General features: G+C 39.6%; 2 protein-coding genes and 2 long non-coding RNA genes across 5 annotated transcripts; 3 read left to right on the forward strand and 1 right to left on the reverse strand.

Moving 5' to 3' along the window:
- Window positions 1–855: 855 nt before the first annotated feature.
- Window positions 856–91,112, reverse strand: LOC148047975 (uncharacterized). 2 transcript variants are annotated; one of them, XR_015695882.1, is made up of 3 exons: window positions 90,969–91,112; window positions 89,675–89,745; window positions 856–1,649 (listed from the first exon to the last, which is right to left on the reverse strand). It is a non-coding gene; the product is annotated as an uncharacterized LOC148047975 (long non-coding RNA). The 2 variants fall into 2 exon arrangements; XR_015695883.1 differs by lacking the exon at window positions 856–1,649 and adding an exon at window positions 34,643–35,941.
- A 4-nt stretch (window positions 91,113–91,116) lies between these two features.
- Window positions 91,117–121,372, forward strand: ARL8B (ARF like GTPase 8B). The gene is made up of 7 exons (XM_087708908.1): window positions 91,117–91,370; window positions 111,055–111,135; window positions 112,602–112,675; window positions 114,718–114,811; window positions 116,294–116,361; window positions 117,021–117,091; window positions 119,081–121,372. The coding sequence occupies exons 1-7, from the start codon at window positions 91,248–91,250 to the stop codon at window positions 119,128–119,130; spliced, it is 561 nt and encodes a 186-aa protein (XP_087565034.1). The 5' UTR covers window positions 91,117–91,247; the 3' UTR covers window positions 119,131–121,372.
- On the forward strand, window positions 91,752–94,976 carry LOC148047976 (uncharacterized). Its single transcript, XR_015695772.1, has 2 exons — window positions 91,752–94,246; window positions 94,459–94,976. It is a non-coding gene; the product is annotated as an uncharacterized LOC148047976 (long non-coding RNA).
- Window positions 121,373–130,545: 9,173 nt separating the features above from the next.
- EDEM1 (ER degradation enhancing alpha-mannosidase like protein 1) lies at window positions 130,546–155,935 on the forward strand. Its single transcript, XM_014057951.2, has 12 exons — window positions 130,546–131,042; window positions 134,936–135,008; window positions 139,093–139,196; window positions 140,469–140,640; window positions 141,062–141,245; window positions 144,047–144,221; window positions 146,465–146,585; window positions 147,352–147,522; window positions 148,484–148,557; window positions 149,316–149,412; window positions 150,869–151,054; window positions 152,623–155,935. The coding sequence occupies exons 1-12, from the start codon at window positions 130,546–130,548 to the stop codon at window positions 152,710–152,712; spliced, it is 1,944 nt and encodes a 647-aa protein (XP_013913426.2). The 3' UTR covers window positions 152,713–155,935.
- The last annotated feature ends 132,423 nt before the right edge of the window (window positions 155,936–288,358 follow it).

Here is a 288,358-nt window from a genome sequence, read left to right on the forward strand (position 1 = left end):
TGGCTATTGATGCTCCCTCCCAAAGATGGTCCAGCTATTCCATCTCTCAGCCTGGGGGGTGAAATTATACACCCCTCAGAGAGGGCTCACAATTTGGGAGTCCTCCTGGATCTGCAGCTGACTTTAGAACATCATCTGTCGGCTGTGACCAGGGGGAACTTTGCCCAGGTTCGCCTGGTGCACCAATTGCGGCCCTACCTGGACCAGGAGGCCCTTCGGATAGTCACTCATGCCCTCGTCACCTTAAGACTGGACTACTGTAATGCGCTCTACATGGGGCTGCCATTGAAGAGTGTTTGAAGACTTCAGCTTGTCCAGAACGCAGCCACGCGAGCGATTGTGGGTGCACCTCGGTACACCCACGTTACACCTATCCTCCGCGAACTGCACTGGCTGCCTATTGGTCTCCGGACACGCTTCAAGGTGCTAGTCATTACTTTTAAAGCCCTACATAGTATCGGACCTGGGTACTTGAGAGACCGCCTCCTGCCAGTTACCTCCCAAAGACCTATTAGATCCCACAGACTAGGCCTCCTCCGAATTCCATCTGCCGGCCAATGTCGGCTGGCGACTCTTCGGGGGAGGGCTCTTCTGTGGCTGCTGCTGCCCTCTGGAACGATCTCCCCATGGAGATCTGGACCCTTACTACCCTTCCAGCCTTCCCCAAAGCAGTTAAGACCTGGCTGTTCCGGCAGGCCTGGGGCTGTTGAACTATCCAGCCCCATTCGAGGTTACGGCTGTTATAGAATTTTAAATTGTTTTTTGTTTTTTTATTTTATTTTTTTGTATCCCCTCCCTTTTTTATTGTGAGCCGCCCTGAGTCTCTCGGGAATAGGGAGGCATACAAACTCAATAAAATGAATAAATGAAATGAGTTATATCTAGTTTACTCACACACACACCAGGTGCATTGAAAGAAATCTGAAAAGATCACACTAATTATGTTTCACACGGACAGTAATGCATAAACAGAAAAGGTTAGACTAAGCAGATGATTGTGTGCATCTGGTAGAATGTTTAGTAAAGACTGAAAAAAATGAATGGAGACATTTTAAGATGTTCTAAAATAAGTAGAAAAGTGGTGAATAACTCATGATCTCCTGCAACGTCCAAGGAACGTTTGTTTTGTTTAAAGAAGCAAAAATGGCTGTATATGAAAGGGTATTTCTGATATATAAAAGTGGGAGGCGAGTATTTCAAGAGAATTGTGAAAGTAAGTTGAATATACCAAGAATGGGGTATTTAACTATGTATGGTAAAACAAGAGGAGACAACGTCAAGCATTGTGAGAGTGATCAATGAATGTGGATTGAATACGAAAGTGAGTGGCCTGCATGAAATTTGCTGAGGTTGTCTGCTCATGTACAAAGAATAAATGATCCCTGAAATGCAGAACCATTTCATGAAGAATGAATGATAGGGTTGAAAAGGAAGTTGAGAATAGTGGTTGGATGGAATTGATGAGATCACCAAAAAGGAAGAGTTTATAGAGCTAAATGCAATATTTGAAATAGTGGAAGGAAGGATGGTTTGCTGGGATAGAGAAGTTGACTGTCCATAGTCAATAAAACTAGATTCAGCCGTGTTTCCTTTTCATTTTTTGCATCGTCTCTTTGGGTTCGTATTTCTTATCCCTTTTTGGAAGTTATCTGAAAAAGAATACAGATAGTCTTTGATTTGCAATGACAAATGAGACCATTTTTTTTTGTTACTAAGTAAGACAGTTGTTCCCCAATTTCATGACCTTTCTTGCTACAGTTGTTAAATTAGTAACATGGTTGTTAAATGAATCTGGCTTCCTCACTGACTTTGCTTGTCAGAAGTTCGCAAAAGGTGATCACATGACCCTGGGACACTGCAACCGTCATAAATAGGAGTCAGTTGTCAAGCATCTGAATTTTGATCACATGACCATGGGGATGCTGCAATGGTCATAAGTGTAAAAAACAGCCATAAGTCACTATTTTCAGTACTGCTGTAACTTTGGTCACTAAACAAACTGTTGTAAGTCGAGGACTACCTGTGGTAGAGATACAGTACATGAAGTGATTTCAAGATAATTCATCTTAACAGATATGGAAAGGAACAGAGAGGAGCAAAAGGAAACCAAGCCAATGCAGACTAATAAGCACATAATAAGGATCCCTTAAAATAGCCAAAAATATTTTAGCAGGCCTGGTAGCCCATCAATAAAAGGAAGCTTATTTATATTAGAGAGACTCACACCCAGTGATTTTGAAGATCCCTGAGAGGTAAACATGGGAAAGTTTTAATTCAGAAGCCAATACCCCCATGGTGTCTGTGTGTGTGTGTGTGTGTGTGTGTGTGTGTGTGTGTGTGTGTGTGTGTGTGAATTTGCCCCACAAATAAGGTCTTCTTTACTTATCCCCAGAAGGAAGTTGTGTTTAAGTACAAGGCTGTTTGCACGGTGCTCTGATTTCCTCCCTTGGAAAATCCTACAGAAGTGCCCTCTTTGTTATATAACCAGCTCGGCAGATACAAATGTCTATGCTAACTTTCTGTCCCGTTCCTGCCTGTCCTCTTCCTTTTGCCATGAAGCAGTTTTCAACCAAAATGATCCTCAGCATGCGAGTATACTCAGTCCTGGCTGAAAAACAAGGATCAGATTAGAGGGAGGGAGGGAGGGAGGGAGGGAGGGAAGGAGGGAAGGAGGGAAGGAGGGAAGGAGGGAGGGAGGGAGCATCAAAGTGCCTCTGTGCAGCTGGAGTTATCAGCTTGTGAGGGGGTTGCTTTGCACACCGCCTTCGCACTTGGACTGTTCAGACAGGGTGTGTTGAGTTCCCCTCTCTTGGCTTGTTTTCATGGTCTCACCCAGCTCTGACCTGCCTCAAATGTTGACACAATGTCACGTTTCCGACTCCAGTCTTTCATGTGCAGCCGGAGGCTAAATACGGCTGCTGGTTCCTGGAAACAGACGTGCCTGGCACCCTGTCAGTAGAAACCCAATCTCTATGCGGGCTTGGCACAGCGCGCTGAATAACAGGGCCATAGCTTTTTCAGCAGGCTTTCAGCCATAAATAGGGCTCCCCGAGCAAGCTTCTGGGAATGTAGCAACATGATGAATGCTTTCTTTCCACAGAACATGAGGCTGTACAGAAAGCAAACGTGGGAATGCACCAGAGATGACAACAGGAAGGAGCATAATCCGTGGTGGGAATATTTAATGCAGCTTTCCTGAACATGGTGCCCTCTCTATAAGTGGAAATACTGGTCATGGTTGTCCTAACTGTTCCTACATACTAATGGTCAATTAGAGTCACTGGAAAGACATTCTATTCTCCACTGGGGAGAAATTATAATGCCTCTGTGAATCTGTTAAAACTGCGGGGGATCACAAAACAATGGAAACCTCCACCCAAGGACTCTGTGCCAGCTGAAGCTGGTTCCAGAATCTCTCACTCCCACAGCATCAGCAGCGGTCACGAGCTGAGCTAATTTATTTTCAGCCAGGCTGCAAATGCGTTTCAAACTGCAATTAAAGTGACTTCCTTTTTGTTCCTGTAAAGCTTTCAGAGCTCCTGGATCACCCCGCCTCCTGGGGTCAACCCAGACTCTTCCCATTTCCCCCTCCGATGATCAGTTCCCCATGGATGATCACTACCCCCTGGAGAAAGGATCGGAGCAATGTACACGTTTTGAAATAAAGCTTGAAAAGGGAGGGAGGGAGGGAAGGGCAAGGCACCGAGTGCATGAAGGTTGCACTCCCCGATGAATCATCTGGAAGAGCACAGAGCAGCTTGTGGTGTTTTCAGTGTTTTGAGGGGTGGTGGCAACAATGAAGATATCCGCAGGAGTGGAAGTCGTCGTGGTCTGAGACCAACCCAGTTGAACTTCCTGTGCTAAACCTGCATCTTGCAGTGTTTTGGCTGAGGATTGGATTACCCTGTTTGTAACTTTAAGACCTGTCTCGGCTGGCAAGAAAATAGGAACCCCAAGATGTCTTTCAGGGGATCAGAAATTTCCCTGGAGATTCTCCCACATCCATTGTAGCTTTCTTCCCTTCAGGGAGCAATATTGGTTGGGTCTCAGCTTTGAGGTTGCTTCTCCTTTTTGCACGCAACATAGAGACCCACAAACCCACACCTTTCCAGACCTTCAGTGATTTTTCTGGCTCATGGTTTCAAATGAACCCCATCCTAATTGCTATCAGTGCCACACCCTTCTATCAGGCTTCTCCATTCCCAGCATGTGGGCAGAGAAGGAAACTGCAAGGAACATGCTCTTCTGCCCACACAAACTTGGGTTTCCCTATTTGCTTTCCTGAACAGCTCGGGAACTCTATTGGAACTAGCACAGGTAGTTTCCCTGCAAGCTCACAAAGTCAATGTTTGTCCACAGAATCGGAAAACGTTGGCATTAGATTACTACGTGTGTAGGGTTCTTTTGCTGCCAGTGTAGGATTAAAGGCAGGCAGTGTGGAGGCTGGACATTTTGTGCTTACCCCTGTGACCTTAAGCATTTTCTCAGAAACGGGATGTATTTCTGTCCCGAAAAATTCAGCAGTAACTGAGAGGCTCTCATAATTTTAGCCTTTGATCATCTGCTTGGGAAGCCCCCATGGGCAGATGCTGTTTTCCTGGAGGAGAAATCTAGTCATGTGCTCCAGAAGCTCCTTATCTTAATCTCTGACCAAGGTCCTAAATTAATCCCCTGCAGGGGTAGACAATCTGTTGGTTAGCCAAGCATTGACTTTAACAAGGAGCATGGTGGGAGGGGACATGTCACAAAATAACTTGGGTCTGTGGCCTAGATGTGGATTTTCTTTTGTCTTCTTTGAGAAGACAGGTATTAGGGAATTGGGGTTTTTCACCTAAGCTAAATTTATTCTAGACGTTTTCAGTGTTTGTTGTGGCCTAAATTCTGATTATAAGACCCCCAGAAGTTGCCCCCGGATAGCTTGGACACTGTCTTTGTGGTTCTGCTAATGGGAATCTGTGTGTGTGTGTTTGTGTGTGTGTGTGTGTGTTGATTTATGCATTAGGTATTAGGAACATGCTTACCCTATACCATAAAGTGTATTTGCAGAGGCTCTCAAAGTATACACACGGAGACACACATCTGTTTTTCCACCCGTCCTCACACACATTGTGGCAGAAGAGCTGCCTCTTTATCTGCAAAGCGTGCAGTGACAAGTGCCGAGTGTTTTTGCAGGGCTTTGAAAGATTCCTTGAACTGTGTCCTAGTACAAAAGAGGCTTTGAAAGGAGAACGATGTTGTCACGGAGTATTGCAGGCCAGCAGCCCTAATATGAACCAGAAAATTGTGACTTTAGCTGCTCTGTATTGGGGAAAAAAGAAAAGAAAGAATAGAAATCTCATGGCAGGTCAGCTTCTCCTCTTACAGACAACTGAAGTGGCATGAGAGGCCTTTATGTATTCTCGGGAGAAGTGCACTTGAGGAGATGGAAAATGAAGGCTGCACCAACACTATTTCTTTAAATGAGACCAATGTCTTCTATCTGGCTCTGCCTACTACACGCAGAAGGTTGTTTCAGTGGTGGTATTCAGTCAGTTCTCTCCGGTTCGGGTGAACCAGTAGCGGCGGCTGTGGGAGGCTCCGCCCACCACCCCAATGAAATGTGTGACTTTCTATGCATGCGCCCGTGCTCACATTTGCAAACCAGCTGGGAAGGTAGGTGAATCCCACCACTAGGTTATTCCCAGCAAAGGCTGTTCTGCCAGTTAAATGAATTTCTACCTTTCAGGCTACGTAACTGACATCATCAGTATCAAGAAAGGGTGACCCTGTGAAGTAAGATATTGGCTTTGGCTTTAACCTTTAGCTATATGACGAAAGGTTCGTGCCAAGTTCACCAACAGACCAAGAATAATACACACCTGTGTGCGAGGCACAGAAAGAAGAGCAACAGTCCTGAAACATTTCTGCATGTTCCTAATGAAAATGGCTTCAGTCAGGAGCTTATTTTCTTGTCGGGTAGAAATCTTCATCACACATATGTCAAGGAATATCACTGATCTGAATATCACTAAGAAAGGCTGAGGACCAAAGAATTTAGGCCTTTGAACTATGGTGCTGGAGAAGACTACTGAGAGTCCTTTGGACTGCAAGGCGATCAACTGGTCAGTCCTAGAGGAAATCAACCCTGACTACTCTTGAGAAGGCCAGATCCTGAAGATGAAACTCAAATACTTTGGCCACCTAATGAGAAGGAAGGACTCACTGGAGAAGAGCCTAATGCTGGGAAAGATTGAGGGCAAAAGAAGAAGGGGACGACAGAGAATGAGGTCGCTGGATGGAGTCACTGAAGCAGTAGGCGTAAGCTTAAATGGATCCAGAGGATGGTAGAGGACAGGAGGGCCTGGAGGAACATTATCCATGGGGTCGTGATGGGTCAGACACAGCTTCGCAACTAACAACAACAATCACTGATCACTCAATAAAGCAAACACAGATGTGAAATGGGGAGATTCTGAACGTATTTACCAGATCAATGCAGGTTCACTGTTGTTGTTGTTGTTGTTGTTGCTATTTTATGTGAAAAGCTCTGTATCACCTGCTGAGCAACTGGCACGGATGTGTGGATTTTCTCCATGATTCAGATGAGCCACACGGCTGCTCCATGATATGATTCTGAGGCCTGGATAACTCCATATGGGAAGGATTGTTATTTTTATGGTGGCTTCACAGAGGCGACCATGGGTTTGATACCAGTCAATGTCCTGCAGGAATCAAAAATAGAGATTGGCAATCTATACTGTGTAATAAGACAGGAAATCCTTCCATGATTTCAGTATAAAATATGATGATCTGATCTAAGAACTAGGAACCGTGTTGGAGCCTGGAGAATAGTAGAAAGGTTGGATCTTGTGATGTAGAAAGGAGCCATCTCAGTGTTTTATGAGAAGAATCTTGGTAACAATGTCTTAATGGCATAAGAGAAACTCCAGATCAAGCCTCAAATATCTAAAAGTTGCATGAGGAAGTAGAGGCATGTGCTTGATTTAGCCTCAGAAGGTGAAACAGTCGATTCCCGGGAAGGGTCACATTCAAGTCAGAAGATTTCCAAGTAATTAAAGCAAATTGGGGTGAATGAGTCATTTCATTGCAGGAATTAGAAGCTAGGCAGGAGACGCCCTTTGCAACTAAGCTCAGAATAAATCCTTGGGGCATCTGCATAGTAACTTGATTAAATGCCTTTTCCCTTTAAGATCAGGATGTAAGAGCAGAGTGGGGACTTACTAAACAATCACATTCCTCATAAAAGTCAGGAGAACCTGGAATTTCCTCCGGGAACTTTGCATTACACAGTTACAGGGATTGCTGCAGAGGGCAGGGGCTATATTACAACACTCACTTAATTTCTTTTCTTTCTTAGGAAGGCTGAGAATTGCAGTGGAATCAGTGATGATGATGCAAATATGTAATCACATGGGTGGGGCTGGGATTTCCCTTTGTTTTTGGTTTTCTCCCCAAATTTGCTGTTAAGTCTATTTTAGGTTTACACTAACACTTTCCATCCACCCCTACCCCCACCCACAAACAGTTACAAAGCAATACAGTCAGAAAGAATTCTGGGAACTATAAAATGGAAGTTTGGGGGCCATCAGCTGTCCATCTCTGCATCTCCCTTAGGATATTTATGATAACACAGATCTGCACTTTTGTCTGGCCCACTGCTTCCCAAGTGCAAGAGCAGGTGACATGATATTCCTCCCAATTGCAAATGCAGTTGATTGCCAATGCAATCCATGTTTGATGGTCAATATTTATTGTCGCCCCTTTATGGATTATTGCCTTGTCATGGTGAAGGGGCTTGCGTAGCTCAATGAAGCTATGAGCTGTGCCATGCAGAGTCACCCAAGATGGACAGGTCATAGCAGAGAGACAAAATATGAGTTTGAGTTTGAGTTTATTGGTCTTGTATGCCGCCCACTCCCGAAGGACTCCGGGCGGCTTACAATAAACAAGGGAAGGGGATAAATAAACAAAACAACACTTTAAAATACACAACATTCACAGTTACCGTGGGGCTGGATATTTCACAAGCCCCCCGGCCTGCTGGAGCAGCCAGGACTTGGTGGCTTTGCGGAAGGCTGGGAGGGTAGTAAGGGTCCGGATCTCCACGGGGAGGTCATTCCAAAGGGCCGGAGCTGCAACAGAGAAGACTCTCCCCTGGGGAGTCGCCAGCCGACATTGGCTGGCAGATGGAATCCGGAGGAGACCTAACCTGTGAGATCTAATCGGTCTATGGGAGGTAATCGGCAGGAGGCGGTCTCTCAGGTACCCAGGTCCGATGCCATGTAGGGCTTTATAGGTGACGACCAGCACCTTGAAGCGGGTCCGGAGACTAATGGGTAGTCAGTGCAGCTCGCGGAGGATAGGTGTGATGTGGGTGTACCTGGGTGCACCCACAATCACTTGCGCGGCTGCGTTCTGATCAACTGGAGAAGGAAATGGCAACACACTCCAGTATCTTTGCCATGAAAACCTCATGGACAGTACCAAAAGGATGGGAAGGCCTGGAGAAACGTTGTCCATGGGGTCACAATGGGTTGGACACAACTTTGCAACTAACAACAACATTGATTGTCTATGGATATTCTCAGTCATCCAGGTCATGGTTGTCCCAAAGGTGTTTTTTTCAAAAGACAACTGGATTTTCTTGATTTTTCTATGAAGACATTTTGCTTCTCATCTTCTTCAGTTCTGAATGAACTGAATTCATTATTTATTACATTTTATGCTGCCTGACTCTCAACAAGTTTCATTCAAAACTATTATTTTCCAACCAGAGCCCTACAGAATAGATGGTCTCCAGTACTTTGTACTATTCTAACAGCAGCCCTTGTTCTGATTGGCTGAAGTACCAGGTATGCCACATACCCCACCAATGGGTGTGGCCAAGCTACTACTTCTCCACTGGTAAGCAGATATCATTTTAAAAAACTTTGAATTAATTCAATAATGGCTTTCTTCATCTATGTTTTCCATTTGACATATTTATCTCCCATCTGGGGGTTTCTGCCAAGGCTGTACCCTTTACTTTTCCATATCATGCCTTCAGCACCTCAAAGACACCTTTCTTCTTAAAAAAAGGTGTGATATAAGCACATCACTGCTATGCTTCTATGAATGGAATTATCATTTTTTTTCTTTTTCTACCATGGGCTTACAAGAGGAAAATGGGGAGAAAGGACAATCTGTTCCACTGTTGCTTTGATTATTGAAGCATCAGAGCAACAAGGGGAAAAACAAACTCAAAGGGTGTCCCTTAGTGCCAATACAGGCAGACCAAGTAAAAGTACAGATTGTTCAACAACTCTTCGAAGCTATAATGGCACTAGACAAATGGTACTTATGACTGGTTCTCAGAGTTCCAGCTGTACCAGCATCCCTGCCAGGACTGGCTAGGTTGGCCCATACAGGATTGGAAGGGCTAGTAACAAGGAAATTACAAATCAGATCTTGAAATGGTTATGCTTTTGACTGACCCTGGCCCCATTCTTAAGCTCCTGCAATGCAGACTGGTGTTTCTGAAGGTGCCTCAAACAGAACAGTCACATGGGACAAGCATTAGTATGCAGAATGGAGATTAGTGGATTTTAAGTGCAAGCTAAAAATTAAAGTAGAGTATCCTTAAGGATTTTATTTTCCTGGGCTCCAAGATCACCACAGATGAGGACCCTTGCTACTGGGGAGACATATCTAGGCAGCATACTAAAAAGCAGAGACATCACCCTGCCAACAAAAGTGCTTATAGTCAAGGCTATGGTTTTCCCAGTTGCAATGTATGCCTGTGAAGGTTGGACCATAAGAAAGGCTGAGCGCCAAAGAATTGAGCCTTTGAACTATGGTGCTGGAGAAGACTCCTGCGAATCCCGTGGACTGCATGGTGATCAAACTGGTCAGCCCTAGAGGAGATCAATCCTGACTGCTCTTTAGAAGGCCAGAGCCTGAAGATGAAACTCAAAACTTTGGCCACTTAATGAGAAGGAAGGAGTAACTGGAGAAGAGCCTGATGCTGGGAAAGATTGAAGGCAAAAGAAGGGGATGGCAGAGAATGAGGTGGCTGGATGGAGTCACCAAAGCAGTAGGCGTGAGCTTAAATGGACTCCAGGGGATGGTAGAGGACAGGAAGGCCTGGAGGAAGTTCATGGGGGCACGATGGGTCGGACATGACTTTGCAACTAACAACAACAATAATAATCCTTAAGTGACAAGTTTTTGAATGTACCACATTCTTACTCAGGCATCCATATAACAAAAAAGGGAGAAATGAGAATTGAATGACTGCATATTTCTCAGTAGCCTCCAGGCATAACTTTTTGGTTAGTAAGCAACTAATAAGTAATTTCTCAATTATCAAGACATATAAGAAATTGCTGCAAGGTCTAGTAGATATACCCCTTTTTCTATCTCAGATTAGGATTGTATTCAAATCAGTAAGATTTTCAAAAAGTGCAAGAGGAAGCTGGAATGGTCTTGGGAGAAGAAGAGGTTTACCTTTGAGTTCTGGAAAGTACTAGGGAGATCTGATGAGAGGCAATACAATTTGGTCTTGGTTAGATGAGATCTGTATTTTAGAAGATCTTTAGTCAAATATTTTAGATGCTTTACTAAACAAACATTATTAAACAAACTATAGCTTAGTGTCGTATGTGAAGCCATGATCACTTTCTCCAAAGGAAATGAAACCTGAATAAGTCTTCTTCTTGTTACTTTGATATTGATCAGATAATTGGGGTGGGTGGTGAAGACAGTCTGATCTTTCTTCCTTAGGTCATGAAATGCTTCAGACAGGATGTCACTAGCTGTCATTGCATTTCTCTGAAGGCAGATAGTGTAGAAACTAGGCCCAATATAAATACTAAAGAGTCTTCCTGCGGAAAACCCCACAGTTTTATTGCATTTTTATTCCTGTTTTTTTTCTATTGCCCTAATTATATTTGAAGGATAATTCTATGTCTAGTTTTCTACTGCTGTGTCCAGTCTTCCCTCTGGTCCATGCCTGACACAGAAGATTCTGATTGGCTGAGGAGAAACTGGTGCCACTATATAAGGAACTGTCAAAAGGCTGGCAGCTGCTGCTCCTGTTAGAAGCGCAGCCGCACTAGCTGTCAAATTAGTGCTTATGGTTAGCCTCCAATGTTAGCAATAAACATTAACTTTTACCAATTGTCTTGCCTCAGCATGCAAGTCCCCTCACACTGGGACATAAAATCTACTGTGTTTCCCCAAACATAAGACCTGGTTTTATTTTATTTTGACCCCTGAAATAAGCACTTGGCCTTATTTTCAGGGAGATCTTATTATTTTTGAGGTGCAGGAAGCGCCGAGCATGGTTACCTCATGGATGTTGCTGTGTTGCAATATTTTTGAGGAAGGGCTTATTTTAGCACATGCGCTCAAAAGCCCAATTGGCCTTATTATCAGGGGAGGTCTTATTTTGAGGGAAAAAGGGTATTACCATGTTGTATCAGTTCTGCTGTGGTGATTTGTGGACCATTATTTCTTAGCATGTTATGTGAATTTCCTGTAGTATGTAGAACAATTCTTGGCTGAATAAATCATGATTCACTACAATTTGTATACCCAACCTTCATCTGAAGTATTCCTCAAGGTTTCCTAAAAGGGCCTTAATAGTTCAATGACTTTGCAAACAAGGCTGTTTTATCTACTTCTTATAAGCTCTATAAATTTCCAAGAATGTAATTTTAGAATTTATATTTGGCGCTGTAGCCTTGTTAACCACAGAGCATTCTTTAATATGTACAGTACAATTAGAGTTTACTGTAATTTATATTGCATTTGAGCTGAGGCACCACATCAGTTCAAAGCACAATGTCATATAATTTAGGGTCTTTTCTCACTGCTATCATTTCTGCTTCCTAATCCAGCCAAGATAGATAATCTTCACATTTACTAACCACTTAGAATAAATAGAGATTACCATGATCCAGTAAAGGCTCTCACCAGTTGAACAATAGTGAATGCAAAGAATGTCATTCAATCAAGGCCTTTTCAGTCATGGATTCAAGAATAATAAAAATTCCTTTATTTAGAGGAAGTGGAAAATAGAATAACAGAGTTAGATGGGACCATGGAGGTCTTCTAGTCCAACCCCTTGATTAGGCAGGAAATCCTACACCACTTTAGTCAAATGATTATCTAATCTCTTCTTAAAAACTTCCAGTGTTGGAGCATTCACAACTTCTGGAGGCAAGTTGTTCCACTGATTAATTGTTCTAACTGTCAGGAAATTTCTCCTTAGTTCTAGGTTGCTTCTCTCCTCGATTAGTTTCCACCCATTGCTTCTTGTTCTACACTCAGATGCTTTGGAAAATAGCTTGACTCCCTCTTCTTTGTGGCAACCTCTGAGATATCAGAACACTATGAAGAAGAACAAATAGTTGACACATCCTTGTATCCATTTTATTGTAAGAGAAGCCTTTTTCCTCAAAAGCAGGTAAACCAAAATTCGTCTGAGAATAATTCTCTCATATGATTATGAGAATCCATAACAGACTGAAAACAAAACTGTTATGTTGCTATTCTGCATTCTTTCTATTTTTTTAAAAAAAAGACAGCATGACTACAAAAGTAGAGTTTAACTAACTTGTTTAGAATTATCTTTCTCAGAATTGATCAGACAAAATATAGCTTGCATGCATGCATGCATTTATTCAATTTATAGAGCTCTAATAGGTCCTGTCTTCCTGCAAGTGGATAGTGGCACCAGACAATGCTATGGCTATTTGGGGCATAATATGACCATGTTCTAGATCACATTGCCACCACTCTGACAAGAGAACCACATCAAGTTCTTGTCGATCATTTCAACTTTTCCCCCTTTAATACGGATAGAAATACATGAACTTTTTGGAAGTAATGCCTTTTCCAGTCAGATAACTAAATGATCAGAATTCAGCTAATGCATATAATACACTGCTCCTTCTTTGCTTTCCTCCAGTGTGCTTTCAAAAGAGTATGGAATGTAGCCAATTTGTTTATGGCCTAATTGCTCCACCATTTCAAATTTATTATCTCTCTATTGGCAGTTGGAACGCTTTCTGCTACGGTGACAATTAACCTATCTTAAAATGTAACTGCTACTATATTCCCCAAAGACTTAATCAAGAGCTCCAGTTAAAACCTAGCTGGCCGCCTCTTATTTCAGCTACATCTTGAAACTTACAGGCTGATCCCAGCAAATAATTGGAAATCCTTAACCTGGACAGGAAAGGTTTTTTTAGGTTTTTTTTCTTCTTCTTCTAGTTAAAATGAGTCATGGCTGAATCATCCCATTATTTAGCTGCCTTTCAACGATGGTAGCTAACATGTAACTTGAAGGAGGTGAGCAAAGAACCAGTGGGTGATTCCAGACCCAGCAGAATCACCCCAAACATTCCATTAGGGAAGCTTCGGCTAGGAATTCTTATAAGTCTGAAGAAGTGAAAAAGGCAAACAGAGCCATCTCTCTTATTGTTAGCACAGTTCACAGAGACCCTTAACTCAGTAAGCTAACATAGAAGTGCTATGGTATTTGCTGCTTTACATAATCTTTTAAAAAGTAACTATGATTGTATTAAAGGTGAAAAATGGCAGAAAATCCAGACATAGTTCTCTGAGAAACTTTTAAAACAAAGATAGATTTATTTCCCATGGCTAACATTTATATTCCATTTTATTACTTCGTAAACAATGCTTTGAGGTGTTTTTTTTTTTTGCCAGCTTACAACTTCATGTGACAAATCAAGTGTCTGTTGTTTAAAATATGATACGTCTTACATGGTCAACTAAGAACGCTCCCTACAATCTTACCTGTCCTTTTTATGAACGTAGTTTTAAAACAGAATTTCCTTGATATTTAACTATACAGTTTTTTCCTTCACCACTAACCATTCAGAAAAATGAAATATCCTAGGAAATATTGAAAAGGCAGAATACTTTTCTGGATGTGAAAAGAAAGAAACATTTTAAAAGACAGAATAGCTGCCTGTAGCTTCCTGCCCATCCCCACTTTGTCAATGGGCCATTAAGAAGGACAAGCTAGTCCACTTTACATAATAAAGGCTTCTCCACTTTAGCTGCAGGGGGATGGGATTAAAGCATGATAATATTGGCCCCAACTGACCACATGGCATCTGAGAACTCAACCAAACCTGGATTCAAAACACAGCCTAGAGAGTTGCCCCTGCATGGCCCCATGGGAGTCTGACAACCAATCAGAATACATTTCTTACACAGAAACAGGAAACAGAGAGGTGGGACTGAACAGGTTATAAAAAGCCTAGCAAGCCCCTCCCTCAGCCCTTCTCTTCTTCTCCACCAACATTGAAGCATGTGATCACCTTTTCTGTTCAGGACTCAAGCCATGTGGGTCTGTCCACCAATAAACCATCTTTCCAAGCATCCTCCATGTCTCCAGTGTCTTTTTCCCCACTTGGAGCCGAACCCAGAAGGACATTTCTTTCATCACCATGGAGGGGGGAAAGGGTGTATTGGATTGAAAACCCTGCTTAATCAGCACATGATGAAAACTGTTGCTGTTAACATAAGACTGTTACTTGTGTTATCATTTAAATTGCAGATGAGTTCATGTTGGTTATGGTAGTTACTATATGTACTTACTTTGACTAGAAAGCTGTAATGGTCATGTGTTTTTGAGAAGCTTTTGAAAATTTAATCTTATTTCTGAAAGTAAAGTTTCATATGAGTTAATTATTGGTGATACACGAACATCTCCATGGGTTTTTTTTCTTCACAGAATAAAAGAGTTGGAAGGGACCTTGGAGGTCTTCTAGTCCAACCTCCTCTTTAAGCAGGAAACCATGGTGTAAGAGATTTATAAAATTAATTTCAGAGTCCATTGTTCACAAATCTTCAATACATCTGATTGAATGTATTTTGCTCCATTCTATATTAGTAAGTAAAAATTAAGTGTTCTTCTCTTTTAATTGTAATTTTAGTTCCTTCTGGTTCCCTTTTGTCTCCAATCTTCAAAGTCTCATCATATCATTTAAAAATAATGATAATTCAAAACCACAATATTTTACCACAGGAAGGATTAATACATTTAATCTCAAAATCTTATTTCAAATTCATTTGGACCCTTAATCCATTTGTAAATTTCCCAAATCAATATTTTAATTATCTTTTTGCTATTTATTCCAAAAGAGCTTTAAAAAATCCTTAGAGCTATATTTAAACTTATTTAAATTTATTAAATAAGTTTAAACAATTAAATCATTATTAAACTTATTTTGCTATCCCCACAGATGAGAATGTGATCAGGAAAATATTAGAATGTGCAGAAATGAACAGACTAACACTAGCTATTAAGGTAAAAGAACAAATTGAATATTACATGACATGGGACTTAATTTATCAATGGTTAGGTAATAAAAACGGAAGGTAGAAACAGATACGTTAACAGAGAGAAGCAAATATTATGATTATTATGTTTAATATTATTGTTTTAATATTATAGAGTTAATATTAAAGTAATGAATATTGTTGTAAATCTTGATTATTATTTTACAAAGATATTTGTACTCGGACAACACACTGTTTAATTGAAGATGGAATTACTGTATTGAAGAATAAAAAAATACAGAAAAACAAACAAACTTATGAGTTGACTGCAAAAACTTTAATTCCTACAGTCTGCTCATAAGAAGCATCTGTCTGGAGTACATGTGGACAATTTCATGATCTCTTCTTTTTCCAGAGAGACTTTGCCAGTCAGAATCCATTGAATGGCTGATGATCTCCATTGCAATATCAAGCAATATAATGCCCCGTCCTTCAAGAATATTTAGTTTGCCATAAAAAATCTCACCAGAAGTCCACAGACATTACTATATAATTCTGTACAGATATATAAGAATATCCTAAAGTACCTTTTTTATATAGCAAGAAGTACAGAAATCAATAATAAAAATATATGAACCCTACATTTTCACTCAGATAAGCACTCTAGTCCTCTTGATGGATGGAAAAAATTGGAAAGTAGAAAGTATGGTTTAAGGAGGAAGCAATGTGATTTTGTGACAGCATTGGTTACTTGAAAAAAGAGAGAAGGGAATGAAGGAAATCCTAGACAAACAAAGAAAAAAACTCAGAGATGATGTGTAGTTTAGAGGATATCCTTGTAGTTCTTACTTCCTGGCTGCAGCTCAGCGTAAGGAGTTTTTATTGCATAAGAGTTTTCAGGAAAAGCCAACCCTTTGCTTGAACTGATGAGATTATTCCTTCCCTTAAGAAAACTGCTTGCTGGAGCAGGATCCACATGCAATGGTATTGTATGTATCAACATGCCCACTCACTCAGTTTGCCTGTAGGGCCTCTTTAATGCAGTATCTGGCTGGGACCAGGATGACTCAGAAACTTCTTGAAACAAGTGGGTAGAGAGGGAGGGAGGGAAAGAGAGAGAGAGATTGAGAGAGAGAGAGAGAGAGAGAGAGAGGGAGAGAGAGAGAGAGGGAGGGAGAGAGAGAGAGAGGGAGAGAGAGAGAGAGAGATATGACCTGGAAACTGAAGCAGTCGCTGATTTGGTCATGGAAAATTGTTTGTGTGTGGCTGTTCAAACGGAAACTTACTGGAATGACCAATTCAGAGATTTCCCTGGAATTCTTACAGTTTTGAAAAGTCACTTTTAAGTTACTGAGTTCAAGAGACTTTTTTTTAACCCTTTTGCTGTCTGCGATTACTCTTTTCATCCCAAATAGAGTTAATTATTTAATCTGCCTTGCATTCCAGAGTCCTCTTATCTTGGTGCTCCAAATATGATACTTCAAAAAATAGAACAATTCTTTTTTATAAGTTATTATCTCCATCAAATCTTATGTTAAGATCATCTTTGAATTAAAAGAGAAAAAGGAAAGGGATTAACAACCAAATTTCAATTCATCTAAGAAATAACAGAATGTATCATAGATGCCCAATAGAAGTACCGTACATATGATAACAAACCCACATTCCAAAAATATACATGTTTTACAAGGTTTTATGTTGCAAGCATGAATGCTAAAGACTGAAATATTTTAGTTTATTAACAATGTAAATTTATATTGTGTTCTAATCTTATTTAATCTATAGTTTCCTGACTTTTAAAAAAATATTAAAATAGCTTTAATTTGTTTAATCCTATTGTTTATTCAGTAGATACTGTTTTATAATCTTGCAATAGTTCTAATTGTAAATGTGGTTTAAGTTCCTTTATAGATCAAATCATAACTAAAAGGTTTTACTCATTTAATCAATATTGTCTGTAACACTTCGATTGTTTCTTTTTTCCTGAGATCTTGGTTCAGTTACAGAAATGAATTTTAGAACTTTATATTACGTTCTTCGTTTATAGTATCCGGGGGCAAACTACAGGACATGTTAAATATTTATCAACTCAGAATGGTGTGCCACCTGACTCCAAATGACTCTTGGCAGCTCACAACAATCAAAACAAGGAAATCGCAATAAAAAAGGATGAAAGGTGGCAAAATAATATATGTATCATGTAGCTTCCATTCATTTTTTTAAAGCACTTGACCAAGAATAGCAGGGTTTTATTCTAACTGAATGTTGATTTTCTTTTTTTCTCGTTAATATGCATGGCCTGTTGACATTGACTGTTTTTAATTTGCATACTGGGTAGTAACATTTTTTTAAAATAAATCAAACTATGCAGGAAGGAGCTTAATATTTCATACACTACCAGTACATATTGTGTATGTGTGTGTATGGTATTGTATCAGGAAGGGCAACAAGAGTCTGTGGAGCTGTTATCTACCAATAAAAGAAAATACTTGTAGCTCAGGGTTGACGTGAGGGGGTCCTTGGTGCTTTCTGAGCTCAGTTGTTTTCTTGCAGGCATTTCATTACTCAAACTAGGTAACATCATCAGTGCTAGAGTGATGAGTGACTAGCACTGATGATGTTACTTAATTTGGTAATGAATTGTCTGCAAGAAAACAACTGAACTCAGAGAGCATCAAGGACCCTTCAGTTGGTAACTAGTTTTGCTCCAGAACTATTTTCAATTTTGCTCTCTCCCCTTTTGGCTATAGCACCTCTGGATTTTAGGGAAGGAAAGTATCCTTGCTTTCATGCGCTTATTTCAGGAAAGCTGAAGAGCTCGGGGGAAGCAAGAATGCTCTTGAAGGAGATTTCTATTTTAGGCCAAGTTGTATTTCTCAAAAGATGAAGCTGCATGGATGCCTTGTAGACTCTGCACTGACAAATGAAGTCAATACAGCAGCTGCAATAGCCAGAACGGTTGTATAATAGCTTATCCTGGTTTTACAGCTATATCCCTGTCTGGTAGAGATTGGATGTCTGTAATATGCAATCTACATGCTGCTGCCTATTGAAACAGTCTGGCAGCTTTAGCTGCAAGCTGTGGTTATCCTACTGTTGGTGAAGCCACTGGATCACGTGAGAATTCTATTACGTTGGTTCTTGGTGCTTTCCCAAGCCCAATTAACACCATGGGTGTTAATCTTTATAGCATTAATAGGGAAGACAATCCAGCCTAAGGAGCAGATTGCCTCACCGAAATCCCAGCTGGTCAGAAGTAATGAATTGTCTGCAAGAAAACAACTGAACTCAGAGAGCATCAAGGACCCTTCAGTTGGTAACTAGTTTTGCTCCAGAACTATTTTCAATTTTGCTCTCTCCCCTTTTGGCTATAGCACCTCTGGATTTTAGGGAAGGAAAGTATCCTTGCTTTCATGCGCTTATTTCAGGAAAGCTGAAGAGCTCGGGGGAAGCAAGAATGCTCTTGAAGGAGATTTCTATTTTAGGCCAAGTTGTATTTCTCAAAAGATGAAGCTGCATGGATGCCTTGTAGACTCTGCACTGACAAATGAAGTCAATACAGCAGCTGCAATAGCCAGAACGGTTGTATAATAGCTTATCCTGGTTTTACAGCTATATCCCTGTCTGGTAGAGATTGGATGTCTGTAATATGCAATCTACATGCTGCTGCCTATTGAAACAGTCTGGCAGCTTTAGCTGCAAGCTGTGGTTATCCTACTGTTGGTGAAGCCACTGGATCACGTGAGAATTCTATTACGTTGGTTCTTGGTGCTTTCCCAAGCCCAATTAACACCATGGGTGTTAATCTTTATAGCATTAATAGGGAAGACAATCCAGCCTAAGGAGCAGATTGCCTCACCGAAATCCCAGCTGGTCAGAAAAAAACAAAAGGATGAGATGTCAGGGAGGGGGAAAGCTTCTTGCATCGTCAGTTTATTCATGCAAGAGGAAGTGGAAAAATGATGACTTGCTGTTGTGCCATGCTTAGAGCATTTTTCTCTGGAATCTGATAGAGCGATGACCCTTCACTAACATGTGGAGTGGGCATGGCCAGCGCATGACGCATCTGGCCTGTGGGCCTCGAGTTTGTCACCCCTGTGATAGAGAGAGAGGGAGCCATCATTCTTCTTTTCTTTGCTTCCCCGTGTCCCATTTTGGGTGAGACTAGGGTAAACCTGTGATTTCCACCTTCGAATATATCACACCCAATCAGGAAAACATATGGCCAAAGCTACCTTTGCAAAATGCTTCTTCTAAATGCATCATACGGAAGCATGGAGATAGGCTGCCTGCCCTTATACTGACTAGAGATCTTTCAGGCTGATCGTTCTCTCAACCACTTGCTTCAATTGTCTTGAGTGTGTTGCTTTAACCATTACTTTCCTTTTCCAATAGAGGGAAACGAGGGGGAGGGAGAGGTACGGTATATATAGCATTAGTGGGCAGAGAGACTCTGAAGGAAGAATGGCCCAGGTAATGCCACTGCTCTGCGAGCTGCATTGGCTGCTGGTCTGCTTCCAGGTACAATTCAAGGTGTTTGAAGCCCTTCGTGCCATGGGTCCAGGCTACTTGAGAGACTGTCTCATCCCACTGGAATTGGCCTGCCCCACCCTTGCTGGCAGAGGAGGCATGCTGCGGTCCATGATGGCCTGATTATTCCAGCTAGCACAGCAGGGACAAGGAGATGACCTTCTCTGCTGTTGGATCTGCCCTCTGGAACATCATGGAGTGAGGTTGGCTCCAAACCTTTAGGTCTTCTGTAAGAGCTTCAAGATGTGGCTCTGCTTTGGGTTTCAATAGGGGGATATCACAGTGGAGGTGGTTGATCGATTAGCATCAGATCCCACCTCCCCCCACCCTGTCCTGCTTCTGCCTTCCAGGTCTTTTAATTGTGCTGCAGTGTTTAATTTTTTTGTACTAATTCATTTATGTTTTTAGTTTATATAGTTTTATGATTGTAAGCCGCCCAGATTTACCTTGAGGTAAGAAGGGAGGCCAATAAATTTTACAAACAAAGAAATAAAGCTTTACTTACAGCTTTGCAAGCTAGGCAGATCCAGGGGTTCTATTGTTGGTATTGCTGATAGCTTTAACTGGTTGAGTCCACATTACTTGAAGGAACATCTTCACTTATATCTGATTGTACTTTCAGATCAATAATGGAGGGCCTTCTCTTTTGCCTATTTTTGAGGACTGTTATATAAAATACAAGGGAGGGGCTTTTTGTGATATGACCTGTCTCTAGAATGGGTTGCTACTTGGCCTATCATTACAAGCTTTTAAACAGATGTATTCTCTTTTGCTTTAATCCTTTGATTTCCCATAAATGATAACAATTTTAATTTGGGGCATTTATAATTTTAATTATAATAATAAACATTCATGAATACAGGTAGTCCTTGACTTACAACTCTTTGTTTAATGACCATCCAAATTTACAACGGCACTGAAAAAGTGACTTAATGATCATTTTTCACACTTGTGGTTGCAACATCCTCATGGTCACATGATCAAAATTCAGATGATTGGCAACTGACTTATTTAAAACAGTTGCAATGACCTCTGGTCATGTGATCAATGTTTGCGACCTTCTGACAAGCAAATCCAGGGGAAGGTGGATTCACTTAACAACGATGTTATTAATATTAGAACTGCAGTGATTCATTTAACAACTGTGGCAAGAAAGGTCGTAAGATGGGGCAAAACTCACTTAACAACTGTCTGGCTGAACAAAAGAAATTGTTTTTACTAGTCTTAAGTTTTCTTGTGAACTATCTAGAGTTGTTTAGAGTCAGATTCAGTGCAAGCTGAATAAAATTAAAAAGCAACAACCAATAAGACCACCATATCCTATTACAAAAGAGACGTGGTGGCTCAGTGGCTAAGATGCTGTTTGTGGATCAGAAAGGTCGCCAGTTCGGTGGTTCGAATCTCTACTGCCGCATAACAGAGTGAGCACCCGTTACTTGTCCCAGCTGCTGCCAACCTAGCAGTTCAAAAGCATGTAAAATGCAAGTAGAAAAATAGGAACCACCTTTGATGAGAGCCGAGGTGGCACAGTGGTTAGGGTGCAGTACTGCAGACCACTTCAGCTGACTGTTATCTGCAGTTCAGCGGTTCTAATCTCACCGGCTCAAGGTTGACTCAGCCTTCCATCCTTCCGAGGTGGGTGAAATGAGGACCCAGACTGTGGGGGCGATATGCTGACTCTGTAAACCACTTAGAGAGGGATTTCAGCCCTATGAAGCGGTATATAAGTCTAACTGCTATTGCTATTGCTATTGATGGGAAGGTGTTCCATGCCCCTTCGGTGTTTAGTCATGCCGGCCACATGACCACGGAGATGTCTTCGGACAACACTAGCTCTTCGGCTTTGAAACGGAGACGAGCACTGCCCTCTAGGGTCAGGAACAACTAGCACATATGTGCAAGGGGAACCTTTACCTTTACCTTATCCTATTACAAATGCTTGCTCTTACATTATTCAATAGTTTGATTCATATAACTGCTTTGGGAGGTTTCTACTATTAAAGATTAACTATTTTACAAACAAAGGTGGTGGCTCCACTACCATGGATTAGGTAGTGATCGAGTCCACACATTATACATTTCCATGTGATGTGTACATCCTGTCTGGGAATGGGGAAGGATTTGAAGAATGATGGCAGAAAGGATTGGAGAAAGAGTGATGCAAGAGTAAAGATCGGGGAGGAAGGAATTATAGATATACATGATGGGGGAAGTGAGTCTAGAAAACCAGCACTAAGGAGATAGAAAGATCAGTGTTTGGAAAGCTGATTGAGATAAATCCCAAAAATGGATGAAATGACAGATGGTGAGGTATAGGTTACTTTGTAAACAGAAGATTTGAGCATAAGGGAGGAAATAGTAGAGATATAGGAAATATGAGTCAAAGAGAAGAGAAAGCAAAGTTCAAAGACATTCTGGGATGTATGAGGAGACCAGTACTAAAACTGCCCTGGATTAACCCCATACATGGATGAGGTATTAGAAATGCTGAGTGCTGCTGGCAGGAAGAGCTAGGTGGGCCAAAGATCAATAGGAAAGGACAATATAACAGTTTTATTAGAATTATCCAGCCAATCCTTTGGCTGCAGCTTGCAGGAAATGTCACAGATTCTGGCTAAGTTCCTAGTTAGCACTTTTTCTTTCTGCTATCCGATAGCCTACAGTGCAGCTGCACTATGTTGACACTGGCTAGGGAAAAGAACTGTCTTCTCCATCCTATAGCTCACACTGCAGTGCTTTCCCCCCTCCTGGGCTTTAATAGATATGAGATGGGCTGAAATTCAATAAGTGAACCCTCTCTGGTCTCCTGGGGGAAGAGTTTTGGCTAGTGCATTTACATTGTTCATGAAGCTATTAAAAGGCACAGGAGTTTTGCAAGGGGAAGAAACGTGAATATCTCTCCGGCACAGCATGTCTAGCTCTGCATATGCAGCTTCTGCGTATGTTAAATGTCACAGTAATTGCAGCTTTTCATGATGGAAGTTACTGCTGATAATCGTGCCAGCTGTGGCTTATCCATTCTGCACTTACGTAAATCATTACACAACCACTTTGCACGCATGGTTTCTCACTGGTGTAAATGGAAATGGCTCAAGTATAAGGTTTAATTTTTAGAGCAGCCCTTCAGGTACAGATAGAAAACACAGTTGTTGATAACTGTCTAAGGTGCAGGTAGCAGATGATAAATTATTCTTCTACGAAAGACCACAGCTATTAATGGCTATAAATGAAGCTATTCTTACAGGCAGAGAGCAAAGGATATGTTTTTCCTAATTGATGGGCAAGCACAATGCAGAAAGAGAAGACATAAAATACTCTGGTTGGGTTTGGGCAAGATGCCAGGCAAGACTAAAATGGGATTGGATGTTGTGTTGTATTACACTGTGCTGCACAAACTTACAGTTGTCCTTACTGTGTTGTTATGAATGACTTAAAGGTGTTACAATATTTGCAGCTGTTTTGGGTCCCCCAAATGTAGGGGGCATCTAAGCAGAACAGTAGGTAGAGGGGGGCTTTGGGCAAGTGGTTTTCACTGTATGAAAGCAAATTAGCTATGCCTCCTTTAGTGCCTCCACACAACGAAAACAAGTCCTGTGAGCCTCAGGTCATTGCATGTCTTGGGTAGACAGGTCTACCAAGAGCCTAACACTGGTCCATATATAGATAAGTATTCATTGTGCAGTAAATGTTGCTGCTCTGTTTCCATAATGCCAATGCACAAGGGCTATTTCCATTAAAGTACAGTACAGGAGCTTTCCAGTGGTGGGATTCAGCCAGTTCACACCACTTCAGGAGAACCGGTTGTTAACTTTCTATGCATTTTTGTAAAATGGTTGTTGGAAGAAATCATTAGGGCAGAGAACCAGTTATTAAATTATTTGAATCCCACCACTGGATCTTTCCCACTTCTTCCATCATCTCATTTTGTAGGACTTCATATGCAATGTTTATATAGGGCTCCTCTGAATCTGATGTTGCATCAGGTCCCCAAGTGAATATTGCATGAACATGTCACATATAAAGCAATAGTGTTGTTTTTTTGGGCATAAATGTGATGTGCTTGGTTAACATTATAAGGATTTAGAATGGTGTGCAACTGTGACAAAAAGAAAGCAAAGATAGCACCAGTAGTAATAGGAATTTGGGGTGCAATTCCATAACATTTGCAGCATCACCTGAACACCATAGGCACTGAACTAAATCACCATCAGTCAGTTGCAACAGGCTTACAAAACCTTAATGTTTTCAAGTAACATCTTCCAGGTCCTTGGACTCGACTGGTCAATAAAAATGCAAAATTTAGCCTAAACATCTGGCTGACTGTTCAATCAACAAAACAATAATAACCAGGATTAGCTACATACCATGTTATTTTAGCTAGTGATTAGATTTGGAGTGTCAGAATTAAAAAGATCTCCCCAAAGGTTTAGTAAAATGTAACATTCTCATGATCTTTTATTTTCTGGAAGCTGACCATGTTCTTGAAATATATTCCTGTGATTCAGTACCTGTCCCTAATTTCCTCCACCTCCTGAGAGGCCAAGAGAGAATTTCTTGGTAACAATTACTCATAATACCTATGATTCTTTCTGTGAACTTCTAGACAATGTTTACATAAAAGACGTAAACCGATTTAGGAAGAAAGCAAAATCGGATTAATGAAGGTAAGAAAGAATGCTGAAAGCTTTTGAATAGTATTATGTTACAATGATATAAGTTATTACTATTCTCCAAAAGAGGAAGGGATAAGAAAGTCAAGAATAAAATGTGTGGATGTAGAAATTGATCACACAGGACTTTTGTTTAAGTCGAATGTTTTGATTTGTTACTTTATTTGAATTACATTTGGTGAATCATAGCACAAACAAGCTATGGCTATCTTGATAGGTTTCACTTAGAGTGTATTCCTATGAATGTTTAAGTGGGAGTACTTTCATAGTACTGGATAAGGTTTCTGATAAGAGACGTCTGAGCAACTTTGTTGGGTAACTAGGAGTTATGGCTTAGCATTATTTGAGGGACAAAGATTTTCCACCATGGATATAAAACAATGGTAGATAGAACTATTCAGATTACAAAATACAGATTACTTTAATTACACAGTAAGGCTACCTGATATTTCGGTATCTCTTTTCTGCTCACTTACAGTGATATGGATTTTTTCAGCCAGTCTGGTGGCTGTGTCCTATAAGCAAGGAAGCAATCAAACTATCTCAGTCTTCCTCAACATGCTATCCTCTAGATATGATGCAACCTCAATTCCCAGAAGGTCTACCATGATGGTTGGGAATACCAAAAATGGAAATCCCAGCACATTACAAAATACTAAGAGAGAACAGCTTTATTCTTTTAATAGATATCACTGATCCCACCTAGTCCTTGACTTATGACCATAATTGAGACCAACGTTTCCACTGTTAAGCAAGGCAATTGCTAAGTGAGTTTTGCTCCATTTTTTGGCCTTGTGTGTCGCAGTTGTTAAGTGAATCATGTGGTTGTTAATTGAATCTGTCTTTCCACATTGACTTTGCTTGTCAGAATCTGACTGGAAAGATTACCAATGGTGATTGTGGGACAGTGCAACTATCATAAATACATGCCAGTTGCCAAGCACACACATTTTGATTAAATGACCATGGGGATACTGCAACAACTGTAAGTATGAAAACTAGTCATAAGTCACTATTTTCAGTATTGTTGTATCTTTGAATAGTCACTAAGCAAATGATTGTAAGTCAGGGATTACCTGTATAGATTTCCATAGACAGGTTTTTTTTAATAGACTACAGTTTTCTATAAATTGATTTTCAGAGCTGCTGTGTTCTATGACGTTTAAATTGGCTTTCTGTATTGTGATTCCAGGCAGATTAGCATATCAAACAATTAGCAGCCCTAGAACAAGGCAAACCTTGCTTTCTAAAGAAACATAGGTTTTGAAAATATATATTCAGATGTAAAGTTTATACAGTATGTTTATATAGATCAACTATCTGCTATACTTTTGAAAGATACTGTACAGGTCTGAGGCTGTAGCTGATGTCTTATTAGTCTCATCTATTATGAATATTATAAAGAGGGAGGGAGGGAGAGAAAGGAACGAAGGAAGGAAGGAAGGAAGGAAGAAAGAAAGAAAGAAAGAAAGAAAGAAAGAAAGAAAGAAAGAAAGAAAGAAAGAAAACCATTGCACTCAAAGTCTAAAAGACTCTGCTCTGTGCCTATACTGTAGCCCTTCTCATTTCAGATGGTGATGTCATGATGTCTGTTGCCTTTCTTTTTATTGAATAACTGTTAATGCCAATAAAGGGAAAAATGCCGAGGACCAGCCTATCCATGGCAACACCAGGCTCTGCAACATGTGCTAAAGCCGGACCTCCCACTCTAAGCACCTTGTGCATCATCCAGCTGCTATGTAACACAGATAAGTCAAAGAAAACTCATCATATAGTACTTCATGTCCCTTTCCATCCATTTCAGTCAGGATAAGGTCACACCACCTGCATGAAGCCGGGGAAAAAAACCGCACCCCCATTATGTAATCCCAGATTATCCCTCCCAATGATGTAAGAGCTAATTCAAGCTCTCTCTATACCTGAAGGAGTTCATTCAGGCCCACTTTAAAAGTTCCTGCTGTTGTTGAAAGGCACACCTAGCAGTAATTATGCCTTAACAGAAGTTTGTTAATTTTCTCAGCATATTATATAAGGGGAAAAAAAAACTGGGTTACCTTCTGAAGAGAAAAAAAAATTCACAGCATGTCGAGAGGTGGAAAGAGAGGATGTGAGTGTTGTTTAAAAATTGTTATGTTAGAGTTGATTTGACATGAAAATGCATCATATCCCTTCTCTATAAGAAAAGGTTTTGGGGTGGTCTGAAAGAGGTAGAGGGAGAACCTGTGAATAAAAGTGATGAAAGATATTAGAAATTGCAGTTCAGGTCAGCAACAACAGGATTACAAACCTCTTGCAGTCCAAAAAACAGTCAAGTTTGGTTACTGAAAAGCTGCTTCAAAATCTGGATTCTGGCCTTCAGGATTTATGAGTCCTTTCCAGAGCCAGCTTAAGACCTTCTTATTTCTAAGGCACAAGAAGTGTGGTACAACTCCTTGAGACTGGCCAAATTATTTGAATGCCTCCAAGTTCCAACCACCTTACCCAATCAAAATGCAACTACCGTGTGTCAGTGAAATTACCTGCTTCCAGAAATTATGGGTGCTCCGACATTGGAGGTTTTAAGAAGGGATTAGACAAGGTCCCTTCCAACTCTGTTATTCTCTTAGCCAAGAATTTGCTGCCTTTCTTCCCACCGCAATCCCTATTATCTGAAACTCTGCAGAGATTCTCAATCATCCAGGTCATGGTTGCCCCAAAGGTGCATGACCTGGATGACTGAGAATCTCTATAGACTTTTAACTATACAATTTGGGATGAACACCCTTGGAATGGTGTGGGAGTAGGAATGGATTTCCATCGAAAAAATTGCAGACTTCTGGAACCAGAAGCACCACTCAGGTGATCCTGAGGACACAGATAAACCTCCAAGTGTTTCAACAACCCTCTAAAACAGGGGTGTCAAACTCATGTTGTCACATCGTCATCATGTGACTTTTTCTTTGCTAAACGGGGGATGGGGGCGTGGCCAGCACATGACGTATCCGGCCATGGGCCATGAGTTTGACACCCCTGCTCTAAAAGGATGCAAATGACCAGCTGTCTGCAAGGAATATAAATCCTTCCATTCCCTACTGTCCTGTCAGATCTGAAGAGGCTTCTTGGATGAGAAGAGAAACGTCCTCAAAGAAAAAGCAAGAAAGTCCAGTTGCCTTCTGAAAAAAAAATCACCTTTGGGATCCCTATTAGCTGCTTGCCAGGAGTCTGACTCGAACAACTCTTCATGGCATGTGGGAAGGGGAGAGATTTGACATTAGCACTACATAGTTTGCCAGAGCTGTTTTCTGGAATTATTGCTTGGACTTCCCAGTCCAGCCTTGGGAGTCCCCTATACTGTATGTGTGCTAATTAGGCCCATCCCTGCTTAGCTTCTGAGACCTGGCCTTGACAGCCAAATTCTGTGTGTGCGCATGAGAGAATAAGAGGCGATCTTATTATTTTTTTCTCCTCCAGGGCCCCGTGAGAAGACTGTGCTCTTTCAATAAGGCTTGGCAGATGAAGCATAATCTTCTGGAGCTGGCCAGGGGATACTCAGCTGACTTCACTACCTCCTCCTCCTCTTTACCCCCACTACTGTTTTTGTACGGCTAAATTTACCAGTGAAGAACTGCGCAACAAAAGCTTAGGAAACAAAAATGCAAAAAGGAAGGGACTGTGGTTTCAGAACAGGGAAGGGGTGAGATACTTCTACATAGTAGATGAATTCATTTCAGCATTTTCCCCAGGCTTCCTTTAGCACAAGGGAGGATTGAGCCAAGTTCATTTAAGCAGAAAATGGCCTGGGGGTTATGATGCCTAGGCTGGCCTCTCCCTTGCAGTTGGTTCTCCTTGTTCACACAGGCAATTGTTTTACTATGGGTGTTGCTGAGACGGATGGCACCTGTGTGGCATGAAAGGCTAGTCTCAGGCCTTGTTCCTGCCATTTATAAGACCTGAGACAGGATCTTAAAAACACAGTCCTAGTGCTGATCTGATGTAAGAGGTTCAAAGCAGGCAAGAAGCCTGACAGGTTTTACAGCAGGTAATGAGACTGGTCTCCCATGATGACAAGGAGGAAAAGAAAATGATATTGTGGCGCAATTCTTAGCAGGGATCCCTTCATGTGCCACCTGTGGCCTGGATTGAGTGGGTGGCTCCCCAGAAGGTTGGGGATGGAGACTGGTGGTGAGTGACTGTTCTCTGCCTTTGGCACAGGGAAAAAGTTTCCATAAAAGAAACTAGGGAAACTAGGGAAAACAAACTAGGGAATAGACCAAGCTAACCCTACAAGACACTTCCGGTCAGATGATGTAACCTAGGGAATAGCTTTGAAGGATTAGATATCTGAAATATTGTTTTCCTGCTACTCAAATCTACCATGTTTTCCCAAAAATAAGACAGGGACTTATTTTCTTTGGACCACTGAAAATAAGCACTTGGCCTTATGTTCAGGGAAACAGGGTAGCAACATCTTATAAATGTTAACAGCAACCTGTTGCATAATTTTTTTGGGGGGGGGAGGATCCCTCCAGCCCCATTCCATGTATGTTGAATTCTTAGTGCATCAATGGAACTTAATTGACACAAGGTTGTATTCCTCCATCCCACTCCTAGATACATTTGCTCAGTATCACTCTTTTTAAAAGCTTCATTTTTCCTCCAGTAAGTATGTAGACTGTGCTTCCATGGTTCTTTATTTCATTAATAACATTTTTGTTGAGTTATAAAATGAGGAGCCGAGGTGGCGCAGTGGTTAGAGTGCAGCACTGCAGGCTACTTCAGCTGACTGCTAGCTGTGGTTCAGCAGTTCAAATCTCACCGGCTCAAGGTTGACTCAGCCTTCCATCCTTCCGAGGTGGGTAAAATGAGGACTCAGATGGTTGGGGGCAATATGCTGACTCTGTAAACCGCTTAGAGAGGGCTGAAAGCCCTATGAAGCAGTATATAAGTCTAACTGCTATTGCTAAAATGAAATAAGACATAAAATACAAAAGTAAATAGGAAAATGATTGAGAGGAAGAGGGAGAAGTGAGGAAGGATAAGAAAACGAGAATGAAATGTTGACTTCTGACTCTCTCTATGTTAAGGCATTAACATCAAATCACAACTGTTTTTTTTTCATATTTAATTTGTTATTATTGGTTGTGAAGTCATGTCTGACCCATCGTGACCCCATGGACAATGAACCTCCAGGCCTTTCTGATCATGATCTACCAGAGAAGGAAATGGCAACCCCCTCCAGTAACTTTGCCATCAAAACCTTTCATAATATTATTATTTAAAAAAACAGTTCTTTATTTCAGTATAAGATGCCATACACTCATAAAAGCTATGGCATTTCTAAAATATTTTCCACATTAGTATTTCAAAGTTCCACAAAGAGTTTAGCAACGTCTCCCCTTTCTGTGCAGTTGGACACAGAAGTCACTCGCGCTAAACCTAAGTATGACTGCCTATGCTGGGTCATTGTATATAGGTCTGTGGCTTCAATGGGTTACAAACACCGTTCTTGATTTTTTGATGCTATTTTCTCAATCCTTGGAGAACTTTTGCCCACCTGAATGAGCTCACCTGAAGCTGCCTTATACAGTCCTGTGACTGTAGCTGCTCTCCAGGGTTTGACATCAGAGTGAGGGTAGGAGACTGAAACTAGGATAATTTTCATGTACATTGTGGGCTATTTTACCAGGTGGTGGTCTTTCTTTCTCCTCCCTTTCCACCCTTTTTTGTGTGTGCAAATGGTGCATTGATAATATCTCCTTTTTCAAATCAGCAAAAGGCAAGCGTCACCAAACTATTCCATTGCAGATGATAACTCTTTCACTCTGAGTAAACAAACAGGCCTTAGCAACATGGTGCCCTCTGAGTATTGGCCTATGACTCTTGTCCCCTATGTAGTCCCTCTCATCCCTTGACCCCATGACTATGACCTTGCGCAATAAGGAGGCTTGGAGGAGGAACTAAGCTCTTCTTCCTTGGCTGGGAGGAGAATGTTTGCTAAGAGTGGGGAGAATTAATCACAGGGAGGTGAAAAGCTGGGTTGCCTTGGGGTGAAAAACGTTTGGCAACACATTGCAAAGATCTGTCGCTGCCCAAGAGTGAGCCTGTGAGCAGGGAAGGAATGCCAGCAACTGCTTTGCATGTGACAGCCGCACAAGGAGAATATTGAAGTGCTTCCTGCTGAGGGGGATACCCGAGGGAACGTCCGCAGTTGGAGTGATGCTTTGTTAATTAAACGATGGGCTTTCTGAATCAAGAGCCTGTGAGAAGGCCTGGAAATACCTTTCTTTTCTGAAAGGGGGGAGATGTCTCAGATGACCTGCCAAAAGGTAGACAATACCTTCAAAAGGAAAATGTGGGCCATTTGCATTTCCTATCTTTGGAGGGAGGTGGCTGCCAGGCTTTTTTTTACAATGCATTTTAAAAGTAGGTGCATGGCCACCGCCATTGTGATTTTCACTGAAGAAAATCAGCTTGACCACACCACAAAATGGTGGCCTAAACATTCCTCCTTTGGAAAGAGATAAGAGGTTCCTTTTCAAGAGCTTTCATTTCTCTCCTTCGTTTTCTCCCAGAAAAACAACCCTAAGGTTTTCCAAGGCCAACAAGTGTTTCATCACAATGCACACATTACCAGAACACATTTTTCCCCCACATGGAGACGAGGCTCTGAGTCAGAGATTAATAGCCATGAAATGGTGATGCAAGATACATACGAATTGTACCGACACGCAGAAAGAATCTGTCTACCTTCGAGCCTGTGACAGAGTTCACATATTGTACTAAGGTACGTTGATTTCATTCCTAGGAGCTGGAAATTGGCCTTTTGGAGTTCTTGAAGCTAGGCAAGATGCAAGTGAGAGAGTAAACAAAAACGTAAGCCACGGTTTTCTGAGTTCAAACAATACATTAAGGCAGTGGTTCTCAGCCTGTGGTTCATGGATTCCTGGGGGGCTGAGATGTAATCGCAGGAGTCTGCAAAACCTTGAAGAAATGTTATGATTTAAACCTTAAGTTAAATCTTGAGGGTCTATGGCCATGGTTCGTGGCCACAAAATGTATTTAAAGGAGGCTCATAGTGAAAAAAAGGTTGAGAACCATTGCATTAAGGCATTCATAGAGCTGTATTTTCATAGTACCATATACAATATAATTTATGGTTTAATACAAGAGTCCTCAAACTACAGCCCACGGGCCACATGTGGGCTGCCAAGGCCAGAAATCTAGCCTGCACAGGACCATGAGGCTGCCCTGCCCACCCTTCAGCTGAGTGCAGGACTTCTTTGCGAGCCCGTTGGGCTGGAATTGAAAGGTAAGGCCAACAATTTTGGCTTGTAGAGATGTTCCAGAGGCGGCGGAAGTGAAAAACGGCACCCAGAAGGCCAAAAAATGAGCTGCTTTTGCCTGTTTTTGACTTTTAGAATACTTCTGGAGGTAGGGGGGGGGGATGAAAAACAGTGTACACAGACACCCTAGGAGGCCACAAAACTGGCAAAAATGGCCTGTTTTTCACCTTCCCCACCTCCAGAAAATAAAGGAGATAGATAGACACACACATACAAAGAGAGAGACAGAGACAGAGAGACAGAGACAAAGAGATAGAGATTTCTCAAGCTCCTTGCAGCTGAGAAGAATTGCTGCAAAACTGAGTTTCCTGAGGTGGACCAATAGACTCCTAAACAACTAAACAAATAATCTAGTAAACAGAAAAGGCAACCAAAAGAGCAACGTGCAAACAAAAGCAAACAAACCACCCCCAGGAGGAAAACAAATTAAAGTTAATTTGGACTGTTAAATTGGCCATACCCACCCAGTCACATGACCACCTAGCCACCCCCACGCAGCTGGTCCAGTTCCCCCAACAGCCCGAAGGATCATGAATTGGCCCCATTAAAAAGTTTAAGGACCCCTGTTTAATATCATGTCATATCATATAGGAACCAGCCAATGATAATCAAACTCATCAGTTCCAACTGCTTTTGCCTCAGGAATCTTATGGTTTTTTTTTCATATTTACTTGCTTGCTTGCTTGCTTGCTTGCTTGCTTACTTACTTACTTACTTATTTTTATTTATTTATTTATTTACTTACTTACTTATTTTCTATGACACCCATCTCCCCTGCAAGGCAACTCTGGATGTCATTAGGGGTTTTGCATCAATGTATTTCAATTAATTTTTTTCCTAAACTAGGCACTTCAGTCAACAGTGTTCATGTAGCACCTAGGGATCTCTTGTGCTGATTGAGAAAGAAGCATTTATCATCGTTTCTTTTCTCCGACTGTGAGAAGAAACTTTTTTTTAAAGTTAAAACTTTTTTTAAAAGTTTCTGCTGGAAGTGTAAAATAGCTAACTTGCAGCACATGCTATGCATCTAAACTACTCTTGCCATCACCAGTTTAGAAAATCAGCAGTACAGGTAATCCTCACTGAACAATCAATCATTTTATGACTGTTCAAAGTTATAATAGCCACAAAATGTCCTTTACAGCCAGTAAAACATCCCCAGCTATTGTAAATGGTCATGCCTACTTCCTGTGATCGCATGGCCACATTTTGGGTGGGTCAGATTTATGAGCCATTGTGGCATTCTGTAGTGACATGACCATGATTCATGCTGCTTTTTGCCAGTTTGTGGTATGTTTTGCCAGCTTCTGGCAAAAATGGGCATTCAAATGAATGAGTTCACTTAATGGCCACATGGAAAAGGGCTGGAAAATTACTTCTGGTCCCAAGGATGCCTTGGCTTACGACCATAATGACATGACCAGCTTTGTTTATCAGTTGATGTCTATCTGTAGTATGGGTATGCTAATAATCTCGGGTCCCTGACAATTTTGCATGGCCAACTTGCCATGGCTAACTCGCCGCAGTCAACTTGCCACAGCCAACTCACTGCAGGACAAAAGTTACACTAATATTAAAGAAATAGTGGAATAGGAACATTAAAGAAAGGATGTAAAAGGAGGGACAGAATGAAATCTGAATGGCAAAAATTAACACATGCTTTTATTTATTTGAAATCATTAAATAGAACTATTAAATTGCCCTGCAATGAGTTTCCAACAGTGAGATGGTCATGGTTAGTTGTCTTGCAGCAGGTTGGCCATGGTGAGTCGGTCTTGATGAGTTGGCCATGGTGAGTTGAGCATGGCTAGTTGACTGCAGTGAGTTGGCTGTGGCAAGTTGTCCCATTCCAAATAATCTCTAGTAATGATCTTAGACAGTAGCAGCCAGTTAGAATGAACACTAATAATTTGGATGAGAAAGATTCTGCCTGGACAATAAAGGGATTGCAGTTCGCATTGTCCTCTGCTCAGTGTCGTTGCTAAGGTAATATCTGAAGAAACCAGCTTAGAAAAGTCTACTTAGGAACCAGTTCAGGATCAAGACAGAAGTTCCAATGCTGTTTTCAGTTCTTTAGTAGAAGACTAACACCTAGGCATGACCTATCTTCCTTCCTTCCTTCCTTCCTTCCTTCCTTCCTTCCTTCCTTCCTTCCTTCCTTCCTTCCTTCTTCCTCTTATTACAATTATTTACTGCTAAATTACATCCAGGCTCAGGACAGTGAAATCAAAAGTAGGTCAGGGTTTCTCAGTTTTATATTTGATCTATTCCAGGAGTCTGCTGATTATCCCACTTCCTATGATTTTCTCACACCTTATTGAACTTCTTGACTTTCCAACTAACCTTTTACTTGGATTACAATCATTTTCTTCACTGCCAAATTATAGGTAAGTTTAGCTGAAAGGGGCAAAGCAAGGGGATGGAATTCCATAGGAGTAGACATGCAGACTATATCCAGAGATAGACAACCAAGCAGTTTTGGGGGGATTCTGAAATAAGGGTTCTCCATTTACATATTAAATGTAGGTTATCTATTTCATTATTGATGCAAAAGTTGAAACCAATTATGAAAACAGTTCTTATAACATGGTTAAATACAATTTGAAAATCTTAGCATGCTATGTTTCAGTAGAATGCAGAGATAACAGATAGAGGTTAATTTATTGTTTTAATATTCAAACGTTTTATATCATCATTTTTCTCTTCTTGTAAGCCACACAGTGTTGCTTGAAAGCAAAATGGGTGGCATTTAAATTTAATAAACAAACCAACAAACCATAGAGCAGAAGTGAAAAATTCATGGCCATAATAACTGGGGTTGCGGGAAGCTATGCTCCATAACAGCTGGCAGGTACATATTTCTCTCCCTTATAATAGGGGGGGGGGGGTCTAATGCTTTCCAACGTGAAATTTGTAAAGCGGGAAATGAACCTGCAGAAAGGACTTGCAACTGCTCTTAGCAACAGAAGAGCAGTTCACAGACAGAACAACTCTTACGTTGTGTGGTGTTTTGCAAACAGCTAAGCAGCAGGGAGTTTCTGAAGAGTCTGTTTGCTTCTTCAGGCAGAACTGTTTAGTCATTTATATGAGTGAGTGCCTTTGTGCTTGCATGTGACCAGAGATGGGGGAGCTGGAAGAAATGAGTGGAAATGATTGAAACTTTGGGGGAGGAGGATGTTAAACACTCACAATGACCCTTGCATGAGCTTCTAGGCAACTAATCGTGCCCTGATCCTATCTTACACCAAGGGTGGGTCCATTTCACTTTCTTTAACTGTGCTTTCCTGATTCAGTCTCCACTCCCTCGTCCAGACATGCTTTACGAAGGATGTCAAAGGCCCACAAGCCTCTCCTTTGCATTGATTTCTGCATGCCAGAGATTTGGACTGGGTGCAGCTCACCAAAAGAAAACCCCAGTGTGGATAACAGACGGGTGAGCAGAGTTCTTGGAAACCACTCCTAGTGCACACATACCCACAGGGACATGCTGAAATGGTTATTCAAATCACAGCGAGGGTGAGGTTTCAGAATGTTTGGCAGTTACACCCAATGTGTGAGAAAAGATTTACAGTCAAGGGAAGGTGTTCTTGGTAAAATATCAAGGAAAGAGCTAAAACTGAATTTAGGGCATTGGTTTGACATGGTCTCTGACTGCAGTCCCCTTCCAGTTCATCTCATCTCCTTGCTTAACAGAGATAATACACAGAGAACATTTGTTTCACTAATCCATTCTCAGTCAAAGGTTGCCTGTCCTGTATTGCTCAGAAAGTCCCTAGTGAACTGTGACCTTTGAGTTGTACTTTGGGGTTCTACCCTTGGATCATTTTATTGCAGAAAAAGCTTCAGATAATCATCTTTCCTCAGCATCATGTTAATGTAGCTATTTTTAATGATCAAATTCTTTATTAAACTCATTTGCTGCCCATCTCACCCACAAGGCGACTCCAGAATGCTCCTAATTGAACAAGCAGCACCTCTTATTTACCATTAGCTATTTTTCAAGTGACGTAGAAGTAGAATATGATAGCCATAGATACAGTCTTGCTTCTACTCCTTCACGTTATCACTACACAATGCCTGCAGGCAACGTCTGTGCTTACTCTCCCGGCAGCGATCACCACACTGTGGAGATGGAGAAACAATGTTTTCAGCATCCAGCAAAAATACACGGAGGAGTAGTCAAAATTTTGTTTGAGTGCTGTCATTATACTTTCCCTACTATCATATGTGGTGAGGGCCTTCAGTTGAAATAATTTTAAAAGGGAGCTGGACAAAATTGTAAGAGTCAGTATTCAATGACAACTAATCTCAAAGGATGTTTGCTACCATGTTTATTTTTATTTTATTTGTTTATTACATTTATATGCTGCCTATCTCAGGGGTGGGTTCTTACCGGTGTTAGTACCGGTTTGCTGTGCGTGCATGCACAGTTCATTGTAAATTTTTCTGCACATGCGCGAAGACTATTAAAAACTAATAAAAAACATGCCGGCAATGGCAGCAGAGACTGGGGAACTGGTTCAGGGACATGGCCGGCCTGGGTCGCTGCCGGTTCTGCAACCCAGGTAAAATTACCACTACCAGTTCACCTGAACCAGTGCGAACTGGTAGAAACCCACTTCTGGCCCATCTGCTTTTCCAGAGTGACTCTAGGTGGCTTTATTAAAAAAATCCATTGCCATGAAGCAACAGTGGTGGAAGGCTATCTCCCTCCTATCCATGCTTATAATTTGCCTCAATGCCCCTTTTTGGCCAATGCAAGACAGTCAAATGCTGGACTCAAGAATCTTTGGCCTGGTTTAGCAGGCCTTTTCTTAAGTTTTAATGAAAAGATATTCCTACTGTACTATTATTTAATATTGCAGCTCAGGGTTAAAATGAAAGGATCCTTGGTGCTTTCTGAACTTGGTTGCTTTCTTGTAGATTTTTCATTACCCAGCAACTGATGAGGTTACCTAGTTTGGGTAATAAAACATCTGCAAGAAAGCAACGAAGCTCAGAAAGCACCAAGGATCCCTCTGTACAATTATTACTCTTATTGAGTAAATTTCTGCTCTTCTTCTCTGTCTCTCTGATTTCCCTGCCCACCTCTTATCTGGAAAAAAATACATAGTTACAGGTTGAAGACAGTGGCTTCTGCTTTTCTGTACAGAGAGAAGATTGGGAGTGCCTGTTCACATTTCACAGGGTTGACTCTTAGCAAAATACTTGAAAGATGAGATGACACAGGAGTTAAGTCCTCTTGTTTGCGGAATCCCTGCGTTATCTGATAGGGCAAGGGCCAGGAATAGCACCACCACTGCTTGTTCTAATGGGGAAAGTTCTGAGCGCAAAGCTTAAATTGCAGGCTGTGGTGGCTAATTCAGAAAGAGATCTTGGGATCGTGGTTTAGTGTGAACAAAACTGAGGCACGGATGGCTAATGGGGTCATTTTTAAATGTAGTAATATTGTTGGTTAAAAATAATTAACCAGCACGATAATGCCATCATACAAACATACATTTGAAATAATATGATCCTTCCAATTTCTCAAACTTAAAAAAAAAAAAGTAATGATAGGATTACAGATTTTTTTTCAGCAGGTTGTAGCAAGCCTTTTAAAAAGGGACACGGTGGCTCAGTGGCTAAGATGTTGAGCTTGTCGATCAGAAAGGTTAGCAGTTTGGGGGTTTGAATTCCTAGCACCCTGTCATGGAGTGAGCTCCCTTACTTGTCCCAACTTCTGCCAACCTAGCAGTTCGAAAGCATGTAAAAATGCAAGTAGAAAAATAGGAACCACCGTTGGGGGGAAGGTAACAGTGTTCGGTGTGCCTTCAGCATTTAGTCATGCCAGCCATATGACCATGGAAACGTCTTTAGACAGTGCTGGCTCTTTAGCTTTGAAATGGAGATGAGCACCACCCCCTAGAGTCAAGAATGACTAGCACATATGTGCGAGGGGAACCATTACCTTTACCTTTTTAGCAAGTCTTTTAAGTACATTTCAATGTTTCAACTTAGAAAACAAAAACAACTATAAGAAGTTATTACTGAATCCCCCCAAAGATAATACTGTAAGGGTAAATTGAGTGTAAAATTTCTCCCTCTCTCATGATGTGAAAGCCTGGAATCTTTCATGGAAACTATTTTTAAAAAAATTAGGCAAACAAAACATGCAGTTCTTTACATGGTATAAATATAAACTCTAGGAGTCACTGGCACAAGCTATGGAGTAGCCATCAGCACAATGACTCTCCAATATACCAATTAGCTTACATTTTACTTCCTTTAAAAGAAAATCCCATTTGGAACTATTTCCCTGGGTTTTCTTATTACTTAAAGAAGATACTAACAATTTTAGTTTCAAATGTATTTGAACCATTTGTCTGTATAAATACTGATAATTTTGATTCATTCTAGACTTCTAAAACATTTGTATAGTTAAACCCTTTTTGCCACAAAAGGAGAGTTCTGTTTTTTTAAAAAAGTGAAAGTTTGTCAGTAAGATGATATTGGGAAACAATTAAAATGGTAAGAGTTGAAAGGCACCGCCTCTCGGTGTAGGATTCACTAGAACAGTGTTTCTCAGCCTTGGCAACTTGAAGATGTCTGGACTTCAACTCCCAGCAAATGCTGGCTGGGGAATTCTGGGAGTTGAAGTCGTGACATCTTCAAGTTGCCAAGGTTGAGAAACACTGCACTAGAACAACCCTGAAAGATGACCAACCAGCCCGTTTGAAGACATCTACCAAAGGAGAACTCATCATGTCATGTGGCAACCTTGCGGTTGACAGCTCATATTATCAGGAAGGTCTGGCTGAGGTTTAGCTTGATACACCTCTCCTACAGTTTTAATATGGTTTTAACCCACTGGCTCTAGTCCTGTCCTCTGGGACTACATAAAATAAGTCCACTCCCTTTTCTTTGTGATAACTTTCAGATATTCGAAGACTACTGTCTTATCTGCCTTTAATCATCTTTTCTGTAGACTAAATTATACCCAAATCCTTCAATAATATTTCGTAAATCTTGTTTTCAGATCATTCATCTTGGTAGTTCTCAACTTGCAGGTCTGTGATGGCCAGAAATCCTGGACACAGTATTTCAAGTAAGGTTTGACTCAGACAGAGGAAAGTGGAGAAATCATATCTCAGGGATCTAGATTCTCTGCTTCCATAAATGCAATGCAAGATAATATTTGCTTTTTTAGAAGCTGCATTACAGAGCTGATTTTTATTTAACTTGAGATCATCAAGGCCACCTAGTTTTTGTTCATATGAACTTTTGCCGAGCCTGTTCCTTTCCATCTTACACTCAGGTCTTCTATTTTCCCCGATATGGAGAAAAAATATTTATCTCTGTTAAGTTTCATTTTATTCATAGTCCAATGCTCAGGCCTTTCTGGATTTCTTTGAATCTTCACTCCTACTTTTAAAGTGGTAGCAATGCCTATTAGGTTTCTGTCCTCTGCAAACTTTATAAAGTGCCCCTTGATTTCCTTATTGTAAATATTGATGACAATGTAGAATAGTTCAAGGTCAGGAGAAAATCCTGTGGCACTCCTTTCAATACTTCACAAGCTGAAGTGTAGCCCTTTTGTGGCACACTTGGAATAGGGTCATCTAGCACAAAGCATCTAGCCCAGTGGTGGGTTCCTACCAGTTCAGACTGGTTCATCCGAACTGGTAGTGGTTTGGCAGACTGGGTCGCTGGAACCCGCAGTGACCCAGGCCTGCCACGCCCCCGAACCAGTTCTCCGGGCAGTGCCATAAGCACCGCCATCTTGTTCTTTGTTTCTACAAATGTGCAGAACAATTTTTATTACACTGTGCATGCGTGCACAACACGCATCAAGCACATGTGCATGCAGCATGTCCATGAACGAACTGCCAGAACTCACCCCTGTAGCCCATAGTTTACCATTTTATTATTGATATTTCCTATAAACCTCAACTAATTTAAAGTTTTAGCTTTTCTGACACTTTCTGGATGCTATTTTATAATGTTTTTTGGCTACGTTTTGCTTGGCATTCGACTACCATCTTTCCATTTCCTCCATATATCTCTTTTTGTCTTTTCTATTTTAGAAAGCTTTGCTTATATCCATGTTGGTCTCTTTAGATTTCTCCAATCTTTCTTTCATGGGTGGATTCTTTCTGATTTCAATTTCTCATTTCAGAGAGCTTCCTATCCGTCTCAGGCACTTTCTTCTTTTAGGATTTCAAACCTTTGGATCTGACCTACTTTCCCTCAGAGTTCTTTCAAATCTGCTATTTGAAAAGTCCAGTATGCAGGTCTGACTCTTCTCAGTTCCTCCTCCTTTGGATTTCACAAATTTAAGGATAACTCAATCACTTTCCCCAGGGTGTGAGTCACTAAACTTGCTAATCTTGTTATAAAAAAACATTGGCTCTTTCAAGTGACATTCTGAGCCCAAAAGCCCACCATGCCTACGTCTCAGAATGAGGTCAGAGTTTTTAATCGAGCAAGAATAGGTCAATACTAAAGGTTTTCCAAACTGACAGGCAGTGGTTTTCTTTTTTCCATCACATGCCACCTTTGTTTTTTGGTAGCCGAATGCCAAGAAATAAAATGATGTTTTAACCTTTCTTTCCCATGGAGGTTCCCATAATTGCTTTCATTTTCTCATCGCCTCCTTTCTTGTCTCAGCTGCATATGGCAGATTGTGTGCAGTAAAAACTGATAATTTTGTTCCTATTAAAATCAGTAGTGCTGGCCATGATTGCTTGCTAATTTTTACCTATTTCTCTCTACCAGAATCATAGCTAAAGGTCAGCATTTGGGGGAACTCAATTAGTTGTATGCCTCAACTGAGGCAGCACTGTTTTTGCCCTGACAGGACTTTTTTTCAAGTAGGAAAGGAAAGTTGGAGACTTCTCTTTATTATTTTTTAATCATCACAGAATCAATCCTCAGTGGCTAAGACACTGAGCTTGTTGATCAGAAAGGTCGGCCTCTCAGCTGTTCAAATCCCTAATATAGGTCTCCTGCTTGAGCAGGGAGTTGGACTAGAGGACCTCTAAGGATACCTTCCAACCCTGTTACTGTTACTGTAATCCTGTGTGTATGTTTGTGAGGTAGGGACAGTGACCCAGATTCTTTTCCGACCAGATGGGCTTGAACCTGGCCTCCTACTGCAATGATTTAATAACTTCAGTGCATGGTGTTCTTCCCGGCTACTATTGTCTATGCATCTTCTATCTGCAACTGTGTGTACAACCACAGAATCTAGGAGAATGAAAAATAGCCTTCAGTCATTTTGCTCTTACTTTCTGGAGAGCCAGTGTAGACCAGGCATAAAAAAGGGTATACCGTGTTAAGAACAGGTCTCATTCAAAGCAAAATATGTTGAGAGTCCTGTACAATGTCTCACTGTGCTCAAGAATAAATAAATAGCAACAGGTGTTAGCTGCAATACAATAATATCAGAACTAGTTATCAATAATTGCTTTGATATGAAAAATGACAAAGATTTACATTTTGATAGAGGCAGGACAAAGGGGTGTAACCATTCTGGTTCTTCTTGATCTCTCAATGGCTCTTCATACCATTGATCATAATATCCTTCTGGGCTGGCTACAGGAGCAGGGAGTTTTACTGGTTGTTCCTTCTCATTTAGTTACATTTAGAGGTAACAACACAAAAAAAAATACAGACTGAAGCCTCGATTGCTTAATGTCTATATGAAACTGCTGAGTGAGGTCACCTGTTGACATGGGCTAAGGTATCATAAGCATGCTGATTATATCCCATCATATATCTTGACCCCTGCTTGACCAAGTTGTGCTGTTGAGGTCACATATCAGTGTCAGGAGGATGGAGAAGAATAGACTCAACCTTTACTCTTACAACATAAAGGCTGGAGGGTATGAGAGAGAGGATTGGCTCAATGTCACCCGTCCTGAAAGTCTGGTCATCACCCATAGAGCTGTTAGTAGCATGGAGCTTGAGGAAGTGCCTCCTTCTCATCATTCCTGTCTGTTCTGTAAAATTTGACCTAGGAACTATTATATCTTGAGAATGAAAACAGAGGCTCTTTATTCAGTAACACTGTAACCAATTTTAATGTGGCAGTAACTTGAGTAAAAGTAACAGTAACTTGCAACAAAGTAACTCTAGTAGACTGGGCTGTGTGCGCGGCTAAATGAATGTAACAAGAAGTAGACCGGGTAGTCTGTGGAGAAGAGGCAGCGAAGCAGTTCCGAGTAAACCGGGTTGTTCGGCTGCTCTGGTAGATCGGGGTGGCGGTTGGAGAGAGTCTGCCCTTTTATATTCCAGCAGACTCGCGCTTGACAGCTCGGCAACTGACAGGCACGTCTGATTGGCTAAGACGCGCCTGGCTGCTGCCGAGCTGTCATTCGTAACAGCGAGGACTACCTTTTACTATACAACAGGAACTGTGCCTTTTCTGTTGCAGGGTCTGCCCTCTGAAACAGTAGCTTTCTCCCAGACATTTGCAGCATCTTGCAGACCTTAGAAGTATCCTACAGCTTTCCCCCAGAGTTCCAGGATAGTTCATTTGTGGGCCCATTATGTGTGCATTGCTTATATTGGTTGTCATATGTCTTTCCCCCAGTTTAGTAATATTTCTTTGCTGTTCATTTTGTCTCCTTTCTTAAAATAGTATATTGCTTTGTAACTGCTCACCACACAGAATCAGATTGGGTTCAGGAGACCCAATTTCAGAATTGAAATTATAAATATAATGTATATTAATGTAATTGATGGTGGCCTAAGTCACAGTAAGGAACATGGACAGCTCATCAGTCTTCATCTAAAGGGCCTGATGGGCCTGGTTAGCAAGTTTGTCAAACACAATTTGATCCTGAAATGCGTATGAACTAGTGATCTATTTCAAGAGGCTATTTATTGTTTGAGTGCAACTCCCTGTTCCGTGCTTCCTGCAGGAATTTAAACTATCCCCAACAAATAGCCATCCGACGTGGCGCAGTGGTTAAATGCAGCACTGCAGGCTACTTCAGCTGACTGCAGTTCTGCAGTTCGGCTGTTCAAATCTCACCGGCTCAAGGTTGACTCAGCCTTCCATCCTTCCGAGGTGGGTAAAATGAGGACCCAGACTGTGGGGGCGATATGCTGACTCTGTAAACCGCTTAGAGAGGGCTGAAAGCCCTATGAAGCGGTATATAAGTCGAACTGCTATTGCTATTGCTATCCATCCTTTCCCTGAACACATCCAGTTGAAGAGGAGCCAATAACGTCTTCCGGTAATTCGTTCCATTGGTAAACTCCTCTTATTTTTTTAAGAATTTTTGTTCGTCATATTCAATTGGAATCTACATTTTTAAAGTTAAATTCATTCTTTTGTGTTCTGCCCTCTGGAATGAGAAGGATTTTCATCTTTTTTTGTGATCTCTTGTCATGCATATGAGAAGTGGTACCATATCCTTTCTCACTTTTCTCATCTTAAAGTTAAATATTCCCCATTTTTTCACTCTGGTCATCATTTTTAGCCCCGTGGTCATCCTTTTTTGCTTTTCAGTGAACCTGCTTCAGTTTGTTCAGTGGAGGATTAAGGCTCACTGGTGTCCTAAGCACTGACAAATCTTGATGCCCCCCCTCTTTTGTACATACTGTACAAATCTTCATTGGTTTTTCTTCCTTTCTCAACTTTGCAGTGCCCCCTTTGGGCCAGGTGCCCTAAGCACTTTCTTAGTCTGCTTAATGTGTAATACACCACTGAGTTTGTTCATTACTTAAAATGTGTTATCTACAACTAGACTCCATACCTGAGGTGGAGTCTGAAACATAGAGCATAAAACAGATTATTTCCCATGATTTAGAAATAATGTTTCTGTTGATTAAGCCTAAAACTGCATCTACAGTGTTTATAGTCACAGCGGCCTTTTTCATGTTCATTGCTTACTCATATTTAGTTTCTTATCAAATGCTATTCTTTGCGGCACCCATTTGATTCTTCCCTCTATTTTAATGAGAAACTGTTAATGAGCACTTTAAGTACACTTTTCAAGCCAGAGATGTGTTTATTTAATTGTCATTCCATCCATCCCTGCCTAACTATTTTGTTAATTAATGGAGTTCTCTGCCATATGCTTTGTTAAAATCAAGATATATTATATTTACAGCATTCCCACATTTTATTACCTGATTAAAAATTAGATAAGGCTGGTCAAGTAAGACTTGTTCTTCATAAATCCATGCTGACTTCCAGAAATTACTGCATTATTTTAAAAGTGCTGTCAGGTCAATCACTTTATGCTCTAGAATTGTCCCAATTACCAGTGTCAGTTTGATTAGATCTATAGATCCTTTGATCCTTCATTCCCATCTTTTTAAGAATAAGGAATAATGTTATCCTTCCCTAGTCATCTGATCCATCCGAAATTTTTCAAAGAAAATACATAATTAATATGTGGACTTTACCCAAGAAATTTACATTTGATGAATGTAAACATGTATCTTCTGACAGTATTTAAGTCAATCACATGATTTAATCTTACCCTTTCACCTTAGTGTTCAAAGTTACCAGTTGGAATATGTACTCTGTTGTTGGAGAAAACTGGGCCAAAATAGATTTGAGAAGATGTTTTGTTTTCTTTGTTATGTATTACTGCTAACAGAATAACAGAGTTGGAAGGGGCCTTGGAGGTCTTCTAATTCAACATAAAAGACCCTATTCCATTTCAGAGAAATGGTTGTCCAATCTCTTATTAAAAACCTTCAGTGATGCAGGACTCACAACTTTTGAAGGCAAACCATTCCATTAATTGTTCTAACTGTCATTAAATTTCTTCTTATTTTTAGGTTGGCTCTCTCTTTGGTTAGTTTCCATCCATTGCTTCTTGTTCTTCCTTTAGGTGTTTTGGAGAATAGGTTGACCAGCTCTTCTTTGTGCACCCTCTTAGATATTGGAACACTGCTATCATGTCTCCCCTAGTCCTTCTTTTCATTAAACTAGACATACCCAGTTCCTGCCATGACCCGTCAAAACCGCGCTTGACTAAGCCGCGCCCGGTTAAACCGCGTCACTGACGTCATGAACAGGGCGACAACAGCCAGCGCGGAGAAAGAAGGACGCTTTAAATAGCGCTTTGAAAGCAAGCCGATTCAACTTAAGGTAAGGGTTAGGTTTAGGTTTAGGGTTAGGTTTAGGGTTAGGTTTAGGGTTAGGTTAAGGGTTAGGGTTAGGGTTAGGGTTAGGTTAAGAGTTAGGGTTAGGGTTAGGGTTAGGTTTAGGGTTAGGTTAAGGGTTAGGATTAGGTTTAGGGTTAGGTTAAGGGTTAGGTTTAGGGTTAGGTTTAGGGTTAGGTTAAGGGTTAGGTTTAGGGTTAGGTTTAGGATTAGGTTTAGGGGGGTTAGATTTAGGTTTAGGGGTTAATTTTAGGTTTAGCGTTTACAGCGTGCTTCTGTCTCTGCGCTGTTGTCGTCCTGTTGATGACGTCAGCTACGCGGTATAGTCGAGCGCGGTTTAGTCGAATGCGGTTTTGTGGTGGAACCGTTCCTGCAACCGTTCTTCATATGTTTTAGCCTTCAGTCCCATAATCATCTTTGTTGTTCTTCTATGCACGCTTTCGAGAGTCTCCACATCTTTTTCATATTGTGTTGACCAAAACTGAATGCAACATTCCAAGTGTGATCTTATCAAGGCATTATAAAGTAGTATTAACACTTCGTATGATCTTGATTCTGTTCCTCTGCTAATGCAAGCTAGGACTGTGTTGGCTTTTTTGGCAGCTGCAGCACTCTGCTGGCTCATATTTAAGTGATTGCCCACTTCTATAAGTTGCACAAATTCCAAGATTACAAGATTTTGTGAGCATGTTTTTCTTTTTCTTAGCACCTTTCATCAACCTCTCTTTTTTGTCAACTTTAGCAACAGAGTCTGGAGAAAGATGGGCAAATAGGCAAGAAGGATAATTTCTTTTGCACAAGCATACTTCATTAAGTGTCCCTGCATTATGGATTTTGTGGTCTGCATACTTTTAATAAACAGTCAATAAAGCAGCCTATGGTCTGAATTCAGCTACCCAAGTTCTTAATTTATGTGATTTAATCTGCTCCATTTGTTAACAAGTCCTATAAAATCTGGATGCTCAGGTGCTTCTGGAAAATGTTTTCCTACACCTTCCCTGGCTTACTTCTTTATTACACAATTTACCCAACTTCTTCCATAGAGTTCAAGCTCACAGTGGCATTAAGTATGGTCCTTTATTATTATTATGTTTTAACTTTACCTTCACGAAAACCAGAGATGGATTTCAAATCCCGGGGCTATTGGTTTGCTTGTGCTCGTGCTTTTGCACGCACTTCATGCTTCTGCCCGTGCGCAGAAGCGTCCGGGTGGGTGGGCGGAACTTCCCACCAGTGGCACTTCTACCGGTTTGGCTGAGCGACCCACCTCTGATCAAAATGTAGCATGTGAATGAATTTTGTACTGTTAGAAAAGAACCTCTAACAGTAAGAGCAATTGTCAGTAGAGCCAACAGAGGAATAGTAAGATAGTGAATATGTATTAACCAAGGCTAGACAGATCTCTGTGTGAATTGCTTTGATTTGGATACCTGGTCTAGTTAGGGGATTGGTGATTTAAATGGCCCCTTCTAGGATTCTGTGACACTATTTTGTAAAATAAGTTAAGTTAAGAAGAAAAAAATGTGTACAGCAATAGCACTTAGACTTATATACCACTTCACGGTGCTTTACAGCCCCATCTAAGCAGTTTACAGAGTCAGCATATTTCTCCCAACAATCTGGGTCCTCAGTTTACCAACTTTGAGAAGATGGAACACTGTGTCAACCTTGAGCCAGTGAGAATCACACAGCTGAACAGCTGGGAGCCAACAGAAGTAGCCTGCAATACTGCCTTCTAACCACTGCGCCACCACGGCTCTTATATGTATAGCATTATACATGGGGCACAAAACTTGAGTATGAAGATTTGTTTTTCTCCTTTCCCTTCTTGAAATATTAACACTCAAGATCATACAATGAAGTGGAAAAGAGAGAGAGTCTGGTTTTTTTAAAAAAGAAAGTTCTTTATGCCACGTTTAATTAAATTGTACAGTGGGCTCAGGCTAGATATAATGATGGTTGCCAGTTTAGATGGCTTTAAAAGAAAATGGGATAGAGAAACATGCAGTTAAGGGCTACTAGTTATATTGGCCATAATTCTCCTGTATCTATTTTCCATGAAGAAGGGAGGGAGGGGGGGAGGAGGGGGGGAGGGAGGGAGGGAGGGAGGAAGGGAGGAAGGGAGGGAGGGAGGGAGGGAGGGAGGAAGGAAGGAAGGAAGGAAGGAAGGAAGGAAGGAAGGAAGGAAGGAAGGAAGGAAGGAAATCAATCTATTCGTATCTTCAGGGATCTGGTTAATTGCAGAACTGAAGACTAGCCCAGGCAAGTTTTTGACCACATCAGAACAGCTCTTGGAGTTATTTTTGGTTTGATCCTCAAACCAGCTGCTGAACTGTCTGCCTCTCTCTGTCCTGGGACTTCTTTTTTCTTCACACCATCTTGCCAAAGGGATTATCTTTCACCTAGCAAGCCTCTATATGAATACATAATCTCTGCCATAGGAACACGATATCTTGTTTTCAGATAGGCGTTTAATCCATCATTTCCTCCATATTTAAGAATCCCTATCAGCCCTCTTCTTTACGATTCAGTGCAAATGTAGGGAAAAAAACGTTTGGTTGAATGCAAACATGGAATATTTGTCAGCAAGCAGTGCTAAACACACGCTGGGAGCATAAGAGAGAATAAATTCTTTGACATATGCCAATTAGTTTGGATTTCCAGTTAGCACATGCTCCGAAATGAAGATTCTTTGATGTTATGCAAATGAAACCCTCTAGTAGTTAATACAGCGGGTCTAGTTTCCTTTCCCTTTTGGGCTGTCCCTGTTAGTCAAAGGGTGAAGGCGAGGTCACATGGGGGATTTTAAGAATTGTTCTGATGGTTTTGATCTCTGTCTAATCCTCTGCGTTGTAGCTAATTAGGCACAGCAGCTCCAAGGTGGACTTAGAAAGCCAGGAGTTTTGATCAAGTCATGCCGCTCAAGTGAAACTTTCCATGCAGTGAAACGAAGGGCTACTAATTAGTCTGTTACTAAATACACTCGTTGACTTCAGACTCTCAGCAGCAGGGCACTTTTCTCAATTTGGGTCACTCCATCTTGGGCATCCAGATTTGAAAATAAGTTATTTTGATGGTGGACCTGACCTAGGTCGTAAAAACGGGTTGCAACCCGCATTCCTCGATAGGGAGTGATTTGAAGCACAACCTGAATGGTGGGAAACTTATTGCACGGTGCTCTCTGCCCTTTTCCTTCACAAGTTGGCAACAGGTTTAAAACACCACCAAAAGGGTTTTTTTAAAACATTTCTTGTCAGCTAAACTGTAGTGCATTGTAACCATTTTATTCTCTTTTAAATTCTTGCCTTCAACCTTCAATAACTTGGTTTGGCCATAGAAACATGTTTTCTTCTGATTTTTTTTTTTTACAAACAGCTATTAGACTTTGAATCTTAAAATACTCTGCATGAGGAAAAAGAAGAACTGCAATTCTGGAGGAAAATATAGACGGCCAAAAGATTTAATAACTTGATCGTCCATCTCCCACCCACCCATCCACCTGATAAGAACTCTACATACCCAAGTAGTTTTCTTGGTAATCATAGCAAAGTGATAATATTCCATTTTTTTGCTACTATGTTCATGGAAACATGGACAGGAGAGATTTGATTGACAGACATAGAAGGGAGGTTACTGGGCTGATCAGTGCAGACTTTCATGGGACATTCTTCAAAGCTGTTGATTAACTTGCCTGCCATATTCCATTCATTTGCCTCAGATCAGGGATTTATGGAATCCAGAAAAATGTTATTTTGCTACTGGGGAAAAAAAGCAATGGTTTTAGTCTGTGGAGCAAAAATGCCCGTATTTAATCATCTTCATCAGGGTGGGTTGCTACCAGCAAGTTTTATGCATGCACATTCACTTCACACTCCTCACGTAGGCACATTCACACCTAAAAAGGACTGTGCATATGCAGAACGTTAGAATAGGAGGGAAAAATTACATTTCTGCAATGCAGATTGTTCTGCACATGTGCAGAAGCAAAAATCAAGATGGTGCCGCCAACAATAGAACTGGTTCGGGTACGTGAGCGGCCGAGTTACTACCTACTCTGCTGAACCAGTCCAAATCTGTAGGAACCCACCTCTGATCTTCATGCATATTACACAAAGCAATACTTTGGAAAGTGGAGGGCAGAGGAAGCTGAAATCAATGTACCTATTCAAATTACTGCATCTGAAGTTTTGTACAGGTGCTGGATGGGTATGATGATAATGCAATTCTGAGGCTTCAAGATAGAACTACTGCTAAAGGAATGGCATAGGCTGATGCATGTAAACTGCTGTAGGTTATTTTTGCATTGTAAACTGTTCAGCAACAAAAGAGGATGCTGAAAAAACTGGCATTGATTGACTCTTCTGCTTTGCAGTCAATCTATTTCAATTAGCTTTTTGCCAGTCTGGGACCATTCGGATGAGCTGAGACACAACTCTGATCATCTGTTGGCACATCCTCCAAAGGTCACCCAATGGCATTATACTTTTTTTTTCTCTTCCTCTTTAATGTACAAGTGCTTGGGAAAACAAAACGACTTTAAAAAAATAGCAAGATGCTGGGTACAATGCCATGAAGCATTTTAAAATGCCCTAATATGCTGGAAACCAAAGAAGAAAAAGTGTACTTTAATATGTCCATAACCAATCCTGGCATCATCATCCTGCTGTGAATGTGTAGGATTTAGTGTCTACTTACAGCATAATGGCAAAGTGAAGAATCGGTAGCTGAAATTTTGGCTTCCACACCTTCTATTGTAATGGGGAATGGGATGAATTATGGATGATTCAACACAAACTCCATGGGGAAGATCACCGATTTCTAGCTTGAGAGATTATGTATCGGGTGATCTGGAAGACTTCTGTCTGTGAGTCAGGGTGAATAGGTAACTGTTGTGCAAGGCATCTCCTTGTGTGAAAGCTTTGAGTTTGGGTGCCAAATCAGGCTTATCCACCTCTTTCAGTTCATCTGTCCTCAGTTGCTGTTAGACTGCATTATCTTCTAACTCATGTGGGCTATTGATGGGTTGCTGTGAATCAAAATGTACACAATGTGTGGTTGTGCAACACATTTCCCCAGAAATTGAAATATTTGTAAATGATTGTTCTTTCCCTGAAAAGTAAAGAGGCCGGGCAGGATTACTGTTGTAATGCAAAGGCATTTTGGGATAAAACCACAGTGCACTGAGGTGTTCTGGTGGTACAATGAGTTGCCAAAGTTGATTGAATTCCTGGTTTATTTGGATAGAAGATGAAAACCATAGAATTACATAGGCAATTTAGTTCTTCACAAGTATGCTTTGCCACAAAATCCCATGGGGAAAAAGATGAAGAATTTACGATGCGTGCGAATTGTGCTAAGCTGCTAACATCCCTGGTACACAAATTGTGTTGTACAAAGAGAATAGTTTCCACTGGGGAGTGGACATTCCTCTCTGCCTGATTTACAACACAGATGACTTTCATTGTAGGAATTTGAAAAAAAAGATGGATAGATATATGTTCTAAGCAAGATAAAATACTGACCTAAGTTAACCCAGCAGTAACAAAGAAGATTTCAATCCTCCAAAGAGTCTTGTAGATATAAAGAAACAGTCCTATTTCTACAGACCTTTTGGTTCTTGGGCCAACTTGTTAATGAACAAATGTTTGAATATAAACACAATAATAATTCTGCATTTTAAACTTGCAATTGTAAAATTGATGTTGGAATTGAAAGTACACCCTAAGAGATGGGTTTAATAGGATCAGAAGTTCAAATAGGAGAGTTTTACAAGGATGAGTGATTTTGCCCATTTTTAGTTCAAAGTGTATATATGGTATTTTACACTTTAATAAACCCAATTTGCAGCATGTCTGCTGAAATATTCCTACATAGTTATTGTTAGGAATATAATCTAATGGTTGGGTTGGCAATATATAAATCATGTAACAATGTTGTACCTGTTTCTTTAAGTCATACTGTAAAATGTGATTGGTTGCTGTTTTCCTCAATCGGCCATAAGAGGGAGCCAGACTGTTAGCTCTCTGTTAGATGCTGGGCTGGGCTGATCTGATCTGAGTGTTTTGGAAACTGGCTGTTAGAAAGTGCCGTGAGCTATTGTAAATTTTGCAACTGCTAGCAAACTTTGTGTACCGGACTGATTGTATGATTATGGACTATGTTATTTGGATTATCCCTTAACTGAAAGATGTTGATGACTGACTGTCCTATCCCTGTATGTCTTCGACTGTTTGATGGACTCTGATACCTCTATTTCCACGAAAGTAAAAGCCTATTTAAACTGCAGAGTCTCTGTATTCTGTGTTCTCCAACACAACTCTCACAACGCTTCTCTGTACGCACTCACTCTCCCAATGGGGAGCTTACTTAACAGTTATTCATTTTGATTCTTCTTCTCCTCCTTCATGAAATTTCACATGAATTGTGAATAATTCCTCATCCATTTTATTGCTCTATTATACTCTATGTATAAGGAGATAAATAGCTAGTGGGGCAAAGTGAACTTCAAGCTAAACAGGAAATTTCATTATGCAAATCAAACACCAAAACCTAAGTATTTACAAGTACATATCAACCTAAATCGTACATACATTTTTGCCACAATCTAAATTCATGGCATGTTTTTGAAATCCTGACCTGCATAAATGAGTATTAATGGGGATGGCCTTGTGTCAAGAAAAGAAATGGCAAAACACATGGTATTGTTATGCAAACTTGACCCCTTCTATGTTTGCATGTGACACCAAGATACTGATACAAAAAGCCAGAGCTTAGGTCATGATGTCATGATTGACATTTTGGCATCATTGTGGTAGCTCTGGACCTCTACATACATACTGTTTGATTTCCAAATAATGTCAATCCTACAGTAGCTTTTAGAGGGAGCTACAATATTGAGTTACAAAGCAGGGTTGTTTCTGCTACAGAATCTTTACATTTCTGTCTTACTTTTCATACACAGCACAAAATTGGTAGGAAGACTACCCTTTCATACCCCTGCCATCCCATCTGGCTTCTGTACATCTACTTTTGAATTTGGTTTAGATGTTGGCACTAGCCAACAACAGTATTGCTGCATTTTCTAGCCTAACATTGACGGTTAAGTCTCCTGTCAGTAATTAATTATAAACATGGCTTAGCTGCCTGTACAAGCATAGCTTGTATCACTACAAGCTATTGTAGTAATAGCTGTCTATTCTTAAATGAATAGATAGCTCATTTCTGAATTATTGGAAGCAGCATATATGCTTATGAAATGTGTAAAGAAAATGAGTTGTGCAGACAACTTTTTGCATGCCACCTTCACATGCTTTGACTTAGGTAAAGGCAAAAGTTTCCCTCGCACATATGTGCTAGTCATTCCTGACTCTAGGGGGTGGTGCTCATCTTCATTTCAAATCCTAAGTGCTAATCATTCCTGACTCTAGGGGATGGTGCTCATCTTCATTTCAAATCCGAAGAACCAGCGCAGTCCGAAGATTTCTCCGTGGTCATGTGATTGGCATGACTAAGCGCCAAAAGTGCACGGAACGCTGTTTATCTTCCCATCAAAGGTGGTCACTATTTTTCTACTTGCATTTTTGCATGCTAACCTAGCTTTTGAACTGCTAGGTTGGCAGAAGCTGGGACAAATAAAGAGAGCTCACTCCATTATGTAATGCTAGGGATTCAAACCTCTGAACTGCCGACCTTTCTGATCGACAAGCTCAGCATCTTAGCCACTGAGCCACTTGGGTTACCAGGTTATAACTGGTTAAAGGTCTCTGCATGTCTCTTTCATCAATGATATAGTCAGCTCCTGAACTTGTTTGCTTCATTTTTAATTCAAATGCTAAAATTACATTCATATTAAGGTTGCCTCAATTTATTATACTATGCATAGAGCATTTGGAAATAACACATTCCAATTTGAAAGGCATTTGTTGGGCAACTGATCTGTGATAGCAGCATATATTTGGGGCTGAATTTAATTTTTTATTCCTATAAAGTGGGATGGGTCAGAGAGTTTATAAAACTTTCCATTTTCCATTCTTGCTCCTGCAAAACTGCTTCTCTTCTGCTGCTTTTTGTGTCCCAGAAAATGAAATAATCCTTGCTGAGTGATATAGTTTTTGAGAGAACAATAGAGAGAACAAGCAAAATAATGATTTTATTTACTTATATGTTTCCACTTGAGAGACCGCCTGCTGCCAATTACCTCCCAAAGACCCATTACATCACACAGGGTTGGCGTCCTCCGGGTTCCGTCTACTAGCCAATGCCATCTGGCTACCACCCAGGGGAGGGCCTTCTCTGTGGCAACTCCGGCCCTTTGGAACGAACTCCCCGCAGAGATTCGGACCCTCACCTCTCTCCTGGCCTTCCGAAAAGCCGTTAAAACCTGGCTGTGTCGGCAGGCCTGGGGTTGATGAGTTCCCTTCCCCTCTCGATCTGTGTGGCTGTTGGCTATTTTTAAATGCTTGTATTGTACTTTTGTGTTTCCCTTTCCCCCTTGGGTTGTTCGCCGCCCTGAGTCCCGCAGGGAATAGGGCGGCATATAAATAAAACAAACCTCAACCTCAACCATCTACGCATGATGAAAATTATTCTCATCCATTAATTCTCATGGCAAAATTAGAACAATCCACGGTATGGTATATCAGTCCTACAAGTATAATATTTGTAAGGGCTCTTTAAAGATCTTATTTCAAAACCATGAGTAATAAAGCCATAAAAATATTAAAAGTTTGGAAGTGAATTCTTGTTCATGCATATAGATTTTTAGATTTCTCTTAAAAGCAGATGTGAGTGGGAAGTCCATCTCCCAGGAGGAGGAAGTTCTACTGTATTGATGTCACTCTACAATGGCATTCTACATAATAAATCCATGAAGATGAATTACCATATTGCTCATAGATGCCATTGAGAGAGGAGTGAAAATATATCAGAACTGTGTTTTCAGAACCTAATCTTCCTTGTAGAATTCAACAGGATACCATAATGGATGGTATCAAAGCCACCAAGAAAACCGAATAACAGAGTTGGAAGGGACCTTGGAAGTCTTCTAGTCCAACCCTCTGCTTGGGCAAGAAACCCTATACCATTTCAGAAAAATCATTGTCCAGTCTCTTAAAAACTTCCAGTGTTAAAGCACCCACAACTTCTGGAGGCAAGTTGTTCCACAGATTAATTGTTCTAACTGTTCACTGATTGAACTAATTTTTGCACTTTCACACTGGTCAACCAGAGGGAGAATTTTTTGGCTTCAGGGGTGAAGACAATCTTTGTCAGTCACTGTAAGAATTGGGAGGAGAAATTGTGATGTGGTGCAAATGTCCACTGAACAATGTTCCTGTTACTTCTCCATTTAATATACTGAATTTCTGAAGCTCTGGAAGCTTTTTAAACAGTTTTAGCTAGGCCAAGCAGAACACCGACCACTGCCATTAGCGCATTTTCACAACTGACAGAAACAAAAACCATCACAAGATCCTGCACGTATTTGCCTCTTTTTCCTCCTTCAAAGCAATAGGAGGTGGCAATCCAACTCTTGCCAGAGCTTTTCCCACAAATCTCGCTCTCTTTGCAAAAGTGAAATGATCCTTCCTTTTATTGGAACTGTGTCTGATCAAGACCCACGCGTGTTTTATCCTGTGAGACAAATAGCAACTTCAGGAAGTAGATTTCAATTTCAGTTAGGAAATAGCATGGGGTAAAATACCATCTGATAAGGGAAGGGCCAGGGCAGAGTTTCCCATAGTCGCTTGCAATGTCGATAAAACAAATCAAAGCCACATTAAGCTCTGTGTTAGATCCCATCATAGATTATTTGTGATTGGTGTGAATAAGACTTGACTTAGTTCCCAGGCTGTTTAATCAAGGAGAAAATATTCATGGGTTCTCGGGAGTTCATTTTAATGACTGTGGGAGTTTTTTTTTTTTTTAAAGGTTATTGCCGAGAAACCTGACCAATTTACAAAATAAGAACAATGATGAAGTTACTCAAAACCTGTTACTTGACCTTCAACCTCAAAAAAAATGGATTTCATAAATAAGGAGTTCATTGGAAAATACATAAAGCAAAATAACCATAAGCATAAATGGGATGCTAAAACGTTTGTCTTCCATGTTTTTTCTTGAATCTTGCTGTAGGAAAAATTGTGAACGTGGCACCGTATTGTTTGAGGAGAGTGAATGGTGAATCAGCGCTGCTCTGGAGCTGTAGGTGCCCTCTCTGAGCTGAAAGCTGGGAGAGAGGGTAGTGGGAGAAGCAGCGGCCTGTCACTTACCTTTGAATGGGTATGTAAATCCCATGGGGAATTGTAGGAAAGTGGATTGTGTATGCAGATATCTGTATGTCTGGGGGTAGGTGGGTGTTTCCTTGGAGCAGTGCTGGCTTGGGAAGCTGGAGTTGCTGAGTGCCAAGGGCATCCCAGTGACTGACATTGGCTTTCATGGGTTAGTGATTGGTGGATGTTGCCTCTTGGTCCAGTGATACCCAATCCAAGTTGGGCAGGGGAAGGTTTTGGGCTATGGAAGCAGATGGAAATATTTCAGAGGACAAGAGATAGACTTTCCTGGGGATTAAAGATTCTATTACCAATTATACATCCTTGCCCCCTTTTTCTGCCCCAAACCATGAAAATTGAACCTTTGGGGCCAAGTTTCAGGAATGCCAGGTCAGCCTGTAATAATACCTTCCTCACCCATCATCTAATCAAGGATGAGGTGACTGATCTAGTGAATATTATCAAGATAGATGTAGAGGGAGGGACTGCGCTCTTAGAAATATGCCCATCTAGATTTTGAGCATGTCATCAACTAAGACACAAGGACTTAGATGGTGGGTAGTTATTGTTATATGAGATATTCCAGTAATCTTCAGAGATGCTGCCCCACAGATAACAAATGGGATACCTCACTTAACAAAGTGAGGCTCTAGGGATCAATTAGGATTGTTACTATTGTATCAGTCTCCTTGCTGTGCAGCAGCTTTCTTGCCTGAGGATCTTGTTTGACACACAATTGCAGAAGAGGGTGATAGTTTTCATATCTCTTCATCACTTTCAAGTGGTCACCCATTCTTTTATGGATTAGATATGATAACCCTAATTAGAATTTCCTCAACATTTTGCAAGCGTGGAACTAATAAGAGTTGTACAGAGTAAGTGAGATTTGGTTTCTTCGTTGCTAATCTAAGTTAGGCAGCTATTCAGGTTTATTTCCCCCACCCCACCTGCTTGCCTTTGCAGAAGCAGAAACTTTCTACTTCTGATAATTAGGGGACTAGAGACTAAAACATCCAATGAACAGTTGCAGGAACTGGGCATGGCTAGTCCTGTGAAGAGAAGGATCAGAGGAGACATGATAGCAGTGTTCCAATATTTGAGGAGGGAGTCAAGCTATTTTTCAAAGGACTTGAAGGCCAGACAAGGAATAATGGATGGAAACTGAACAAGGAGAGATTCAACCTGGAAATAAGGAGAATTTTCTGACAGTGAGAGAGCAACCAATCAATGGAACAGCTTTCCTTCAGAGGTTGTGGGAGCTTCATCACTGGAAGCTTTCAAGAATAGACTGGACTGCCATCTGTCAGCAATGGTGTAGGGTCTTCTGCTTGGGTGGGGGGTTGGGCTAGATGCCTTCAAGGTTCCTCTGTTAATCTGTATCTGAAACATTTTATTTATTTTGTCAAGCATGCATAAGATAACAGGTATAAACATGATTATGAATACAGGAAATGGATACAAATAAGTGGGGACAGTAGGACAGGGATGGTAGCCATGTTGTGTGCTTATGCATGCCCCTTACAGACCTCTTAGGAATGGGGTGAGAATCTCAGAGGAGTCTTAAAAATTTCAAAGTAACACAGATAACACGCCTTTTAGACCTGGCAATCCTATGGAGGGCTTTTTACCAAACTTGTTTATGTGAGCATCACATCAGCATGCAATAAAAATCTACCAATAAGATTGAGATCTTTTCATAACCAGCCTTGTTTAAAAATGAAAAACTCCCACTTTGATAAATACAATGTGCCCTCCAGACCTTGGTTTCCTAAGAACCAAAAGAGACGTGGATGACATCATGTATTAGGGTTGGGCAACCAATTTTTGTATGGGTCACGAAGACTTTAAGCATTGTGATTGATGATCTGCGTTGGCAGAGAGCGGGGGGGGGGGGAAGAAAGAGACTAATTAGGGAACAGATGTGTCAAGACATTTATTGCATATGGCAGACTGAATCAGACAAAGGAAAGCAAAATCACCAAACTAAACCACAAAACACAATTCCAATGAACGTCTGGCAAACCTGATGAAGTGTAGTGAGTCTACTTGGCAGAATGCTCTGACAAGCAGGCAAGATCATGTAGCTGTTATGCTCACAATTCTTGCACACAAGCACACACAACGATTCTCTAACTCTGTGTTTATATGGTACCAGCTTCCCAATTGCTCTTCTTGGTATGCTGCAGGGCAGAGAACTGAGGCAACTGTTGGATAATCAGAAAGTTATCTTTGATGATTCAAAGGACTCTGTTATTACATATTTCAATCAAGAGTAGGCCACAATTATTTGGTTGTAGTACCCGATCCTGATTTCGGCAATATATCAATATAATAAAGAAATAAATAGGGATGGAAAGCAGTAGTAGTTAGGGTGCTGGCCTAGAAACCAGGAGACTGTGAGTTCTAGTCCTACTTTAGGCATGAAAAACTGGCTGGATGACTTTGGCCCAGTCACTCTTTCTCAGTCCAAATCACCTGGATTCAGGATTTTTATTGTGAGGAAAATAGGAAGAGGTATTAAGTACCTTTACTGCCTTGAGTAACTGGGAAAAGTAATAAATAAAGATGGGATTAAAAAAATATAATAAATGAATAATATGACAAAGAAGTATAGCCTAATACCATAAATATCTCCTGGATTTTAATAGAAAGCATTGACTAAAGTGCCTAATTAAATCCTCAGAAAAGCTATTTCTTAAATTATTCTAAAGATTACAGGCAAAATATGCATATGACAGGTATGGACATGCTACTTTTTGGCTTGATTTCAAAAACTCCCTCCAAGTGACCAGTTCAGACTTTTAGCCAGAGTCAGTGAATCTGCTATTCCCTAGCAGAAGATGCGATAACAGGGACTGAGATAAATGAAAACAGAAAGAAGTGGCAAAGAGAAAGAGACAAAAACACAAAGAAGTGACCCTCAGCTACGTACTTTTATCTTAAGCCCTACCTACAGCTGCTACCATCTATTGCCAATGCAAGTTTTGGAGGGAATACAGAGATAATAGAGAAAGGAATTTCCCCACTTCTGCCATTAGGAGTTTCATTTGAGCAAACCCTATACCTTTCAATTAAAATAATAATAAATAAAACACTATGCACATCCAAATAACTCATAGCAGTTAGACTTATATACCGCTTCATAGGGCTTTCAGCCCTCTCTAAGCGGTTTACAGAGTCAGCATATTGCCCCCAACAACGATAGGAATCTTCAAAGCAAGTATTAAATTATAGATATCCTCCAAGCCAGGATTGACTTGGCTAGTATCTACTGGATGTAACTTCAATACTTTTGTAATTGACGGAGTTGTGCCATAAATATTGAAAATTAACTTCTTGCATGGTGGAATATGGGAATGAGGTTCAGTAAAAGAGGAAAAGTAGATGCGGATTTGGGAGACCTGTCAACTCAAAATGTGCTTTTTAAAAATGTATTAAACATATTATTATTATTATTGTTGTTGTTGTTGTACAATTGTATCACAGCGGCCAGTTGTTTCGCCGGATTTGGCATTGGTTACTAGTCGGGCCCCACCCAGGGGCCTAGGACGTCGTAACGTATTTTCGTAATATGCGTGCAGATCCAAGCAGTGCAGCTTTTTGCATTTGACTGATGGTGATTTTGTCAATTTTTAACTGTTTTAAATGTAATTCCAGTGCTTTTGGAATAGCACCCAGTGTGCCAATTACCACTGGAATTACCACTGCTGGTTTGTGCCATAGTCGTTGAATTTCGATTTTTAAGTCCTGGTATCTTGCGATTTTTTCATGTTCCTTCTCGGCGACCCTGCTATCACCTGGTATTGCGATGTCTATGATTGTGACCTTATTTTTCTCAACCAGTGTGATGTCTGGTGTATTATGCGCCAGTATTTTGTCGGTTTGTATACGGAAATCCCACAAGATCTTGACCATCTGATTTTCGGTGACTTTTTCAGGCTGATGTTCCCACCAGTTTGTTGCTGTTTTAATATTATAATTTTTGCACAAATTCCAATGGATCATTTGTGCTACTGAATTGTGCCGCAATTTATAATCAGTCTGCGCGATTTTTTTACAGCAGCTGAGTATGTGATCAACAGTTTCATCAGCTTCTTTGCAAAGTCTGCATTTGGCATCATCAGAGGATTTTTCGATTTTGGCCTTAATGGCATTTGTGCGGATAGCTTGTTCTTGCGCAGCCAGGATTAGTGACTCTGTTTCTTTCTTTAATGTACCTGTTTTTAACCATAACCAAGTTTGTTCACTGTCCACTTTATCTTTTATTTTTTCCAGAAATTGACCATGCAGTGCTTTGTTCTGCCAACTCTCCATTCTTGATTTTATCACATCTTTTCTGTATTCTTGTTTTGTCTGTTGGGCCTTCAGTAGATTTTTGTTCTTTACTTCGATTAATAGATGTTCTTGAGTGTCTTTTAAATAATCAGCCAGTGCATGTTTTTCTTCTTCAACTGTTTGCTTCACTTGTAATAATCCCCTGCCACCTGATTTTCGGGGCAGATATAGTCTATCAGTATCACCACGTGGATGTAAACTGTAGTGCATTGTCATTAGTTTCCTGGTTTTTCGGTCCAAAAGGTCCAAATCAGCTTGTGTCCAGTTAACTATGCCAGCTGTGTATCTTATAACTGGTATTGCCCAGGTATTTATGGCCTTGATTGCATTTCCACCATTCAATTTAGATTTCAAAATTTTCCTAACTCTGTTGGTGTACTCTCGCCTGACAATAGTTTTTACTTCTCCATGCTTGATGTTATCCAACTGCAGAATGCCTAAGTATTTGTAGGCTTCATTTTCTTTGCATGTAATTAGTTGGCCATTGGGCATTTCAATTCCCTCAGATGCAGTGATTTTGCCCCTTTTTATGGATACAGTGGCGCATTTTTCCATGCCAAACTGCATTGAAATATCGGTGCTGAATACTCGGACTGTATTTGTCAATGATTGGATTTCTATTTCTGACTTTCCATAGAGTTTCAAATCATCCATATATAGTAAATGCGAAATTTTTTCAGCTTTTTTGGCTGTTTGGTAGCCTAATTTCATTTTTTTTAAGATTACTGATAGTGGGATCATTGCGATGATGAAGAGAAGAGGTGAAAGTGAATCACCCTGGAAAATTCCTCGCTTGATATTAACCATTCCGTAGCTCTCATTCCCTACTGCCAACTCAGTTCTCCATTGTTTCATTGCCTTTTCAGTAAAGGATGTAATATTTTTGCTAATGCCAGTTGTTTCTAAGCATTTTATGATCCAACTATGTGGCAGTGAGTCAAATGCCTTTTTGTAATCAATCCAGACCATATTCAAGTTCGTTTTTCTGTTCTTACAATTTTCTAATATCATTTTATCAATTAGAAGCTGATCTTTTGTGCCCCTGCTCCTTCTTTTGTTGCCTTTTTGCTCTACTGGCAAGATGTTGTTTGTTTCCAAATAATCCATCATGTTATCTGCAATAATGCCTGTGAGTAATTTGAAGGTTGTTGGTAAGCATGTTATTGGTCTATAGTTTTCAGGTGTTGTTCCTTTAGTTGGATCTTTCTGAATCAAGTATGTTTTTCCAGTTGTCAACCATTCATCAATTTGGCCCTTTTGTAAAATTTCATTCAGTTGCCTGGCCAATATTGCATGTAAACTGGTCAGATATTTGAGCCAGAAACCATGTAATTGGTCCTTTCCAGGTGATGTCCAATTCTTTACCTTTTTAACTCGATTTTTGATCATCTCAGTTGTTATTTCTAATACTTGCATTTGTTTGTTGCCAATGCTTTTCTCAAAGTCATGTATCCACTTTGCTTCCTTGTTGTAGTCCTTTGCATTTTCCCACAATTCTTTCCAGAATTCAACTGTGGCCTGCTTTTCTGGTTTTTCACTTTTGGTGTCACCATTCACATTAAGACTTTGATAAAAACGCCGTTGGTCTGATCGAAATTGCTGATTTTGTTTATATTGGATGATTCGTGTCTCATATCTTTCAATTTTTCTAGCTGTTGCTGTTATCTGCTGTTTCACAATCTCTACAGCTTCATTGATGTTTCTTGTATCCAATCTATATCTTCTGATTAGCCGATCTATGATTTTGTTGTTTTTAAGCCGTTGCTCATGCATGTTCTTTAAGTTACTAGCATCTGCCCTTAATTTTTTGATTTTTTGTTCTAGACGGATTTTCCACTTTGGCTTTGATGCTTTTTCTGTTGTGTGACTAGGTACTTTAATTTTAATGCCTAGTTCATTAGTGACTATTACAGCTGCGCTGTACATTAACTGGTTTGTTTCCAAGATGGATCCCGGTTCAATTGTTGAAAACACTGCATTAACCATTTTCATGATAGGGGCCAAAATTTTCTTAGGCACAGTTTTTAGTGATGGTAAACGTTGCCTTTCCTCATTAAGCAGAAAATGCTCCATGATCTTATCCTTCAATTCTTTTTGTTTTTGAGTTAGTTCATCAGTTGGTTCAGTGATAACTGGTTCTAGTGGTGGTGATGTTATTTCCTCCCTGAGAGCTTCTTCTGGGAGTTCTACTATAGTGTCTTTAGTTGTGTCTTGAATATCAGTTATTTCCGCTTGTGATATTGTTTTTTGGGTTTTGCAATTTGCCTGAATTTCCTCATGTTCAACTTCACTAAATACTTTATTCCGTATAATAAATCGCCTTTGATCTGCTAGTCGTTGTTCGCTAACATTTGAATCTGGATATTGTTGTTTCCATAATTCATACATTCGCTTTAAATATCCTCTTTTTTCTGGCTCTGAGTTGTAGTAACAGGCCATTATGGCACGGTTTTCATCTGCACTATATTTTTGTCGTTTTGTTGGCTGGTCCACTTGTAGCCCACTTGTCGACGGATGTCCAGGGACCCCAACATCCGCCGCGGCCCTTGTTAACCCGCGCGACGACCGATGCGGTATGGAATTCTTATTCGTTTTTTTCACCATATTGTATGGGTTGGCGGGGGTTTTTTTACGGGACCAGATGCCAACCTGATCCCAACCTTCCTCCTTTCTCATCCGGGCTTGGGACCGGCAACGGCGGAGTTATTATTATTATTATTATTATTATTATTATTATTATTATTATTATATGAATTATTTCACAAATACAAGTATTCTCTGGTGGATAACATTGCATACTGGTAGCAGGGATTTACTGAATTTGATTACAACAATGGATTATAATCTTCAAACAGATGTATTTGTCATCTAGACAAGTTCAGAGTTTTTGTTTGATTGACCAGACTTTGCAATGGATTATGCATCTATGTCTGTGCTGAGACTCTCTTGCACTATCTTGATTTCTCAATTTTTACCTGTGAGAAACTTGAAGAGAGAAAGTCAGCGGGGAAGTCAGCAGGAAGTTGCAAGTTCAAGACCAGCAGGCAGGTCACTGAGTGCTACCAGGTGGGAGAGGAAGCAAGGGATTGCTCTCTTTCTCCCCCTCTCCCTCCCTCCCTCTCCCCATCTCTCTCTTTCTCCCCCTATCTCCCTTTGTCCCCCTTCCCCCTCTGCTGAGGAACGATCGCCAGCCATGGCAGAGGCTTCCTTCAGGAGACCCTTCTTCCCCTCGCGTAACCCCATGACTGGCTGTGGTGGGGCCAGGCGCGCATGCACATGCAGGGAGACCTCCCTCAAGTAAGTGCCAAAGCGCAGCAAAGGTGCGTGCGGGGCAAGTGGCCACTCGCTTAAGGAGGGTCTTAACAGGATGCATTAAGGCTCCAGCCATAACCTTGCCATATCATCCCTCCCCCTTGCATGAGAGGAGAAGGAAGGGGAGGGGGAGGAGGGTCGCCGGAGCTCTAGTGCAGGAGCGAAGTGGCCCTGTACCTCCCTTTGTGCCACATTCCAAAGGCAGCTTTGTGCTGGAGGTTGCACCCTCCATGCTCAGCTGAAGAACTGAAGGGGGGGGGAGAACAATGCAATGCAATGGCTGGAGCATTAGAGCAGGAGAGAAGCTGCTTCCTTTTGCATCCTGTTAAGACCCTCCTTAAGCGAACAGCTGGCTGGGTGCTGCTCACCCATTCTCCTTTCTAATGTCCCCTCCTCCTGGATTCCATTCCAACCCCACCAGCCTTTGTGTTAGTGAGGCTGGCCTTGATCCTGGCTGGGCCAGGCCAGTGTCTGGGTGGAGAGCAGTCTGCCCATCTCCCCAAGCGATCGAGGCATGCCCCGCACAAACAAGGACCAGAAGAAGTTCCACAAAGTGAGGCACCATAGAATCAGCCCTGGCTGCTTCTCCATCCCTGCCGTCACTCTTATCTTCTCAGGCCAGGTGAGAGGGAGGTCAATCAGTGATGGGACAGGGAGCTGCAGCAGAGGGCCCAAAGAGCCTCCAGAGCTATGGGTTGCTGACCGCCGGTATAAGTATTCAGTCCCTTTGCAACAACATTTGAAATTTAGCTCCCATGTCTCTTGATCATTGCTGACATGTTTCTACACCTTGATTGGACTGTGGTAAATTAAATTGATTGGACATGATTTGGAAAGGCATACATCTTTCTATAGAAGGTCTCTTAGCTGACGATGCATACTGTAACAGAGCAAACGCCATGAGGTCATAGGAATTGTCTGCAGAGCTCAGGGGCAGGATTATTGCATGGCACAGATCTGGAGAAGGCTACCATAAAATTTCTGATGCACTGAAGGTTTCTAAAAACACAGTGGCCTCCATAATTCTCAATGGAAGGAGCTTGGCACAACGAAAACACTTTCAAGAGATGGCTGCTCAGTTAAATTGAGCAATCAGAAGGGCCTTAGTAAGATAGGTGATCAAGAACCTGATGTTCACTCTGACTGAGCTCCAGCGATGCTGTGTAGAGATGGGACAGATCTCCAGAAGGACAACCATCACTGCAGCCCTCCACCGATCTGCCGTTATAGCAGAGTGGCTACATGGAAGCTTCCCCTCAGTGCAAAACACATAAAAGTCTGCTTGGAGTTTGCAAAAGGGCACCTGAAGGACTCTCAGACTTTGAGGAACAAGATTCTCTGGTCTGATGAAACCAAGATTGAACTGTGTGGCCTCAATTCTAAACGCTATGTCTGGAGGAAACCAGGCACCACTCATCACCTGCCCAATATCATCCCAACAGTGAAGCATGGTGGTGACAGCCTTGTGTTGTGGGTGTGTTTTTTCAGCATCAGGCACTGGGAGACTGATCAGGGTTGAGAGAAAGCTAAATGGAGCAAAGGACAGGGATATCCTCAATGAAAACCTGTTCCACAGTGCTTAGGACCTCAGCCTGGGCTGAAATTTCATTTTCCAACATGACAACGAGCCTAATAACACAGCCAAGACAACACAGGAGTGGCTTAGAGACAACTCTGTGAATGTCCTAGAGTGACCCAGACAGAGAGCTCTGACTTGAACCCTATTGAACATCTCTGGAGGGACATGAAAATGGCTGTCCACTGACAGTTGCCATCCAAACTGACTGAGCTTGTGAGGATTTGCAAGGAAGAATGGCAGAATTGCCAGGTGTGCAAAGCTTATTGGGTCATACCCAAAAAGACTGGAAGCTGTAATTGCTGCCAAAAGTGCTTCAACGAAGTACGGAGTGAAAGGTCTGAATGCTTATGCCAATGTGATAGTTCACTTTTTAAAATAAATAAATAAATTTACAGACATTTCTAAAATTGTTTTCATTTTGTCATACTAAGCATGGTGGGATTCACTTACTGATTCACAAATGTGAGCCTCACTTCGCTCGCATGCTCCGCCTTTTGTGTATGTACAGAAGGTCGTGCATTATGTCGGGGAGGATGGTTGGAGTCTCCCACAGCCACTGCTGCCAGTTCGCTCGAACCGGAGAGAACCGGCTGAATACCACCATTGATACTAAGTGTAATTAATGAGAAAAATGAATTTCAACAACTATAGAATTAGTCAGTCTGCAGCATAACAAAATTGACAAAAGTGAAGAGGGTCTGAATGCTTTCTGAATGCACTGTATTGTTATCTCTGGTAACCTTTAAAGACTTTGCTGATCAGGATTAAATGACTTGGTTATAGATAAGAAATGAGATATAGGAAAATGAGATAATTTGTTGTATTTTAAAGAAAGGTGACAAGTTAATAAAATAGTTTACACTTGTAATAAAGTGGGAAGTCATTTTCAGTATATATTTCTTCGCCTTTATTCTTTACTTTCTTTTCTACTTTTCTTTCTGCGCTATTTTACCTTTTTAATGGCAATTTTAATAAAATTACCATTAAAAAAAGGAAGTATACAGTTGGCCTGCAATAATAGATAGACAAGTAGAAAAGGAGATTGTTTGTAAGTGACCCAAACAAATAAAACATAGCCCACCTGAAATTGTAGAGATCAGCTATGCTTTAATAAGTACCCTTCCTGTTTAAACTATTTTTTCCCCATTCAAAACATGTTTGCAGTGATTAAATCATCTTTGTATGAGGAAAGCTAACAGGTAGCTCATTGTAGTAAGGGGATAATTGTCTATGTGTGTGTATAAAAGAATCTTATCCCCTTGTTTGTCATCTGGATTGCCACCATCACTCTCCCAGAGGCATTCGCTTTAAAAATAATATCCTGGGTCTGGAAGTTGGGGCTGCTCAAAGCCTCTGTTCATTCATCATTTGTTACCAGCTATTGACCAGAGTGGTTGGCTTTGGATTATTATGTGAGCTGGGAGATAAGATTTGTTCAGGCACATGCTGGCTGCATTAGGCAGCCCAGGAGGCCCCAGATCACGAGGAAACCACGTTTCCTGCAGCGGTGGCCTGATTAGTTTTTGAGCCACTCTGAGGGAAGAGGCTGTTTTCATGACATCACAGCTCCCTCTGGCGGATGATGGGGGAGACAGAGAAGGAAAGCCCGGAAACCATAACGCAGCATCAGGAACTCACTGGGAAGGGCAGGAAGCAGACAAATGTAAATGTTCTTCAAGATGTCTCATTTAATGGACAAACCATAAACTTTTCATGTTGCTAACATTCACCTCACATTTAATGCGTGTCTGACCCGTCTTTTAAGACTGCGTCTTTCCCATTTAATAGGTGAGATACAATCCTATCAAGTATTGCAAAGTTCACTGTGGCACAGGTTAAACACATATTAAACATATCTCAGAATGAATCAGTAGATATATGTTGGTGTGTACCCAGGACCTGTGGGTAGCCAGAAGAACTGAGGCAGAGACAGGAATAAAAGGCTAACCAGTTTATTCCCTTAAAGTACAAGCTAACACTTCAGAACCGGCTTAGATAGGAACGCGCGCTGCTCGTTTGGACAGCTCCCTATTTATACAGGAGCTGTCAAACGATCAGCCAATCAGCTGTCGAGCGCTTTCCCGCTCAAACCTTTAGTCAGCGCAAGCTCAGAACACAACACTCCTTCCCCCTTAAGTTCGCGCAGGCGTAGTCCTGTAAGTAAGCTGGACGCCGCCTGATGCGGCCTGATGCCCTAGGCCCTTCTGCTTCGCTTGAAGGCTCTGGCTGTTCGACCGAGGACTCTGCATCGGAGGACGGCGATCGCCTGGGCCGCCGGAGAACGCAGGATGGTGCTGGTCCACCAGGTAAGTCGCCGCTTCGGTTTGGGACTGAGGCTGTCGGATCTCGGTTGACCTCCTCGTTTCCTTGCTCTGCGTCGGTCGTTGTGCCCGTCGGGGTTGGCAGGTCGGTTGACTGCTGCTGGCTTGTTGGTGGTCGGTGCCTGCTCCGCAACTGGTCGCAATGGCGTTTCCAGACTCTGCCGTCGAGGAGCCTGACCCTGTAGGAGCAGGGCCCGGTCTGGTCTGTTATTATGCCCGGTAGCCACAAGGGATGTCCTACATAATTCCGGGCATACACTGCCTCCCCCTGGATGAAGGAACGGGGCCCTCCCCGGGAATCTAATGGGGTGGCAACGGAATAAGTGGGGTGCAAACGGTCTAAGGTTGTCCGCAACCGTCGTCCCATGAGGGGCTCGGCTGGGCTCGTGTTTGTCTCTGGCGAGGGAGTAGTATGTTGGGCGAGCACGAAGGCGTCAATCCTTTCCTGCCAGGGAAGGTGGTCTAGCTTGGACAGAGCCTCTTTGACGGAGCGAACAGCGCGCTCCGCCAAGCCATTGCTAGCGGGATGGAACGGGGATGTGAGGGCATGTCGGATGCCTTGGGAAGCAAGGAAAGCTTCAAACTTGGTGGCTGTCAGTTGCGGTCCATTGTCGGACACCAACACATCGGGCAGGCCGTGGGTGGCAAATAAGTGGCGCAGGGTCGCTATTAGCGCGTCTGCAGTAGTAGAGGACATGTGGACGACCTCGACCCATTTCGAGAAGGCGTCCACAGCGACAAAGAGCATGTGGCCGTGAATAGGGCCTGCAAAATCAACGTGAATGCGGGACCATGGGGCTGAAGGGGGCTCCCACGTTGGCGGCTCAGCTTTTGGTGGCAGCGCCTGGGCACCTTGGCATTGCGGGCAGTCGGCGACATGGTCGGCGATGCCTTGGTCTAGCTTAGGCCACCATACATAGCTCCTACCTAAGGCTTTCATCCGGACAATTCCCGGGTGAGCGTGATGTAGCTGCCGCAGGACAGTAGTCCTCAGTGAGGCAGGTACGACAACCCTATGGCCCCACAGCAAACAGCCGCGCTGAACGGAGAGCTCCGCCAGGCGTGATTTAAAGCAATAGCAATAGCAGTAGACTTATATACCGCTTCATAGGCCTTTCAGGCCTCTCTAAGCGGTTTACAGAGAGTCAGCATATTGCCCCCAACAATCTGGGTCCTCATTTTACCCACCTCGGAAGGATGGAAGGCTGAGTCAACCCTGAGCCGGTGAGATTTGAACCGCTGACCTGCTGATCTAGCAGTAGCCTGCAGTGCTGCTTTTAACCACTGCACCACCTTGGCTCTTGAGGGCCAAAGGGAAGGTAAACGGTGTCTACGGGGTCTTTAGGCCACCCACGCTTAACCCAGTCCAGCACCCGGGAAATTACCTGATCCCTTGCGGACTCCCGGGCGATGTCGGCGGCAGAGAGTGGAAGGTTGAGGTCGTCTATTAGGAAAACAGGTGCGGCAGCAGCAGGGTCTTCCAAGGCTTCTGGCAGGGGGCAACGGCTGAGGGCATCGGCGTGGGCGATCTGCTTCCCCGGTCTGTGTTTCAGCTGATATTCGTAGGATGCCAGGAAAACAAACCAGCGGGTCATGCGTGGGGAGAGAACCTGCGGGGCAGGGCGATCTCCGGCTAGCAACCCGAGCAGGGGCTTGTGATCAGTGACAATTTGGAATGGGCGGCCGTACAAGTAATGGTGGAACCGGCGCACCCCAGCCACAATGGCAAGAGCCTCTTTATCAATTTGGGCATAGTTACGTTCAGCGGCAGAGAGCGTGCGTGAAAAATAGGCAACTGGCACCTCTGCTCCTCTGGGTAACTGATGGCAAAGGACGGCGCCCACCCCATAGGGTGAAGCGTCACAAGCGAGCACAAGGGGCAAGTGTTCGCTGTACTGTACTAACACATCGTTGGAAACAAGCAGGTGCTTGACCGCTAAGAACGCGGAGGCCTCCCGGCGGCCCCACACCCAAGGGGCACCCGAGTCAAGGAGGCGATGCAGTGGCTCAGCGACTGTCGCCTTGTGGGGAAGGAAGACAGCGTAAAAATTAAGTAGGCCTAAAAAGGCCTGTAATTCAGCTCTATTTTTTGGAGCAGGGGCCTCAACGATGGCTTTGGTTTTGGCAGCCGTGGGGTGGATGCCACTGCCATCGATAAGGAACCCTAAGAATTCTATCTGGGATACCGCAACTTGGCATTTGTCTCTCTTAACCTTCAGGCCCACTTTTTGGAATCTTTGGAGAACCATGCGCAAACGGGCCATGAGTTCATCCAGGGAAGTGGCTGACACAAGGACGTCGTCAAATTAGGGGACGACGCCTTGGAGTCCTTGGAGCAGCCGCTCCATTAAGCTCTGGAACAGTCCCGGGGCAATGCTGACTCCAAACTGCAGTCTGCGGCAACGGAACGCACCCCGGTGCGTGACAATTGTCTGTGCTTCAGCTGCTTCATCGCCCACGACCAGCTGTTGATAGGCCTGGACGAGGTCGAGCTTCGCAAACACAGTCCCCTCGCCCAAGGTGTGTAGCAGATGTTGAACCACCGGTACTGGGTATGCGTGGGAAGGCAAGGCACGGTTGATTGAGCAGCGGTAGTCAGCGCAAATCCTCACGCTGCCATCTGGCTTGATGGGTAGCACAATGGGTGTTTCCCATCTGGCATGGTCCACTGGCTCCAAAATGCCCTGAGCCACTAGTTTGTCCAATTCAGCGTCTACTTTTGGTTTGAGGGCGATCGGCACCCGGCGAGGCTTCATCCGCACCGGCTGTACGGATGGGTCGAGGTTAAAGGAAACCGGCGTGCCCGTGTACTTCCCTAATTTGCCATCAAAGACTTCGGGGAACTCGTTAACCAGGCAGTCGAGTGCGTTTGAGCTGAGGTGGTGAATTCCGCTGATCTGTAGACCCAGGGACTGGAACCAGTCGAGGCCGAGAAGGCTGGGCAGTCGTCCGTCGACTACGATGAGGGGTAGGCGGCCGTCAAACCCCTTGAACTGCACTCTGACCTTGCGGGTGCCAATTATTGGAATCAGGTTGCCCTGATAGTCTCTCAGTGTGAGATGGCAATCGTTCAGCTGGCGTTTAGAAAGCTGCGGCACGATGCGTTTGATGGTGCTCCACGACACTATAGATGTTGCAGAACCGGTGTCGAGCTCCATCTCGCAGGGCTTCCCTTCAACCATGACCGTCAGTTGAATTTTCTTTTGAAGTTGGTTGCACGAGAGGCCATGGTGCGAGTTACGGAGAATGGAATGGCAGTCCACTCTCGCTTTCTTGGGGCCCTCTGTCCTGGGACGATGTGGCCGCGACCGCTCGGTCTGTGACTCGGAAAGGGACATGGGCTGTGCTGCTCGGCATACTCGAGCGATGTGCCCTTTTCTGCCACAGCGCTGGCAGAGGGCTTGCCTGAATCTGCATTCAGCTCTTTCGTGGTTACCTCCGCAACCACTACATGCAGGTTTAGGTCTGCCCTTCTGCCGTTGCCAGCTCTTCCTGCTCGCCTCATCAAGGCGGTTGATGTCCTCATTATATGCTTCAGCATCGGAATCTTCGCTTTCCGAGTCTGGCTGACTGGTCACTGTGTTAAAGGCATTGGCAGGCTGCGCGGCGTTGGCGGCCCGGGTCTTCGCGATGGTGGCTAGAGAAGCAGCAGCTATTTCAGAGGCCCGCACTTCGTCGAAGGCTTTCTGGAACGACAAGTCTGATTTCGTTAGAAGCCTCTTCTGTAGCTTGAGGTCGCGGAGGCCACACACTAGGCGGTCGAGAAGAGCTTCATCCAAGTCCCGGAACTCGCAGTGCAGGGCGGCGGATCGTAGGGCAGCAACGTAGGCACTCACGGACTCCCCCTCAGCTTGGCTGCGCTGATGAAAGGCGTGCCGGCTGGCTATCTTGGACGGGGACGGAGCATAATGGCTCTTCAGTTTTGCCATTAGCTCAGGCCACAGAACGGCCTTTATAGGTTCAGGAGCTGTCAGAGCTCTGGCTGTGTGGAAAACGTCTGAGCCACACACGGACAAGAAAAACGCGCATTTCCTCTCATCTGTCAGCTCAGTAAGGTCGTGTGCGACCAGGAAGCATTCAAATCGAGCCGTGTACGACTCCCATGTCTCAGCTCCATAGTTGAATGGCGCGAAATTTAACGTGGCCATTCCTGTCAGAACCAACGACGTCTCGTCGAGGTATGATTAAGCGCGGTTCTAGTGACTCAGCGAGTGACTTCAGCTGTCAGTGACTTCAGCTTCTCGTACCTCAGTTTGGCGATCCCAGCTTCGTCGCCAGTGGTGTGTACCCAGGACCTGTGGGTAGCCAGAAGAACTGAGGCAGAGACAGGAATAAAAGGCTAACCAGTTTATTCCCTTAAAGTACAAGCTAACACTTCAGAACCGGCTTAGATAGGAACGCGCGCTGCTCGTTTGGACAGCTCCCTATTTATACAGGAGCTGTCAAACGATCAGCCAATCAGCTGTCGAGCGCTTTCCCGCTCAAACCTTTAGTCAGCGCAAGCTCAGAACACAACATATGTATTATGTATATAACACGCATCGGAAATAGCCGATATATGCTGTTCTATTAAAAGCCAAACTGAAACCAACCTAACCGGAGATCTAATCCCACCACTAAGAAACCCTATCTCAATATTCCCCTGCTAACAGACTGGTTTGAAAAAGAAGAGTTATCAAAATACAGTAAACATATTTAAAAACTACAGACAATGTATAAGTCAGAGGTGTACGAGCTCTTGGGCTATATGCAATGCCCCAACATCTCAGAGACCTCCAAAAGCCATTATCAAATGGAATGCTTAATGTGACAGAAAGAAGGCATGATTAAATTCAGGATTATAGGGTAAAGATAGACACGGCAACTGTAGAATATGGACTAGGCCAGGGGTAGGTTTCTACCAGTTAAGCCCGGTTTGGTCAAACTGGTAGTAACTTGGTGGCGTGGGTTGCTGGAACTGGCAGCGCACCAGGCCTGTCACGCTCCCGAACCAGTTCTCCCGGTGGCGCCATAGGTGCCGCCATCTTGTTTTTTACTTCTGCAGATGCGCACAGCAATTTTAGTTGTACTGTGGCGCATCCCTGAACGAACCTGCAGTAGTCTCTGCCGGAACCTACCCTTGGACCAGGGGTGTCAAAATCAATTTTATTGAGGGCCACATCAGGGTTATGTTTGACCTCAGAGGGCCAGTGGTGGTGGAGGGCCAGAAGTTGGCATGGACATAGTGGGAGTGGATATGGTGAGCATTTGATACAGGTTCAAGATGCATTTTTCCCCCTTTTCTTCTTTCTTTCTACAGTTCTGTTACTATAACCATTTTCCTATCTCTTCTACCAGATATTACTGGCAAACATTTATTACTTGTTCTTCATACTCCACTAAAACTTTTTATTTCTAAATTTATACCCCATTCTTTAATAGTAAATTGCTTTCCCAGGCAGAAAAGCTATTTATACTATTGTAGTTTTATTATTCAAATAATAATAAAAATACAATAGCATGAATAACATAATACAAGATCTAACAGCAGAGGTAAATTTCCAGAAATTATGGTCAATTATAGATTGTTGATTGTAGATGAAATGGACCTACAACATGTAAAATCTGGCATTAAACTGTAGTATTAACGTAGAATGTTGTTTATCTGAGGCAGCTCCCCTGCGACACCCCCCCCCCTCTTTCCACAAAGAAAAGTAAAAGCAGTTTAAAACTTTTAAAAGTTTTCCAGTTATCCAGAAGTTATCCAGATCAGGCACTTACTTGAGGCTATATAATGTAATCAGATGAGATAGGAACTAGGTATGGATGGAATGGACATGAGAGTGAAAAATATGAATTCTGATATCCTTATATCTTGGCACCAAAATTTTCTCTTGTCTTCATTTCTTTGCCTTGACAATTAAGAGCTTTGCTCTTTCTAGTCTCTCTCATTGAAGGGGGGGGGGGTGCTGCCTCAGACAAAAGTTTTAAACTGCTTTTACTTTTCTTTGTGGAAAGAGGGGGGGTCGCAGGGGAGCTGCCTCAGATAAAACTGTTTGTTCTTTTATTCTGGTCTGCAATGGGGGGGGGGGTTGCACATTAACAGCAAGAAAAAAATTAGCACCTTAAAACCACTAGCCAGGATATTAGGAACAAGAATAGCTCGCTTATAAGAAAAACCCCAAACCCACATAGCTGGCACACTTTGCAAGATACCTGTGACCTGGGGTGAAAAACAGGTGATGCAACATTTAGCTATTTAACATAACTAGCGTAAGGGTTTAGGGGGGCTGAAATCCAAATAACCAATCAATATTATGCATGTTATGCATGCATTATTAGGGGAAGGGCAAAGGGTTGAATGCAACCACCCCTTGACTATAGAAATTGCTGTAAGAGCCTGATCTTGGCCCTTGGTTAGCTTTTCCAACCGGGGTCCTTATATCTTGGTACCAAAATAAAAGTATAATTCTGTATAACACCTTGTATCTGGTGACTTATCGGCTTCGACACCAAGCAAGAGCCCAGTTTTGGGGACAAGACCATAGAATCATAGGGCTGGAAGGGGCCTCAGCAGTCTTCTAGTCAAACCTTCTGCTCAAGCAGGAGCCTTATACCAGTGTTTCCCAACCTTAGCAACTTGAAGATGTCCGGACTTCAACTCCCAGAATTCCCCAGCCAGCATTCGCTGGCTGGGGAATTCTGGGAGTTGAAGTCCAGACATCTTCAAGTTGCCAAGGTTGAGAAACACTGCCTTATACCATCCCAGTGAAATGGTTGTCCGGTCTATTTTTGAAAACCTCCAGTGACTGAGCATCCACAACACCAGGAGGCAAGTTTTAATTAAACTTTTTAATTAATGTTAAATGTAAATTGAATCAATTTTACCTATTATTCTGTCCCTTCTCATTAGTTTTCGGACTGCAGCTTTTAGCATGTTACTCAAAGGCCTTCCTTTGGAAAAGAGTATTGACAGCTGATTCATAACATCCATATGGTAAATACCAGAAGATATCAAAAACATAAAAAGCAGTGGATGAGTAAATGAACTGGAGGAAAGAATGAGGATAAATGACTTAACATTTATGTACATTATGATTTACATTTTCGTTGACTTGCTTGATTCCTTTGCTATTTGCTTAGGACAGGGGTCTGCAACCTTAAACACTAAAAGAGCCATTTCGATCCATTTCTCACAAGAAAACACCAGGAGCCACAAAACCTGAGTGGGTGTGGCCAACTTGATGTCACTCACTCCCACCCAATCACATGACACCCCCTGGCTGGCCATGCCTATCCAACCGGTTATTAGGCAGAGAACTGGTTGTTTAAAAACCCTTTTGACATCTTCACCTCTCTCTTCAGAGGTGGTATTTAGCAGGTTCTGACTAATTCTGGAGAAACGGTAGCAGAAATTTTGAGTAGTTTGGAGAACAGGTAAATACAACCTCTGACTGGCCCTGCCCCCATCTATTCTCCGCCTCCCGAGTCCCAGCTGATCGGCAAGAAATGGGGATTTTGTAGTAACCTTGCCCTGGAGTGGGGAAGGAATGGAGATTTTTCAGTATTCTTCCCCTGTCACGCCCACCATGCCACACCCACCAAGCCACACCATGCCCACCAAGCCACGCCCACATAACCAGTAGTAATTTTTTTTAATCCCCCCCTCTCTTTCTCTCTGTGCCCTTCTCCATCTCCCTCCCTCTCCCTCTGCCCCTTCTCTCTGTATCTCTTTGAGTTTCAACATGGAAAAAAGAGAAATCCAAATCGTTTTATATAAAAGAAACATACATTTTCCTCTAAATACATTGGTCTGAGGAACTGAACACAAGACCGGCATGTAGATTATATTTCTGTAAATTGTAACAGATTAATATTATAAGATGATGAAAGAACTCTGTGGGTCAGCAAAATGTGATATTTTAATGGTAATTATTATTGATTATTGATTATTTATAATTAATAATTACAAATTGCGGTAGCTATTTTAGTCTTCTGCTAAAATGAAATATAGCACTTGAAAAAAATGCATTTAGTAACCATGGAAAAATTAAATCACTGTAATTAACTTCAGAATCATAGTTTTGTATGTAAATACTAATTAAAAATTAGATTGCAGGCAGCTAAAGATAACTCTAAAAGGTATCTGGGAGTCCAGTAATTTCCTTAAAACAAAGCTGAACTTTTTGTTAAACCTAGAACAGAGATGCCATCTGGTGGCCATAAGAAGAAGAGTTTTAAATGATTAGAAATGCAGAAAACATTTTGCACTTAGCTCGGATAACCAGAAGTGAAGCCAGTGTGAAAAGAGACTTCATTATATTTTGGATAGATGTATAAACGAAACTCTGGAAAAAAGTGTTCATTTAGAGACAGGCAGATGCACATTTCTTACTGGCTGGATAGTACGATTGGGGAAAAGGGCAGGAAAATTGATGTTCTGAACAGCAACTTCTTTCCTTCCTTTTCTTTATGCTTTGTTCATTGCGAAGAAAGAAAACACCCATAGCTGTGTCAGAAGAATGGTAAAACACAATAGCGCTTTCATTTGAGGAGGGAGAATGAAATCCCAGAAGCAAATGACAAGAATTTCAACGCTTACTCTTATTCAATTTCAATTGCTTACTCTGCAGCTTCATGGAAATGTTGGAGCAGTAGCCAAGCAGCCAACCAAAATCAGTAGACTTATGCAAGCTCCATGGTATTATCATGAGAACAAAAGGATAGTGTGCCATAGGTTTTACATGCCATAGCTTCAGTGGTGGTTCGACCTGGTTCGGATGAACTGGTAGTGGTTTGACAGCCTGGGTTGCTGGAACTGGCAGTTATCCAGGCCTGTCACAGCCACTAACTGGTTCCCCGAGCGGAGGCGGCACCATCTTGTTTTTCAGTTCTGCACATGCACAGAACAATTTTAATTGCACTGCGCATGCGCACACGTGAAGCACACATACAAGTGAATTGGCAGTAGTGCCTGCCGGAACCCATCCCTACACAGCTTCAAGTCGCTAGAGTTGAGTATGGCTTATATTAGGTGAATTTAGGTTAGTTATTACCTTTTAGACAAGTTATCTCACAAGAGTTTTGTTATGAGATACCCCTATGCACAGAGAGAGCACTAATACACACACACACACATATGCTGGTCTTGTTGTATTTGGGTCTTTTCCCATGTAAGATTGAGATTGTCTTGGCAATGTTTCGGCGAGGTCTCACTCGCCATCTTCAGACTGGTGTTTTCGGCTTAAAGCGTGGTCAGAAAAAAGAAAAGAAAAAACCTCCTCCCTTTTCCAGCACCTTAAAGCAACAGGACATGAAATTGATTTTGAATGAACCAAATTAATCTCCAAAACAGAACACTTCAACAAGAGAATAATTATGAAAGCTATCAAAATAGAGAAAACCCCCGACAACATGAATAAAAGTGATGATACCTTCCGCCTACCAGACATCTGGAAACCAACCCTAGTCAACAAACAAACCCCCACCACCACCCAGGTCGTTACAACACAAAAGAACAACGGACACACAGCCAGCACCTCAGCCACACAGGATGATACAAAACAGCCAAACAATTTACAAACATCAACTCCATCTACCAATCAGGATGCAACTACACAGCCAATCAACCCACTTATAGCAGCAAAACCAGCACTCCACACCATAGGTATACCTGGTGCCTTGTCAAAAACATTCGAATCTCACCATGCCCAAGGTTGACTCAGCCTTCCATCCTTCCAAGGTGGATAAAATGAGGACCCAGACTTTTGGGGGCAATATGCTGACTCTGTAAACTGCTTAGAGAAAGCACTGTGAAGGGGTATATAAGTCTAAGTGCTATTGCTATCGCTAAAAGACAAATCCATGTTAGATAACTTGTGCCATCAGCTTCTGATAACACCTTCAATGAGAGATCTCTTTTCTAATTTACTATGGTTGTGGTTGATGTTTTAATAGTCTAGTCACTTCATGGTGAGATGGGTGGCAAACAATAAATACATAAGTTAATAAATAAATATTTGTCAACTTTCTTGAAAAGTTTTCCTTTAGAGAAAGAAAATCATTTAAAGAAGCTTAAAAATATCCATAGGTATGGTGAGAGTTTAAATTTCCCCCCCCCAAATAGCCTACCCATGTACCCTATGCAAATCCATGGTGAACCAATGGCAAAAATATGGAAGTTCTTCTCTCACAATTGCCACAAAGTGCATAATAGCAGCATTTATGTGATAATGATAGAGTCAGATATGAAATTGTCACTTATATGATTTACATTCATTGTTATGGTTACTGTTTCAGAAACAGGACAATTTGCTTCTTTTTAAAAGAGGAAAAAATTCAGTGTGGGGAGAATATTCAAGTTTGTACAAATAGTAAGCTACAAAGCTTTGTTAAAAAGCAGTTAACAATGAAGCACCTTACAGTTAAAATAGTGTTGGCCTAACCTGAGATTTCTAGCATAATTTGTGAACATAATTTATTAACAACTTTCAGCATAATTTATTCTGCAATTTTATATGACACTGACAAAATAATAAAAATGTAAGGTCCTGATCAAAATTTCTCTGTCATTTTAATGTTCAGACTCAAATATTTTGTAAAGCAGAATAATACTTGTTTGCATCCCAAGAATTAATCTCATCATTTATTTTGGAAAAGTAATTACAAATAGAAATGCTAACTCTAGACTAAGTTCCAGTGAATCTAGTAAACTTTGTTTCTGAACAGATTTGTATAAACTTGTACTAAATCGCTAGTGATGTTTATTTGTATCCATGCCCCACTTTGACTACTGACTCATAAATATTCATACAATTGCATTTTAATGTTTTTTTTTAAAAAAAAACTGCTGGATAATTCTTTTTCAACTGTTGGGGAATATGTTCAAAAATGATGCTTTGGGCATTGCTAGAAACTTAAAACAGCTTGGATCTGCAACTATAGACAACATTTATCCCGAAATTCACTCATGCATATTTATAAGTCTAAATCAAACTTTGGCTAACTTTAAGTAAAAGACAAGCAAACTCACTGCTAAAGTTTAATCTAGGGAAGTGTTTTTTTTCAAACTAGACAACTTTAAGATGTGTGGACTTCAAGTCCCAGAATCCCCCAGGCAGCATATCTTGGCTCAGAGATGAGAAAGTATTCCGAAATGTTGACATATGGATGCAGAATTCTGAGAGTTAAAGTCTGAACAATTCAAAGTCTGAAAAACATTGATCTACAAGATGTCACCAGGGTTTTTGTTTTGTTGTTTGATATGTGCATTCCAGAGGTGATATTCAGCAGGTTCTGACCAGTTCTGGAGAACCATTAGCGGAAATTTTGAGTAGTTCGGAGAACTGGTAAATACCACCTTTGACTGGCCCAGCCCCCATCTATTTTCTGCCTCCGAGTCCCAGCTGATCGGGAGGGAATGGGGATTTTGCAGTATCCTTCTCTGGAATGGGGAGGCAATGGGGATTTTATAGTATCCTTCCCCTGCCATGCCCACCAAACCACGCCCACAGAACCGGTAGTAAAAAAAATTGAATCCCACCACTGGTGCATTTGCCTAAGCTGCTACTCTACATAAAAATGGGCATTCTTTGACTTCCGAGAGACTTTTTGGGGCTTTTGCAATCCCTTCAAATTGTCATTGCTTAAAACTATTTGCATTATTATCATTAATATCATTAAATGCAAAGTCACAGGACAGAAAACTCCTGGTCCTCATTTATCTCACCCCCAAAATTAAAGAATGCCTACATCTTCTGTGATTGAATATACCGTATTTTCACGACCAAAAGCCGCACCGGATTAAAAGCCGCAGTATCAATTAACATTAATTTTTTAAACTTTTTCCACATATAAAGCGCACCGGGTTATAAGCCGCGCTCAGAGACCCGGCTCCCCTTGGTTCCTCATCGAATCACGTGCGCAGGTTGCAACTGGAACTCCGTCTGCCCGAGTTGGGGCATTTTCTGGCTTGGGACGCTCCGGCGGCTTCTTCGGGAGGCAGCCCGCCGGCTTCGGCGAAGGCTGGGACGGAGAGCGCGGCGACCTGTGCAAAGTACTTTCGCCCCCACGCCGGCCCCCCTCACCGCGCGCCGGCCTTTGGAGATGAAGGGGCAGGACTTCCCGGGCGGAAGGCATGCCTGGCTCTGCGGCTCCAGCCCCGGCACCTTTCGGCCGAGCCTCTCCCGCCAGGTGGCCGCCTTCCTCCGCTGAGCGGCCCCGCGCAGCCTCGCCACCCCGGGAGATCGCCAGCGCGGGGGCCTGGGGCGCCGCGGCCAGGGAAGCCGAACCGGGCGGCGGCGGCGCTCCGGTCGCTCTGTCCTCTCCGCCTCCCGCGCGCCCTTGACCGGCAGCGCAGAGCCGGCTGGGGCGCGCAGCGGAGTTAGGCAGGGCGACTGCCAGGGATGGGGTGCTCGGCGCCGGCAAATCCTGAAGGGCTGCGCCGGTCTGCCGTCCCTTCTTGCGGCGGCGGGGGTGACGGAACAGCCCAGTCTATAGGGGCTGGGAGCTGGGTGGCTCTCTGCTTGCCCCCCGGTCTCCGACTGAGAAAGTAGCGAGGTTGAAGGGAGAGACCCGAGGGACGTGTGCATGCTTGTGAGCTTCAAGTTTGAGCGTCGGGAGGGAGAGATTTTCGATCTTTTTTCACATATAAAGCGCACTGGGTTATAAGCCGCACTGACTGTTTTTGATCAAATTTTAGGATTTTCAGTGCGGCTTATAGTCGTGAAAATACGGTACACATTGTACTACAATTTAAAGAATGAGGTTGAATGGTTATGTTTTTTCTTGTTTATTTGTATTATTTATTTTTAGAAATAAGTCAATGTGGCAAACATATCCAGAGCAGCTTCCTCCTATTTGCCTGACAACAACCACCCTGTGAGGGGAGTTGGGCTGAGCTAGAGCAGCTGCCCCAAAATCATCCAGCCAGCTAAGGCGGGATTTGAACTCACAGGTTCCTGCTTTCTAGCCTGGTGCTTTAACATCTAGACCAGGGATGTCAAACTCAAGGCCTAGGTCCGGATCTGGTCCGTGGGGTGCTTAGATCTGGCCCACAGAGCCACCCTGGAAACAGCGAAGGACGGGCCCACAATACCTCTGCCAGCGAAAACAGAGCTCGCAAGGACCACACGTGCCCCTCCTTAGCTCTGTTTTGCTGGCAAAGGGTTGCAGGAGGCTGTTGCAGCCGAAAACTGAGCTCAGGAGCCCGTTTTCACTGGCAGAATCCTCAGGGCATCACTGGTGCTTCTGACATGAGTCGAGCTGGACATGCCCACCTTGGCCCCACCCACCCCAGCCCCCGAAATCAAACACAACTCAATGAAATAGAGTTTGACACCTGGGGCCTAGACCAAACTGGCTCTCATGCATCATAGGAAGAAAGATGCCATGTTTTATAAGTAATGCTAGATTTGCACAAAGGTAGATCTGCTTCATGGTAGTTAAACAATATGTAAAACTACAGAAAAGGAAAATGAAATAGTTTCCTTTATACGGTGGCGGAATCGTGGAACTTCTAGAGTGAGGGGTTGTCAGAAATTAATAGCTTCATTCCTCTAACGTAAGAGCCCAGAGAAGGTGTAGGTAGGTAGACCTTAATTACCCACTGTTTCATTTAGTGACTGTGGAAAAAAATAGTGAAAAAAACAAGCTTTGCCACCAGTCTTTACATTTATGAGTGTCATGTGATCATCACTGGGCCACTTGGCAACTAGTGCACATTTGTAACTGTTATGTCTTCCAACGGTCATGTGATTGTCATATGTGTGCTTCCCAACTAGCTTGCAGCAAGCAGAGTTAATGGAGAACACAGAAGTGAAATTGCAAGTTGCAATCCCATGATGTCTCACTGAATGACCACGGTGATTTACCTAATGACTGTGACATTGCAAGCCCATCAAAGTCATCTTTTCTTCTTAGCCACCATACCTCTTAGTGATGAAATTACCAATCCCAATTGGGTCACTAAGCAAGGACTATCTAAATATCACTCATAGATTCATCAAAATTAAACTAATCATATGCTGCAGATCAATATGTGATTCTTGAATGTTAAATTTTTACACATCTTCCTCTCTGAATGGTTGCAAATTGCATAGAAAACTATCATCCTAATAATAGGACAAAACAAATACTTTAAAAAGTATTTGTACTCATATTCTCCAAAAACATAAGTATAATAGTAATGGATCAGTCCCTCCTAGTTCTGCAGAATTAGACTCGAGTGTTTCAAGTCATTACTTTGGAGATGGCGTCATCACTGCCAACCCGAACAGATTTGCCTAGGAAAAAAGTCGAGTTCCATGGACAGTCCTTGTAGGATCTTCATAGCAACATCACAGTAGAATAGAATAGAATGGAGTGAAAACTTTTTTGTCACTTTAAATATACACTAATCAGCATACATTAAAATGAAATTTTGTTGCATTCAGCTCTCAAAAGATAACCATTATGCATATACCCACATATCTGTGACACAGAGAAACATCACAGTCTAGTTAGAGTGTATACATACGCATGGCAAAAAAAAAAAAAAGATGACTCCGTATAATTTATAACATAGATGACATAAGGAACAAAGCTGTTCCAGAATCTAGTTGTCTTGCGATAGATCACGGGTGTCAAACTTGCCATGTCACGTTGCTATCACGTGACTTATTGTAGGAAGTTAAAACCACCCTTCTCCTAGAAAAATGAAATATCCTGGGAAATATTGAAAAGACAGAATATTATATTTCCTTGGATAAGAATTGGAGAAACATGTTTTTAGGCAGGAAACAGACTCACTCTTAATGACTCCCATCTTTGTCAACGGGCCATTAAAATGCCTGAGTCAGTCTATTCTACATAACAAAGATCCCCTTTCAGCTCCAGTGTGATGGGATTACGGCATGATAGCATTAGCCCTTTACACATCTCACCACGGGCTACCTGGGAAGAAGCAATGCTGTCTTGAACTCATGCCCCTGCATGGCTCCATGTGAGTCTGACAACCAAGCAGAATACAAGCTCAGGTTCAAAGGCCAGAAGGAGCATAAAATCAGGGACTTTCAGCATCTCGCACTCTCTTTTCTTCTTCACCCAACATGTGGAAGCATGTGATCCCTCTTTTCTGTTCATGAGCTCAAGCCATGTCCACCATTAAACCATCTTTCCAAGCAGCCTCCATGTTTCCAGTGTCTTTTTCCTCACTTGGAACTGAACCCAGAAGGACATTTCTTCCAACAGTATCATGACATTATTTCCCTTCACGGAGCTGGGGCAGTCGTGGCCTGCGCATGACGCATTGGGCCCGTGGGCTGCCAGTTTGACACCTCTGCTATAGATACTACGAAACCTCCTCCCAGAGAGTAGCAATGGAAACAAACTTAGAGCTCTAAACACATAGAGCTTGTAAGCAGTATCCTGAATAACGGGAAGCAAGCGTCCTATAATCTTCTCATCTGTCCTCTGCAACTCAGTAATTATGCAACTATCTTCTTCTAGTCCACGATGGTTCTTTCTTTCTTTCTTTCTTTCTTTCTTTCTTTCTTTCTTTCTTTCTTTCTTTCTTTCTTTCTTTCTTTCTTTCTTTCTTTCTTTCCTAATCTAGGCTATAGTTTGGGGCACACTTCCTGATGATTTAATCTAAATAAAAAACACTTCCAACCTTGCTTTAGCTTTTTGAGATCGGCCAAGTTCAGCTAGATGCTTTCATTTAATGGCCGTGAGCATCTAGGACAAAACTCACTGGAATCAGCGACACCTCCCTCTTTCTTTCTTTCTTTCTTTCTTTCTTTCTTTTTTCTTTCTTATAATAGTTATTTTACAATTGGATTATCATGTGAACGGGATGCATTCTTAATTTAAATTTAATTGATATTGAGATGTATAGTCTATCTTATTGCTGGATTTTCAGTGCCAATACTAAGAGTAAATATAATCTGCAATAAAACATATATCAACATTTTTTCTAGATTCCGGACTGTCACTTCTGGCCAATTTTAGAAAGTTTTTCTATCCAAGTCTCAAACCTGCTTTAAGTTGACTGCAACTGTAGTTGACTTCATAGGTGCTTATGTAAGCAGAAAAGCAAGCTATAAATTGAATATTTTCCTTGGCCACAAAAAAGGCATACTTTTCAAATGCTCGCTTTGGGGACTTTTTCAACTTTCTAATCTATTCCATTCAAGCACTACCCAAATAGGCACAGCTTCCTAGGTCAGAGAAGGCAAGCCAGACGCTGCTATCTAGATTTTGCTATCTAGATGCTCCTATTTTCTTATTTAGACAAGGAAAACAACAGAAAGTAGTTTTATAGTTAGGTTTATGGTTATGTTAAAAGCAATTAAAGCCCAGTGACAGAATACTAAATGGGATTGGAATGAAAGTCACAGTGACTGAACACATGAAGTCCTGCCTTATCATTTATCAAACATGTTAATATTGGCCATGTTTACTTGGAAAAAAGACATTCACTCTTCAGTAGCGCATTTCTTTTCATATGTATATTCTATTTACTCAGTCATGGCCCTTTGACCTAGCGTCCAAAGCATGGAGGGAAGGCTATTTCCACCACTACTTGCAAACGACGCCACCTGAATTATTTAAATCTCAGACAATTAATCTAATAATTGTTTTTTTTTACAATTACATTACAATTGTACATGTATTTACAATTTTTATAAATTTTATTTCCTATATTTATTATATTTTTATAAATTTTATTTATACAATGCAAATGTTATTACATTGCAATTGTAATCTGCACCTCTATAACTGTCTGGTTTGGCTCTGCAACCAAACAAGACAGACACAGACTTCAATGGATAATTAGAACTGCAGAAAAACAATTGCTGCCAACCTACCTTCCATTGAGGACCTCTATGCTGCATGAGTCAAAAAGAGGGCTGTGAAAATATCTACAGAGTCCTCACATCCTGGACATAAATAGTTTCAACTTCTACCTTCAAAATGACGCAATATGGCACTGCACACCAGAACAACTAAACACAAGGGCAGTTTTTTCACTTTGCTAAACAACTAATTCCCACAACACTGTCAAATTATTTACTAAGACTGTATTACTATTATTCTTCTCACCCTTACTATTATCTATCTCCTCCCATTTATGACTATAACCATGTTGCTTGTATTTTTACAATTTATATTATTCTGTTTGTTTCCTAGTATGATTTAATTACTTATTAGTAACCTATGACTATCACTAAAGAGAACGATCATCTTATGATTCTTGATGAATGTATTTTTCCTTTTTTTCCCTTTTATCTACACTGAGAGCATGTGCACCAAAGACAAATTCCTTGTGGGTCCTATCACACTTGGCCAATTAAGAATTCTATTCTATTCTAAAGGATGTGATCTCTTTTAAAGGATGATCCCCAGATCATTTTGCTTTTGTGCTATTTATTTACAGGAATATATAATATGGTACAAAAAGACTCAAGAATGGTTTACCCTTTGACAAAACAGATTAAAAACAAGTAAGTGGATGTAATCAGTATAAAGAAACCCACAGAAATCAAATTGTCATCAAGTGCATTGGCCACAAAATGTACAGGAATGGAGGGAGCAGGACAGATGGGCCTTTTCAAGAGGCATAGCATTCCACAGTATGGGGGTTGCCATCAAGAAGGCATGTTCCCACCAAGCATGGGAGACACTATCAGTAACTCTTCCCATGAAAGATGCGCAGGACAAGTTACTATGAGGTCCTTGATGTTCTCTGAGCTTGGTTGGGGTTGTTTTTGTAGATGTTTCATTAGCAAACTAGATGACATCACCAGCACACTGATGATGTTACCTTGTTGGGTCTGAAATGTTTACAAGAAAACAAGTTCAGAGAATACCAAGGACTCTACAGTTCAACCTTGAGCTACAAATATTCTCTCTTTTTTTTCCCCAGGACAAGCCACATGTAGTGAGAAAGACCATCCAGATCTTTGTACAGGTTTATAAGTTGCAACCACCATCTTGAATTGGGTCCAGAAGCCTATTGGCTATTGAATCTTATTGTCTTTTTGTATCACCTGCATTGTCAAGTTGTTTTCAAAGACAGCCTAAGCACAAAACAAAGAGGGCATGAGTCACAGTTTTAAATGCTGCCCAGTCCAGAAAGGCTCATTGGAAGCTGTGGAGGACCCTGGACAGGGTTCCGACTCCGAGCAGGGCGCAGAGAGGCTGGTTGGCCACGAGGAGGCGCCTGAGGCCTGGAGCAGCGGTGAGAGCCAAAGGCAGCGTGCTCCTGAAGTCAAGCCTTGAAGCAGTGGGGAGGAAACAAGGGAGTGTGATCCTGACGTCATGCATTGGAGCAGTGGGGAGGAGACAAGGGAGTTGGTCCTGGATGCCCCGCAACGGAGGGCTAATGGGTGTAAAGAACAGTTACGCAGTTACAGGAGATAATTGAACTCAGCTGGTGGTAATTAGGCTCCTCTCAAGACTATAAAAGGAATGGCTTTCCACAAGCTCGTCGCAGGAATCAACGTATTTACTAGAGCTGGAGAAGCTATCATGGCTATCTTGGCAGGCTGAATTGTTGCCAAGGTCAGTCTGTGCTGGATTGATGCCAAGGTCTGGTCTGTGCTGGATTGCTGCCAAGGTCCTGTCTGTCTGTTAATAAATCCTTGAAATATCTTTGTCTCAGCGTGCTTTGGTGTATGAAGAGGGGAGGTCAGAAAAGAAAGCTATGTGGTCAAGACTTTCCATTTGATGATCCAAAGGGGATCTCAATCCAAGAAGACACAGAAGTCCAAGAAGTCACAGATGTCCTTCCCTCTTCTCCAAAACTAATCTAGTGACTGGGATTGAGTCAGTTAGCTCAGTTAAAACAGTTAACTGTTAAAACATTGAATATGAGCGTGTTTGGATCCATCAGTCCTGTTTAATTTCTCTTGATTGGGAAATATTCAGATCTATTTTGTTTAGGATCTCTTTAGCTGAAACTCCATCAGTATGTCCATAATCTTCTCCCACAATAGATTTGGGACTGGGCAGAAGTTGTCTAACACAGCTTATGAAGACTCTCCCCTTTTATAATAGGCAGTACTTCTTAAGAAAGCTTTAACCACCTCCGAAATCTGTCCACACACCTTTAAAGACAATAGACGGACTAATAGCTCCAGCCTATAGATGGTATAACTCATGTCACAGATAAACCTATCTGGTTCCTCAATTGCTACAAGATCAAAAGAGTGTTACTTTGAGTCACATTATTTGATCTAGATTCCTCATCTAACTCTGAGCAAATATGTTCTGCAAAGGATTGTGGAGATATGTCACAGTGGCCCAAAGGGCAATCTTCATCCTGTCTTTCCCCAAAATAGCACGGATAACTCCCATAAAGATTGCTGGATACCAGTCTGCAGATGCAGTAAGGATGTAGTAGAAGGAATGCTTTGCTGCTCCTATTCCCAGAGTATAGCCTTTGGTCATATTCACTTGATTTGTTTTTCGCCATTATATTGCTTAATGTTTCAAAGAACCCTTGGTATCTGGACCAAAAATCAGCTGCTTGGGAGCAATCTCATCTAACTCCCTAGTTACACAGAGTACAGTGGGACACATTTCTTGATTCTCTGGGAAAAAATTCTAAGCACCTTCAGAAAACTCTCTGGATTCAGCTGGTTTCTTACTCCAACTGTTTTGTCTATCATTCCTGCAGTTTGTGTGAGACAACAATATGGATGCATACAGAGTAATCTGATCATTGCAAAAGACTGACAACTTGTTCCCCATTTTCTGACCACACCACCGTTTTAAAGTAAACACCATGTCTCAGATGCAATCCTGTTACATGTGAGACATGGTGTTGTTACAACCTCAAACCCCCACAGCTTCAACCTAAAACTGTCTACTATGCACTTCACCCCATTCCTAAGAGGTCCATAAAGGGGGTGTGCATAAGTGCACCAGCATGCCTACCATCCCTGTCCTACTGCCCCCCCCCCGCCTTTATTTGTACTCATTTTCTTGGTTCATGCCCATGTTTATACTTATACCCAGGGCCGGATTTTCCTATAGGCTAACTAGGCTTCAGCCTAGGGCCTCAAGATCAAGAGGGGCCTACATTCAAATTGTTAGCAAAATTAAAATTACACTATTCTAAAAACAGTGAACACTAAAACACTGAACCGAAAATAAGGAGAAATTCTACGCATATGACTAATAAACAAACATAAAAATGTATTGGTTAAGATCGTTCCAGCGCCGGGGCAGTTGGGGAGCCCGCCCACGTTCCCGGCACTGGCTGTCGGGCGAGAGGCGCGGCCGCTCCCAGTAGCCGCCCCATCGACGCGGAGCCCACCAGCGGCCAGGCAGGTGAGGGCGAGGGGGCTGAGCTGGGCAGCTGAGCGCAGCAGGGGAGGTGGCTGGCCTCGCTGCCTTTGCCGCAGAGCAGAGCCGCCCTCCGTCGGGAGGCCAGCTATATATATTGATATATATTGATATATATCACAGTAATGATGTATTTTATTGTCTCTCATGTAATTTACAAACTTAAAAATGGAAGGTGAAAGGGCCTCGTAAGTGGAATAGCCTAGGGCCTGTTTTCATCTAAATCCGGCCCTGCTTATACCTGTCATCTTTTACATGTTTGACAAACAAAAGAAATAAAATAAATACAAAATCTCTAGACTGCAAAAGATCACAGAATGCTTGGAGAAAACCAGTGGCTTTTTCAGTATGTATCCTAAATTAAACAACAACAAAAATCACCCTGAAGGCAGAATGTATCATGTTCTATATCAAGAACATCAAATGTGTTCCTGAGATGGAAACAGTACAATCAAACAAAATAGTCAATTAACACTGCAATCTCATAGTTGGAAACCTTGACCCATTCCAGTCCGGCTTCAGGCCTGGTTACCGCTTTGGTCGCATTGACCAATGATCTCTGGAGAGCCAGGGATGGAGGCCATGCCTCCATCTTGGTTCTCCTTGACCTCTCGGCGGCTTTCGATACCATCGACCATGGTATCCTTCTGCGACGACTGCGGGAGGTGGGGGTGGGAGGCACTGTTTTGCAGTGGTTCTCCTCCTACCTCTCGGACAGGTCGCAGTCGGTGTTGATTGGGGGGCAGAGATCGACCCCTAGGCCTCTAACATATGGGGTGACGCAGGGGTCGGTCCTGTCCCGCCTACTATTTAACATCTACATGAAACCGTTGGGCGAGATCATTCGGAGGCACGGGATAAGATACCACCAATACGCGGACGATACGCAGTTGTATTTGTCCGCCCCGTGCCAACTCAGTGAAGCGGTGGACGTGATGAACCGGGGTCTTGAAGCCGTTAGGGACTGGATGAGGACTAACAAGCTTGTACTCAACCCGGAGAAGACCGAGTGGCTGTTGTGTTTCCCTCCCAATAATTTGGCTAGTGTTCCATCACTCAGGCTGGGGGGCCAAATATTATACCCCTCAGACAGGGTTCGCAACTTGGGAGTCCTCCTGGACCCACAGCTGACCTTCGATCACCATCTGTCGGCTGTGACCAGGGGGGCATTTGCCCAGGTTCGCCTGGTGCGCCAGTTGCGACCCTACCTGAACCGGGAGGCTCTCACAACAGTCACTCGTGCCCTTGTGACCTCTAGGCTGGAATACTGCAACGTGCTCTACATGGGGCTGCCCTTGAAGAGCATCCGGCGACTTCAGCTAGTCCAGAATGCGGCCGCGCGAGTGATTGTGGGTGCTCCTCGGTTCGCCCACATAACACCTATCCTTCGCGAGCTGCGCTGGCTACCTGTTGATCTCCGGGTGCGCTTCAAGGTGCTACTTATCACCCATAAAGCCCTTCATGGTAGTGGATCTGGGTACTTGAGAGACCGCCTCCTGCCAATTACCTCCTCGCGACCGATTAGATCACACAGATTAGGCCTCCTCCGAGTTCCATCTACCAGCCAGTGCCGACTGGCAACTACGCGGAGGAAAGCCTTTTCAGTAGTAGCTCTGACCCTTTGGAACGACCTCCCCGTGGAGATTCGTACCCTCACCACCCTCCAGACCTTCCGCACAGCCCTTAAAATCTGGCTATCCCGCCAGGCCTGGGGTTAAAGATTGGGATCCGTCCCCACCCGAATGATGAATGAATGTTGCTTCTATTTTTAATTGTGTATTGTCTGTATATGTCATTACGTGTATCCCCTCCCTATAGGTTGTAAGCCGCCCTGAGTCCCCTCAGGGAAAAGGGCGGCCTATAAATAAAAGCAATCTACAATAAATAAAAGCAATCTACAACTGGGGGACCATGAGTTTTAATCCTGCTGCAAGCACAAAGCAAGCTGGATGGCTTTGGCCAGTCATTTTCTCTCAGGCCTAGGAATTAAATCCAATTTATTGGCTTTGTGTTCTGAGCCATATAGGACCACCAGCTTTATGAAGTAAAGATGCACTAGTGAGGGAATTAAGAAAAATTATGAACAACTCGCTCCTACAGAAGCATGACGACCTTCCTCATTTATCATCTGGAAGACTCAAAGCCAAAAAAAAAAAAAAAAAAAACCACTGGCACTTGTACAACATCTGCCCAACAGCTTTAACACTGATTCCCAATGGAAAGCCAAATGGATCAGTGAATGCTGAGATGTAAGAATATGTCAGAATGCGCACAGTGTGACTATGTGAGACAACCCAGGAGCAAATACAGTAAACAGAGGTTTGTATTTAAATAGTGGTTTTATCTACAAATAATATATACATACAAGTACTTTAGTCAGATCTCAAACAAACAACAATCAGCAATTACAGCATGGAAGCACCCATGAAGAGAGAGATACCCCCCCCCCAAACAGGGTCTATTCTTATTAAATGCTCTTAAAGGGATATCAGCCCAAAACCCGGTATGACTCATTCCTAGCATTACATCACCGTAGCAGCTGGTCAGCTCTTAAATCATCATTACCCTGACAGAAGACATATAAACAACGCCATCAAAAAAGTGCCACACTTTGAATTACCATGTGTTGGAAGGAAAATCCATCTGGTTCAATTCCAAGCTGGGAGAAAGATGCTGGAAACAACATGGAGGCTGATTGGAAAGAAAGTTTACTGATGAACAGAACCACATACAAAGACAGCATGCATTTCTGGGTCAGCTGAACAACTAGTTGAGTGAGAGGAAAGGTTCTTATATGACTCTGTGTTTCTGAAGTTTAGGATCTGTGCAATATGGGTTTTGTGTTTCTAAAGAGCGTGTTGGGCAATTCCCATTGTGGCTGATGGCTTATGCCCTGTGCTGGATTTTGGGTGAGGGGCTGCTTGTTATAATCCTATTACTTGGCTTTTGCTAGCTGTCACACTTTGCTGTAAGGGGTTTTGAAATATCTTGTCTTGAATGGACTTCCGCTGGCAGTATTTACTTTGCCTATGAATGGAGCCATCTAGTTAGTTGGCTTCTGCTTTCAATAAGCTTGCTATCTCCTTAAGTGACAGCATCTGCTTCTTGTTACAATGTTTTCTTTAGGTGTCTGGCTGGAATGTGTCTTTTGGCTTTTCTGAGGCTTTTCCTTATGGTTAATATTTTATCTGGGATAACATGTATGTGTGTGTTGATTTCTTCTTACACATCAATGGACAATCCTGAATAGCATTTGCACCTCACATGTTGGGACTCTGTATAAATGGGACATAGTATCTTCCTGCTGGGTCCTATGTCAAACTGTACATCACTGGCTGTCAACTGAGGGCATGTACTGGTCCAGGATGCAATTTTTTAAAAATATAAAGGATGCTGTGCTTCCTTTATATGGGGACATTGCAATTTAAACATAAATCTTTTTAACATTTATATTTCATTGTGTTTTACTAATCTTGAGGAAATGTTTATAAATATTGCTACTCCATGTATGATATGCCATACACTAAATAAATAATAATAAGCCCTAGAAAGCAGGCAATTGGCAAACCACATTCAAACTCACGCCAAGAAAGCCGCAGGGACTTGTCCAGGCAGTGGCGACGAGTCAAAACTGACTCAAAGGCATCCGCGCACAAACAAAATAACATTCATCTAGGATCAAGGTTTCCACTTAAAATCACTTCAAAGTGAATTCTGGCTCAAATTTCTTCCTGATTTTTTTTTGGGGGGGGGGGGGGTAGGCAAGAATTGCACCCAAGCAACGAAGAGGTGGGGAAGGGCAGAAATTTTTAACCCAGACCAGCTCTGCCTCCCCGGCTGTCTCGCCGCCTCTCCTTTTGTTGCCTCGGTCTATCTATCGGGTGGAGTTTTAAGGAAGCCGTTCTTGTACGTACCTCTCGGCCTCTCCGCCTCCTTTAGTCTTCCACGGGTGCGGCGCCTGCTTGCTGCCGGCAGAGGCCGCTGTGAAGGAAGCCGCAGGGACGGGAGCCGTTCTTGTCCTTACGGCACGCCAAGCCGTCATATGACCAACGGAGGCGAGGAGCCAGAGGGGAACAGCTGCAGCCGCCAGGAGTCGGTGTCGTGGTGACGGAAGGCGAAGCGGAACGAGTTGAGCCGGCGAGGCGGACGCAGGGGAGAGAGACGCGGGGCTGGGCTTTGCTGTCGCTGCCACCATGCTGGCCTTGTTGTCTCGGCTGCTGGACTGGTTCCGGTCCCTCTTCTGGAAGGAAGAGATGGAGCTGACGCTGGTCGGGCTGCAGTACTCGGGCAAGACCACCTTCGTCAACGTCATCGCGGTGAGAGGCTTCGGAGCGCCCCCCGCCCCGCCCCGGCTCGGCTCGGCTCGGCTCTTTCTGTCCGGCCGGAGTTTGGGGAGGGGAAGGGAGGGCATGGAAAGGGGCTGCTTCGCCGCTTGCTCGGGAATCCAGCGGGACCAGAAACCGACTGATCATCCCCCTTTTATAGAATAGGAATAGAATTCTTTATTGGCCAAGTGTGATTGGACACACAAGGAATTTGCCTTTGGTGCATATGCTCTCAGTGTACATAAAAAGACAAGATACATTCGTCAAGAATCATAAGGTACAACACTTAATGATAGTCATAGGGTGCAAATAAGCAATCAGGAAACAATCAAAATCAATATAAATCGTAAGGATACAAGCAACAAAGTTACAGTCCTCCAGTCATAAGTGGAAGGAGATGGGTGATAGGAACGATGCGAAGACTAATAGCAATAGTAATGCAGCCTTAGTGAATAGTTTGACAGTGTTGAGGGAATTATTTGTTTAGCAGAGTGATGGCGTTTGGGGGAGGGGAACTGTTCTTGTATTTAATTGTCTTGGTATGCAGTGCTCTATAGCGTTTTTTACGAAATATCTATATATATATTTGAAAAGTGCCCCAGCAGGAGAACTTGTCCCAGGCAACCTGGGAGGGGGTGAAAGCCATTTGAGTCTGCAAGTGCTGGCTTGAAATGCTGCCTTTACGATGGTGGTTTGTAACGGGGTCACGTAGGAAAAATGCCTGCAAAGAAGAAAGATCGATCCTTTCCTCGTCTATCCCCATGCGTGATGTTTCCTGGGCAGCATTGAGCTATCTGGCCCCTTGGCTTGCAGGTTTTTAAGCTTCATGGCTTGGGATGTTGCTTGCCTGTAGGGACTGAGTCCTCGTCTTCTTGGGGATGGGGTGGGGCTGAGGATTTTCTCTCTCTTTTTAACCCAATGATTCTTACTCAACGCTTTGGAGAAGACCAGATAGGTATCTTCACCTGGCTGGACCGGAGCTTCCTGTGTAGTAAGCGCTCTTTTAGGATGAGCAAGGTCAGGAGCTGCTTGCTCTAGATTAACCCTCCCGTCCTTGGGACTGTTGTCATTATGAATCTTTTGTGGGTGTGGCATTCTCCCCCCAAAAGGAATCATCTAATAGTGGAGGGTAGAGATTCCCAAGATGGAGGACACAAAAAGGCGTTTGGCTTTATGGCTCTCTGCCTTGCTTTGGGATTTGCCTGCCCTGTCCTTCTTTTGAAGAAATGGGACACAAGGTTTAGACTTAATGCAAGATCACTTATATGTGTAGAGATTGGCCTTGTTATGTAGGACAATATTGTGGGGTGAATCGGAGAACTCAGGATTGTCCTGAAACTCCTTGTATGTCGGAGATTTTCCAGAAAACATATAGATGGCTCATTCATATACCAAAAGTTGGTTATAAACATTCAAAATTTATTGTACCCTTTAACCACTGCCTGTAGTCTTGCTTTCCTAAGTGAGAATTGAGGCTACCTCTTGTGGAACTAGCAATTTTCTTGCACCTCACAGGCAAGGTATTCTGTAGTATAACAGATACTTTTCTTTGTCTTAGTCTTCATTTTACCTCGATGCTAATTTTCTTCTCATACAGTATCAAAACAATTAGCTCTGTGAACTTAAGGATCTATATATTAAGAAGTAATTCTCAGTTCAGTGAGATAACTCTCAAAAAAGTTTTGTAAGTTGCCATCTTAGATGCAAATAGAACTCTTTTGGTATGCTTTGGATTTGGGAATATGAATCTTTATCCAATAATTTGTAGCAAAAATTACAGTGGGAAAATATGTTATAGTTTAATAGGCTTTTATCCATTCATCTTCTTAGAAAGGTGCTTTTTATCTGTTGCTTTGGTACTGGAATAAGCTGTGCTGAATTTATTTTTATGGCATACTTAATAAAGACTGAGGGAATTTAGAAAGATAAGAGTTAGTGAGTAACATCTATGATAGTCATATGATAGAATAAAATGACCTTTTACTTAAAGCAGCAATAATAGGAGGGTGGGGTCAAAGTGCTGATGGAAACTGGTTGGGATAGATTAAGAAATGCTTTTGCAATGGTACAGTTTAAAACATGCCTCTTTAATTTGGCTGTTGATTTGATTATGCATGCTGAAATTAACTCAAAAGTCTTTGTTGGTGTTTTTTTAAATGTGTTAGTTTGACAGAACAAACAAGATATGTGTAGCCAAGTTGGGTGTTTCTGATAACAGTATTGTTCACTGTTGCTCTAGAATTATTATTTTGGTATATTTAAGGTATTTGTAATGTTGTAATTTACAGTTTTTGTATTTGTAATGTTATAATTTACAGTTATAGTTTTATAGCTTGCAGTATAACACTACAGCTTCATCACATGCTAAGTACTACTTGTTCTTTACAGCTCCTCTCAATATAATAAACTTTGTATGTAAATATTTTCTCTTTTTGTTTTTGTAACTTACAAATGGATCCTGCTTGGATTTTATTACATTTTTATCAATAATGTGTATAAAAGAAGAATAAGCAAGGTACTTTACAAACCAAACTATGCTTTGTAGAGAATACCATGTAATTTTGCCCTGAACATTAGGCAAGAGTGCATTTGTAATTATATTTAAATGAGTTATCACTCTTACTAGCAAAATGTGTAAGTATATTATCTGAGATTGAAGCAGGCAATTGAAGCCATTTTAATCTTAAAATTCATTGATATAAATATTGTATTTTAAAAAATCTGATGGATACAACCCTAATTCTAACAAGATTTTCAGGTGCCTTCTTAAGGGGGTATTTCAATGAAGCAGTCTTCTGTTTTTTAGTGGATTAATGTTCTAGGATCCAATCTGGATCAGTCACTGGAACTTCTCCTGCTAGAAAAAGGTTCATTTTTTTTCATTCATTTCATTTATTTCATTTGTATGCTGCCCTTTTCCCCGAAGGGGACTCAGGGCGGCTTACAAGTTGAGCAAGGGAAGGGGGATACAAACAGTTTGACACCAACACAAAACAATACATAATTTAAAAGCACAACAATCATACCATTCGAGATAGGGGCAACGGTTGTTTAGCCCCAGGCCTGTCGGAACAGCCAGGTTCCCTGAAGATGGCCTCCAGTATGAGTCTGAAAGCTCAGAAGACAAAACCTCTAGTCCCAGTGATTGACCCAAACTGGATCCTGCAACATTATTCTGGGATCATAAACACATGGCACAACATAGGAGAACAAATCCATCAGGACTAGATTCAGCAGTCCATCTGCATTTAAAAGACAAAGACCACTGTTTTGAAGGCAGCAAAGTCCATATTTTGGACAGAGAGGATCTCTGGTTTGAAAGAGGGGTTAAAGAGGCCATCTATGTCAAAATTAAACAGCTCTCTCTCAACAGAGGAGGAGGGATGCACCATCATCTATCTCCAATCTACAGCACAGTCCTTTCAGCAGTTCCAAGAAGGCTCCATACCCATTTGTACCACTCAGGTGACCCTGATGAAACATAAACCTCCAGGTGACCTTAATGACTCACTAAAAGAATGCAAATGTCCAGCTGTCTGCAAGGAATATAAATCCTTCCATTTCCCACCATGCAGTCAGAGCTGAAGAAGCTTCTTGGACACGAAGTGAAAGTTCAGTTGCCTTTTGAAAAAGCAACTTTGGGACAAACATGACCTGGATGCCTGAGAATCTCCATAGCCATTACCTTTGGACATATACATTTGCCTTCATTTGTTATTCATGCTCTATTTAGGAGATGAGCAGCTTGACATGTTCTTTTTAATTTGGTTGATACATGCGGAAAAGCTTTAGTATAGACTAGGTAAGATAGGATTCTAAGATACATTCTTGTTCATTGTTTGAAAGGTTCTAAATGGGTTCTCTGGCAGCAAAACCCTATTTATTTTGAGGAAGAATATAGGTCTTATCTATAGGTTGTTGAGTAGGTTCCTTAAGAAATTGATGAGGAAAATAGACAAATTCTCGCCTTCCTATTCCTACATAATCTTTTTTTTTTTTTTGAGGTGATGAATTGTGGTATTGGGGACTATATTTAGAAATTCTGCTTTGTGCATAGACATTGCTAAAAATTCAAAAGAGTGGGTGTGCAACCACAAATGAAATATGTCCTGAAATTGATTCTGAATAGGGATTTCTTCTTTAAATTTAAAATATATTGATGACTTCTATGGTTGATAAAAGAGGAGAAGTAAGCTATGAAAGGCCAAAATCAGACCACTTGCCTAGGCAAAAGAAAACAACAGGAAAATTAGGCAAATATTCATGGAATATATTTCTATGATCAGCACTCAAGTGCTAAATGTATTACTATGACAATGTTTTGCTTTGATATTGTTTTAGTAGAGACCTTTACCAAAAGCTGTAGCAGAATGCTTGAGTTAATATATAGCCAAATTAAACTAATAAAACATGATCCTGAATATCTTGTTCTTTGACAATTGTATTACTTTTTTGAAGATTACAAAGCAAATATGTTTAAGTGAGGTAGTTATTGAATTATAATGGTGAAGCCAAAATACATATCAGCAATGATTTATGCTAGCTTCTTACTCCAATTATTTTTTGAGAGGAGAAGGCTGTCTGTTAGTTTCCTTTCCAAATAATCTTCAAAGTAAACATGCCCTCTTGTAACCTCTTCTAACCTTTCAGATGAATTGTCAGCTATCTTTAACTTGGCATATATGGCTGTATTTGTATAGATGAAATAAGATTTTGTTTTTATTGATGACTCAAATTATTAGAAAGAAGCTGCATCAACTGAGTTGCTGTCACTAACATAATTTTTATTTTATGAAAAAGAACTTTTCATCTTAATTCAATAAAAAATGGTTTATTAGCCTAAAATGGAATGACATACAGAATTCTATGTGGAAAGAAGGGAGGTTTTTGTATATAAGAAAATCAAACTCGAATTCTTAAAGCAGAAATAGAATTCTTTATAAGTAAGTTGGACCGTTATTTGTTAATTCAATTTGTGTAGTTGTAGGACTACCAAATCTGAGCATAAAAAGTATGGATAACCACAAGATAACTACTGAAAGCCCTCATTCTTGGCTGTCATGTAATGGCCATACTGATTTTTAAAACCCCAGTTACATAGCCATATTAGCTTATTGTTTCTTATTTCTCAATTGAGTACAAATCTATTAAAATGTATCTATACAAGTCCAATGTTTAGCTTTAATGATTAACTTCTTTTTAAATCTATATAATGTTCTCTTCCAGCTAGGCTCATCCCAAATAACAATTAGTTTATTTAGGTCATGGCCAATATTTTGAATAGTGTCCAGAAACACTTTGAGGATAACCAATATATCTGGGTTAACAAGTGAGTTATGCATTTATCACTCAATTTGGCTACAGTGCAATGGCTTTGTTGTCCTTTGGACCGTACCTTATTGCCATGTGGTAAATGTTACAATGTGGTGAATTGTTTTAGAATGGTATTACAAACCTGCTTTACTTTTGTATTGGTCTTCCATTGATAAGAACATTATCTCTCCAATAACAGATTTAAATTAATAATTTAATTCATAATTTGCCAAAATATAGGCTCAGGTCTCTGTGGCTTATGTTGTATTGGTGTTCTTGTACCTTTTTAATATGTATCAAATGTTAAAAGATAGTAAGAATCCTTTCTTAGTTTGGAGTTGACACATATTTAATGTTTTATCTTATTACTCCATCATAATTCTTGCATTGCAAGTTTTGTTTAAGAACTAAAGTGAACATGGTGGTCAGACGTCTAGCTAAAGCTTTCATTTTTTTCCCCATTTGGGAATGAAATATACCTTTTCTTTTGAGTAGTAAAGTATAGGATAGTATTATAAATTATATACGGCATTAGAAAAGGTATATTTGCATTTATGTCCATGTATCATTTTGTATTGGTGTTCTTGTACCTTTTTAATATATATTAAATGTTAAAAGATAGAATCCTTTCTTAGTTTGGAGTTGACACATATTTAATGTTTCATCTTATTACTCCATCATAATTCTTGCATTGCAAGTTTGAGCAATACAAGAATTGCAAGGATGTCTGGAACAATTGCACTTGTCTTAATGGTAATGGAGGTAGTCCTAGACTTACAACCATTTGTTTAGTGACAGTTTGAAGTTACAACGGCACTGAAAAGTACAACGGCTTATGATCGTTTCTCACATCATTACAGCATCCCTGTGGTTACATGATCAAATGTCAAGCACTTGGAAATTGGCATGTATTTATCATGGTTGCAGTGTCCCCCGGTCATGTGATTACCTTTTGTGATCTTCTGACAAGCAAAATCAATGGGAAGCCAGGTTCACTAAATAACCATGTTACTGACTTAACAACTATAGTGATTTGCTTAACAGCTGTCATAAAATGGGTCAAAATTTTCTTAACAACTGCCTTGCTTAACAAAGGAAACTTCGGGCTCGATTGTGGTCGTAAGTTGAGGATTCCCTTTACTGCATGGCTTTTGACTGCAAAGTAAATCTTATGTACAATGTTAGTTTCTTATGCAGTCATCCGTCAAACTGGATCATGACTTATTTTCCAAACGGATGTAATAGTAGTATTACTCACGAAATACGATGTTACAAAACCAGATTCACTACAAAAGAATTCCCAGCCCATCTAAAATTCAGAATATTTAATAAAGCTGAAATCATCTGTTATGAAGCAAAGCATGCCAAGCCACTTAGTGTATTAAAGCAAAGGTTGCAGAGTTGTATCTGCTCTTCTTCTAATTTTATGGGATAATATTTGTGGTGATTAGTGATTGCCAACATGGTCACAGATGCTGTTTTGCTAATTTATGGCTACTGGGGCTAAAGCTAGTGGACATACTCTCCATGGCTGATTTTGATACATGAAGGTTTAGCAGTGACCTTTGCTAAACCTTTCTGGTGATCTTTATTAAAAAGCCTATGCAAAGCACAAACATGTTGCAGCTCTAAATAGGAAAAGGAATGTGAAAAAAAAATAATGAAATGGCTTTTTGTAGGAATATATACAAGTATATCACAAGTGAAAAGGAAATTACAGCTGCATTTCAGTTGAAGTATGCTTGCAAATAAGGCAATCAGTTAACGCAGGGGCAACCCCTCCCATTAAAACAATTGAATCTATCCAGATATCACTATGATGATTTGTGTAGCATATTGGCCATAGAGGGAGGGTTGTTGAGGGAAAATGTTTCTGGTTTATCAAAACAGAAATGTTGAGTTTCCTTATGCAACCGAGTGAAAAAAGTTTCTCTAGGCCTAAAAGTTAATGTTTCTGTTTTTGGTCATATATACTACTTTCATAGTAAAGAATGATGCCAGTTTATTTATACAGTTATATACAGCAGTGATGGCTAACCTTTTTGTCATTGTGTGCTGAAAGCACCCCTGTGCCCCCGCACCCATAATGTAATGCGCATACAACACACACACACACACACACACACACACACACACACACTGTCCCTCTGTGCATGTGTGAATGACCCCCCGCAATTCTGTCTGCACCATGTGCATGTGCCCCCCCCACCCCATTTTGAACCTAGTAGACCTCCCTGCAGCCTTCCGGGAGCAAAAAGAGGCCGCACCCCCCTGCACTCCCTCCCCGCCCCCACGCATGCGTGCACAACCCCCTACTCCCAGTCATGCGTCCCTTCCCCGTGCATGCACGGCAGATACCCGAAAATCAGCTGGCCAGTGAGAAGCATGTGCACATGCACAGTGGAGCTGAGCTGGGGTGATGGGTCGCGTTACTGCAGAGAGGGCTCTGCGTGCCACCTGTGGCACACGGGCCTTAGTTTCTCCATCACAGATATAGAACATTCACTTCCTAAAGGATTCAGGTGGTTTGCAAAACAGAATGCAGGGTTCAAAACCATTTTTGATCTACCTTAATTAAGTCAGCCCATTGCCATCGGTGCATCTATTCATTCTGTCAAACATCCTTTTGGAGTCTAGAAGATGGAGACATTCCATATCTTGGGTGATACGGTATTAGGAGGCAGGAAAGGAAAGCGACTGGGAAGGTGTGTCAAGGTTTCACTGTCCTTATCTCCAGGGAATGGAAACTTAGCGTTGATTGATTTATTGATTATGGGCCAAGTCGTTTTGGACTTCTAGCCACCACATACATTTTCTCCATGTCAATCCTTATCTTGCTCTTTCAGGTCTCTCAATGTGCATTGAACGCCAATGTAATTTAATCCAACCATTTGGTTGCTGGTCATCATCTTCTCGTCTATCTTTTTACCTTTTCCAGCATTAGAGCCTTTTCCAGAGGGCTGGATGTTAACCTAATGCATCCATTAGTTTTCTTTTTTAAAATATTTTTTAACACAAATAATACAGACAGTAAATATATAACTGAACACAAAAGAAAGAAAGATAAAAGAAAAAGGAAGAAACCTACATATCACAGTGCACCACCCCCCTTGAGACATTTACCCCCCTTATATTTCTTAGATATACAATATATTCCAATTGTGCCCTTATACCCTCCGAAAAAATGTATATCTTTGAGTAGGTTTATTCTCTTTGCCTTCCACCAACACTGATTTTATAAAATCCCCCCATATTTCATTATAATTATTTACTTTAATCATCCCTTTTTAAAGTTTAATTTATGTTGTTAATTTATCATTTGTTGCCATCATATTTCATTATATCACTCATCTCTTTGAATTTCCCAATTTCGTCCCCAATATTTAGCCATCACTCATGTATCAGTTTTCTTGGCTGTCCACAGTATAATCAGGAGTCTTCTCCAACTTCAGTGTTCAAAGGTGTCAATATTCTTCCTATCCTGTTTGTTAAAGATGAACTTTTGCTTCCATAGAGTACCACAAGAAATACCATGGCTTGTGTGATTCTGATCTTTAGCATGGTTGATACTTAAAGATTGCACATGGCAAGGTGAATCTGGGTGGGATAGTTGGTTGATAGCCATGTAGTATTTTAAAGCAGCATTTTGAATTGGACTGTACACAGTAGACAGCAGTTATACTATTAAACATGTCATGCTCATTTAATGAATGAGCACTTCATTTTCATTCAAATAAGCACTGTAAGCACCCATATTTCTTCAAAGGCAGCTCCTTGTAATACATGCTTACAAGTCTTATTACCTGTTTTTCACCTAGTCTGAATATTTAATGGCAATTTACAATCTGATAGTCATAAAACATAAAATCACAGTTGAAAGCAAAGAAGACATCTCGATAAAAAGTATATGCAAACAATACTTCATTTTTGTTGCTTCAGTTGTTATTGATTCTAAGTGACGAACCAACTACTTGTACATAATAAATAACAATGAGGTAGTAGTAATAAACAACAATAGATCATGCCTGATCTCACTAAGACAACAGTATTATTCCTTGAAGGCTGTTGAGTTCAAATACAGGTGATCCTCAGTTAAGGAACTTTCATTCTGTTGTATAGTCAATTGTAGACATTTCCAAGAATTGCAGTTTTTTATGGTCACATGGTTCCGATTTCCCTGATCTCTGCCACAAGTAAAGTCAACGGGGAAGATCACAGGAAGTTGGAAGTCAGAGTCACAATGAGATCCTTGTTTAATGTCAAATGGTGATCTGTTTAACTGTGGTGATGGTATTTAAGGACTGCTGGAAGTGTCAGAACTGCCATCACTAAGCAGCATGGTTATGTGACACTGCACTTTATGCTTAGTGATGGATATTTCAATCTCACCATTGTTAAGTGAGGACTACATATAGTTTTAATAAATTTCCAGAGGTGTTAAAAAAAGAGGCTATTCTTATCTCCTGTGAAGAATGTTTGTTGCGGGGTCCTGTCCTGCCAGATATCTAGGTAGAAGAGAACCTCAACAATGCTATATATCTGTGATGGCAAATCTATGACACATGTGCCACAGGTGGCACGCGGAACACTCTCTGTGGACATGTGAGCCGCTGCCCAGCTTAGTTCCACTGCACATGCGCATGTGCCTCCAACCAGCTAGCTGATTTCGGGGTCTCTGCTGCACATGTGGAAGGCACACATACATGTGCAGGGGGGGCACAGGGGGCAGTGCGCCCTCATACCCTATTTTTGGTCCCAGGAGGCTTCAGGGAGGCCTGCTAGGCCAAAAACAGGCCATGGGGGGGGGTCACACACATGCACAAGGAAGCACGGGGATCATGCACATATGCGCATGGGGGTGGGGCGTATTGCATTATGGGTGTGGGCGCGCAATTTCAGCACATGAGGAGAAAAGGGTTAGCCATCACTGCTATATATGTATTGGAAGCATAAAACAAGTGATCTTAAAAATTCCCATATTATCATATTAAATAATTTTTTTCATCTGAAAACTCCTTCTAATTTATTGGATAGAAGTAGAAAGAAGATCCTACTTCTTACTTCCATTGTGTAAATGATTATTTACTTCTTCGTTTTGTTTTTTCTTGCTCAACAAGTTACTAGTCTATTGGAAGACCACTTCTGTAGGTCTTCTGATTATTCCAACTTCTCAAGTCTTTGTAGAGAAACTTTGTCAAAAGCTTTTTGAAATTCAGATATCAATAGGATTACCTCCATCTGAATATTTTTGACACTTTCAAAGAACTTAAGCGGTTTAATGAGACAGAACTTACCACTGTTAAAGTCATGCTAACTCTCTTCAACAAGGTTGCTATTCTACATGCTTCATGATTTTAACTTTCATTATATATTCTGCCAGTTTGTGCAATAATCTTACTGTCCTGTGCTTTCTGTAGATCTTAAGCAACTGGGGTCAAGAGAGAATCAAATTCTGGAACACCCTGTGTAGAGATACCTGAATGCTGAACCTTTTTTTCATAAACTTCTGAAATCAGCCACTTGGGAACTAATGGAGCAAAATTGTTTCCTTCTCAGACAACACAGGGAGATATTGTAGTTGATGGTATTGAAGGCCACTGAGAGATCTAGCTTTTAAGGGCTATGTGTAGGAGAAGAGCAGGCAGAGCTGAGATGGAGTTAAGTGCATCATTAGCTTGGTATCGTTTTGTTCCCACAAATGGTTTAAGTCCAGCACCTCTTGAATTATTTGGCGCCAATTTAGTATTGAACTATAGTTAACTAGATTCTTGTGTATGGCTTGAGCAATAAATCGTCTGAACTGCAACTTAATGTATGATCCTGATTCTCTGCCCCTAATATTATGCTACTCATATTCAAATCTTGCCATAAGTTATCTGTAAGATCAATTCAATATTTGCCCTGTGTCTGGGCCTGGTCCAAATAATCTACTTCTTTTTGTGTTCCAGTGGTTTATTGTATTCCATTCATATGTGGTAAACTGTAATATGGGCTGAGTAGCACTCAGAATTTCTGATTTACAGGTGAAACTCGAAAAATTAGAATATTGTGCAAAAGTTCATTTATTTCAGTAATGCACCTTAAAAGGTGAAACTAATATATGAGATAAGACTCATTACATGCAAACCAAGATAGTTCAAGCCGTGGTTTGTCATAATAGTTTGTGAATATTATTGAAGAGTTCAGTATAAGACACTGAACAAATCATCTGTCATTATATTTACATGTATTGTCTATATTTTTTTCTTTAATTTTTACATTTATACACTGCTCATCTCACTGTCAAGAGCATTAAAAGCTATAAGCATTAAAAGTGGCAACATTAAAATTAGAAACAAATTAGATAAAAAAGAATCATTATATCAAGTGTGTTGGGGGGGATGTATCTTCACCAACAAAATGGGATGCTCAGATCAGAATTGAAATAGGCGAGCTGTGGCTAATTAATCCACTTCGTGTAAAAAGAAGCACCATAAATTGCTCCAATTGATTTTAAAAAACATATTTTTGATGTCTCTTTATTGATATTTCTGCTTCCTGACCTATTCAGAATGATCCTTTATTCCCAACAACCAGTTAAATTTTCAACTTTTCAGCCTTTATTATTTAAACAACTAAAGACTCTTAAAATAGTCTTTCTAGCTTGGGCTTTGGGACTTGCAAGATAGGTATTGGAAGAGTTGAAACTGTTATATATAACTTATAACTGAAATCCTCAAAACCACTGCTGAGTTTTAATGATTTACTGATTTGTAATGGGCTTAAGAATATTCTAATAATCTAATCATTCATTTGTTCAATTTTTGATTTGTTGGCCAGTAAATGAAAAACACCTCTACTGCTTAATTTTAAACCAATATGATTTTAATTAAACATATTTTCCTGAAGAAATATGGGTAACATGCAACACATGATATGTCTAGCAGTTTATTAACAGATAATTGGATTAGTAGTGATGACTAATTTTGATGGCTATGTGCTGCTTCCTGAAACATAGACAATATTACTTGAATACTCGTTACCAAAGAGCAATAGTGAAGCAGAACTTTTGCTGTCCTGGTTTTGTTTTAAAAACTTGTTGATACACCCTTGTTGTCCCTTATGTATGAATCAGAATTAGAGGGATCATGTTTTAGTAAAATATTTTTTAGTCTTCATGATTATAGATGTGAGTTTGAAAAAAGTCATGGCCAAAATTTTTCAAAAAAGATTCTTTCCTTCTACAGATATAATTGTACATTGTGCCGTCAACGTTTAAATAAAAACATTTCAGGGTGAATGTTTTCACAACTCAGCAGCTGCCTCCTTTGTGATGAATATGTCCTTGTGTGTGTATTCTCTCAGTGCTTGTAAAGTTGTTGTCCAGTCTTAGAATGATTCATATAAATATAAGTAGGAGGAAATAGAACATACTCCCTTTTTATAGAGTTTTACTTTATGTTACTTGTAACTCAAGGGTGTGAAGAAAACAAAAGAAAGGCTTTTAAGTTCTGTAGGGCACAGTCAGATAACTTCCAGTCAAAAAGTCTTAGCTAATTTAAGATACTGAAAAGGATTGATACATGCAGGCTTTTATGAAGTACACGATGTTTATGTGGAGAAACTTTCAAGACTACTGAACACCAATTTTGGTGTGCTTAGTCTTAGTCTCTTGGTCAAATGACATGACTCATCAGTGCCATGAAGAGCACATGCATTGGCAGCTGTGCTTTGTTTTTGTGGTTGCTTAATTTAAAATCTTATGTATGCATTGCTGTAGTGATAGCTGACCTGTCAGCAAAACAGATTATATTAATCTATTTTTTTAGGGGCCTCAGGGCCTCTTATGCATCATTATATGTCATTTGCAGCTACTGAACTAATTAAATCAGGACATGGAGACTATCGAGAACAAGAGCAGTAATGCCTCATGACAGTTTTTGTAAGCATTTCCATATGTTACAGGCATTGCTGTTTTAAAATTTGATTACTCAAACATTCCAGAATCCTTTTATGATGTATGAGGTCAAGATTGTGAGGATGTATAATTCTCCCTAATTTTGCCAATTTGTAGTGCATCCACATTTTTATATGCGTGCCAATATATTAAAATACAATCATCTATATGTATTTATCAGTTGCATATATCACTTTTAGAATCTAGCAGAAAAAGAATGAATGCTTCACTTTTTATATATCAAGTATTTGGCATATTTAAAAGCACATCAAATTGTGGAATGTGCTTAGGAAAGTAGCAATCATAAAACTTCTTATTTTCCCCATCTGAAATCAGTTCACAGGTCAAGAAGTCAGAGTTAAAAGGAAATAGGCTGACTCAAGATTAAGGCTGTATCCTCTTCCCTTATTTATTTAATCGATATGCTTTGCTCAATATATATTGAGGGAAACTGGATTGGAAGAGGGTAAATGGGGTTTTAAAATTAAAATAACTTGCACTATGCTAATGTTATTGCCTTGGAAGCTGAGAATGCAAATGATCTGCAAGCTCTAGTAATGAAAATTTACGAACACAGTGGGGAAAAAAATGCCCTAAGATTAACTATAAACCAAATTAATGACAACATATACAGCAACCAACTTTAGAACGAACAATGATATTGAAATAGTAGATCATTGGTCCTAAAAGGCAGAAGCTATCAATAGTGAAGGAAACAACAATCAAGAAATAACACCATAGATTTGCACTTGGTAGAGTAGCAATGAAGGCCTTGGAAAAGATACTCAGATATGATGCATTTACGCCTACAAAGATCAGAATCATGCAGGCAATATTTTTCCTTGTGACACTTTATGGAAGCAAAAATTAGACTTCAAGAAACAGGCTAGAAAGAATATTAACACATTTTGAACTTTGGAGTTGGAGAAAATTCATGAGTATACCATAGATTGCAAAAAAAAAAAAAAACACAACAACAACCAAGAATAACGAACCTAACCCCAGACCAAATAATTGATCACAGAACAAATCTATTCAGAGATCTCACTCAAGGCACAAATAAACAGTCGCAAATTTTAATATTTTCGACATTATGTGTAGACATCCTACCTTGTGAAGTTTATAATGGTGGGAAAACTAATAAATGGAAAAAAAGAGGATGCACTTTTACTAACATACAGGCTTCTGTATTAAGCCTTCTCTTGACCCAGAATATCTATTTAATATTTGACCCTTGTAGAACTTGGTTAAGAAAGCTCAATAAGCAGCTGGATGGCACTGATTTTCTGGACACATTCCAATTGAGGTTTGATCTGGGTGTGATACTGGGTTTGCTTGAGTTATAGCAATAGCAATAGCAGTTAGACTTATATACCACTTCATAGGGCTTTCAGCCTTTCTAAGCAGTTTACAGAGTCAGCATATTGCCCCCACAGTCTGGGTCCTCATTTCACCCACCTCGGAAGGATGGAAGGCTGAGTCAACCCTGAGCCGGTGAGATTTGAACCGCTGAACTGCAGATAACAGTCAGCTGAAGTGGCCTGCAGTACTGCACCCTAACCACTGTGCCACCTCGGCTCTCCAAGTTACTTTGGTGGGTGCCCTGTATTTAAATCTAAATGTAGGAACTGTAGCTTTACTAGTTCTCCTGTATCTCTCAGTGGTTTTCAGTAACATGAAATGGGATATTGTCTGGTTGGATTTGGTCTTGTAGTGTTTTGTAGTGTTTACAGTCATTTTTTTTTGTCATAACCAGAATATTTTGGGGATAAGGTCCCTTGCACATATGTGCTATAGTTGTTCTCGACTCTAGGGGGTGGTGCTCATCTCCGTTTCAAAGTTGAAGAGACAGTGCTGTCCGAAGTCGTCTCCATGGTCATGTGGCCGGCATGACTAAACACCGAAGGTGCACGGAACGCTGTTACTTACCCACCAAAAGTGATTCCTATTTTTCTATTTGCATTTTTACCTGCTTTCGAACTGCTAGGTTGGCAGTAGCTGGGACAAGTAACGGGAGCTCACTCCGTTACGCGGCACTAGGGATTCAAACTGCTGACCTTTCTGATCGACAAGCTCAGTGACCTAGCCACTGAGCCATCGTGTCCCTGTTTTGGGACTACTTAACATCTAAACATTGGCCTATGATAGCTGTCAGTGTTCTTCTCTTCTATCCTTTTCTTCACAAACTTACTGGGGAAGATCATGCAGAATTTGAACCATAAGTATAGTGATAATACCTGGCTTTATTGTTCCTTTTAATTCTAATTTCAAGGGGAAAAAATCAGTACCTTTGAGTCATTGTCTGATCTTGACATTAGGTTTCATGAGAGGGAGTGTGAGTGCCTTTGAGTCAGTCTTTCTCCTGGCAAGTGCCTAGACAGATTCTGCAATTTTCTTGGCAATATCTCAGGTGTAGTTTGCCATTGCCTGCTTCCTAGAGCTGAGAGAGAGTGACTGGTCCAAAGTCACTAGGTCGGCTTTGTACCTAAGGGACTAGAACTCCTGGTTTCTATCCAGGTGCCTTAACTACTACACCAAACCACCTTACTGTATAAGAGATACAAGGTGAACACAATCCAGACAAAAAGGAAAGGCCAGGGCCATTAAGGAAAAAACTGAACTTTGGAAACAAAGCGAAGCTTGCTTTGGACAGATTTATATTTCACTAGAAACAATGAATTTATAGTCTGGGATTAGTTTGATTTCCACTGCAGTTGTGTCAAGGAGTGCGTTTTTACCACTATGGCTAGCGTGCAAACAGTAATGTGAGCTAGTTGAATTTAACAGTTATCCCCAACATGGTTACAACCAGTTTTGTTTACTTCCAATAGTATTGCCATAAGTGAGCATCGCATAGCTGTTTTCCAGCTTTGAGCAAAACAATAGAATATTAACAATGTATCCTTGGCCATGACATAATTCTATAATTCTCTGTATTCTGTTTTGAACTCCTAGAAGGAATTTAGGATAAGAAACGCAGATCAAACTCTTTGAGTTTTCCCTATGCTGTTTGTTTCAAGTGTATCCAGAGTTTGCATAAACTCATTAATGGAGGTGGCAGATTAAACAGGATGATTTGTGCATTTTTTACCACAGCTTTTTTTTAGTAGCCTTAACTAAATATATTGTCATACTTATCATTCATCGTCATGGAGTATGGTATCATCATTGGTTGTTCAATAACCACCCATTTTATGGACAAATGACTGGATATTGAACAACCAAATGATGATACCATACCCAATGACGATGAATGATCTCACCCAGAGGCTTCAAAAAGGTATTACTGAATCCTGTAGAACCCCACATAACTGGAATTGAGAGTGGGACCTGTTTCATCTCTCTAAGCTTTTCTGCAAACCATAGAGATCAACCAGATGAATGGGAGAGGAGAGGTTGAACATGACTGTGTTCTCATCCAAAGCCTCAGCTGCCCTCCTGTTCCACACAATGACCAAAGTTCAGGGAAACCATTGGGGGTAAGGCCAGCTCTGGAGCCCATCCGGGTTCATCAGTCCTGGGAATAGACCAATATGATTCAGTCTCCTTTTGGCAGGGGGGCAGTGGCAGAGATTACTACCAGGGCAAGATCTGACTATGACAAGTGAGACACAATTCCCCCAAATTCTGAACATATCACTACTATTCTGATGAGAAAACCTGGGTTGGAGGCCACTGCCCCGGGTTGGGCTCTGGATGATCTGGGATAGACCCATTCTAGGGTTAGATGGTGTCTCGGTGACCACAAACGTCTAAGCTACCTCAGAGCCCCAGGGAAGGCAGACTGAAGTCCCCAGGGCCATAAATCTGGGGCACTGCACTACCAACTCTGAGAGAGAATCAAGAGGCTCAGGCAAGGACATTGCTATGTAGCCAAGAGGCTGTGGTACAATAGCAACAGTCCCAAAAGATTCCTATAGTCCAACTTCAGAAACAGGGTCTCATATCCAGTAATTTGTGGAGCAGCAGAGAGAGAGAGAGAGAGAGTTTAAGAGAGCTTTGGAAGATAACCTGACCCTGGCATGGAGTCTCAACTGATGTCAAACCCAAAACTCAGCTGGGCACATTTCTAAGAGGTCTCGGTAATAGACACCAGGTTGGCTCTCTCATCTGTGATTAAGGAAGGCTTTATACAGGTTAACACTGTGTTTAGCAACAGCAGCCAAAAGCCCAGACTTCTGAAGATCAGCTGACAAGGGAATGGGGTTGAGTCACTTGTGTGCTGATGCTATAGTGAAAAAGATGCACGTTTTATTAATTGGGTAAGGATGTTATTAAGCAACTGAAATTAATCAATGTAATGATGTAATTGTCTATTTAACAGATATTTGGGGACACTGTTGCAGAAAAAAGGTTCTGCTAAATTGATTTGTTATTTGGGAGTGTTGTAAACTTAAGTAGGATTCAGAGTAAGAGGTAGCAAAAATGTAGAGTGAAGAATGGAAAGGATTCATTATTATTTTCCATAATGGAAAAATGAGATTTGTTGTATATAGTCAGGCAACTTGTGTTTTTGCCTATCCTATATTTGTAAACGTTTCCAGAAGTTCACTGCATAAGAACTTGTTTTTATCTTTGGGAATTCTAAAAATATATTTCAGAAGATGTGATTTAGCAGAATAACTAGAATAACCAGGCTTCGTTGTTTTGATTTTTATTTCTTTTTTGAAGAATGAATTATTTTCATTCTTAGATTCTGATTTATTTAAATGTGAATGTTTGCATTGCCATTCCATCAGAGATGGGTTTCTACTGGTTTGGCTCGGTTCAGCCAAGTAGGTAGTAACTCAGTTGGCCACGCCCCCCCAAACAGGTTCTGTCTTGTTTTTTGCTTCTGAGCATGCACAGAACCATTTTTTTATTACTGCGCATGAGCATGTAGCGCGCATCAAGTCCGTGCATCCACGAAGCGCGTCCCTGAGTGAACCGGCAATAGAAGAAGCCGGAACCCACCCCTGAATTCTATAATATGCCATGACTCTTTGTTGGAATAAAATCTCTCTCTCCCCCTCCCTCCCTCCCTCTCTCTCCCCCCCTCCTCTGTCTCTCCCCCCTCTTCTGTCTCTCCCTCCCTCCCTCCCTCTCTCCCCTCTCCCTCTCTCTCTCACACACATATTTTTTATTCCAACAAAGACTCATGGCATCTTATAGAATAGCAATACAAACATTCACAGTATATCACAAAGATATACACAAACACACATATTGCTTCCTTCAGCATAGCAAGTTCCTACCCTTTTGCTTTTTTGCACAGTAGAGTGACAGTTCACTGTTTTCAAGCCCAGCCACATCCATTCCAAGCCCCTATGGAGTTCTAAGCTAGGCAGAAGTCCTTGGCAAAAGAAGTAGCAATGATGTCAAGCGGTGCCTTTAATAGCGTTGAAGGTAGAGGAAAAACTACGTAGAAGATCTATGGTGGTGTTGCCTGCTTCTTTTCTCAGCAGATACTGAGAGAGTTGCATGAGGTTAGCTTTACATTATTGTTCTAGATTCCCATTGTGCTAGCCTAGAGCAAGTACTTCATGAATTCAAGGGAGATATGTAGACATGCATTTGCATTTATTGAAATGATAAGCCACCCAGAATCAACCTTGGAGCAAGATGGATAACAAACAAATTGAACACATAAATATATTTTGAAGTGTTTTCTTATATTTGTTCCATATTGGAATATACCATATTGAAATAAGTAGCAATAAATGCTTTAATAAAATTATAAATTATAAAATTATAAGTAACATTACAGTATAATATTAGATGCATAATTTTCATAAGTTCATTCATCATATTTCACAAGTGTTCAAGCCTGGACTTATCCTTTAAGTAAACTTTCAGGTTTTATGCTTTGGAATAATGTTGTATGAACTTGACTTTATACTTTCCCACGAAATGCATAAGTTTTTCAGGTTCTTCCAGATGCTATTGTGTCGCCGTAGGGTGTTGGGGAGATTACTTTTTATGCTGATGACTCATTTAAAAAAAAGGAACAACATGAGACATTCTAATTGGCCAGTGCTATTTCCTAACACTTTTTGGGAGAAAACTATTTCATGGAGTAGCCATCTAGATTTAATAGAGCATGCTGGGAAGCTTGAATAATTTATATCCAATCTTTCTAAACTAAGAAGGTATTTTTGAGTCATTACATATGACTCTGACTATGTTGGCCACTTGTTCCCTTCCATTGTTTTCCTTCCACTTTATAATTTTCCTGGCCTCACTCACATGTCATATTTGCTTAATGACTGTCTTAATTGCAAAAATCAACCTCAGATGGACGAGGAAGAAAAATAATGCTACGACTTAGTATTACAAATGTTCTGTGTTCTATCCATCAATAAGCCTTGTATCTGAAAGCAACTGACTGAAAAGATGACTCAGTTACTTGACAGATCTCACTAAAAGCTATCCCTTTTTTGTCTTCAGTCAGGCCAGTTCAGTGAAGACATGATTCCTACAGTGGGCTTCAACATGCGGAAAGTTACCAAGGGTAATGTCACAATAAAGGTATGTATCCAAATTAATTATATTTTGCTAATGAGAAAAGCATGGGAAGAGTGATTAGTCTTAATCTTTGAATAGGATTAACATAGTTCCCTGAACTGCTGTGTTCAAATATAGAGGGAAAACCTTACACAGAACATTTTACTAAAATCTCATGGGAGAATATGTAGTATATAGTCCTATCGTTGAGGAACAAACTCATGTAATAGCCTATAAATACGACTCCGTTCAAAATAAATATTTAGAGGGAAGTCTTTCAGACCTCAGAACTATTGCACCCACCATCTTGTAAGGCTGGGTTTCAAGTTCACAAATTGTATTCTAGGGGCCTGGCTAGTCTCTGTTGTGGCCTGTGGGCCGCCGGCCCCTCCAACAGCCGAATCAGAGGAGGAGGAGAGTGGGAGTCAGGATCAGCATCAAGGCAACCTGAGAGCTCCGTGAGGGAAGAGGGAATGGAGCTGACAGAGAGAGAGAGAGACAGAGACGGTACCTGGGCCATTCGTCAGCCCTCAGATGGAGAGTCAACAGCCCCAGGTCTGGAGGTGGCTGATGAAGAAGAGGAGAAACAGCTGGGTCCAGTGCCTGATGCATGGATGCACGGAAGGCAGAGAAGAAGAGAGCAGTGGAGATCCATGGACCAATCCTGGGGAAAGAAGAACTACCGCTGCTAGTGAAGCTCCACCCTTTATCTAGGGTTAAAAGACAGGAGGCGGAGATGAATAGGTGTGGCAGACAACTATTCATCTTCTGGCTGGATGGTCTTGTTAGCCTGCGTGGAGAGAGAAACTTTTTGCTGCTGACGCTCTTAATAAAGGAATCTTTGAGTTAACGTCAGAGGGTTTTTCGTGTTTGGAGAGCTGGGTGAGAACACTCTGGTATAAACAGTACAACCAGACCACCAAATGAGATTGCGAGCTTCTGCGAACTTCTTATCTGGCAGGAGATGAATCTAATTAAAGGCATCTAGAGCAATGGTTGCAAAAGACCACACATGAATTTGATTAAGCAGTGGCCTACAATGTAATACCATAATAACAGTGGCAAAACATTTGTACTTCTTTGTTGTTATTGCAGCCATACATTTCTGCCTACTAGACCTATTCGAGATGACCCTGTTCCTTTTGGGAAATTCAGGAGTGACAAGGCAGCCAGAGGCCCTGTGCTGTTTTATATGGGACTCTTTGGGGATAGAGGGCAATGCTGATGAAATCTGTACGATCTGTAGTATCCATTCCAGGATGAATAGGAGCTGTGTTGTTCTGCATACGGTACTTAGGGACAAGTTACTTTGTCTGCATTGTTTTAGATTGTTCAGAACTTTGTAAGTCTTTAATCAGCATCTTATATTGCAATGACTATTAAAAGAGGTGTTTGGTTGCTCTTCCTGGAAATGAACATTGTGAGCTACTTTGCTCTTTTTAGTTGCAAAATCTCCAGATATAATTCTTTTTTTTCTCCCTCTTAAAAAGATTTGGGATATAGGAGGACAGCCACGATTCCGAAGTATGTGGGAACGCTACTGCAGAGGAGTTAATGCTATTGTGTAAGGTTTTTGTTTTTGTTTTGTTATTTTAAATGTGTTTTTTTTTTCTGTTGTGTTTTGTTGCATGTTATTCTCAACTGTTTAGTAGGAAGTCTGGATTACAAAACCATGAAGTTCTTTAAACTAAGGCTTGGAAGCCTATAGATCTTACCTAATCCCCCTTTTTTGTGGCCCCCGTGGCCTATTAAGAAATTTAGTAACAAAAATTCACAAGATGATGGTATAAATTTATTTATTTAGCAAAGGAAGAAGCAAAATAGGTACATTAAGGCTCTACTAAGCTTATCGCACCTAATTTACTTAAAATTTTCCCTTCCAAAAGCACAAAATAAAACTTGTTGACCTTTTTGGATGATGTAATTGTAATGTACCTCTCCCTTTGCAGAAGCTGATTTTATTTAGGTAGTACTTAAGTTATAGCCTGCTACTATTTAAAATTATGATGGAGCTGAATGAAGGGGACTATGACCAGTTCATGAAGTTACAGTCATCACAGTGTTCTCATCATCACACAATTGGGATCTTACTAAATGGGTTTGAGATTAAATTTAAGATTGAGGCTGCAAAAACCCAGATGACCACTAAATGGTGGCAAAGAGATTCAGAAAACTCTAATCTTTTGCTGCCATCTAGCGGTCATCAGATGTTTGCAACTCAGACCTGGTAGCACTAACTTGGAGCACTTAGCAAATATGAGACTGTCAAAGTTTTCTAAAAGAATGAGCTTAAGGACATGATGGTAAATTGAAACATTATGAATGCAGATTTCTAATATCATGTTGTCTTACAAACAGGAAAACTTTAGAACTTGTTTCCCTTGGTCCTGACCAAATAACAAATTGCAATACAGTTTATTTATGTTCTATATTTCTAAACTACTACATTCCCTAAGGACTCAAGCTTTATAGCATAATGACATGAAAAAGGATTCCAAAAAAAGTTAAAATAGAGTATTACAAAACTTTATTATTAAGTAATGAAAGCTTCCAAATGCATCTCAAAGTTGGGGAGTGGAGAATGTTGACCTAAGATTTGTTGCAGCTTTTCCTTGTATTACTCTGGCAATGACATTCTGAATGTAACTATTTGAGTTAACGATGACTATGTAATTTACATAACTTTAGGTTATATTTAGATGAATTTTAAAGTCTTAGATGAAAATGTTTTTAATTGTGGCAATTATAAATGAAAACTTGGAATTCACTATTGTTCAATACTTAATGTGGCTTAGCAGCTATATTGGAACTTTGTGGTGACACAGAATATAGATAGTCTTTGATTTATGACTATATTTCAGCCCAAAAATATGGTTGTAAGTTGTTTTGCTTGTTAAGTGGGTCAACACATGACTGAAGCTAATTTTATGGCAGTTTTTGTTGTGGTCGTTAAGTGACCAGTTTTACCCAATGGGCGTTTCTTTGCCTGAAACCAGCAAAAAATATCAAACATCAGAGTCATATGACTGCTGACTATAACAGTCAACTAATTGTCAAAACCAATCACATGATCACAGAGGGGTGCATCTGTTGTAACTTCAAAACTGGGTTGTAAGTAACTGTTGGGGAGATCTGTCATAACTGATTATTAAGTGTCCAGTTATAAGTGGAGGGGTACCTATAGAATTCTAATGTTGAAACTGTGTTACAAAAACAGGTATCAACATATTGTAAAGTGTAAGGAAATGGTTAGGGAATATTGATCCCAAAGACGTTCAATTTTGCAATTTTCAAATTTGATGTGTTTTCTTACTCCTCCTGGGTTATTAGGAGGAAGAATTCTGAAAAGCTTCAACATGTTTTAATATAAGTTTAGCCATGCTGTGCTATAATTTAAGGCTTTGATGAGGGTCGCGGGGTCAAATTACTCAGTTTTTAGTCACTAAATGAGATTTTGGCTTGCAATTTTCTGTTACCTTTTATAATATTTCGTTGAAATTCCTAGTCATTTGAGATTCTTTGGGAGGGGAATGTTGGTAATATTGCTGGAGTGCACTGGTGTACCTTGCATTGCACAAACTGATTTAAACAATTTTTTTTTAATAGCTATATGGTAGATGCTGCAGATCGTGAAAAAATAGAAGCTTCTAGAAATGAGTTGCACAATCTTCTAGATAAACCACAGCTACAAGGAATTCCTGTGAGTAGTGGACATGTTAATCCTGCCTGAAAATTTTGAAGAAATCGATGAGGAAATGTGCTTGAAATTTTAATTTGTTTAGAAAATAATTGCATCGTTGTCTGTGGACAGCTTTTTTTGACGTTTGATATATTGCTTGTTAAGCACATTTCTGTCATGTAAATATTTGATTCTTATATTATTATTATCTTCAGGTTTTTTTTATATAATGCAAGTTGAAATTGGTCTTCTAAAAGCTTCCTCAGCCACAGATCATAGAAATATACTAAAACTGTAGGCCAAGTTGATAAAAGGACGAGTGATTTAAAACACCTTGAGGTATTGAGTAAATTATTAAGCAGGACAGGAGTACCTTGTTTCACAAGAAAAAGAGAAAGTAAAGAGTTTTGGACTAGCTGGGCAGAAAAAAACTGACCTGAAATGACTGACCATTGGCCAATTATTTCTGACTTGTACTATTCGATTTCTCATCTACTATACCAAATTTTCCTTTTGAAATGACTTTCCCTGCAGCTTCTGAGTGCTTCTGATAAGCAGAATGGCTTATCTGGTTGTGCCACTGTCAGACTAGCCCATCCTGTTCTGTATTACAACCTGCTTTGTATACTCTTATGACCAAAAGAACAGTAACATACAGAGTTATAAGAGACATTATTTGTGAGGTACATATGAGTACAATGCACTGATAGCAAAAGTGGACAATCACTGCTCCCAGAATCATGCTACCAGACAAGATCAGCAATGATTTCCTGCGATTTTTAAACACAGATTGTCAGATTTCCAAAAGATGCCCTAATTAATTCATGAGCCTCCAGCCAAGTTTCAAAAGAAATCCAGTTATTTATTAGGAACACCATTTCGGGAATATCCCATTGCAGTCAGCTCTAACCTCATTTAAATTATGGCTGAACTTTGCCTCTGTTTCTTCCCTCCCCTCAGTTTGTGCCATAAATCACATTCTCCAATGAGATGCATGCCTCACAAGCCTGCTGTAGTAATCTGAGATCCGACTCTAGCCAAGTCGGAATGCCCTACCGCCCCCCCCCCGCTTTCCTCACCATGACATACAGAAATGTTTTAGGAGTTGACAAAGATATTATGCTCATGATCTTTTGATAAGCATAGCATACTGTATCTATTTTTTTTAAATGAAGGAAGGATTGAAAATTCTGCTAGCTCTGACATTTTGGACATGCCACTAGTAGCCCAACTTTTTTAAAAAAGTGTTCTTCTAGCTCTGGAATTCATGTCTATCCCTTAGGAACATCTGATATTCATCATTCATCAGTAATATGTTTTTTTTAAAAAAAAATAAAGACTGGCTATTCGTATCAGGGAATAAATGTTGCAACTCTAGTTCCTTAATATGAGTGTTTTATTTCCTCTATGTGTCACAAAAATGGATTGTTATTGAAATGAAATTTAACTGCTTCCTGCCTTAAAAAGCTAAATGCTAAATCAGTACATATTTTCTGTTCATAGGTTCTAGTACTTGGAAACAAAAGAGACCTTGCTAATGCACTGGATGAGAAGCAGCTTATTGAAAAAATGTAAGTGAGTAAGCAAGCATATCTTAAGAAGTAAGGTAAAACAAACATGTTTTAGATTGGTGTGTCCAACCTTGGCAACTTTAAGTCTGTGTCTATGGAAATTCTCAGTCATCCAGGTCATGGTTGTCCCAAAGGTGCTTTTTCAAGAGACAACTGGATTTTCTGTTTTTTCTTTGAAAATGTTTCACTTCTCATCCAAGAAGCTTCTTCAGCTGTGACTGGATGTGGGGTATAAATCCTTCCATTCCTCACCATCCAGTCAGAACTGAAGAAGGTTCTTGGATGAGAAGTGAAACATCTTCAAAGAAAAACCTTTAAGACCTGTGAACTTTAACTCACAGAATTCCCTAGACATCCCATGATGCTTTGCTATTTTATCAGTCACATAAGGGCCTATGGAATATTGTTCATCAGTGGTAAATATGGGTATGTCCAGCATATATCACATAATTCTTTTTTTAAAAGAACAGTCTTTCTAACAGTAATTACTTTAGTTACGGTTATTTTGATTTGTATATATGTTTGCAGTCATAGGAGAAAGTTTCCAATAATCTGCCTTTGTAATTAAAAATAATATTTTAATGTGAATCACATGTATGTCACGTTTAATAGGATGTTGCTGTCAGTTTTCAACAAATTATTATTTGCTTCTGTTCCAGGAACCTGGCTGCTATTCAAGACAGAGAAATCTGCTGCTACTCCATTTCCTGCAAAGAAAAGGACAATATAGGTAATAATACCAGTAATGCTAACTTTAAAGTACACAGTATGTTACCTGTGGCTACCACAGTTCAAAAAAGACAGTGTCAAATTGAAACAAGTTTAAAGGAAAGCTACTAAAATGGTGTACCATTCTGGAATAAAGCCTCTGAGGAACAGTTAATCGGGTGTGTTTAGTTACAGAAAGATGATTTAGAGGAGATATGATAGCTCTCTTCAAATATTTAAAGGGTTTTCACAAGATGAGGAAATGGATTTATTCTGTGTTGCCCAGCAAACAGTAGAATTAAAGAAAGGCACAGGCTAGATATCAAGCTGATAGTCATTGGAACAGGCTGATACATGAAGTTGTGAGTTTTTCTTTATAAGTTATCTTCAAATAAGGTTGTATTGTGAAAGATGCTGTTTAGTCATCTCTCTCATAACAAATTCTGGGTACCAAACAATTTTTTTTTTAAAAAAACCCCAAATCCCTATTAAGGTAATACCAGTTTATAATGCCTTCTTAGTAAGGCCACACTTGGAATACTGCATCCAGTTTTGGTTGCCATGATGTAAAAAAAGATGTTGAGATTCTAGAAAGAGTGCAGAGAAGAGCAACAAATATCATTAGGGGACTGGAAGTTACAACATATAAAGAACGGTTGCTGGAATTGGGTATGTCTAGTTTAATTTAAAGAAGGACTACGGGTGACATGATAGCAGTATTCCAATATCTTAGGGGTTGCCACAAAGAAGAGAGAGTCAAGCTATTCTCCATAGAACATGAAAGCAAGACAAAAAGCAATGGATAGAAACTAATCATGCAGAGAAACAACTTAGAATTAAGGAGAAATTTCCTGACAGTTAGAAAAATGAATCTGTGGAACAACTTGCCTCCAGAAGTTCTTAATGCTCCAACACTGGAAGTTTTTAAGAAGCTGTTAGATAACCATTTGTCTGAAGTGGTATAGGGTTTCCTCTCTGAGCAGGTGGTTGGACCAGAACACCTCCAAGGTCCCTTCCAACTCTGTTGTTTCAGTTCTGTTCTGTTCCGTTCCATTTTATTCTATTCACACAAATCAAAATAAAAAAAATGGAGCTATTGAAAAAAAATTCACAAAATTTAAAATTTCTTGAATTTTAAATCAGTGCCATCTAGAAGGCAAATACTTTTTGTATAAAATGAGGCTGATGCAAAAACCACCATTTTGAGAAATGATGTTTTTTACATAAGCCTCATTTTATACAAAGGTTTGTTATTTATGACAAACAGAAAACATAATTTGAAAAGATGTCTTTAAAAATTTCTTAAAAATAAACATATCTTTAAAGATTATTTAAGAATTTATGAAAAGAACTCCCTTATACTTACAAAGTTTCTAAGGTTATGATTCTAGAAATTCAAACTTACAAATGGAATGTACAATATGCTTACAAGTGATGGTTCAGTCCAGTTAAATGCAAGATCCATATGCGCTAAAGGGCTATTTAAATTTATATGCAATATTTTTTAGAAGGATCTGATTTTATTGCATGCATATCTTTTAATGAACTATCTAACATTTGATAGCAAGTCTTGCTTTGTGAAAAAACTATTGATTGTGACAAAGGATCTTGTTAAATCAAAGAATCAATCAAATTTTTAGATATGGTTTTCATAGAATAACATCTACTGACTAAAGAATTTGAATTAGCACTTGAGCAGCTTTTTTGCCTGCATTGAAATTCATTTTTAATTAAAAGAAAGTTAGTAATGCAGTAGGAACAAATGTTGAATGAATTAAAATTACCAAAACCTGTCCAAATAACTGTCACAGATTTTAAGAAATCTCTGAAATACTTTCATTATTGATTCAGCCACACAGAACATGCTTCTACTTGCTATCCTACAGTGGATGTTTCTGGAATCTGGAAAAAATGAATCCATGTGCATTCCAGCTTAAATGCTGATTTTTAAGGATGATTAGGTACAGCAATTATCTTGAAAACCAATTGTCATGTTTTCCTTTTTTTTTAGATATCACACTTCAGTGGCTTATTCAGCACTCAAAGTCTCGAAGAAGCTGAAAACATTCATATAGCTGCTCATTTGGCCATATTCTCAATTGTCTACTCCCTCCGTGATGAATTATTATCCAGGATAGTCCTCCTGTGTCCAAGGAATTGCCTTTTTTCACAGTTCATGCCTCCATATATGCACTGCTGAATGACTTATAATCCTACTTCTGTCGAAGAGTTGGCTAGAGTTGTCATAAGTCGTGCAAATGTTTTTTATTCATTTCATCTAGACAGTGGCAGTGGGTACTATCTCCAGAATTTTTTTTTTTGTCTCTGGTCTTCCTGATCCAGATTTTTATATTAGATTTTCCGCACAATTATTTCATTCTTGTATGTAGCCGCTCATTGGAAATGCTGACACATGGCAGCACAGGGATTATGTCAACTCTTATTCTAAAGCTTTTCTGACACTGTTTAAATGGGATACTGTACTATTTTTTCCTCTCAGATGCATGTAATCTTTATTGTAAAAAGGTTTCAATGGAAAGTATGAGGCACTAGAATTAAATCACTAAATTATCATAAATTCTCAAATTGTATTCCTCCCAATGAATAAAAATTTCAGGTTGTCAGCTTTTTTTTTGGTATTGTGCAGGGAATTTCCTAATTTCTTTATATTTGCTAAAGCTCTTTTAAGAGGAACAAGGAATAAAATACTTCAAAATCAGCCTCTCAAAAATTGAACATATAAACAGGTATTATGTAACATTGAATTAGATGGAACAGTCACATCTTCCTTCTAGAAATGCTTTACACAGGCTATAGCTGTATGACATTCTGGATGTCATATTGATTTCCAGCACAAAAATATGTGTCACTGTCTAGCTTATTCTTCTATTAATGGAGTAGTTGTGCACAGTTGCACTTGGTGCTAAATACCTAGGCTATTGTGACAACACTAGGTTTGCCTGCTTCTCATTGTGCAATCATGTATAAAGTTCAAACGCTATGAAACATTAAGTTGTGTCTTGAAGCACAAGGACATTTATGAAGTTATTGTCCTTCTCAGCTTCTGCAGCATAGAGGTTATTTGAAATGGAAAAATTAACACTACTTTCATATCTTTACATTCTTGGTAGTGTCAATATTTAAACAGATTTGTCAACGCTAAAGTTATTGATGCAGTAATGCTGAGGTAGGCTACGGTATGCAAATACATAGTACAAGTGTTTCGGTTGCTCCTCACTGTATTATTATTTTAAGGAACACCTGTATGTATTTAAATGCTGTTTCAGAGCCCTTGTTTAATATATGTTTGATGCATCCATAGGTATCTTCTTAATGTGCTTGTTCAAGTACAAATTGTTTCTCAAAAATGAACATTTTATATTGGATCAAGTACTGCTATTAGCTATAGTATGTTTTCTTTGTTACCTGCATGTATAATGAAACTTCTCTGGCCTTATATAGATATTCTGTTATTTTGGCAAAGGATTCTTTGCCAAAAGGCATAGATGGTACCTTTACAGTAATACATGAAATGTTTGTATAAGCCTGTGGTAGTTCTGTCATAGATCATCTGGAGAAAGTAAAATGAGAAGCTACAGTGGCAGCAAGTCTAGATTACTTTTAAAAGTGTGCTTAAAGCATTACAAGTGTAATGTACAAATTCTGTACTAAATTGCACCTTTCCCCCCATAATGATTGGACTGAGGTTACAACCTAAAAATGTGCCCCTGCACAGTAAATTTTGAGTTATAACTGCCATGGCCTTATTGTTCCCGTACAAATTCCTGCACCGCTGCAACACACACAAGTACTGCCTCCGTTTACAAATTGAGCTTGCAATTTTAACTTCTCTATGCTTAATAAAACCCTATATTATTGGTGCTGTAGAAAAGGTTCACTGACTCCCGATTGTATATGTAGCTCACTATGGACTGCTGTATTTGACGAGCAATTCTGCTTGTGCCTAAAAATATAAGGAAATTGAATGAGAACATGTCAACCTTTCCTGCAGGAACTAAATTATTGTTTAGGTAACTGGCCTTTTGCTGAATTCAATATATTTGGGATTTTAGTGTATACCACACAGCTTTCAGTGTTTTGACGTCCCCAAACCACTATCAACTTTTTAATCTTGCATTAATCTTGGCATGTGAACAACTTACACATTTATGAAATTCTGTAAATATGTGAATTTTTTTATTTAGGTGGAATGCGTTTTATTTGTTTACTGCTATTTAGCTTTATCCAATAAACTAAGTTTTCAGGGTCATGTTGATATTTATATAACTTGACTCCTCAAGAACCGTTGTCTAGTTGAAATATGTAAGAGTACACATTTATTCCAATTATTTCATTCAACCTTGAGTGTATGCTTTATATACTACAAATAGCTGAAGTGCCTGAGTTAGAGATCATATTCTCTCTCCATTGTGTATCCTAAAATTAGAGCACATGAACCAGTTTTAATGTAATGGTTAAAAGTCCTGAGTTCTACTTCTGCCTTAGATATGAAACCAGCTTTGGGCCAGTCAGTCTCTGCCTTAGGAAGAAGGCAAGGGCAAGTGACTCTTAAAATCTTACCAAGAAAATTGCAAGAGTCAAGACTGGCTTGAAGGCCAATAGAAAAAAATATATCTTATTTAATAGAAACCCGTTTCCTGTACATTTTAATTTTCTCCAAAAACATTGCTTACCCACTAAGTGCTTAAAACTAGGGTAGAAAAATTAGAATAGTTTCAAATCCACTATATATTAGTTCAACTCTCTCAAAAGAGCAGACTCACCAGAGAAGAAAGTAATAACAAATTGCCTCCAGCAGAGACCTTTAGCATGTTTTCTTCAAATTAATGCATTGGTCCTGAGATGAGTAGAACGTCTGCCAGCTTAAGCTAGCCTAATGTGATGAAGACACCACCCCATCACCAAACAATTATATATGTGTGCATGTAACAGAATTGCCACATCTGATTTATTCTATTTACTTTCATTATAGCCTAATTCAGGCATGTCCAAAGTCCGGCCCAGAGGCCAATTGCGGCCCGTTTTCAAATTTTAAACAGCCCGCAGCCTCTTCTTCCCATCAGAGTTATTTGTTTAGTCTTTCATAAAATAGTTCATTTGCATTTAATGTTAATGGTTCAAAGAATAGTCGGCCCCACACATTTTCACCTCACCAAATCTGGCCCTCCTTGTAAAAAGTTTGGCCTAATTGAAATGCTATAGATAAGTAGTAACATTAACTGACATTCACTTAGGCATAAGGCCTACTGGATAACACCAAAATTCCTCCTACAGCAACTTTTTCCTACAGGGGCCAACCCAATATTTTTGGGACAGAGACATACCTCTGTGCTGCCATTGTTCCCTTACTGTTGGTGATTGCTGTTCCAGTACTCTTGCTGTAACATTGAATCTTTAAGATCAATAGCCCTTGAAAGACGTCCTTCATGAATTTATCTAACCTTTCCCTCCAGCCATCCAAATTAGTAGCCACAGTGTATTCCTTCCAATCAGCTTCACTGAATAATTGCTGGTTGCCATGGTTGGAGATAATGGGAAACACACTCTGCCCACTTTTTTCATGCTATAAATGACTTACACACCTTATTGTGTCTCTTTCCCCACTCCTGCACACCAGTTTTGCTGTTTGCCCTTTTCAGATGTAGAGGATAGAACTCTACGTACTGCAATAGCTGTCCTTGCAATCCAATTTATTCTGATCCAAGATCAGACACTATCAGCATGTTCCTCTACAGAAAAAAGCCTTTTAATAACAATGATAAAAATTTGCCCAAAGAGCATATTGTTCCGTGCAACTTGAGGTTGTTTGTTTGCAGATATTGACAGCAGACTTACAAAGGTTTATGTATGACAAAGCTGTTCTTATCACATGTATCATAGATTTGCATAAATGTTCTTGAACTTGCCATTTTCATATCTGCTGCAGACAGAGTCCCATTTACATTGATTCATGCACCATGAAACTGGTTGCTGACCCAATCAGAGGAGTGTGAACTTGGCAGTGAATGTCGTTTTCTCAAATTATTTCAGTTTCCTTGACAGACTGCATTTATCATAAGGTGATTTAAACAAAGCCCTAACAATTATTTTTACCATCTGATTAGTTTAATATCATCCACAAACTTTAATAAGCCCACTTTGAATTGTGTATAAGCAAAGTTAAAAGCACTGTAGTTTTTCTTCCTAAGAAAATTACCATCTGCTCCAATTCTATGCTTTCTGTTTTTTAATCTGTAAAATGACAGATCCTCTTATTTTAAGATTACTATGTTTAGTGAAGAACTTTTGATGAACTTCAATTAAATGCTTCTGGAAAATCCAGATATATAGTATCAACAAAGTCACTTCTGACTGAAAGCCCACTAACACTCAGAAAATTCTAGAATGCTGTTGAGACAAAACTTACTTCTGCAAAATATGTTATTTTCATTCCTTTCTTGGTCATTTTTTTAAAACTGCCATTTCTACCAATTCACTTGGAACATATTTCAACTTAGTAGCTGTTAATTTCCTGCTCTGTTCCTTTTTACAAATGAGCCTTTTAACCTCTGTTCTGCAAATCCCTCAGAATTTGATGAGGTTTTCTGAGAGATTTCAAAACAAGGGGGAAAAGTTAATTTAAAAAGTAGCCAAACTCTAATCACTAGAGCTTTGCCTCTTGACTAGGAATGCTAGATTCTTTCGAAGGTTCCATTTTCTGAAAATTTTTGAAAAGCCTTATAATAAACTTTTAAGGAAAAAAGGATCCTTATCATTTCCTCTAGATTTGTATGATATCAGATTAATGTGAAGATTTTAAATTCTATATATTATTGCCATAGAAGTCTAGAGAAAATCAGACAGCTTTTCCCTGAATTTAATAAAACTCACCAGATAAGCTTTACTCATCAGTAAAGATAAAAAAATACATCTATTCACCCAAAATTATCAAATAGCTTTGGATAGGTAGCCACAATAGAGTCTTCCCTTTTATAGAGTTTAAATTTAAAGGTTTAGCTAATAATTAACAATGGAATGGGTTACCTTAGTACAAATATTATCTTAGACTGAAAGCAAACACTTCCTTATTTATAGTTAAACACATATCTTTTTATCTAGAGCTAAAACAGATATGTTTTCTATGCATAGAATTTATGTTATGTGGGTTTTGCTATTTGATGTCTCTTCTATATATACTACCTGGAGCCAGTCTTTATTTATTAACTTTATCAAATGACATTCCTAAATTTAAACTTATTGTAAACATAAAATTCCAACAGAAAGATTTTAGATCAACAATTTTTCCAATAATTTCTCTACTTATTTCTGGCTGCTGAAGAAATCAAGCAACTTCTAAATCTAATAAAATAAATCTGATTATTATCATAAACATGACTGCTGGGATGCATTAAAATCATACAAAACCTTATGCAATTGGATTTCTATTGTATATATTCCCCTGTTGCTTGCTTACATGCAGTCCTTGAGTTTTGACCATAAACGAGCCCTGCAATTGCAGTTGTAAAACAGGTTGTAAAGTGGGTCACTAGTGAGCAGACATGATTTTATGACATTTTTGCAGTGATAGTTAAGCAAATGTAGCAGTCATTAAGCAAATGCATTGTTTGCAATGGGGCAGTTTTTGTCAGAAACAAGAAGTAAATACTGGTTTCTGACAAAGCCATTGTAAAATCATGGTCAAATAACCTGCAAATGACCATAAATGTGGGCTGTTTACCAAGCACTCAAAATGTCATATGACCCTACGTTGGGTGAGAATGGACATTAGAATTTTGAAAGTAGGTCCTAAGTAGCTTTTCTTGGGGGGATGAGGGTGTTCTGTTATAATTTCAAATAGTTGCTAAGGACCAGTGGTGGGTTCCTGTACTGGTTGGTACCGGTTCGCTTCACACGCGTGCACACATACCACAAGTTGCTTGCTCATGCTCAGTTGACTGAAAATTGTTCTGCGCATGCACAACCCACCTCTGCTAAGGACTATCAACAGCAGCAGCCCCTAAACTTTCGAGCACATGGAATCGGTTCTGTGGAAAAGGGTTTTCCACAGACCGAAGGGGGCGTGGTTTCATGTGCTCCCTGCATCCCACAGATGGGGCTTCACTTGTTTCCACGGCCTGGTTTCTGGCATGCCACGGACCGGTGCCAGTTCCTGGACAATCCTGACCTACAGTACTGCTCAACATACAGCAGTGCGTACCCACATTTCTTAGGTATCCTTTGCTTCCTAGGAAGCAAAACCTTTTAAAGATCCCTTAATTATATAAAGTTCTTCCTTGAGAAGGGAGGATTTACCTCTATAGTTATGCTCTAACTCTAACACTTCTGGGTAATTTTCTCTGAAGTTTTGTAATGATGTTGCAGAACAAGGCAAATAAAATAAGCTGCATCCTACTCCACAAATCAAATGTTGGGAAGTGAAACAAAATAACCAGTACTATTTTGGGTCCTGGCTGAAAATCGGGAACTGCTATAATATTATTGCATCTTAAGCAATGGGACAATATCATGACTGACATGACAAATGTTGCTGAGAAATCCAGTAGAAGCAGGCTATCCTCCACTTTTCAGTGTAGGGAATCCATCAGGGCAATGAAGTCATTTCCACCCTGAACAAAATCAAAATCCTAAGCAGGAAGGGAGAAGTTTTCTTCAAAGAAAACTATGGAATATTAATTTATGATTTATTTATATGTGCTGTTGACCTTGTGGAACAATGATTTGTGCTTTGTATATGATATTCTGTAGACAGCAGAAGTAGGTATCTCTCTCATGTATTTATGTAATATAAGATGAGCAAAGTAATTAAGGTAGTCCTTGTACATCACATTAAAAAGAGAAATAAAATAAGCATTCAGGGAATAAATTGTCTATAGTTAGAACAGAATAACAAGGCTGGAAAAGACCTTGGAAGTTTTCTATCCAATACCCTGCTTGAGCAGAATCTCTATTTAGAATCCACCCAAAGTCACTTCTGGGTGAGACAAGTAAAATAAAAATTGAACAATCTCTATTCCCAATTTATAGCCACTTTTATACAAAGCATTGTTTTTAACTAGGATTTATATTTTCAGAAATGGAATATTTATAAAGATTTATCACTCTTAACTAGGTTAGGACAACCTAATAAGCATAATCTAAGCATTCAGTTTTGGTCGCCACGATGTAGAAAAGATGTGGAGACTCTAGAAAGAGTGCAGAGAAGAGCAACAAAGATGATTAGGGGACTGAAGACTAAAACATGAAGAACGGTTGCAGGAACTGGGTATGTCTAGTTTAATGAAAAGAAGGACTAGGGAAAACATGATAGCAGTGTTTCAATATCTCAGGGGTTGCCATAAAGAAGAGGGAGTCAAACTATTCTCCAAGGCACCTAAGAGTAGAACAAGAAGCAATGGGTGGAAACTAATCAAGGAGAGAAGCAACTTAGAACTGAGGAGAAATTTCCTGACAGTTAGAACAATTAATCAGTGGAACAACTTGCCTCCAGAAGTTGTGAATGCCTCAAGACTGGAAGTCTTTAAGAAGATGTTGGATAGCCATTTGTCTGAAACGGTATAGGGTTTCCTGCCTAGTCAGGGGGTTGGACTAGAAAACCTCAAAAGTCCTTTCCAACTCTGCTATTGTATTGTATATTGTATTGTATTATTGTAATACTATTGGACCTAAGGATAACCAATATGAAGGCTCTCCATCATACCAGTTCCTCATTGTGTCATCATCCTTTTCCAACGAACTATTTGAAATTCAAAACTTGCAACAATTGTCAGTTGTTCTAATATTGAGGATTTATTCCCTCCCACCCCCAAATAAGGGATTCATTTTAGCCACTACTGCTTAAGTTATTTTGTTTAGTGTGCATGATTTTTCTTTGCTTTATCATTATCATTATCATTAAAGGTAAAGGTTTCCCTCACACATATGTGCTAGTCATTCCCGACTCTAGGGAGCAGTGCTCATCTCCGTTTCAAAGCCAAAGAGCCTGCACTGTCCAAAGACATCTCCCAGGTCATGTAGCTGACATGACTAAATGATGAAGGCGCACGGAATGCTGTTACCTTCCCACCAACTGCTAAGTTGGCAGAAGGTGGGACAAGTAACGGGAGCTCACTCCGTTTTGGGGTGCTACGGATTCGAACCACCAAACTGCCGAGCTTTCTAAGTGACAAGCTTACCATGTTAACCACTGAGCCACCACATCACGCTTTATCATTACCTTCTGTTAAAAAAAATAGGCAAACTCAAAGCAAACTTGAAAAGAATATACCTGTAACTCATAATCCACAAGAATTCTCATGTGCTATTAAATGTAAAAATTTTATCTGAAAAATGATTTCTCTTAAAAAAGAACAATGGTTTTGCTGCTGAATTTCATAGAACAAAAGCTAAATGTAAACTGTCTAAGTACTCTCAACATTGGACACCCCTGCCCAAAAAAGAACCTTAGGTTATGTGAGTCATATTAGTCTTGTAAAATTACAAGCAGATTCTGGTTATTTTCTGAAGCTGAATACATATATGTTCTTCAACAGTAAATAAAATGCAGATCTTCAGAGTAATTTCATATACTACTTCATACCTGTAGTATTTGTTATACAGCCAAGATCTGATCAACTAATGATAGTTATGATATGGATGACATATCCATATATAATGATAATGGATATTTCTCACAACTTTGTACTTGTGCATATTGGGAATACTCAAGAAAACTGAGAACTAATGCTTCATTTAATGAGCAATAGCACTTAGATTTATATACCGCTTCATAGTGCTTTTACAGCCCTCTCTAAGTGGCTTACAGAGTCCGCATATTGCCCCACAACAATCTGGGTCCTCATATTTACCCACCTCAGAAGTATGGAAGGCTGACTCAACCTTGAGCCGGTGAGATTTGAACTGCTGAACTGCTAGCAGTCACCCGAAGTAGCCTGTAGTCCAGCACTCTAACCACTGTGCCACCTTGGCTAATTATTTAGTTCCCCCCATCAAAGCCTGCTAGGCTGCCTCATTATTGTGGGGGTGGTGTGGTTAGTGGGTATTCCTGTGAGGGATAAGCAGAGAATACTGGTTCCCAAGATCCCAAGGCCATCTCTGTTAAAGCAGGCATCCACCTTATATCAGGCATCAGACAGTATAGGAAGGTGTATGCTTATCAAGATAAGGTGATTATATAGACCAGTGTTTTTCAACCTTTTTTGTGCAAAGGCACACTTTTTTCATGAAAAAAATCACGAGGCACACCACCATTAGAAAATGTTTAAAAATTTAACTCTGTGCCTATATTGACTATATATAAAGTAATTCTCCCACGGCACACCTTACACTATGTCACGGCACACTAGTGTGCCGCGGCACAGTGGTTGAAAAACACTGATATAGACAGCCATTAAAAGATAGGATGCAACATTAAAATGACCTTTGTAAAGACATAGAAGATGGAAACAGATATGGAAAAACATGGAAAGTCTTCCAAAAGATCTATAACCTCAAAAGGTTTCAAACTCAAATAGGTTTTCTAAAGGATAGCAATGGACAGGTAGAACTGATTGCAAGAAGATCAAATAGGGATGGAAGGAGTATACTGAAATTCTATACAGTAGAGATGCCAATATCTAAGATACCTTAGAAGATATTATCTCCTTGCAAGAACCTCTAGAATTAGAAAATTAATTTACATCACTCATTACCAAGTCAGGCTACAGGCACTAATGGAATACCCAGAGAAATATGCCGAGCAACTGAAGATTTCAATAAGGGCTCTAAGCAAGCTTTGCCAGAATAGTTGAAGGATGACACAATGCCCATCAGATTGGAAGAGGTCAGTCTAATATCATTACAAGGAGACTTAGCAGAGGATGCGAACTATCATGAATTTTTAATTTCACATGGTAGCAAAATAATGTGTCAGGCCTGTCCCAGCTTGGATATTCAGGAAATACGTTTGACTCCATCTGTAGTGCGAGGTATATTTTCACTGAAGGCAAGTAGCAAAGCCAGATCTGAGGATTTTGGGCACAACCTAGGTAACTTTCTCTTCTCCCAGGCCCTACCCACCTTGGCCATCTTGGTGGAGTCCAATAAGTCTAAACTAGGTGTTTTGGTAACAGTTTCACATTTGGCACCTATTTAGATGGGTGTTTCGCAGGCTTGTGTTCTTGGATCTTTCAACCATTGCTTCTGGATGGCACCTTTGATTCCTGTCATCCCCCTATCTTCCCACTGCCCATCCCCACATTTTATGGCAGGCTGCTATCAAAGCAAAGCTAAGCAGGGCGGAAGCTATTTGATTGCAGATCTGACACAACGGTTATGATTAACCAAGGCATATTATTTTGTTGTTAGTTGCGAAGTCGTGTGTGACCCATTGTAACCAGATTGACAATGTTCCTCCAAGCCTTCTTGTTCTCTATCACCCTCTGAAGTCCATTTAAGCTCATGCCTACTGCCTCCTTGACTCCATCTCATTCTCTGTCGTTCTCCAAATAGAAATCCCAGATGGTCAAGCCAGTTTTAGGAAGGGCAGAGACATTAGTGCAGATGTACGCTAAATAATACAGAAAGTCGAAGATTACTCCACATTATTTCATTAATTATATATGTCTTTTGATTGAATGTCCTTTGAAAAATGGGAATCCTGAAACATCTCACTGTCCTCATGAAAATGCTATACACAAGACAGAAGACACGGTTACTCTACAACATGGACATCATCCAGGAAAAAAAATACCCACGTGGTTGGCAACGGCTTGATGGCAACCAATCAAAAAGCGATTAGTGTAGTGAAAACACAGAAATCACGGAAATATGTAGCAAAGCCTTTAATTGGCAACAAGAGTTTTGAGGGAAGGACAAGTAAACTCCCGTTTCCACCAGCCAGTTAGCTAAACTGCAAATCTCGCCCCCTGCCGGGGACTACGCAGCCAAAAGGCCAGCCAATCCCCAAGCTGGCAAAGGTGCAGCGATATCGCTCCGCCCAAAAAACTAACCCATTCTTTCTGATTGGCTAAGCCGTGCCGGGGAGACAAAAATCGCAGCGCGCCACATCAACTCTTTTCTAAGGTGAAGCCCTACCCATACGCGTTCCGCGGCGACAATCACCCTTGGCTGACGTCATTTTCATCCGTCGGCTCTTCGGTCGGAAAGCCTATCGGGAAGTTTTCGAAGGCGAATCCGAAGGCGTTCTTCGCCAAGTGTCGCAACGCTCTCTTTCTAAACCCTGCCTTCCCTCTCCTCCCGCGGCCGTAAGTCACACCCTTGGCTCTTAAAGTAGACGCGTCGTCCTTTGGGGGCCGAGGCGGAGTTGGGAGGAGGAGGAGGAGGCGCGGCGCGTCTTCGCTTTCGGGCCCCCTCCCGCGCTTCCCCAGGCGCGGAGGAGCGTTCTGAGCACAACTTCCGCGAGAAGTATGCGCGTGAGAGGAGAGCGCGGCGGCTGCGGCGGCTGCGACTCCTCCGACCATGCAATGGCGGTCGTTGGTGTTGGCGCTGCTGGCCCTGAGACTGGCCGGACAGGCCCTCCTGTGGCTGGCGGGGCCCAGCTTCGGCTTCTACCAGCAGCGCCTCCGCGCCTTTTCCTGCGGCAGTCCGGCCAAGGAAGGAGACCCCTCCAGCTCGCGGTGCCTCAAAGCCCCTCATTGGGCCTCTTTCTTGGGACGAGCATGGGGAGGCGATAGCGGCGGCGGCGGTGATAACAACGGCGAAGGCGGCCGCGGGGGGAGACCCGGCCCCGCCGCTGCTGCTTCTTCCTCTTGGTCCCGCCGCAATGGCGGCGGCGGCGGCGACGAGTATGAGCAGCGCTACAACCGGGCTTTCCCCCTTCAACTGCGGGCTCAGTTGCGCGACGCCGCCCGCAACATGTTCTCTTTCGGCTACGACAACTATATGGCCCACGCTTTCCCTCAGGACGAGCTGAACCCCATCCATTGCCGGGGCCGCGGGCCCGACCGAGCCGACCCGTAAGTTGCCACGGAGGTGTTGAGGGGGCCGATAGGGTAGATTGTTGCCTGCTTTGGCTCTCGCTTCCCCCCCACTCCCGTTGTTTGTATCCGGGACGTGGGGTGTGGAGAAGGGGGCATTATGTTAGTGGCATCCTAGGGGGAGGTAGCTGCCTCCTTGCCTGTAACTTAAATGGACAGTGAGTGATTTGGCTTTAGAAAGAAAGTTAATTAACTGCTGAGTTAATTACTGTGTGAGGTTCGTTGGAAGCACATTTTCAAAAGATAAGTATAGCTTTTATCCTTTGGATTCAGTCATCTCTCGGTGGTTAATGTTTTTCCAGTTCATTACTATCCATTGCATATATAAGAACAATTATAAAATGCCCTGATTTAGGTATCGTACAATAGCAATAAAAGTCCCCATTAGTACGTGTACAAGAATCGCAGGATATGACCAGATGAAAGGTTACGATAGTGATAATAAAACAGAATTATTTTTTACTGAAGCCTTCCACTTCTTTGACATAGAAGGATTTAGTATAGGGCGACAACCATAATTCAATCGTCTTTTTCAAATACCTTTTCTTTCTTATATTTTATAGTCTAGCATCTGACAGAATTATATTGAATTTGGTGATGGTATTTTGCATGTTGTTTATGCTTCTTAAGATCCTTGACCTTCTTGAAAATTGCATAAGCGTTGCTTCATTCCTCCCAAGAGGAATCTTTCTCAGGTGTAAATACTAAGCTTAGATGCTTTGAAAGTACTAATACTTTATTTGTATGCCTATCTCTTACAGCCACAGACTGCTTCTGAATAGTTGTGCATGTATGGTGTGGTGCACTTTCTAGATTAACAAATTTAAGGGGACATGTCTCATATTTTGGGCAAGTCGATTTAAAAGCGAGTTTTATGACATCTTAAAAAAATAGTGTACTCTTTTCTAAATAATGCCAATCTAAGAATATAATACAAACCCTGATGGATAGTTCTATCTAATCTTCTCTTATAATTGCTAACCATACTAATAATAAATAATATTGTGGGGAGCAATAAGCCATTCTTAGTGTAGTTTCAATTGGCATTGATATTGAGGACAGAGTATGTGTATAAAATCCATGGTAACCAGTAAGGCTGTTTAAATTACTTGGAATAATTATATCTGTACAGCAAAATCATGAGTAAAGCATTCATTATTTAAGTAGTTGTCTTTGCCAGAGGGTGGTAGGTCCACTTTAACAGCTGTTTCTGTGAATACATTCATAGAAGTGATCTTGTTGGAACTGCTAAATTAAAGCAAACTTCCAGAAAATGTATATTGCTCTAACGAAAAATAGCTATTGATAGTTGCTAGTTCAATATAGGCTTCCATGGCTATGTAATCCTTTGTTATATTTTGTAGTTTAATGGACATAGTATGATTGTTTTTGACAATCCTGAATGCCTTTGTACTTCATTGGATGCTTCTAAACTTAGATGATATTTGAGAATAGGGCATTCTTTTTTTAAAAAGCATATTTTTACACATACTAGCTTTTTCTTTATTTTTAGCAGCTGTAAAATCTTTTTGCTAATCTTGGTGATTAATATTGCACATTTCACTTTACATGTGAACTAGTATTGTAATGCATATAATATTGGCAGCCTTTTTTTAAGTGTGTTAATTTATCCTTCCATGTGCAGTCCATTTTATTTTGTAACAATGATATTTGTTTACCATTTTATTTGCAGTTTTGAAATATTCTTCTGAAACCACTTGTCTTATTTTTTGCTTTTAGTAATCTTAAAACATTAAAGCCATCACCAAATGTAGCCCTATCACTTTTCATCCTTAACTTTAGAGATGATTCATGAATACCTTAAAAAGTCCCAATACATTGAGAGCCATATAGCCATTAGTTTCTCAAAAAATGCACAGCTGTTGCTCTTTCCCCACCTTCCTGATTATATAAGATATGAATTCTTAGATTGCTACAGATTTTAAATAGTTTCTAAATAGAAAATATTTGCAAAATGGCAGTTTTGCAAATATTTGCAAAAATAAAACTTTATGGAAATAATAATATATATCTGTAATCAATTTTCATCTGACACAAATGGTTACATATAGAAATAATGTGAGGTTGACTTCCATATTTGATTGGAACAAAGATTCTTGGAACACGTGGAAATCATTCAGATTTCGTAGTGGACTTAATTTTATTAAAAATTCTTCAAAAACATGGCTGTTTATTAGAAGTGCATTTTGTAAATTTGAACATTTATTAGAAATAAGGTAATATAATGTGCTGTCGATGTTATCCATGCTATTCTTTAGATAGTATAATTGTGCCTATTTTCAAACATATGTGTCATTAAGAAATACAGTTCTCTGATTTCTGCAGTCATTCTTTCCAAATAGCCTAGATTAATCTGATTATCGGATTAGACAGATTATTGTAATTAGCATAAAACATTAGGCAGGTAACATGCACACGTGTGTGTGTGTGAATATAATTGATATATGTTGTGTAGCGAAATATTTCTGTAATCTCAAATTTTTGCAGATTAGATTTATATATAGTCTTGTGTCTTTTAACAGTATTTCTGATGTTATCCTGTTAGAATAATTAAACATTAAGTAAATATTAACATTTTCTAAATAGCAAACTCTCATTTTGGTTATTTTTTCTAGGTATGTATAAAATCTCCAGTGTTCTTGGTTGATTGTCTTTTTTTTCAGGACAGATGTTCTTTCTATATTTTTCATAGAATTATCATAGATTAACTATAGCTCATTTTTTAAAAATCAGACTATAATTAATTATAGACCATTTCCAGAGAAGTAAGTTCCATTTCTTGAAAAAAAATCTAAATATGATTAAATATCATGTTGTCTATAGATATTTTTCTGCAGAACAGTTATTCTTAATCATTAATATTCTAAATAGAAAGTGTTTGCTGTATTAGAGTAAAAAATGAGGCTTTTTGCAAAAAATAATTGATGTCAGGGCTATATGATATTTACATCAATTTTTACTTTAGAAAATTTACTTACAAGGGACAACAGCTTTTCTTTCTGTCATTTATAGCACTTCCTGCAGCTCCAAGCTTGAGCATAACATAAATATTTCATATTTTCTAAAATCATGTAATGTGCTGTATAATACGCAGCCTAGTCAAGAACAGTGCAAAAAGTCTTAGGCCAGTTTGTAGAGAAAAAATCTCCCATGTTTAGAGAGTTTAGCATGCATTTTTAAAGGAACTTTATTTTTACAATGATAAGATGCTATTTGGGCTGAGCAATAGGTTTTTGCTTCAACTATTTTCTACAGGAAAAAGATACTTTAGGGATAAATAACTCTGTGCTGTAAGATGAGTCCAATTTGAGTCCACTTTTTCCATAGGTCATTTTGGCTAAAATCACCTAGTGGAGAGTCCAATACTTGTATATTGGACTACATTAGTTGTGATATAAATAATAGATTATTGTTTAAAATACCATAGGTATCCAGTTTCTAAAATCAGATTTGCTGAATCTACTGAGTACACTTGAGTACTCCTTTTAATCATAATTAAAACTTCAGTGGAAATAAATGTCAGCTACTTTGCTCTTGTAAGTTTCGTGCCATGATATTAATATACAATTCCAAACATAGTTTGTCTACAAAGTAAATAAAGGTGGGATAAAAATCAAATAAATGAAAGTGTTAATAAATAAATGAAAATATTAACACTATGAAAGTGTTAATATTATGTTTAAATTATATAGCTGCAGCTGCAATCTTATCCCCTTATTTAAGAATATTTCCCTTAAAATTCTTTGGGATGTTCTTCCAGTTAATGGTATGTAGAATTAGGCTATATCACTGAAAATTTACCTAAGTGTTTTTAAATTTGGTTGAACTAACTTTAATGAAATTTATTTCAGTTCAAATCTGAATATCAATGATGTCCTGGGAAACTACTCGCTTACTCTGATTGATGCATTGGATACCCTAGCAGTGAGTTAAATCTATTTTTTTTATTTCTGAAAGGAAAAACAAGTACTAGCAGAAAAATATATATCAAATTTCGCAAAAATATCTTCATTAACACAGTGCCCAATCCCTCAATTTTGTAATCTAGAAAATTGCTAAAGAAGATTTTCCTAGGCCAATATTGACAAGTCCTGATCTTGCAAAGTTATGAGAAGATCCCTTTCTTTAGCCTGTAATAGGGAGAGTTTCCCCATCTCCCTATTCATGCTTGGCTTGAGAAATAGGCTTAAGCAAGAAGAGAGTCTTTTCTACATGCCACAGATTTAAGAAATAGAGACGTTTGTAGCAACCACGAATTTTACAATTAAAAAGTTTTGGCACAGAGGTATTGTTGTTAGGTAGCTTTATACTTTAATTAATTAGGTAATTTAGTACTTTAAAATATTAAATATACTTTAAGATATTGCTTTTCTATTCCATGTTATGTTAAGTTCCTTGCTAGCAGAGGTAGGGGAGAAATTATTTCAGTTCATATTTTAAGGTAAAGCTAATAATTTTATATTTCTCAACTAAGCCACATTTAGTATTTTATATTAATAGATTTCCAGGTTTTGTAATGGAGCTATATGAACAAAAATAATACACAAAAATATTTGTCATAAATAAATATGTAGTTGTAACAGCAAAACTATGCAGGTGGCCCTTGGTATTTGTGGTTCCATGGCCCATGACTTTGTTTATCATTGCTAAAAAGGCACCAACTTGTGGTAAAAGTTTTCATTTATCTGCAGCTTTGCTTTGTATTTTTTTGTAACAGTCTTCCAATATTTGAAGCACTGTTAACAGAGAAGAGGGGGTCAACCTATTCTCCAAAGCACCTGAGGGCAGGACAGAAAGTAAAGGATGGGAGCTTTATCAAAGAGAGATCCAACCTAGAATTAAGGAGAAATTTCCTAACAGTAAGAACAGTTAATCAATGGAATGGCTTGCCTCCAGAAGTTGTAGGTGCTCCATCACTGGAGGTTTTAAAAAAGAGATTGGACAGCCATTTGTCCAGCATTGTATAGGGTTTCCTGCTTAAGCAGGGAGTTGGACTAAAATACATCCAAGATCCCTTTCAACTCTGTTATGTAATTCTGAAAAATGACTGAAAGGCTTTGCATGTACTGTATAATAAAATTTGGATTTTTTTGGATTTTATTAATATTTGTAGGCCGCCCTTTTCCCTGAGGGGACTCAGGGCGGCTCACATAAAATCGGGGAGGGGGAATACAGACGTTAAACATAGAGACATATACCGTATTTTCACGACCATAAGCCGCACCGGGTTAAAAGCCGCAGTATCAGTTAACGTTAATTTTTCAAACTTTTTTCATACATAAAGCGCACCGGGTTATAAGCCGCACCAATGAAGGGGCGCCCTAAAAAAAAAAAGAAAGGAGCCAAGCCGTTCCAGAGATGTGAAGGGAAGCTCCGGGCGAGAAAGCGGCTTTCAAAGCTCCGTCAAGCCCCGCGTGTGAATTTATTTATTATTTGCTTGGGGATCCGGATCCGGGCCACCTGTTCCTCCGGGGGCAGCCCAAGCCTTTGAGCGGGGAGCGGAGCTTTCTCTCGAAACGGCGCTTCTGCTCCCCTTTGGCACTTAGCTCTGGGAGAAAAATGGAGCGTGACGGACTTTCCAGCGCGTATCAGAAGCTGATCCGGGAGAGCTGGCAGAAAGTGAGCAACAGCCCCCTGGAGCACAGCGTCGTCCGCACGGAAGGCAATCCAGTCTTTATAAAGGAGCTGATCTCTTCTCTTCTCTCTCTCTCTTTCTTTCTCTCCCCCCCATTCTCTCTCTCCGGCTCTCCTTTCGTTCTGCTCCCCCCCCCACACCGTTTTGCTTACAAAGCAAGAACGATCAAGCGGCGGGGCGTAGAAGCTTGAGGGGGGGGAGGGAGAGAGAGAGAGACCACGGCCAATGTCGGCTGGCACAGTAACCGGATTTCTGGCTCCGAACATGCTCTTACGGGCTGCCTCGTTCGCCGCTCCACCCTGAGAGCTTGGTAAAAAAATAATAAGGGGGGGACACCGTTCGTCCCTTCTGCAATACAGAGGCGGGGGGGCGCGGCGGGGGGGAATCCTGCTGCTCCTAATCAACTAAGGTCTGGTGGCTTCCAAGCTTGCGTCCCCCCCCCTTCTATCTCTTTTCAGGCAGGTACTGGATCCATCAGCCCCTCCCAGCCCCCCCCCCCCCCGCCAGCAGACCCGGTCCGGGAAAGACGGCAGAGAGGAAAAGAGAGAAAGAGAAAGAGGGAGGGAGAAAGAATAGAGAAAGCAGGAGGCTTCCCACATCCGCGCGATGCTTTGAACCCGAATTGGAGGGGGGCGCGTCCCGAGAGACGCGTTCGCACGACACCTCTAACCCGGATTGGGTGGGGTGGGGGGAGAAAACGGGGCGAGGGTCTGTCTGGTGGGTGGGCTCCGCTGGCAAATAAAACCCTGGGGGAAAATGGGTCGGTTGAACGATGCGTCAATGCAGGGGTGGAGGGAAAGCCTGGGCTGGGGCTAATGGGGCTTGTATTCCTCTACCCCAACTGGCCGGGGGTTGCTGCTGGGGCTGGTAGTCCGGCCAGCCAGCCAGCTGCAGGCTTGGCTTTCGATCTGGACTTCCTACCAAGCGGGGGGGAGGGCTCGGAAACGGGCGCTCAGCCCAGCCGTCCTCGTGCTTCAAGTTTGAGCGTCAAATCGGGAGGGAGAGATTTTCGATCTTTTTCCATACATAAAGCGCACCGGGTTGTAAGCCGCACTGCCGGTTTTTTATCAAATTTTAGGATTTTCAGTGCGGCTTATGGTCGTGAAAATACGGTAATAAAATAGTAAACAACATACATTCATCATTCGGGAGGGGCAACTATCCTTGTCCCCAGGCCTGACGGGCTAGCCAGTTCTTCAAGGCTGTGCGGAAGGCTTGGACGGTGGAGAGGGTACGAATCTCCACGGGGAGCTCGTTCCAAAATAAATTTTTCAGGGTTTCATTATATGGTTCTTTGGCTGGAATAAAGGCACAAATAAGAGGACCATTTAATTATTAAAGGGAATATTGTTTATAGAAACATTAAGAAAAAATATCACACAGTTAATGTTTTAGAGCAAATGTTCATAACTGCATAATTTTTGTAGATGTGAATTTTAAGAAAAAAACATAATGAGGCAGGGATTGATTAGGACTTAAAACTGGAAAAGTGAATTGAAATTGACAGATTTGTCCAGCTCTTCAAATAAATCATATTGAAATAATTGATTTTATTGCAAGCTGATCATTTGACATTTTTAACCTCAATGTTGTTAGTAAATCTGTTCTAGCTGTGTGCCTATCACTAAATATTTTATCATGTTATTAAATACTTTTAAAATACATGTTACGCATTTAACCCTGCTTTCTCCCCCTCTCTCCCGGCCTCTCTGCCCCTCCCCTTCTCTGCTGTCGCTAGTTAAGTTAAAATAGTTTTTGTAAATTAACACTTGATTCCTCTTTTGTTTTAACCTAATGGGTTCACTATTGTCTGTAACAGTATCATAAAACACTTTGTAGAAAATCTTGATAATAGAAATATAGATTGTCTTTGACTTATGACCAATTGTTTAATGATACCTTCAAAGTTATGGCAGAAATGAAAAAGTTAATTATGATCCATCCTCGAGGTTCTAACTGCTGCATCACCCCCTCAGTGATGTGATTGCATTCCAGGCGCTTGACAACCAGCTGATATTTACGACTGATTGCATTGTCCCATGGTTATGTGATCGAGTTTTGTGACTTTTTTTGCCATTTTCCATTAAAAAAAAATTCATCTGCTAAAGTGGATTAGGATTTACTACCACATGGTTTGCTTAATCAGGGAATTTGCTTAATGGTCATGTGATTCCTTTTATTGCCACCATAAAATAGAACCCTATTATGTAATGACTTAACAAAGAAAGTTCTGGGCTTAATTGTGGTCATAAGAGTGGATTTCTTTTATATTTTGATGACATTAATTGCAGATATTTAAATTTTTAAAATTTAACAATTTTGGTATAAAAATGTGCGGAGAGTTTTTTCAGATCTTTTTTCTTTTTCTTAAAGGTAATGGGAAATTCTTCAGAATTTCGGAAAGCAGTGAAGCTTGTGATAGACACAGTAACATTTGACACAGATTCAACTGTCCAAGTGTTTGAGGCAACAATTAGGTAAGATGTTGCTTAAATTTGACAATACTGAATATGAATAATACATTCAAGAAACTCTGGAACAAAATTTATTCTGCTTGCTCTAACTGATGAGATTCACACTATCAGTTTCATAAAACAATAAATTTAAAGCAATTCATATTATGGTTTAATAACTTGGGTGTATAATTTATAAATTATAACTTGACTAGTTCTTTTAATGCAGCTGCGCATCCAAATCAAAGTAAAGTTTTGCTCTCCTATTTGGCTCAGTCTTATCCAATAAGATGATATATATTCTACCTGGCAACTATGAAATGCAGGATTAAGGGACAAAGTCAGAACTTTATGATTAAGAAATACTTGTTTTGAATGGATTTAAATCTCCAAGAATGCATGAATTACATTTATAAGTACTGAAGGACCTTGTTGCCTGAACCTTTATTTAATCTTTGAGAAATCTTAGAGAATGAGCAAGACCAGTGTAATTCTTTACCTTCAAAAAGGAGATAAGGAAACCGAAGAAGGATTCTTGTAGATGAAATAATATCTGGGTAAGATTTATTAGGCTTTAAACTGAATACTATAAGGATAGAGGTAGAAACCCTGAAGTAAGCACCACTGATAAACACTTTTATATTACAGAAAGTGAAAGCTGAAATGTCATTTTTAAACCACTCACCTCAAAAAATTAAAGTAAAAAAAGAACATGGATTCATAAGGCATGAACTGTGAATGGTACAATTTGTAAGACAAAATAAAAGGGGAAGGAAATTGCACTGTGTGATTAAAAATATTGATTCACAGAAATATGTATTAATGAACATGAAATGCTGTCAAGAGCATTTATGTTACAAATTAGATGAGGAACAAATGAAAACAATACTGTAACGTCTCGTATCACTTTCCCATTCAAGAAAATGTGAGTTCTTCCAAAACCAACTTGCAGTTCTTTCAAAAAATTATCATTTGTAGCAATGGGAGACGTCAATTGTTCTGACATAAGTTAGAGCCGGTTCTATCAAACATTATCTTTCTAGGAGATCCCGTTTTGTTGATGACGGCATGCTCCATCAGAGGTTGGAGAAAGGCACAAGAACTTTTAGGGTGTTTCTATTGCTTTATTATGCTTTTCTGCCTTTAAAAATTCTTATTGCTGTGTTGAGATCTATTGATATAGACTATACATACATTGCCTTACTGCTAATATGTGTAATCATATGTTTGATCGTAATTCTGTTATTTCACAGATATTGTCTCATTTAAAATAATAACTGATATAATTTCTTTTAGGGTTTTGGGAAGTCTGCTTTCAGCCCACATAATAATTACAGATACCAGGCAGCCTTTTGGTGATATGACTATTAAGGGATATGATGATGAACTGTTGCATATGGCTCATGACCTGGCAGTAAGGTTATTGCCTGCCTTTGAGAATACCAAAACTGGAATTCCTTATCCAAGGGTATGTGTAAGAACAATTGCCAATTTTCAGGCAAAGAAAATTCAGTCTTTTAACCCAAAGTGTAACATTTAACTTTGTCTTTTAAAATGTTCTATGTATACTTGTTCCTCTTATCACTATCTACAAGATCAAGCTGAATTTGTCACTATCATTGTTTTAATATATTTTGGAAAGCAAATTTTGTAGTAAATATATTGAATGAACTTCGGTTTCCTCAAGGATTTCAGTGTTCTGATTTCTTGATGGCTAAATATTGACATGGTCTAAATATCCCTTTAAGATCATTTCTCTGTGGAATATGATGCAAGTTCATGACAGAGCACTGATGAAACGTCTGTCACTAACTTTGAAACTTCAAAAGATAGTAATACAGATGCTTATTCCTTAGTAAGCTTGTATTTAAACCTTCATATCTTTGCAGGTGAACTTAAGGACAGGAGTTCCTTCTGGAAGCAATAATGAGACTTGCACTGCGGGGGCTGGATCATTACTGGTAGAATTTGGAATTCTTAGTCGGCTTCTTGGGGATTCAACTTTTGAGTGGGTTGCCCGTCGAGCTGTAAAAGCCCTCTGGAACTTAAGGAGCAATGACACTGGGTTACTAGGTACTTATCTTTTTTCCTGGATATCATTCATATCACTTTTTGGTTTATATTGTTCTGATAGCTGAACCTTCATATTCTTATCGATATGAGAGCAGAATCTTTTGCCGCTGAATTAAATAGATCTCTAGACATTTCCAATTACTTGGGATATTAAATTAATCATTACTTTAATCTTATCATTTATATTAGGGGTTTTTTGTCTGTGTGTGGCACATGTTAGCTATGGATTACCGAGGTGGCTGGCTGCTCTGTGAAAGGATTTTTTTCAGGTGGTGTTATTTTTTACCTGCGGGATGCCTGGATGCAATCAGGGGAGGCTCTTTTCTTGTCCCTACGCGATTTATTCGCTCACAGGAATTGAGCCGCCAACCTCAGCGTTGCACAGGCCCAGTGTCTTACCATGTGAGCCACCGCGGCCCCCTATATTAGGTTGAAAATAGTTCTAATCAAATGGAACTTCTAATCAAATGGAATAAGTTCATTCCTGTTATTTGTATTTTCCATTTATTTGAGTTTTTTGAGTTCAAAAAGCAGTTTTGGTGGTGTATTTGAGAGTAGTTTCGAAACACCTGAAATCCAACATGCATTCTTGTTTTTAAAAGATCCAGAATAGTAATAAACACTGATACTGTGGCAACCATTTCTGAAACATTGCAATATATTTGTGGATTCATATAGCACATATTTGAATTTTGAGTCAATATGGTTAGTAAGACTGATTCTGATGTTTTTTAGGAGTCTGATCTTTTCTGGACAAATTAGATGAATATCCATTATTTAGAAAAATAAGATAAAATGATTACATTTAGATATAATTCATATGTTGTGTGGACATTGGAAAATATAAGTTCATATTGCAGTATTGGATATTCTAAAATATAGCATAAAAGCATAAGTAAAAGGCATATGTAAATTTACCCACATACAACACATCTCTTGGATCAAATAGACATCAAAAAATATTTTTATACCTTATGTTAAAGCACATTTCAAGATTTCTGTTCTTGTTGGGAGTTTGAATTTAGAAAGAACCCTTGTTAGAATTCATGCTTTTGAGTGCATGTTGAATACTGAATAATTAAGTAGCAGAAAATTCCATGAAAAAGAAAAATATGCCCAATATATTGAATCTTTGCCTTGGATTTAGAGTATGGACTTAGTCCATCTGTCAGTTAATGCTAACAAACCTTCGATATGCTAACAGACCTTCAAAGTAAAAGACTTATTTCAGAGTATGATTTGTACTTTTGCATATATGTGTAATTTGATTTATACTGTTGAGTTTTATTATGTACTGATCTTTGATGGCAATAAAAATTATAATTACTTTAAGAAATACACAGGGTAGAAAATTATCTTTCTACTTAAACTATATATAGAAAACGTGAGACATAGAGAGAGTTGTTTTTTGTCTAAACACTTATTTAACTAGCAATATGCCAGATAAGAACTGTCTTTTCCTGTCAGAACAGCTCATAGGTGCAAAGAGATGACTCAATCACCAGCAATTCTTAACTGTCCATCCTGATAATAGATAGCTGATAAATAGCTCAGAAATAGTTCTGAAATCTTTTGTGACTCATTGTTGCAAATAACAAAAAAGCCAATGGGTTTTTATGCTCTTGGTTCAGCTGTAGGACAAGGTGTGTCTACAATCCATTCCTTAGGTCAGATTGCTATAAATGAGTCATGGAGAATCATGCAATAGAAAGTAAACCATAGATATGTAGAATGAAATACACATCTAAAGCTAGAACTATATTGTTTCTAGTTCTCAGCAAATCATATTTTTCTGTCTTAAATTGATTGATTGCTAAATCAAATTAATAAATGTAAAGGTTTCTAATTGGAATTTTTAAAAAGGCCTTATGTGAAATCCTCTAAATAATAGGCTTTCTACCCATCTATATCCACTGACTAAAAAAGGTTCTGTGATTGCATAGAAGCTTTTCTAAGTTGACATAGAATGAAGGTCTTTTTAAATGATTAATTGCCTTCCCTTCCCAGGAGGTTGAGTTGTGCGTGATTGACTGTAAACAATTGTAGAAAGATGAATTATCTGTACATGGAAGCTTCTGCTGACTTAGATAATTTATCAATGGAGTGGAGAAATTAGATGTCATCCAATGTTAATGCAGCTTTGAATTTGGTTTTATCTTTTTTTTATAATATTGACAATTGTACAGATCAAAAATCTCTAGTGTGATGTTATAGATGTGATGCCTGCTAGATTTTCTGCATATTTCCAATAATACCTTCTCTAAAGTTGTTTTCCTTTACAGCAAAACATATGAAACAGCCATAGCTTATTTATTCTTTGTCTCTTAAAATAATACTTGTGTTTATTATTATTACTATTGATGCTGAAAAATACATTAAGTAGATTGGATTACATTTTTTATGTAGTGAATTATCTGCCAATTTTAATCTAAAATAGTAAACTCATAATTTCCTTTCAGAATCACAGATAAATATATTAATAAAGAATATGGTTTGATAGTTGGCCATATATAATGCACTTCATATATTTAAGTAAAGTGAATAAGGTGTTTACTTATCCAAAAGTATTCATATTTGAATATTTTGAATATCTTATTGTACTCAAAATTACGCTTGTTTTTAATATTTAGATCCTGTGTGAATTTCCATAAATAGATGTTCTTTAATTTAGTATTGTACAAATATGGGGATTTTATTCTCCCCTGAGAGTTGTTTAATTGAATTATGATTTAGATATGTGCATTTATATTTAAGTAATATTCTCTTTTCTCTTTCTCCCTTTCTCTTTTCTTGTTTCATAGGTAATGTTGTGAATATTCAAACTGGCCATTGGGTAGGAAAACAAAGTGGCTTAGGAGCAGGCTTAGATTCATTTTATGAATATCTTTTGAAATCATATATCCTCTTTGGAGAAAAAGAAGATTTAGAAATGTTCAATGATGTTTATCGGAGTATTCAGAACTACTTAAGGCGAGGGTACGTGAATTATGGGTGCTATTTTTAAGTTATTATAACACTGTTTGGAGAGCCAGTTTGATGTAGTGGCTAAAGCATCAGTCTAGAAACTGGGAGACCATGCATTCTAGTCCTGCCTTAGGTACAAATTCAACTGGGCGGACTCGAGCCTGTTGCTCACTTTCAGAAGAAGATAGTAACTTGCATAACAACTTGCATATATCTTGCCAAGAGAACCGTGAGGACTACTCAAGTTACCAAGAGCCAACGATAATGTTGGCTCTTGAAGGCAATAAATAAATGACCATTGAGTGGCAGAAGATATGAAATGGATTGATTCCTTCTATGTTATAAGTAGTCCTTAAGTTAACCATTTGTTCAGTGAACAAAGTTACAGTGATACTGACTGAATGATATTTATATATGGTACCCAAAGTAATAGAGGTTGCAGCACTCCAGTGGTTACATGATCAAAATTTAGGTGCTTGGCAGCTGCCCATACTTTACAACCAGGAAAGCGCTTCAACTCTGCCTCACCTGTCCATCACTCCCCCATCTGTGCCCTTTTGATCCCAACAATATGTGCCCCCTGCCACCCTGTACTCTTCTGACACCACTGATCTTTGTCATAATCTTGCTCCAGCTTTTGACAAGATGGCCATCCTGGCCCTTTGCTGGGCAGCTGCTGGCCACCCAAGGCTTTCAACTTGAGGTTGCACATGGTGGTTTTCTCAAGAGATCTCAGGAAAAAGACCTCATGTGACCCACCACTGCCCCATTAAGGGCATGGCCCAGCAGCAGGAGGAGTAAGAAGTGGTAAAAGTCAGCTGGAATGCCGGAATACAAAGCAGCAGGGAACTTATGGTGGTCTGGGTGGCTGCAACTGGGCCAGGTTGGGGCTTCTTGAGGTGGGTGCAGCTTCAAACCATGTTACAGTGTACCAGATTGGGCTGTCTAGTTCCATGTCATCCTGCTTGGTTAAGTTGGGGCAGCTGCGGCCTCAGGTGTCTCAGAGGCTTCTGGCATGAGCCATGAAACCACTGAGATTCAGCATGGCAAACAACCCCAGAACCATGTGAATCTGGACCTATTTGCCTAATTGCAATGTAGGTTGCAGAACAGCAAAATGGCGGAAGTGGTGGTGGTGGTGAAGAAATAGGCAGTTGAGGAAGTTGCAAGGGAGGTAGATCCTCAACTTGGAAGAATCAAAGTTCAGGTTGGGAGGGATCAAGCCAGGAACGACTTTGATTGGGATGGGTCCTCGGCTCATGACTAGTAGAATTGGGCTAGTTATGCCAGGATTGCTATCTCAAAATGATGCAGTTCCAAGAAAATGGAGGTTTATTACCATATTGCTTAGCAATGAAAATTCTCATCCCAATTGCTGTGCTAAGTCAAGGATTATTTGTATATTATTTCACTTTTGGTTTCTGAAGAAAACTTATATATTTTAGAATATTTTGTTAAAAATTGTGAGTTAACTTTTCCTTCCAAACCATATTTCTTTTGGCCTTGCCTCTTATTGACATTATTTCCCTACAGTTTTCATAGACATATTACATTATACATGTAATAAAATGCAGCCCAGAGTCAGAAAAAAAATGTCTATATTGTCTAATTCTTAGTAAGTACTAATAAGGGTACCCACAATACTTAGTAAGTGTATTAATATTTGTTGGGTTTTTAATTGTTCTCATCATTTCTTGCCCCATACAGTTAAGGTACATCTCTGGGGTTGGAGCTGTATTGGATACTATTAATACTGTATCTATAATATAACATGTACTTTGATTTTAATAATGCTCAATACTTATTACAATTTTTGGTATAATCCTTGCATTGAGTGGTAGAGAATTAAAAGAAATACCATTTGATATCTTCTTTGAACCAATGAATATGCATGCTTGTTGGTATAGTGCCTTGAGTTAGGACTTGATTTCCAGTTACCCAGTTTTCAGAACGGAAATTTTAATACCTGTTAGGACTATTAATTACACTAACAACAATAATACTAATTTAACTTGCCTGCAACCTTAGTGATTCTGGGTGGCTCATAAGCAAAGAAATTACAGTCAAAATAATAAAACTTAAAAGATGGCACTCACAATGAAATGAGTCTCTCCTATTGGGTGATATCTGGGTAATCACCCTGTATAGATTGCATGCCGTTTGATCATAGGAACTAGAATCATGCATAATTCAAATAATTGTTCCTCGCTTGCCTTCAAATATTGGTGTGAAACATTGTACATCATTTTTCATAGGAGGGAAGCCTGCAATGAAGGTGAAGGAGACCCACCTCTTTACGTTAACGTTAATATGTTTAGTGGTCAGCTTATGAACACCTGGATTGATTCTCTTCAGGCTTTTTTTCCTGGACTTCAGGTATTTCTTCTGTAGTGGAGAGAAAATAGGAAATTTGAAATTATATATATATATATAATTGTCCCTAGGGAATGTAATGGTGCTTCCCACCAAATTATTTAATTTTGGGGATGTAATGGTGCATCCCACCAAATTATTTAATTTCGGGGATGCTTTACTTCCCATCAATGCAAATAAATCATGATATTGCTTTACTTATTTACATAACAAAAATAGCATATGGATGTCTCAGAGTGGTATTTTCAACTTGCTTTAGGATGAAATAATAACCCTAACTCTACTCTGAGTCATAATAAAGAATGTGTGTCAGGGTTCCAAATAACACCCCCAATGAAAAAAGACTCCAAGGCTTGAGTTTCCTCTTCCTTATTGGAGATGTCATATTGGCACATCTGGGAAAACCTGAATCTGAACGTTTCCAGGTTTCCCCCACCCAAGTGAAAGTTCAATTCCTTGCCCAGCACCCACACATCCATTGCATGATCCAATCAGGCACTGTTCAAAACTTGAGATGCTTCCCAGTCACCTCATCGCAGCTGCAGGGCAAGGTGGCCTTGACTTTCTGAGAAAGAACATTATTTTGGCTATATATAACCCACACTCTGTATAATCCCCTCTCCCATTTCCTCACACTAGAAAGTGTGGCATGCCTGAAGTCCCACAGGTAAAAGATGGCTTCCAGGTCTGAAATATTGTGCATTCCATCTTAATAAAATCAACTGTTCAATTTAATGTAGAAAGTTTTGTTTTTGTTATTTTGCCTCAGGTTTTAATAGGTGATGTAGAAGATGCTATTTGCCTTCATGCATTTTATTATGCAATATGGAAACGATATGGTGCTCTTCCAGAGAGATATAATTGGCAGTTACAAGCACCTGATGTTCTTTTTTATCCTCTAAGGCCCGAATTAGTAGAATCTACGTATCTCCTATATCAGGTATTTAACCTTTTTTTCAAAGCATGATTTTGAAATACAGTAAGTTATTCATTAAACATAAAATCTGTATTATGTTTACTGCTGAGATGTGACCTTTTGCACATTTTAGAATTGGTCCTCAGCTACTTTTTATATATATAATAAGGATTCAAGTCTTCGTTAGGCCAGAATAGACCAACACTTGAAAATAGTGCATAAAGAATTAGAAAGCTAATTGTAGAAATTTCAGCACGAAGCCTTTCTGTACTGTTAGCTCTGTGATCTGTGGATTGGACCTCTATCTCTGCTGGTTAGTGAAAGATGCTAGGACAGTGATGGGAGGCTAGAGGTGGCTGATGGAAAATATATCCTTGAGTGAAGAGAGTTGTACCCTGCTCCAAAATAAAAATTGTGTGGCCCAACTATTTTGGATATTTATCAACTAATATCCACTCTTTTTTAGGGAAGATTGCTGAGCAGGTTGCAGAACATCCAGGATTAGATGGATTATTTTTAGTTGAGATTCAGGCATGGGTGTGAAGCTGAAACCATGTTCTTTTGATTAATTTTAATTGGACGAGGACAGTGTGAATTCAACTCTCGTGATGCTTTTAGACTTTTCAATGGTTTTTTGATACCCTAACCACAATATTCTTTAGAATGCCCTTGAACTGAAAGGGTTGGAAGTGGGTGGCACTCTATTGCCAAAGATGTTCCAGTGAATTATTTTGGAGGCTGTGTTATGGTATTGTTTATAATAAGTTTATGCAATTTTTGCATGAACTGAATGTTCTTCTGTTTCTTCAGTTTCTTTGCACAGTCTGCACTTTGAATCATTTGGTTGATTTTCAGTTCTGGCATCGATTGCATTAGTTCAGATAGCTTGCTTTTGCACAGCCAAAATCAAGCTTCCTTTTCTTTTTTTTAATGTTATATGATCATATAGCACCATTTCTTACATTTATTTCCTTTCTTTCATTAGGCCACAAAGAACCCTTTTTATCTTCATGTAGGAATGGATATTCTTCAGAGTCTGGAGAAGTATACTAAAGCAAAGTAAGTTTTCATTATAAATTACTAAATCCTTGCAGAACTGAACTATGTTGTTGTGACATAATTCAAATATATATATACCTTCATATTGTTGACCTAACAATTGAATTTGAAATCCCATGTGTGCTTACATGATATAAGTCCTACTAATTTAATGTTGAGTGAATATGTAGAATTGCATATGTTTTATTAGAAAGACTAATAGGAGTGCTTGGAACTGTGTTAAGTGTTTGAAAAAGAAATATTTTAGACATACAGTAAATAAACCAGGTTTTTTCAGTTCTGATCTTTACCTCATAGGAAATCATTCTTCCTTTTTAAAAATGTTTTTGAATATAACATATAAAACTAGTAGTATGACCATACACCTGAATTATTACGGTTGTTTGCAGGTACTTCTGATGCCTAGGTTTCACCAGATAATATGAAGTTTTGTGAGATTTTTGTTCATTTTTTCCAACTTGATTAGAAAGTTGCTGCCATACCATATTATACAGCTGGATTTCTGAGAGAAACAAAAGATGTTTCAGTTGTTGCAGTATCTCTGTTCTCAAAAGAGGCAGTAGTTCTGTTTCTTTTCTTCATTGCTGTTGAATCTCTGGTCTGACTTTGTAAAATTGAGAGCTTCAGAGCTAACTGGAGAAAAACTATGCTACCCAAATTGCGAGCTCTTTATAAAGCAACTATCTTAATTTCTTAGACCTTTGCTATGGAGGTTGAAGCTAAAAAGGGGATGAAAAGTGTTCAATTCTGTTTTTCAGATGTGGTTATGCTACTCTTCACCATGTAATAGAGAAATCCAAAGAAGATCGGATGGAAAGTTTTTTTCTCAGTGAAACATGTAAATATTTGTTTTTGGTAAGTATGCTTCATAGGAGCACTTTTTCTTTAAAACAAACTTTATTTACTAGAACTGCAATTAGGAACACATTTTTGTTATAGTAAAATACATTTTAATGTTTCTATGTATATTAAGTATGTTGTTATTAAAATGTTAAACCAAGAATGTGCATAATAAATACCGATACTTTAATGGTACTTTGCTGTCTGATGTACACTATTACTTGATGTATATTCCCTCCATTCAAGAACCAGTGAACTACACCACTGACCAATGCCCTGTGCATCCCATATCTGAAACTATATCCCAATTTCTGAGGATCCAGACAATTTGTTTTCTAAAAGACCTTTGCACCTACCCGCTACCCATTTTATCTAAAAACCTTTCCTAAAAAGAGAAGGTTGACATGGCTGAAAAGAGAGATTACTCTTCAATTACAGGCCTACATTCTCAAAAATCCAGGCAATCACACTTCTCCTTGCTGCCTGAAAGAAATACAGAAGGTAAGGATCCAAGTCACTGAGCTCACAGTGGAGAATTCTGTCCTTTTCATCGAGTTCTTTGAATTCTGGTCACCTCACAAGATTCTGCTTGAATTACTTACTTAACTTAGAATGACACTAATGATAATAATATGATGATAATGCTACAACATACCTCGTAAATAATATACATCAAGTAATAGCGTATATCTGTTTTTTAGATTACTCCATAATCCTTGACACTATTACCCATGGTATCCATCTGGATATCTAAAAGATTGAGAATTGGGCTGTGTTCTATAGTTCTGAAAATTGGTGGTTCTAGTTGATATTGCGGTGAGAGAATTAATTGATCCAATGACTCCCTGGATGTTGGGTACAACAGTGCTTGGCACTCTCTAGTGTTACTTAATGTTTTTATAAAACCTCTGGTAAAAGTAAATTATTTAAGAGGTGAGATCCCATGAATATGAAGATATCTGCATCTACTTTTAAGCTGAGCAGGAGTTGCTAAGGTTATTCTGCTCCAGTGTTTGGAAGCTGCAAAGTTCTGGATGGGACAAAACAGGCTGCAATTGAATCCCAATAATAACATACTGCTTGTTTGCCTAGAGAACAGCAAGTTGGGACAAATGGAGAGCAGGAAGTGACTTTGAAACTAGGTAGTTTCAGTAGTTTCTCTCTCCCTGGGGAATATGGCACCTATATTATGTATTGCATCTGCAGCCCTATCTTTTCACAGAGCAATCAAAAAATATTTGAAAGAACATTTAGAGGTAAAGAGCCATTTTGTGTATTGTTTTTAGTTCCTGTGTGATTTTTTAATATTTTGTTTATTACAATATTATTATTGTATCATAAGGCATCATCAGGTATTTATGAGGTTTTGATCTCCCACAGTCTCTGGAGTGAAATGAGATAGAAATATTAAAAAATAAATAATAATATCCTCACACTTGAAGTATTACATTTATATATTCTTAAATTTCAGCTGTTTGATGAAGAAAATCCTGTGCACAAATCAGGCAATAAGTACATGTTTACCACAGAAGGACACATAGTATCACTGGATAAGCGCCTTCGTGTTTCAGTAGGGCAAAATACCTCCCCTCAGGAGCAGAAAAAACCCGGAAAGATAAAGCCAAATGAACTAAAAGTAAACAACTCCATTTCTAATGTAAGTATAGGCCAGTGTCTTACATAGTTTGAATCTAGAAGTTTGGTACAGCTGTTGTCTGATAATCTATTTAATTGGCCTAAATATATTATCTCTCTTCCATTGATAATGCCAGATACAGTATGAAAGAGTTAGAATAACAAAATCACAAATTGATGGAATTGTAAGGATATACTTGAAGCTCAGTCCTTTGTAGAATCAAGACACTATCTTGATCACTAAGTATTCCACCTTTATCCATATTATATATGGCAAGGGTGTCAAACTTGTGTCGTCACGTGACATATCACAACTTTTCGTCTTTTCGTTAAAATGGGTATGGGTGTGGCCACTGTGTGATGCCATGAGTTTGACACCCCTGATATATAGTATTCAAGCCAGAGTGGTATAGTGGTTAGACATCAGCCAGAAGCTGATTGGGTGACTTGGAGCTAGTCATTCTAACCCATTTCACCAGGTGGTTATTTTAGAAAACACTATATATTCTGCCTGAATAAATAGGTGCAATAGTAACAACTTCTCCAAGGTATGTTAAATAAGCTAAATGAATTAAAATTGCATACTGGTCTAAGCAGGTTTTCCATTATTTTAGCATACAAATTCAATATTGCACATGCTTTGAGATTATTTAAGATTCTGGATACACAGCAGGGTGTATCACTGTTTGTAAAGTGACCCAAGCTTTTTCACATTTGTGGAAATTTTTAAAAAGAGGCTGCTTTAATAAATAGCAAAGAAGAGTGTTTGCATGAAGGGTGAAGTAGTACTTTGGAATCAGTCTTAAAGCATGCATAGTTCCAATAAATTCTTATTATTCTTGAAATACCTGCAATATTCATGTTTGTGGTGCAATTGATGAGGTAGCCTGAGCTTCACAATTGTATGCTGAGGACTGTAAATTGCAAATCCCCAGTTTTTCATTGCAAGACTGAAAGGGAAGCACTGTATTTTCTCTCTGTCTCTCTTTATTTTCATTAATTTTCAATTACTATTCTTTCCTTTCACATTTTTTGGGAGTTTAACTTCCAATACGGCGCTCAAAATGCTAAAGCAACTTTTCCCCTGACTAAAGTTGTCTGCCTTAATGGTACCAATAATGAATTCAGCTATTTTCAAGTTGGATTCTAAATATAATTTTATTTTACAAAGTGGGAAAGACATACACTTTTTCAGGGGAGAATTAATATCTGAACAAGCTAGAGGTGGGTAGGTGTAAAGCAGATTAGTTAGTCAGGATGGCACTCTATTCAACAGCCATGTTTAACTATTTTCTTTCTATATTGCTATAGAGCTAATAAGCAATACAGGTACGTTGAATTGAATATTTGCTCTAGGTCATTTCAGTTAAATAACTTATTCCTTGTGAAAGTCAGTGTAATTCATTTTTTTAACCTCAAAATGTAAAATATCTGCATGTTTGTAATTTTTGGATATTTTTTTAAACGTAATAACAAGCAGTACTTGAGTGTTTTAGGGAGATTCTTTTTTGACAAAATGGTTTTTGCTGAAGTGAACTTTAGAAAATTTAAATATCTCCAATTTGAACTTAAACAAATATCTATTTACAGTGTAACAGAGTACCAGATGAGAGAAGATACCTGCTGCCTTTGAAGAGCATTTATATGAGACAGATAGATCAGATGGTGGGTTTGATCTGAATAGTTGTGAATTAATGCTAAGAAGATGCAAGACAACATCTCATTTGAAGATTATGTTCCTCTTGAATTACAAGGCTAACAGCAAATGCAGGTGTTTAAGTAGTCACCCATTGTATTGAGAGTTTGATCTCTTGTTGAAAAGAGCATTCCATGTTAGATTGCAATTATTGTAACTGAAATGGAGTAAAACGTGGCGTAATACAAATTAAGATCTCATGCATCAAACTTCACAGCTCATATTGCTGATAGTTAAGGTTCCTTTAGTGGCTTGCACCTAAAATGCTGCCTTGCTATTACTTATTTGTCTTCCAAAAGAGAACATTTGGAAAGAACTTGCAATTTAAAATATATTTCTTAAGAAAAAAAATGGTGGTAAGAGGAAGAAAAGGGAACGTGCAATTACTTCCACCAAGTTGAAAAGTTTCACAAGCAATAAATAGTACTAATTATTGCTCAGGTAGGAAAATGGCTATAAGTTCTGGTTTACCTAAAATATCTTGCTGAATATATCATAATTGAAGCACAGCTTGCATAACAGCCAAGCTATTGCAGGACTATGTTCAGGACTAACATCATATTGGTTGATGTTGCAAACAGTGTTCTTAATTTGATTTGCACATCTAAGGGTGTATGGAGTTTACTAGTTTCTGAAACCGGTATTTTTCTTTTCTTTTTTTAATGTGCCTTCTGGTAGATAAAAAAATGCAAAAAAAAAAAAAAAGAAAAGCAAAAGCCATTCAGTTTTGCTCACTGAGTGGCCTTGCGTTGCTGATTTGTAGACTTTTGCTATGTTTTTATGTTTTGTATTTATTCTTTCATGCCTTTCCTAGAAAACAACCTGAAATAATACAAAATTCAAGTATTCACATTCCATGCAGTCCTAATATGCAAGCTATTGGAACTAGTGCCTTGTTACTTTGTGTCTCAGAACAGAACCGAAGAGTTTAGCTCAGTCTTTCCTAAAGTAATTTTAGGTTAATTGTATTCCAAAACCTAATTAGCTTCAGAACGAATATTTGGGAGTTGTATACTTTTCAGACTCATTTTGAACTGAATATTTTACATAAGATTGTAACCTTTACTCTGGACAAGTATTTTTAATTTGGAGGACATTGAGAGGAACCAATTCTGTAAGAGGTTCTAACGTTTAATTTCAACTTTAATAATTGTGACAGAGTTTTCATTTGCCTGAAGGTGATTGTATTGGTGAATCATTTTTAAGAATGTTGGACTGAAAGAACCAAAATGTCTGTAACCACAGGCTTTATGTATTTCTGAGGAGTAAAATATCTCATGTTCTCCATCACCAATCCTAACCCTAACCCCAAATTATTCTCAATGGCTAGGAGAGTTAAAAATATCTACTTTCCTACAATTATAGAACACAACTTTACCATTCTTGAGGATTCTCAGTAGACTGAAGCATGATTATTATTTCTCATCAAAGGATAAACTTGGCTTAGATTCCTAATCAGAAGCAAGATAACCTAGATCACATCTTAAACATTTTACACCATTTAAATATTCTTTTTATTACATAATGGAATCTTATTCTTTATAAAGTATGTTTTGTGTTATAAATCACATTTTAAGTTAATCAGATAACATTGCAAATAATTAGGGTTTCCTAAATCTCTTTGGCAAACAATAAATCTCAGGGATCTCAAAATAGGGTTTTGTTTGCCTAATAGATTTTGTTTCTCCCTAAAAGTTTTTTCCTGTTTCACAATTGCTATTTTTTTTAAAGTAGGCAAATCAGAATCCACAGAAAACAAAATTCTGTGAAAAATGAAGCAGTCTCTGTGACTGAGTTTAGATCTAAATTGTTCCCCTCCTTCCAAAACTATCCCTAGAATATTTGACTTAAGTACTCATTTAGAAGCCAAACATTTTTATTAGTATGTCCAAAACATATTAGGACAATGTAATTGATAAAAAGTGGAGAGACCAATTAGTTATTCAGTATCAGCAGGTCTGCTAATCCTAAAAAACTGAACATTGTAACATTAGCTGCATTGGTAGGAGTATCCAGGCTTCTGAAGGTTAGATTCCTTTAGAATCATGGCCTTTTAAAGTAGGAAAATTCAAGCCAGTTTAGAGGCATCTCATTCTTTATATTAGCTTAGTAGATTTCTCAGCATTATCAAAGTCAACTCCATCCCTGTTATCTGTCTGCTTTTTACTCGAGCGGTTGAGTGTGTAGGAAATAAGGTCTTAATGCTTCCTTGGTTTGAGGAATGGATTTCATGGACCATAATAAGCACTTGGTATGAAGGGGGAAAAAACTCAAGCCAAAGCAATTTGGTTTACTGCTATAATCATGTTGTCAAGGCATGTAACTTCTTGCAACAAAACCACATTAATGTGTATGAGGACTAAACCTCTCCAGTTCAGATTGTTTTGCTACACCACTTTTCAAAGTTTGTGCCTGTTAAAATGTTAAATATACAAATTTGATTTTTTTTAAAAAAAAAGTAAAGTAATAATTTGAGATGTAGGGATTTTTTGGAAGAAAAAACACGTTTGTTTTAGTCAGGTTACTAAAGTTTAAAGTTCTGAAGTTTATGGCACTAACAAAACCAAGTGAACCTCAAGAAAAGTGCTACAAGTGATTGAATCCACATAATTCTGTAGAAATTGATTAAATTGTACCTTTAGCATGGGATTTGTTGGATTTGTTGACTTTAAATCCCATCAGTGCTAGGCAGCATGTTCAATAGTGAAGAGTGATGGGAATTGCAGTCCAGCTATTTCTGGAGAGCTACGTACTACACTATTTTTAAGTTGATTTCTTACTCTACCCCTGTGTTGTAATGATTTCAGATGGATACCGGACAAATTGATACAAAGTCCTTAAAACATTCTGAAAAGATTATAGAGAGCAAACTCAAATTTTCAAATGAAAAATGTGAAACTCTCAGTTCTATCTGGTAAAACCCATGTTTAGTTCATGAAAAATAAGTTGACCCTTCTATTACAAAATTAGTGCTAAGGCCAAATCAAAAATATTGTTCGGGTAATTTGCCAAGTCATAATTTCAGGCTGAATTTTTCACTATAATGTGCAATATGAATTTTTCTAGCCTAAAATGGCATTGTTATAACATGTATATAATAGTGTGGGAGTTAAGGTTGATTTTTTAAGAAGAAATGTTCTGGAAATTGTGAAGATTTGAAAATGAATAAATTTTACATATAATTTGTATTAAAGGATTATTTCTTAACTTGCTGGTGTCTGTCATTTCTGTTATAGATACTAAAAAGTTCTAAATTGTATTGCATGGAATAGGAACTTGTTTTCCATATGGATGAACATGAAACCCACATAAAAAAACCTACTTGAGTCTGTACAGTTTTGTCCTGGGCAGGCTTTTTCCTTTAAACAAGAATCTACCACAGGCTTTAATTTCACATCATAGTTTAAGAGCATTATAAAATATAAACAAAATTATTGTAAAAGAAGATAATGCTAGCTGTGTTCTCATTTGTCTGCGTGGAGTTTTAAGCTTGCTAATACTCAGGTGCTGCAAGATTGATAAGGAAATGTATTAACCCTAGAACTTGAGAGCCAAGAGCTAGTATGTTCAAGGATTGTGATTTTCTTACATTAAAATTAAAAAGAAAGCATATTTTAAAGGATAAGAATAAGAACAAAACTTTTCAGCTAATGTGTAACATGCTAGATTGTGACTTAAATATTAACTGACAGTATGAAAGACTTAGACTTAGAATAACTTTATTGTCACTTCAAATGTACACTAATTGGCATATGGTAAAATGAAATTTCATTGTATACAGCTGTCAAATGGTCACCACCTCGAATATACACTGCATAAACATGACTAGATAAATACAACATTATGCACATACCCAAATATATGATACAGAGAAACAAAGAAAAGCTGCTGTTTTGGAGAATTCATACATTCTACAGAAAACTGGGTAATTTGTCAGTTTACTAATATCCAATCTTTTCAAATCTAATATGTGGCATTGGATTTGGTTTATTGTTTACCTACTTCTAGATGTGAAGAAGTCAAATATTGTGTTTACTACTTTTGTTCCTTGTATGTGTAATTCTTAACCACTAGAGGTCATCCTGGCTGCACTGAATTTTTGGAAAGTCAAATACTGAAACACACTTTAATCAACACACAAGAGAACCAATTGACCAGTCTTCGATTGAACAAGGATGATAGAGAAAACAGTTTACATTTGTGCGCAAATTATCCATAGTATAGTTTGATATATAGTCAGAAAATTAGGTGACAAACTTACCAAATTTCATGGGAGGGTAGCAATTGGAGCAAATCAGCAAATTACCTCAGAAAAGAGACATTCAACATTTCCTCAGATTGAAGTCTGCTATTACCAATGATGCTATCACAAACTTGTTTTCCCCCTGTTTGCTCGAATGACATTTGGAGTAGTGGGGTTGGTAGGCTGACAGGTACAAACATTCTTAATGCTGACAGATTTTATCCCTCTCTTTCAAACATTAGAACTGGGAGGCAACTAATGAAGCTGTATGAAAGGTCTCAAAAATACATGATAAAAGGGCAGAGAGATAGATTTTATAATATGCACTTCCTGCATTCAAGAATAGTGGTCACTAATGTGGATGGCACAAAAGAATAGTTTCTTCAAGGACAAGTCTGAAAAGCCACTAGTCTTAAGAGAAAGCATGCAATATTTGAAGTTGAACTGGGTGAAAAAAACTCTTCAAACATCTTTGCTCAACCTACAAAAGGTTACATCCTTAAGGAATCATCTTTCCCTGCAGAATAGTTTCAATGCAAATTTCAAGTTAATGCACCTTGGAGTTAGAGGTAGCAAATTCCAAATATCTCCGGCAGAGGAACAGTAGTGGATGACGGTATGTCTCCAACTCTTGCTTTTGAGAAGCCAAGAAACATCTAGTAACCCATTTTGAGAAACAGAATGTAGGCTATTGTAACTCTTGGGCTCCTCTAGCAGATTTTTTTCCTTTTGTTCCCTTTATTTCATAACTCCAAGATCAATTTATTTCAAAACAGCTGTTAAGCACACACACTTTGAAATCACGTATCTGAGGCATTCTATGCTACTAAATAATCTCTTCATCCATCCCTCCAAGGTGAAATAAAGATCTTAAAAATCCTGTAACTAATGTATATACTAATGTAGTCCTGAGAGATGACCTTGAATTTGATAGTCTGCCTGCCTCCCTCCCTCCCTCCGTATTTATCTATCTATCTCTATCTATCTATCTATCTATCTATCTATCTATCTATCTATCTATCTATCTATCTATCTATCTATCTATCTATCTATCATCTATCTCCTGGTTAATCGCATTTTGGAATTGCCCATCTCTGTCATAGATGATTCCCTGTTCTCCATTTCACAATCATTATTTAGGGAAATTCCTATATGTTTCCTATTAAAGCAGGCAGAGATAGCTGTATGTGACGACTGTGAGCTCCATTCCCAATACCACCCCACCTTGCAAACCATCTCTTGAATTTCTACTAAGAGCCATCATTCCTTTCCTGTGCAAGAAGAGAAAGGCAGACTCTTTCATTTTTTTTTCTGCTGAATTCTTTAAATTCTGCTGAATTTAAAAATTCATCATTTTTAATCTCTTACACATACATCTGTAGTTTGTATTTTAATGCAAGAACAATAAAAAGGAATTTCACACTTTAAAAATGATTCTTCTGATTATTTTCAATGTTTTTCAGTTTGCTATTTGGTTTCATTTTCTGCCTAAAATTGTTGCTGATTTTGAAAATGTAATATTTGGCCTACCTAAAAGAAACAAAAAAGTATTTCAATGGTTTCTACCTTGATCTCTCCCCGCCCCTCCCCCCCCAAAAGGCAGTCAATCTGCTGAGGCTCCATACCTATGTATCTATGAGAAAGAAATACAATTTTGTCAAAACAGAATCTAGACTCCAAAGAATTCAGCCCGCTTTACAGATAGAGATGTGCATAGCTTCACTTTCCTCATGGCTGGTAGCTGCAGAAATGACAGATCCACTGCCTGACAGGAAGCATAGAGAAGACAAATGAGGAATATTGGCTAGGAAGCACTACTTCAGGAGATAACGTCTATAATATTCCTGTCAGTCTGATTTATTGTTATGTTTCAGTTCAAGGATTTTTAGCCTTGCCCAAAACAAGATGGATCATCAGAACAGTTTTATTGCTGCCTATAACAGATGCCAGTCTCTCTGTCTCCCCCACTCTTTCTCCCTCCTTCTCTCTATTTCTCTCTCTTCCTCTCATTCCCTCTCTCTCTCTAATAATGACTAAATTACCCTAAATCAGGTAAGAGACAAGGCAATGTTTCTCAACCTTGGCACTTTAAGATGTGAATTTCAGCTCCCAGCTCCATGGCTGGCTGGGCAATTCTGGGAGTTGAAATCCACACATCTTAAAAGTTGCCAAGGTTGAGAAACACTGACTCAGAGGCTTATTTTTAATCCAAAAAAAAGAGAGGAAATAATATTTCTTACTGTTTTGACAATAATCTATAGTAAGTGCTTAAAGTTATGAATGAAGGTGCCTTTCTAAAACCGACCGGATGCTTTCATGCCAAGATTTTTCTTGAATAATGGCACACAACCCTTGAAAACTCACAGGGGGTTTAAAAAAAAAGTGTATAGGGTGGGGGGAATAGAAATTAAGTCAGCACAGGCTGATTTGCACAGAAAGGTAGAGCAAGATGAGACAACTGAATGAAGAAAGTCTCCTAAACAGAAATGCAAATGGCATACCGCAAACATTTATTAAAATGGAACATTTTGCTTCAATTTATGTAACACGGTTGTTATGTAACACAGAAAAAACCAAGGGCCTTCAGACACCTAAAAGGCAAGCTCATTTATTGCGGCATTTGTTTTCATGAGGAAGATGCAAGCTTATTATTTGTAACTTGCAAAGAGTTGGAGAATAATTGGGTTATAATATACAAGCAATCTAGATCATGTATTTCAGCCAGAAATATAGTAACAAGATAAACTTCCAGAACAGTGGCCCCCAACCTTTTGGGCCACCAGTGACCGATTCCATGGAGAAAGATTTTTTCCATGGACCAGAGGAAATGTGGTTTTGCATGATGCCTGCATCCTGTAGATGGGGCTTTGCTTGTTCATGGGGCCCGGTTGCTGACATGTAATGGCCCAGTGCCGGTCCACAGACCGAGGGTTGGGAACCCTCTTCTAGAATATAGAGTCAGTTTGGTGTAGTGATTAAGGCACCAGACTAGAAACCAGAAAGCTATGAATTCTAGTCCTGTCTTAGGCCCAAAGCCCAAACTCCTGCCAAAAAACCCTGCAGAGACAAATACCCACAGGCTAAAAAACAGAAACAAAACATGAATAGGAAAACTTCCATTGTAAAAGGTGACAGAGTCTTGGCTGAGGACTATTAAATATCAGGACAAAAACAATTCAGTTATTTATTTATTCCATTTCTGCAGCCACCTATTCTGCTTAGTTTTGTCAGCAGGCTTGAGGATTGCCTGAAAATAGGATGCCTGTGAAATGACTATATTTCACGTAAGAGCTTGAAGGCACTGTCCCGTGGTCTTAGTTATATTGATATTTTAATTGTTTAATGGATGTTAAAGTTTTATTTTAATTGATCCATTTTTATTGTACAATGCCCAGAGTCAGATTTTACAGATGGGCAGCTATATAAATTTGACAAACATATAAACACAAATAAACAAACAAGTGATAAAAAATCAACGACCTCATTCAGGTATGAACTTACTCTTTGTGACCATACCTTCTTCAATGACCACTGATTCTGTTATTGCCATGCTGAGATGTAGAGGGTTGCCATAATGTAAAATTGAATGCAGTTAATATTTCATAAACACGGTAATTTACATGTGTAACACTTCATATTTCTAATTCATGAAAAATGTCATGTTGGAATTTATTTTCTCTTGAAATTAACAATAGTAAGGCGAAATTTGATCTGAAACCAGGGATAAACAACCTGTGGCATTCCAGGTGTTACAAACTTACAGTTCTAACAGGAACAAGGAAATACCACCAGGAAGTTGGCAACTACACTTTAATGCTGTGTCCTATGGTAACTGTTGCAATGTATGTTGCAATGTATGGCTATGAAGGTTGAACCATAAGAAAGGCTGAGCGGTAGAGGACAGGAAGGCCTGGAGGAACGTTGTCCATGCGTCACAATGGGTCGGACATGACTTTGCAATTAACAACAATGGTAACTGTTTGTATTCAAAGCTAAAAGAGCTTGAAATAGTTGAAGGAGAACAAAGTAATTGATCACCTATCCCAGCAGCAATTTCCTCTGTCAGTGCCTTATGGTGAGACCCAAGTAGGCTCAGATCATCAAGAACTCTTGAATCATAGATTGATTTGAAGCCAACTCTTCTTTGAGATATTTGACTAGTGTGATTAAGGTATAATGATTAAGATGTTAGACTAGTATTGGAGTGGAATAGGTCCTGTTCTTTCATTGCAAGTTATAACTCAGGTTTAAAGAACAAATATGGGTTTAGGTTTAGGTTTATTTGATTTATATGCTGCCCTTCTCCCAAGGACCGTATGTGAATTAAAGCGCACATATCTAGTACAAAAACCCATTTGTACTTGCTAATTAGAGGTCAGTCTTCAGTTAAAATAATATTATAGAGCAGCTTTTCACTTTCAATCTTGCAAGTAAATCATTTTCTTATTATAGTTGACAACAAATGTTAGTGATTTGATCAGATTTCATCAGTATGTCTTACTGGGCATTCATTTTATTCAAGAAATTATCAAAATGAAATACAGAGTTATTTGGCATTATGGATAGCAGACAAAACCTTCAACGTGTACAACACTTGCAAAAGTGTTTCAGAGAGCAAGGAGAAGTTTCAGATTAACAATGAGAGGAAAAACCATCTATTTACAGAACTACTTATTCAAGTGCCTGGTTTCAAAAGCCCAGGTGTCCATCAAAGGATTTGTGTTAGAATCAACACTGCTATCTACACAATGATCATTGCGGCGGTTGAGGAATATGGATCATTTTTCTCAAAAGGGCAGATATAGTACCAAGGTTTACCCAATGCAGATGTTTTGCTGGTTGAAACCAGAATACTGGTTCTAAAGCAGCTATGAAACTTTCAGCATTTACATTATACGTACCAAAATGGAAACTATTAAATTGTCATTTAAATTGTCAAAGGTAGTTTAAGAGTTAAAGGGTAAGATTATTAAAAGAATAAAGTCTATTATTGGTAAACACTATGATACTTGCAAGATCTTAATCTCTCTGAGCTTGGTGGTTTTCCTGCAGATGTTTCTAATAGCTAGTACAGTTATTAGTACTGTTCATATCATCTCGTTTGGTACTGAAACATCTGCAAGAAAACTACCAAGTTCAGAGAGCACCAAGGGCCCCAGACCTTAACCTGAGTTACAAATATTCTCTTTTATCAGCAACCTAATCACTGCATTGCCTAACTACAATGGCAAGCTACATACTGTAATTATGGGCAAGTAGTCACCCCTGGTTTCTAGCCTAGTGCCTTAACCACTACACCAAGCCAGCTCTTATCACATATATATATTTCACAGCAATATATCAAATTGAGTAAAAAATCTTAGCTAATTTTTGTCTCCTGCAAAAATCATGTAATTCTTTTTGATCTCAGAATTGGTATGAATCTTTCTCTTGAAAAGATTATATAGCCCACAAAGGCTACACAAAGACAAATTGACCTAAGCCAAGCCCTAGTACCTGAAGACCATCCAGAGTCCTTATTTTGTAACCTTTTGTGATGATGTTACCCTTTAATCTGGCTTGCAGTTTCCTAGGCAACAGTTCAAAAAGTGGCCTACCATTGTTACTTCCTAGGACTGAGTGGTGATGACTGGCTCACAATCTCCAAGTGGGGCTTTTAGCGATTCTAGTCCAACAACTTAACCATAAACCATTGTTTTAAAAAAGATTTTAGACATATTTCTGTTTTAAGACCAAGTAGGCAATATTCACAAGCATTGTGAATATTACACTGAATGTTACACTCATCATTTACATTTGTTTCTTCCTGGTTCTCCAGATTGACAGTGAGTGATAATGCCATTATTGTCATCTTAAAAATAAGGTGACAGTTTTATTGAAATAGTGAGCATGGACCATTACTAGATTTGTCAGAATCATATTTTACCATTGTACATTCCCTCATTAATAAAATCCAGGAGTGTAACCCTGTGTAAATTAGGGAAAAGCCCCACATTTTTAAATGCCCTCTCCTTCATGATCCTCTGTGAATCACTGCTGCTAATTTAAAAGTTTCTAGAAAATGCTTATTATGAAAGTCCTGTGGGAAGGAGGTGAAAGCCTACCTCTCTCCCAATGTCACCTTTGCTCTGTTTCCTGTTTCTGTTTTCCAATAAGACAAAAGACTACTTAAGTCAATTGAAAGCTTGGCTGAAATAGACAATGCACTTTTAACAATAAATGAAATTGGCAAAAGGCATCAACTTAACCAAGTGAGAAATTTCCCTCAAGTTATTAAAAGTTTCTCCTTCCGATAATAGATTTCCTCACAAAAAACCTTCACATCCCCCAACTCACAAAAAGATAAAGATCATAAACCTTGCAGGACACCAGGTCGCATTTCCCCTTCACAAGACCTAATGCACTTTTCCAGGAATCCCTAAAAGATAAGCTGAGTTCTCCAGCTTTCTAGAAACTGTAGACTAACTCCTTCTATAAAAGAAACCGTCTCAGAACCATAATTTATGACCACCTTCAAGAGCTACAAGTCTGCCTGTATCTTGCCTTTGAATAAATATCTTCAAGTAGCTGTCCTCTTTTTTTCTTTCAAGGCCAGTTTGGAACGGATCAAGATTTTCTTCTAACAGTCCCTTTCCTTGGCTCTGTTCTAACATGTTAATGTAAACCTACCTTACTTCTGCATTTAGTTTCACTCTGACCTAGTTTACAATCTATTTTCTATCGCCATATGTATGTGTGTGAGAGAGTGATCCAACACACACACACACACACACACAAATAGATACATGGTTGATAGAGCTTTAAATCGCACCTGTTGCCACAGATTGCAGTCTACAAAGTCTTGTGACACACAATTGTTTGCTTGTTTTTCCTGCAACAGTTTAATAGGCTGTTGCTTATTAGATAGGCTTCTTGTTGGAAAGAACCTTTCTGTGTTTGATTGGGCGGGATAAGGATTCGGTTCTTTGCATATAATACTGTGAACTGGCCTGAATCTGAATGCATGATCTCAACCCAGCAGAGAGTCTCTGATTGTGCTCTGCACTCCATTTTTTTTGCTCTCTAAAACCCCGTTATTTACACCTTGTCTATGGCTGTCCTATGGTCATGTGCCAGGCAAGGATACTAAAGCCAAATAGTCTGATTAAAGATTATGAGATATTGCTGGGTTTCAGGACTTGAGAAATGAAAGTGATATTAAAAATGTTTTATTCATAACAAGGAAACTACTGCTTTCCTCTTGAGTTGACACATGATTATTATTTCCTGAGGCTTGCTCTACCTATGTCTATTTTGTTAGTGACACAACACGTACTAGGGCTTCTCTAACCTCAGATATAATTTAGAAATTCAGATCCAGCCGTGAAGAAAAAGAGACTTTGTTAGCACAGAATGATCCAAAATAAATACAACTTCAATTTCATGGCTGACCTGAGTCGTAATTTGATACTGGTGCTTTCTCTAACCGAATGCACATTTATTACTCTGAATTCCTAGCTGTTAGCAAAATTAGTTCAAGCACTCATCTGTTGGCTAGATGGATTGATGTAAAATAAAAAAAAAAGGTTAAGCTAAATCCTTAAGAGACTTCTCATTGTGGTCATAACAGTAAAAATTAATGAAAGGCCCCCAGGATTTAAAAAGCGGTGCTAATTTTTTGCTTTAGATCTCCACCAGCTATCTTTATAGATTAGAACAGTATTTTATGTAATCTCAAGTTTTAAGAGAAATACGATCCAGATTCTTGCATTTTATATAGATAGCGTAGATAATGAAACAAAAACCACACTCTCTGGGTTATATTTTCAATTAGTTTCAACATAGTTCACTTTAAGATAGTTTGGTTTTCTGGCAGTGGCAGTTTTTTTCTCTGCAGAAACTTCAAAGTTGGCCAATGGGCAAATAATAAATTTGCATGTGTTTAAATGAATTAATGTACATTTGGGATTTATCTGCATGGTTTTTAACTCCTCAGGTCTTTAAGGCTTCTGAATGGGTCTTTCTCCCATCTCTTATAAAAAAAAACAATTTGCCTGATTTGAGTGGGAATTAAGTAGATGAGTACAAAAGAACTAGTTTGGTGCAGTGGTTAAGGCATCAAGTTAAAAACCAGGAGACACTAAATTCTACTCTCACCTTAGGCATGAAAGCCAGCAGACTATCCATGGGCCAGTCCCTTTCTCTCAGCCCAATTCACCTCACATAATTGTTGTGGGGGAAGTAGGCAGAAGAAGGAGTATTAGGTATGTTTGCTCCCTGAGTTATGTTTAAAAAATAACACACAAAAAAAATCAAAAAAGAAAGGTTACATTGCAAAGAACTGTAGAATCATTGATTGAACTGTAGATTGAAAGTTGACACCTTGACAGAACTTAAAGAAAAGCTAATCAGGTTTGGTTTGGGATAATATTTTAATAGGAAACCACTAAGAAACCCTATAATTGTGAACTAGGTAAGGTAAAGATAAAGGTTCCCCATACACATATGTGCTAGTCGTTCCCAACTCTAGGGGGCGATGCTCATCACCATTTCAAAGCCAAAGAGCCAGCATTGTCCAAAGATGTCTCCATGGTCATGTGGCTGGCGTAACTAAATGCCGAAGGTGCACGGAACACTCTGCGCCTTTGCACAGTGTTTCGTGGTTCCTATTTTTCTACTTGCATTTTTACATGCTTTCGAAATGCTAGGTTGGCAGAAGCTGGGACAAGTAATGGGAGCTCACTCCATTACGCAGCACTAGGGATTCGACCTGATGACCTTTCTGATCAACAAGCTCAGCGTCTTAGCCACTGAGCCATCATGTCCCTGTGAACTAGATGGCAAAGTAAAAAAAAAAATTCTGAAGAAAGCAGTAGCAAATTAATTTGTATTATTGCCAAGAAAGCTATCTTTCCGAGGTTAGTAAAATGGGGACCCAGATTGTTGGGGGCAATATTGTGCTGACTCTGTAAACTGCTTAGGGCTGTGAAGCATTGTGAAGCAGTATATAAGTCTAAGTGCTATTGCTATTTGGATGAATCAAGTATCTACCAGGAATTCAATTTGGAAGATTTGAAAGTTCATTCCTCTTCTGAGTATAGGAAATTTAAAGAAACCCATTGATAATACCTAGTGGAATATTGCTTCCTTTTAGACATGGTTTTATTGGTAAAGTTATCTTTATTTTCAAATGCTTTCTGTAACGTTCAGCCAGAATCTGTCTTTCTCTATGTAAGACCAAAATGATTAGATATCTTATTTAATTATACCAATAATTCTAATAGGTAAAAGTCCTTTCAGTAAGTCATCCGAGTCATGATTTGGTCTTGGATTGACACCCTGCTTTGAAGAATTGATATTTAAAAATATTATAGTATAGTATAGATGCAAACTATGGAGTCCTAAGTCTTAACAAATGTCTCACATAATAACAGAAATTTTGAACTCCATTGTGGTGGCAAGTCAAGGACTACCTGTATAAATATTCATAGTTGCATAAGTCACCATGAAGTTGGATTTTTTTTTCTTTTTGAAATATAGCTTTATAGCTGTGGTTCCAATGAGAAAACTGATATTGTCCTCCTCTTTTCGATCATTGCTTATTGTTGATGCTCAAAAATTGAACTGTATATACCACTGCTCTCATTAAACATAGAATAATATTACACTCTAAGCAGGTGATGGTGAACCTATTAGACAATGAGTGCCCAAACTGTGCATGGGCGCATGCCCAAATTAAAAGGTGTGCATGTGCACATGAACATGTGTATGCACGGACATTTGCATGCATGCATGGACATGCTCACAGAGACCCAAAGACCATCTGGCTAGCGGGAAGTGGGGCATCCCAACACTGGCAACGCGGCAAGATCTTTTTCTTTTGTGAGTTTCTGTTTCGTCATTTGAAGGGAAACAGAAGGTCACAAAAGAAATGCCATGGAGATTTGACCTGGGGCAACGACACGCGTGCCAGCAGAGAGGGCTCTGCATGCCACCTTTGGCATGCTTGCCATAGGTTCGCCATCACGGCTCTAAGCTAATAGAAAGCATACAGCGCACTAGAAAGAAATATATGGTGGGGCATGGCAGTATCTATAAATAGGTGGCTGCCATTCTAATGCATTTAAAATAATTCCAGTAATTATCGTGATTCATTCATTTTTGCTTTACTTTCTCTTGCAAACCTCAGCTTAGTAATATCAAGATAGCTGTGTGGGGTCTCGTTCTCTTTTCACTGAGTGAGAAATGTCTCAATTAGAGGGTTAATTAGCACTGTCGTTTAAACCAAGAGCACAGTCTCATTAAATTAATGCATCTTGTTGGAAATGTTTTAATTAATGAGGTAATAAAGCCACTGCACCAATACATACACAGAGAGACAAGTTTTGCAGGTTAATGAAACTCATGGATCTATTCATTAAGCATTAAAACGTTTCTCCTCTTGCTGGTCTCTCTTTCTGCTCTCTCTTAGGATCCTTCAAATAATCTTTCCCCCTTCAAATGCAAAATGCTGCAAAACATAATGAAAGAATTAGTTTCCACAGATTTTAAATTTACATCTATTTTTTTAAGGATAGGTGTTAGTAACCCTGATTAGAAAAGGACTGACACAAATGTGAAACCCTCAAACTATATTGCGTGTTTCATGACAGCTATTAACCATACTTCCTTCTACAAGATATAGTGCCTTGTTCAACATAATCCTAATTATTTTACAAACCTCAGTGTCTGTACACACTAAAAAAGCCAACATAAAACAATATATCAGAGGGAGCTCAAGATGTCCCCCTAATGTCAAAATATAGACCATAGTTCCTTCGTTATCATATGGAATATCTAGCTTCTACTGGGAGCTCAGCCTTCCTTACACATAACTTGAAGTAGGTCCCATAAGTTCATCTTAAATTTTTGGGAAATTGGAAGAAAGCTGTTCCTGTACATCAATTTAGTTTTTAGATTTTTATCTTATCTTTATTATTGGCCCAATCAAAATGGCATGCATACTTAATGTACCAACTTCCTATTTCCCCCACAACAACACTCCTGTGAGGTGGGTTGAATTGAGAGAGTGTGAGTAACCCAAAGGCACCCAGCTGACTTTCCTACTAAAGGGAGGACTGCAACTCATTATCTCCTTGTTTCTAGTTCGAATTTAACCACTGCACTACATTGACTCTTATGATTTTTGCTGCATGAAGGTATCACTAGTTTTTCCATGATAGCTCTGTGGTGGTGGTTAGAATGCAGTATTGCTGACTGCCATCAGTTCAATCCTCACCAAGTTTGACTCAGTTTCCCATCCTTCTGATGTCTGTAAAATGAGGACCAGATTATTGGGTCAATATGCTGACTCTGTAAACTGCTTAGAAAGAGCTGTAAAGCACTGTGAAGTGGTATATAAGTCTAAATTCTATTGCTATATTTAATGTAATGTAATATGAATACAATAAATATGCATATTGAAATAACAGTTCAAGTAGCTTGAGTATGAAGTTTAGGAAGGGAAGAACATGTTTTTAAAATTAATCCAGAGTTAAATATTTATTCAAGACTAACATTTAAATAAACATGTTTTCCAGTCTCCAGTTGATGTTCATGGATACCTCTCCTTGGCCCTATTAGACCCACTTCCTCTATACTTTTAATATTTTTTTTAAAATACTGATTTAATTTTAAAGACAATTTAAAAAGGGGGGGGTATATTAATAAAATCAGCTTCATCTTGGTGCTAATATTAGGTTAATAACATCAGTGACAACAAATCTTTGTATACAGTGACAGAAAAGGAATTGGCTTCACTTTCCCTGATATATTTCCTCCTCAACAGATCATCCTTTGAGAGATGGAGAAGATACTCAGTGTAAGTTATAACCATGCAATCATATTGGAAGCAAGTATTTGTCTGAAAGATCTAAGAGGGCTATAACCACACCACCAATGTAGCAGTTAGTAATATACTCAGAAGGCTCAGACCTCCATTGTTCTCTGTAGCCATTGCTCCTTATCCCAATTTATACATCTCCGTTGTCTCATGGGGCATTTTTTTTACACCTCGAAGCCATTTTTTTAAAAAAAAATCTAGAAACAAATATGTATTACTGAATTTTGTTTTCCTGGGAGGCAGTTTCATTGGCTTGCTTGAGGTAACATATGCAGACCAAACTTTTGTTTCCTGATTAATTTGTTTAATTATTTTCTGCGGTTTTCTGTTCTGTGGATTTCCCTAGCAATCCTTCACAGTGCTTTTTAAAGAAAACACACGGCCAACTTTACAGCTAAGTTTTCCTTTTTTCTCCATCATAAAGAACGTCACCCTCCAAAGATTTTCTGAAACTGACCACAGCTAATCTTTTCTCCTTAGCTATCTGAAGCATGATGATTTATTTCCCAAGACCCACTCTTGAGCTCTTCCACGTAAGGATTTATTTCTTTGGCTTCTTCATTCACATTTAATGGGAGGTTGAAATATGCCAGTCTGGCACAGTGATCAGAGCCATGGTGATGCAGTGGTTGGAATGCAGCATTGAAGGCTAACCCTGCCAACTGCCAGGAGTTCGATCCTGATGAGGCTCAAGGTTGACTCAGTGTTCCATCATTCTGAGATCGGTAAAAAAAAGAATCCAGATTGTTGGGGGCAATATGCTGACTCTGTAAACGGCTTAAAGAGGGCTGTAAAGCACTATGAAATGGTGCATAAGTGCTATTGCTATTTTGAATAGGAATGGAGAAAAATACTTTCAAGTCCACCCTTAGTCATGCAAATCAATGTCTTTAGTTCAGTAGCAGTGATTTGGTTACTATATCCTACTAAGCTAGCGGTCCCCAACCTCTTGTGCACTAGGGACTGGTTGTGTGGAGAGAGGTTTTTTCATGGACTGGAGGGAGTGTGGTTGCATATGCTGCCTGCATCCCTCAGATGGCCTTGGCTTGTTTGTACAGCCCAGGTTCTGGCATGCCGCAGCCCCTATACTAAGCCATAATGTGGCACAAACATAATGTGCATGGGTTTGGGTTAAAGTGATGTGTCTAATCAGCACATCTTATCCAGAGGTGGGTTTCACATAATTTTATCACCAGTTTGCTGCACACCATAAAAGTGAGTGCGGCCTTCTGCGCATGTGCTTTGCACATGCACACAGCTTGCATGCGAGTGGCACACAGCTTGCATGTGAACGGCTTAGGAAACATGGCTAAATGGGACGTCATAGCACTGTGGTGTGTGGGCAAGGCGGGCCGACCTGCAGGTCGCTACTACCAATTTGCCCGAACTGGTCTGAACTGGCTGAACACCACCATTGATCTTATCTCATATTAATATAGAAGGAAATGAAAAAGGAGTAACATGACATCCTAATATGTTCTGAGTAGCAAGGAGAATAGGGCTACAAATCTGAGAAGCAAAGATCCAAATTACCGTTAGATGGCAGCAAATAAAGAATATGAACTCTGCTGACATTTAAGTGGTTGTCCTGATGTTGGCAAACCACACTTTGTAGCCCTAATAGAAATAATAAGAACCAATATATTCATTTATAATCTTCCTGTATTTCCATATGCTGATTTTTCTAGAGATCACATTTTTATTCCAGAAAGATGAAAGAGAAATGCAATTTGCAGGCATTTGAAGTGACTCAGTGCAGCAATGTTAATTTTTTTTTAAATCAGGGGGAAACTTTAGATCACGTTAAGTAGCTTGTTAAAAGTAGAGAGCTTTCATAATTATAAAAAAAGCATCACAAAAGAATAAAAGGATACATTAACTCGGTACTGATTGTATACTCAGGCTATCCAAAGGTTTGGCTACCTAATAAAAACACAAATCAACATTTTAAACCAAACCCATGCACATTATGAGTGGGGTTTCCCCCCCCTTTCTGTGGTTCTACTCTTTAGAATGTAAGTGTTACTCTTTAAATGTTAAATTTGTGCATCAGTATGCAGGACAATGTCTATGCAGATTCTCAGTCATCTAGGTTATGGTTGTCCCAAATATGCTTTTTCAAGAGGACTTTCTGGTTTTTCTTTGAAGACATTTTGCTTCTTATCCAAGAAACCTCTTCAGCTCTGAGTTGAAGAAGCTTCCTAAACCAGAAAGTTTGTTTGTCTCTTGAAAAAGCACCTTTGGATAATATGTAGGACACTTTTTCTGAGTTTCTAGGTATCTTCCATCCAAGTATACACAAAAATAATTATCTTGCTATCATTTTCCAGCTTTCTGCTGGCCATATGATCATTATTAGAAATTTCCCCTCTAGTAGTCGGTAGCTGGAACAGGCACCTCAAGCAATGCAATCTTCTAGGGATCTCCAGGAAGTCACAAATACACCCTGGATTTGATCTATAGACTAAACGTATGTCTTTCTAGTCAAGGAACTAACTCCCTTAAGGGAGGAAGAAAAGGAGACAGAAGATTTCTGAGAGCTTTTGTTCTTCTTTTTTGTTCTTTTCAGTGGAAAGAGGCAAGTTATTCAAGGGAAAGGAATCACACATACAACTCTCCCCACCTGCAATGAAGTCTTCTAGAATGTAGGAATCAAACTCATAGATGTGGGTTAGAGTTTGTTCTCTTTCCCTTTTGGTTGTTTGAAAAAAAGTTCATTGTTTTCTGAATCCTAGCTCCCTCTTGGGTGAATCCATTTGTTGTTCCTTTCATTCTCAGGCCTCTTTTGAATTCTAATCTTTTTTCCTATGCATAATATCTTCCTATGTTTTCTTTGACATTGTGTGTTCTTAGTTAAGTTGGGATACATTTAAGCAGACATTGTTAGTGCCCTTTGAGTCTTTGGGGTGAGGTTTTTTTAATCTAGTAACCAGCTTCTCTCTATATATATGTAAGAGCCTGAGTATCACATGTGGCAGCTACAGCATCCCTGACAGTGCAAAATACTTTTTGATGCTGTCGCTATTATTATTTTTTAACACTATTTATTACTATTATTATTTTTAAATCCTTCAGTTCCATAATACAATATTTTAACAGCCTCTGGATGTTTGTGTGCCTTTCTTTTATCTCTACATGCTAGGATGTGCTGCTTTATACACCAGTAATATTTCCCCAGACATCAAGTGTTCCTTTAATGATCAGTCTTAATGTATTTTGTTAACATTATGGTGGCGTTGTTGAAGAAGAAAAAATTGCATTGAACCAATTGAAGTATTAAAAAAAATAGGCATTGCTATTGTCCCAAACAAAATGTTTGGAAGTCAGAGCATTTGGTTTTAGAGATTAGTTTTTGAGAATGCTCCAAGAAAGTGGACTCTAAAGATTTCTCTAAGGAGCCATGATTCAGTGTGTCACACTTGTGCAGAAATATATGTGTTGACTATAAAAGAGAGAAATGGGAATGTTCAATCTTTGGAGCATAGCTATTGTATGCTTGGCCATTCTAGGGGATTATTATCTCAAAATATCTGTACATTCAATGATAGAGCCACTTGATGCTCACTGTGGATATCCAACCCCGATAAAGTATTTAAATATATTTGTCTTTCATGTGATTTGTTTTCTTTCTTTCTCTTTTTGGTGGAAGCAATTTTCATTTTGCAGTTTATCACAGCTAGCAATATTGTATTGAAAACAGAACTCTCTCTTTCCAAATTATTTGGTTGATTTCCATAAGGATCAGGCACCCTTTGTTATCAACTGAGGGCAAACTGTGATCTGTATGGTTTTGGTTTAAAGTGATGTGTCAAATTAGCAAACTGGAGGGTTAAACTGTGGCTAATAAAGAAGGGTAGTGTTAGTCTACAGATTTGGTTAGTCACATATATTGCATCCTTTATCCATAGGAAGAAGATTAGACACATTGGCTCCATTTGCACATTAACCATGGTTAAAGAAAAGTACCTGGTTTCATGCAATACACCAAACACAAGCTGAACAAACCACAACATAACTTACCACAAAGCTAAGCTTATAGAGCCAAAATCCCAGCAATTCCATTCCTTTTGAGTCATTTACTGAAAGTCTTTATTGATGCTGATTCCAAAACACAGCTTTGTTGTCTGTTTTCAGTATTCTACACTGAAAAAAGACTGAGCTTTTCTTTGAGTTTTCCATCCCAAACCTCTGTCCCAAATTAACATTAAAGTATGGTAAAACCACACTTGGAATACTGCATCCAGCTTTGGTCGCCACGATGTAGAAAAGATGTTGAGACTCTAGAAAGAGCACAGAGAAGAGCAACAAAGATGATTAGGGGACTGGAGGCTAAAACATACAAAGAACAGTTGCTGGAATTGGGTATGTCTAGCCTAATGAAAAGAAGGACTAGGGATGACATGATAGCAGTGTTCCAATCTCTCAGGGTTTGCCACAAAGAAGAGGGAGTCAAACTATTCTCCAAGGCACATGAAAGCAGGACAAGAAGCAACAGATGGAAAGTAATCAAGGAGAGAAACAATCTGGAACTAAGGAGAAATTTCCTGACAGTTCGAACAATTTTCCATAAGAAGGGATAATCAGTTTTTCTAGCTGCAAGACCTATTTTCCATTATTGGATTATTGTGGTCAGCTCTGATCAAGAGTATTACTGCTTTGGTTTATTTTAATTTACTCAAATGAAGTAAAAGGAAGTCAGGGTCGGAGAAAAATCTTATGACCACTTATTTATACACACTTATTAGTGTGTATAAATATGACATTAGGGAAATCTTCATGTTGATGGATCTACATTCCTGTTTGGAACAGACTGCCAGGCTCCAGACAGAAATAAGATAGGTCATTTTCTCATGTTCAAATTTAGTGTCACTTCTAGTTTACATGATAACAATAATTATTCTTCTGTCAGACTTCATTGGGGGTGTTACTTGGAACCTTGACAACTTCAATGACAACTGTCCTCTGCTTGCATGACTTATTTTTGTACATGGACGTACAAAGATTCAAGGCACCTTTACACTACAATGTTTCCACGACCTATACAATTTCCATTTTCTAATCTCTCAAAAGTGATCTGTAATCTTCTCAATCCCACCAGCCTTGAATCTATAGTAAGAGAATGGGGTAGGGTAAGACAAGAATTCCTGCTAATTGGGAAGAAAGGTGGGATGAACCAAGAGAACCCAACAATGGGAATGTCAGTCCCTCAACTACAATAGTTTCTAGGACAGCTTTGCTACAATTTCATATATACCATAGTGAAACCATCAGTTGTTCAATTCAGCTCAATGATGACCTGGCTGATGATGAATGACTGGTCTGGAGATGATTTTGGATTGCTGCAAAAGTGCTATATGGAAATGTACCCTGTACAAAAAGCCATTGTAGAAAAATGCAACTTCCTTCTACAACGTGCAGCTGAAATTATAAGAGGCATGTTTATACAATTAATTATTCCAGCTGAATTATCTGATATTCATTTAAGATGTCCATGTTGCTTGCCTGAGGGAGAAAGGTGTGACCCAGCCATGATCAAAGAGAACCATCCTAGTAGGCATCTCTTCAAACACTCTTTCCTAGAAGAGCAAAGGTGCCAAGCTAAAAAAAATAGAAAAAAAATCAAAATGATTGATAGAAAGCAAGCCAAGCATGACAAGCTGAGCTGTACTGATGATCTTTTGCCCTGCAGAAATGACATTCTTTTTAAAAATTAATTTCATTCTCACTGAAGGAGAGTTTAGGTATGCAAAGCTATCATTTATTACAGAGCAAAATCAAAAATCCAAGTTTGAGCATGGAGGAAAAGGAGAGAGATTATTTGTTTGTTTTGTACCATGATCTTTTAAACACAATCTATCTACAGGTAGTTCTTGATTTCTGTTGTTATTCAGTGTCTGTCTGAAATTACAATGTTAAGCAAAGGTACTTATGACTTGTGCCCAAACTGTTGGAGTGCCCCCATAGTCACATGAACAAAATTTGGGCATTTGGGTGCCTGCCCAGACTTATATCTGCAATTGCTCTTACTTACCTATCTCAATCAACCATCCATTTCAACCACCCAACTGGCCCACTTCTGCTTGGAAACCTACCTACCACAGCTTAGGAGACCTCATCCAGCCATCCAGCTACCTGCATACCAAAAGTCCATCATTTACCTTCTTCATTTTTCTGCAGCTGCTAAAAGTCACACCAGGACTTCATGGGGTGCAGTCTTCCTAATGAGGCCATTTCATATCATTCTCCAAACATGCTTCATATTGATGAATTTAGGCTAGCTTCCAAAGGCCCATATAGAGCCAGCTCCATTCTTCCAATTCTCCAGAAGCTTCATTCTATTCCCATGCTAATCTTTTCTTTTTTTCTTTTTATTGGAAAATAGGCTTCCGAAAAAAATAATAGTCATCCTAGACAACAAAAATCCAGTATGAAAACAAAGTCCATTTAAAATTCAAAGCAAAACAAAACTCCCAAGGCAATCTGGTCAAAGGACAGAATTTTACCCTAAGAAAGTCTTCCTTTTGAAAAGTTAGAAAATACTTTTTGGACATAGGAAAGGCAGGAGATTCAGACTTGCCTTGCAGGCATTTTGCCATTCCCTTCCTATGCATAATTAAAGGCAGCAGCTTTTGGGGCCGGGGTCATTTTTCTAAGCATTAAATTGATTATGCTTGAGCAACACAATATCCCTGGTAGAATTATGTGTGAAGCCACAGGGCTCAATAAAAGCCTATTAACTCTAACACAAAAGGTGCCTTTTGGTGCTGTTCGACTTTTGGGGTTAGATTCTTACTGGACTTGAGAAAATAAGCTTTAAATACTAGTTAAGTTATTAGTGTGTGTTGCTGTCTAAGCAAGCTCAGGCCACCTCACTAATGGAAAACAACTTGTTCCTCCTATGCAGTTAAAGCCCAGTGTTGCATTCATTCATCTCCCAAAATGTTCCATTGACAAAGGCAACACAGAAGCTGGATTTTAATTGGAAATGCAGTGAAAATGTTTTCAGTTCCACCTATGTTCTCTGTTTCCCTCTATCATGCAACATAGCATATGAACAGATTCCTTTTATTAAATCTAATCCCTCATGAGCCACAGTGGTGCAATGGTTAGAGTGCAGGCTATTTCTGTTAACTGCCGGCTGCCTGCAATTTGGCAGTTCAAATCTCACCAGGCTCCTGGTTGACTCAGCCTTCCATCCTTCTGAGATCAGTACAATGAGGAGCCAGATTGTTGGGGGCAATATGTTGACTCTGTAAACCACTTAGAGAGGGCTGTAAAGCACTATATAAGTCTAAGTGCTATTATTATTGCTCATGCATACACAGCAAATAAAAGGTCTTATATACCATCACACCAGCTTAGCTAACAAGTTCTGTAAATCTCTCACCATCAGATTGTTGTTGGATCTTTTAATTAATTAGCCCAAAGTACCCTAAAGTTGGGGCAGCACATCAGGGCATTTCGTTTTTTTGTTCTTGATTATCTATTTTGATATGGAAAACTGTATAAAATTGTATAAATAAATGATATTGGGGTAAACTGGAGGTTAACAAAGGCAAGTGGCTGTGGAAAATTTTTGGCTTGGTAGCCTTGCTGTCTGCAAGAAAAAGGATTTGGGTTGGTTCCAGATGTATCACTGGATTTATTGTTCAGATAATGATTACATACATAAAGCAATCATAAACATATCTAAGAACAATTACAAAGCAGGCAGAAGCTGGAGATAGCCTATTTCTTGTGGAGAGAATGCCTTCCTGTTGCCTTTTTAAGGCAGACCCAGCTAGGAAGCAGACTCCACAAGAAATCGTAGGACTCTGCTTTATTATAATCTATCATAATTGAATCTTGAAAGTCTTCATTTTCCCTCCCCTCCCTCCCACCCTTGGGAGTTAAGGCAAAACCAATTTGAATGCATTTCTAATATTTTCTTCATTTTTTCAGCTTAATACATATTTTCAAAACTGATAGAACATAAAATAATAATATGGTTGGAAGCAGGGGTGGGTTCCTACCGGTTTGGCTGAATAGATAGTAACTTCGGTGGACACTGACCGTACTGGTTATATTGGCAATGCCAAAGGTGCAACTATCTTGTTTTTGGCTTCTGCGCATGCACAGAAGCAATTTTTCACTAATGCGCATGTGCACATAGTGCGCATCAGTAAAAAAATCTGGAATAGCAGTTAGACTTATATACCGCTTCATAGGGCTTTCAGCCCTCTCTAAGCGGTTTACAGAGTCAGCATATTGCCCCCACAGTCTGGGTCCTCATTTTACCCACCTCGGAAGGATGGAAGGCTGAGTCAACCCTGAGCCGGTGAGATTTGAACCGCCGAACTGCAGCTAACAGTCAGCTGAAGTGGCTGCAGTACTGCACTCTAACCACTGCGCCACCTCGGCTCTTACCTTTATAATGCCTTGGTAAGGCCACACTTGGAATACTGCATTCAGTTTTGGTCGCCATGATGTAAAAAAAGACGTGGAGACTCTAGAAAGAGCGCAGAGAAGAGCAACAAAAATGACTAGGGGACTGGAGGCTACAACATACAGTATAAAGAATGGTTGTTGGAATTGGGTATCTATTTTAATGAAAAGAAGGACTAGGGGTAACATGATAACAGTGTTTCAATATCTAAGGAGCTGCCACAAAGAACAGTCAACCTACTTTTCAAAACACCTGAATGGAGGACAAGAGGCAATGGATGGAAACTAACCAGGAGAGAACCTAGAACTAAGGAGAAATTTCCTGACTGCTAGACCAATTAATCAGTGGAGTGATTTGTGTCTAGAAGTTGTGGATCTCCAATATTGGAAGTTTTTAAGAAGAGCTTGGACAACAATTTGTTTAAATGATATAGTTTCTTACTTGAGCAGGATATTGGACTAGAAGACCTCCAAGGTCCCTTCCAATTCTGTTATATAGCTCTTAGAGCGCCAGATAAAAGATCAAATCCACTTGCAGCCAACTATAATACATAGTTTGAAATTAAGCCAATTCATGGCACCCTCTTGTCCGCAATTTTGAGATGCAAGGTGGATGCAAATGGGAACAAATCACCCAACCTGGGCAAACATAGAAAGGGAGCCCCCGGAAGATGTAAGAGTTGAATGGAAGAGATGCTTCTAGGGAAACAGACAGGCTTGATGGCCAAACATCTACAAGATGATTAAAACAATGCAGAGAGCATATCAGTCTTGCAGCCCAGGAGGCCCAGATGAAATGGCTGTGCAATGGAAGGATCAGCCCCTGGAGGGAGAGGCATGCAAGCACTGTAAACAATTAATCTGTAGCAGTAATTATATTTAAAATGAAGCACTGGAGATCATCTGCTCCAAAGGAATTAAGAAGCTTGGTTTGGAAAATAGCTTTGAGACAAATCTTGAAATCCAAAGATCCATTTGCAGTTGGTTGTAAGTGGACCTAAGTGGAGGAAGATATTATTTGTTCCTACATTCAGTTAATGGTGAGTGGCTTTTACTAGCGATGGGAAAGCAGAAGGTAAAGATATGCTCAAAATATATTTATCTTTTTCACACTATTTGTTAGCCAGACATTGGACGAACTTGGCATCCGTCAAAAAATCTTGAAGTATATAGCACTTTTAAAAATTCATTCAGACAATCAAAGTGTCATGCCACACCACACAATCTTCATAAGCACAGGGTCATCCAAGGACAAATCCACATCCCACACAGAGCATTGCTGGTGAGATTTAAATTGCTTGTATCTATTGATTGTTATGTTCAGCACAGTGGTGGGTTCCAGCTGGTACGGCCATACCGGATGGTGAAATATAGCATGTCTTCCTGTACCCATTCTTCCAGAGATCCTGTACCTGAATGCTCCCTCCCCTGGCCTGCCCCCCCACTTGCTCCTCCCCGCCCCCAGTCACCGCTTGCTCACCCCGCCCGTCCACACCATGCTTGTCCCGCCCACCCACTTCCTTTGCCCACCCAGCCAAGGCTCTGAGGCTGCAGGCAGCTGGGGAGGGGGGAAATGCTGCCCGTCTGCCTGACTCTCCAGAAGCAACTGGCTGGGCCCTGAGATGGCCAGCAACCCATGCGCCACTGCCATGTGACCGCTCTGGGGGCACAGCACCTGCCCAGACTGCAGTCGGCAACAGGACACAAAGGAGAGGCTGTCCAGCAGAGTGTCACAAGGTCAGTGGGTGAGGTGGTATGGGGCTGGACGCGGCAAAATGGCGAGACATCAAGGCCATCTTGGGTGCCTGCAATGGGATGCAGCAGCTGCTGGGCAGCTGCTTCTTTGTGGCCCCTCACTTCATCCATCACCAGTTCAGAATAACTACTATTTCACCAGCTTTGGATGAAAAGGAAAGGTAAAGCTGGATGCCCCGTCAGACTAACAATGCAGCCCACTTCTGCCAGCTGATCTCTCTCTTCTCTAATGGAAATAAATATGTTTATAAAGCCTATAAAAGGTGGAATATAATAAATAAATAAAAGGAATATTTTTTTCACAGCAGTGAAATGTCTGTTTCTCACATGGTAGATCAGCTTTGTAAGGTGCCATATATTTTATGGTGCATAACATCTAGTTAGGTCCACCTATTGTATCCCTTTGGAAAGAAAGAAAGAGTAAGAGAGAGAGAAAGAGAAAGAAAGAGAAAGAGAGAAAGAAAGAAAGAGAAAGAAAGAAAGAGAAAGAAAGAATAAGGGAGAGAGAAAGAGAAAGAGAGAAAGAAAGAGAAAGAAGGAAAGAGAAAGAAAGAGGAAGGGAGAGAGAGATAAGAAAGGAAGGAAGGAGAGAAGGAAGGAGAGAAAGAAAGAAAGGGAAAGAAAGAAAGAGGAAGGAAGGAAGGAAAGGAAAGAAAGAGAACTCATGACCACAATTGAGCCCAAAATTTTGGTTGCTAAGCAAGAACGTTGTTTAGTAAGTTTCACTACATTTTACAAGTTGGCCACGCCCAGCCAGTCACATGACTGCCAAGCCATGCCCAGCCAGTCACATGACCGCCAAGCCATGCCCAGCCAGTCACATGACTGCCAAGCCATGCCCAGCCAGTCACATGACCACCAAGCCACTCCCACAAAACAGGCCACACCTAAGGAATAGGTTCTTAAAAAAATTGAAACCCACCACTAGTTTAGCAGTAACTCAATGCTACCAATCTTGTATTTGGTTTTCATTGTATCTATCCCTATTTTCCCCAGTTTCACCTTATCCTGTTCTTTCAATAAAGCATTCATATCTACCCACACAGTCTGTTTTATTGGAGGATAGGTGTGTTTAGCTGCATGTCGAGCTGCACACAAACTAATGTGTAGTGGGGACAGAACAAACAGTATACTTGTTTTTTAAAAGCTATTTCTGCAGGACAGTGTCAGAAGCTGGAAATGGAGAGAAACAAAGGTAGACACATATGCACACATAAGTAGGCAAGTGTATACAGTGATGTTTATTGCTTTATAAGCTTAGTGCAAAGTGCAAATAAGCTTAGTCCAAATTCAGAATTCCAGTGAGCATTTCTCTCTCTCCCTACCTCCCTCCTTCCCTCCCTCCCTCCTTCCCTCTTTCTCTCTCTGTCTCTCTCTAGGTTTGTGTGTGTGCATGTATAGTTTTAATGTAAATAGAATAGAATTCTCATAAATATGCACACTAATAAAATATAACTATAACAGATGAGAATTTAAATGACTAAACAAGAATACTTCCCTTTTTTCTGGCATCAATATTTTATCTTCATTTTCATCATCATTATCACGAACATCATCATTATTAACATCGTTATTAGTACATTCTTTCCCAAAGGGATCAATATCACATTGATATATGTTTTCTTTCACCAAAATCTTTGATAAACATTATGATAGACTTTAGATCTGATAACCTTAACGGGGATGGATTAAATGGGTGGGTTCCAATTTTGTAATTAGAAAGATGATGCAAAAGCAAATGTAATTTCTTTCTGAGTAAGAGCCCATGAAGGCACAGTAATGAGATTTTAATAGATAGTGAGAAGAATTTTGAAGTGCCTTTACCACATTCATTACAGGTGTTATAATCCACAGCTGTTTGATTAAAAGTTTTATGTGATTTTGGAATGCATAAAATATATTCCATAGAAGTTGAGTCTTAACAATAAACATGGAAATGCTAAACAATATTACACATTGCACTCCATCGTTCTGTGCTCACAGCCATAAATGTACATGCATGTAGGCAGTGTGAAACATTGATTAAGAAGTTGGAAACTCAGCTTCTAGTTCACTCAGGTTGTGAGTAAAATAGAGGGCGGGAGTGCTGTATATCTAGCCTTTGGAACTACCATTTTACATACATTTACATTTACATGGGGGAAAAGTCTTATTGAAAATAGCATCACTTGTTTCTGAATAGACTTCTGTTGGATCATGTAGATCTAAGCATAGTTATTTACAAACGAATTCCATTTTATCAGGAGGGCAATTATAAGATCTATACTCCCCTATACTTTAGACTGCATAGGAAAATTATAAAGAATCAGAGCAAATGCACTTAAAATCCATTTTATAGCTTAATTATTAATCTTGGATTGAATTCAAAGTTATTCTGATTGAATTCATTGTAAAATATCAGATCTAAGAGCACATCTGTGTGGAAGTTGCTGTAATGACAACATACATATGTAAACCCCATATGGACATTAATAATACATAGACTGTGTTTGCTTCCAGATCCAAAACACTAAGAAATCTAAAACTGTTAGATCTGCAAAGAAAAGTTGTGTGCTGTTATTTAGTTAGTTATTCAATTTACCAACTTTCTAAATCTACATCTAGGCGATTTACACATATTTTGTTTGGGAGAACTCATGGGTAGACAATTTTTGTTTCTTCCAAAACACATTCTGAATGTTAGTTCTGTAAACAATAATACAAATATTCAGTCTCAGAAAAGTATCTGTAGAGGGTGCTAGTAGAATAATAAAAGTTACTACTGTATACTTTAGAATAGGATATTCCAAAAGGAATGATTATAGTATGGATTGCAACAGGAGATTTATGGAAAAGAATAGGTAAATGAATTAAGTTTGTAAATTGGCACCTAAATATGTTAGGACATTTTACTGTCTTCCAGTAGAAGAGAATGTGCAGCTCAGGGTTGAACTGGGGAGTCCTTGGTGCTCTCTGAGCCTGGTTGTTTGCTTACAGATGTTTCATCATTACCCAACTAAGTTTACTTCATCACTGCGATTCAGACTTGGATTTGCTCCTTGTTTATGCACACTTGTGGGTCGCTCTGCCAGTGTTGATGGATATATAAAATGGGGTTGAAATGTATATATACAATTTGTGTTGCAAGGGTAAAAAACCCTCAAGTTAACTGTTAAGGAGTTACAAAATGCAAAAAAGAAAGAGGAGGATTGGGTTGACCTGATTTGAAATTGTATTTTTCAGCTTGCTATTTGATCTGGGTGAAAGAAAGGATGTTGCTGAGACACGGAAGGATTTTGGAGTTAGAAGAACACAACCTAAGATTTGGGTGGCATGGATATTTGTGATATAACAAAGTCAATGTGGATTTTAAAAATCATTATGTTTGACCTGACATGGTGAGAATATAGAAATAGATACAAATCCAAATTGTTCCCAAAAATACCTTTGGAGTTCTGAGTACAATAAGCACTTTATAGATAAAAAAAATAAAAGGTGAGTACAAATGGCTAACTTATCATGAGGTATTAGAATTTTGTCAAGGAGAACGCAAAATAAAATCAAGGGAAGAACTGGTGGCAGCGGGTTATATCTGTCAATGGTTCTCTTATTTACCACTGTTATTTGGCAGATTTAAAATAGACAAAAGAATTTAGGAACACCATAAGACTGACTTTGAAGTAGAGTTGTATATTAAACTTTAAAATCCTCTGAATCAGTGTACGGATTTGAATCCAAAATTTTCTAGCTTTTTTAACAAGTCCACTCAACATGATAAAACATCCCTTCTTGTTCCTGGAATAAAGTACTAGACAACTTATGATCCATTGGGCCTTGTTTTGTCAGTATTTGGTTTCCTAAAGAGATAAATGGCCACAGATGGGCACAAAATGTTGCCTCTGCCTAGAAAAATTTAAAAACTCTACCGAAATATTTTAGGTACTACAGCTATTTTAATTTAATGCCTGCTCAAAGGCAAGGAAACACGACTCAGTAACCTATACCCATCTGCACCATTAATTACAGCAAACAGTAGATAATAGCAACTTTCTGAGCCTATTTATATACAGTACCTTGTCCTGTCAGTTGGTTTAGTTTTCTTCTTGGTGTTCCTTGATTATATTGTTTTCTGCTTGACTTTTGCCTGGTGTTAATCCCTGCTTACTTGAGGATGTGTCTTTTTTTTCCTTCTTAACTTGTTATTGTTGTTGCATATTCAATATGCAAATACCAGCTGCGACCTGATTGGTTGGTCGTTTTGACAGTTGGTCTGAGTGCTAGTATAAATACCCTGACAGTTGCAGGGAACGTTTGAATCACTTGTCACCTGTGTTATAATAAAGATCTGTCTTGCACATGGCTCCTGCGTGTCAATTCCCTCACAACAACAACCCACACGTTACAATACTGGCGACGAGGGTGGGATTGATATGCGATTCCCGCAGAGCCTAACAACATCAGCCAACGTGAACGCAGGAGAGAAAAAAAATTTCTTTCCTACATTGAGGGCCCGTCAGGGCCGCCGCTATGGCCAGCAAGCGACATCAACAGCAGCCTCCGGTTGTAGCCAACCTCAGTAAGCTCCCAGGCACGGCCTCCATCCGTCCGAGGGACGGGCTTCCTACGCTTAACCTCGACTGGAGCCGCCGCCGCTACTCAGGGACGAGCTATGGACCGTGATGACTAAACTGCGCCAGCTGTGCCTGCCTGCCACCAGCTGTTCCTACGGCATGCCTGCCACCAGCTGTTCCTACGGCACTCCAACCGCCTTGTTCCAACCGCTGCATTCAACAACAGCCTCGTTCTCAAAGCTGCCACCTAGCAGCACACTCACAACATACACCAGACTGTCCTCTACACCATGAGCCTCCTTCCGCTGCAAAGGCCACCGCTTGCTTCTCGAACCAACGAGAGCTACAACACAACGAGAGCCTCCCTGCTGCAAAGATTCCAAAGGACCTGTTTTTTTTTCCTGGTTCTAAAATTTAGCTACGAAGGACTCACCACCATCTTGAAACAGCAGAACTGGGGGGAAGGAGAGAGATTGAATATGCAAATACCAGCTGCGACGTGATTGGCTGGTCATTTGGTCTTTAGAACTGGGGGGAAGGAGTGTTGCATATTCAATATGCAAATACTAGCTGCGACCTGATTGGTTGGTCGTTTTGACAGTTGGTCTGAGTGCTAGTATAAATACCCTGACAGTTGCAGGGAACGTTTGAATCGCTTGTCACCTGTGTTATAATAAAGATCTGTCTTGCACATGGCTCCTGCGTGTCAATTCCCTCACAACAACAACCCACACGTTACAATAATTGTCTCTTTTGAATGGTGTCTAAATAGCTTATTTCTATGTGTCTGTTGATGGGTGATTTGCCTGAATCTGAACCTTCCAAGAATTCCCCAGTGCCTTTAAATTTAGATTGGTCTAAGATGCTCAAAATGTCCCAGTTGAAACAACGTTGAATCAGTCCATGCGTTGCAAGATTAAGGAGTTTTCATTTTGTCTCCTGACTGTCAGTTAGTGCTCATGGATGCACTCTTCTAGTCTTATATTACTAATATAACTAAATTACATTTATATCTTTTGGCAGTCCAAGATGACATACATGGCTGGTCTCCTTTCATTTCCCCCAAACTCATATAGTAATTTGGACTAAAAGAAAGAATAATTGGTTGAAAATTATCCAGATATCTCTATTGGTTATATAAGGAATTAAACCTCGGTGTCCTTAGGCACAATGAACAGTTTAATCACTAGGTTCAGCTAGGACAGAACGACTGCTAGCACATATATAGAAATACTTTGGCTGCATATTACTTTCCTGAAGACTTATTTTAGCACAGTTATTATTTTAAAGAAAGCATTTTCATTTTATCAAATCTGAAGTGGTAGAGAAAAAAAGGTTTAATAGGTATGTATTTGGAGCACACAATTTTCTCCAGGGAAGAGCTCTAGCAGTTTCAACTTTTCATCTGACCAGAGAAGCTGGGCAATTCATGGAGAGGTCTTCAAATCACTTCCATTTGGAACTAATTCATATATATGTTGGATTTCAATCCTTGAAATATTTCTCGTTCTTGAACCATTTTTCAAAGCTTTAAAATATCTGCAGATCTAGCATTCTTGTAACTACCTTGTGTAATTGGGGTGATGATTTATTGCTACTTGACATGTAAGTGTATTTTTTAATGGAATACTTTGACCATTCAACTGTATCTTCTTCCCACAGTTAATCTGAACATTTTGCTCCTGGTAATAACAGAACTGCTGCTGAATACTTATACTGAACATAGCTGAGTATGTTAGTCCTAAAGCATTATTTAAAGTTTTACTTTCTGAAAGTTATTTTTCTAGGAGGATTTAGTAGCTGACAAATGAAATGTTTTTCTTTTCAGAGGCAGTTTGAAACCACAAAATACTTTAACCCTGTTTTTAATCATACTGTAAAGACAACCTTTTGGCCACAAAAACACTTCCTTCTGCCATAGCTATTTTATCACTGCAGTGAAGGAAAACTGAAGTTGCCATACTGAAAATAAAGCCAACGAGCTCTCAAATTAAGTTAACATTACAAAAAGAAGTTTAGGGAGAAATCTATTTATGTGATTACTAAGTTGATACTAACTTGATGATTCATAATCAATAAATCAAACCAGCAAAAAGATGGTTTTTTGGTGTGATTTCAGTTTATGCAAAAGGATGATTATTTATGAATGATTTGCATGTGTAATCAAGGGATGCAATTATAAACAGAAGGCACTTAAAGGCACTAACAACAGCAGTGTTAATAAACACCTGCCACACTAAACATTTTCTGGGCCAGAGTAACCTCATATTCAAGTAATTTCTAAAACAGAAATATATCTCACTAATGGGTGCTAAATAAATATATTCAAACAAAATATTATTGAAGCAAAATATTTTAGAACAATGACCCATCTGTACTTGATGAGATAAAGAGAGGAATACTCACTCTCCCTCCCTCCCTCCCTCCGTGTGTGTGTGTGTGTGTGTGTGTGTGTATCTGTATGTTTAATGCTATTCAATATCAGGGCAAGATGTGTTTTGTCAAGCACAAAAAAGGTAGAAGTAAACCAAAGAAATTAATGGCATGATATAATATAGCTATAATATAATACATCTTTAACAAAACATAGTTAAATGTACTAATACATGAGAATATTTTTAGCAAGGGGTTGATGCGAGGTGTCCTTGGGGCTCTCTGAGCTTGCTTGTTTTCTTTCAGATGTTTCATTACCCAAACTAGGTAACATCATCAGTGCTAGTAAAAGTGCTGTTCGCTGTCAGTTTATATTCTGTCAGTGTTGGTGGGGATTGGTTAGACTGTCAATCAACCAGCCCAAAAGGAAACGAAAAAACCTAAGCACCTCTCCACCAGCAATTAGCACCCAGATCAGCATAAATGAACTCCAAGGTTAAACTTCAGATCAACAATCAAGTAAACTGTTCTGACCCCCCTCCGTCCAGTGATTAATGCCGACACAGGCTTAGTAGTTTGCCACTCTTTATTTATAGCAATTACAATCCTGTTGGCTGAAAGCCCAAACATGACTCATAGGCAAGACATTGGCAGCAACCCAGACTCCCACAGACAAGAGATACAATACAAACAAGAGCTTCTCCAACTTGTTATGAACGGTTGTGTCCTGCAAAAGGACTCCTACTAAAGTCTCTTCTTATATACTCTCTTGGGAGGAGCCAAGCCACAACCACCTGGGCTTGATTATCTCTTATGAATCTGTCTCCATAACTGCTGCCTCTGTTTCTCTGCCCTTCATTGCCTGGCGTCAGGGACAAACTCCCTTTGATCTTCCCCACTGCTCCATTGCCTGGCATCAGGGATAAACTCCCTGTGATCTTCCCCACTGCTCCATGCCTCAGGCGCCTCCTGGTGGCCAACCAGCCTCCCTGGTCCCTGCTCGGAGTCTGAACCCTGCCCAGGGTCCTCCACATCCTCCATAGCCGACTCATAGGGTCCCTCACTATCGGAGTCCATCGGAGTTCCAACGGCTCCTGCTGGGCCACAACATAAACAATACCCCAATCAACAAACTGCCAAACAAGCCAACAGCAAATGGCCTAACCACAGCATCTCTAAGACTACCCCACCAACACGGACAGGCAAGCCACCAGAATATAAATTGACAGCTAATAGCACTCCATACTAGCACTGATGATGATGCCTAGTTTGGGTAATGAAACATCTGCAAGAAAGCAAGCAAGCTCAGCACCAAAGATCCCTCATTGCTAAATGTACTAGATGCATTGTATTTCTTTTTATTCTTGCAAACCACCCATCCTTATATCTACTTATATCTACTATCTCCATGCACCACTTCATATGTTGCTTTTTATTCTTTACATTTCTGACATCATGGATTCCTTATGTTTACAACTTCCTTGGCCTTCCCCTTTTTCCTTATCTAATTACATTCCCTTCATAATTTGGTAAATGGATTTGATTTGATTCAATCTTTTTATATAACTCAACCACTTCATTATACTGGTAGTCCTCAGGTTGTCCAAAGTTACAATAATGTGAAATAAAGGACTTACCAATGCAGCAAAATTTAAGATACAAATATTAATGAAACCTGAAACTTTTTTTTAGGTATGATGGACAAACCAATTGAAAAACAATTTGGGGTGCTTTTCCTTCACTTGGTGATAGTCGGGAGGATTGTACTTGCCAAAAGCTGGAAAGAGAAAGGGATGCTGACTGTTGAAGAATGGATTTTGAAATCAACTAAAGAATGGATTTTGAAATCGACTAAATTAGCAGAGATGGCGAAATTAACTGGTTTGATAAGAGATAATGGACTAGACAACTGCTGTATTTTTCAGAGTATAAGATACACCCCCCCCCCTAAAAAGCATGGAAATGTTGGTGCATCTTATACACTGAATACAGCCATTTTGAGCCTCCTGAAGCCCTGCCCCCTCGCATCCCATTTTTGTGAGAAATGGGCAAAAAACGGGCCATTTTTGCAAAAACAGGGACATTTTTATCTTCCCCCATCCCCCAGAAGCACTTTGCAGGCTTCAGCAGGGCTGGAGGAAGGGAAAAACGGGGGCGTTTTTGCCTTACCCAGCCTGCTGAAGCCTGCAGAGTGCTCCTGGGGCCGGGGAGAACAACAACTTTTCTTTCTTTCTTACCGCTTCAAAATCTTAGTGTGTCTTATACACCGGTGCATCTTATAGTCCGAAAAATGCGGTATATAAGAGACTAGAAACCATTTGTGGACTTTCTACATGCTAAATATAATAACAGATGGTTAACAGAGGGATTTGTATGATGTTTAGTTTAACCTATTGACTGCTTTTTCGTTTCTCTCTCTCTCTCTTTCTCTCTCTGTGTGTGTGTCTGTGTATGTGTAAAAGGGGAGGATAATTTAGTTTTTTCTCTTTTTTTCAGCACTAAGTCTGGGTGGATTCTACATGTGAAATGTTAAATTTATTTAACATTATTTGATCACCTTTTCCTCTATTTTTTGGACATATTTTTTCTTTCTTTTTTGTTAGGGTTAAATGTATGCTTAGTTTTTTTGTTTGTTTTTCTGTTTTGTATTTTAATTTTTATGATAAAACAATCATAAATAATCTATAAAAAGAGAAAAATGGATTTACAGCTGGTTCTCAAAATTATGGCCATTGCAGTGCTTCCACGATCACATGATCTTATGATTGTCTCTCCCCGCCCCCCATTTCCCAATTCCACTGTATTCTATTTATTTCTATGTTTTTCTGGAGATATCCAAGTCTCGTTGTCAAATAAGAATGTGAGCAAAAATCCGCTTTTTCAACAATTTTATTTCAACAATGATAATTCTTATGATAGACCTGTAGTGCTAATTTCTTCTCTACCAACACATTTAGATCTGGACCAAATATGAATGTTATTGATAAGCAAAGTTTGAAGTATCTGAATCTTGTCCTGTCAGACCCATAAATTGAGTAATAAAGACAAACACCAGAGGGACAATAAAGAAATAATTTTTCAAACAATAATTAGCTTCGAAGATCTAACTATGCCAACTTGGGTTTCCTGGCCTTGTCCTCCTTATAACTATCTTAATACAAAACATTAATCATTAAGGAGGGGGAAAATAGCTTGCTTGAATTGATCCTGAAGCTGAACAAAAAAATTAGGCAAAGTAATGATTGCATAAAATTTCTTGCAAAGCAATCATTCTCCCTGACTAAAGGGTGCTGGTTAGTAACCTTCTGAAAAATAAAGAAGCTGTTTTTTCCTTTCACATATTTACTTCTTCTCTGTAAGAGAGATGAAAGCTTTTTATAGTGTGAGGCAGTTTAGGTCAGACTGGAAAATTAGTCAGTGACTGCATTCAAGATGGTGAGGCCTAGAAATGTTTTAATGCATAAATATCCCAATATTTATTCTTTTTTAGACCTCTAATAATTTCAATATTGCCGATTTCTTTATTTGAGCTTGCATATGGAACAGTGGTGGGATTCAATTTTTTTTACTACCGCTTCTGTGGGCATGGCTTGGTGGGCGTGGCTTGGTAAGCGTGGCAGGGGAGGGATACTGTAAAATCTCCATTCCCTCCCGACTCCAGGGGAAGGTTACTGCAAAATCCCCATTCCCTCCCGATCAGCTGGGACTCGGGAGGCAGAGAATAGATGGGTGTAGGGCCAGTCAGTGGTGGCATTTACTGGTTCTCTGAACTACTCAAAATTTCCGCTATTGGTTTTTCAGAACTGGTCAGAACCTGTTGAATACCACCTCAGATATGAAACCAAGAGAACACCACCACTATCAGTGGCCCCATATATCGAAAGGCCCTTCTTCTTGATGGCCGTTTTCTTTCATCTTCATGTTGTTCATCTTCATAATGCTGAAGCAAAGGTATCACAATTCAGAGACAGAGCTCTTGCTGTAAAGGTCCAGGATTTAATTTGCTGTTTGGTATCTCCATTAGAAGAATCTCCAATAAAAAGGAAAAGGATAGCCTTTGCCCAAAATATTGGGGTGCCATTGCACAAATCATGTCAGTCTAGTTGAACGCTAAGCACTTTTTATGCACGATTCCATTCTATAGTAGGGGATGGGCAAAATAACAGCCTGGTCTAACAAAATGGCTCCGAGATACTTCAATGTTTAGGCAAAATGCCTAAAAATATAGCATGCAAAATGGCTTACTAAGGAGCAGAAACTGCACATTCAGAGGCTATTTACTGTAAAAAGAAAGCCGACTCCGACTATTATCTTTGGTTAAAGTCAAATTGCTGACTCTGTCGGAGGCCAGATCTGCAGACCCCTCACATTCTGGATATAAACTGTTTCAACTCCTTTCTTTAGGACGACATTATAGGGCATTGTATGCCAAGACAACTAGTCACAGAAACAAAGTTGTGCTACCACTTTGCTAAACATCTAATTCTTGCAGCTGACAAAATACAGTGACTTTTTAATTTTTTTGTCTAATGTATACTAACCCATAGGCATGTGGCTGCAATATTATTTTTTATTCTTTTTATTATTATTATTTTATCTCCCACTTTTATTAGCTGTATACATAGTATCATTTTTATTATTATATTCTATTGTTTTGAAAATTATATATTATATTCTATTGTTTTGAAAATTATACTGAGTATCGGAGACAAATTCTTTATGTCTAACTACACTTGGCCCGATATATAAAGTGCAAAGTGTATAAACAAACAAAGAGCTAAAGAAGATGGGTTTAATTTATTAATTTTTATTTATTTACTAAATTTTTATGCCACCCATCTCCCCTATGAGATGATTCTGGAGATCTTCATAATCATCTTTCTAAATAGTATCTGCCAATCCTACAAGATCTGGAACCCTCTGGGTCCTGCTATTCAACAAACACCATTTAAAGCAGGAGTGTCAAACTCAAGGCCCAGGGGCCTGATCCAGCCCATGGGGTGCTTGGATCTGGCCCACAGGGCCATCCTGAAAACAGCAAAGGATCGTCCTGTGGTGCCGGACAGCAGGAGGCTGTCACAGCCGAAAACAGAGCTCAGGAGCCCGTTTCACTGACAGAGTTTTAGGGCCACCACAGGTGCCCCCGACACGAGTAACATTGATCAGGCCACACCTACTCTGACCACACCCACTCTGGCTACACACCCCGGCCATGCACCCCCTGAAGTCAAACACAACCCTGATGTGGCCCTCAATGAAATCGAGTTAGACACCCCTGATTTAGAGGAAATGCTATCTTTCAGGGACTGCCATCTCCAAGGGACAACAAAAGCAAGCCTTTTTAATCTCCACCCCAATCTTTGGAACAAAATTCCCAAAGAACACTAGCTGGCCCTTTAGCTCTTGGGGTTTAGAAAGGCCATTAAAACATAGCATCATGCATCGAAAGCTGGAATACAGAAATCTTTGATAGTGGAACATCTTTCTGATTTTTGGTTATACTGATGAATATTCTTGAAGCTATATGTGTTGTATAATATTCTTGACTTATTATTATTATTTTTGACTCAATTTGTGAAGGTTGAGATGTAGGCTGATTAGAGTTATTTGCAGTTGGAATGTTCTATAAGCCTAGTAAAATAATAACATAAAATATATAATCAAACTTCAGTGGTTCTGATTGATTCCTTGCGGCTGGTTAGTAAGAGCAACAGAACTGTGTGTCATTAAGATACTAGCTGCATCCACTACAAAGCTTTCCAATTCATTCCATGTAGAGCTTAAATAAGAAACTTTATCTCCTAGCATCAACCCTTGGATATGTCTTGATAAGGATTTTATTTATTCATTTTTTCTTCGATTTAGACTCTTCTTGTCTGCTCCAATGAGCTCTTAATGTAGCTAACAAAACTATAAAAGCAAGAAGATATTTTTAAAAAAATGAAATAAAACTGAACTTAATAATAAAATACACATTCAATCTTGTGCTGGTTTTTATAGGAATGGACTGCATTCCGAAGCTTGGGGGCAATGGGAAAAAAGACCTCTTCCCCTGTGCTGGAAAAATGAGCCAGGAATGGTGGGAGTTTCCTGACAAGCTTAACAACTGGACACATTTGTAATGGGAGGGTCAGTCTTTTAAATAAAGAGGCTCTAAATTGTTGAAAGGGGACCCAGTGGTTCAGCTAAGACACTGAGCTTGTCGATCAGCAGGTCGGCAGTTCAGCAGTTTGAATCCCTAGCACTGCATAATGAAGTGAGCTCCCATAACTTGTCCCAGCTTCTGCCAATCTAGCAATTTGAAATCATGTAAAAATGCAAGTAGAAAAATAGGAACCACCTTTGGTGGGAAGGTAACAGAGTTCCATGAGCCTTCGGCATTTAGTCACGCTGGCCACATGACCACGGAGACGTCTTTGGACAGCGCTGGATCTTCGGCTTAAAAATTGAGATGAGCACTGCCCCGTAGAACTGGAAACAACTAGCACGCATGTGCAGGGGGAACCTTTACCTTAAATTGTTCACTATCAATGCCAACATTTTCAATTCTGCCCAAAAAGGAATTAGCAATTATTACAGAACTTTCAATATACTCTCTTTATTTGTGCCAGTTGGCAGAGTAATGCCAACATTTTCCATCATCAATTTTTCAGCTTTGTCAACCATAGTTCTGTGAAAAATGAATTACAACAGTGAGGATATCATGAAGGTGTGTGAATCACCAATGCTAAATTTGACCATCACAGGAAGTCAAGCTGGGCACTAGGCATAATGGTGCAAAAGCAGTTTTACATTTTATAGCAAATCCAGCGATAGCAACTGATCAAGGAATATTCCTGTTAGATCGGTGGTAGTAATTAACAGAGGCGTCTGAGGTAACCGTAACCTTTTATTCAAGCAAGAACGTTCAGAACATCAACACTAAGTAGACCGGCAAGTCTCCGTCGTTTGACAGCCTTTTATACCCGGCTGTCAAACGGTTCAACCAATTGCCTCGCGTATGACAGCCCGGCAACCGGCAGGCGCGTCTGATTGGCTAAGATGCGCCTGGCTGCTGCCGAGCTGTCATTCGTAAGTCTGAGGACTTACGAGGCTGCAACAATTCCAACCTGCAATTCTTCTCTTTTGGGGATAGTGCCACTCTATTTAAAATAGGCTGTTCTTTAGTCTCCGGAGTCAGTTTTCTATTTACCAGTTGGAGCTTCCTCTTGTCTGAATTTATTTTCAGCATGTTCTCTTTTCTGTGGACAATGGTCAAGCATGCTGAGGATTTCCTTCAAACTGGATGGCAAGAAGCAATGAAACTGGATATCATTAACATAATAATGAGAACCCACTTCAAAATTCCAGGGGACCTCCTCCTGCTATTTCATATAAATGTTAAACCCCATATTAAGTGGGGGAAGAAGAGGTAGAATGCAAGAGGTCAATGTCTTCCTTTTCAAGCAACATCAAGGGAAGACAATCTGCTTAGAGCAAGTCCTCCCTACTGTATAATGGATGTGTCAGAACAAAGTCTCTTAACAGATACAGTAAGCAAGGTTTTCTTTTTGATATGTATGAATCCAGCCCAGTTCCCTTTTATTCAGGTTTGTGCTGTCCTCCTCTCTGAAATTAAGAAGTAGTTTTAGCCTGGTGACAGTGAAGATCATAAGAGCTACTTTGACATGCCCTAATTGTGGGGAAATAAACTATGTTAAACTTCTGCGGCACTGATTGCGTACACAAATAGAGGTCTAATATAAGTAATTATATACAGTTAATCTCATTTCTCAGCCATTGGAGATTTGCTCTCAAATTGAAGAACTTTCAAAGAAGGGATTTTGATCACAGCAGGAAAGGAAGGGTTACAAATTTCCCTCCTATTTGATCCTGGGTTATTTTGCCCTCCCTCACATCACGGTGATGTAAATTGCATTAAAAAAATCCCACAGCAATTACATCCAAAGGGGTATTTAACATCATGTTATGATGTAGCTTTACCCTGAACCACACTTCAGTTTAAGAGAATAGTCATTTCCCAAACTCTCTAAGGATTTCAGAGTGATGAAATGTAGGTAAGATTATACTCACTTGCTTTTCGTGCTGAAGAGATAGCTTTAATAAAATGTTTTGTGACCAGTTTGACTGAGATAGATTAAGAATATAACTTTCAAATTGATATTGAAGAGTGCTCCAGTCTAAATCAGGATTGCAAAATGAATAACCATTTGCAAAACCCAAGGATGTTTTATTTGGAAAAACTTAAAATGAACTATTTAAAGTACATTTATTTAAATTAAATGATCTCTTGCTTTTTGGTGTGTACATGCAGGTTAGTCCTCAAGTTATGACCACAATTGAACCCAACATTTATGTTGCTAAATGAAACATTTGTTAAGTGAGCTTTGCTGCATTTTAAGACTTTTCTTGCCCCAGTTGTTAAGTGAATCATTGCAGTTGTTAACTTAGAAGCACGGTTGTTAAGTGAATCTGGATTCCCCATTGACTTTGCTTGTCAGAATGTTGCAAACATGGATCACATGACCCTCAAACACTGCAACCGTCATAAATGTGAACCAGTTGGTAAGTGTCTGAATTTTGATCACAGGGATACTGCAACAGTTGTAAGTGTAAAAAACAGTCATAAGTCACTTTTTTCAATGCCATTGTAATTTTGAACGGTCACTAAATGAATTGTTGTAAGTTGAGGACTACCTGTATAGGGTTCCCAGGGAACATTTTCATAAGTCTATTGCTTGGGCCTGGCCCTCTGAGCTTTAACCGAGCCGAGGTGGCGCAGTGGTTAAGTGCAGCACTGCAGGCTACTTCAGCTGACTGCAGTTCTGCAGTTCGGCTGTTCAAATCTCACCGGCTCAGGGTTGATTCAGCCTTCCATCCTTCCGAGGTGGGTAAAATGAGGACCCGGATTGTTGGGGGCAATATGCTGACTCTGTAAACCGCTTAGAGAGGTCTGAAAGCCCTATGAAGCGGTATATAAGTCTAACTGCTATTGCTATTGCTATTAACAGATGATTACCTCATCTACCTCACAATATGACTTGAACATTCATATTGAATTAGTTTTTAGGACTGTGCAATCTAGTTCAGTGCTTCAGCATGTTCCGGAATACAAACTCTTCTCATACAATTCATTAAAGCAGGTGCCTGTTTTATTTAGGCAGATCCAGCTGCTGTGAAGAGCATTCTTTTATATCCGCACTATCCTGGAAAAAAAAAGGTGGTGAGATGCAGACAATGCTGCATTTACACTCCATATTCTGAAATATCTTTGTCAAATCAATTGTGAAGCATTGTACAAACCTATTAAGGCATATGAATGTACACAATTGGCAGACCCAACCAGAGGTGGGTTCCTACCAGTTCGCACCACTTCGGTAGAACCGGTTCGTCAAATCTACCGAACCGGTTAGAAGAGGTTCCACCAGAAAGCAGGCCACACCTACAGAAGAGGTTCCAAAATTTTTTGAAACCCACCACTGACACACACACACACACACACACACACACAGAGAGAGAGAGAGAGAGAGAGAGAGAGAGAAAGAAAGAGAAAGAAAGGAAGAAATAAATAAATAAATAAAAAAGAAAGAAAGAGAGAAAGAAAAAGTGAGACAGAGATGAAAGAAAAAAAGGAAAAAGGGACAGAGAGACAAAAGGAAGGAAAGAGAGAGAGAACACATGGTCAGCAAGCCAGTCCCACCAGGTCACATGGCCGGCAAGCCACTCCCACAAAGGAGGCCACACCCACAGAGTAGGTTCGGAAAATGTTTGAAACCCACCACTGGACCCAACCATAACATGTACACCTTATGTGAGCTCTTTCTAGGGGTGGATCCTGGAAGGTTTCCTACTTTGCAAAGTAGCTCCAAGAGAAGTGTGTGAGATATGCCTATAACACCACTAAGTGGGAAACAAAGAACAAGTCTGAGCAAGCACAGATAAGAGCTTGAATTAATGACTACCTTGTGGTGATAAGGTTGGCAAAATGCATTTATCTTTCCACAGTCACAGTCACTTAATGAACATGTTTCATGTGACTTGGCCTCTTTTGAGTAAGAAAAGGCTAGGGGAGCTTTATGAAGCTCATTATGAGGATTATACTGAGCATCTGATGGATAGTTGCTTGATCCAGTTGGAGTTAGACTGCAGCTTTCGGATCTTGTAGAGCTGACTGGAATCCAGTCTTGTCTGGTTAACTGAGTGGAGTTTGATATGGTTATTACAAAGGAGGTGGACAAGGTCCTCAGGATGGTGAATTCTGTCACCTGTGTTTTAGATCCATGTTCCTCCTGAGTAGTTATGGCCTCCTGAGGGTTGATATGTGGCTGGGTTCAAGCAGTAGTAAATTCCTCTTTCCGAGAGGGGGAAATTCCATCTCCCTTGAAGGAGGTAGTGATCCATGTTCTCAACAAGTCCACAATCCTTGTCAACTGGTTGAGGTCAGCTTCAGCCAGTTTTTTGTTTTTTAAATCCAATCTGGAAAAGGTTAAAGAATCATTATGGATTGACCCTTTGCATCCTAAATCCTATTTTATTTTATTTCCAAAGATGATAAGGAGTGGGTGGGGTGTGGGGGTTGGATATTTCTGCCCAGACGAACAGCTGCTGGGTAGAAAGCCTGAAGGAATAATTGCATTTTTTTTTCTTTTTTTGCCATTTTGCCACTTTCTGCCATTTATTTCAACTCACTTTTTGTTTCTCCAGTTTAATCTACATGATAAAATACTTGTAACTTCTTTCTAAACCAACACACTCTTTTTATGAGTCCCAGGTAGTCTGCTAAATTAAAGAGAGGGGAAAAGACCATGGCAGGACACATTTTTCTCTCTCCATCTTTCCTGATTAACCTGCAGAGATAAATTATCTGTGGAAGAAAATGAATGGAGGCAGCATAAAAATATTCTCTCCAGGAATGCTAGAGGAAGCATAGACTTTATGTCTAGCAGATCAAGAGATCTTCTGTGGAATCAGAAAGCCTCATCCATCATGTTCCTGTGTGTGTGTGTGTGTGTGTGTGTGTGTGTGTGTGGCTTGTAAGCAACATATCCCACTCCAACTGGATTAGAAGTTTTTTATTTTATTTTACTGATGTTGACTTTACTACAATGTCCTACCGGTCAATGACTACTTCCGCTTCAACCACAATAATACAAGAGCACACAACACATGCAAACTCAATGTAAACTGCTCCAAACTTGATTGCAGAAAACAGAGTGGTCAATGCCTGGAATGCACTACCTGATTCTGTTCTTACATCTTCAAATCGCCAACTTTAACCTTAAACTGTCTACTGTTGACTTCACCCCATTCCTAAGAGGTCTGTAAGGGACATGCATAAGCTCACCAGTGTGCCTACCATCCCTGTCCTACTGTCTCCATTTATTCGTACCCAATTCATTCATACTCATTTTTATTCTTATACCTCTTATCTTGTAAATGATTGACAAATGAAATGAATGAATGAATGAATAAATGAATGAATGAATGAATGCTAATTTCTTTAATGACAAAGCTCTTTGTGTGCTATGAAAAGGTGATTCCTGAATCTTGTTTAGATACATACATGTATGTTTGGAAGAAATATCCATCTGGTTCAGTTCCCAGTTGGGAGAAAGACACAGGGAAACATGGAGGTAGATTGGAAAGATGGTTTATTGATGAAGCAGAAGGATATGGGTTTGAGGTCCTGGGCAGCTGACAACATGGAGTTGAGAGTGCGGTGTATTTATACCTTCTGTTGGGCTTTGAACTTGAGATTCCTGTTGAAGAATATGTATTCTATTGGCTGTTGTAGAGGTCATAGCTGGCTCTGTAGGTTGTTTGAGTCAAGCTTGGTTGAAGCTTGATCTGCTGATGCAATGAAGGGGCTTGTTGGGCAATTCCTATTGTGGCTGACGGCTAATCCTACCTTTGTTCAGACCTTGCTGCAGGCAATCCACTTATGAATAGAGCTAGCTATTTCTTTATCTCTTAAGTGCTGACATCTGCTGAGGACTATTAAGGAATGTGGGGGCTGCTTTCCAGGAACCCATTTCTCCATCTAGGGAAATATAATATTCTGCCTTTTTAATATTTCTCCAAATATTTCATTCCTTTAGGAGAATAAATAAATTTTTTAAAAAATCTTGCAACACAGAAAGAGAGACTGGATTTCTTATCATTTGTACGTGAGGATGCTATTAGACACTGGATTTTTGTCCTCCTGCAGGCTTGAGGGTATTTGCTTGGCAAGAGCTCTGACTGCAGCTCTTGCCTACCATTAAGGTGTTGTGATGGATGTAAGGGCACGTTTTATTAGAGCCATTTGCTATGGCTGGATTCTGCCAGATGAATCATACACTGACAGTGTTGTTAGTGGTAAACAGTTTTAATTTATACAGGTGACATTTAAAATGCAAATCAGACCTTAAGATAATTGCTAGAATATGCAAGTCTCTTTTGGATTAAGGGAGTTTTCACTTTCTGGAGAATTTATGTAAAAAGATAGTACAGAGATTGATGAAAGATCTGTTGCCTTGCAAGCCAGGTTTAGCTTCCATGCATTCTAAGACCTGCTCCTTATGTAAACAGTTTGAGTCAATTAGCCATTTGACATAATAAATGTATTTATGGCCCGTTTTATAATTTGTAAATTATATATGTACGGACACTTCATTGCCATATCAAGACTGATTATGAGGGAAAAGTGGCCAAGTACTCTGTAAATACTATTTTAAAAGGAAATAGTTATAAATATCTGAAAAAAATATTAATTTATGATACTATATTAGAAGACAAAGCACCAGAGGGATATTATAATACTCAAAGTTACTCCTTGCCTTGGTTTGGTTGGATATTTTGAAAAAGAATGAAGGAGAAGATGAAGGAAGGTTCCATGTCCCAGCTGGATATTCTGTAAGACGTGATCTCAAGAATTTATTATGACTCATGAATTTGAATTTGCATGGAGAAAGACATATCATAATTTATGATATGTCTTTATCTATGCAAATTTGGATGTATGCCATTTTCCTGACGCATGCAGAAATATAGGAAGCATTTAGCATATGATGTGATATGCACATAGCAAATCATGAGCTGTACTTCAACAAAATGATGGAATTTCTTTGATCAAAAGGGCGAATCGTTTCATTACGAAGTATTTTAAAGAGGGAGAAAATCTATACTTATATAGATTTTAAAATAAACATAAAGTTATGCTTGAAGTAGGACTTTTTTCTTAAGCATAATAATAAGTAGAAAGATATAATTTCTGCTTGCCCTTCAAAGTATACTAAGAAACCAAAGTCATGTAGAAAAATACTGCCTTAATTGTAGTAGATCTACTAATGGAATCTTGCAAATCTGGTGCTTCCCATCTTCCTCACTTTATCTAAAGAAGGCCTTGTTTGAGATATTGTCTCACATTACATTCCTGTTCTGGCCTTGGACCTGTTTTATTTGCCCATTGTCTTGATAGCAGCCCTTCCTTCTGTTTCTTAAGGCCATGCCCTTTCTCCAACACAACTATTGGGAAGTTCTTTAAAGTGATGCCAGACAAATGAAAAATATAGCAGAAATATGAGGTATGTCTTGGAAAGTTATACCAATGATAGTAGCATACTGTTTGTTATGATTTATCCTAGTTAGAAGGAAAGGTAAAGGTTCCCCTCGCACATATGTACTAGTTGTTCCCAACTCTAGGGGGCAGTGCTCATCTCTGTTTCAAAGCCGAAGAGCCAGCGCTGTCCAAAAATGTCTGCATGGTCATGTGTCTGGCATGACTAGATGCCAAAAGTGCATGGAACACTGTTACTTTCCCACCAAAGGTGGTTCACCAAAGGTTGGCAAAATCTGGGACAAGTAACGGGAGCTCACTCCGTTAAACGGCACTAGGGATTCAAACCCAGAACTGCCAAACTTTCTGATCGACAAGCGCAGCATCTTAGCCACTGAGCCATCACGTCCCTTGTTACCAGTATTTATAAGTAAGTTACAAGTATTAGAAGTTTATTCTAGTTAAACGTGTTATTGATGCAAGACAAGAAACAATGGATAGAAACTAATCAAGGAGAGAAGTAACCTGAAATTAAGGAGAAACATCCTAACAGTGAAATCAATTAACCAGTGGAACAGCTGGTCTTCAGAACTCATAGGTGCTTCATCACTGGAGGTGTTTAAAGAGAGATAGGACAGCTACTTGTCTGAAATGGTATTGAGTCTCCTGCTTGAGCAGAGGATGGGACTAGAAGATCTCCAAGGTCCCTTCCAGCTATTTAGATTGATTAATTTTTAGGTTTTTATTTGTGTCAAAGAAATCTGGAAGTTATTTCTTTTCTACAGCTTTGTTTCCTTTTTGTTTGCTCTCACTGGTTTTGTTTTGGCCCTACCTCTTTTGTTTTAAACATTTTACTTTGCTTTTTTTTGCATTTAAATTTGAAATTTAATAACATTTTGAAAGGGAAGGTTATACACAGCAGGAGCCTTCCAACTGAAATGGCACAAAGCTTCGTCACAGGATGAGCTGAATGAATAAGTCTGAAGAGAATGGAATCAAACCAAATTGGGTTCATTTGGCAGATTTCAGAATAAGGGGACAAAAGGACATTATTTCCTGGATGAATGTGGCTGAGAATTGTAATTCAATAATCTGCAAATTGTCAAGTAGAAAAATGCTACTGTCATTTTTTACTCATATTTGAACCTTGAAGAGGTTAGAGAGTCAGCTGTATCTAAGATAGGATCTGCCCATTTTTATAGTTGATATTACTGTGCCCAACTTTTGATTCATACCATTATCCCCTGTCCACTCACAAAGAATGGTAGTGAAACTTGAGTAGGAGTTACTCAGCAGCAGGTTAATTTGAGAGTTTCCTGAAACAATGCATGAAATAGCATCTGGCATGATTTTATTACTGGTGCATTTTATTGTATATTAAGAAATCTAAATGGAACAAATGGAATTATTGCACCTTTTCATGCTATACTTCAACAAATCAGACTGCCTATTTGTATGCATATTTCAGAAGAGAGAAAATGCACAATGGCTAAGCCATTTGCATTGGCCACATCACTTTTTGTATCTCATATGTCATATTTCAATAAGTGGTGTGGTAGCCTAAAGGTGGAGCTCTTGCCTCACAATCAGGACGCTTTGAGTTTGATCTTAGGTGGAGGCAGATATTTCTCTCTCTGGGCATGTTGAGAATATATCTACTGAATATAACTCCACAGTGGCTACAGGAAGGGCATCCGGCCAGTAAACACTTAGTTCCATTCAGTTGCCCAGGCTCCACCCTGCAAAGGTTTATGGAATCATTAAAAGAAGAAGATGATGTCATATTTCAGTGCTATTTAGCAGCTGAGATATTTAGGCCCTTCCCCGCTTTTGACTGATGTCAAAATAGTGATGTCAATGTCTAAAGCATTTCCATGACTTCTATCAACTTGTGAAGGGGGGAAAATGCCATGCATACTTTTGGTCAGAGTAAAAAGTCTCATATTTCTGTAACTGGGATCTGAATGCGCATGTCCAGAACCCTGCCATAACGTCCTGTTGGAGAATGTGATCGATGACTTCAGGCAGAGGGGAGGGAACACAGGGGTAAAGTTCAGATGCCATTAAGTGGGATTTAGTTTCGGCTCCACAGAAGTCCGTGCCAAGATGTTAGTCCTAATAAATGAATGGGTTTTCTTTGAACTTTGTCTGGAGACTCGTAAATTAATTAGCTCAGCTCTTGGAAACTTCACAAGTATCTCTTAAGTGCAGGGGAGGGGAGATCTATAATAACCCAAGCAGCCAAAAACGAGAGAAATGTTTCTCTCTGGTGTCCCAGTCCCAAATTATTTAAACTCCTAATTCCAGAACCTTAAACTTTGTTGGGTAGCTTGGTGGCTGGTAAATACCTTTACTTACTTGAAAATTAAGAACATGACTGCATTAAGGGAATCCACTTCAATATTATAATCAAATAATAAACCACTGATATCTATTGGATACTTTCAATTTCACAACTGCTTTGTGACATATATAGGTGGTCCTTAACTTACAACAATTCATTTAGTGACTGTTCAAAGTTATAACAGTACTGAAAAAAGTGACTTACGACCATTTTTAACATTTATTACTGTTGCAGTATCCCTTTGGTCACATGATCAAAATTCTGACGCTTGGCAACTGGCATATATTTATGACAGTTGCCATGTCCCAGGATCATGTGATTTTTTTCCCCCATCATTTTATTAGCATTTATAGGCCGCCCTTTTCCCTGAGGGGACTCAGGGCGGCTTACAATGATAGGGGAAGGGAGTGCAGGACAAAACACAAAAAGAAAATGTGAATAAAAATAATTAGCAATAAAAACCCAACATTCATTCAACATTCGGGAGGGGCGAGAATAAAGTCTTATCCCCAGGCCTGACGGGATAGCCAGATCTTGAGGGCTGTGCGGAAGGCCTGGACGGTGGTGAGGGTGCGGATCTCCACGGGGAGATTGTTCCATAGCGTCGGGGCTGCAACTGAGAAGGCTCTCCTCTGCATAGTCGCCAGTCGGCACTGACTGGCGGATGGAATTCGGAGGAGGCCTACCCTGTGCGATCTGATGGGACGCAGGGAGGTAATTGGCAGAAGGCGGTCTCTCAAATAGCCAGATCCACTACCATGGAGCGCTTTATAGGTGGTAAGAAGGACCTTGAAGTGCACCCGGAGACCAACAGGTAGCCAGCGCAGCTCACGGAGGATCAGTGTTATGTGGGCGAACCGTGGTGCGCCCACAATCACTCGCGCGGCTGCGTTTTGGACTAGCTGAAGTTGCCGGATGCTCTTCAAGTGATCACTTGTTGTGACCTTCAATGGCGAAGTCAACACACTTAACAACCGTGTTACTAACTTAACAACTGCAGTGATTCACTCAACAACTGTGGCAAGAAAGGTGGTAAAATGAGGGCGAAACTCGTTTAACAACTGTCTTGCTTATCAACAGAAATTTTGGGCTTAATTGTGGTTGTAAATCGAGGAGTATCTGTAGCTCTAAATACGGAAGTCCCTGTATGATTCTTTTTCAAGACATGAAAAGAACTACCTTTGCTCCATGAAATAAGATGGTGTATGTTTATGCTAAGCAGGTAAAATAGATTATATCTATCTTTGCTGTGTTGTAAAACAAAAACAGTGATTACATAAAGTGGGACCAAATTAAGATGATGTTTATTCTTGGATTTTATAGGAACTAGGGAGTGTGCTATTTGCTAGTACCAGCTAGATCAACTAAATAACTATCTATTAGACAGGATTTTCTTTTTTGTTGATGTGTTGTTCTTTTATTTTCGGTTACATTGCTTTGATTGGCTAATTTTGTTCACCTTTTTTTCAACTACACTAGCCACCAGGCATCATACAATCAGTTCGGTCCCATTAGAAAGGAGATGTGTGCAGTCTGATGTTATTTTATGGAGTTCAAACTCTTTGCTGGGAATTGAACTCAATGATCTTCATATTTTAGATAATCATCTGCAGCACATTAACATCAGGAGCTGCCCATGGTCTGGCATTTCACTGTAACGGGAAGAGATATTAAAATGGCATACAGTATACAGCACATTTTTCTTTAAGTCCTCAAATCAGAGAAATACAGGTGATACCTTATGCCAAACCCCATTTTTTGAAGCTTTTCCTGACTGAAGAGGGGAATTTTTTTTTCTTTTTACACAGTGTATATCTTATGTGGTGTTTTCAATAACATTGATTTATGCATCAAATTTAGAGACCCCTCGTCTCACTCAAACACTAGCACTGTGTAATTGATTTCTTTCTATTGGTATTCATCAGACATAGGTAGCCAGATGTTATTCTATAGAGTTCAAACCTTGTGCCAGGCATGACACAATGTAACATCTGTATCTGTCTGCTCTGACAGCTTAAGAGAAGCTGGACATATACTGTTCTGATAGGTTTAACCTGTATAGAACCCAGTAGAATGTTTTGTTGCATTCAACCCCTTTATTTTATAAGATAATAGAATAATTCAGAACAAGCTTTATAAAGCACCACAATGTTCAGAGTTTCAGTTTTTTAAAATAACCATGTTAAACTGATTTCAGAGTAACCCCTTCATCAGATGCTGAAATTACTAAGTGCGCCAGTGCTTCTGCTAATTTTAGATCCCTTGATATTCCTTTAATACATTCTCACAATCTCATCACAAAATTTACTCTAAGCAATTATATCTTCTGTGTAAGCATTTGTTGAATACCACTGCCTACAGCCCCTGAAGGGAATACTGACATCATTATCGGATTTAGAATTGTTTTACCATCTACAACTAAGAGGAATGTTTATCCTGTCTTATCATCTTATATTCATATAGCACACTTACCAGCTTTTCTTCTCCATTTCCCCCTCCTGCATCTTCCTCCTGATTCATTAGGAACAACGTATTTTAATTTTCTAACATTCATCCCATTGTTCTGTTGGAAGAAATGTCCATCTGGGTTCAGTTCCAAGAAAAAGACACTGGATTCATGGAGACTGCTTGGAAGGATGGTTTTAATGGTGGACAGGACCACATGGTTTTTAGATCCTGGGCAAAAGGTACATGGGTATGTGTGTGAGAGAGAGCACACGATTTTATACCCTCTGTTGGGTTTTATACCCTCTGTTGGGCTTTGAAATTGAGCTTGTATTCTGATTGGTTGTCAGACTCCCATGGGGCCATGCAGGGGCAACTCTGTAGGCTGTCCTGAATGCCAAGCTTGGTTGACTCTTGCTGGATGATGATGTAATGAAAAGGCTTTGGGATTCCTATTATGGCTCTGCCTGAAGGAGGCAGATCTTTGTTATGTAGAATAGACTGACCCAGGCCTTAGTGGCCCATTGACAAAGGTTGGGGGGGGGATGAGTTTCTGCCTCCTTTTTAGGGGAAATATTCTTCCCTTTTAATGTTTTATAAAAATTTTATTGGATTGGGGTGGGTGCTAACTTTCTACAGTCCTTTGTTTGCTATATTTGGAATTCCTTGACACTAGCTAGTTGTTCTTTATGAGATTATTTGTTTCAGAGAATGAGGGATGGTGGAAAAAATTCAAGATGGAGTGATGTGTGTAAAAAGTGGCACAGCTTCCATCATACAGTCATGGTTGCCATTTTGACTTCTCATAAAGTCACAAGCACCTCTCAACTGAGAAAATTAGAGATATTGGTTCTCAGTACATAAGGAAGTTTCATTTTAAGCACCTTATGTTCATTTAAAATTATTATTTTTTATTTTTCTTTATTTTTCACATTTTTGAACTGCCCATCTCTCTCAGAAAGGGACTCCGGTTAGTGTATCATAAAATGTTCACATATAAAACTAGTATATATAATTAAAAAGTTATCTAAAATTATCTAGGAAAACCTGTCTCAGAATGTTTAATTTCATCTGCACTTTTCCTGAACACAATAACCTTACTAAAGAGGAAAAGCAAGGAAAACAATAAGTTTTAATTACTACCTTTTGTAATTTCAAAGGCGTTCTCATTGTTAAAACCCAACTGAGATTGCCACTGAACATGGCCCTGAAGTTTCAGTCTGTTTTTCAGGGGTTAAAGAGCTTTTAAAATGGAGAAGAGGAGTGGGCAGACGTCTGGAGACAAACTGCTCCCAATCCTTCCCTGACAAAGTCCTCCAGTGTAACATTTGACCTGAAATCACACTACCAAAATCAGGAGGCAAAATGACTAAATTGGATGCTGCAATTTCAGTCCATTTTGGAGAAGTGGGGGGAATTTAAGAGAAAACATGAGAGTTGTTTGCCTCAAATACCCATTTCTACTAGTATTTTGAAAGGGGAATCTCCCCCCTTCCCAAAACCAATCATTCCAAATGAATAATTTTCTTACTCAGTTTCAGCAATCTGATTTCAGGATGTTGGGAGGGGGGCTGCAAATTGCCCCCACCTTCCCTGCCATTTCCTTTGTCTCAATCCATTCAAGTCCCAACCCAGAGCATGATATTCCTTTAGAGTTGCTGTGTCTGGCTGGTGACAGCAAGGAAGGGTTGTGAGCAGTGGTGGGTTCCGGCTCCCGTTGCAACTGGTATGCTGCAATGATGCAAATGCCCCAGTTGTCTCAAATAGAGGTAAGGAGAGCAGGCGGGCAGGTGGGCCCTCCAGAGCACCGTACCGGAATGGTACCTGGTACTCCCAGCAGGCACCAGTATGCCTGCACTGGGATGTACTGGTCATATCCCACCACTGGTTGTGACTCTGGGAGAGGGAAAGAAGAAGAAGAAAGGCACCCAGAAAGGAAATAGCATGGAGCACCTTGTACCCAATTACATATTTACCCATTATGGAAAATAATGTCCCCCTTCAAATCTTTGTTGCTTCAAATCTTTATCTCAAAACTAATCATAAAGTCTGGACTTTAGGATCTGATTGACTTTTTGCTTGCTGGGTTTTGTTCCTTTGTGTGAAATCTTAACTAGTAATAATGGTAAAAGACATTTGCCTGAGATTCCTTTGCTCCCTCATAAATGGTCTGGGATTCATTTCAAAGATACGAACTCCCATTTTCAGGGCCATCAATCTTGCTTATTTCATTGACTTATTTGGTTGCCTCACTGGTTTGGGAGATCATTCTGTTTTGGCCATGCTTTAGCCTACCACAAAGCATTTATTGAGCCCATGGCCAGCCTCATGTGTGACTTGACTCGCAGCACTTTTTCCATTCCACTTTTTCTATTTTCCATTTCTTATTTCTGTCCTCCAACCCCCTTTATACTCTGGAGTTTTGCAGAGCTATTCATTTCCTATTAATTCCTAAGGATCACATTTCCCTCCATATTTTAGCACTATTTTCCCTCATTACATTTTTTGTAATTCACATTTTTAAAAATAAAACTACTACACGGGCCAGTGCAAGCATCTCTGTTTGTAACAGGTGGGTTTCTGTGTTTTATATGCTTTTATGTAGTGGTGAAATTCAAAATTTTTACTACCAGTTCTGTGGGCGTGGCTTGGTGGGCATGGCAGGGGAAGGATACTGCAAAATCTCCATTCCCACCCCACTCTGGGGCCAGCCAGAGGTGGTATTTGCCGGTTCTCTGAACTACTCAAAATTTCTGCTACCGGTTCTCCAGAACCTGTCAGAACCTGCTGAATTTTACCCCTGCTTTTAAGTGTTTATTGCTAAAAGGATGTTATGAAGGATTTACAAGTCCCTGGCTCTGTCTCACCAGAAGCAAAGTAAAACTTGCAATACTGGCTAATTGGAAGCTCATAGAAATGAGAAATGCTCAATTCTTACTTATCTTTCTTTTCTGTCATCTTTGTCTTCCTATTTCACACGAAGACGTTTCCAATTTCAAAAAAGCGGTCTGTTAACAACAATTTTATTTCCCAAGATTAAATGGTTTTCACCCTTATCTTCACTTATGTGTTGCCTTTTCAGAGTTGCTAAAGATCATATTCATGGAAAGTATAATGTAAGCTGTATTAAAAATTGCAAGCGAGATAACATTGACTCTAGGAAGCTTTTACAATCTCCTTTTCAAAATCCACCTGCAGTGGAGCCATTTTCTTCAATCTGAAAATAGCTCTAATTTCTATGGACATATTGTCCATTACAAGCACTTCCCATACTTGAGAAAAGCCATCCCTTAATAGGTGGGACCCATGGGCAATTCCTTTATGAAACTGCTTGAAATTTGGCTGCTTGTAGCAGAAACCCTACTAATCCTTGCTGGTTGTGCAGAATTTTCTCTATTTTTTTAAAAATAAGCCAGCTGAATGTAAGTGGTTTCCGGACGATCATATAGTCTGTAATTTTCTTCATATATTCAAGGAGCTTTGGCGTGAGTAGCAAATATCCCTCTATTGCAGTAGCTTGCAAACATGAATCCAGCATTGCTTTTCATGGGAATAATATATTGTGTCTGACTTTCTTTGTGGTGTGAAGCTTGGACATCAGCTGGGCTCTGGAGGGTTTTACAAAACCTTATTATAACATGTCCTTAAGTCATCTCACATCTGTCTTTTTCACAGCATGTTTAGGAATGTGCCTGTGATCCCTTTCGTCACATAAGTTGGGACATCTGTTGTCTTTGTTATTGGATCTGCAGGTTAATTTTCACATTCAGCATGGTGTCCACGCTTACTTCTTTCAGTCAAAAGATTAAGCTGGCATGGAAACATGCTTCAGGTTGAAAATCACCTATAATGTAAAGTACCCTGCACCAGAAAGAAAAGATGAATAGCTTTCCTAACAATACGTTCAATCGGTTTGCTTTAGCCAGGTAACTGTAATTTTTGCCAGTCATCAAGAAAAGATAATCACTACATCTGTATGTATGTGTTTGTGTGAGAGATTGAGAAAGAGAGGGGGGGGGAAGGGAGGGATGGAGAAGAAACCATTTCTATAATTACAAATAGGGGTAATAGGGAATGAACCATTTGGCTTATTTGCTGAAGCATTTTGAAAAAAAAAAGAACAGAATAAGGGTCACTACAGACTGAACATATAGCTTTGTTTTGTTTTGTAAAATCAATGTAGGCAGCTTCTTACTTAGTTCACTGGGTATACATATTTGCAGTTTACATTTGTATCTTCTTCCATCCTTTAATTGTGGAGCAGATGTTTGGGCTGATCTGGACTTTCAGATTATTCTCAGATCTTAATACAGTGCAAAGGTCTTCAATGGCTTCCTATTTGTGTCAGAGAGTAGTTTAAACTACTGCAGTGGCTCTGCTGGCTGGAGAATTCTGGGAGTTGAAGTCCGCAAGTCTTAAAGTTGCCAAGTTTGGGAATCACTGAACTACTGAGACTTATATTTAGAGGCCTTCAGCTACTGTATATATCTTTGCCCTTATTTCTCCCTACAAGCTTTCTCATTCTTTGTTTCTTTGAGCAGAGCCCTTTTTTGTTTCCTTGCTTCACAGTCATGGACTCCAGTTCCAGAACTTTAAGGATCTTGCCTGACAACTTTGAAGTCAGCTCCTTCTCCATGGAATTCTTGTGGCCTTTAAAAAGGGGTTAAAGATCTTGCAACATGATAGGTAGTCTAGTGTAGTGTTTCTCAATCTCTGTCACTCTAAGATGTGTGAGACTTCAACTCCCAGAATTTCTCAGCCAGTTTTAGTCAATTTAGAGTCTTTAATCAGTACAAACAGCAGGAAATGTCTATGGAGATTCTCAGTCATCCAGAAGTCATGTTTGTCCCAAAGTTGCTTTTTCAAGAGGCAACTGGACTTTCTGGGGGTTTTTTTGAACTAATTTCGCTTCTCATCCAAGAAGATTCTTCAGCTCAGACTGGATGGTAGGGAATGGAAGGATGTGTACTCCTTGAAGACAGCTGGTCATTTGCATTTTTAGAGAGTTGTTAAGGTGACCTGGAAGTTTACCTGTATCATCAGGATCACCTGAGTGGTGAAAATGGGTGTGGAGCATTCTTGGAACTGTTGAAAGGACTGTGTTGTAGATTGGAGATAGATGATGCCATGTCCTTCCCCCTCTGTTGAGAGAGGGCTGTTCAGTTTTGACATAGATGGCCTCTTTGATCCCTCTTTCAAACCAGAGGTCCTCTCTGTCCAAAATGTGGACTTTGCTGCCTTTAAAAGCATGGGCTGTGTCTTTTAAATGCAGGTGGACTTCTGAATCTTGAGAGACCGCCTACTGCCAATTACCTCCAACAGACCGATTCGATCACATCGATTAGGCCTCCTCCGAATTCCATCTTCTAGCCAGTGCAAACTGGCAACTACCCGGAGGAGAGCCTTCTTGGTGGCTGCTCCGTCCCTTTGGAACGAACTCCCCGTGGAGATTCGGACCCTCACCACCCTCCAGTCCTTCCGCGCCGCTGTAAAGATCTGGCTGTCCCGGCTGGCCTGGGGTTAAGATTGTAGCCCCACTCGAATTGTGCGATTGTTGTGTTTTCTTTTTTTAACATACTGTATTGTCTATTGTTTGTCTTTTCCCCCCTCCCTTTTGAATTGTGAGCCGCCCTGAGTCCCCTTAGGGAAAAGGGTGGCATACAAATAAAGGCAAAAGTAAAAAAAAGTAAAAAGAATCTAGTCCTGATGTGTTTGTTCTCCTATGTTGTGCCATGTCCTTATGAAGTGATTGTTTTGTTTCCCCAATGTACAGATCTGCACATGGCTCGCTGCATTGTGCTGCATATACCACCTTATTCAGTTTATGTATGTTTTATCTTTGGAGTGAACAAGCCTCTGCCTTAGTGTATTCTTGGGTTTGCAGTGTACATGTACATTATGTTGGCTGAAGATCCTCCTGAGCTTTTCCAATGCAATGCCTACAACGTATGGAATGACAATGTTGCTTCGTTTATTGATCTCTTCATTAACTTATGGAGGAGCTCCTATAGGGTTTTTTGAGATCAGACCTACAATCTACAACACAGTCCTTTCAACAGTTCCAAGAAGGCTCCACACCTATTTGCACTACTCAAGTGACCCTGTTGATACAGATAAATGAAATGTCTTCAAAGAAAAACCAGAAAGTCCAGTTGCCTCTTGAAAAAACACTTTGGGACAAAGAGCAGGAAGGAAAAAAAAAACAGTGGGTTTAAACTACAATGGCTGTATGAGGGTGATTGCATACTTTTACTGGTAGTGAGCAATCCCTTGACTTTATTCTTTAAGATGGATCAGCCAACTTAATAAGGAGGACACAACTGCCTCTCATGAGCCTAAAACTAACCATGTTGACAGTGCTGGACTGGCTGCAGCAGCTACTGAAATGTATCTACTTATAACTTATATCTACTTAGCTACCTATCTCTCTTTTGGTACTATAAATGCTGAAGAAGGTGGTTTTTAATGAATGCAAGTGGTCAGGACCTCAATTTTACTCATTACTTGAATACCCAGTGTGCAAAAGTGATTTAATTCAGACATTGCAATTAAAGAAACAATTATCTGTCATGTTTTGTCTGGGCCTCCAGGTTTACCTGCCAATTATTTTTGTTCTAATTATGTTAAGCATTTAAAATATGAAATTGACCATGTTCTTAGAAAAGGGCAGGCTTTTCCTCCCCTTTTTTTCCTGCAAATGTCCCAAAAACACATCAGTTACAACAATTTTTAAAGGGCAAGCAAAAGCTTCTGAGCCATGAGATTATAGCTTTAATTGGAATGTAGATGGAGCCTAGAATCTATTAAGGTTAAAGATGCTTTGGAAAAGCTTCAGCCTTCATGGGACTGCACAGCCTCTCTACTATTCATAACTTTTAAGGATTTCCAAGAAAGTAGAAAAAAGGAGGGTGATGTTTTAAGAGCTACATTAAATAAAACTTACATGGCACCAATGTGTGCCCCTCTTTTCAAAGTATTCAAAAACTGCAAATCTTCATATTGGTGGGAGGTGGCCCCATCAATCAATGAGATTTGGGGGCACCTTATATCCTTGAAGTGGCATTGCCTTTATTGTGTTCTTTAAAACAGCAGCACTACCATTTTCTTCAGTCTCCCAGGGAAGCTTGAAAAAAAGCCAAACCACTTCAATACAACTTCCAAATCACTTTCAAAACATGCCATCTTTATATTTGTATTTCAATTAATTAGTGCTAGCGTCACTCTGGCACTCTGGCATAATGTGTCAAAATTCATTCTTTGAGTTTCACAAAGTTGGTGAAAATACATTGCCTCCAATGAAGTTTATTTGCTGGGAAACCATCCAAAGCCAGTTTGGAGAATTCACAAGGTTAAGAAGCAGAGGGAAATCCCGTTGTATGAATGGCTGTCTGCAGACATCTGATATTTGCCTTCAAATGCTATTTTATTCGAAGTTATGATATGATAAAGTCTCACTAGTAATAGACGTATTGTCTCTGTAATATTTAGTACATCTGCATTCAGGTGTTAGAATGTTCTGCATTTGCCTACTGTTGTGCTATTCATTGCTTGCTGCCATTGGAAAAAAAAATGAAACACTGATATTAAAAATGAATAAAAAGCAATGTAGAGAAAGGTAGTCTAGGATATAAAATGATTCCTTCAAAGCCTGCAGATCAATAATAAAGTCTGTTCTGTTAGTGTTTTCCATTTTCATTTGGTGTCTGCTGTGCTTCAGTTATTCTGATCTTCCTTTATATGTTGAATGACAAAAGACAGACCAACGAAAAGCCAAAAGAAAGACAAATATTGCCTGTAGTATGATTTTGTTTCTCACTTTTAACTATCTGCATCATTGACCAGAGGTGGATTGCTCCTGGTTCGGCCCGGTTCAGCCAAACAGGTAGTGGCATTTAGGCCTGGGTTGCAGAACCAGCAGTGACCCAGGCTGCCCATCTTCCTGAACTGAGTCCCTGGTCGCCGCTCCAGTTGCTAGCAAGCTGTGCAGTAGTGTGTGCACATGCACAGTTCACTGTAAATTGTTCTGCGTACGCGAAGTGAACTGGTAGTAAAACTGGCAGCAACCCACCTCTGTCACTGACCCTTTCTTTTGAATTGTGGTTAAATGTTTGCAAGAATTTACCATCAAATTAAGTTCCCTATTTTCAAGGTCTCTAATATCCATAAAGTGGTTAAATTGAAGATTTCTGAATGGGATTTGGAAGGGCAGTTTGACTGTCTTGGTGTCTTTATAAAAAGCTTCACCATTGCAGAGCAAAGATGTCATTTCCCTCAACTCCTGCCATTTAAACTTGTGGGACCTGGTAATTTTACAGTTTCCTTGCAGGAGCTGCCATTCAGAATACTTATCTTCTATTCTCTCATTCTATGGAAAGATTCGAAGGACCAGGCTTGCTGGTCTTTCATACTTCGTAGCGGTCATTGTCTCATTTGTTCACAAAGACATTTTCAGTTAGACATGCTCACACTGAAGACCCAAGTGCTTGTATAATTATTGATAACAGGAGTATCAAGGTGGATAAAATCTATAATATTTTGTTCATTACTTTGGAAGGAAATCAAGTGATGTGAAACAAAACATTTGGGATAGGACAGAGAACAACAATCAGGATAGCAAATTTCATTCTGACTTTGTTTCCCACAGGTACAAGAATAGATAGGGTAATAGAGAAAAGCCTACAGTTAGGCAACTTTCTAGATATCTATGATAATAGTGAAGAATAGAATAGAATAATTGGAAGGGTTGGAAGGGACCTTGGAGGTCTTCTGGTCCAACCCCCTGCTTAGGTGGGAAACCCTACACTAATTCAGACAAATGGATATCCAACATGTTAAAAACTTCCAGTGTTGGAGAATTCAAAACTTCTGGAGGCAAGTTGTTCCACTGATTAATTGTTCTGCCAGGAAATTTCTCCTCCTCAGTTCTAAGTTGCTTCTCTCCTTGATTAGTTTCCACCCATTGCTTCTTGTCCCACCCTCAGGTGCTTTGGAGAATAGCTTGACTCCCTCTTCTTTGTGACAGCCCCTGAGATATAGTTAAGTAAAATGTATATTCATATGTATAAGAGATCACTATAGTTAAGCAAATTGCCTGTCACATCTTAAAGCCTCAAGTTTCATATTAAAAAAAGGAAAGGCATACCCATTGTATGTAACTACAGGATGGCTGCACCTAGTCCCTAAGTAATGTGGAGGCAGAGACAAGGTGTGGGAAACTTTTTCACTCAAGCAAATCAAATGTGAATTCATTACTTTAGCATTTTCAGCATAAGGCTTGAGTTCTACAATTAGACACTGTTAATAAAACATCATTTCAATTCCTTCATTTAATTATGTGCTGCAGTTAATGAATTTAATTACACACAGCATAGTGGGATTTAAATTGTCATAATGCAAATAGTTACAAAGGATTTAGTCGCATGACTTTGTAAAATGCAAACTAGATTTTTCTCATTTACTTAATATCAATTACATAAAATGACCCCCCCCCCAATTATATAGCCTGCTTAAGTTACTCATTGTCTATAAATTCATTGTGCTGCTGTATATTACTTATTGGAATAATATCCCAGGTTTCAGAACATCTCAGAAGTAATTGGTGAGAGGATAGATTGAAAGTGAGCATTTGGACCTCCTCTTTGAATACTATTGGGCAGGTCTTTTTCTTGATTCTCTGAAGAACACGATTCCATGAATGCCAAGATAAATGCAAGAAGGAGTCCCCTTTTGCTTTGATAAATGGGATATGCCGCCTCAAAAGTCATTGCGGTAAATAGCGGTAAGGAGAGCAGACGGGCAGTGGGCCCTCTGGAGCACCGGAACGGAATGGTGTTTTCAGCAGTACCAGTATGCCTGTACTGGGGCGTACCGGTCGTATCCCACCACTGGAATCAACTCAACTTGAGGGAGAACTTACTTTAAACAACAACAATGCCTTGAACTTGCTAGTTACTCTGATATCCCTAAAAATCCCCTGAAAGGAGGTGAGATTCCTTTCCTGAACATAAGAGAAAAGCATTTGGCAGGGAGGAATGTGATAGCTTTCCTGATTTATTCTCCAAGTCTAGAAGTATATATATGACAGAGGGGGAAAGCAAGCAAGCCATTTAAATGCAAAAGATAAACACAGGAAGATGCTAGAAATTGTTAGTGTTTGTATAGTAGTAAAAAACAGCAAAGGTGTCATTTCATACTACAAAAAGGCTGTGGTAAACAAAACAGCCACCACACAGATAGAAAATATAAAAGCGATTGAGATGCCAGATGATGGGCATCTCATGTTGGATGGCATTCAAAATGTGCTCTTGAGGAACAAGCTATTATGGGCAAATTAGAAAGTTATTGTCTTGGCAGTTGTTAAGTACAATATTTATTAGGATTCATTTAATGTCTCCAACTATATTAGCTGTAAAATATTTAGGCCCTGTTTGGTGATAAATTTGGTTTTGATAGAAAATCACATGAACACTTAATTCTTTGGCATAGCTCTAGTCTTTAAATCAGTGGAAAAACTTTTACTGGAAAGAATAAGGGGGAAAGGGAATAATTACACTAGATCTATTACTGTTTAATGATGACTTTAAATCAGCATTAAATAAATTACATTAAATGCTATTTATTGATTACTTTAAATCAGCGACTGCAAACAGAATTTTCTTATCATTAATGTAAAGAACGGAGGTATATTCAGATGAACATGTCACAACAGCTCAATATCGACCTAATATTTAGCAGCTTTCAAATTTCTAGTATGCTATTGATACTGAAGAATTTAATTTCAGAATCCAAACCTATTTTTCTTCTGTCAAAATATAAACAAATAGTTTAAAATATCTGTAACCAATAGAAAAATGTTTGAAATCAAGAATTGGAAACACCCGTTCTTTTCACCCAATGGATTCGTGTTTTGAAGAACACAAAGCTTATGTCCTGTGACTTTAGGTCAGAGATGTGTGACTTAGAGATTTTTGAGAAAATAATATTTTCAGAAAATTATTATCTATTATCAGAAAATATTATCTTTCCCTTTGAAAAAAAAATATCTTGGGTATTTGCGGTCCCCCAGTGATGCACTCATTGTCATTGTGTCAAATGAACGGTTGGGCTGTTGAGGCTGTTTTTTGCCCTCCCCAGTGTCTAGAGGCCTTCCTGAAGCCTGGGGAGGGTGAAAACAGCCTCTCCCGGCCACTCGGAGGCCCTCGGGAAGCTGGAAAGGGATCATTTCCAAACTTCTGATTGGCCCGTTGGGGTCATTTTTCACCTTCCCCAGCCTCCGGAGGCTTTCCTGAAGCTTGGGGAGGGCAAAAAAAGCCTCCCCTATCCCCATGGAAGGGTGAAAAATCAGCTGGCTGGTGCGTGCATGCACACCAGATCTGCCGGCTGACATGTATTTGTATTTGTATTTTGTATTTATTAGGATTTATAGGCTGCCCTTTTCCCTGAGGGGACTCAGGGCGGCTTACAATCATTAGGGAGGGGGAGGGGGGGTGCAATTCACATGCTGCCAAGTATGGCTCCGGGTGCCATAGGTTTGTCATCACGGAGCTATGCTATCTCTCATCTGATTGTTCATTAGCAGTGTTTGTTGGCCCATTCTCCCAAGGTCTTTCCCACATATTGTATCTGAGTCCATCCATTCTGCTTCTGGTCATTCTTTTCTTCTCCTTTCTTCCATATAAGTAACTTTACAAATGAACTGGAACTGGATGAAACTGAACTGCATTTTTTTCTTCTCCTCCCTATATATAGTGGGGTATACACACAGAGTAAGAGTATACTATAGAGGTTGGTCATCTGAAACACAAAATTGGCCAAATTTCAATAGAGGTATAATTCAAGCAATAACTATAGGGGAATCAAGGTAATTCACACTTGTCTAGCCTACATAACTCGCCTCCCCTCCTGCCCCTTTCACTTGTTTTTCTGATCATCTAATTCAAATATTCTAATTGCTGCACAAGCCATTTAAAAAGTGATTGCTTGGTATACTTTGGGCATTTGACAAGTATGCTTTCCTATTCTTTTTGAAAGGACTCCAGAGCACGTTGTAGTACATTATTTTTGTCCTCCTCTTGTTTCCTCAGATAATTGTCTATTATCAAAACCTACTCATTAGTTTCATTCAAATTAAATTTGGTTATATTTGCTCACTCTCTAAGGTTTTAGCTCATTATTTGTTAGTTAGTTCCACTCCTGAGAAACAGAGACCGAGAGGAAAAAATGGTTTTAACAACATCTAGGATATGTAATGGAAGTAGCACATTGCTGTAATTGTTTATTAATAACTGAAGTCATTAATATCTTAATATGCTACTGTAAAGAGAGATGGTGTAAAGGGAATGGGTTTTTTCCATTGCAGTTGGAAACTACTTTTGTGTTAGGCAAACAGAAGAAAATGTGGATGTACATCTTTGGCTGTTTCCCCCCCTCCATTTAGGGACTTATTGGAGAGTTTAAAATATTAATAGAGCTGTTAAGCCTATTTAATCCTTCCTTCCTTCCTTCCTTCCTTCCTTCCTTCCTTCCTTCCTTCCTTCCTTCCTTCCTTCCTTCCTTCCTTCCTTCCTGGAACATTGTCTGGTTAGTATTCAGCTACTTGGTGTTTTTACACTGGTTCTGCGGTGTAGAGATTGTTAATTTCTTATCTGCAAGATCATATGGCCACATTTGTTAAATTTCAATTCTACCTTGTGTTGTTTTGCGAAGGAGTCATGAAAGAATGCCATAAAAACATATAAAAATTACTCTATATGGTAAAATATATGATGTGTATTCTTTATAAATTGACATAATTGCTACAAAGTTTATAGTGTATATAGCATATACCATACATTTATATAAATGCACACATACAGACATTTGCTTTGTAGAAATAATTTACAGTTATATAGAAAATCATATTATGCAGATAAATTCTAAAAAATTTATAATCCTGAAATATAATCCTGTGTTTTACTTGACTAACTCACATCTGTTTCTTTTCAACTGTTGTTGTAAGTTTGTGGATAGGCAGTTCCATTTTTTGCTCTTAAGAAGCACTGGTTTCTTAAATTATTGTTTCCTCCACCTTACAGAAATATTATGAACTCTGTCATGCTTCCAAGACTTTCCTTCCTTGAGAGCAGGAGAAAAGCAGAAGCATAATATGATAACCTATTTAACATTATTTCCTTTTTTCTTCTTCTTTCAAATTTTAGATTGTATGCCATGCATGATAGACACATTCTGTCATTCTGTGTAAATATCATTATTATCTTCATTACTATTATTAAACTGTAAAGTAAGATATCTCACTGAACTCTTTGTCCCCTAAAGAATATGATGTTATTCCCACAATGGGATGAAAAGTAGCATTTTGTTTTTCCTACAGTTTTCCCCCCTCCTCTGGTCCCTATTTGCCAGTCCCACAGGTCAGTGGTGTCTTAACTATTTATCAGACTAAGCACGTGCTTAGGGCACCAGGCTTAAAAGGGGCACCGCAAAGTTGAGAAAGAAAAAACCCAATGAAGATTTGTACAGTATGTACAAAGGAGGCACCAAGATTTGTCAGTGTTTAGGGCACCAGTGAGCCTTAATCCGCCACTGTCACAGGTTGAGGGCATTAATTAGTAATTAGTAATTTAATAAATTTATATGCCGCCCAATCCCGTAGGACTCTGGGCGGCTTACAGAAACAAGATAAAAGTTAAAAATAAAAAGAGAAACAAATTTAAAAACAACACACCATACATTCCGTCTAGATGGGGCTGGACCTTGTTCGTGAAGTCAACAGCCCCAGGCCTGCCGGAATAGCCAGGTTTTAGTGGCTTTTCGGAAGGCTGAGAGAGTGGGAAGGGTCCGGATCTCTACGGGTAGATCATTCCACAGTGCCAGAGCAGCTACAGAGAAGGCCCTCCCCCGAGGGGCCGCCAGCCGGCATTGTCCGGTCGACAGCACCTGGAGAAGGCCCAACCTGTGAGATGTTATCGGTCGTTGGGAGGTATGTGGCAGGAAGCGGTCTCTCAGATATCCAGGTCCTAAGCCATGTAGGATTTTAAAGTGATGACTAGCACCTTGAAGCAAGTTCGAAGACCTGTTCTGTCCCCCTGAGTCACAACAGAGACCAATAGGAATACTTTATACTGTTCTCATATAAATGAGAAGAAGAAGGGAGAAAACAAATTCCTTTTTTAAAAAAAGTTTTTTTTATTCATATATATAAAATAAAGTGTTATGTCAATGCACCTGGTATGCCCAAATATGGAAGGAAGCATACTGCTTCCCTTTTGCCTTCAGCTCCACCCTAGGAGCCTTCCAGGCAGGAAACCATTTTTGTGTTGCATTTTTGCTGATAAATAAATGAAGGGAGACCAGTATAGATCTATTTCAAGCTATTTAGCTCTCATCAGCTAGCCATACCCTTACTGGGATTTGAATTTGGGCTGTTTTTACATATTGGGCAGTTATATTAACTTCTAAGCCACAAGCTCTTCTTCCTTCTCAGCTGAGCCAAGGAAATGATTAAGTGTTATGTCAAAGCACCTGGTATGCCAAGGGTGGAGCTGAAAGGCAAAAAGAAAGCAGTATGCTCTCTCCCATATTTGAGCATACCAGGTGCTTTGACATAACACTTAAACATTTCCTTGGCTCAGCTGATAAGGGAGGAGAGCTTGTGGCTTAGAGGCCTAATAAGTAAAAACAGTCCAAGTTCAAATCCCAGTAAGGGCATGGCTAGCTGATGAGAGCTAAATAGCTTGAAATAGATCTATACTAGTCTCTCTTCATTTATTTATCAGCAAAAATGCAAACAGACAGACACACACACATACATACATAACTACATTCACATAATTATTGTTCATTTATCTTTATCACTTTTACATATTTGCTTTTCCATATAAAAGGTTAAAATATACATTCTGGGTTGCTTTGCTTACAATCCCATACATCTATTTTGTATTATCACCACACTATTTTTTTCTTTTCTTTTCTTTTCACCCTCCCTCTCTTCTCTACTTTCTTCCTTCCTCCTCTCCTTTCCCTTTCCTAGGGAGAAAACAATTTTCAAAGCAGGGAAAAGATAGATGTGAAATATTGCCCCAAGTTTCCTGTACTTATTTAGAAGCCTGCTGTAGTTCGGGCTTGAATTATAAAATGAAAAATGGGAATGTTAGTGGAAGCCAATCTTAGATGATTTTGACAAGGAAATTTATTGCTGGCAACTTTCCATAAAAGACAAATATGTCTGCTTGTTTAGACCCAAGAAGATACTTTAAATATATATATATTTTAAAATGCTCCCTTTTGTTTTTTTCTTGTATTCTGGCATGATTTCATGTCCCTATGTTATTTTTAATTTTTATTTACTTTTACTATATACCAGTAGGATTTTGATTGTCATGATTGTGGTTTTGAATATATATTTTTTGAGCAATGGGAAGCAATGCAAGCAACTCACTTTGCAATTCTACTCCACTATTCATGGCAACATTTTTTTTTAAATTTAAGACCCTGAAATAGGGTACACTACTATGAATGATTCATCTTTTACCTGTGGTTTTGAGTGGGGTTCTTATCTGAGATTGACATTTATGACATTTATTCTTTCCTATGATCTCCTAGTTCACCCCTGCTTAGATATTCTTTGAATTCTCCTTTTTCAATTTCGTGGTCTTTGAAATCCAGCCTAGCCTATTTCTCTAATTTCCCAGGATTGCTTTTAAGTCTATTTCTGTCATCTAAATTTTACCGTGTTTCCCTGAAAATAAGACAGGGTCTTTTTTTTTACCATGAAATAAGCATTTGGTCTTATTTTTTTGGGGGGGGGTGTTCTTATTATTTTTGAGATGCAGGAGGTGGCAAGTGTGATCATCTCATGGCTGCTGCTGTGTTGCAATATTTTCAGGGAAGGCTTATTTTAGCACATGCACTCAAAAGCCTGGTTGGGCTTATTATCGGGAAGGTCTTATTTTGGGGGAAACAGAGTAATCATATATGAACATTTAATAAGGATTTATTTCAGCTATTTACAAAAGCTAGGTCTGAACTTTGTGAGACTCCCTTCAGTATTTCCTCCATTTTGATCAGGTGCCATTGATAAATACATGACTCGAATATCATTCCTAAGTCAACCTTGTACCTCCTTAATTTTCATGCTGTTGGAGCCAATATGTCAAATGCTTTGCTGAAATTGAGCTATATTATGTCGACAGTATTCCCCACAATCATTATTTCTTACCTTATCTATACAACATTACCATCAAGTGGCAGAGATGATTTTCAAACTAAACATGAGGTAATATTTGTGTGGCAAGGCTTGATCTTGATCAATGCATGAAAACAGGTAATTACTATGTAATTGTCAAAATGCTAGAAATCAATTGCTTCATGATCTGTTTTAATATTTTCTCAGTTATAGATATCAAATTAATTGTTCCGTATTTTTCTGAATCTTCTTTCTGAAAAAGAGATTTCCTTTTTTCTTGAATACCTGGTATATCATCAATTCTCCAAAGTTTAACAGTTCAGCAGCCCATTTTGTTGGAAATGTTCTTTTTAAAACTCATACTAATTTATAAGCTTTTGTTGGTCCTATCCCTTGGATGAATAATCCACATCAACTGTATATATGTATGTATGTTATTCAGTTCTCTTTTTCAGTTTTGTAAAGCTGGACATAAATTCAGTTGGGAAAGGACTATTGTAGCTATTGGCCAAGGTCCTGAGATTTACTAGTACTCCTGCCTACTCACAATACATTAAACCCTACGAAGCTCAATCCTAAAGAAGTTTATTGAGGGAGGCAGCACAATTCATTTCCTTCTATAATTGTGGGCTCATCTCATTCTTTTATGCTTGATTCGGTGCGTGAGTAGCAGATCATAAGTAAACATATAGAAAAAGACATTCTGATTGCCAAAGACTCATGAAAGAGATAACTTCATCCAACCTCTTTATTCCACAATTATTTCTGCTTGTATCTTTATCATAAAACATCCCTCCTCCCCCCTCTCTTCTGCCATGTTCATCTATTTGTAGAGCTTTTCTGGGCTCTTCTCAAATCATAACATTGCTAAGTTGCATATGGTTCGTCCTTTGTCATCTTGATTAGTCCTTGCCCCCCAGCCACATAATCATCATAATTCCTCTCCTTGGACTTCCCTGCAGCTTGTCTGCAGCTTCTTGATAATGAGATGCCAGAAGCTGAACATTCTTCTTTGAATATTTATCTCACACGGTCTTTTAAGAAAAGCAGGATTGGTATCTCTTTGCTCTGGGACTTGAAGTTGATAGATATGTAGCCCCAAATCATATTATATATATATATATATATATAAATTCATGAGGTGTTCGTTCTTATCCTAAGGTGACAGCAAGTTGTTCTATCTTCGAAAGATGATGTAAAATTACTGCTCCTGAAGGAAATATAATAGCTTTATTCCTTCCCCCAAAGATACTTTTTTACGGTCTATCTTTTATTTTAAACAGGTTAGGTCTGGATTTTGGTATGTGTGTTTTTGGGAATATTTGAACAAAGTCATGATGGGTCTTATAAACTTGAAAAACTTGAATGTTTTGTCCTCAAACTGTTAATACATTTTTAGATATGGATGAGTCTAATATGAAAATAATAGTTATGAATCATTAAAGCATCAACCTATGAAAAAAATGTTTTATTTTTGCCAGAAACTGCCATTAAAGTCTTGAGCAATACATCTAGAGGATTTATTCTGCTGACAAAAGCATATTTTCTTTTATTCATAGTGGACAGCCTAAGCTCTCCTCTCTTTTTAACCTGCATTCTGACTATTGGTTTTAACTAATTTGTGTTATGCCTAGGTGGTTATATGGCTACCAACTCGATAATAAGAAAGGAACATTGTTTCCTAGTGTATTAAACAATGATACCACAATCACCTTTTATCCTATATCTTTTCTCTATGTAATAGCATGGTGTGGTTGGGAAGAAACAGTACTAAACATTGTCTTCAGCTTTTAGGCTGAGATGAAATTGCTACTGACCAAGACAAAATCTCAAGTAGGTTCTTTACCTATCTGAGCTCCTGTGGCCTACTACAGAGATGACATTGGCAAAGAATCCCACAGAATTTAGCTGCTACTGATAATATGGATTGGTTTTATGCAACATCTAGTTTTAAAATCTCTAAATCTGCTGCATTGTGCTTATGTTATAGAACAGTAGAATGCAATATCTTGCCATGACTTCAATATGTATTAAAATAGAATAGAATAACAGAGTTGGAAGGGACCTTGGAGGTCTTCTAGTCCAAACCCCTGCTTAGGCAGGAAACCCTACACCATTTCAGACAAATGGTTATCTGTTATGACCCCCTCCTCCGTCCAGTAACGAAAGCCAAGACAAGCGTAAAATGGAATGTCCTTTAATAACAAGACCAGAATCTCGGTGGCTGAAAGCCAAATAAACAAACAGATAAGGACCTTGGCAGCAAGTCTGACACCTTGGCAGCAATTCAGACTAACTCTGGTAGCAATCCAGCCTGCCAAGTTAGTTCCTCTTTAGTCCAAGTGTTGACTTCTGCAAGAAGGGCGTGGCACAAGCAGTCTCTTTTATAGTCTGGAGAAGAGCTTAATGACCATCAGCTGAGCATAATTACCTCCTGTAATTACGTAGTTGTTCTTGACGCCGAGTAGCCCTTCGATGGTGTGCATCCCGCAACCATTCACTGTTGATTTCTGGATCACTCTCTCTTGTCTCCTCCCCACTGATCCAAGGCTCAGGCGCCACCTGGTGGCCAACCAATCTCTCTGTGCCCTGTTCGGAGTTGAAACCCTGTCCAGGGTCCTCCACATCCTCCAGGGCTGACTCATAGGGCCCCTCACTGTCGGAGTCTGGTGGCAGCTCCAATGGCTCCCACAACGGTTATAATAATTAAACAAAAATAAGAAAGAATGATGAAATGAAAAAGAAACAAAAGAAGAGTTTTGCTAAAGAATTGGCATCTGGAGGTAAATTGTGCTCTATAAATCAGAGTAATTTAGGAATATCAGCAATCAACTCAGAGTGAGATGCTAACCAATTGTAGTATGGATTCCTTGCATATTTATTCAGAAGTCAACTCCTTTTGATAAACATACATGCAATTGCAGTTTGAGATTTCTATAAAATTTCACTGTCATATCCACATCCAACAGTGTCTCATTAAATCTGGCTACCAAGGTAGATACCTTTGTGTGTTAATGATTGGCTAATGAACAGACAAAAGAGTGTGGAATAACTGTAGAATTTTTCAATATCTCTATTTGGGCTTGAAAAATTTATTCAAAAAGGATATGCTCTGATGTTAAATCTTTAAATTAGTCTATTGAATTAATAATTTCTGTAACCTGCAGTAAATGAAACAAATCCATCCAAGAAATAAATGGAGAATTCAGTATTTCTGCCAGTTTTTCAGGATTGCAGACTAGATTGGACTGTCAGATAATAAAATGAATGTTGATAGTATTTAATATTGTATTATTAGTTTTGATAGTTTTAATTGCATTTAATATCCTGAATAATGGCATTTCCCTAATAACCTGTACTTTATTTTATTTGTTCAATGTGTTTCTTTCTAAATTCCTCATAAGATACATATGCATTTCTTGAATGAGAGAAAGCATAGCAAACAAAACCCAAAGGAATTATATAATAGGAAGAGCTCAAAGTAGATCAATAAGGTATATAATTCTTGTGCTGTACATTTTTTCCTTATTTTTCAGAGTAACCAGAGTCATAGTAAGAAATGGCAAAATGCTATAATACTTGGGGTATTTGTGGAGGTTGTGATTTTTGGGAAGTGAAAATGCAAATGAATGCTTTAAAAGTAGGCATTTTACCCTTTTAAACTCTTCAAATCCCTTCAGAATTAGGTCTCACTTCTCTGGGGTGGGGTCTGGGAAGTAAAAAAAATCTGGAAAAAGACAATAACAAGTACTTTAGAAAGAAAACTGCATTAATAAGTGAACAGGAATTGAACTCAGTGGATTCCCTTTTTCTGTTCAGAGACAACAGCACAATTAACACTAGCACTTAGACTTATATACCGCTTCATAGTGCTTTTATAGCCCCCTCTAAATGGTTTACAGAGTCAGCATATTGGGTCCTCATTTTACCCACCTCGGAAGGATGGAACGCTGAGTCGACCTTGAACCAGTGAGATTTGAACTGCCGAACTGCAGCTAGCAGTCAGTTGAAGTATCCTGCAGTACTGCACTCTAACCACTGCGCCACCACAGCTCTATTATTATTATTATTATTATTATTATTATTATTATTATTGTTATTATTATTATTACTATTATTATTATTATTATTGTTGTTGTTGTTGTACAATTGTATCACAGCGGCCAGTTGTTTCGCCGGATTTGGCATTGGTTACTAGTCGGGCCCCACCCAGGGGCCTAGGACGTCGTAACGTATTTTCGTAATATGCGTGCAGATCCAAGCAGTGCGGCTTTTTGCATTTGACTGATGGTGATTTTGTCAATTTTTAACTGTTTTAAATGTAATTCCAGTGCTTTTGGAATAGCACCCAGTGTGCCAATTACCACTGGAATTACCACTGCTGGTTTGTGCCATAGTCGTTGAATTTCGATTTTTAAGTCCTGATATCTTGCGATTTTTTCATGTTCCTTCTCGGCGACCCTGCTATCACCTGGTATTGCGATGTCTATGATTGTGACCTTATTTTTCTCAACCAGTGTGATGTCTGGTGTATTATGCGCCAGTATTTTGTCGGTTTGTATACGGAAATCCCACAAGATCTTGACCATCTGATTTTCGGTGACTTTTTCAGGCTGATGTTCCCACCAGTTTGTTGCTGTTTTAAAATTATAATTTTTGCACAAATTCCAATGGATCATTTGTGCTACTGAATTGTGCCGCAATTTATAATCAGTCTGCGCGATTTTTTTACAGCAGCTGAGTATGTGATCAACAGTTTCATCAGCTTCTTTGCAAAGTCTGCATTTGGCATCATCAGAGGATTTTTCGATTTTGGCCTTAATGGCATTTGTGCGGATAGCTTGTTCTTGCGCAGCCAGGATTAGTGACTCTGTTTCTTTCTTTAATGTACCTGTTTTTAACCATAACCAAGTTTGTTCACTGTCCACTTTATCTTTTATTTTTTCCAGAAATTGACCATGCAGTGCTTTGTTCTGCCAACTCTCCATTCTTGATTTTATCACATCTTTTCTGTATTCTTGTTTTGTCTGTTGGGCCTTCAGTAGATTTTTGTTCTTTACTTCGATTAATAGATGTTCTTGAGTGTCTTTTAAATAATCAGCCAGTGCATGTTTTTCTTCTTCAACTGTTTGCTTCACTTGTAATAATCCTCTGCCACCTGATTTTCGTGGCAGATATAAATATCACCACGTGGATGTAAACTGTAGTGCATTGTCATTAGTTTCCTGGTTTTTCGGTCCAAAAGGTCCAAATCAGCTTGTGTCCAGTTAACTATGCCAGCTGTGTATCTTATAACTGGTATTGCCCAGGTATTTATGGCCTTGATTGTATTTCCACCATTCAATTTAGATTTCAAAATTTTCCTAACTCTGTTGGTGTACTCTCGCCTGACAATAGTTTTTACTTCTCCATGCTTGATGTTATCCAACTGCAGAATGCCTAAGTATTTGTAGGCTTCATTTTCTTTGCATTTAATTAATTGGCCATTGGGCATTTCAATTCCCTCAGATGCAGTGATTTTGCCCCTTTTTATGGATACAGTGGCGCATTTTTCCATGCCAAACTGCATTGAAATATCGGTGCTGAATACTCGGACTGTATTTGTCAATGATTGGATTTCTATTTCTGACTTTCCATAGAGTTTCAAATCATCCATATATAGTAAATGCGAAATTTTTTCAGCTTTTTTGGCTGTTTGGTAGCCTAATTTCATTTTTTTTAAGATTACTGATAGTGGGATCATTGCGATGATGAAGAGAAGAGGTGAAAGTGAATCACCCTGGAAAATTCCTCGCTTGATATTAACCATTCCGTAGCTCTCATTCCCTACTGCCAACTCAGTTCTCCATTGTTTCATTGCCTTTTCAGTAAAGGATGTAATATTTTTGCTAATGCCAGTTGTTTCTAAGCATTTTATGATCCAACTATGTGGCAGTGAGTCAAATGCCTTTTTGTAATCAATCCAGACCATATTTAAGTTCGTTTTTCTGTTCTTACAATTTTCTAATATCATTTTATCAATTAGAAGCTGATCTTTCGTGCCCCTGCTCCTTCTTTTGTTGCCTTTTTGCTCTACTGGCAAGATGTTGTTTGTTTCCAAATAATCCATCATGTTATTTGCAATAATGCCTGTGAGTAATTTGAAGGTTGTTGGTAAGGATGTTATTGGTCTATAGTTTTCAGGTGTTGTTCCTTTAGTTGGATCTTTCTGAATCAAGTATGTTTTTCCAGTTGTCAACCATTCATCAATTTGGCCCTTTTGTAAAATTTCATTCAGTTGCCTGGCCAATATTGCATGTAAGCTGGTCAGATATTTGAGCCAGAAACCATGTAATTGGTCCTTTCCAGGTGATGTCCAATTCTTTACCTTTTTAACTCGATTTTTGATCATCTCAGTTGTTATTTCTAATACTTGCATTTGTTTGTTGCCAATGCTTTTCTCAAAGTCATGTATCCACTTTGCTTCCTTGTTGTAGTCCTTTGCATTTTCCCACAATTCTTTCCAGAATTCAACTGTGGCCTGCTTTTCTGGTTTTTCACTTTTGGTGTCACCATTCACATTAAGACTTTGATAAAAACGCCGTTGGTCTGATCGAAATTGCTGATTTTGTTTATATTGGATGATTCGTGCCTCATATCTTTCAATTTTTCTAGCTGTTGCTGTTATCTGCTGTTTTACAATCTCTACAGCTTCATTGATGTTTCTTGTATCCAATCTATATCTCCTGATTAGCCGATCTATGATTTTGTTGTTTTTAAGCCGTTGCTCATGCATGTTCTTTAAGTTACTAGCATCTGCCCTTAATTTTTTGATTTTTTGTTCTAGACGGATTTTCCACTTTGGCTTTGATGCTTTTTCTGTTGTGTGACTAGGTACTTTAATTTTAATGCCTAGTTCATTAGTGACTATTACAGCTGCGCTGTACATTAACTGGTTTGTTTCCAAGATGGATCCCGGTTCAATTGTTGAAAACACTGCATTAACCATTTTCATGATAGGGGCCAAAATTTTCTTAGGCACAGTTTTTAGTGATGGTAAACGTTGCCTTTCCTCATTAAGCAGAAAATGCTCCATGATCTTATCCTTCAATTCTTTTTGTTTTTGAGTTAGTTCATCAGTTGGTTCAGTGATAACTGGTTCTAGTGGTGGTGATGTTATTTCCTCCCTGAGAGCTTCTTCTGGGAGTTCTACTATAGTGTCTTTAGTTGTGTCTTGAATATCAGTTATTTCCGCTTGTGATATTGTTTTTGGGGTTTTGCAATTTGCCTGAATTTCCTCATGTTCAACTTCACTAAACACTTTATTCCGTATAATAAATCGCCTTTGATCTGCTAGTCGTTGTTCACTAACATTTGAATCTGGATATTGTTGTTTCCATAATTCATACATTCGCTTTAAATATCCTCTTTTTTCTGGCTCTGAGTTGTAGTAACAGGCCATTATGGCACGGTTTTCATCTGCACTATATTTTTGTCGTTTTGTTGGCTGGTCCACTTGTAGCCCACTTGTCGACGGATGTCCAGGGACCCCAACATCCGCCGCGGCCCTTGTTAACCCGCGCGATGACCGATGCGGTATGGAATTCTTATTCGTTTTTTTCACCATATTGTATGGGTTGGCGGGGGTTTTTTTACGGGACCAGATGCCAACCTGATCCCAACCTTCCTCCTTTCTCATCCGGGCTTGGGACTGGCAACGGCGGAGTTTTATTATTATTATTATTATTATTATTATTATTATTATTATTATTATTATTATTATTACTTAAAATTATTTTAAGCAAGGTTCCTATTTTCTCCCTTAATTTAATGCATCCTAAATGTTCCTGTTATACCCTTGCCAATGTTTGAACCTACAAAAAAAAGATGGTATAGGGTCTAGTCCAGTCCCTGCTGACCATGTGCTTTTGATATTAGTCATCATACCTCTTTGTAATGACTGTCCACACTTAGAATATTTCACCCAGTTTTGATTACTACAATATAAGAAAGATGTCAAGATTCTAGAAAAAATGCAGAGAAGAGCAAAACAGATGATTGGGGACAGGAGGAAGAACAGTTGCAGGAATTGGGTATGTCCAATTTAATGAAAAGAAAGACTAGGGACGACATAATAGCAGTGTTTCAATATCTAAGGTGTTGCCCAAAGATGAGAGGGGTCAACTTATTCTCCTAAAGGCAGGACAAGAAGCAATGTATGAAAACTAATCAAGGAGAGAAGCAACCTGGAATTAAGGAGAAATTTCCTGACAGAACAAATCAGTAGAATGACTTGCCTACAGAAGTCATGGGTGCTCCAACACTGGATATTTTAAAAAGAGATTGGACAACATTTGTCTGATATAAGGTCTCCTGCTTGAACAGGGGGTTGGACTAGAACACTGCCAAGGTCTCTTCCAACTCTGTTATTCTGTTATCATGGTCTAGTAGCGTATCTTAATGAGTTCTCTTGACTCAAGAAGTCAAAAGCTGAAACATTTGTAATTTTTTAGAGATCACAAAAATGTCTGGACCGTTGAAATAAACCTGATGCATTTAGGGCAGCACCACAACTTTCCAGAGGCAATTCTTAGTTAATCTTTTTTTCTCTTTCAGAATAGCTATTATTTCTTCATTAACTAAGGTTTTTTTAGCTTGAGGTTGTCTGCGTAGTCATTTGTTATTTAAATCTTGAATTATATGGATTGAGATTTTCATAGATGCATTTGCCTACTGAGAAATGTGGTAAGAGCAGTTCTGAAGAGTCCTTTGATTAGGATTGCATAAGATCTACTATTACTCTCTGTCTTCATGCCTTCTCCGCTTTCTCTCAGTCAGTGGCTATTTCCATCAAAGGGATGTTGTTTTTTTGCAGAAGGTAATGGATCTATTTTGATTCTGGGAAAGAACAATGAAAAACAGTTTTTGGTTCTCTGCATTCTGCATGACTCTAGCTGCCTAATCTAGAGAGTTGAACGTTCACTCTCTTAGCATTTCAATCCTTGACCAGATTCAGTGGCTTCCTTCCTTTCCAAGCCAACAGGTGGAGCTACAATCACAGGTGATGAAAATACATGCTAGAAAATCTAAACTATTAAAAAAGAGAACTATCAAAAACAACTTTGAGTATAAATGTCATTGGCATTGAATTAAGAGGGTAAATTAAAAAAAAATGGCAATAAAGCCGTTCCCATTTTTGTTGATCTTGACCATTTCCCACATCCAGCTATTTTTACAGAAAGAAACTGGCAATTAATAGAGTGGCAATCTAGTGATGGATTTTTGCCAGTTCTTACAGAGCACCTATAAAAGTAATGAGTAATTTACCCAGGTTTTGAAAAGAGCTTTGGACTAGCAATGAAAACTTCCCCCCCTTTTTAATTGAGTTAAAATGCTGCAGCATTTAAAAAGCATCTGTTGTGATTTGATGGATAGGCAAAAAGTAGATCATCACTGAAAGAATCATGAAGACCAGACTGAAAGCGCTCTAAGTGTGTGTGCACGTGTGTGTGCGCGCATGTGTGCATGTGCATGTGCACGCACAGTATTGTGTGTGTGTATAGAGAGCTGGAATTTAAAATTTCTGTTTAAGTCACAAACTCACCTTAAAAGTTTAAGAAAGGAACCTATCTAAGATGGCTGCCCATCTTACCACAGGGTGACTCTGCTTTTGCTGTTGTGAAACTGATGACAAAAGCTGCTGATCTTTACAAAAAAAGAAGATTATCACAAGAGAGAGTTCCATAAGCTATTTACAGAGGTTTTTAACCAGGTGTTGCTAGAACATGCTGAAAATGTTTTAAAAATTAAAAAAAATTAGATAACAGAGATGATAGACAGATAGACTGATGGATGGATAGAAGATAGATAGATAATATTGTTTTTTTCTTTGCTGTGTCTTTCCTAGTGTTTTTAAAGATCAAAACATTTAATAAAATATGTTTTTTTAAAAAGAAGATAGATAGAAAGATAGATAGATAGATAGATAGATAGATAGATGATTGACAGATTATTTGTACAATTTCCATAATTTTAGAAATTCCCTGTTGGGAATTATTGTCTTAATAATGTGGTTTGTACAATTTCTATGAAATTTCTTCAGGGAAATTTGTAATTTGCTTTAAGAAACTCACAGAGGTGTGAGATTCTTTATATTTATATGACATAATTTACAATCATGGGTTTTTCTCTGCCCACTTGTGACATTATATCTTCACAACATTAAAGATGCCATGAACAAAGGAAGTTTGGGAATCTCTGTCATAGTGAATTCCTATTTGCTCACTCTGTTTCCATATTGCTATTAAGAACCATGCAAACACATTCTGGATCATAGAGCCTGATCTTACTATTCCCCCCTCTCCCACCAGTGATAATTAGCCTGCAGCAAGTTTTCTTTTTACCAATAAGGTATTATTTCTAGTTTTTATATTTTTCAGTATCCTCAATACAGTTACGAAACTCCAAGCTGCTAAGTCATTATATAGTTATCATCATCATTTTAACCATCATCTATCTGTTGCATGATGAAGACCACTTCTGCATGTTTCCAACCAATACGGTCCTGAGCTTCCTTTGCCAATTGGACCCACAATACTTGCTGATGCATTCAACAAGCTAAGCATAATTTTGAAGAACAACCTCCCCCTAAAAAGTAAATAATACTTTTGCAATTTTAAATTAATATCTATCTATCTATCTATCTATCTATCTATCTATCTATCTATCTATCTATCTATCTATCTATCCATCCATCCATCCATCCATCCATCCATCCATCCATCCATCCATCTATCATCTATCATCTATCATCTATCATCTATCATCTATCATCTATCATCTATCATCTATCATCTATCATCTATCATCTATCATCTATCATCTATCATCTATCATCTATCATCTATCATCTATCATCTATCATCTATCATCTATCATCTATCATCTAATCTATCTACCTACCTACCTACCTACCTACCTACCTACCTACCTACCTACCTTTGTCATATTTATGTAGTGTATATTGGATGTGGTGACCCTTTGAGAACTGTATGCAACAAAATTTCATTTTAATGTATGTTGATTAGAGTAAATTCAAAATGGCAGTAAAGTTATTCTAAGTCTAAGTCTAAATAAGATTAAGTCCTATGCCTGAAAAGAAAAGTTTTTGATCAGTGTGTGCCACCTGCTCTAGCATATGCCCAGTGAAACATGGACAGTAACCTCACAATCAATACAAAAGCTGTAAGTTGTGTGTCGAGCTATGGAAAAATAAGTGCTTGGCATTACAAGACAAGATAGAAAGACCTGCACACGGTTTATAGAACAAACGAAGGTGTATGATAAAGAGTCATGGAAAGATACATTATACAGTAAACTGTATAATGATACAGTAATGATGTAAATGCATCTTTGGAGAATGAATTTTTTTGGGGTGTTTGCAACTATGATTACTCTTAAAATTTTGCACATGTTTTATGAACAATTTGCAAAGCAGAGGTGTGTCTGAGTTTAGCAGTGAAAGTCTTGCATCTAAATATTTTCATATAAAAAGGCTGTATGTGGAGATCTAGCATGGGAGACTGGATTTCTAATCTAGCATTTAAACTTTGCCACCTCATTTCCTCTGCTTGGTAAACACAGTACTAGGATTAAATAACAAGACATTTAGGCAATTCTATGTCTAAAAAAGATTGGGAACTCTCATGTATGACTATTTAAAAAAAACCAAATCTCCCTTCTTTGAATCTAATTTCCAATATTTCTAAATTTGCTGTGAGAACGGTTAGAATCTCAGCAAGCCTGCCCGTCTGAATATTCAGCCAAAGTATCATTCAAAAAACCAGCCACCAATGACAAGTTGGAGAGCTTTGCAATTTCACAGCTTTTTTAGCTGGTCCTTAATGAGGTGCTCAATTAGTGTTGCTTAGTCTAATGTAATTTTGCACCAGGATGTAGACTGAACATTAATCATAGGGTTACAGTATGAGAAAAATCATTAGATCATTGCCTAAAGCTCTGTTGAAAATATTATCTTACCCCTGAACTGGAATTTCACATAATATGAAGTCTGAGCCCAAAGGTTTGCTTTAAAATACTCTTAGAAGCAGCATCTAAGGCTCAGCTGAATTTTCCCCCTCTGAATCTCAATTTTCCCCATGGAAATAAAGAGCAATACTTACCATGCAGACTGAGCTGTAATGACTACAGTCCAGAGCAAGCTACTTGAACTGAGTTACCATACACTCCAATGAATGTTAAGTTTGTGAATGTGTCATATTAAGTTGATAATGATAAAGGTAAAGGTTTACCCTGTTCATTTGATGACCCCCTCCCAAATCGAAAGCCCAGAAGCAGGATGAAATCCTTAACCCAGGGAGGGAGGGCTGTGGCTGAGTACACTCAGGCATTTCACAGACTGTCTGTGCATATGCGGGGGTGGTCCAAGGAGGCTCCAAGAGCAGGAAAGGAGGGGCATCAGGGACCCAATTGCTACGTTAGACATGGCCCAAAACTGATCCTGGGTGGTGGGAAGAAACCTGGCTGGCAGCTAGGGAGACGCTGTGAAACTGCCTTGGAAGACATGGAAGTTGCTGATGTTCCAGACCAGGAGGAAAAGAAACCCCCTTTTCTGCAGCAGATAGTGTAACTGACTCAGATGACAACCACTTGGTAAGTCCCCAATTGGGCCCCATAACCATCCCAGTGGAATTAAAAGTACCCTCAACTGGAGCCCAGGGGAAGATGCTGGCCCTTTTAGACTCTGGATGCACCTGATGTGTAATCAGCCCGGAGGTGATGGAGAAAATGGGTTTAAGACTGAGAACTATGAAAGTACCCATTGCCTTTTGCCAGTTGGATGGGTCAGTTGCTTGGGGGGAGGGCAGCCCATTTTGTAACCGAACCAGTGAAGATGTGGATGGGGGACCACCAAGAATCCCTGAGTTTCATTGTAGCTCCAGGGATGGGACGGCCCCTCATACTGGGATTACCTTGGCTGCGGAAATGGAACACTCGCATGAACTGGCGGAAAGGGTGGCTATGCATCCATTCTGCTAAGCCGACAGAGGGGGAGGGGAAAGACCTCCCACCTAGCCAGAGCTGCAATGGACTTAGCAGTTGTCACATGTGAGAAAATTGTGGGAGAGGAAAGAATTCCAAAAGAATATTGGGACCTCAAAGAGGCGTTCAGCGAAAGGGCTTCCGACAAGCTCCCAACCCCCCACCGCACCACAGATTGCAGCATAGAGATCCTCCCAGGAGAGAAACTCCCTAAACCACAGATTTACTCGACGACCCCATGTGAACTGGAGGAATTATGCAACTTCATTGATAAAAACTTAAAGAGGGGGTTCAGCCAACCAACTAGGCCACAGGTGGCCGCACCGGTCTTATTTCCAGAGAAAAAAGATGGCTCTCTGCGCTTATGTGTGAACTATAAAAATGTTTGCCCCTTTTTATGCTCAGATCTTGCTTTCCTTTTTGCTGCTTTCAATTCATATCTAGTAAAAGTACTGTATCTCTATTCAAATGGAGTTGAGGTTTTTCTTTCTTGGATATTGAAGGAGGCATGCCTAACAGGAAGGTTTTGATGAGAAACTTTCTTTTTAAACAGGTGAATACAATTTTTTAAATGTAAGGGAAAAGAGAAATTGAAGGAAAACAGGGTTACAACCACTCATAGAAAATTCCAAATCAAATCAATACAGTCAGTGCTGATAATAAACTAGTTTTACTTAGGCCTGGCGTTTGAATACTTAGAGAGTCTCTTGCTGCTTTTCTTCTCTTCCTTCTCTTCCTCTCTTCTTCCCAATTCTATAGAAGGGTCAGAGGTGATTTAAGTGAAGGTCAGCTTTTGCTTTGCCAAGTTAAGAACCCTGGTCTGTTTAATGCTTGGGGTTAAGCCTACAAATCTTCTTCATTCCCTTTGTTGGAATTCTGACAGGACAGTTTGGTAATCATCAGGTTTGCAATCCCATACATGAGTTTACATGGGAGAGGTGCTTTAAAGAAAGAAAAGCTGGGCTTCATCTATTCAAGCCTCTGAACAGAGTTTAACTTCTCAGGAGTTTGGTGAGCACTGTGGTGCTCTACCAAAAAAAGGGGGATGTCACAAATGTAACAGACAAAGCGCTTTAAGGATTCCTTCCAGAGCTGGAGTCCTGATTAGTTAAAATGTGGCCAGGTTGAACTAAGAAATCCAGGTATAGGATGATGAATTCTTAATGCTTTATTCTATTTTGCTGGTGCAGATTTGGCATTGCTCAAAATATTTTTCCATATGACATCAGGGAAGTATATATGGGTTTGAAGGTAACCATCATCATTTATATGACTAATCTCTCTCTGTCTCTGTCTCTGTCTCTGTCTCTGTCTCTCTCTGTCTCTCTCTGCCTCTCTCTCTTCCTCCCCCATCAAATTCTCCTCTCATCCTTATGGGTGATATGAGTCCTCTATCAGAGGTTTAGGAGTTTTAAGGTTCTTCATAGTATCTTAGATGTTCCTAGCATTGCTTTCTTCTGGCAGAAAACTTTGATGTATAAATTGCATATATACAGCAGATTTAAATATTATACTGACAAAAAACGAAGCTTGGAGTAGAGTTTCTAACTGATGAACATGTGTTTGATTTCATCTAAACCAGTGTTCTGCAACCAGATGTTATCCAGATGTATTAGATTTCAGCTTCCATGTAGGACAGTCAATGAGCATATGGGAGACTTAGGGCAGTTAATGTCTATTCCCCAGCTGCTTATACAAATAAGATGAATAACATATTTAATCTCTAGATTTACATCCAAAAAAGTAGAGTTATTTCCCAAGACACAACTGCAAGGGTTAGAGATATCTTGTACAAACTTAAAATCTTCCCTTTACTTTTATGTAACTGTAAAAGAATATATAACACTAGTTTGAACATAATACATAATACTAGTTTGAACAGGAAACTACTTGTTCAAATGATAAGGCCACAGTTTCTGCATTCAGTTTTGGTCGCCACGATGTAAAAAAGATGTTGAGACTCTACAAAGAGCACAGAGAAGAGCAACAAAGATAATTAGGGGACTGGCGGCTAAAACATATCTTGCAGGAAATGGGTATGTCTAGTTTAATGAAAAGAAGGACTAGGGGAGACATGATAGCAGTGTTCCAATATCTTAGGAGATGCTACAAAGAAAAAGGAGTCAAGCTATTTTCCAAAGTCCCTGAGGGTAGAACAAGAAGCAATGGGTAGAAACTAATCAAGGAGAGAAGCAACTTAGAACTGAGGAGAAATTTCCTGACAGTGAGAACAACTTAGTTAGAATCAGTGGAACAACTTGCTTCCAGAAGTTGTGAATTCTCCAACACTGGAAGTTTTTAAGAAGATGTTGAACCATTTGTCTGAAGTGGTGTAGGGTTTCCTGTCTAAGCAGGGGGTTGGACTAGAAGACCTCCAATAGAATAGAATAGAATAGAATATTCTGTCTATTCTATTCTATTCTATTCTATTCTATTCTATTCTATTCTATTCTATTCTATTCTATTCTATTCTATTCTATTCTATTCTATTCTATTCTATTCTATTCTATTCTATTCCATTCCATTCCATTCCATTCCATTCCATTCCATTCTATTCTATTCTATTCTATTCTATTCTATTTGCTTCCAGATATATTAATGTTCTCAGATTCATGGGAAATTATGTGGCCACACGAACTAGTGATTTGGGGGAACATAGTGGAGAGATAATGATGTTTGCATTAGGATATTATAACACAAACAAACAATACTTGTATCTGATGTTAGAATGCAAGTACATAAGGGCAGAATTTGCATTATCACATCCCCGGGAATATGCTATTATTTTTATGTCATTATTTCTATTTGTACATGCCTATGGTTAGTTCTCTCTCTGTCATCCCAAACAGTAATGTCCCTTCTGCCATGAAATCAGCAGGCATCAGAAGAGGCTCTGTGGACATACTGTTGTTTTCAATCCTGAAGCTGACCTGACCTCAGCCATTCCTTGCTGTTAAATGAATAACAGCTAGTAGCACAGTTGTTAAGTGAATTTGACTTCCTCATTGAATTCACTCATCAGAAGGTCACAAAAGGTGATCACATGACCCCGGGACACTACAATTATAATAAACATGTACAGTTGCCAAGCTGTTGTAACTTTGAATAATCACTAAATGAGTGGTAGTAAGTTGATACTTACCTGAACATCTTCCCATATACAAAACCCTTTCTGAAATGCCTCAAACGTGATTATGGCTGATGAGTTCTTTGAGTTCTTCCTAGCATTGTGGGTTGTGTTTGATGCAATGTGTTGTGATACGGAGATACGACCGGCGGCTGCCAAGAAATACAGGGAGAGCTCTAATTGGCTGTGACACAAATACAATTCCCCTATTGGTTCCCCGTCTGACAGCTACCATATAAAAGCTGTCAGATGGTGGTTGTTTTGTTCGTTCTGTTCTAATTGTGTTAGAGTTAATAAATAGTTCTGCTGCAACTAGTCGCCTCTTCAGTTATTCAGTACTCTGCCAACAGACATAAACCTGGGGACGAAGGTGTCTTCATTGAAGCCACAGATTTTTCTATGGCCACTACAAATATATTTGGAGAATTCCGCACTGAGGCAGAATCCTGGGACACACTTCTTGAGCATTTTGAGTGTTTTCTTTAGGCTCATGATATAACTGGTCTCTCTCTTTTCCTCAGTTACTGTGGTCCCGAAATGTTTGCGACGGCTCGGGCTCTAGCTGCCCCGACTCCGTTTCACACGATACCTTGGGACTTATTACTGACTAAATTGAAGGCGCACTATGCCCCTACTCCCTCCCATTTCACTTGCAGACAATTGTTCTGAAAATGTACCCAGGCTGGGGGGGAATCTATCAGCTGTTACATTGCCTCTCTCAGAGCTGGTGCTATCCATTGTGAATTTGGGGAGTTGGATGAGGTGCTTCTCAAACAATTTATTTACAGCCTCAAAGATATGCGTCTGCAGCGGAGGCTTCTGGCTAGGTCGGAGCTCACCTTGAAAATTGCTGTGGATGAGGCGCGAGCCACCGAGATGGCCAAGAAATCTACCTCAGAAATTCACTGTTACCAAATGGCCGCTAATATTCCCTCACTGGCTTCCTCGGTCCACCACCAGGATGGGAATGAAGACCTTGATTCTGAGGTGGACCTCGCCATTGACCGACTCAGGCTACTTAAAAATAGAGATGCCGACTCACAAAAGGACAGGAAAGGGTGTTTGAGTTGAGGTGGAAAACACCTACAATCTACCTGTAGATTTAAATTGGCCATCTGCCACCAGTGTGGAAAGAAGGGCACATAGCATGTGTCTGCCATGCCGGAGCACCTGACAACCGTTCCACCAGTTCCAGTGTTTCTAACCACCGTGGTAACTTCAAAACCAGTGGCAGACAGCAGAGCTGTTTTGCCATTGGAAACCATGAGGAGGACCGCTCTGAATGGGCTATTGACTCTGCCTCTACCCCACTGGGTGGTCGCGGTAAGATTCACCTCAAGCTCTCTTTGGAGGGCAAGCCCTGCACCATGGAACTTGATAGTGGCTCGGCAAAATATATTATGTCCTGGGACACTTTCCATCGCCTTCTACCATGTCTCCAACACCAGCAACTGTTGCCTACCCACTGCTGTTTGAGAGACTATCTGGGCAACTCTATTCCCATTTTAGGCTGCAGCCAGTTCCTTGTTCAGTATGGCCATTTCAGAGGGCATCTGCTCCTCATTGTAGTACAAAAGCCTCTAGCTTCCCTACTGGGACTTGATTGGTTCTGAGCTTTAAGGCTCTCCATTTCTGGTGTTCATTCAATCCTACTGGGGAATGAATTTGACTCTTTGCTGCAGGAAAGATCCACCCCTATGGACATACAAGGGCACGGCTATTTCTCTCAACCTTGGCCCACAGGTGGCATCTGTTTGCCTTAAAGTGCGTAGAGTTCCGCTTGCTTTAAGGGAGAAAGTCGATGCAGAACTAGATAAACTACTAGCGCAAGGGGTTTTAGAGCCTTTAGACCACTCTAACTGAGAGACCCCTATTGTGATTCTCCTTAAGTCCGATGGCATAATAAGAATCTGCGCGGACAATAAATCAACTTTGAATAGGGCTTTACAGGCTCACCTTTACCCTGTTCCAGTCATGCAACACTTCTTGCATTCCCTGGGCCAGGGTAAGGTGTTTGCCAAGCTGGATCACAAGCCTACCAGCAATTGCCAGTTGACGATGAAACCACAGCTGTGCAGACTATTGTCACTCACCATGGCACTTTTAAATGTCGGTGTCTGCAGTTTGGGGTTAGTGGAGCCCCCAGGCCTTTTCCAAAGCTTGATGGAGCACCTGCTCCATGGCATTCCCAGTGTCATTCCTTATTTCGACGATGTCCTGATTGCCACTGATGGCCAATTAGGGCTCGTTGAAAAACAGAGTGGTTTTGCTCCGTTTCCGTGACTCGGGGCTCAGACTTAAGTGTTCTAAATGCCACTTAGGGATGCCCTTGGTGGAATTTCTAGGGTTTTTGATCAATCAACATGGAATTCACTCCAGCGAAGGTGGAGGCTATCACCTCATCTCCGGTGCCCTCCAATACAACCGAATTGCAGGCTTTCTTGGGCCTTTTAAACTATCACTCCATTTTATTCCTCACAAAGCATGGGTGGCAGAACTGCTACATTGGTTGCTATCTCATCCGCTGATTGGGCCTGGACCAGCCACAAAGCACATGTGCTCACGGCTGTCAAGAAATTATTAACTTCAGGGGGCTTAGCAGTGAGAAGATGGAGTTTTAGGCTACTCCTGAAATTCCTCTATACCAAAGGATTTTTTGGACGGGTTCCTTGAACTCCAGCTGTCCCGGAGACGACAGTGGAGGTGGGGAGGGACCCAGGACCCCAGAGATAATCGCAAATCTCTGGGGGAGGGTATTAACTCCCCGTGCCAATTCCTTTTTGGATTAGCTGTGTGCTAACTGAAACTGCAGGTCGCCCCTAAGAATGGAAGAAGTGATATCATCTGGTAAGCTGATTTTATTATCCAAGAGAGATTGTTCCTGTTAAAAATTAAGCTAATTGAAAACCAAACAACAGAAGATCAGCGGCGAATTAGCTTTTCTAATGGTTTTATGACTGGTGGTTACTCTACCTCTTAAATGCTTCAAGAAACTCCGCGATATTCCCCCCCCCTCTGAATCTCCCTAAGTGGATCGTAAAACTTATTTCCTACTAACTAGCCCGTTACGATTCGACATTTTTATTACTTTACTATCCAGCTTTGTTTACAACTAGATAAGATTGACAGCCGGTAAGAGGTTAAAAAAAAAAAAAAAGTTAAAAAGCGCTTTGAAGCCTCTGGGAAAAAAAAAGAGAACCTTTATTTTAACTACGACACATCATGGCGTCCCAAGATACTTCCAAGACTTTATTTCAGACTCTTTTCTCTGCGTGTAGAGATCTTTTTCATTCTTACCAAAGATTGGAAAGAAAAATGGATCAATTTATTCTAAAATATGAAGCTAAAACTGAGAACGTTGAATGCTTAAATGTTCCTGAAACACAAACGGAAAATGTGAGAAATGGTGTCTGGTCTATCTCAGAGGAAGAGAAGAAGGGGGAAGCCATAAAGATGGCTCATTTAAAGGGACAGTGTGCAGAAGGAATGGAGAATCCACCCTTGAGAATTAAAGTTAAATTGGGAAGCTTTATAAACCAAGAACAACTTTATTACTTCATCACTGACATTCAGAATCTAAAGGTGCCGAAATACTTTTGTTTGGACTTGCTTATGGAAACATTTGGTAAATTTATCCAACGAATGGCTACTGGACGGAGAAAACCTTGTGGCTGGAGGGACACAGGCTGAAGATGGGACAATAAAAACTAAAATTAGCTAGATCGAATTACTTTAATTGGTAATAGATATAGCTGAATAATGACTGATATGGATAGCAATATATATAATCTGGAACTGGCTGATAGATTGTTGAATACAATTGAAAACTAGTTAAACCTAATTGCTTTTCTGTGTAACAAATATTGTTGAATAATAATTGATATTGATAGCAATGTATATAATGTGGAGTTGACATGATAATTAACAATGGGATATGAGAAAATACTTTTAGATTACACATAAAGAGTATTAACTATAATAATTAGCACTATTAAAAAACTAAATAGAATCCATACAATCCAATGTTAATTAATACTGGGAAAATGTTATGGTATATGATATAATTGAATATTATGGATGTTTAGCTAAAATAGAATCTAGATTGGATCACTTCAATTTGTAATAGATATAGCTGAATAATGATTGATATAGATAGCAATATATATAATTTGGAATTGCTTGATAGATTGATGAATATAACTGAAAATTAGCTAAATCTAATTGCTTTTTTGTGTAACAGATATTGCTGAATAATAATTGATATTAATAGTAATGTATATAATGTGGAGTCGATATGATAACTAACAATTGGATATGAGAAAATACCTTTAGGGTATACATAAAGAGTATTAACTATAATAATTAGCACTATTAAAAAATTAAATAAAATCCATATAATTAAATGTTAATCAATATTGGGAAAATGTTAGGATATATGATATAATTGAATATTATGGATGTCTAGTTAAAATAGAATATGAGGATTTGATGATAATAGAGGATTTTACAAATAAGTAAATGAACTGCCAGCATGTGTTATGGACTAATTCCTTAGCATAACTAAGGATGAAGGATGTTTAAATAATTATAATAATTGAAACCGGAGGTATAATGATGTTGATATGGCAAATATTCGAGTTAAGATATTTGAATCAATGGAAGTCAATCGAAGAGAAGCACCAGAACATGTTGTAACCAGTTGATATACTTCCTATTTTTTCATAATAGATACCTGTGTTTTGTTTTGTTTTTCTGATTGTTGTTTTTGTTTTTGTCTGTATTATCTGTAATTGATTGATATATTAAGAAAGATGTTGTACCAGCTTTAAACTAAAACTAAAAAAACATTTAATAAAAAAAAAAAAAGAAGAAATTATTAACTTCAGCTCATATCCTTGTTCAATATAATGAGAAATTTCCCCTGATTCTAACTTGTGATGCCTCCCTCTTTGGGGATGGAGCTGTGTTGAGCCACTCCTACCCCAATGGCATGGAAGCTCCCATAGCCTTTTACGCCCGCACTTTATCAAAGGCTGGACAAAATTATAGTCAGCTTGATAAAGAGGCCCTAGCAGCCATGGCGGGAGTAAAATGTTTTCATCATTACCTGTATGGCCGTCCTTTCCATTTGCTGATGGACCATAAGCCACTGCTAGGAATTTTGGCCGGGAATCTACCCATGCTGCCGATCATTTCCCCATGTATGTCTCGTTGGGCTGAATTTCTGGCCGCATACTTTTATAAATTGATCCATAGACCTGGGAAACACATGGGGCATGCGGATGCCCTAAGCCATGCCCATTGCCCATTTTAGTCTCTGACCCTTCCCCCTCAAATTCTGTCTTTTTAATTGATGAGCTCAATCTACCGTTGTCTGCTATCAACATTGCCCAATTCTCGCTGAAGGACCCTGTCCACTCCAGGGTCTTGGATTCGCATGGGACCACTGCCCTCGTCCATCAGGATTGCAACCTAACTTAGGGTTCAACATACCACGCCTTGCCCGACCTCCGGGAAAAGTCCTGCTGAGATTCTAATGGGCCGCCGGCTACGAACCACATTAGACAGACTCCATCCTTCCTACTCTTCTTATAGCTACCTCCACTTAGACCTCCCCAGGGCATTTTCTGTGGGGGAGGGGGTATTCACTCAGAATTTTGCGGGTGAGCCCAAGTGGCTGCCAGGCTGGATTATCCAGATAACCGGGCCTGTTCCTACAGGGTCCAACTTACTGATGGGAGACATTGGTGCTGCCATGTTAATCAACTGCATCCCTGCACCACGGAGGAGACCCTAAGGCTGCAGACCAGACCGGCCTCCGTCGACAGCCCTGACACCACCTGCCGGCAAGATGTTCCCTTATTTGTTGAAGCCAAAAGAGTGGTTCCTGTTGCGATCTCGGTGGAGGATTTACCATTTGTCACCGGCTCAGCATTGGGGGATGGGCCTCCTGTCAATGCCGCTCTTCCTATTCATCCTCCTAATAGAGATAGCACTTCTCCTCCGGCGATGGACACACCTGTATTAAGATGATCTCAGCGCATGGGCCGAAGACCGGCCTATCTGCAAGATTACACATGCACAGTCCGAGGAGAAGGAGTGTTGTGTCCTCGGAGCTACGACTGGTGGCTGCCAAGAAATACAGGGAGAGCCCTAATTGGTTGTGATGAGCCTGCCGGCTGGCGGGAAAAATACAGTTCCCCTATTGGTTCCCCGTCTGACAGCTACCATAGCTGTCAGACGGCAGTTGTTCGTTTGTTCTGTTCTAATTGTGTTAGAGTTAATAAATATTTCTGCTGCAACTAGTCGCCTCCTCAGTTCTTCAATACTCTGCCAACAGACATAAAACAATGGGGCACATTTGTCTTGCTTAGTCTACTGATATGAGTTAGCTTTATTTTTCAGTTTCTACATTTGAAAAATGGGTTCAGAACCTCAATTATTCTAGTCTGATAGGAATACAACTTATGTACAATGCTAGAAATGTGTGTCTCACTGGAACTGCAAAATACTTGCATTTCCTGGCCAGGTAATAGCATAATTACAATATGTAATAGTAGAGAATTCACAAGAGCCTTTATTATCTTCCAAAAAGGTCTCCAAAATATATATCAATCAGCTGAGTCCCAAAGTGAAATCTTTTCAAGATACATTTTTTTTCAGGCTGTTGTTTTTAATACAGTCATTCTCAATAATGTATCAGCACAACGAATGCCCGGGGTGTCAGTTTTATTCCTAAAACTAACTTGTATATGCTTTTTCATGTTGTCAGCTACACAGATTATAAATATCCTTTCTCTTCTGTACTTAATAGATTGGAAGCCTTCAGCCTCCCCCCAAATAAGGGCTAGTTAGTTTAGCTTGCTAAGAAACAGAAAATGTCATGATTTGGGAACATTCCGATGTAAGATGTTCTGAGGGTGCCTTCTAAAAAGGGATGAATCATTGATCCTGCTCCCCACAGGAGTGTGGGAATGCAAGATGAAATGGTTTGATTTCAGCAATGCATTTAGCAAAAGTATAGGGTGGGTGGAATGACAATTGGGTACAAAACTCGATCACTGATTCTTCTTCAAACTGGTATTAATCATATATTGCTTACTGTTTAATATTTTTATTAATGTTTTGAATGAAGAGTAGCAAGGGCTATTTAAAGGTATGTAGGTGACCTGAAACTGAGTGGGAACACATATCCTAGAAGACAGAAATCAATTTCAAAATGATGAGGAAAGGTTTGTGAAATGGACTGAAAATAACAGAATGAAATTTAACAAAGTTATTTGCTAAGGAAATGGAGATCAAATACAGAGATAATGGGGGTACCATAAAAGGCTGCTCAGTGTAATTTTAGACTGCATCAACAGAATTATATAGTTTTCAAATCAGGCCAAGTAGTTAGTCTACATAGTTGGACTCCACTTCAAATATCATGCTAAGTTCCAGGCACCATGTTTTAACAAATTGAAACTCTGAGAAAGGTAATAAGAAGGAACAGAGAACTAGAAATAAAAGTTATTCTTGCATTAATTTATAGCATTTTTTTTAGTTTATATCAGCTTTATTGAACTTATTTGAAATCCCTCCATATTGCTATTACTATTGATATAAACTCTCTCTATATTACTGTGGCTTTAGCACAATGGTAGCTGGATGACTACACTGTAAAAGAAATTGTATCTTGCTAATGTGGAAATGACAAACATCCTATGAATTTTTATTCTGTATTTTGTTTTTGGCTGTGGCTGGTATCATAGTTTCATCCTGTGCTATTCTTAAATCATTCTTCTATAAAGCTGTAGTTTATGCTTTTAATTTACTTGTTATTTCATTCAGAGAATTTGGGTTAAAATGTAAGAAATATATTGCATTTCTTTATCACTCTAATATCACTTCAAAACTTACCTGCTTCCAACTGGCTTCTTCTTGATAGCAATTTGAGCACCTCTGCTGGAATAATATGGGGCTGGATGCACACGGCCCAATCTTCTATTTTCTCCTAACTAGTTTAGAATCCCATCAGATTCTGGCATCGTCACAGATATTCATTCTGGCTTGGCTGCAACCTTGACAAAATTCTCAAGAAGGGATTAGGAATTCCTAACCTTTTATCCTTCCCTAAGGATGTGAAGATCTGGCTGTTCCCCCAAGCATTGGGCAAGGGTGGGGTTGACCTGCAAGGAAGATTGATCTAGCACCTCAGGGGAGGGGTAACTTTTGATTTAACTATGGTTTGTATAGGCAGCCATATAAGCAGTGGTGGGTTTCACATTTTGTTTGCCCCTCGCGCGCCCTTTTGCGCATGCACTTTGCTCATGTGCATGGCTTCCGTGCATGTGCTTGGCCTCAAAAATGTGCCCAAATAGGACAGCATAGAGCCAGAGCAGGTGGGTGGGAGGGTGGGAGGGAGGGAGGGCCTACCCGTGATTTCCACTACCTGTTTGGGCAAACTGGTCGGAACCGGCTGAATACCACCTCTGCTTATAAGCCAAGTAAGTAATTTAATAAAATTCTGCCTAGAAAGGAACTCACAATACTGGATCAAGAGTGCTTCTGTAATACACTACAAAACCAGCTCCAGATACAGAGAATCAGATGACATTTGCTCAGATGATTTTGACAATTGAATTTTATTTTTATGACTCTGCACTGATTTATTCAGAATGAAACACATCAGCTGTTTCTTTTCAATGTTGAACCTTGCAAGAAGTCTGTTCTGGGTTGAGGAATTTTTGTTTTTTCCTTACTGCAAGCATTTGAAGTAAGTCATCCCACCTCTGGTATTTCATGGGAAGAGTATTCTACTCCTCTACTCACAATAGAATATCTTATGCCACCAGGCTTGAAATGTTGGGCTTGGACAACCTGGAACTACGCCGATTAAGGTCTGACCTAAGCGTAGCACACAAAATTGTCTGCTACAACATCCTACATGTCAATGACTACTTCAGTTTCAACTGCAATAATACATGGGCAAAGAATAGATACAAACTCAAGGTAAATCGCTCCAAACTCGATTGCAGAAAATACGTTGATTGCAGCAACAGAGTGGTCAATGCCTGGAATATATACCCGACTCTGTTGTTACATCCTCAAACCCACATGAGTTTAACCTAAAACTGTTTAACGTGAACCTCACCCCTTTCCTAAGAGGTCTGTAAGGGGGCGTGTATAAGTGCATCAGCGTGCTTACCATCCCTTTCCTATTGTCTTCATTTATTTGTACCCATTTCCTGTGTTCATGTCCATGTTTATACTTATACCTGTTAACTCGTACATATTTGACACAGTAAATAAATAAATAAATTTCAAAGTCATTCAAAGAAATAAAACAGGAAAAAAAAATCAACCACTATTGCTAGCGCCAGCTCTGAATCAGCTGGGCACTTTGCAGAATAGCTGATCTTCTGACAAAGAAAGAGGAAATACAAATGATTCTTGCCATTTGCACCTCTGCTCTCTGCCTTATACATGTTGGAAAAATTACAAGGATCTACAAATCTTGTAAACAACCCAGGGAATCAATCCTGGTTAAACTGGAATTCGTGGAGCATCTCTGCACTGCTTCCTATTTATCCCACTTTCTCTCTCCCCCACCCACAATCCCAGGAGGTTTTGAAGGTCCACAAACGATTCAGTGGATTTCAGAACTCTTAAAAGATTTCTGATTTTGGATCTCATTGAACAGTCATGTGAATTTTGCAACTGCTCTTTTGTAGAAACAGAAAGTTCAGAGTCTTCAACGTTTATTTCTTCATAGGTTAGCTGTTTAAGCTTACTATTTTAATGAACAAGGTAACATAATAATCACTTAATGGTTTATTCATGTTTTTATAGCTATTCAGTTCTCTGACTAATTATGACATGCATATTAAGTTCTGGGAAATGAATAAAACATGGAAAATTAACATTTCACATTTAAACTCAACACTTAAAGAGCTGAAGTGATTTCATCTTAAAAGAGCTGCTTTTATTTCTTTGATTTTTGGTGTACACTAAAGAAAATGTGTTATACAAATGTTTGTCCAACAGGTTTACAGGTTTACAAACATACATTTGTCTTATTTAAAACAAAACTGAAACAACTTTTCCATAGTTGCTATATGATTAATAACTAGCCTACGTGTGACAACACAAAGTATCTCTTATCAAGGAACTTTACTTTTCTACAAAGAGAACCAAACAAACTTGATTTAATAAAACAAAAATAAGGAAATATATTTGGGGAGAGAGACAATTTTTTGATGATATGGCACATACTTTTGAAGCAGAGAGATTGAAATCCAACTCTGGCATATCCTGCTTAATGAATCATAGAATCATAGGGCTGGAATGGACCTTGGAGGTCTTCTAGTCCAACCACCTGCTTAAGCAAAAGACTTAGGACGTTTTACAAATGTACAACCTGAGTTTCATGAGTTAATCTACAGATTATGGTGAACATTTGTGTCCCTCAGGAAGCTCTATTCTCCCTTCAGAACACAAACATCTTCCTTATAAAAGTATGAAAAGACAACTAAGAGCATATTAAAAATACTGAAGCTGAATTAATATTAGATTTAGCATAATAGGTATTACAGAACATATTTTTATAAATGCTTCCATTCACACGCAAAACTGTCTTGCTCCCACTGGATCACAGAGGATAGAAAGTACAAACTTTGGAGCCTGAGATACAATTACTAAATTGAATTAACATTGTGATTGATGAGGATGAACTGCTTAAATAGCTGCCTATTGCTCCATTGTGAGATTATTTAATAATTGTTTATCTGCCATCATATTACTTTCATCTATCTAGTCAGCTATATCAGTATGAAATGCTACAAGTAGCCTCAAATTAGGATCACAACTGGCACCAGAAAATGTGTCACTAAGTGGTGCTGTCATTAAGAAAGACATCATATAACAATAACTTGCAAGTTTCCCTAGTGGCTTCCTCATTAAATTTGCTTGTTGGAATCCAGCTGGGAAGTAAATGGTGAGCATGTGATGCAAGACACTGCCAACATCATAAATATGTGCTTGTTGCCTTGTGCCGGGATTGCAATTATGTGGCTGCCAGGATGCTGAGATGGCTGTAAGTGTGAGAACTGGTCACAGGTCACTTTTTCCAGAGCTTTGAATAGTTACTAAATGGTCATTAATTGAGGAATGTTTGTATACTATTTGCATTTAGGGCAGCCAAAGAAAAATGCATTAATGTGATATCTATCAATGGGTTCCTTTAAAAAGTAGCTCAAAATGACAAGACTGTGGACATCATTGAAGATCATCATGGAGTCAATTTGAGATACTTCTGAAATATAATCCTGAAACTTTTGAAGCAGGCTCATTTTTAGCTCTGCTTGAATGAAATCCTTTATTCCACACATATCGTTTTCATTTGTGCCTTAAGGATACTGAACTTTATGGTTCCAGGAGGGTGATTCTTCCCAATGTTTCACCAATCCTAAACTATGTGTGGGTTGTAAAAGAAATGAACACTCTCAGAACAGGGGAAGAAGAATAGAAAAGGGGGGGGGGGAAGAAAGACTGTCATTCAGGCAGAGGCTGGCAAGTCATCAATTGATAGAAATGTTAATTTTAGAATTTTAAAGTTAATTTAATTTCCATTTCCATTTCACAATATGTACTTTGTTTTGTTTTAAAATGTTGTTAGCCACAGTAACTATTAGTTAGAAAGGTGGGGTGTAAATGAAATGAAAGAATACATGTTGAGCAGTGGTGGGTTTCAAAATTTTTTGGAACTTCTTCTGTAGGTGTGGCCTGCTTTCCGGGTCCACTGGTGGAACCTCTTCTAACTGGTTCGGTAGATTTGATGAACCGGTTCTACTGAATAGGTGCAAACTGGTAGTAACCCACCTCTGGTGTTGAGGATGAGAAAGCTCCTCAGTGAGTAGGGGGGAAGGATCAGATGGTCCATAAATAGGACTTGAAGTTATGATTCTCTGTCAGGGAACTTCAGAGCTCAAAATACTCTTCCCTGGGTTATTTGAAACTGCTGGGTGAGAAAAGGTATAACACAATTAAAAAACATGAATTGGAAAAATCCCAGAATATAAATTTAACAGGATAGGATAAGTCAGATAAACCCATTCAGTATACATGCTGCCTGCTCGCCCTCCGCCTCAAATCAGGGGACGTGCCAGTCCATGGCTTTGGCTTTCCCTGGGGCCTCTGTCCGCATGCCTCCCGCTTGCCTTCCACATAGTTTTCAGTGCTAGAAGCCTACAGCTGCCGCAGGGACTTGCCCATGTGCAATCTCCTTGCAGAAGGTCCTAGTGCTGTGAGAAGTGTGAACGCTCTGTGTGTATGCCCGAGGAGGAGGAGAAGACTTGCCTGAACTTTTCTGCCTCCCTTCGCAGCAGAGCTGCTCAGAAGGCAACTTCTGTGGCCTGTCCTTTTATGGTCTCTCCCTCCCCCCACCACTGAAGTACCTTAAAGCTGCCTACCGAGCAGCTTCACTGCCATGCACAGCAGGCCATTCTCCTGGCAGGGTCTGGCTGCAAGTGGCATCAGCAGGCAATGGGATATGTGTGGATGGCCAGCATGAAGAACAGGGTGGTGACGGTGGCAAAAAGGAATTCAGGCCTCTTTTTCAGCCTGCAGTTTTTGGTCATTTTCAGTGCAAGAAGCCTGCAGCTGCCACCTCTTTTTCAGCATGAGAAGCCTCCAGTTGCCACTGCCTGCTCGGTTCCAGCTAGCAAAGAGGTGGCGGCTGGAGGCTTCTTGTGCTAAACAAGAGGTGGTGGCTGCAGGCTTCCTGCACCAAAAACTACTGAAAAGTACAGGCTGAAAAAAGGCCTGAAGTCCCGTTGCTGCTGTTAACACCATCACCTCCTTGTTCTTTGCACTGGCCATGCACACATACACCATTGCCTGCTGGTGAGTTTACGGCCAGACCCAGCCAGAAGAATGGCCTACTGCGCCGGAGGGATAGTGCCACATTGGAGCTGCTCAGAAGGCAGCCACTGCAGTCTGTCCCTTTAAGATACTTCAATGTGGGGGAGGGAGGGGGAACCATAAAGGGGCAGGCCACAGGAGTTGCCTTCTGAATAGCTCTGCTGCAAAGGGAGGCAAACAGGTTCAGCCACGTTTTCTCCTCTTTCTTGGTCATACACACAGAGTGTGCACACATCCCACAGCACCGGGACCTTCTGTGAGGAGATGGCACATGGGCGAGTCCTTCTGGTGCCGTGAGATGTGTGCCTGTTTGTATGAGGCTGAGAAGGAGGAGAGAAGCAGCCATGTTAAATGCTAGAAGACTTGGCTGAATTTTTTCTGCGAGTTCTGTGGGCGTGGCTTGGCGGCCGTGACTTGGTGTGGGTCATGTGACTGAGTGGCTGTGACCAACTCAATGTCACTCACATCAAGGTGCCGCCCCACCTTGCTGTGAGTGATATTGAGTTGGCCAAACCCACTCAGTCACATGACACTCCCCCCCCACCAGTCATGCCCACCGAGCCATGCCCACAGAACTGGTAGTAAAAAAAATTGAATCCCACCACTGTTTATAGACCAATATATTTCCATTTTGCTAGGGCTTAATTGAGCTTGTTTCTAATATGAGCCATGGTGGTACAATGGTTAGAATGTAGTACTGCAGGCTACTTCTGCTGCCTGCTGGCTGCCTACAATTTGGCAGTTCAAATCTCACCAGGCTCACGGTTGATAAAAAAGACAGAAAAAACCACAGAGAAAAGCTGAAATGTCTGGAAAACCATATCCCATATCCCAACCACCCAGTTCCAGTGACTGGGCTCCAGGTTTAGCAGCCTACCCCAACTTTAATGAAATGATGTATTGTCTGTATGTTAGAAATTGTTTGTCCTCCCCCCCCCCTTTTTTGAACTGTGAGCCGCCCTGAGTCCCCCCAGGGAAAAGGGCGGCATACAAATAAAGGGAAATACAATACAATACAATAAATACAAATTATGTAGTACTGATTGCACTATATATGAGCCTTGGTGGTGCAGTGGTTAGAATGCAGTACTGCAGGCTACTTCTGCTGACTGCCCGCTGACTGCAATTTGGCAGTTTGAACCTCATCAGGCTCAAGACTAACTCAGCCTTCCATCCTTCTGAGGTGGGTAAAATGAGGACCCAGATTGTTGAGGGCAATATGCTGACTCTGTAAACTGCTTAGAGAGGACCGTAAAGCATTGTGAAGTAGTATATAAGTCTAAGTGCTATTGCTTTATAGATTATGAAGTAAAAAGTAAAAAAGGAGGAAGCCAATTATGAGGCACAACAAATTGATACAACCAAAACCTTGACTGCTTTCCCCATAACTACTGACTGGAACTACTCTCTTGGTTAGAAGTGGAATCATTTAAAAATGGTGTTCCCCACTCCCAACCCTTGCTGGAGGTTCAGCAGAATGTATTGATTTTTGTTAACTCATAGGACTACCCACTTAGTCTCAGTGACTTCGGGTGGCTTACAAAAAGAAAACCCAATCCCAATATAGAAGCAGTAAAAAAAAATAACGCCAACACTCCTGATGACAACAACCAATCAGATAAGCTATGTGATGAGCTCCATCCCATTCTGTTTTCCTGGTTGGCAAAACCAAGTCTTCGGGGCTTTGGTTAAAGAATGTCAAATTGGGGGCATAACAAATAACGGTGCTAGTGAATGCCACTGAAAAGTGGGGAAAGACCATGGAATGCATTCTTCTCATTCAACTCCTGACAAAGAGCATGTAACCAAGAGACCATGATTGTTTCTGCCCTAGAACTGTTATCGGAAAGGGATTCAAACAATCAGTTTCCTCTACAAATAGTTTCTTCTTTAATCTTTGGTTGATTTTTCCATATGTAGTTATTCTGTTCTGAAATTTTTAGAGGCTTTCTGGGACTACTGAACAGCCATGCATCAACCTCTTCTTAGTTGAGAAGAATGAAGTCATTACTATTTGTGTGATCCTTTTATAAGTGGAGCCAAGGACTCTTGTTGGGGGACATTTATCTTGCTGACCAGATGGTGCCTTTGGTTTGTGACTAATACGGAGGGTGGAGAAGAAACAATAGCTTCTGAATTTTGTATAAGGACAACTGTTCTGATTGTCCCATGACTTGCTGGGTTCCTTTTATGTGATGTCTCTACTTCTGTTTGGCAGAGGTGAAGCTTGTATATTATGCAGAATGGTTATATGACTCTATTCACCCGTACTACCTCAGCATTTTTTCTTCCTGGATAATTACCATACTTAGTTTGGATCCTCTCCTATGGAGATGAAATGAGATGCTGTGAAAAATAATTTAGTTAACTACAAGCTGGGGGACACTTAAAATCCTAGCCAACTTCTCTCAACTTTCATCTGCACTCCAAAACAAACACATTAAAAATTAGCGTGTGTGTGTGTGTGTGTGTGTGTGTGTGTGTGTGTGTGTGTGTGTGTGTGAGAGAGAGAGAGAGAGAGAGAGAGAGAGAGAGAGAGAGAGAGAGAGAGAGAGAGAGAGAGAGAGAGAGAGAGAGAAAGGGAATTTAAAAATTCTGTTCTATTATACAATTACTTATAAATGCTATTTATTTAAAGGATGCTGAATCTTTTTTGTGAAGATTCCCTAGTCCTTTTCATGGTTTTCATGGAATCCTTTATGCTCTAAAGTAAAACCATTTTCAATCTGAGCAATTATTGATTTTACCCAAACCTCCTCTTCCATTAGGAGGCCATCTAGAAGATCACAAAATTTTGCTTCTGTCAGTCCTGTATTCAGTAACTTTGTGTGTGCATACATGACTTCTCCTTGGTTATGTGTGGGAGGGAAAAGACGTTTGCCCCAAGATCATCAGGAAAAAACATCAGCGCATCAATAGACAAATAGGATTTGTTAGCCACAGTGACGTGGTAGATTGTTAAAGTAATGTATTTCAATCTTCCTTCCTTGCCCTTCATGGATTCTTCCCATTAAAACCTGGAGAATGTTTATTTAGTTGTAGCAATCTCTACCTGAAATACATTTATAGTACTTAAATCCACAAGGAAAATAAAAGACAGTATCATTCAGTGAAAGTATAAAAATGGAGTGGCTCTGCAATGTTCTGAGTGTGTAATATTCCAGATAGCCATGTATAGAGTTACATAAGTGGAAATTTAGGCATCCTCTCTATGAGCACATTCTAGGTGCCAGTCCATTATTTTAAACTCTATGTTAATGTTATTCCATGAGAATATTATTAGGAGGATAAATAAACCATTGGATTCACATTTAAAACATTTCTAAATGCACCAATATGAATCTTTCTTTTTATTTGCATCTTCATTTTTTCTTTGAATCATGCATGGCTCATCTAAAGGGCAAGAAGCCAGTTACGATTCATGAATAAAACTGAAATCTTCAGAATTCTAGCATGGGCCATAGAAATGTACTAAAACCAATATCATGCTTAATATATTACACACACACACACACACACACACACACACACACACACACACACACACACTCTCTCTCTCTCTCTCTCTCTCTCTCACACACACACACACACAGGTATCATGATAAAAAACTGCCAGTGGATTGTAGTTTTACAATATTTTTCACAAAATATTTTGTTAAAAATATTCTAACCAACAGATTTAACTTTATCATTTATTCATTGGAGATTTGCAAAACAATATTTAGTAATATAAACTTTTCATTTCCCCAAAGCCAAAAAGCTTGTGAAGCTTCTGAGTTGTTGTCTTTAGTGCTCTTCAAGGTTCTTGTTTCAAAAACAGCACACCTATAGCCTCAAGCAAATTACTTTCCCAAATTAATTTGTTATAATTTATTTGCTGAAATGCTGCCAGATATTAATTATTTCCACCCTGCTAATGAGTGATGCTTAGTTTTTTTTAAAAGTCTTACAGCAATAACAGAATGCAGATATAAATACAGCACAGTAGAGATATCAACATCCAAGATACCTTAGGAGACATTTCCTACTTGCAAGAACTTTTAATACAAGAAAATGAAGTTAACTCAACAGTCTGGACATTATCTAGTCAGAAGGCTACAGGAACTGATGGAATACCAACTGAACTAAGCAAGTAACAGAAGAAGAAGAAGAATCTCTCAAGTTCTAACCAAGCCAGTGGTAGGTTGCTCCCGGTTTCGCCTGGTAGAACTGGTAGTAGCAGCGGCAGGAGGCCCTGCCCACCCACCCGGATATTTCTGTGCATGAGCAGAAGTGTTGTACATGAGCTCGAACTGGTAGTAAAAATATTTGCAACCCACCACTGAACCAAGCTATGCCAGCAAATTGGAGAATGACAGGTTGGAAAAGTCAATCTACTTTACAATACCGCCCCCCTTAAAAAAAGAGAGAGCTTCTTTTTATAATATTGTATAGCATTCTTAATTTCACGGAGGAGCAAAATAATGCTAAGGATCATTCAATCAAGATCGTAAGTAGAAAAAGAGATGCCAAATGATCAAGGTGGCTTTAGAAAAGGCTGAAGAACATGAAACTTTATTGCTGATGCATACTAGATAATTGGAAAAGCCAAAGAATACCAGAAAGAATTCAATGTGTTGATTCATTGATAATAGAAAGACATTTGGTTGTGTCAATCATATCACTTGTGAAAAGTGCTCAGTAAAAAGAGAATGCCAGAGCATTTCATGATTTTCATGAGAGATGTATATAAAGGTCAAGAAACCACAGTATGGATAGACCATGGGCAAAGGAGTGCCAACATTATATATTATATATATAATGTTGGCACTGTATGTATGTATGTATCAAAGGTGAGTTCTTACCAGTTCGCACCTATTCGGTAGAACCGGTTCGTCAAATCTACTGTACTGGTTAGAAGAGGTTTCACCAGTGGACCCGGAAAGCAGGCCACACCTACAGAAGAGGTTCCAAAATTTTTTGAAACCCACCACTGATCCTTGGATATGATTATTCTACACTATCATGCTCATATTATAAAACTCAGAGCCTCTGTGAAAGGTAAGGATGACTATGCATTTGTGGTGCAATCAGAACATTGCGTGTGTTGAAGTTGTTTTAATGCAAACCAAAGATGCCTTTTAAAAAACAAGTTCACATCATATTCTTATGCATGCCAGTGCTGTGTGTGAGGTAATTTAAGGTGGTTCTGACAAGTGTCGTCGGCATCTTCATATCCGGTAACATGGGCGGCAAGCCACTCCCACAAAGGAGACCACACCCACAGAGTAGGTTCGAACAATTTTTGAAACCCATCACTGGTATGTATGTATAATGGGACATGGTGGCTCAGTGGCTAAGACGCTGAGTTTGTTGATCAAAAAGATCAGCAGTTTGGTGGTTCGAATTCCTAGTGTCACATAACGGAATTAGTTCCTGTTATTCCCAGCTTCTGCCAACCTAGCAGTTCGAAAGTATGATAAAAATGCAAGTAGAAAAATAGAAACCACCTTTGGTGGGAAGGTAACAGCGTTCCGTGCACCTTCGGTGTTTAGTCATGCCAGCCACATGAACACGGAGACGTCTTCGGACAGCACTGGCCCTTCAGCTTTGAAATGGAGATGAGCACTGCCCCCTAAAGTTGGGAACAACTAGCACATGCACACACGCACGCACACACACACATCCTTTTTCCTATGCTCCCCATAACAACAAATGACTTGTTAAAATCATGTTTAAGAAACTTACCGTAATCAGTAGCAGGAATGATGCTGAAGAGGCAGCACAAATGATAAAAGAAACCTTAATTTGGGTTCTTTGTTAATTATTTTTAATAAAATGGTATTATTACTATTCTTGCCTGGAAATAATAATTTCACTTAACTAATATTTGCAATTCATATGTTTATATAATTCAATACAACATTGGAGAAGAAAATTTTCAAGGAACCAAAAAGGACCTGAAATTACACTGAAAAGGTAAAAAGAAATCCAAAACGGTTATTTCAAGTAAAACCATATTCAATATTTGTGTAATTATCTCCCATTATTATGTAGAAAAATGGTTAATAAAAACTCCTATATAAATATTTTTACAAAACACAAACTTAAACAATAAATGGTTTACAGACAATAACCAACATTTACTTTCGTTATGTAATTACTCTGTCACAGAAGAAAGAAAAAAAAAACCCAGAGCCAATAATTTTAATGCAAAGGACAACTGGTGGAAAGACATCCTTTGAAATTGACAAAACTGATTGCAGATGATGAGATTGCATTGTCCTTTTTACATGGTCTCAGAGTTCCATTATTTTTTTGAGCTGGAAATTGTAGAGCTGGGACATGAAGGGAGGCAAGTTATCAGCTTGCAAGGAATTGCTGGTAAGGGGATATGTGATTTAAGAAAACACTAAAAGAAACAGAAATAAAGTGGGCAGCAAGGCAAGTCATAAGGACTGAATAATGGGAAAAGGGAATTGATCGTTCAAAGCCATCTGTTCCGCAAAGCTGAATATTTCAAAGCCATCTGGTTTACACAAAGATTTAATTCTCTATCACACATTCCTTAACCCGAGGCATAGAACTTCAGCCATTCCCAGAGTGTGTGATAGATACATCTGGAGGGCTGCAGCATGGTGCAGGCTGCCTTTGATGTTCTTTCCAGCAAAGAAAGTCAAGAGGTTAAGAGAGCAAATGGAAGACAGAAGGAAAAGGAGAACATGTGCATACTAGGTGTCCAAACAGCCTCCAGACCATAAAGGCAAGGTTAATTGAGAGTAGGGTAAAAGCTTTACCTTTAGAGTCAAGAGCAAGTAAAATGATATTTCGCAGTGACTTTGATGACTGTACCTTGAATGTGAAGGTAGGCGTTGGTTATGACAGTATTCTACTATGGGTATAATGAAAAAGAGTTATCTTCCTGAATATGATCAGATTTCTCTTGTTGAGCATTTATGTAACTCTGGATGATAATGCGGTGTTGACTGGGTATTTATTTATAGGGGGAAAATGTCCGGACCAAATATAATTTTTAATGTTAGATTTTCCCCCTTACCAGAGGGAGCCCACTTGTAGAGTACTGTGAAGCCATTACCATGGCAACTCCACTGCATTGTACAGTAGAAATCATTTTATAGCAGTACGGTAGAAGCCATTATAAGGCACAACATGCTTTATCTTAACAGAACTCCCTCCCCAGGGGTGTTAGGGGTGTCTTAGCCCCACAGTATTTTTTCCAGAATGTAAGTCATCTGTATATCAAGTTTGGTGGAAATTCCTCAAGGCATTTCAGAGTTATGCTGGAATGTCTCTCTCTCTCTCCCCCCCTCCCCCCCTCTCTCTCTCTCACACACACAGAGAGAGAGAGAGAGAGAGAATTCTCTCTCTCTCTCTCTCTCTCTCTCTCTCTCTCTCTCTCTCTCTCTCTCTCTCTCTCTCTCTATCTATCTATCTATCTATCTATCTATCTATCTATCCAATCTCTCCCTCTCCTCTTCTGGTGTTCCTACCTTAACTTTCCCCTCCCCTGCAAATATCAGAGACTTTGCAGTATTCAAAGCAAGCTTTCAGTCATCCGTTACTCAGATTTGCTTTGAAAGTACAGACATGTCCTTTGCTCAGCTGGGTAGCAGCTACTCAGGAATTTTAAAATTTTGGGGAATATTAAAAAGATTCCTTATTAATCTTTCATTGTGAACCAGGTTAGGAATGTATGTTTGACATAACTCTGGATAAACTGTTCCAGTTCATCCACCAAGTTCATATTCAGCTCAGCATATTTCTATGAATAAACACAAGCCTCTTAAGGCTAACAGACTCTTTAAAATACAGAAGGGCAAGTAATATTTTATGAAGGAGGTTGCATTCTCCAACAGCCCACTTCTCCAAGCTTTCTGTCTTCATGATGAGGAAATAAAGAAAACTGTTCCTCCATAATAAGAAGCAGGGTAATGGTAGGGAAACAGATATGAGCTGTCAAAATTCACAACAATTTGGTGACACAGAAATATCAAGCCTTAGTAAGACCACACCTAGAGTACTGCATTAAGTTTTGGTCACCACACTATAAAAAAGATGTTGAGACTCTAGAAAAAATGCAGAGGAGAACAACCAGGATGATTAGGGGACTGGAGACTAAAACATATGAAGAATGGTTGCAGGAACTGGGCATGGCTAGTCTAGTGAAGAGAAGAACCAGGGGAGACATGATAGCAGTGTTCCAATATTTGAGGGGCTGTCACAGAGAGGAGGGTGTCAAGCTATTTTCCAAAGCACCTGAAGGCCAGACAAGAAATAATGGATGGAAACTGACCAAGGAGAGATTCAACCTAGAAGTAAGGATAAATTTTCTGACAGTGAGAGCAATCAACCAATAGAGCAGCTTGCCTTCAGAAGTTGTGGGTGCTTCATCACTGGAAGCTTTCAAGAAGATATTGCATTGTCATCTGTCAGAAATGGTATAGGGCTGTGATGGTGAACCTATGGCACATGGAGCCATTTGTTAGGGCATGTGAGGTGTTGTCCTGTCAGCTTCGGGAACGGACTTCCGGTTTGCATGTTGGGCCATTTTTTGCCCTCCAGAGGGCGAAAAACAGTCCTAAGGGCAAACTGGAAATCACTTCCATTTTTTGCTCCCCAGAGGCTCCAGGGAAGGCTCCTGAAGCCTCCAGAGGATCTCCAGGAGGGCAGGGGAGGGTGTTTTCACCCTCCCCATGCTCCTAGAAATCTTCTGGAGCCTGGAGAGAGAGAAAAACGAGTCCATCACACACCAAAAGTGAGGAGGGAGAGTGGGCTCATGCTTGCATGCACACACATGGGGCTCACACGCATAGAATTATGGGTGTGGGCATGCCCGCGCACAACCCCCCTTGCACTCCCCCTGCTTTTGGCACGCAATGGGAAAAAGGTTAGCCATAACTGGTATTGGGTCTCCTGCTTGAGAGGTGGGGTTTACTAGATGACCTATAAGGTCCCTTCCAACTTTGGTAATCTGTTAAAAATCTTTGGGATGAGAGCTATGTTAGGCTGTAAGGGCAAAAAATCAGGAGAAACCTGGAATCATCTTTTCTGACTAACACATTTTATTCGAAGGCATATGTTTTCTGAGCTACATCCAATGACGTGAGCTGCTGCTCTTGAAAGCTAATGCTGTTTAATAAAACATGTCAAAAAGGTGCCACCAGACTTCCTTGAAAAACTCTTATGCATTAGCTGACTTTGAGCGGCTGTAGTCCTTTTGCTCTAGTCCTACTGAAAGGGAGAACTCAAGAAATGTATCAGTCTTCCAAGGAGGGCCAACAGAGTTCAAGAGATGAGCAGAGAAGTAGGTAATTGGTTGCTGGTTCTGCTCTAAATCTCCCCAGTGGTCAACTGCAGAATTAGTAGAAAGAATCGGGTTTTTTAATATGATTAATATTTCATGTATTTATTTATTTATAAACTTTATATCCCACCTTTCTGATCGTAGGGCACTCAAGATGGTTAACGTTAAAATCTGAAACCACTAATGACGTTGACTCACATGAAAAAGGATTAAGTAGAAGAGGCTGTTCTCATCGCTTTTTCTGAAAGCAGAAAGAGAGGAAGACCAATAAGGAGTGGATTTCTGCACATCCCTACTTGAAATGGCCAGGATCATGCAATTCTTGTAGTCCAGAGTTCTCCCTGTGGCTTAGGAATTTTCTCAAAAGCATTGTGAATGAAGTAACTATAGGAACTGTTTGAACATCCAGTATGCCTGTCCTGGAATTATATCCATCTACCATTACACTCAATTTGAATAGGCAAATACTTTAATAACACTGTTTATCATAGAAGACAGAAAATACAAGTATACCTATTGGCAGATGTATATGATTAGCTGCTGTGGAGATATAAAATCATTCTACCTCAGATTTCTCTGGACATAAATTCTTATCAACCTTTGCAGGTGGGTGTATGCTAGTATTGATGTTCAGCTAAACTTCTGTAAGATTTAATGCCAATACCTATTTAATCTCTCCAAATCCCAAAATTATTGGCTGAAGAATGTGACTTCACCCCTTTCATGTTTATAAGTTCAATGACCAATCCTCTCCAGCCTTAGGAAATCATTTTTTTAAAAATAATTATAGTATCTGGAGATAAGAAAGAGGCTAACTTCCTCATCACATCATACTCACTCAAAACTGTTTAAATATTTTGATATTTATAAAACAATATTTTGTTTTTAATCATAATGCGTTAGGATTTTTGCTGCTGTTACCATATTTCCCTGAAAATAAGACAGGGTCTTATTTTCTTTTAACTCTCGAAAGAAGCACTTGGCCTTTATTTTCAGGGAGGTCTTATTATTTTTGAGGTGCAGGAAGCGGCGAGCATGGTCACCTCATGGCTGCTGCTATGTTGCAATATTTTTGGGGAGGGCTTATTTTCAGGAGAGGGCTTATTTTAGGGTATGCGTTCAAAAGCCTAATTGGGCTTATTATCAAGGGAGGTCTTATTTGGGAAGCAGGTTATATACTACAATATCCTATTGCTATTAGATGAATGCTGTTTAAAAAGTATGTTCAATAAATATATGTTTTAGGTGGCTGCTGTTAAATAAGGACATAGTTGTCTTTCTCATAAGGCATGGAATCAGATATAAAGCATAAACATTTAAAATACCATTAAAAAGGATGAAAATCACTGAATTCAAGCTGAAGAATCCTGGCTAGATCCCTCTGATTATTTACTGTAAACGCTGCAATACAGGAAGGACATTGAAAGGCTTTCATGGGACGGGAAAAAATCCTGCCTCTGTTTGCAAGGGAGAGAGATGGCTGCCAAGAATCAAGTGAATGTTAGAAGACACTTGCCAAAGGACCCTGAAATTGCATTGCCAGGGACTGAGACAGCAATCATGGGATATGCAGGCATTTCCTCTCTTACTTTGGGGGAGTCATTAGCGTGAAATTGCTTCTGTCTTATATGGTGAAACTGTTGAGCTCTTGGTGAATCAAGTCATTATGGAAAGTTGAATGCTTCAAAAGCAGAAACTCAGAAGACACATTATGAGATGGAGAGGAATTCATTTTGACCGAGGAGATAGGAATGACCATTCCTGGTGGGAAAATTAGTCTGAGCACTCTGTAGTTTTAATCTGGCAATTTGAAAAATGCACTTATAAGCCAGGGGCATTTATCATTTAGAAAAATAGCCCAAAATCTTATTTTCCCTTTTTGTGCTGATAACTTGCAGATGAAACGCAAGCATCCACAGCTGGCCACAATGATGTCAAAATGGTCACTTGTGCACATCATGTCACAATTCAAACTCTTTCATATGCTGCTTTGGCCAGACATCATCTCAAATAATTTGTCCAGTTTTTAGGGACACACCTTGAAAAGGAGTCCGAGAAATTGGAAGAGGTTCAGTAAAGGGTAACAAAAATGATCAAACAAGAGGAATTATGCCCTATATATCAAAAATGGAAGTCTATTTAGCCTTTGAAAATGATGGCTAGGGGAGAGGGACATGATAAACTCTCTTTAAATCCCTGAAAGATGTCATCTGAAGAATCTCAAAAGTTGTTTTCTCTTCTTCCAGAGAGCAAAATTTGAAATAATGGATTTAAACTACAAGAAGAAAGAGAGAGAGAGAGAGAGAGAGAGAGAGAGAGAGAGAGAGAGAGAGAGAGAGAGAGAGAGAGAGAGAGAGGGAGAGTGAAATATTCTAGCAGTAGAGTAGTTCAACAGTGGAGCTTACATTCCTCAGAGAGAGTGTGCCCATGTGGCAGGAAGTGCTGCTTCTAAAACGTTCATCTCACCTCCTTCTAATTTCTGGTTTGAGTTTCATACAAATAGTATTCTAAAGAAGAGGGTCACCACAGAAAAGGCTTCATAGGACCCATGCTAGCAACTTTTTAGGGGAGACACCCAAAGTAAAATCCTTTCCAGCTTTCATTAGACTACAGATCACATCATCTTCTCCAGATTGGCCAAGTATGAAATTGGAGATGGATGAGAATTATATTCACATAAATGGATTTCAGACCTCATATTGGGGAGGCTCCTTTAATCTGTTGATAGGAGCTCATTTATGGATGGCTAAAATGTCTTCATTTTAGGCATCCAATATAACCATTACATTCTTTCTTTCTTTTCTTTTTTTTTTCTTTTTACAAAAAGTAGCATTGTCTGTAAATACGTTAATAGTTTGCCTTAAGTAAAAACCTGGCTCTAGAGAAATATAGTATTTTGAAAAGCACCATCATCCCTCCACTTATTAAACAAAATGGGATTTTATCACTAATAATTTAGAAGCGGTGATATGTTTGAACTAATGGCTGCTTTAGTTTCGAGTAATTGCTTAAATTCTCCTTCTAGGCTTTACTTTCTATTAAAAGACTTTTGACCTTGAAGCTTTTATTTGATTTTGAATGGCTTCTTATTCAAATGCAAATAGTAATAACCTAGAGAGAAAGACTTCATTTATAAAGAGGATTTGCTTTCTTTTCTTTATTTCTTTCTCTTTTTTGAATCTAAAGAGGATGAATTTGAGCATTCATTTTTAATTTCTTTAAAATTAATGCATTTTAATTTAGGTCAATGAAAGAAAATTAATAATGGAAACAAAAGTGAATGTTACTTTTTCTCCATTTCCAGGCAAGGAGGTATTATTGCCACCTCTAGGAGGGGTCTACCATTCATTCTGGTTGGGTGACATCTATTTCACTCTAAATTCACATAATATGTTTTCCATCCTGTCATATTATTGTTTCCTTCCTTTTATGAGAGTTTTATGAAAATCTATGCACTGGAAGGCAAAATGTGTTCCAGATTTGTGAAATTTTAATAGCACTAGCACTTAGAATTATATACCACTTCATGGTGCTTTACAGTCCTCTCTAAGTGATTTACAGATTCAGCATATTGCCCCAACAATCTGGGTCTTCATTTTACCCACCTCGGAAGGATGGAAGGCTGAGTCAACCTTGAGCCTGGTATGATTTGAACTGTCAAATTGCAGACAGTCGGCAGTCAGCAGAGGTAGCTTGTAGTACTGAACTCTAACCACTGTGCCATCGGACTCTGCTTAATGGTCTGGTTGGAAAGATTTCCATTCCACAGCAGTCCAAGAATTAAGCCACGCTGAGAGGAAAGTTTTAGAAGAAGCACCAACTTTGAGCGCTATACAGAATGCTGTTATGATTGGTACAAAATAAAGACACAAAGCCATTGATTGCATCCAGGAACAGCAAAGGGCAGGATCTTCTCCAGGGGAGACAAGAATTAAAGATGCTAGCGGGAATCGCACAATGGAAGTCCCAGGTTCTTTCTTTTACCTGCATAGCATGTAAAGTTAATTTGGTGGTGCCAATCATAAACACTGAAAATGATGGTGTAATTTTCTGCCCTTTTTGAAGCGTGAGTATGTGAACATTGTGGTATAGGCTCAAAAATACACAAAAAAAACATTTTTCTAAAAGTGGGACAGGTTTGCAAATTCATTCCTTGAAGTGCAGAAAAGCAAACTTGTTCCTGCTCAACTGCATAACTATTTAATTATTTCAGCATTTATTATTGCTACAAATAACTGAAGGTGGCAAACACACATAATATTTTCCCTCCTATTTTCCCCACGATGATAATCCTCCGAAGTGGGTTGGGGTATGCGAAAATGAACTGCCCCGAAATAATCCAGCTGGCTTTCACAGCTAAGGCAGGACTCACAGTCTCTGGTTTCTAGCCTGATGCCTTAATCAAACTGGCACATCCATTGCTGTCCTTGGACTTCTCTCACAAGGTGTGCCTTTTTTTGGTTCTTGGAGAAAGGAAGGACAGGCTCCATGCCACTGGTGGGGTCCTACCAGTTTGGACTGGTTCGGCTGAACCGGTAGTGATTTGGTGAGCCGAGGTGGCGCAGTGGTGAGCCGAAGTGGCGCAGTGGTTAGAGTGCAGCACTGCAGGCTACTTCAGCTGACTGCAGTTCTGAAGTTCAGCTGTTCAAATCTCACCGGCTCAAGGTTGACTCAGCCTTCCATCCTTCCGAGGTGGGTAAAATGAGGACCCGGATTGTTGGGGGCAATATGCTGACTCTGTAAACCGCTTAGAGAGGGCTGAAAGCCCTATGAAGCGGTATATAAGTCTAACTGCTATTGCTATTGCTATATGGTGGCCTGGGTCGCTAGAACCGGCAGTGACCCAGGCCTGCCACGCCCTCAAACTGGTTCTCCTACAGCACCACCATTTTTATTTTCAGTTCTGCACATGCGCAGAACAATTTTCATTGCAGAAATCTAATTTTTGTGCTTAATGAACCGGCAGTAATGCCGGGAGCAACCCACCCCTGCTCCACACTACCTCTGATTTAGGCCAGCATTCCTCCCAAGGCCAAGTGCAGGTGAACAATGACACAAGAGAGTTTAGGTTATATTGTTTTCTCTTTAACAGTATGGAAATAGTTTGCCATAGCTACCCTATGAAATATTTCTCAATCTAATCTACATACAGGTAGTCCTTGATTTACAACAGTTTATTTAGTGCTTGTTCAAAGTTACAATGGTGCTGAAAAAAGTGACTTATGACCATTTTCGCCCTTATGACCATTTCAGCTTGAGAAGTGGTTCATATTTATGATGGTTGCAGTGTCCCAGGGTCATGTGATCCCCTTTTGAGATCTTTTGACAAGCAACATCAATGGGAAAGCCAGATTCACTTAACAACTGAGTGACTAATTTAACAACTTCATTGATTCAACTAACAAAGTTGGCAAAAACAGACGTAAAATGAGGCAAAACTCACTTAACAAATTTCTCACTTAACAACATAAATTTTGGGCTCAATTGTGGTCAAAAGTTGAGGACTACCTCTACTTGTATTTCCCTTCGAGTGGAAATCATGTCTTTACCCTAATTACCTTTTGCAGTCACTGTAGCATTATCTGATGTTGTCTCGCTTAACTAAATGAAATATAGCCTATGAAAGATTCCTACCTTAGAATTCCAATAAGAAGTATTTCTAACTAAAGCTGAAGGATATTCTACAATAAGCCATTATGGCGCAGTGGTTAGATTGCAGTACTGCAGGCTACATCTGCTGGCTGCTGGCTGCCTGCAATTCTCACCAAGCTCAAAGTTGACTCAAACTTCCATCCTTCCGAGGTGGGTAAAATGAGGACCAATGAGATTGTTGGGGGCAATATGCTGACTCTGTAAACCACTTAGAGAGGACTCTAAAGCATTGTAAAGTGGTATATAAGTCTAAGTACTATTGCTCTTATGTAGAAGATGGTATATATTATCTATAGCATAAATCAAAAATATGTTTATTTTATTAGTTTTTAGAAAAAAAACTAAGCATTTAAGTATATTCAGTATCATTCTGGCTTGTCTTGCAGGATTGGAGGTGGGTGATACCATATTATGCTAGTTCCTCATTTCACTGGGGTTGATTCCAATAAGTGGTGATTGAGGCCAGGAGATGGATGAATTTGTGAGGTGTTTTGTTGTATGCTGTCCAGAGTCACTTTTGGTAAGATGGACATTTATACAGGTAGCCCTTGACTTATGATCACAGTTGAACCCAAAGCTTGTGTTGTTAAGTGAGACATTTGTTAAGCACGTTTTGCCCCATTTTACAACTTTTCTTGCCATAGTTGCTAAGTGAATTATTGAAGCTGTTAAATGAATCTGGCTTCTCCCTTGACTTTGCTTTTCAGAAGGTTGCAAAAGATGATCACATGACCCCAGGACACTGCAGCCATCATAAATATGAACCAGTTGCCAACCATCCGAATTTTGATCATGTGGCCATGGGAATGCTGCAACAGTTGTGAATTGCTGGCCATAATATGTCAACTTGCAAAGAAAGTCCCTAGATTTAAGTCCCTTGCATAGATCACCATGAACATGCTTGGGATAAAATGTGGTGTTGGTTAGTCTGTGTCTTTCGACCAATTTGTGTCCCAATGGACCTGTCTTCTCTGCTCAGGCTCTACAAAGCATTGAAAAGGGGTGCTTTGCAAGAAACAATTGAAATGAATCATCAAGATCAGCGGTCACCAGCTGGTGGTCTGTGAGAAAATTTTGGTGGTCCTCAGAAATTTTTTTGCATTTTTTATATTGCACTAAATCAGGGGTCCTCAAACTACAGCCCCTGGGCCGGATACATGCAATGAACATTTGTGTTGCTGCAGAGAGTCTCCCCCTTCGGGGTCTTTTTGCATGGGTCGGGGGGGGGGGGAGAAATTCCGACTTGGGTGTCTGCTTCAGCGTTCTGATATGGGGCTTTGTGCAAAGGCTGGAGGGAAGTGCCACTGGTGGCAAAGAGCAGGAGGGCCTTGTTCCATTGAGACTGCATCATGGTCTGGAACTGGCTGACCATCTCAGCCTGCTGAGCCTCCAGGCTCCAGTACCTGGCCTTGCACTCCTGCAGGTCTTTCCTCTGCTTGGAAAGCCTATGCTCATAGTCCTCAGTGAGGTGCTTCTGCTGAGCCTCCCTCTAGATCAGATCCAATTTGAACTGAGCCAGCTGTTTTGCCAACTCTTTCTCATGGTGGCTGCTTAGCTCCAACAACTGCTTCTTGTTGGGGCTCTAAGGAGCCTGGGTGGGGAGGTGAAGAGTGGGTGGGAGGGGAGGGGTGAGCAGAGGTTGGCGAGGTACCCCTTGAGGTGAATGATGTCGAGTTGGCCACGCCCATCCAGTCATATAATCATCTAGCCACGCCCACCCAGCCAGTCATTAGGCGGATTATATTAGTGGTCTGCGGAATTTAAAATTATGAATTTAGTGATCCCTGAGGTCCGAAAGGTTGGTGACCCCTGCTAAATCTGAAGGATGAAAGCTTTCATAGATACTCAGAGGTTTTTCCTACTTATGTGTGCATAGACAACAACTCTGCTGAAATTATGATTGAAACACTATGTGAAGGATGTTTTTCAAATCCTTCTCACATCCGTATGTATCTGAAGCTCTGTTCTCTTAGAGTCCTACATACTGCAGAGAGTATTAATATTGAAGCCAGTGAAGATATTCCTCTATTTTTCATTTCGTAGGTGAATCTTGGAGGTCAAAGGAATATGAGGCAGGTCTGAATATTCTATTCTGTTTAAAGCAAATGATGAGGACATCTATTCTATAAGCCAAGTAAATCACACCAGTAGATACAAATGACACATTTTTAATAACTCATCACTATTCTTACCAAGCACACATAGAGCTATTGGACAAAAAGCATTTCAGAAAGAAGGGAGAGCTTCACCAAAATTGGCCCCTAATAACTTGAAGCCTCTAGGCAATGCGGACAGCCTACTCTTCAGAGGAAAATTGCATTGATTTTGTATTTGGCTGGGTTTAAAAGAAAAAAGAGCTTCTGAGAACATTCAGCTTGGCATATATTACAGTAATAGAGTGTGCCGCAGCCCCCTTGGATTTCCATAGAAGAGGCAGAAAACTTTATCTCATCCCTTGAGATCCAAAGTGAAATTTATAAAGTGGAATGAAAGTCATTGAATTTTCCAGAATGCCACTTGATACATTATTATGCATAAAACAAACTTGCATTTCTGCAGCATTTTTCTCCTGCAAAGATCAAGGGTTTTATAAAGGCACTGGTTGTGAAAAAGTAGGCTAGGAAGGGATGCAGGGCCAGATGAGGAAATAAAACATCAGGTTGCTAACAAAAATATTAGTAAGATCCTGGTATGGCATGAAGCCTATATTGGATGGATGGATGGATAAATAGATAGATAGATAGATAGATAGATAGATAGATAGATAGATAGATAGATAGATAGATAGATAGATAGATAGAGAAAGGGAGAGACGGAGGGGGGGAAGAAACAAACAGAAGTGCAGAATGAGTTTCTAATCTTAATAGATTTGGAGAGACATTGATTCATTATCTATAGAAAGATAATTGATTTATAACAGAAGTTTCCATTTAGCTCAGCATCAGCGATGAGAATGTATAGCAGAACAATCTATCCATCTTATTTTTATATCCATGAAATTGTATGAATTCTTAAATAATGAGTTTTGTATGCATTTGCTTTGCGGTAATGTGGAGAGCCCAACATGAACTAAAGCAAAGTTTCAGCTTCCAAATCTACTTTTATTTCCCAGCATGCTCTGCTTCACATGAAATACACACGGGAACAGAAAATTCTGCTCCAAAAGTAAATGTTTTTTTTTTTTAAAAAAAAACTCAGTACAACTCAGTATAATGTTCAATATGCCAGGCAGCGCACAAATGTCCTATTGCTGTAATTGAAAAGTTAAGAATAAGCCTAAGAAGAATATTGGGTCACATGTTTTGGTCAGTTTTAGATATTGAAAGAGAATGTGATCAAAAGATAATAGTTGGCATAAACCTGTTTCATCAAGTCATTGTGCAGTCCAGGAAAGAGTAATTTATTACCAAATATACTTTATTGATAGTATCTGCTCTGAGAAAGCCTCCTCCTTCTGCTTCCTCACTTCCATTTTATAATGGCAAAAATCATATAATTTTTACCTCTGCCTGACCAAAGGCAGTTTTTAAATGATGAATTTCCCCTACTGCAAATCTAACATAATATTATTGCTGCCCCAAAACAAAATCTGCTCTGATTTAGATTCATTTCAAATTTAGCCTGACATTTTCTCAGTTGGGGAATGTGGGCAAACATGGTTAAATCATAGTTCAGCTGACCAAAATTTAGTTAAAAAAACCTTATTAATTTATCAAATTTATAAGGTTTTCCATTTCATAAGAAGTGATTCTGGGCAGCATACAGCAAATATATATATAGTATGTATGACTAATATATATATGTTGTATTTGTGCTGATAAATAAATAAAGGGAGACTAGTATGATCTTCCTCCCATATTTGGGCATGCCGGGGGTTGTAACTTTAAATAGATACCTTTCACCCTGGCTTGGCTGATAAGGAGTCGAACTCTGTAGCTTAGTGGTTAACACACCTGCCTAAGATGCAATACAGCACAGGTTCGATTCCCAGTAAGGGTATGGCTAGCTGATGAGAGCTAAATAGCTTGAAATAGATCTATACTAGTCTCCCTTTATTTATTTATCAGCACAAATACAAGAAATGTAACAAAAAGGCAACAGTAAAAATATTGGGTTTCTGTCTGGATGGTCTCTTGTGACGAGCCGAAGGACAGAGAATGGAAGTAGTGATCTTCCTCCCATATTTGGGCATACCGGGGTTGTAACTTTACATATTTACATATATATATATGTATGTACGTACGTACGTACGTACATACACACACACACACACACACACACACACACACACACACACACACACACATATATATATATATATATACACATATATATATATATATTAAGGGCAATAAACAGTCAACACTAGTCATACAGATAATACTTGATTTACAATCTGTTGTTTAACAACCATTCAGTCATGATACCCTCACAATGGGTGCCTTATGGCCTGTAAGGCACTTCCAGCCATTGTAAAAGGTCATGTCATCATAAAATGGTTGCCAAGTGATCTCCAATCATGCTTCCCCAGAAAATCAATGGGAAATGCAGCAGGATAAGTTGTAAGTAGAGGGAACATTGGTTTTGAGGTCCATTCCACCAGTACACAGAAGATTTCCTCCATTCCTCCATTTGTGCTGAAAGAACAAAGTTCAAATTTGGTGAAAAAGCTAGTGAACATCAGTGTTCTGAAAATATCACAATGCTGGTGTTCACTACCAGTTTCACCTCCAGAGGAGTGGAAACATTACGTATTTACCTTCAAGAATGATGGCCTTTGATGATATTTTTGCCAGAATTGGGGTCACTTTCTGTAGTGTGTCAAGGGATTACTCCTCCAGAAGGGAAATCTCTTGGCATGCTGGAGAAATGAACCTCAAATCTGGAGAAAACACTAGCAAACATAATTGTTCTTGTGATCCTTTTCCTGATGTGGTGGAGCAAGGGCCTGGGTCTCCCAGATTTGTTGGGAGATTTGTTCACTCTCCCCATTGCACCACAGCCAGTTGGTTTGATCCCTCTCTCTGACACCCCATATTATGACATTTGGAGCACCAAGTTTGTACTTACTGATCAAATTTGAGTGGCATCTCACTTGACCACTTCACTCAATGACTATGATTTCAGTCCCAAATGTGGTCATAATTGGAGGATTACCTGTGAGAGATAGATAGATAGATAGACAGACAGACAGATTTTACACACATACACGCACACACTACACTCATACGAGTGGTGGGCTGCAACTAGTTTAACAACCAGTTCAGTGATCGCACACTTCATGTGCTTTTCACGCATGCGCACCAAACACGCTTGCAATTTGAAGCTCAGCTGCTTACCTTCTAAGGCAGCCCTAGTAAGTAGAAGAGCAGAGCCATGCAAATCAGCTGAGCCAGAAAGAAGGAAATATAGGACAAGGTATGTTGGGGGCAAGTGGGCAGGGCCAGCTGATCATCAGAACTACCCGTTTACCAGACAGAGGGGGAGGAGCTGATGTCGCAACAACACGTCATGCGATCTTGGAGCTCCAAGATCGCAGTCGATACTTTTGCCGCTGGATGGTCCTTTGGACCTAAACCGTCCCGAAGAGATGGTGACAGGGAAGAGTATATCCTGCTGATCTCAGAGACACCACAAAGTCCCTGATTGACCCAGGAGAATCTCTTTTTGCCAGTGACAGAAGCGCAGCCATTGAAGCTGCTGAAGTTGGGACAGCTCTGGAACGGGAGGAAAATGGAAAGAGAAAGTGTGTCCATCTGGTGAGGAAATCATATTATTATAAAAAAGACTACCCCCCCGAAAAAAAAATTAAAGCTAAATTAATTTTGAAAACAGAAGAGAATAAGCAGCAAAATTAAGCTACATTAGACAGTTTGTTATCCTTTTTTTAAATTTTCTTTTACGGATGGAACTTTTGCAAAGGTTTCCTATTCTTTAAATGGAATGGATTAGTTTTTCTTCTACTTTTTATATTCTTTTTTATACCTGTGGATTAAAATCTTTTCCCTTATTTTTATAATGCTGGATTGGATGGTGTTTTTTTGCTCCATTTAAGAATTTTGTTTTCTTTAATAGGGCTGTAATAACAGAGGGAAAGGAAGAAACACTGCCGCTTGGAGGCTGGAGGCTTGGAAGGCTTGGAAATATTTTTTTTCTTTTTTCTCTTTGATCATTTGACTTTGTATTTCAAGGTTCTTCAGCTTGTTTACAGAGATTGATAGTGAAAAGAGCATGGGTTGTTTATATAGGTGCTCTTCAGGAGCTTTATTGGCAACTGGAGTGGAGTGAAAACAAAGCCTTGTCTTGAAAGATTATAAATGAACTTGCTTTAAATTTAATAAAAAGTTTTGAATGCCAGAGTGGCAGTGTTTACAAGTTGGAAGAATGGCAGAACATGAAAAATAAACCTTAACATTGCAAAATATTATGTTTGAAATTCAAAAATTATTAGAAGTAACAGAGAAAATTCAGAAGATATTGGAGAACATAGATCATAGAACAGTAAAATTTGATGGAAAAATTGAGGATGTTCATCAAATGAAGAAAGTGCAGGTCAGAGTTCTAAAAGCTGAAGGAAAAAATAAACAAAGAGACAAGAAAATAGTTGATATTGACAGTGAACCGAGTGTGGTTGGAAATGGAAAGAGTGGCATAGAGATAGATGAACTGGAGCTCTACCCCAGATTTCAAAGTATAGAAGAAGAAAAGAGAGAAGAATTGATGGAACTAAGGAGAGAAATCTTGCCAGAAGCACTAGTGATAACCAAAAATCTGTGAATTTAATGCCAAGTAACTCAGTCCCTTTCTTGGATGGGTGCAAACCATCTCTTTTGTACAGTTTTTCATTGGACCAGCTGCAGACATCATGACTAATAAAACCAAAGCCTTCCCTTTTACACCATTCCTTTAACCACACATTAAACTCTGCTACATGCTGGCCCTTCCCTTTTTGTTCCTTATATAATGGTAAAACCTCTGAAAAGATAAGCCTACAACCTATACTACTAAGTTCATACCCCAAGCTCTGGAAATCATTCTGCACAGAAAGTACTTCTTTTTGGAACAGATCATTTGTGCCAAGATGTATAATAGCATCAACGTCACAGTCCTTACTTGCAATCTTGACTATCTTAAGAATATGCCTCTTGTCTCTGCTGGCAGTAGCACCTGGCAGACACCTGACCTCTTTTAAAACCTCCATATCCTTTCCTAAATTTACATCCCTTACAATTGAATCACCAACCAGAAGGTGACTTCTCTTTTTTCATATCTTGCTCTTCTTGTGTGACTGATGTGTTATACCTGGTTCCCCATTTCACCTTTCCAAAGAAAGTTCTTCATTTGGACCATGATCCCTTGCTTATCTGAGTCAACAGTATCACAAAGCTTTGTGTTTATGGTTCACAGCTCTCACCCTGCCAGATCCCACGGTTGTCCAGATTGCTCTTCTCCTGCAGGATCTTTGCGATAGAGGGGGCTGATAGCGTGTTATCTCCATAGAGTTGAATGGCCAAATTGGACACCTAATGTCCAAATTAGAGATTCTAGATAGGTAATCTGTCTATGTAGACTAGTAATTTGTTTACAAAGGGGACAGTATCCAAATTTGAAAAGAGTACTGTGCAAGACAGGTGCAAAACAGCTATTACATTGAACTAAGCCAGTCATTTTGAAATAAAATAAAATTACAATCTCAAGCGCACCAATCCAGAATGTATTATTGCTCTTTTGGTTTATAGATATATGATTCATACACCGTTAGGTGCATGGCCCCCTATCTTAGTCATCTTTGTCTCTCTGACTCCCTCCTTGTAGCCAGCAGCTCCAATCACCAGCCTTAGGAAAGTTCAAATCTTCCATAAGTGGGGACCATGAAAGAGAAAGGCTGCATTCCTGGGCCCATCAAATATAGTTTCCTGAGAGATAGGATCAAAGCATACATGCCAAATCTGATAGAAAAAGCAGATGTAATAAATTAAATAAATAAATGTAAAAGTAAAAGTGTAACAAACATTAAAGCGGTAATTAAAATCTGTCTCTCTAATAATCGTTTGATTATTTTCAGACTGCGGCATACGAAGTTGACCAGGAGCAACATCTGTTTTTCCTTTTCAGCTTTTTAACACCTATGAGTCTCCAGAGTCATTATGGTTTTCCCCAATCTGCCAATTTTTATTCCTTAGCATAACTCTTTTACAGATGTGCTAACTAAACCCTGTGCATAAATTCTAATCTTTTTTAAAGAGAAGCAGTAACCATAATTGTCCTTTAAAAGCGCATTTTCCTTGCCACCCACCAAGACAATGCTCAGACCTTTTTAGGACCTTACAAATCGCAAGTGGCCTCAGTTTGCCCATATGAAGCAAATGCTTGATAGCACACTCTGCTGCTTTAAGCATCTTGTCCGCAGGCTGGCTGTCTCACTTGTCATTACTTAGTGTCCTGGCCATGTGGCTGCTGCATTAATTTGGTATCTAACTGCCTTTGGCATGGAATTTTGTGAGAAGAAAGAGGCAGGTAGTCTAAGGTAGAAGATGGAAAGCAGAGCTGAGTGTACAGCAAAGAGATTTTGGAAGACTATGCTCTGTACCTCTCTCTCTCCCCCCCTCCTCTCCCCCTCCCTCCCTCCCTCTCATAAGAACAAGAGAAGACTCATTCTGGATGAAATCAAAAGACAGCCTTCTGTTCATTCAGGGTCCCTAGGAAGTTTGCAAGAAGGACTTTCTAGGAGCAATGGAGACACATTGCCTCCAATGCTAAAGTAATTTATTGCCATCAGAACTGGTAATCATTGATAATAAACATAAGCACCATGATCTCTTTAAAAGTAATAGATCCTGATCTTTTTATTTTTACTAGTGAAGAAAGTTAGTACCAACCTCTCTAACTAGAACAACGAAATATCCTAGGAAATATTAAAAAGTCAGAATATTATATTTCCCTGGATGAGAAATGGAGAAACATGTTTCTAGGCAGGAAACTGACTCACTCTTAATAGCCCCCACCTTTGTCAATGGGCCATTAAGGCCTGAGCCAGTCTATTCTACATAACAAAGATCTACCCCTTCAGGCAGAGCTATTACACTGCCCTTCATTGCACCACCCACCAAGTTTCAACCAAACTTAGTACACAGACAACCTACAAAGCTACCATATTTTTTGGAGTATAAGACACACCAGAGTATAAGACGCACCAAGGTTTTGAAGAGGTAATTTTTTTAAAAAAAGGTTTTGCATTCTGCAGGCCTCCCAAACCCTCTGCACGCACCATTTTTTGTGAAAAATGGGGCATGCAGAGAGTTTGAGAGGCCTGAAAAGTGCTCCTGGACGCTGGGGAGGGGGTAAATGAGCAAAAAACAGCCAGTTTTCATGAAAACTAGCCCATTTTTTTGCAGAAAGCATGGCATGTACAGGCTTTGGGAGGCTTGTAGAGTGCTCCTGGGGGCTGGGGAGAGGCAAAAAGGTGTGTCTTATACTCTGAAAAATACAGTAGCTATGACCTCTGACAGCAACCAATCAGGATATTCTTCCTGTACCCCAGGAAGTTCAAAGCCCAGAAAGGACATAAAACCCAGGGACTCTCAGCAGCTCTTCACCTTTTCAACCAGGAGCTCCAAGGCATGTGATTCTGTCCACCATTAAAACCATCTTTCCAGGTAGCCTCCATGTTTCCACTATCTTTTTCCCTACTTGGAACTGAACCCAGATGGACATTTCTTCCAACACTAGCTTCAGTGTAGTCAAAGAGGAGATAAAATTGAGAATAGTTGCTATATGGGTTCTCCTTTTGAAAAAAAAAAAGGGGGGGGGGAATTCTTCATGCTACTTCTGAGAGCCACATTATATGAAATCTGATAGATTCAAATTGTTCCAAATTGTAACATGAATTATACAAGTGAATTAGAGGGAAATGTTTATACAAATAAACAAATACTGGTATTTTTGTTGTACAGAATTTTCAACTCAACCAGCAGTTCTTGAAGTGTGGCTGGGGACCTACAGGGGTCTCTGAGCCCCATTCATGTGGTTGACAAAGCGAAATAAATAAAAACAATAATTTTAGATTTCTCAATTTAAATTTCTAATACAGCAAATATTGATAGATATAATCCATATAAACCAGAACTCTTTTGGGTCCTCAATCATTTTTAAGAATGAAAAGGATTTCTCAAAATTTTTCAAAACTGCTGATCTGTCTGTTCTTTAAACCGTCTGTGTTTTTCTAAAAATCTGCCTTGTTCTTCTTCATTTTGAAGTTTTTAAACCTTTGAACTATATGATAAATGGTTCTTCAGTAACTTCATTAAATATAAATTCTCAGGAGGTAAGATATTATGCTGCAAAATAAATTGCTGCAGTATATCTAACAGTACTGCTGATGCTTCAATACAACAATATGTTTAAAAGGATTGTTAAAATAATGTTATATTTTCTTTTTTCTTTGTGCAGGGATAGTCCATGGGAATATGTGTCCCATGCATTATTTGATATGTTATAAAAATAAAGTACACTGGTAATGATATATTCACAACAAACAACAAACTGAAAACATTTGCTCAGCTTATAGTAAGTTTTTGTTTTTTATATTATTATACATTGTACATTGAAAGCATATTGATGTTTCCCCTGGCATGTTTAATTGGGCTAATGGGAGAACTGTGTGTTATTGGAATTGCAAACGTTAATTTATCTAGTAGAATAACTTCTAGTAAGTTAAAGTTAGACCTAAGAGATCCAGTTAGACACAGGGTTAAACTAAGCCCACCCATCATCTGTGTCATGGGAAAAGCTGACAGTGTTGTCTGTCCCTGAGACAAAAGCTAGAGACATCCCACAAAAAGAAACATCTTCAGAAATTTTGTCTCCCTGGTTTTTGAGTTTTCAGTCTCCACCAATGGAATGTGGGGGAAAAGAGCAGAAATGGATGGAAGTAGGCAAGAATATCTCTAAATCGACCTGTGGACATTTATATTTCACTTGTGCCACTGTAGAATGTCTCTCAGTTTGTTTCTCTTGGTTTGAAAACAAACAAACCAAAATAAAGCAAGAGAAGTGAAACAAGAACTGATAGCCTCCCAACCTCTTTTGCAGCAGGTAGAAAACTGAAAAATGCTTGCTGCAAGAAAACATTAAAGCAGCTTCTGGGTGTTGTTTTGTTTACTGTCTACAAGCAATTGATTTATTTCCAATAACTAGAGTATTAATGTATTTACTGGAGTTGTAGCATGGGAGTCACTTTGTGAGTGGGCTAATTCTTCCAATGATTTTTTTTAAATGTCCACATCTGGCTGTCAACATTCAAAGTGTGCCCCTTTACCCCTAAAGTTTGGCTTTCAGAAGGGGACTTCAAGATTATATTTACTGGCAGAACTATCTGCCCTTTCTTGCAGTGTGCAGTTCTGAACATAACAAATTATCTGCCAGGGTTCCAAATAGGATCCAAAAGTAAATCAGAGTCCAAGGCAAAGTATTGCTCAAAGCTCCAATTTATTAAGAGAGCCATGTTGGCACAACTGGGAAAACCCAAATCGAAAAGCTTCCAGGTTTTCCCCACCTAGTTGAAAGTTCAAGATCTTGCCCCCACAGCCACAAATCCAATACATTGTCCAATCTCACACTGCCATGCTGGCAGTTCCACCCATCCAGTTACGGTCAGGTACAGCGCTGCAGAGACAAAGGACGACCTTGGCTTTTAGAAAGAATTTTGTTGTGGCTACATAATATGTGACTCCTTACAATTCCTCCTCCCATTTTCCCACAATAGAAAATGCATAGCAGAATAATAGAAAGTATGGCAGGCCAATGACCCAAAAGAAAAGATGGCTGCAGGCCTGACATTAACCACATAATTTATCATGAGTGCATCACAATTTTAATTTAAATAAATAGCATTTCAATGGCACTCTAAGTTTTTAAAATGATAGCAGATTGATGTGGACATTCCATGATATGACTGGGTAAAGCCATGAACAAAAATCACTAGATTTTTACAAATCAGGAGCAGATACAGAAATATCCATAGTCCTTTTGCCAAAAGGATGCATATATAGAGTATATATAGAGCCGCAATGGCGATTCTTTTTTGGCTCGCGTGCCATAAGTGGGGGGAGCGCAGGGGAGTCGTGTGTGGGTGTGCCTCACCCATAGTGCAATGTGCAGCCCCCCCAGTGCGCATGCGTGCACTACAGGCGCCCCCCCATTTTTTGCATGCTTTTTTCGCCCTCTCCAGGCTACAGAGGCTTTATAGGAGCCTGGGGAGGGCGAAAACAGCCTCCCCCGTCCCCCTGGACACCCTCTGGAGGCTTCAGGGACCTTCAGGAGGCTTCCCTGAAGCCTCTGGAGCAGTCAAAACAACCATCCGAGCAAACTGGAAGTCACTTTGAGCATTCCGAAGGCTTCAGGGACCTTCAGGATGCTTCCCTGAAGCCTCCGGAGCAGTCAAAACGACCCTCCGAGCAAACCGGAAGTCTGTTCCTGAACTTCCGATTTGCCCATTGGGCCATTTTTTTGCACTCTGGAGACTTCAGCTCATGAAGCCTCCGGGGGGCCTTCTGGGGGGGGGGGGCGGGAGGCTGTTTTCACCCTCCCCAGATTCCTATAAAGCGTCTGGAGCCTGGGGAGGGTGAAAAATGGCTTTAAAAAAGGGTGAACTCAGCTGGCCAGTGCGCGCATGCGACAGGTCAGTGCCTCGCGTGCCCTGACAAATGGCTCCGCATGCCATCTGTGGTGCGCGTGCCATAGGTTCGCCATCACTAATATAGGGTATATACTATACACATATGCATACACATATGCATACATATATATGGTGTGTGTGTATATGTATGTATACATATGTATGTATGCATATGTGTATGCATATGTATATATGTATCTATGTGTGTGTGCATACATATACCATTTTAGATCTTTCTGCCCCTGCTTTTGTAAAGTGGAAATGTTTGGAATCTTGGGGTAATATATCAATGGCTAGATATACCGTAATTGCTTTCCCTAAAATAATGCCATTCTAAATGGGTCTCTGATATGAAAAATAGGTAGCAAACAAATTAATGTACATGTATAAGCAATGAATCTAAAGAAAAAAGAAGAGGCGTGTGATACATAAGAAGTATTTTTCTTCCATTATAAAATATGATTTAATGTTACTTGTTTCTTTTTACTAAGTAGGGACTAAGCTCCAAGTGTTACATGATAATTGGCTGAATTTATACATCTGTAAATGCTATCCGTTGAACCATGACTAATGCTGTTAAATCCAAGTTAAAACAAAGTTTATTATTGCAGGCAGAGTACAAGAGTTCATTTATCATTGATACTTTTGTAAACAACTATTATGCTGTTCTGTCCTACCTCCTGCTTTGTTTTCTGAGGAGTTTATCTTGATTTTGCGAAACAGCTCTAGCATGTGAAGTACTGCGCATGTTTATGGCATGAGTACACAACTTACACAGTGGCTCTGTGGTAAGATGCTGAGCTTGTCGATCAGAAAGTTTGGCAGTTCGGCAGTTTGGATCTCTAGTGTAAGTTGACCAGACCTCCCGCTTTTGGCGGGACAGTCCAGCTTTTGAACAATTTGTCCCGTGTCCCGTGGCATTTTAAAAAAATCCCGGTTTTTTTTTTAAGCACAAAAGGAAAAATCTGCAAAAAGTCACGGGGAGCCCCAGGGATTATTCCTTGCAAAGCATCACGGGCGCATAGAATGCAAATGAAAGTGCTTATCTCCCCGCCCAGCTCTGTGTGCTCGTATTCAAATAGGAGTCACGCTAAGTCCCATTCAGAGGGTGGAGTGACGTTATATTAATGCGGTTTCAGGAGGACGCTGTGCTTTTTTGTTTTGTTTTACCTGTATTCTCACAACCATGCAAAGGTGGGCTACAAGGATCTTTCCCTGTCTGCGGTTCTGATTGCAGTCGTCCTTTGCTTCGGATTAAAGCACTGTTTCTCATTTCTTGCAAAACTGGGAGAGAGGAAAGAAGAAAAGATGGAACTAGAAAGGAAAGAAGGGAGGGAGGGAGGAAAGGGGAAGAAAGGGAAAGAGCAGAAAGACAGAGATGGTGAAGGTAGATAGGCTGAAGGAAGGAAGAAGGAAGAAATAGGAAGGAGGGAAGGTGAAAGGATGGAAGGAGGAAGGAATAGAAGCAAAGGGGAAGAGAGAGATGGAAACAGCAGAAAGACAGAGAAGGTAGATAGACAAAAGGAAGGAAGCTGAAAGAATGGAAGGAGGAAGGAAGAGAAAAGGAGGAGTGAATGAGGAAAGAAGAGAGGATGGAAGGAGAAAGGAAGGAAGAGAGAGAAAGAGCAGAAAGACAGATAAGGTGAAGGTAAATAAGCAAGAGGAATGAAGGAAGGAAGAAGGAAGGATGGCAGGAGGAAGGAAAAAGAAGGGAGGGAGGGAGGAAAGAAGAAAATAATGGAAAAAGAAAGGAAGAGAAGGGGAAGAACAGAAAAATAAAGAAGAAAGGGAGGAAAGAGGGAAGGTGAAAGGATGGAAGGAGGAAGGAAGGGAAGGGGAAGAGAGACCTAAAGAACAGAAAGACAGAAGGTAGATAGGCAAGAAGAAGGAAGGAAGGAGAAAGAATGGAAGGGGAGGAAGGTTAGAAGGAAGAAAGAGGGAGGGAGGAAAAGAAGTAAGGAAGATGAAAGGAGGAAGGAAGGAAGGAAGGGGTACTTCCACTTGTAGGCCTGGGACTGAATGCAGGAGGAGTCTCTCCCTAGGATCAGCTGCTCCTCTGATCATGGTCTATGAAAATATTACTGCCTGCCTGATGCAAATTTAGACAGACGGTGCTTTGGGCTGCCCCTCAAATCGCCCCTTTACTCCTCCCCCTGTAGAATTCAGCCCCCTGAGTTTTGCCTTTGAGGGGCATCTAAATTAAGGTGACCAGACGTCCAGCTTTTGGCGGGACAGTCCCGCTTTTGAACAATTTGTCCCGGGTCCCGTGGCATTTTAAAAAAGTCCCGATTTTTTAAAAAAATTTAATCAAGAAGACCTCCCCACCCCCCCAGTCAATGGTGTCCCACTTTACCAATGTTAAAATCTGGTCACCTTACCCTAGTGCCATGCCTCAGAGTGAGCTCCTGTTACTTGTCCCAGCCAACCTAGCAGTTCGAAAGCAAGTAAAAATACAAGTAGAAATATAGGAACCACCTTTGGTGAGAAGGTAACAGCGTTTCAAGTGCTTTCAGCATTTAGTCATGCCGGCCACATGACCATGGAGATGTCTTCAGACAGCAGTGGTTCTTTGGCTTTGAAACAAAGATGAGCATCACCCCCTAGAGTTGGGAACGACTAGCATATATGTGCGAGGGGAACCTTTACCTTTTTTTGCACAACCTATTTGGTTTGAATTGCTCACCATCTTTAATTTGGCAGAAAACTGAACCTGCATGTCATTTGCCATTCCTTATTACCTTTCTTCAAAATACTTGACTTTGTTCCAAAATAAGTAGATGAGAAAACTAGATTTTATACATCTTGAGGCTGCCCTTGCGTGGTGTTGGAAGAAAGAGGGATAATCTTATTTTAACTCCGGTACAGCTGAAAGAGATGTTGACTGAGTATGTTTAAGCTATGGTTAGCGGCAAGTGGGAAAGACCTTTCCTTAATATGCTGGTAGCAGCATTCAAAAAGTAATGAACGAGATGTAAAGTTGAATCTAGGTTATTTAAAGACCAGATTAGAAAGCAATTAAGATGATGGACTAAGGCTAATGAGAGTGGAAGCTCATGGTGTGATTCTTAGCTCGTTATTATCTCCCAGACCTGTAAGGACAGGATCATTGTTAGGAGAAATATGGTGGAGGGTGTGTGATGTGTGTTAATTATAGATAGTCCTTGACTTACAACAGTTCATTTAGTGACCGTTCAAATTTAGCACTGAAAAAATGACTAATGACCATTTCCCACACTTATGACCATCCTCACGGTCACATGATAAAAATTCAGATGCTTGGCAATTGACCTGTGGTGGGTTGCAGGCGGTACGCCCCAGTACGGGTGTACTGGAGCCTGACCGGAGCACCAGATACCGTTCCGATACAGTGCTCCGGAGGGCCCACTCACCTGGCGAGCTCCTTACCAGTCTTTTAAGTCTTCAGCGCTTCCGTGCTCGTGCATGGCGCATATAGCGCCTGCGTGATGCTCCACTGAGTAGCTGGAGTGTCACGGAGGCTCGCGGAGGCCTAAGATGCATGTGTGCACTGCGTGAGTCTGTGGACGCGCTGCACGCATCCATGTGGATGCCGCCGAGCGCCGGGATCCAGAACCCACCACTGCAACGGACTCATATTTATGAGGGTTGCAGTGTTGTGGGGTCATGTGATCACCTTTTGTGACCTTCTGACAAGCCAACTCCAGGGGGAAAACCAGATTCACTTAACCACCATGTTTCTAACTTAACAACAGCAATGATTCACTTAATAACTAAGGCAAGACAAATTCTAAAATGGGGCAAAACTCATTTATCAAAGCTATCATTTAACAACATAAATTTTGGGCTTTATTGTGGTAATAAGTCAAGGACTACCTTATAACATCTACAGCAGTGTTCCTTAAACTGTGGTCCAAGGACCCTTAGGGCTCCTTCAAGTTCCTCTCAGAAGACCACGAAATCAAAACATTGGCAGATATTGAAGACATATGCAAAAAAGTGCAGCTAAGTCACTTCCCATTGTTTTTTTTAAATAGTTTTTTTTTCCTGGAGAACATTTTATTTATGTAAATATTTAATGGGTTTAATGCTATTTTTAACCTGATTAAAAAAATAAATATTCTATGAATGCTTTTATTTTAATTTTTAATATGGTAAGTATCAATAAATATAACCCATAAAACAAAAGCTCTTTTGGGGTCCTCCATAATTTTTATAATAGGGACACAGTGGCTCAGTGCCTAAGATGCTGAGCTTGTCGATCAGAAAGGTCGGCAGTTCAGCAATTTGAATCCCTAGTGCAGCGTAATGGAGTGAGCTTCCGTTACTTGTCCCAGCTTGTGCCAACCTAGAAGTTCGAAAGCATGGAAAAATGCAAGTAGAAAAATAAGAATCAATAACAGCGTTCCGTGCACCTTTGGCGTTTAGTCATGCCGGCCACATGACCACAAAGATGCCTTCGGACAGCGCTGGTTCTTCGGCTTTGAAATGGAGATGAGCACGACCCCCTAGAATTGGGAATGACTAGCACATATGTGCGAACCTTTATCTTTACTTTTATAATTTTTATAAGTGGGAAGACATCCTGAAAAAAAAAAAAGTTTAAGAGACACTCTCCTATAGAACAATGGAATCTAAAGATAATTAATTGCAAATGATGAGTAACAACAAAAACGTTACTAATTTAGATTAAGAGGCTGTCTGGTTTTAAAAAAAAGACAGAAAAACCACAGAGAAAAGCTGAAGTGTCTGGAAAACCATATCCCATATCCCAACCACCCAGTTCCAGTGACTGGGCTCCAGGTTTAGCAGCCTACCCCAACTTTAATGAAACTATGTAGTACTGATTGCACTATATATGAGCCTTGGTGGTGCAGTGGTTAGAATGCAGTACTGCAGGCTACTTCTGCTGACTGCTCGCGGACTGCAATTTGGCAGTTCAAACCTCATCAGGCTCAAGACTAACGCAGCCTTCCATCTTTTCGAGGTGGGTAAAATCAGAACCAAGATTGTGGGTAAAATCAGAACCAAGATTGTTGGGGGCAATAGGCAGACTCTGTAAACCGCTTAGAGAGACTGTAAATCACTGTGAAGCAGTATACAATCTAAATGCTATCGCTATATCGATAGCAAATGTGGAAACTTTAAGACTTGTGGACTTCAAATCGCCAAAAATTTTCAGCCATCTATGCTGTCTTAGAAATTCGGGGAGTTGAAGTCCACAAGTCTTAAAGTTGCCAAGTTTGAAGTTCTATGGAATGGTGTAAAAGTGATGTCACTTTCTTGTTGTTGGATCTATTGTGGCACTTTCCCACATTATTTATTGTACATAAGGATTTCTTCCTTCTTTCCTTCTTGGATTTATATTTATTGATTAGATTGATAGCCTATTTTTATTTGTACATCTCAAACCACATAATGCTCCTGCCTTTTATTTCACCCAAAATAATAATCCTGTGAGGTGAAGTGGAGCCTGGCTCAGAATCGCCCCATTAGCTTTCGTGCTTAACAAAGGATTAGAACACATGGCCTCCTCATTTCTAGTCCAGCACGTTAATCACTAGATGGAACAGGTTCTCTGTTTATAAGAAATACTTATTTCTTATAGCAATAGCAATAGCAGTAGACTTATATACCGCTTCATAGGCCTTTCAGGCCTCTCTAAGCGGTTTACAGAGAGTCAGCATATTGCCCCCAACAATCTGGGTCCTCATTTTACCCACCTCGGAAGGATGGAAGGCTGAGTCAACCCTGAGCCGGTGAGATTTGAACCGCTGACCTGCTGATCTAGCAGTAGCTTGCAGTGCTGCATTTAACCACTGCGCCACCTTGGCTCTTATACTGTTATATTAACGGTAAAGAAAATATCTTCTATAGTTCCTGTGTTTTGTCAGACAAGTAATGGTAAATTAACTGCCAAACTATAAACCCAGCAGCTGAATCAAAAATTTGACATTCAACATTATATTACTTTCCAGGATCATAAATGATGGCTTGATTCTGGGTTAACATGACTAAGCTACAAGGAGAAACTCTCATTTTATGAGATCATTAGTGTATGCAAAAGACAAAAAAAATGAAATGTGAGAAGAGTAGAAAGGATGTGGGACCTTAACTATAGTTTCCTAAATTGGTAATACTCAAAAAAAGTCACAAGAAATTTCAGAATTTAATCATTTATCATCTGTGCTTTATGTGGCTATGCCAGTTTATCAACAGTATAATACCTAACTTAGATTAATTTAGAATAACAGAGTTGGAAGGCACCTTGGAGGTCTTCTAGTCCAACCCTCTGCTTAGGCAGGAAACCTTATACTGGCTGCCCAATCTCTTCTTTAAAATGTCCAGTGTTGGAACATTTACAACTTCTGGAGGCAAGTTGTTCCACAGATTAATTGTTCTAACTGTCAGGAAATTTCTCCTCAGTTCTAAGTTGCTTCTCTCCTTGATTAGTTTCCATCCATTGCTTCTTGTCCTGCCATCAGGTGCTTTGGACAACAGCTTGACTCCCTCTTCTTTGTGGCAGCCCCTGAAATATGAGAACACTGCTAACATATCACTCTTAGTCCTTCTTTTTATCAAACTAGACATACCCAATTCCAGCAATCATTCTTTATATGTTTTAGCCTCCAGTCCCCTAATCATCTTTGTTGCTCTTCTCTGTGCTGTTTGTAGAATCTCAACATCTTTTTTACATTGTGGGGACCAAAACTGGATGCTGTACTCCAAGTGTGGCCTTACCAAGGCATTATAAAGTGGTATTAACACTAACGACTGGTTCCTTTTAGTTACAGTTGGAAACAATCATTTGTTTTCTATGTATAAGTACAGAGATCATTGTACTTGTGAATCCGCAAACCATAAGAGATCATCAGACTGAATAATTGCTTTGCTAAACTGAATTAAGGAAATGGCTTATTTGCATTCTCATGCCATAAATTTAGTATCACTTGACAATAATTTAGGTTCTACCTTGGTATCTACAGTGTAATTGCAGCAATTTTTACAGACCCTTGCATTCTCTCCTTCCATAAATTTTTTTCTCATAAACTTTGCAGTAATTAAATGTCTTAAGGGTAGACGTTTATTTACACAATCATTTCACATAATGGAGATTTCATCAATCTGGTAGTTTTTCTTTTTCTTTTTCATGCACATGGCAAGAGACAGTTAATATATTAATGTATATTCTTAATATATTTCAAAAGTAGAGCCACTACAGAACATTTCAAGAGACTTTTAAAGAGGCAGCTTTAATCAAATCAATATTTTTACAAGCATCTGAATACAATTATTTATTGGTAAATATGGATTGTTATGTCTAAGATGAATTGTAGCTGTTGGGAGTATTTTTAATAATTTCTTCATCATCTTAGTAACAAATATAAAACATGATTAGATGTGACACATCAAGGAATAATACATTAACTAGATTGTTGAGAATTCCTGCTTCAAAGTATACTGTGCAATTTTTCATAAACTATTGGATAGCTTTGGGAGATATACCTACACCATGGCCTGATACTAACTTTGAACCTACACCAGCTAACAAAATAGGCATCATCAGGCCAAATGAAGAAAAGTGTGTTGTGATGTGATAAAGAAAATCCACAAAATCTAAGCAGGGGTGTCAAACTAGTGGCCAGTGCAGGCCACGCCCACTCTGCTCCATAAAGGCAAAAAATGACACAATATGTCACATGATGTCATCTAAGGAGTAGAGTTTGCCGTTCAATACCATCATGCACATTGCGTCATTTACTCCAGAGGTGGAAACTATAGCCCCTTTATGACTTGTGGACTTCAACTCCCAGAATGCCTGGCCCAGGAATTCTGGGAGGTGAAGTCCACAAATCATACAAGGGCCATAATTCCTGATTTACTCCCTGCCTCCTTTCTGCAATTACCAAGCCTTACAAGCATAACTTTGAAGGGACCGTCAAATGAAGATATAAAAACTGTGATTTGAAGTTGGTTTTTAAAAACATGGTCTATACTGCTAATACCATTTTTTAACACTAACTTCAAAACTTAGTTTTTAAATCTTGATTTGTGCAGAAATATTGAGATGGTTTGAATATTTGAGGGGAAAAAAGAGGGAATAAACATAACTAAGGTACAATTAACTTGTAGGCCACATCTAGGGATTTTGCATTTGATATATAAAATATACTGTTTACAAAACAATATCTGTAGATAGTAGAGTTTAAATATCATCATCATTTGTTTTACTACAAATTATTTACTACATACTATCTGCAGCTGTGGAAAGAAATATGATATGATATCCCCTGATGTCTGTAAAGCAAATAGTATCTCATTCTTTTCTTTATAACCAAAATAATTTTAAAAATGTAGATAAGAAAACCTTGGGATCGGAATTAAACTAATACAGTAATATCATATTACAAATGAAGAATCATATAATTTAGCAACATTTTAAAAGCAGGATCCAGGAAAAGAGATATAGCAACCTCTCTCTCTCTCTCTGTGTGTCTGTGTGTTGTGTATACACACATATATTTATCAGTGATGGGTTGCAAATATTTCGGGTATGGTCATGCACAACGCTTCTGCATAAGTGCAGAAGCATCCGGACAGGTGGGTGGGGCCTCCCGCCGCTGCTACTATTGGTTCAGCTGAACCAGGCTGAACCGGGAGCAATGTGTGTGTATGCGTGTGTTACACACACACACACATTCAGGTAGTTCTCAACTTACAACACTTCATTTAGTGGCCATTCAAAGTTACAATGGCACTGGAAAAGTGATTTATGGCCATTTTTCACACTTACGACCATTGCAGCTTCTTCATGGTCAGGTGACCAAAAATCAGAAGCTTGGCAACTGATTCATATTTATGAAGGTTGCAGTGTCCCAGGGTCATGTGCTCAACTTTCGTGATCTTCTGACAAGCAAAGTCAATGAGGAAGCCAGATTAACTTCATAACTGTTACTCATTTAACTGCAGTGATTCACTTAATAACTGTGGCAAGAACGGTCGTAAAATGGGGCACAATTCACTTAACAATTGTCTTGCTTGGCAACAAATTGTGGGCTGAATTGTAGTCATAAGTTGAGGACAACCTGTATATGTGTGCCTGTGTACAAGGATGTGTACACACACAAACAAAATTAATTAAGGGATTACAGGATCATAAATAGGGAATTTGTATATGTGTGTGTGTGGGTTTGTGCTTTACTTATTTGTTTATCAAATTTTGAAAACACTTATCTTCCTCCCAGAGGGACCTATGGTCATTGGCATGTAGTTCAGCCATTTTTGTTGGGTTATAAATATTGATACTAAAATTGTTGTATCGAGTTGTTAGTAGGGTTGGCTGAGTTTTGAATTCAGTCTTCAAAGCAGCACTGCAGAGGGTGGAGCAGCATGAATACAACACCTCTCCATTTACCACTCCTCAAGGTGTCTGGATCCCCGGGAAAGGCTTGGCTACTGCCAGGTGTTGCAGATGGGTGCCTTCTTCATTCTAAGCAGTAGTGAAAAAATAGGCGTTTCTGAGAGCTCATGAATATATTGCACTGGAAAATGTTCCTTTCACTCTGAAAGCAAAAGGATGAAAAGATGTAAAGGCTAGAGGTGAAACTAATCTTGAAATACCAACGGTGGTGGAAATAAATCCAAAGTAAAATTAGTTTGAAATACACTGTATATACTGGAAGGAGCCTATTCAGGAGAGCGAATAGAGATGAGTGGGAGGAAGTTGATAAAAATCAGTGTCAGTGCCAAAGTCACTATGCTAAAACGTGTAGAAGGAATAGCCACATGTTTAGATACCTGCTCTTCTTCTTTCCATATCCTAACAAATTAGGGTTTAGAACAAGTTACAATTTAAGAAGAATGAGCATAGTCAGAAACTTTCTGCCAAGTTTATACTTTTCTCTGTAAATTCCAACTTGTTTTTTTTTCTGTTTCTGCTTGACTTCATGATATAAAAACTATTTTTAGAAACAGTTTTTTTTTTCTGGTAAAAAGCACTTACAGCTAATTAGCATGATTAATTTTTTTAAAAGGAAATTATCATTGGTTTTCATTCCTGAAAGACTCCTAACTGTTTCAAGAATTATTTGAAGATCCGTTCCTTGCATCTGAAATTACTGCAACCCCTTTCAAAATAAAAAATAAAAAATGTTGGACAAAACCAGAAGTAACACTTCAGTTTCATGAAGGCAAGAAATAAATGTTATAAATGACTGAAGGTTCAACAAAATAAATAAATGTCAAACTGATATGAAATGAAGTATGATGGTCAGGTTTTCAACAACACTTTTTAGATGTATGTAACTTGGTTTAATGAAGCATAAATAGCTGAATTTTTTTTTAAAAAAAATCTTCAACATAGCATGATTTAAAAAAGAAGCCCAGCAGATAATGAGTCATTTTGCTTGGTATTGATTTTGAAACTTTTGCAGGTGTTATACTCTAAAAACATCTAAACATACTTACACTTGTTTTCTTTATATGCTGATCTTTTTTTGCTTTTCCTCTAAGAACCCTAAATGAATGAAAAAATAATGGAAGCAAAGCTTCTGGATGAGTCTTATATAATTGTGTAGGTCAGCACTTTGAATCAAGTTTGCCACAGCAGTAAATCAGGAAAACTTTTTTCCCCTCCAAATTCCCTTTTGGATCAAACTTTTTCTACTGGTTCTAATATAGCATTATATTTATCTTGAAAATCATAGGAATAAGCAGCTACATTCTGCTGCAGCTATTAAATCTCCCACATGAAAACTATTCTTGAATGAATCATTTCTGTAGGTCTAATGTCCCCAAAATGTAGTGGAAGTTTGAAATCAAGTGGGCCAATCATCAGTAACTGAGTTTAGATAGGCTTGGAATAAAGACATGTCCATCATCCTACAAAAAAATAAAATAAAAACTAAAAATAATAACTAAAATAATAAATACATAAGTTAAAAGAAAAAAAAAACAAAGCTTCAAAGGGTAGATTCGATGGATTACTAGGTCTTTTTTAGCTCTCAGCCTTTATATCTTTCTAAAGGTGCCCAGTTTTCTTCTCCATGGATATACAATAGACCTTCATTAGAATACTCTCATAAGTCAACCTCTCAGCTTGAGTATATAAACCATAGGCCACACACAAAGGTGTCTTTAGGTAGCCTTTGGTGAAAGCTAGCTTGTTCCTTTTTTCCAATTATTTGATATGTCCTTCTTGCCTACCACTGGATGGCAGTAGGATGATGTATATGCTG

The sequence above is a fragment of the Thamnophis sirtalis genome, unplaced genomic scaffold, assembly GCF_051295495.1.
Source record: "Thamnophis sirtalis isolate CommonGarterSnake01/CBP01778 unplaced genomic scaffold, rThaSir2_p1.2 scaffold_3, whole genome shotgun sequence".
Lineage (NCBI taxonomy): Eukaryota > Metazoa > Chordata > Lepidosauria > Squamata > Natricidae > Thamnophis > Thamnophis sirtalis.

Bases quoted from the DNA above. Each gene is read 5' to 3' on its own strand.
- ARL8B (XM_087708908.1), top strand. From the start codon at position 91,248: ATGCTGGCCTTGTTGTCTCGGCTGCTGGACTGGTTCCGGTCCCTCTTC. The intron at 91,371-111,054 runs GTGAGAGGCTTC...TTTTGTCTTCAG, and splicing joins CCTTCGTCAACGTCATCGCG to TCAGGCCAGTTCAGTGAAGA. The intron at 114,812-116,293 runs GTGAGTAGTGGA...TTCTGTTCATAG, and splicing joins CACAGCTACAAGGAATTCCT to GTTCTAGTACTTGGAAACAA.
- EDEM1 (XM_014057951.2), top strand. From the start codon at position 130,546: ATGCAATGGCGGTCGTTGGTGTTGGCGCTGCTGGCCCTGAGACTGGCC. The intron at 147,523-148,483 runs GTATTTAACCTT...TTCTTTCATTAG, and splicing joins CTACGTATCTCCTATATCAG to GCCACAAAGAACCCTTTTTA. The intron at 149,413-150,868 runs GTAAGTATGCTT...CTTAAATTTCAG, and splicing joins CATGTAAATATTTGTTTTTG to CTGTTTGATGAAGAAAATCC.